The 250,000-nt window shown below is 38.3% G+C and overlaps 14 protein-coding genes, 2 long non-coding RNA genes and 3 pseudogenes across 22 annotated transcripts; 8 read left to right on the top strand and 11 right to left on the bottom strand.

Moving 5' to 3' along the window:
• The first annotated feature begins 4,187 nt into the window (after positions 1-4,187).
• On the top strand, positions 4,188-5,075 carry LOC146471590 (adenosine receptor A3-like). The gene has a single exon (XM_085120770.1). It carries the CDS (start codon positions 4,188-4,190, stop codon positions 5,073-5,075), a length of 888 nt encoding a protein of 295 aa, XP_084976896.1.
• An 8,706-nt stretch (positions 5,076-13,781) lies between these two features.
• LOC146471589 (adenosine receptor A3-like) lies at positions 13,782-14,591 on the bottom strand. The gene has a single exon (XM_085120769.1). It carries the CDS (start codon positions 14,589-14,591, stop codon positions 13,782-13,784), a length of 810 nt encoding a protein of 269 aa, XP_084976895.1.
• A 3,758-nt stretch (positions 14,592-18,349) lies between these two features.
• LOC146471588 (cyclic nucleotide-gated channel alpha-2-like) lies at positions 18,350-23,509 on the top strand. Its single transcript, XM_085120767.1, has 2 exons — positions 18,350-19,007; positions 22,353-23,509. Exons 1-2 carry the CDS (start codon positions 18,350-18,352, stop codon positions 23,507-23,509), a joined length of 1,815 nt encoding a protein of 604 aa, XP_084976893.1.
• A 9,877-nt stretch (positions 23,510-33,386) lies between these two features.
• On the bottom strand, positions 33,387-39,675 carry LOC146471587 (uncharacterized; annotated as a pseudogene).
• Positions 39,676-48,266: 8,591 nt separating this feature from the next.
• On the bottom strand, positions 48,267-50,921 carry LOC146471586 (uncharacterized). Its single transcript, XM_085120155.1, has 2 exons — positions 50,815-50,921; positions 48,267-49,654 (listed from the first exon to the last, which is right to left on the bottom strand). The coding sequence occupies exons 1-2, from the start codon at positions 50,907-50,909 to the stop codon at positions 48,874-48,876; spliced, it is 876 nt and encodes a 291-aa protein (XP_084976281.1). The 5' UTR covers positions 50,910-50,921; the 3' UTR covers positions 48,267-48,873.
• Positions 50,922-50,959: 38 nt separating this feature from the next.
• LOC146471585 (ubiquitin carboxyl-terminal hydrolase 46-like) lies at positions 50,960-60,450 on the top strand. Its single transcript, XM_085120143.1, has 11 exons — positions 50,960-51,063; positions 51,146-51,226; positions 51,308-51,521; positions 52,926-53,006; positions 54,208-54,401; positions 55,907-55,983; positions 56,609-56,692; positions 57,439-57,571; positions 58,044-58,108; positions 58,469-58,547; positions 59,062-60,450. Exons 1-11 carry the CDS (start codon positions 51,061-51,063, stop codon positions 59,161-59,163), a joined length of 1,113 nt encoding a protein of 370 aa, XP_084976269.1. The 5' UTR covers positions 50,960-51,060; the 3' UTR covers positions 59,164-60,450.
• A 1,016-nt stretch (positions 60,451-61,466) lies between these two features.
• Positions 61,467-65,538, bottom strand: LOC146471584 (signal peptidase complex subunit 3-like). The gene is made up of 5 exons (XM_085120167.1): positions 65,343-65,538; positions 65,178-65,251; positions 64,398-64,474; positions 63,783-63,901; positions 61,467-63,252 (listed from the first exon to the last, which is right to left on the bottom strand). Exons 1-5 carry the CDS (start codon positions 65,483-65,485, stop codon positions 63,111-63,113), a joined length of 555 nt encoding a protein of 184 aa, XP_084976293.1. The 5' UTR covers positions 65,486-65,538; the 3' UTR covers positions 61,467-63,110.
• Positions 65,539-76,926: 11,388 nt separating this feature from the next.
• On the bottom strand, positions 76,927-128,309 carry LOC146471580 (uncharacterized). Its single transcript, XM_085120158.1, has 8 exons — positions 128,185-128,309; positions 121,922-122,118; positions 120,286-120,349; positions 119,697-119,845; positions 80,242-80,305; positions 79,634-79,740; positions 78,632-78,701; positions 76,927-76,977 (listed from the first exon to the last, which is right to left on the bottom strand). The coding sequence occupies exons 1-8, from the start codon at positions 128,270-128,272 to the stop codon at positions 76,952-76,954; spliced, it is 765 nt and encodes a 254-aa protein (XP_084976284.1). The 5' UTR covers positions 128,273-128,309; the 3' UTR covers positions 76,927-76,951.
• LOC146471583 (beta-alanine-activating enzyme-like) lies at positions 82,800-89,247 on the top strand. 2 transcript variants are annotated; one of them, XM_085120096.1, is made up of 5 exons: positions 82,800-83,534; positions 84,347-84,539; positions 85,216-85,615; positions 86,200-87,738; positions 88,315-89,247. In XM_085120096.1, exons 1-5 carry the CDS (start codon positions 82,951-82,953, stop codon positions 89,223-89,225), a joined length of 3,627 nt encoding a protein of 1,208 aa, XP_084976222.1. In that variant the 5' UTR covers positions 82,800-82,950; the 3' UTR covers positions 89,226-89,247. The 2 variants fall into 2 exon arrangements, with proteins under 2 accessions (XP_084976222.1, XP_084976221.1); XM_085120095.1 differs by having other exon boundaries at positions 86,200-87,756.
• On the bottom strand, positions 89,452-98,119 carry LOC146471582 (uncharacterized). The gene is made up of 3 exons (XM_085120102.1): positions 97,988-98,119; positions 89,966-95,388; positions 89,452-89,475 (listed from the first exon to the last, which is right to left on the bottom strand). Exon 2 carries the CDS (start codon positions 95,348-95,350, stop codon positions 92,435-92,437), a length of 2,916 nt encoding a protein of 971 aa, XP_084976228.1. The 5' UTR covers positions 95,351-95,388; positions 97,988-98,119; the 3' UTR covers positions 89,452-89,475; positions 89,966-92,434.
• LOC146471581 (uncharacterized) lies at positions 111,044-116,096 on the bottom strand. 2 transcript variants are annotated; one of them, XR_014866681.1, is made up of 3 exons: positions 115,416-116,096; positions 113,186-113,454; positions 111,044-112,284 (listed from the first exon to the last, which is right to left on the bottom strand). It is a non-coding gene; the product is annotated as an uncharacterized LOC146471581 (long non-coding RNA). The 2 variants fall into 2 exon arrangements; XR_014866682.1 differs by having other exon boundaries at positions 113,212-113,454.
• A 337-nt stretch (positions 128,310-128,646) lies between the features above and the next one.
• On the top strand, positions 128,647-136,585 carry LOC146471579 (beta-alanine-activating enzyme-like). Its single transcript, XM_085120094.1, has 5 exons — positions 128,647-129,279; positions 130,044-130,236; positions 130,906-131,305; positions 131,889-133,442; positions 135,664-136,585. Exons 1-5 carry the CDS (start codon positions 128,684-128,686, stop codon positions 136,572-136,574), a joined length of 3,654 nt encoding a protein of 1,217 aa, XP_084976220.1. The 5' UTR covers positions 128,647-128,683; the 3' UTR covers positions 136,575-136,585.
• A 1,366-nt stretch (positions 136,586-137,951) lies between these two features.
• LOC146471578 (uncharacterized) lies at positions 137,952-145,507 on the bottom strand (annotated as a pseudogene). Its single transcript, XR_014866673.1, has 2 exons — positions 145,206-145,507; positions 137,952-141,530 (listed from the first exon to the last, which is right to left on the bottom strand). The product of XR_014866673.1 is annotated as an uncharacterized LOC146471578 (transcript).
• Positions 145,508-154,048: 8,541 nt separating this feature from the next.
• Positions 154,049-157,472, bottom strand: LOC146471577 (uncharacterized). The gene is made up of 2 exons (XM_085120156.1): positions 156,881-157,472; positions 154,049-155,184 (listed from the first exon to the last, which is right to left on the bottom strand). The coding sequence occupies exons 1-2, from the start codon at positions 157,430-157,432 to the stop codon at positions 154,894-154,896; spliced, it is 843 nt and encodes a 280-aa protein (XP_084976282.1). The 5' UTR covers positions 157,433-157,472; the 3' UTR covers positions 154,049-154,893.
• Positions 157,473-157,560: 88 nt separating this feature from the next.
• LOC146471576 (uncharacterized) lies at positions 157,561-176,901 on the top strand. 2 transcript variants are annotated; one of them, XM_085120100.1, is made up of 14 exons: positions 157,561-157,675; positions 157,917-158,007; positions 160,398-160,463; positions 162,687-162,847; positions 163,153-163,294; positions 165,521-165,650; positions 166,354-166,748; positions 167,669-167,726; positions 168,316-168,429; positions 169,134-170,218; positions 170,685-170,735; positions 171,749-171,877; positions 174,036-174,399; positions 175,075-176,901. In XM_085120100.1, the coding sequence occupies exons 1-14, from the start codon at positions 157,647-157,649 to the stop codon at positions 175,215-175,217; spliced, it is 2,958 nt and encodes a 985-aa protein (XP_084976226.1). In that variant the 5' UTR covers positions 157,561-157,646; the 3' UTR covers positions 175,218-176,901. The 2 variants fall into 2 exon arrangements, with proteins under 2 accessions (XP_084976226.1, XP_084976227.1); XM_085120101.1 differs by having other exon boundaries at positions 157,562-157,675; positions 165,521-165,641.
• Positions 176,902-181,079: 4,178 nt separating this feature from the next.
• LOC146471575 (protection of telomeres protein 1-like) lies at positions 181,080-189,836 on the bottom strand. The gene is made up of 4 exons (XM_085120112.1): positions 189,639-189,836; positions 186,062-186,806; positions 183,707-184,199; positions 181,080-182,620 (listed from the first exon to the last, which is right to left on the bottom strand). Exons 1-4 carry the CDS (start codon positions 189,799-189,801, stop codon positions 181,718-181,720), a joined length of 2,304 nt encoding a protein of 767 aa, XP_084976238.1. The 5' UTR covers positions 189,802-189,836; the 3' UTR covers positions 181,080-181,717.
• Positions 189,837-189,866: 30 nt separating this feature from the next.
• On the top strand, positions 189,867-209,327 carry LOC146471574 (CWF19-like protein 2). 3 transcript variants are annotated; one of them, XM_085120108.1, is made up of 19 exons: positions 189,867-189,987; positions 190,201-190,323; positions 190,523-190,588; positions 191,788-191,838; positions 192,482-192,565; positions 192,843-192,974; positions 197,598-197,697; positions 197,784-197,899; positions 198,714-198,757; positions 199,321-199,563; positions 200,668-201,055; positions 201,954-202,157; positions 203,082-203,222; positions 203,853-203,970; positions 204,068-204,162; positions 205,533-205,649; positions 206,490-206,528; positions 207,114-207,230; positions 207,742-209,327. In XM_085120108.1, exons 1-19 carry the CDS (start codon positions 189,898-189,900, stop codon positions 208,075-208,077), a joined length of 2,604 nt encoding a protein of 867 aa, XP_084976234.1. In that variant the 5' UTR covers positions 189,867-189,897; the 3' UTR covers positions 208,078-209,327. The 3 variants fall into 3 exon arrangements, with proteins under 3 accessions (XP_084976234.1, XP_084976233.1, XP_084976235.1); XM_085120107.1 differs by having other exon boundaries at positions 192,840-192,974; XM_085120109.1 differs by having other exon boundaries at positions 189,882-189,993; positions 190,207-190,323; positions 192,840-192,974.
• Positions 209,328-210,115: 788 nt separating this feature from the next.
• Positions 210,116-211,880, bottom strand: LOC146471573 (uncharacterized; annotated as a pseudogene).
• Positions 211,881-213,610: 1,730 nt separating this feature from the next.
• On the top strand, positions 213,611-215,311 carry LOC146471572 (uncharacterized). The gene is made up of 4 exons (XR_014866683.1): positions 213,611-213,732; positions 214,198-214,261; positions 214,579-214,640; positions 214,944-215,311. It is a non-coding gene; the product is annotated as an uncharacterized LOC146471572 (long non-coding RNA).
• Positions 215,312-250,000: the final 34,689 nt, after the last annotated feature.

The raw sequence follows: 250,000 nt of genomic DNA, 5'->3' as shown, positions 1-250,000 counted from the left end.
TTCCAGATAAACGTTCTCGTTCACGACGTTCAGTGTATATTGTGGCGTGTTTTTGACCAGCCAATAACAAAATTTGTTACTCTGTACAGCGCATTGAGACAATTTTGTAAACAATCACAAAAAATCCTGTTTTCCGCGCACTACTTTGTTGTCACGTATGCCATAAAAGAATTGGTTCGTGCTTTTAGCTGTACGTATATCCAGTTATGGATGCGCTTGGAAAGTCTGGAGAGCACTCAAGAAACTAAAGTTGCTCTCGGCTACGCTTCCAGCAACTCTTACGTGCTCTCCAAACTTCCCGCGTTCATCCATTTAACAATTATCCTGCGAAATTGCGAGCGGAATATCACCTGCAACTTAGCCGACGAGGTCGAGGGCTGAGTTGGCTAAGATCAGAATAATTGTTTTATTATTCAACACAGTGATAAACAAAGCTCAGATTTATTGCAGAAAAGCTGGAGACGACCTTTATTTTGCCATTTTTCTCCCCCACACACGAATTTTACGTTTAGGCCAGAAAGTAATTTTCGGAAAGCCAACAGCAAATCGTTAATTCGGGGAATAACATTCTGTTCTCTAAGATTTTGGCAATTTATAAATTTTCAGCTAAAGATTCCGAACAGATTAAACTGTGTTAGCTTGCACTCGACTAGACAGGCGTGAAAATGACACTCAAAACAAGAGTTTCGAGTAGATAAAATTTTAAGAAATGTGAAGGAATCCTTTCCTGAGATGAAGTCTTAGGCTCCTCTCTCCCACTTCCCCATCCACCAGGCAAGCCAAGGCTATAAAAAAAAAAACTCTGAAACAGATCGCAAACGTCGCCTAAAGCTGTGATACTTTCTGTATTAAACGACACTTATTCAGGGACAAACGAAGGAGCACAATTTGCAAACCGCCCTTCGCCAGTGTAAATCTACGCTCTGACGAAGGGCTAACGCTTGAAACGTCAGCACTCGAATCTCTCAACGGTAGCAAAATTGCCTTATCAACTCCGTTTACAAAACCAAACACTAATTTTGAGCAAACTAGCAACAATAGCTCGTTTATTCTTTTTACTTTCAAAGCAGAATCAGTCAGGTGACGTATTAACCGAGGGAAGAGGGCTGCAAAGAGTATGGTTTCGAGCCGTTTGGGTTTGAATATGCCGGTGGGCTCCTGGTTTGGATTTTAGCGATATTGAACTGAAAGTCGTTATGGATTTTACGGAAATCCTGTATGGATGTTATATAGACCAGATCTGAAAAGGGCACCGGAAAATGACATATTTTGGTCTGAAATAGGGTCAGCGATTAGGGAAACGAGCTCCTTACTAGTTAGGATGCTCTACCACTGAGCTACAGGAGACTCGTGGGAGCTAAAGCCATTAAACTAGGTTCTTGGGACAAACATCCTGCATACTGCTAGCATTTCAATAATGTTAATTATCATCATTGGTGAACTTTTGCTGTTTTTCCAAGAGTCATTAATGGTTCGAGAAGCTACGCGTCGTTCTTTCAACCGACTTCTCGGTGTTTGGAAATCGGATGCAACATTCTTCGTTTTGTTTGATATATTACTTCAATGGTGTCTGCAAAATACGTTTCGTAACATGTTCATGATGGTAACTCGAATGCTTCCTATCTTGTAGCAGTAGATTAGAGGATTGAGAGTTGAATTTAGAAACACCAGGGTCCCAGCGAAAGCTTGAAACAGATATGTAACGGTGCCTGGTTCAGGAGTAAAAGAAGCAACCCAAAACAAACAAGTGCTTGGCAAATAACAAACCAAAAATACGACATAAACGTAAACGGCTAGCATTGCAAATTTCTTCAACCTTGCAACGCTCACCATATCGCCATTCCGTGATGCTTGTTGCGCAGAGAGTTCCATGGCTTGAAGTTCGTTAAGGTGGCTTCGTGCGGCTCGATAAACCTTGAAGGTTAAAAATGTTGCAGCTATAACGCAAGTGAGGTCAATAATGGCAAACATCAGGAAAGTAACATTCCCTGGCGTCCACAAAGAAATTGACGAAAGAAATGCACTGAACAACCAAATTGAGATCACCACAGCAGCAACACGCTTGTGAGTCACAAGTTCCTTGTATGACAAGAAAAAATGAATGGCTAGGAATCTATCTACGCTGAGAGCGATGACACCGAAAAACGAAGTACAGATAAATAAAGCCAACGTGACGGCGAATACCATGAACGTGGCAACATCAAATGGATTGTTTTCAGCGCTTTGCTTCAACTCCATGATGAGACCAGCAACGAACAAAGGTTGGACAAGTAAACCAACACAAAGATCAGAAACAGCCAGACTCAGGAGCAATGTTTTTAACGTCTTTGGCAAGGACGAAGTTTTTCTTATCGCGTGGATTGTGACGCTGTTTAACATGATGGCGGTATAACACAAAAACAGGTTGAAGACACAAAGGGCGACATAAGAGGAATATAAGCTACCTTCTGTCATTGTAAAGGACTTTCTGCGAGAAGGCTCAGTTAGTAAGCACTGCCTCAGGAGTAATCCAAAACAAGAAAGTTTACAAAATAGCGACGTAAGACGAATATAAGCTGGTTTCTTTCATTATGAAGAGCTTTTAAAACAAAAACTGAATTTCTGTAAGAAGGCTGTTAGTAAGCACTGCTGAGGAATAATCTGCAAACAAGAGGGTTTTTAGATTTCTGATTCTGTTAAGAAACAGATGTCTCCTTTTTTTAAAAAAAAAAAAGTATAGTATTTGAATATTAATCAGGTATTTTTTTTTTCTCTGATTAAACTGACAAAATAAAGAAAACAGTTTATTTTATAACCTGTATAATTACCAGAGGCTTGGTGGTTAATTTGATTTTCAGTAGGGTTCAACTCGAGATTACCACATGAATTTCAGTCAGTTCAAAAACAAATTAATAGGTAAGTAAGGAAAATATGAAACAGCGCCTTTTTGCAGTTTCCATAACTTCCTCGGTTAGGGCGATTCTGATCACAATTTTTCTTAATTTTTAATGAGGTTTGTGTTATCACGAAAATCTATGCACTCGGGCTCTTATTTAAGACTCATTTCGATAAACATACTGAGCAGTATGTAAACAAAGCAAGAAATAAACATGTTAAAATTAACTGAAAAATAAATAAGAATTGCTTTATAAAAAATTAAAATATGCAGAAATGAAGGAAAATTATTTTGCAATCTTGTCTTTATTTCCTGTGTGAACTTCAGCAAATGTTATGAAAAAATCTCCTCTTCTTACAAACGCAGCAACGTAAAATAAATCTACTCAGAAGTGGGTAGAGACATACAGGAAATAAATTACACACGAAATTCCAGTATAAGTTTAAAAATTGCTTTAATAACGTTTAAATTAAAGAAGTAGAGAGATTTAAAACTCGGTCATTTAATGAGAGGCAATTATTCTGCCATCTTGTCATTTTTCGTGCGCGAGTTTTAGAAAATGTTATGAATAAAAAATCTCCTGTTCTTCTAATATTTGCTTAACTCTGTTCAGTTGCTTATCTAAATAACAAAGGCAGGCACAAAGCATCAAAATTACAGTGGTTTCCGAAATTTTCCAAGCGTTGTATGTTTATTTTACAACTGGGTCATCAAAAAGCCTCGATGAAAAGCGAACATGTTTCTTTGTTGCTTTGTTTGCAAGTAACACAGTGTGTTTCCCGAAGTGAATTTTAAAGAGGGCCCGACTGGTGTGATTATCATTAGATTGAGAAAAGATTTTCTTGATAAGACAAAAGTCATTAAGTAGTATATAAGATTGTTGTCAGAATGATCCTAACCGGAGAACTAATGGAAACTGCAAAAAGGCGAAAAAGGTTTTCCTTACTTTATTAATCCAGCTTAAGTTGTGTTTGGACTGATTAAAATACCTTGAGTTGACCTGAAAATCAAATTGACTAACAAGTCTTTGGTATAATTAAACAGGTTATAAGAGTAAACTGCTTTCTTTATTTTGTCAGTTTAATTAAAAAAAACTGATTAATATTAAAATTAGGCACTTCTTTTGAGAAAGAAGACAGCTGTTTCTAAACAAAATCAGAATTTTAAAAGAAAAGTGTGCGAAAATTCTGATTCTTTACCACCGATTGTAGAAACTACGCTGAAAACCCTCTTGTTTGCAGATTGTTCTTGAGCAGTGTTTACCGAGAGCCTTCTTGCAGAAATTCAGTTTTTGTTTTAAAAGCTCTTCACAATGAAAGAAGGCAGCTTGTATTCGTCTTACGTCGCTGTTTGCATCTTCAACCTGTTTTCGTGTTATACCGCCATCATGCTAAACAGCGTCACAATCCACGCGATAAGAAAAACTTCGTCCTTGCCAAAGACTTTAAAAACATTGCTCCTGAGTCTGGCTGTTTCTGATCTTGGTGTTGGTTTACTTGTCCAACCTTTGCTCGTTGCTCGTCTTGTTATGGAGTTGCAACAAAACAATCCATTTTATTTCAGTGCCATATTCAGTGCCCAGGCGGTCACGGCCATTCTATTTAGCTTTGCTTCGTTCTTTGGTGTCATCGCTCTCAGCGCAGATAGATTCTTAGCCATCCATTGTTTCTTGTCATACAAGGACCTTGTAACTCACAAGCGTGTTGTTGTTGTGGTGATCTCAATTTGGCTGTTCAGTGCATTTCTTTCGTTAATTACTTTGTGGAGGCCACAGAGTCTTCCTCTTGTGTTTGTCATTGTTAATCTCACTTGCGTTATAGCTGCAACATTTTTAACCGTCAAGGTTTATCGTGCTGCACGAAGCCATGTTAACGAACTTCAAGCCATGGAACTCTCTGCGCAACAATCATCACAGAATGGCGGCGATATGGTGAACGTTGCAAGGTTGAAGAAGTTTGCAATGTTAGCAGTTTACGTGTATGTCTTATTCTTGGTTTGTTATTTACCAAGCACTTGTTACTTTTGGATTTTCTCTTTTAATCCTGGACCAAGCATTCTTATAAATCTATTTGGAGGTTTCGCTGCGACCCTGGCGTTTTTCAATTCAACTCTCAATCCTCTTATCTACTGCTACAAGATAGGAAGCATTCGACTCACCATCATGAACATGCTGCGAAATGTATTTTCCAGTCGCCCTTGAATTAAGTAATATATCAACACCAAGAAGTGAATTAAAAAAAGAGGGCGCAGCCGAACTTTTTTGTTATAAACCAAAGTCGAGGTGTTCGGAATGTGATAGTTACTCACCCTATTTTCTGATAATTAAGACCGTATTTTGCCAAACTTTCTTCGTGGTAGAGATTTCCTTTGTTCTCTCTTTGTTAGACACCTCTACTTTGGTCATGTAAGAAGCTATATATACGTCACCTGAATGATCAGAAAAAAACATTGAATGAATTGAACTCGTTCTACTTCGAAGATTATCCTCCATTAATTAAAACTCCCGACCAAGTGTCGTTGAATCCTAATACGGATATGGATTTTGCTATCCATTTTTCAGATTTCTGGTTTGTTATAGGTGATTGGGTTGTGGAAGGAGAGGAGGTTGGAAATCTAAAACCGGATTTCAAATACAAAAATTCTATCTCAGGAAAGGATTTTGTGGATTAACCTATAGTTGAATTTTTTAAAGAAAAATCTGAAAATGGATTTGCAAATTAGTTGTAATAAACAGCGGTCTAAAAGTTAAAATTTTATGTGTATGCCACTATTTCACCTGGAACTGCGTTTTGATTGCCATTTCGCCGCCTATTTCCTTTACGAGTAATTTCTAAAACACACCAAACAAAACACACATAATTCTTTCAAACATGTAGTCATATGAAAACGACAAAAAGGCCTTTTTTATATGAAGTACCCAAATTCAGGGTTAGGTGCATTTCTGGACAAAGTGAAGATTTTTTTCCAAGATATGTTTAGCTTTATTTCTTTAAATACCGATTCATACATAATATACACAATGCGTGTTACTAGTGATAAAAATATGTTTCATGCCAATACATTGTCACGAAAAGTATCACCAGCAATATATCCGCCAGAAAAATGTTTGTTGAACAGATAAGATTAAGATAAGGTAAGACACTTCAACCCGAACCAGCTAGTTTACAGGTATACCACGATTAAAAATACTGAACTGATGAAACATTTTAAAATGTTTTAAAGTCGCATTGTTGCCCACTTTATAGTATGTAAATATCATTCTAACTAAAGTAAGCTAATTCGTAACTTCAACTTCGTATAAGTATGCAGGGACTTGGGTCGAAGGAAGTGACGTCATCCAATCAACACAACTCTATAATAAACATGGCTTCTCCAGTTTCAGTGACTTAGTTGAATTAAGGCCTGTGCTGCATTCCTTTCTTTAAAATTGAACAGGTGATCTAACTTTGTTACCATTTTACATATCACAAAGCCGTAACTTCAGGAGCTACTTGATAGCAATGAAATGAAAGGGTAAGAGAAGTCATATGTTGTCACATGACCTGTCAGGGTTTTTTTTTTAACTGACATTATTTACAGCAAAATGCGAACACTTTTTGTTACTTCCTGGAGGCTACCATAAGTTGTATACTGTTAAGAATATTAAACATATTTCCACGCTTGGCAACTTTGAGATAACTTAAATTAAAGGTACGAAAATGTCAAAGATTTTGACGACGGGACTGGGTACTAGTGCAAAAAAGTATTTATTTTTACTCAAGTGGACCGACTTTGGTGATTTCACCCTTTAAGCTCCGACAGTGATCAGTAGCTAATTTCTCCTTACAATATCACTACTTGATTCATAATAAGAAATGCAATGATCACCAAAGATGAATGTCTTGTTTTCAATTTAACAAATTCTCCTATCTAGTAGTTATATGACAAAAATATGAAGGGTTAAAAATGAAAGTGGCTCCAGAACCAACCTTCCTGGAGTGGCGAATTCAGGTGATTTTAGGGGTAGATATATTGAAATATTACTCGACTAGAGATTGATAATTTGTTATTTACAAATAAAACCAAACTTACTAGTTGGTCATTGGCATTAAAACAAACTCAACTGCTGTTCTTTAATTCCTTTCCATTCTCGCTATGAATAATCTGTTTGGCACAAAAATCGGTGGCGAAACTGATTTATTTGTTTATTTATTTATTTACGTTATTTATTTATTTTTTTTTTAGTGTAGGATATTTCCTAAGGGATTTTTTTATCGTGCCACTGGAAAACACTGCTGAAAATAGAGCAGAATGGTGTTAAGGAGTTCCAGTACGGACCTCAGTCAAATGATTCTTTTGTTCAGCACAAGACTAAAGTTAGCTAACCAGTTTAAGAAATACGAAGAGCCAGAGCATCTGTTTATATTTCTAGGGTCGCCTTTCACTGCCTATTGAAAACTGCAACTGAAAAGTAAACCTGTGCAAAAATAGGTTGCTTACGGAGCCACGTTAATTTATGTTATTTTACGAACTTCTTTCATTGTTTAGGTAAAACAAACGCAGTAGCAAGTTAAGCAAACATTGCTTGAGGCAACTTGCTCTTATGCAAAGTGAACATACAAATAAAATCAAACGGTTTGATGAACTAATCATAAACGTATAACAAATCGCTCGCTGATTCGCGAGGTAAAGAAATAATAAGTGTTATTAGCAAAAAAGCTTTTTAAACACAAAATTACTTCCTTATCTGCCCAGTTTTATATTTCGTAGTTTTATTAAACTTAACAGGAATTTTACACATTTTACACAAACGGGTTTGAGTTCTACAATTGTTTAAAGCCCGATTAACCTAATCCTAGAGTTTATTTACTAACCTATATGAGTTCTTCCAAAAGATTTTTGTTCCTCAGTTTTGCCTTAAACTTTTCTTTACCATTAGCTTAAAATTAGCCTTTAAAAACATTCTTAACGAGCGAGACGAAAACCTCGATTAACTTTTAATCGTGGATGTAGCGCCAGTTAGCTTTCGAACAACCGGGACCACGTCCAAAAATGGGTATGGCTTTTAGGGCACTGGAAAATGACATATTTTGATCTAAAATAGAGTTAGGACTTAGGTCTAACATACAAAAAACTCCAAAAAAAACCAATTGTCTTCACGGGGTTGCTTTTGCACTGTTCAGTTGTAAGAACCTTCCTTCCCAAAACTTATTGATAATTCATTAAGAGTAAACTAAGGAAATCACTTCCATGAATAAGTTTTGTAAATGTGATTTCAATCAGTATCATTAAATTTGATAAACTTCTGCTTTGAATTTTTTCAAGAATTGTTAATGGTTGGAGAAGCTGCGCCTCCTTTTTTCAACCCCGCTTCTTGGTTTCTGGAAATCGGATGCAACACTCTTCCTCGTGTATGGTATATTACTTCAATGGTGTCTGCCAAATACATTTCGCAGCATGTTCGTGATGGTAATTCGAATGCTTCTTATCTTCAAGCAGTAGATTAGAGGATTGAGAGTTGAGTTAACAAGCACCAGGCTCCCACTAAAACCTTGAAATACGTATATAAGGGTACTTGATTCAGGAGTTAAAGAGATAATCCAAAGCAAGCAAGTGTTTGGCAAATAACAAACCAAGAATACGACATACACGTAAACTGCTAACATTGCAAATTTCTTCAACCTTGCAACGTTAACTATTTCGCCATTCTGTGATGCCTGTTGCGCAGAGAGTTCCATGGCTTGAAGTTCGTTAACATGGCTTCGTGCGGTACGATAAACCTTGAAGGTTAAATATGTCGCAGCTATTTCACAAGTGAGGTCAATTGTGGCAAAAATCAGGAACTTAATATTCCGTGGCATCCATAGAGTAAGCGACGAAAGAAAAGCACAAAACAACCAAATTAGGATCACCAGAGAAACAACACGCTTGTGAGTCACAAGTTCCTTGTAGGACAAGAAACAATGAATGGCTAAGAATCTATCTGCGCTGAGAGCGATGACACCAAACAGAGAAGCAAAGCTAAAGAGAGTCGTCGTGACGGTGGATGCCATAAACATGGCGAAGTCAAATACATTGTTTTCAGTGTTCTGTTGTAACTCCATGACAAGACTGCCAACGAACAAAGGTTGGACAAGTAAACCAACACCAAGATCAGAAATAGCCAGACTCAGGAGCAATGTTTTTAACGTCTTTGGCAAGGACGAAGTTTTTCTTATCGCGTGGATTGTGACGCTGTTTAACATGATGGCGGTATAACACAACAACAGGTTGAAGACACAAAGGACGACATAAGTGGAATATAAGCTACCTTCTGCCATTGTAAAGGATTTTCTACGAGAGGGCTCTGTTAGTAAGCACTGCCGCAAACAAAAACGTTTTAGTCTATTTTCTAGACTCGATGGAAACGGAACGCGATTTTTTGCAAATTTTGTTCTAAACCCTGGTTCTGCCAAGAAACAGATGTCTCCTTTCTCAAAAAATTGCAGAATTTCAATATTAAGTAGGGTTACTGGGTTACTTGCAAACAAAGCAACAAAGGAACATGCTCGCTTTCACCGAGGCTTTTGATGACTCAGCTGTAAAATAAACACACAAAGCTTGGGAAATTTCGGGAGACGCCATAATTTTGTTGACTTGTATCTGCCTTTGTTATTTAGACAAGCAAGTGAACAGAGCAGAGAGTTAAGCAGATATTTGTTTTTTATAACATTTTCTAAAACTCGCACAGGAAAAAGGAGAAGATGCCAAAATAATTCTCTTTCTTTACCAATTTTCAACTTTCTCTACTTGTTTAATTTAAACCTTAATAAAGCAATTTTCAAAATTTTACAGGAAATTCATGCGTGATGTATTTCTCTATGTCTCTAACCACTTCTGAGAAGATTTACTTTAGGTTGCTGTGCTTTATTGCAGCATCTTTGAATTGACTTCATTTCCATCAAGCCTGGAGTGTTAATTTAAAGCAAATAACAAAAGCTGAGATTTTGTTTTCATAACATTTACTTAATTAAAGATCGCATAGGAAATGATGAAAAGATGGCAAAATATATTTTTTTCATTGCTAGTTTTAACTTAAATTTCTTCACTTCTATCATTTCAAATTTTTATAAAGCGCCTTTTAAAATTATAGAGGAAGTTTATTTGTAATCTGAGTAAACTTCTGAGTAAATTTATTTCCGTTGCTGAGTTTCATCGCCACGTCTTTGAAATGACTATATTTGCAACGCGCCTAGGGTGTTAATTGGCAGTATCTTATAATCTTTGTGATTTGTATAGTGAACAGAAACTCGCTTCAGAGATTCACTTTATTTCAAAATGAAGTGAGTTTCTGTTCCTGATACAAATCACATAGATTATAAGCATCGTTGTAAATTGGACACTGGTCTAACAGTCATCTACTTGTTGAAACCAATCATCTTCAACAACGTCACCTATGTCATCATACACTACTTCTTGAGAAGTTGGTGCACTGCCTTGCTTTCTTTTTAAAAACGGATAGCCTTGAAAAGTAAGCCTGTATCTTATCTTATCTGGTTTTTCGACAAACGCTCTTCACTTGTAGACAATCACGTGATTTCCTCCATCCTCCTCATGTCGATGGCAACTTCCTGAGCATCAGCTTTGAATCCCTTCTCTTCACCTGCATTCAATTTTGCTTTCAAAAATCCTTCACTTGTAAGCCTATACGGAGAAGGAGTGGGAGGTGGGGGTGGGGTGGGGGGCTTGAGACCTACAGTCCCCTAACAAACTACCAAGGAAACCATTTTATTCGTGCAAAACTTGTCTACTATTCGATTATTAAATTCTTCTCAAATAATTAACCCTAACTGTTGTCAATAACGACCAAAGCAACCCTAATATGTGCGACAAAGAACGTAGAATCATTCTTTCCTATTAAAACGTATATTGTAGGATTTCTCAATTTTCGACTAATCCAACAATCTTCTTGTGGAGTGATACTGGGTTCAGCCGCTATTATTCCTCAGCACGTGGGTATTCAGTCTTGAAGGATCAAACCCGTACCAAGGCTTCAGAAAAATTAATATCAGATAGATTGATCACAAGGCCAAAATCCTTAACTTTGAGTAAAGGATGTCGACAAAGGAAAGGACTTGCCTGGCCATGAAAATTTAGGCCTAAAAGGGGCTATGAGTCGACAGTGACATATACTTGAAAGCGTTACCACACTTTTTGATATAAGAACGTCTAACTTTGGGGCTTAGGCAAAACGTTCTTATTTGAGAAATTTGAGGCTCAAGTGTCCCTACTTTACGTACTACAGTTTTTGCCTGAATCATTACGCACTTGAGAGCAGGAACCTACCAATGAGCATCATTTGCTGTACTGCGGTATCAAGTTACCTTTGGCATGCTTGCGTGCATTTACAACATTTTCTAATTATGTTAAAGACCAATGCTATTCACCGTTTTCAAATATTAACAAAATAGGCTATTTCCGAGTTTCTGTGAACCTCACTATGAAAGCGAGGCTAAGTGCAAAACTGTTCATATGAAAATTAGTTTTCTTTGCATATGAATGAAAACTAACTTTCATAACAAAAATGTTGCACTTAGCCTCGCTTTCATAGTGAGGTTCAAAGCAACTCGGAAATGGTCTATTTCTTAATGTCTAGGTTACAAGATATGTTTCTTTTCTTTTTCTTTTCAAGGTTTGACGGTAAATGATTGAACTTGCACAAATTGCCATTTACACAAAAGAAATAACGGCAATAACTTAGAAAGCAAAAAGAACAACAACAACAAAAGAAACAAAAGCAAAAAAAAAAAAAAAGAAAAACGTGACACGTACTCTATACTGCTGCGCACAAGATATCTTACCAGCCAATTTTATCTGAATTTATACTTTTCATTTTAAAAATAGAAACCTTCTTAACTCACTGTCAGCCTGGGGTTTCTTCTTAAAATTTTGGTCAATCTCAGATAAAAATGGCTCATACAAAAAAAAAAGTGTACTACGCGTACATGCCTATCTCTGAATGTTATCGCATTATTTTTATCAAAGGGTTTTCTAGAGAGCCTCTCCCAGATGCGTAGGCTGTGGAGAGTGAAAAAAGAATCAGCTTTACGCGAAACAACCTAGAGGAAATCCTCTTGCATTGCTCCCCTCTTGTCCCATATTTTTCGTCCCGTGTTATCTTTTTTCTTCCCTCCACAGACGGAATTACGGTCGAACATTAATTTGCCGTAATTCACAGAGAATAGAGTTTGCTTTAAGAATAAGGATTTCTCAGGCTATCAAGGAAGTACGCCATCTTCACGACAAGCAACGTTCGATGTCATAGGTGATGTTGTTGACGACGGAAGATTGGTTGCAACATGTGGATGACTGGCAATGCAGCATCCAATATACTGTGATATTTATGGAGATGGATACATAGATAGGTTTATTTGATCAATTTACATTGCAGCTAAGTGGCTGAATTGCGTAAATTCACAATTGGCTGACATTATGACAAACCACGCTAAAAATTACAAATTATCAAGGTAATTTACACAATAATAGTAATGAAATCTAAGAGTATCGATAGTAACATGAAATATATAAAATATCCTACGTTGCTAAAAAAAAAAAAAAAGAAAAAAAAGAAACCCCTTATCTACAAGTGATTTATTTCTTTTCCAGGGCATTGTTAGCACGGATGCACATCGCAGAAATGAATGTGCGCCTGTTACGATCTGTGCACATGTGTGATGGATTATACATGCGCTTCCTTCTCGTGTTTTATTTGGCTTCATGCTTAGGAGGTAACAGGCTGTGTAAACTATTTAGTGGGCTAGAGAAACTATTCCATAGTACTACATACTATTACTATTATACTGCATAGTTCTTGAAGCCTATTATGCAGAGTGGACAGACCAAATCTCGCTAGGCAGTCACGGTATGGCAGGCCAGGACAGATTAGGGACATAGCTCTCTTTTGTACCCTCTCGATATCCTCAGTAAAGTATCTTGGTAATAAATTGTGGAAAACTTGCGCACTGTATTCAAGAACTGGTCATATAGTTACACAAAAAAAGTTAATAACATCCTCAGATGGTACACCGGCCCTCCTTAAAAGGACGAGGAATTATAGGGGCCTATTTACTTTAATGTTTGTGATTAGTACCTGGAAGAGAAACTCACTTCAGAAACTCACTTCATTTTGAAATGAAATGAGTTTCTCGAGCGAGCTTCAGGAAACGAAGCCTTTAACATGAAGCGTTTAACAGGAAACTATTACTGGTCGAAAAAGTCGCAGAACTGACCACAGAGTGTACCTGTCATTACACGAAAACGTTAATGAAACTCTTTCGGCGTTTTTGTTACGATCAAATTGGAAAGAAATATTTTCAATATTCGTGGACAAATTTAAAAACGATAGATATTACCTTATCAACAATGTTGATAAAACCAAACACTCATTCTGAACAAACCACCAGTGACAGATCGTTTTGACAGTTTTTCTATTTTTTTTTTGTAAGCAGAATGAGCTCAAGTTAAAGGGCCCTAGTCAGCCATACCTTTGTTTTTGTTTATATGCGAGAGTTTGGCTATTATGTTTTATTCGGAACATGTCGAAATGAACGGAATCACTGTGAAACTACTAAAGATAATGAAACATACTTTCAGGAACACAACTTACCGTTAAGCAATAATATTTCGCTTCACCATGCAATATCAATATTTTCGATGGCATCGAAAATGGCGGAGGCTGATTAGGGTCCTTTAAGCTCAAGTGGGAGCTTAGGCCATTAAACAAGGTGTACCGGCAAGCATTCTGCATACTAATAGCATTTGAATAATCTTAGTAAGCAGAAAATTTGGTGACCTGTTGCTTTTAATTTTTCCAATAATTATTAATGGTTTTAGAAGCTGCCCACTGTTTTTCAGTTTAAACCCACTCCTTCGTGTTTAATATATAAATTCAATGCTGTTGGCAAAATACATTTCGCAGCATGTTCGTAATGGTGATTCGAATGCTTCTTATCTTCAAGCAGTAGATTAGAGGATTGAGAGTTGAATTAACAAGCACCAGGGTCCCACTAAATCCGTGAAATACGGATAAAAGGGTGCTTGGTTCAGAAGTAAAAGAGGTAATCCAAAGCAAACACGTGTTTGGCAAATAACAAACCAAGAATACAACATACACGTAAACTGCTAACATTGCAAATTTCTTCAGCCTTTCAACGTTCATCATATCACCATTCTGTGATGCTTGTTGCGCAGAGAGTTCCATGGCTTGAAGTTCAGTAAGGTGGCTTCGTGCGGCACAATAAACCTTAAAGGTTAAATACGTCGCAGCTATTTCACAAGTAACGTCAATTATGGCCAAAGTCATATTCATTGGTACCCACAAAGTAATCGACGAAAGAAATGCACAGAACAACCAAATTAGGATCACCACAGCAGTCACACGCTTGTGAGTCACAAGTTCCTTGTATGACAAGAAACAATGAATGGCTAAGAATCTATCTGCGCTGAGAGCGATGACACCAAAGAGAGAAGCAGAGCTAAATAGAGTCGTCGTGACGGTGGATGCCATAAACATTGAAAAATCAACTACACTGGTTTCAGTGTTCTGTTGCAACTTCATGACAAGATTGGCAACGAACAAAGGTTGGACAAGTAAACCAACACCAATGTCAGAAACAGCCAGACTCAGGAGCAATGTTCTTACCGTCTTTGGCAACGACGAAGTTTTTCTTATGGCGTGGATTGTGACGCTGTTTAACATGATGGCGGTATAACCCAAAAATAGGTTGAAGACACAAAGGGCGACATAAAAGGAATATAAGCTACCTTCTGTCATTGTAAAGGACTTTCTGCGAGAAAGCTCAGTCAGTAAGCACTGCCTCAGGAGTAATCCGCCAAGAAGAAAGTTTTTAGTCTATTTTCTAGACTCGATGGAAACGGAACAGGATTTTTTTGCAAATTTTGTTTTAAACCCTGGTTCTGTTGAGAAACATGTCTCCTTTCTCAAAAAATTGCATAATTTGAATATTAAGCAGGTGCATTTTTTTCTAATTAAACCAGAAAAAAAAATAAAATAAAGCAAGCTGGGTATTCTTATAATCTTTATAATTATCTGAGACACAGAAAGTAATTTCCTTTTAGATGGCTCCAAGCCAAGATTGTCATACATTTATCAAACAGTCCAAAAACAACTGAACGTCGTTATGTAAACATGAAAAAGTGCCTTTCAGCAATGAGTCGGTTCTTTAGTTAGGGGCATGCTGATTTCAATATTCATACTACTTAATAATTTTCGCCTTATCGCGAAAAGCTACAGGGGCTCTCATAGTTCAATTTGCTTTTTAAAGTCATTTCTAGAAACATACTGGTTGCTAGCAAACAAAGCAAGCCATAATATATTCATTTGTAAAAAAAAATACTTCCTCACTCTTTCTCTCTCATTAAAACATAAAAAATACTACAGGTAAGTGGAATTCAGAGCTTTTTAAAGTAGTAAATAAGATTTCTCTACTAAACATAAGTTATAACCACCTTGTGAAAACAGTATCACAGAAAGTGTTTAGCGCTGGAAAGTTTTTATTTGAATGGTCACCTGTGAAAAAGGAACGCTCCTGATGTTCTTTGAAGACAATTAAATCTTTTTCTTACCGCAGGGAAGCAGTCCAACTAATGGACTGCAAGGGAGGACAATAAGTTACTTTAAACCTCATTATGGAAGCGGGGATTCGTGCAAATGTTTTCGTATGAAAATAAGTTTTGTTTGCTTACGAACGAAAAATAATTTTCATAATAAAAAGCTATAAACGAAGCCTCGCTTTCATATTGAGATTCAGAGCAATTCGAAAATGGCCTATTAAATATTTTTTTCTTTTGCACCGTTGCTTTTAATGGCGCAGCTGTAAAACAAACATGCAACGTGCGAAAAATGTCAGGAACCACTTTAATTTTGTTGATTTTTACCTGCCTTTCGTCTTTAGACAAGCAACTGAGCAGAGCAGAGAGTCAAGCAAATATCGAAAGAGATCTTCTTTCATAAAATTTGTCGAAATTCGCATGTGAGTAAACGACATGGCAAAATAATTTTCTTTTATTAGTATTTAAACATTTCTCTACCCCCTTAATTTAACCTTGAATAAAGAGACTAGACTTTCAAATGATTTTAAGGTGAATTCGTGTGCAAGTTCTTTCCTCTATGGCTCTGTCCACTTCTAAGTAGATTTATTTTACGTTATTGTGTTTCATTGTAAAGTCTTTAAAATGAGCCTGGCACCAGTGTTAATTATAATTCTGCTGGTTTCAGTAATGCATGTACATTGGCCTTGTTCACAGAATCTTCAGTGCATTTATATTGAAATGATAACAATAAGTAATGGGAGCAGCTTTCTTAGTCTTCTTAGCAGTCAGTCAGCCAGTCAATCAGTCAGTCAGTCAGTCAATCAGTCAGTCAGTCAGTCAGTCAGTCAGTCAACTTCATTAGTCAGTCAACTACATCCAGTCGGCGGTCAGTCAGCCAGTCATTACGATTACAAGGCAAAGAAAAGCAAACAAAAAGAACAATTTTACTCTGTTACAGAGAGCAAAATCTTTATCAAAGCTGATCCCAAGAAAGCTTGAACTGAAAGATCAAAAAGAAAGGGCGTCTTAGCGATGCGTGCAAGTTAGCAAATTATTACGTGCAGTGAAATTCAAAATTTTTCATTCAAGATTACTGTGTCCTCTAAATCTTACTGACATCCAGTCAGTTTGAAATCGTTCAGAAATATATTTTGATAAAGTTTCACCTTCGTTTGGTTAGCAAGAATGTGAATTCCTCGACTCTGTTGCCTTAAAGTCTTGGCAGAAATCAAAATAAAAAGTTCGCAAATGGACCCTTTTGAAGGTGGTAGCTAGGTCTCGTGTTACCGCTGTAAGACGGCTTCATTTTATTTGTTTTCATGCTCTCTTGATTCTTTTTGTGACGACAGAATTTTTTCTAGTAATGTTTGCTAAGCTATATAATAAAAGCAGTTGCAAATAAACTAATTAAATTCAATAGTTCGCCATTAAAATAATCTATTCCTTTGCATATTTATTTTTGGAGTCGAATCATCAAAAAGTTGTGAAGAGCGACCTGATTAAAAAACAAATGCTTTCATGGTTCATCAGATCAGTTTCTATCTTCTGTTTTACTTTTCTTAATTAGTCAACAAGACCACTTAGAAGTGGACACCACCATGACAGACGCATACTAAGTGTCGTAGTCTTCTCAAAATTGTGTTCTCGCTGCCTTTGTTATGAAAATTGTTGTATTTGTTTTTTTTTTATTTACCGCTTAGCCCTTGTGTTTCTGAATCCTGTACATGCCAGCAAACTCATATATCGCCCATAAAACGAGTTTACCTTGTGGTGGTAATGAATAATTAATGATCTCCAAGCATTTTGCAGGATGGGATTGATGAAAACCAAGAATTTAGCTTGAATACATGAATTGAGCTTATGTTGACGAGTTCCTTAGACTGGATTAAACAAAGGATAATCACTTTCTTGTACTTTAACGTAACAATTAAGTTACTTTGACCCACGCAAAGCTATTCTATTATCGAAGGGGTAAAAATATCATTAATAACTTTAATAAGCGAGTGAATTTACTAGTTCTGCAATTTGAGCAGTTAATAGAAGTGTTCTTTTATTGTTCCAAAGCAGGGAGGATTAAAAGCTATATTTCACCTAATTGCTTTTAGATAGCAAGCCAGCAAAGATAGGAAGGTGTACAAGAACGCGGAGTACAAGTTTTTATAAAGTACCCATTGGATTGTGTATCAATTAATCAGCTTAGACACTTTGGTTAACGATCCGATCCTTAAGTGATTCATTAGCCAGGACACTGAACTCGTCGAGATATTTTAACATTTACTCATTCCCTATGTCTTTTTAAAGCCATTATTCAACCAGTGATCATTGACTAATTGTCTTCTAAGCACTCATCGCAGCGAATTTCCAACTGTCCCCCAAACCGCACAAAAACAGTTTATTGACTTGCCAATTGACTCAATCAATTTCATTCCTGTACGTCCAAACGTGCGCAAGGAAATCAAAACAATATATTTTGGATGAGATTATTCGTCGCGGCTCCATTGTTTCCATTTAAAAGGACAGCACCATGTAATAATAGGTGCTTAACAACAGAGGAGTGTACGTTCCCGCTCGGGAATACACCAATATTATGTAAAAGACAATTGGTTCAAAGCCATAAGCACTTTTTTTCGTTGCGACGCACGTTTGCTTATAAATCTAGCAAGTTTTTCCGCCATCAGTTTCGCCGGCTTGATCCCTTGAAGTTACCATTGTGAGCAAACGTCAGCGGGGATTGTTTAAGGTGATAATGAAGAGACCAATCGTAGATTGAACAGGTTATTAAATCTGGTAACGGTAAAGCGGCTTATTCCACAAACACTGAGCAAATAATGCCAAATTTCTCACAGCAGCGCTACTACGAGGGATGAGCTCTAATTAACAAATCAGAATTCAACAAACCGAATCATGGACCAATCAGTTAGAGTTCTTGTTTCGCCTGCAAACAACGATTGTTGTATCTTCGATTCCGTTTCTATGCAGTCCAACGGGCCCGAAAACATTAGCAAAGAAGATTTCGATAAAGATGGCGAGGAAGAAGAATACGAAAAAGAGATTTTAAAAGCTTCAGGAAGGATTGAAGATGACGACGAAGGAGTCAAAGATGATGTTTTTGATGAAACTGAAAACAGAAGCAGGGAGAATGTTTCGCCCAAAATTGCAAACGGCACGACGAGGACCACCACCGCGCCTCTGGCAAACATCGCGCGCACATTGCAGTTTGCAAGATCATGGTTGAAAAGATCACGAGCCGTTAGCGCCGAAAGGACACCGCGCGTGGATTCGTTTCTCGAGAAATTAGAAATGGCGGGACCTTCTCACGTTACCCGAAATAACAATCATCAGTCTGACCCCAAATGTTCTTTAACAATCGTGGATCCTTCAAGCGCTTTCCATTACTATTGGCTCATATTGGTTTCCATGAGTGTGCTGTACAACTGGATTTTTATCATTGCCCGCACTGCATTTGCTGACTTGCAGAATCGTTCGGTAGCATTGTGGCTTGTTTTGGACTACGTCTCGGACTTGGTATATGTTTTGGACATGGTGATTCAGTTCAATACCGGTAAGTACCTAATGAGGTGAAATATTTTAATATATATAAAGACGTTTTCTGTTTTGCAGTGGTGAGGTAATGAATTTAGCAACTTAATTTGGATATCTCTTACCAGCGGGCACGTATCTGCATAGATAGACCGGTCAGTTCGTCTGGTTCGTAAACGGAATGAACCAATTTGAAGGATAAGGTTTACCCTAAGCCTTCGAATTTCATCAAAATCGTGCGTACCGCTAACTTATCAGAGTGATTATTTTTCAAGGTTTTGCAGCATCATCCCTTCAAAATTAAGCATTCGATTTATAGACTGGGTGGTCTGGCCGGCCAGTGTTGGCAAATGGAACTGAAGCACACTTAGTGGTATTGGGATTAACTGATTGATCGTTAACTACGAAGAAAGGGATTGAAAAGCTTTCCAAACTGTTGTGGACAAACGCAACAGCTATTGCAGATACGATTGACTCCAGATACCAAAACTGAACTGCAAAGGAAAACATCAAGTAAAACCGTTTAAATTAACGTCGGGAAATTAACGACTATCGTGGATTAATTTAATGCCAGTGATTAGAACAAGGAAGAACGCTTCTCTTTTGAGTCAGTTAACATATTTGAGTGGTCCCTGAGAACCATGAGCGGGTTAGATTTTACTATAATCAAACGACAAAGGATCGTCAATGCAGCCAGACACTGAAGAAACCTTAACTTAAACAGTACACCTCTATTCAGCAAATTTAAATTTTAAATTCAAGCCAGTACCCGAGATTGTGGCTATAGTCGAATACTGTAGAAAATTAAAACAATTACATTCCGGGTGTTGAAGGAAAAATCACAGTTTTGCCTTTTCAGACTACTTTTAAAGCAAAATACCTCATCTTCTAGGCATACATGTTCAAAATGAGAATCTGTAATTACCCGTGGCGTGAACAACTTTCGGATAGGTGTAAACTGGTTTGCACGTCAATATGATATTCGTTAAAATTTGTACATTCGTACTCATGTAGAATATGCAATGCCATCGTTTTCCTTTACCAGACCGACCAAAGAATTTCGGAAAACTGCATAAGTGAAAAGAAACTAACGGTTTCAACATGCGGTTCAAAACTTTCAGCATGCTGTAAGTTATTTTGCCGGTTGTTACGAAGGAATTTATTTAACTTGACAAGTAGGAAGAGAATGATCGATTAATCAGTTCTTTAAAAACTTTGAAGAAAAGGTCGAATTGTAGCTTTGTAAAAAGAAAGTATGGCTGTCAACATGCACAATAAATCGTGTCATTTTTCAAGCGACTATTTCATGTTTTAACCACCACGTGCAAAGATATCTAGATTTTGCGAAATAGGCTTTTGATCCCTTTAAACTCGAGCTGTTTCATACTGTTAAGGCTTGGTCCAATCTTAGTGAAGGGTAGAAATTGGATGGTGGACATCCTTTGAAACAATTGTTAACTGACCATCTGGCAATTTCCTAGGCTTGAAATTAATTAACATAGTATTAATTCCAAGCCGAATTGATCTTTCAGGAAGGACGGGGTTGCATATGTTTTTAGTCCAGAGAAAGGCTTATGGGCTGTAAATCTGGTGCTAATAGGATTAGTAGACAGTTTTGGCAATATCGTATTAGGCCCTTTGTTCCGCGGTGATCTTGTACACTGTGGCGATACTAATTCACAAAAGAACTCACAACAAGAGCTTTTATGAATAGGATTTTGAGGTTATTAAGGCTACATTACGGTCCATTTTCGAGGAACAATACCATAATTTTTCCTGCCAACTACACAATGGGGCATAGACCCACCGGCGCCCCTTCTGGTCAAGTCGCGAATGATGAAAAAGGGTCGAACAATTAGAGAGTGGTCATTAAATGAGCATGGCGCCAGAGATCTATAATTAAAGTTTCCGAATGGAAAGCGGGATCATGTTAAACAATTTACTCTGCAAGACTCAAAAACAACCAGTTCAATCGAGAAAATAAGCTGCATTCCAAACTGTTAATTAAAAAATAATAATAAAGCACTTTACGAAACTTTCGCTTGGCTTGGGAGTTTCATTTACCGGACACAAACTCAGAGCCACCCATAACAGAACGGCACGTTTGACTCTGTGATTGCAAATCTGAATTTGTAATTAGGCCAGGAAGTAGTGAGCGTGTTTTTCTACTGAAAGAAAGAACTTTGCGTTGTCAGTGGAGATCAAAATTTGTTCAAGCCATTGAAATCGTTCGCTCCATTCACATCCCTCCTTCGCATAATACGTTTTTTCCTTTCTAATATCTTCTGATTAAATGGGTACAGGAATAACTGAATTAGAGAGAGAGAAAAGTTTTCGTTCGTTAATCCCGGGTTTGTTACTATATAATGGATCACTGAACCGGTTCCAGAATGATCGAATTTTTCTACGTCAGGACCGCTTCACCGGTCTGCGTTTTCGCAAAAAATTTCCAAAAGTAAACTGTTAAAAAGTAAATTTAAGCAAATAACAACCCCTCGGAATTTCTACTCTACAACAATGATGTATTATTAAGAGTGAAAAAGGCATACTGGAAAACGGAAATCCGCCCGAGTGCTCCTGTCAGGAGTCGAACCTAAGACCTTCCGATTACTAGTTCGGTTGCTCTACCACTGAGCTACAGGGGACCCGTAGGAGCTATGGCCATTAAACTAGGTTCATGAGACAAACATCCTGCATACTGCTGGGATTGGAATGTCATGTGTGCTATAAGCGCAATGGAATAAATGTGATTGAATATTTTAAGCCTGGTGAATAAATGAGCATGATGTATTATTCATTAAGTGACACAGGCATACTCGGAAACAAAATACCTGTGATTGTGTATGTATGTATGTTTTTGAAGCCGTTCAAAAAACTCGCAGCACGTGTTTTGTCGGGTCTAAACACCGATAAAACACTGCTGCTCGTGTTTTTAAGATTACTTCGGATCCCTGAACTAACCACAAGCGATTGCAATGCGGCTTGCTAATACGTAACATAGCAAGGAATCTTCTCATTCTGAGTCTGTTCTGATAGCACTTAAAACGATAATTAAAAGAAACAGCTCACAAAAAGTCAGACTCCGGTTGTTGAAAGAGTGGATAACTCTATCCAGTGGATAAATTGGTATCCACCGGATAAAATGTACTCCAACCAATACATTTTATCCGCTGGATAGCGACTTATCCGCTCTTTGAACAACTTGGGTCTGATAAGTAGTGAAGAGGGCATCGTGTACGGTATTTTCCCTGTGACAACGCCGTTGTTTGGACGGATATTTTGAAACTCTTGCATGATTTTGAATCCTTTTCCTTTCAGTGTTACATCATAACACTTGATTTCTCATAAATTGTTTTCTCATTATCAGGTTATTTGGAGCATGGAATTTTGGTCAAGGATCCCACAAAGCTTCGTCGAAACTACATATCCAATTTAGCCTTCAAGATAGACTGCTTGTCCTTAATTCCTCTGGATCTGTTTTACTTTCTTTGCGGACTTGATGTAGTTGTGTTGAGGCTACCGCGTCTACTGCGCTTGCATCGCCTTCTTGAGTTGAGAAGCAAAACAGAAACGACTTCTCGTTTCCCGAATTTTCTCCGTTTGTGCTTTTTGGTAGCTATGGTTTTGCTAATTTTTCACTGGAACGCGTGTTTTTACTTCCTGCTTTCAAGGTGGATCGGCCTGGGCTCGGACGGTTGGGTGTATCCAGATTTGACAACGCCTGGCTTTGATTCCTTAGCGAAGCAATACCTGTTCAGCTTGTACTGGTCTTCACGAATGTTAACAACAGGAGAGACCGAAAACCCTCCGCAGACAAACATCGAGCTACTTTTTGTCACTGTTGATCTGACGGTAGGGTTTCTTGTTTTTGCCGCCATTGTCGGCCAGTTTGGAAGCATGATAACGCATATGCTACTTGTGCGAAGGGAATTCCTCGGACAAGCCGAGGCCGTCAGACAGTACATGGTTTTCCACGCGGTAGGAGAGGATTTGCAAAAAAGAGTAGTTTCGTGGTTTGATTACATGTGGGCAACCAAAAAGTCGTCCCTTGACCGGGATGACGTGCTCAGCAAACTGCCCAATCCGCTTAGAACTGAGATAGCGGTTCAAGTCCACTTGGCGACTTTGAAGCAGGTGCAGCTTTTTGCCGGCGTTGAACCCGGTTTATTGAAGGAAATCGTTTTGAAACTTCGTTCGAAAGTTTATTCCCCCGGGGATTACATCTGCAAGAAAGGTGAGCCGGGCAAAGAGATGTACTTGGTGAGAAGCGGTCGACTGCAAGTTGTGCAGGACGACTCTGAGACAGTGATTGCGACTCTGCATGAAGGCAGCTATTTTGGAGAGATAAGTATTCTCAATTTATCCAACACTGGAAATCGGCGGACGGCAAACGTGCGCTCAGAAGGATATTCGGAATTACTGTGTCTTTCTAAGGAAGATCTACTGGAAGCTCTTAAGGAATATCCCGAGGCAAGAAAGCTGCTTGAGATACGTGGAAGAAGGCTCCTTCGGCGATCACGATGACGAAGAAACAATCGTGGTGTTTACGGTCGAACACTACCAAAGTATACAAAAACTAGGATGTCTGAACGAAAGAGGTCTGCCACGTAACGATATCTGGCCTTTTCTGACAGTTAGCTGCTTTTGTACTCAAATAAAACATAAATCCACATCCTCCACCGCACGGAGGTTGATCCCGAAGTACGAGCGGCTGTCAAAACTGGTTTCACACATCATCCAATGCCCCTTCAAAAAAAGTAACACTTCGTGGTAGAAAAAATGAAAATGATATATTTTCCTGCTCCTTCAATGTAGACTTCATTTAATTTCTCTTGTTGGGCACAACCAATCATAGAGCGCAGACGTCAATGACGTATGAAAACTTAGTTCTGACCCGGTGTTGACCTCTGGCTGGTTGATTTAAATTTCAGACTCGAGGACCGTATGGCAGGCGTCCCAGACGGAGTTAAGACTGGAGACTTTTAAAGTTTCTCTTAAGTGGGTAAAGAGTGGTGAAGTCTTGTGCCGATTAACTGTATGAGATCCGTATTCTACTGTCAGTTTTATACGGTTATCTTTTGTTGGTGTAAAATGATTTGTAATTCAGAGATATTTTCTCCGATCAAATAAATTCTCCCAAATACCTCATTGGCCTATGTCAAAAAAAATATATTGTCGTCAGCTTTATGTCAGACAGAAATGGGTCCGAAAAATTTTAAATCTCAAGTGTAAATCTGCTCAAACGTGTAGTAGCATTATCGCAATTCTGCCTTTTCAAACCAGGGAAGAGTGGTGGGACGTTAATAAGAAAGAGATGAAATCGGACGTCATCCAATCTCCATAGGTCCCAGAGTTCGAGTTAGCCATGTTATACTATATTTCTCTCGTTCGGGAAGACCAATCACAGTGCGGACATCAATGACGTTTGACCGGGTGTTGACCACTGATTGCTTGTTTTAAATTTCAGACCAGCGGACAATAAGGCAGGAAATAACTGATAGTGAAAATAACATGGACTAAGATATATCGCGCAAGATAGGGTAATACAAACGATCACATCTTTATAGCATATCTTTGCGCAGTCGATCATATCTTTATAGCATGTTAGACTGCGCAATATAAGAAATAAACATTATTATTATTATTATTATTATTATTATTATTATTATTATTATTATTACAATTCCAGAGTTTTTATTGGCTTAGCGCCGATGGGATATCAGCCATTACATACCATATCCGACAAATAGCGGCCATTAATGAATCGTCTTCTTGTCTTTCTTGAACTCGAACTCTGTTAACGCGAACAAAATCCGATTTCCCATGGGTTCTACCCCAGGGAAAGGATCAGAAATATTTGCAAGTAATGAAGTAGCAAGAAACAAATTCACTTGGGAGTGCGTTCGGTTATCTCGATCCCAGGCTCCCTCTCCTTTGCCAAGTTGGTGATGATGTCATCCGCCCCTGCAAAATCTGCGGGGGTGCCAGATACGCGTCCCAAGATCCATTCATTCAATCAACGTTGTCAGTCCCGTACAATCTCGACTCCAATCTGTATTAGGAGTGCGTTCTTTCTACGTCGAAAGCAATAAATGCAAAATGTTCGATGGACTGACAGAGAAGTAATTAAATTCCACTGAATACACATGCGGTGTTTTTTAATTACAAACTATTTCCCTGTTTCATAACTGGCCGAAATGTAAATGCTGTAGTGAGAACTAACGTTTCATCTTTATTACTAAAGAAACAAGTTAAAATAAGTCCTATTTTTAATGATTCAAAATTGCTTTCGGCTCCTATCTGAGGGGCAACGTTTTTCTGGACGTAAACTAAAGGGTGGATAATTGGACATCATTTTTTCTTCTTTGTAAAGAAAAGTAGATTTAAATGAACACTAATTTCTTTCACGAGAAGAACCAAACCTTTTCTAAAAGTGAACAGCAGGAATCCTTTATTCAAAAAAAGAGAGATCAAATGAAACCTCTAAAGTTACCAGTAAAATAATCTGACCGACCTAATTGGATACAATTTAGATTCACTGCTCTGTTCGTGCTTAGCCATTATTTTCTATAACTCATCAAAAAGTCAATACATGATTGACGTGTCGGAATGTCTAATCTTTATTAAAAACACGACTATAATGTATGGATACGTCCTTATCTAGATCTCAGATAATACATATAGCCTTTTTTGTACTTAATACCTTCTTTTTATTTTAGCTAACATTTTCAAACTAAAGGCTCTCGTAAAACAAATTTTTTGCCCCAAAGTGACTCGTGATTGTGAAAGAATGATTCAAACAAAATATATACGTATATCTCATTAATTATTAACCGGCAGGAACCCCCACAAACTCCAACTATTTTTGTTTCCCTTGCAAGTTTCTTCTGTAACACGAAGTCTACATTGAAGGCACAGGAAAATGTGTATGGCACGAAGAATGATTTAAGTCGACAATAAATTGTTAATTACATTTTGGTGGGGCAATTGGACCAGTTTTGAGTGCCGGTCGTACTCCGAGCTCAACAGCCGTATTGAAGGTTGTTTCTTGTGTTTGAATGATTTGCCCAACTAGCACTCATTTACGGTAAATAAAAGACATTTTACCTTATTTTATTTATTTCTTTGATGGACCAAACGTGAAAAAAAATATCTCCTAAATAAAACTGGATCCACTGAATTGTATTGTTATAGAAACCAATGATGCAAGTTATACATTACTGAAAATTTATAGTATTGTCTCGTTCGTTTCACTTGATAACCCATGCTGGATGATATTGTTTGTACACAGCAGTTCACAAACTGAATTCAACATTTTGCATGCTCCGTTCTCATATGCAGTATCAATGTTGCGAATTTCTTATTTTTAAGAGATACATTCTGAGAAACAGATTAAGGAACATTTTAATGAAAAGCCCATCGGTTCCTGTGAAAAGGATATCGTTACTTCTTCTTCAACGTTTTTCTATGTAGAAACACCGCTGCTTGTGTTTAAACACATCAGCTTGCTCCAGAAATTAGAGCTTATAAATTTGAACATTAGCTCGTCAGTCAACACCCATACATTTAAGTTGTCATGTGTTAAGTGTTACTAGTAATACATTTTACGCTGCAAAGTTTGTAACATTTTAACAGTATAAAGTAGAAGCGTTCTTCATTATGGATAATACGTAATATCACAACTTGCTCAAACTAAGGATTATATACATACGTTTCTAAATAGATGATGAGAGTTGCTGATTCAACGAAATTGTCTACAATGATTTCAAATTCGGATAAATTTACAAACCAACCGAGGCATTTCTCGACATTTTGTACATAAGAAGAAAAGATTCCGTACTTTTGCAAATAGTGTCTAACACATTACTTAGCATTTTCACTTTACTCAAGAGTCATACGGTCACGTTATAGCGATAAACAAATTCATAGTCATCCTGATACGGTTATCCCCAGTAAATAAGGAAAAAGGGCAGATCGCAGAGTTTCAATAAAAGTACTGTCCAACTTCTTCTTCTCGAGGCCATGCAGGTGGAGCAATTCACAGGGACAAGTAACGGTTCGTTTCGTTGGAATATCTGTTCGGGAAGACACAACCCGCCTCAGAAATTCGGATTAAATTGTGAAGAAAAACATGACTTTTCTCTAGCGAAGGTCACCTCAAACTTTGGTAACAATGAAGAACTTATTCCTTCTTGTTTTCGGAGATGTAATTACGTCGTTAAATGTGGAAAAAAAAGGTCACCTAACATTTTCGGAAAGCTAAAGGCAGCTCGAGAAATCGGAGGAAAAGATTCTGTTCCCCAAAATTTTCAGCAATTTAAATCTGATTTTCAGCTAAAGATGCCGAACAGATCAAAGTGTATTAGTTTCCACACATTCCCCTTTGAAAAGCCGATAACTTTATGTGGGAATGCAGAAAATTACACAAATTTTTAACAATGAGGGTGTCATAGGTATTTGGGTGTCTCTGAATTCTTGACAAGTTTGGTTTTTTTTGGGGGGGGGTAATTTTTATTGATTATTAAATATTCAAGAATACAATTTTAACAATTACAAAGGAAAGAAAATCTAGTAATACTAGTTCATTAAATAAAATAAAACTACAACAGAAACAACCATAAACAACAATACGAAGCCAATTACAAGAACATTTTGTATTGGAATCCACTCATACAATACCTGTCACTGTTTAAATACCTTCCATTGAATATCGTCACGTTTAATTATTGAAATCAATATACTAAAAGAGACAGATTTGATATTTGGAAAATTTGATGCCACGGATGACTTCACTCTAATCAATGACATGTTACTAATGGGTAAATTCTATCTTTATTCCTGTAGATGTCAAAAAATATCCGAACCTAATCTGCCAGTTTTTATCCCAAGGACTAAACGTATGTACAACATTAAGCTCTATATTGCAAGGGAGAATGATAAACTTTTGCAGCATCTTAAGAAATAGGAGAAATTAATTCCAATTCTTGACTAGTTGGTTACGTTAGTCTTACAAAACGGAGGGCTGAGATAAAAAAAAAATATATGCAAACTCATTATACATTGGGTTGTTGTGCCACTGTTCAAGGGCAGGTGCTTTCCTTTTGTCCAAAACCTACATTTCGCAGAATATCCAAGACACCATGTCGAATATTTTTCATCTTCCAACAGTAAATCAGAGGATTGAGAGATAAATTAAAAAACACCAGGGTCAATGTGTACCGAGAAAACACTGTTATCGTTGTACTTTGTTCAGAGGTTATAGTAATAACCCAAGAAAAACAAGTGTGAGGCAAATAACAAAACATAAACACGAGATATACGTAAACTGCGAAGGTTCCAAATCCCCTCAACCTTGCAACATCCAACACTTCGCCATTTTGTGCTACTTGCTGTGCAGAGAGGTCCATGGCTTTAACTTGGTTTATGTGGCTTTTTACCGCCCGGTAAATCTTGAAGGTTAGGAGTGTTGCAGTTATTTCACAAGCAACGTCGATAATGGCAAAAACCACAACAAGAATTTTAACCGGCGTCCAGAAACGAATTAATGAAAGATATGCACTGAACAACCAAATTGAGATCACCACAGCTGCAACACGCTTGTGAGTTACAAGTTCCTTGTATGACAAGAAACAATGAATGGCTAAGAATCTATCTGCGCTGAGAGCGATCACACCAAAGAACGAAGTAGAACTAAAAAGAGCAGCCGTGACGCCGAATGCCATAAACGCGGCAACATAAAATGGATTGTTTATAGTATTTTGCTCTATCTCCATGACAAGACAAGCAACAAACAAAGGTTGGACAAGTAAACCAACACCAAGAGCAGAAACAGCCAGACTCAGGAGCAATGTTTTTAACGTCTTTGGCAAGGACGAGGTTTTTCTTATCGCGCGGATTGTGGCGCTGTTTAACATGATGGCGGTATAACACGAAAAAAGGTTGAAGACACAAATAGGGACGTAAGAAAAATACAAGCTGTCTTCTTTCATTGTAAAGGCCTCAGTTCGAAACTGAATTTCGTCGGTTGGTGTTCTTGATCTGAGCTAGGCGTTATCCTCAAAGAGAGCGGTGCAAGGCAAGCATTTTCGGTTTTGTTTCTGGACTAGTTGGAAAAGGTTTCTTGTAATGTTCGACACTTTCCCACAATGAGTCGGTTTGCAAAACAGATGCCTTCTCTTTTAAAAACATTTTTACTTGATTAAATACTAAGCTGACATTTACTATTCGTAACTAACCTAATAGGCCATTCTCCAAATGAGTATTAAGATATAGCCGTTGAGAAAGTAAACAATGTCATTAAAATACAGAGAAAGTGATATATTTGCATCCTGATAATACATTTTCTCTTGGGACTTTGCTTAATTTACATCTCGAACAGTCCAAAACAAACTTTGGCTCGATAATTAACAAAATGTATAAAATGTCGACTATTTTCCTGCGAAGCTTAGTTCGATAACATCTGTAGAATCGATTTCACCCTTGTTTGGAGAAACTAGGAGCTGTACTTTTCAACAAAGCCAGTATCATAACTTTCTAATTTTTAACAAAGGCCTCTAAGTCTTGTTTAATCTATATTTATGAAAGTGTAAATGGTTTGAACGCAGGAGTCATGTCATAAGTATATAAATTGACTACCAAGGTGACTGTAGTCCTGAGAAACACGGCTTGTGGTGGCAAAAACTGACGATTCGACAACGTGAGCGGAAGTCATCATCAGAGTCAACTACATTGTGGATTGTCAGTAGACGGTATAAATTACTCTGGTTATTGACATGATTGGTCAACGAAGTCGAGATCTTATTGGTCGTTTGTCAGTTAAACCGTGGGGTTATTGGCTGTGAAGACACTATTTTTAATAACATTGTCTATTGTTTGTCTGTTTCGCTCATTCAACTTCCACTTCAACTTTATTAGGTGTTTGTATAAATTTACATGTACAATTTCTTGGCACCGCAGGTAGCAAAGCTAATCTAGGCAAGCCAGGATGACAAAAAGAAAGAATGACTTTTACTGCTAAGAAAGAAGGCAGACTGAGCTATAATATCAAAGATATTAATCGTTTGTATGGTGTAGGTAGTTGTTGGCAACGGTTGAGTGGCGGTTGTTCTAAGTTAGTAAATACGCTTTCCAAACGGATTTGTTGATCGTAATCCGTACTGTAGGTAAGGAATTTGGCAGAGTCCTAGTTGATTTTGTGGTTTATTTATAAATGGTGTTCAGCAACCAAAATGTGAATGTTGATATCACCATTTCTAGTAACTCGTTTATGTTTAGTTTAAGTCGTATGTTCAAATTGATGTCAGTATCGCAAATATAAGTGGCCTGACAGTCGCAGCAATTGATCTTGTAAACTGTTCCCTGTCTACCGCCCGGTTCGGGAGTAGTTGTCCACACCAAGTTCTTAGATGTTCAAGGGCAGGTGTTTTCTTCATTTTTCTCTGAAAACTACATTTCGCAGAAAATCCGTGACAGCATGCCGAATATTTTTCATCTTCCAACAGTAAATCAGAGGATTGAGGGATGAATTAAGAAACACCAGGGTCAACGTGTACCGAGAAAACACTGTTATCGTGGTACTTTCTTCAGAGGTTATAGTAATAGCCCAAGAAAAACAAGTGTGAGGCAAATAACAAAACATAAACACGAGATATACGTAAACAGCTAAGCTTCCAAATCTCCTCAACCTTGCAACATTCACCATTTCGCCATTCTGTACCTCTTGTTGTGCAGAGAGGTCCATGGCTTGAACTTGGTTTATTTGACTTTTTACCATCCAGTAAATCTTAAATGTTAGGATTGTTGCAGTTATTTCACAAGCAATGTCGATAATGGCAAACACTACGTAAAGAATATTCACCGGGATCCAAAAACTACTTAACGAAAGAAATGCACTGAACAACCAAATTGAGATCACCACAGCAGTAACACACTTGTGGGTCACAAGTTCCTTGTAGGAGAGGAAAAAACGCACAGCTGTGAATCTGTCTGCGCTGAGAGCCATCACACCAAAAAAGGAAGCCCAAGCAAATAAACGCACAGTGGCGTAGAACGTGCTCAGTGCGGCGTCATAAAATGCGTTCTTTTCAGTGTTTTGTTCCATCTCCATGAAAAGACAAGCAACGAACAAAGGTTGGACAAGTAAACCAACACAAAGATCAGAAACAGCCAGACTCAGGAGCAATGTTTTTAACGTTTTTGGCAAGGACGAAGTTTTTCTAATGGCGTGGATTGTGATGCTGTTTAACGTGATGGCGGTATAACATGAAAACAGGTTGAAGACGCAAATAGGGACGTAAGAAGAATATAAACTTCCTTCTTTCATTGTAAAGAACTCAGTTTGAAAAACAAAACTGTGTTTCCGCCGCTTGATGTTCTCGATCTTCAAACAGGACACTGCTTCAGGCCGTTTCAGGAAAGCACTTTTAGTCTTCTTTCTTGACTATCCGGAAAAGGTTGCTTGTAATGTTCAACACTGTCTCGGGCAAGCAGACACATGAATCAAGCGTGCCACTATGACTCCGTTTGCGAAACAGATGTCTCATCTTTCAACAAAAGTTTTTACTTGATTTGAATACTAAGCTGACATAAATTTTCTTAATTAAACTGACACGCCACTCTCCAAACAAGCATTAAGGGTTAGAAAGCTAAGAATGTCGTTAAACAAGCAGACACATGAATCAAACGTACCACAATGACTCCGTTTGCGAAACAGATGTCTTATCTTTCAACAAAAAATTTTTCTTGATTTCAATACTAAGCTGACATATATTTTTCTTAATTCATTTAACCTAATACGACACTCTCCAAACTAGCATTAAGGTTAGAAAGCGAAGAATGCCATTAAAATCACTCTGAAAGAAAGTGATATACTTGCATCCTTAAAATGGGGGGCTTAATTTACATCTCAACGACAGCACAGAATCAGCTTAGGCTCGATAATTAGTAAAAAATATAAAATATCGACTTTTTTCCCGCAAAACTTATTTCTTTTTTAAATATTTGTAGAATTGATTTCACGTCTGTAGATTGTGCAAACTTTGAAACATTTTAACAGTACAGAGTAAGAGCTTTCTTTATCATCGATAATACGTATTATTATACAATGCTGATGCTATCTCAATTTTGATTGGCTAAAAGCACCCCGCTAATTCTAGATGGCGCTGTGTCATCGCGTCACATCTACAGACACTGGCGTTTATGCATGTAGGTATGACGCGTTTTTGCAGACAATGGTTTTCGTCACCTGACAAGCTAGCCGGCGGTTTGAGCAAGATTGTCATGGCGGAGTCCGCTCCAAGATTCGCGTCAGTCTCAGAAGCGGATTTAGGACGCCTTGTTGACGACAAGGACGCAAAGAACACCAAACGAGCTACCAAGACAGCTCTTAGAGTTTTACAGCAGTATTTGAAGGAGAAGAAAGTTCCCGAACCGCAAACCAAAGATGGCATCAGTAACGTTCTCAAACTATTTTATGCCGAAGCTAGAAAAGTCGATGGAACTTCTTATTCCAAAAGCACTCTCAACAGCCTGAGATTTGGACTGGGCAGACACTTCAAGGCGACTCTTGGCTTCGATATAATAAACGATCCAGCATTTGCCGAGGCAAACAAAGTTTTTGGCGCCAAGTGCGTTGAACTAAAACGACAAGGGCTCGCCAAAGTCGAACACACGCCACCGATCTGCGAAGAAGATCGTAAAAAGCTGTACGAAAGCGATGTTTTTAACCAAAACAGCCCGGAAACGCTTCAAAACAAAGTTTTTTCGAGGTTATGTTGTACTTTTGTCGCCGAGGAAGGCAAAATCTTCGTGAACTCAGAAAAGCTGATTTTTCATTCAGCACGGATGGCAAAGGTGCAAAATATGTGTGCAAAACAAAAGATGAACTCACAAAGAACCGACGAGAAAATGATGAAGGATTTGAAGGAGGCGTGATGTTCGAGAAACCAGGACCACACTGTCCTGTGGCTTCATTTGAACGGTACATACAGCACCTGAATCCCTCAAACGAATTTTTGTTTCAGCGGCCGAAGAAAAACGCCGGCATATCTGATCAAGTGTGGTACGATAACATGGTTGTCGGAGAGCGTTTGCTCGGTGAAAAAATGAAAAGGATCTCTCGAGAAGCCAAACTTTCAAAGTGTTACACCAATCACTCGATCAGGGCAATGGCGGTTACAATCCTGGACAAGTCCGGGTTTGAAGCAAGGCATATCATGGCGGTGAGCGGGCACAGAAATGAATCCAGCATTCGGAGCTATAGCAGGACTGACATTTCAACCAAGAGAAAAATGTCGGAAACCCTGACGACAGAGTGCGAGGTGAGAGGTGAGGAAGAAGCTATTAATCCGCACCAGTTATCTCCTGTTATTAGCCTTTCTCAAGAGGAATTTATTGCACAGAACTCTCATTCAGAGATAACGAAAAATTTTAATTTCTTCAACTGTAATGTCAACATTCATTAAACGCAAATCGGGAACATTTTTCATAAGACCGTACAACTTAACTTTAGAATTTTGTTCAAAAGTTTCAGTTCGATTCAGTTTTTCCTGAAACGTTTTCAGATGTTTTAAGCTTAAATCCTTTCTGTAAACCTTTTGAATTCCGCTTTACACGTTATTCACGGCTGAAACGTGTCATTGCGTGGCTTACTTTGTTGTTGTTCTGTGAAATGTCTCAACGTTTGTACATTTATAATTGTATAATAAAACAACTATTGGATTCGGTTTTCGCATGATAGCGAAATTATCAAGGCCTCGGTTTGTGTTATCCGCCTCAGCCTTCGGCTTCGGCAGATAACACAAACCTCGGCCTTGATAATTCTCGCTATCATGCTCAACCTCATCCAATAATTGCTTAATATCACAATTTGATTAAGGATTATATACATAGATTTCTAAATAGTTGACGAGCTTTGCTGATTCAACGATAATTTCTACAATAATTTTATATTCATTGGGTTGCCAACAGTAAATCAGAGGATTGAGAGATGAATTAAGAAACACCAGGGTCAATGTGTACCGAGGAAACACTGTTATCGTGGTACTTTGCTCAGAGGTTAAAGTAATAACCCAAGAAAAACAAGTGTGAGGCAAATAACAAAACATAAACACGAGATATACGTAAACTGCTAAGCCTCCAAATCTCCTCAACCTTGCAACATTCATCATTTCGCCATTTTGTGCTACTCGCTGTGCAGAGAGGTCCATGGCTTGAACTTGGTTTATTTGACGTTTTACCACCCAGTAAATCTTGAAGGTAAGGAATGTTACAGTTATTTCACAAGCAATGTCAATAATGGCAAAAACTACGTGAAGAATCCAAGTCATGGAAGATGCAGTGACTAAGCATGGACTTGGTTCTACCTAGAGAATCCAGTGCGAGAATAAAAGCTGTCTGTCGCACAAGACAAATTCTGTTTTTAATTCTTCCGAGAAGAGCAGAGCGTTTGAAATAGACCGGGCCTCTGTTCTCAGTTGGCGGCTTCGAGCAATCGGCGGCTTCGCTTTCCTTCGTGTTGATTTCGCACTGGTTTTCGGCATCTGTACCAACCTAGCCAACATTAAAAGAAATAAACCCAATATATTTTTATTGCTACATGAAAACCGTATTGTTGTTTGTAAATTAAACGATTACTATACATGTACATTCACTTACCTCAACAAATTTTGTCTTTTGTCCACACGCGGTGTAATTGAACTAACTTAACTGGAGGCAAAATAATTTATATTTCCCGCTGCCTTCCGCGAAAGTTTGTTCCTGTTACATGTTACCTGTCAAAGTCCTATTGTTAGAGAAAATTGATCCTTCTCTGATATCAATCAGTATAAACATTTAGGTGTTATAATCTCATTCCAGGTAGGATGCCGCCAAAAATGTATTTTCCATTTTATCTCCGAACGCAAATTTTGCCGATCGGCTCGTACATTTTGAACTCCAAGTCGGCAGCCTTTCAATCAATTTCGCTAAAATTTGGCCAGAGTGATGCCATCTATCTCTTCTACAAAACCGTGTCTGCGAATTTTAATACTCCTTTTGATTTTAAAGGTAGAGTTTTTTTTCCACAAGGAGTGTTGACTAATTGCCTTCCCCAACTTCATTTGCTAATAAAAGAGAAACAAACGCACTTGTCAAAAATCTGAGATACCGTTTTTCAGTGGAACGTGTTGAGAAGCGAATGCGGTGTTAATTGTTTTCTTCCGTTTATTTCCGGCGGGAGTGGAACATGATTTATAGAGACGTGTATTTTTACACAAAGCGTTCCAATTTCGAAACACATTTAAGTAAATAGTTTTCGTTAGTTAAAATCCATAATCTGGAATTATTAAGCCTTTAAAAAATATAAGGTTTATAGGGGTTTTTATAAAAACAACTAACGCTACAGCGATCCGCGCGCGGTCGGTCCTGAAAGGTGGCTGATACCTTAAGAAAAAAAGATTCGTTATTTGGCATATGTATGATAGTGCCTAACAAATGACTTAACATTTTGAATTCATTTTACTCAAGAGTCATATAGAGACATTATAGGGATAACAAATTCATAGTCATCTTGATACGGTTATCCAAAGTAAATTAGGGAAAAGGACGGTTCGTATAGAGCTTCAATAAAAGTATTGACCAAATTCTCGCTTCTCGAGGCCATGCAGGTGGAGCAATTCGCAGGGGCACGTAACGGTCCGTTTCGTTGAAATATCTGTTCGGGAAGACGCAACAAGCCTGAGAAATTTGGATTAAATTGTATAGAATAACATGCCTTTTCTCTAGCGAAAAATCGCCTCAAACTTTCGTAACAACAAAGAACTTATTCCTTTTGTTTTCGGAGTGGTAACTACGTCGTTAAATGCGGGAAAAAGGTCACCTATAGGCCCGTTTAAACGGTTTCACCATTTCCTTTAACATGCGTTCAACACAGTTCTTGAACCAAATGTCAGGGGCGTTTGAACAGGTCGTTCAGCATTGTTTAAAGCGTAAAAAAATGTTGAAAGCTTGCTGAAACTGTCTGAAATCAAATTTAAATTGGTATAAACTTTCATTCAAGATCGATCACGTTTTCTTTCGTTTGAAGAAAATGTTGAATGGCGTTGAAACCGTTTGAACACTCCGTTCATCCAACATTTGCCCAACATCCGTTCAACTTTTCAGCATTGAACGAATGTTGGGGAAATGTTGAAACCGTTTAAACGGGCCTTAACATTTTCGGAAAGCCAACAGCAGCTCGTGAAATAGGAGAAAAAGATTCTGTTCCCTAAAATTTTCAGCAATTTAAACCTGATTTTCAGCTAAAGATGCCAAACAGATCAAAGTGTATTAGTTTCCACACATTCCCCTTTAAAAAGGCCATAATGTTATGTGGGAATCCAGGAAATTACACTGATTTTAACTATGAGGTTCTCGTTGGGGGTCTCTGAATTCTTGACTAGTTAGTTACGTTAGTCTTACAAAACGGAGGGCTGACATAAAAATGTCCAAACCCTAATCTACATTGGGTTGCTATTCCACTGTTCAAGGGCAGGTGCTTTCCTTATTTTTGTCAAAAGCTACATTTCGCAGAATATCCGGCCATGACAGCATGCCGAATGTTTTTCATCTTCCAACAGTAAATCAGAGGATTGAGGGATGAATTAAGAAACACCATGGTCAATGTGTACCGAGAAAACACTGTTATCGTGGTACTTTGCTCAGAGGTTATAGTAATAACCCAAGAAAAACAAGTGTGAGGCAAGTAACAAAACATTAACACGAGATGTTCGTAAATTGCGAAGCCTCCAAATCTCCTCAACCTTACAATATTCATCATTTTGCCATTCTGTACCAAGCACTTACTGTGCAGAGAGGTCAATGGCTTGAACTTGGTTTATTTGACTTTTTACCGCCCAGTAAATCTTGAAGGTTAGGAACGTTGCAGTTATTTTACAAGCGAATGTCGATAATGTCAAACACTACGTAAAGAATATTCACCGAGATCCAGAAACTAGTAAACGAAATAAATACACTGAACAACCAAATTAACAACATAAAAGAAACAACAGGCTTGTGAGTCACAAGTTCCTTGTATGAGAGGAAAAAATAGACAGCCGTGAATCTGTCTGCGCTGAGAGCCATGACACCAAAGAAGGAAGCCCAATAAACGCACAATGGCGTAGAACGTGCTCAATGCGGCGTCATAAAATGCGTTCTTTTTAGTTTTTTGCTCCATCTCCATGACAAGACGTGCAACAAACAAAGGTTGGACAAGTAAACCAACACCAAGATCAGAAACAGCCAGACTCAGGAGCAACGTTTTTACCGTCTTTGGCAAGGATGACGTTTTTCTTATCGCGTGGATTGTGGCGCTGTTTAACATGATGGTGGTATAACACAAAAAAGGTTGAAGACACAAGTAGGGACTTGGCAGATTTCCTCTAATCATTGACATAAATAAAAAGATACTTAATTACGTACACTACCTCTAAGGAAAGGATGTATATTCTATAGTAAAACAATTCCTAAGAATATCTGCTGACCTTCACTATAACGGTCAAACTAGTTTTTACTCCAGTCTCATGAAGATGAGTGAATACTATAACTTCCCCAACTATAATTATTACACATTGAATGAAAATAACACCAAACAATATATAGATCTTATGAAAAAGAAATATATCTCTTATTGGCACCAAACCCTTCAACACTAACAAGAACTCAACTTTTATTACACAATCAAAAAAACTTATGGCCCCTCTGCTTACCTAGATCTCACAAGGAAAAACGCTTCTAGGAAAGCATTACGGAAACTAAGAATAAGCAGCCACAAACTTTTGATTGAAACAGGAAGATACGACAACATACCACGTAATGAAAGGGTGTGTAATGTTTGCAACTATAAAACCATTCGGAACATGAAATTCACTTTTTATTAGATTGCTAACTGAAAGTTATTCTTCTTTAAGAGATATGTTCTTTACTAAAATAGAACCTAGCCTTCCATTTCCACGAATATTAGCAAAAGAAACTTTACTATCGCATAAAATAAACTCAACTGACTATTATATAAAAATTAAACTTCATTTGTTTCCTGGTGCTTCGAATTGAGAGATAAACTTCTCTCCGGAATAATTACTTCTACTGTATGAATACTTTAAAATAAGCAAAGACTTCAGTTACTTTATTTGTTTATTTTATCTTATTTTATTTTATTTTATTTTTTTATTTTAAGTTCTCTTAAGAATTAGTTAACGAATCAATAATAAGTTACGCAAATAAAGCTTGTTGTTGTTGTAAGGAATTTGGCAGAGTCCTAGTCGATTTTGTGGTTTACTTGTAAATGGTGTTCAGCAACCAAAATGTGAATGTTGATATCACCATTTCTAGTCACTCGTTTATGTTCAGTTAAAGTCTTATGTTCAAATTTCTGTCAGTCTCGCCGATATAAGTGGCCTGGCAGTCGCACAAATTGATTTTGTAAACTGTTCCCTGTCTATCGCTCGGTTCGTCTTTGTCCTTAACGTAAGGCAGTAGTTGTCCACACCAAGTTCTTACATGTTCAAGTGCAGGCGTTTTCTTCATTTTTGTCTGCAAACTACATTTCGCAGAATATCCATGACAGCGTGTTGAATGTTTTTCATCTTCCAACAGCAAATCAGAGGATTGAGGGATGAATTAAGAAACACCAGTGTCAATGTGTACCGATAAAACACTGTTATCGTTGTACTTTGCTCAGAGGTTATAGTAATAACCCAAGAAAAACACGTGTGAGGCAAATAACAAAACATAAACACGAGATATACGTAAACCGCTAAACTTCCAAATCTCCTCAACCTTGCAACATTCATCATTTCGCCATTTTGTGCTACTCGCTGTGCAGAGAGGTCCATGGCTTGAACTTGGTTTCTGTGTGTTTTTACTGCCCAGTAAATCTTGAAGGTAAGAAATGTTACAGTTATTTCACAAGCAATGTCAATAATGGCAAAAACTACGTGAAGAGTATTCTCCGGGATCCAAAAACTGCTTAACGAAAGAAACGTGCTGAACAACCAAATTAGGATCACTAAAGCAACAACACGCTTGTGGGTCATAAGTTCCTTGTAGGAGAGGAAATAATAGACAGCCGTGAATCTATCTGCGCTGAGAGCCATGACACTAAAGAACGAAGCCCAAGCAAATAAATGCATAACAGGGTAGAGCGTGCTCAATGCGGCGTCGTAAAATGCGTTCTTTTCAGTGTTTTGTTCCATCTCCATGACAAGACAAGCGATGTACAAAGGTTGAACAAGGAAACCAATACAAAGAACAGAAACAGCCAGACTCAGGAGTAATGTCTTTAACGTCTTTGGCAAGGACGAAGTTTTTCTTGTCGCGTGGATTGTGATGCTGTTTAACGTGATGGCGGTATAACACGAAAACAGGTTGAAAACGCAAATAGGGACGTAAGAAGAATATAAACTTCCTTCTTTCATTGTAAGGAACTCATTTTGAAAAACAGAACTGTTTTTCCGCCGGTTAATGTTCTCGATCTTCAAACAAGACACTGCTTCAGGCCGTTTAAGGCAAGCATTTTAAGTCTTCTTTCTTGCATGACTAGCCGGAAAAGGTTTTTTGGAATGTCCAACACTGTCTCGGGCAGGCAAACACATGAATCAAACGTGCCAGACTGACTCCGTTTGCGAAGCAGATGTCTTATCTTTCAACAAAAGTTTTTACTTGATTTGAATACTAAGCTGTCATTTATTTTTCTTAATTCAGTTAACCTGATACGCCACTCTCCAAACTAGCATTAAGGTTAGAAAGGTCTGAAAGAAAGTGATATGTTCGCATCCTTATAATGGGGAGCTTAATTTACATCTCAACGACAGTCCAAAATCAGCTTAGGCTCGACAATTAGTAAAAGATATAAAAAATATCGACTATTATGCTGCGAAACTTAGTTCGTTTTTAAATATTTGTAGAATTGATTTCACGTCTGTAGATTGGGAAAGTTTGAAACATTGTAACAGTACAGAGGAGAAGCTTTCTTTATCATCGATAATACGTAATATCACAATTTGATTAAACTAAGGATTATATACAGAAATTTCTAAATACTTGAAGAGCGTTGCTCAGCTGTTTCAACGATAATTTTCGACAATAATTTTAAATTCAGGTTACTTAACAGCTAACCGAGGCATTTCTCGACATTTTGTGTAGATTTAGATTTTAGACCACACATTGTTGTTCTTTTAAATAATTTTGTTTGAAAGTTTGTTAGAGTTGATTTTCTGGAGCACTTTTCAATTCTTTTCAATTTTCAATATTCAGCTATAAAAAGGACATAAAACAATGCAAACGTTTGAGTTTTTAAAATTCACAATAAGCTAAAATAAGCTAAAATATTTAACGTAGTGGGTACTAAATTATTACATGATTTTTATATGTAATGTTTAAAACACGAGCAGCAGTGTGTTATCGGGATTTCAAACCGCCACGAGGCGCAGCCGAGTGGTTTTAGACCCGATAAAACACGTACTGCGAGTTTTTTGAACGGCTTCAAAAACATTCCTGGAAAAGCGTGTGTCAAGAGAGTTCATACCAATGATACTTTTGTGAACGTTGGAAATTAGCATACGAGAAAAACATTAAACACCGCATACTAATAAGGAGGAGGTTTCCGTAGCATGAAGAGACTAAAATCTCCTCTGCGAAGTACAATGACGGACGAAAGATTAAGCTCCCTAGCAATCCTTCATATACATAAACATAAGAACTTGGATATTGACAGGTTGGTAACGGAGCTTGCCCGTCTTAAGGGTCGACGCCTCGCCCTTTGCTGTGACCTGTCTTCATTGTTTTTGTATTTTTTTCTTTTCGGAACACTGTAGCTTACAGAAAATACTAGGGAAATGGTTAAAATAAACAACTTTCCACTGCATTTTTGCCCCATTATTTATTGAAAATGCCCCGCAGAAAAACCAGGAGATGGCATTTCCAAGACCCTAAATTTCAAAATCTTCTGCGGGAGCATGCCCCCAGACCCCCCAGTTGTAAGCGCCTTTGGCGCTTACGAAAAATTTATTCTCGTGCGTACATCTTCAAAATCCCACGCTACGCCCCTGTATATATATATTAATTAAAACAAATTAATGTGTATCAATCAGTCTTGAATTCTGACGCTGCAAGTGCCTTTTCACAACCTTTAATAATCTGTTTACTACCTGTCAGTTTCCTCCGCTAACAGTTTGTTTTTACATAAAACAGCAACAAAGGCATTTCCACCTTGTGAATCAGAAATAAGAACCAAAGTGGATTGAAATCAACCAATCTCAAGCCATAAAAGCTGTTGAAATAAACTACTTGTTTTCTAAGACGTCCGCTCATTGATAGCAATATAAATGTCCTTAGTTTATAACAATTTAGCGTTCGCGCATTGCTGAAAGCCACACAGATGTCCTTTAAAGAGCCACAGAAAAATATATCCTCCTGCATTCGGATTCTTACCGCCTGATTCCAAATTTACAAAGAGAAAGAAAAATTTGTCATTGTTTACTTCCTCCTTCAGACGTGATGATAAGGAAATTTCACGTCGTACACTGCATAAAAAAACAGCAAAGAAATGTATCAAAATGCGTGATGCAGGTGCAAAGTTATTGTTTTGCTTACTAAATCTACTGCTTGACGTTCTGGTTGTACTTAACTGGCTCCCTAATCAGTCTGTTTTTTGGGTGACGGGGGAAGGGGTGGGGGTAGTTTTGTTTAACTAACTTGCTCGGCCCCACCAGTCGTTATAGCCTTGCTACGGGCCTGAATGGGCTTATACATTATCAATGAGGTTTTGAATGGAAGTAGAAGCGAGTAAACATTACACTTGGCGAGACGAACTCAATGCAAAGCACTTAAGAAGAAGGGATTCTTTATATGTGCATATGTATGATAGTGCCAAACAAATTACTTATAACATTTTTTAATTTTACCCAAGAGTCATATCGACACACTATAGCGATAACAAATTCACAGTCCTCCTGATACGGTTATCCCAGTAAATTAGGGAAATGGGCGGCTCGAAGAGTTTCAATAAAAGTATTGTCCAACTTCTCCCTTCTCGAGGCCATGCAAGTGGAGCAATTCGCAGGGGCACGTTACGGTTTGTTTCGTTGGAATATCTTTTCGGGAAGACACAACCCGCCTCAGAAATTCGGATTAAATTGTGAAGAAAAACATTCCTTTTCTCTACAGAAAGGTCACCTCAAACTTTGGCAACAAAGAAGAACTTATTCCTTTTGTTTTCGGAAGGGTAACTACGTCGTTAAATGTGGGAAAAAAGGTCAGCTAAAGGCCCGTTTAAACGGTTTCACCGTTTGCTTCAACATGCGTGCAACACAGTTGTTGAACCAAACGTCGGGGGCGTTTGAACAGGTCGTTTAACATTGTTGAAAGCGTATAAAAATGTTAAAAGATTGTTGAAAGTGTGTTGAATCAAATTTAAATTGGTATAAACTTTCATTGAAGATCGAATCAACATTTTCTTCGTTCTTGAAAATGTTGAATGGCGTTGAAACCGTTTGAACACTCCGTTCATCCTACATTTGCCCAACATCCGTTCAACTTTTCAGCATTGAACGAATGTTGGGCAAATGTTGAAACCGTTTAAACGGGCCTTAACATTTTCGGAAAGCCAACAGCAGCTCGTGAAATCGGAGAAAAAGATTCTGTTCCCAAAAATTTTTAGCAATTTAAGGACGGCGCCTACTTTTGTTACTGCGCATACGTTCTGCGCATCTCGAGATACTCGGGTTTCCTAAGGGTGGCATCCTCGTTCCCAGAGCCTATGATCTTTTGGTCAGCGGTTGGATCGTAGGCCCTGGTAAGAGCCGTTACCGGATGTCGTGATAGCGCACGCTCAGTGTGATAAATTACCATTGCACTTGCTCAGTATTATTATTGCTCAGTACTCCTCAGTATTAGGAAGTAAAGACAAATGCGCAGAAGCGTAGCATTTTTCACCTTATAGCGCATCAGGTTTTCAACACCCAATGAAAAAAAAGATATTTTTGGATGAACCCAGAGCCACTCGTTCAACAATTTAAAAAAAAAACGTTGAGGCTCTGGGGACGAGAATGTAAGGGTGGTGCCTACTAATACAGGGATATTTTTTGCGCGGTTTAAAACTATGCGGAGAAAGCAGAACTTAGCAAGTGCTCTTGGTACCCAAAAAGTAAATTAGGGGTAACCATACATTTTCCAGAGATACATTGTTTTGTATTTTACTGTTTTTTTTAGAATAATTGTTGCTTAATTATCTCTAAAAGATGCATGGTTACCCCTAAATTTCTTTTTGGATTTCAATAGCCCTTGCTAAGATCTGCTTTCCCCGCATAGTAACAAACCACAAAAATACTTCTTTATTAGTAGGCACCGTCCTTAAATATGATTTTCAGCTAAAGATGCCAAAGTGTATTAGCTTGCAAACATTCGCCTTTGAAAAGCCCATAACGTTATGTGGGAATGTAGGAAATTACACTGATTTTAATTATGAGGTTCTCGCTGGGTGTCCGGCTCTGAATTCTTGACTAGTTAGTTACGTTAGTCTTACAAAACGGAGGGCTGAGATAAAAAATGCACAAAGTCAATCTACATAGGGTTGCTTTTCCATTGTTCAAGGGCAGGTGCTTTCCTTATTTTTGTCCAAAAGCTACATTTCGCAGAATATCCATGACAGCATGCCGAATGTTTTTCATCTTCCAACAGTAAATTAGAGGATTGAGGGATGAATTAAGCAACACCAGGGTCAATGTGTACCGAGAAAACACTGTTATCGTGGTACTTTCTTCAGAGGTTATAGTAATAACCCAAGAAAAACAAGTGTGAGGCAAATAGGAAAACATAAACACGAGATATACGTAAACTGCGAAGCTTCCAAATCTCCTCAACCTTGCAACATTCACCAATTCGCCATTCTGTATCACTTGCTGTGCAGATAAGTCCATGGCTTGAAGTTGGTTTATGTGGCTTTTTATCGCCCAGTAAATCTTGAAGGTTAGGAATGTTGCAGTTATTTCACAAGCAACACTGATAATGACAAAAACCACAACAACAATTTTCACAGGCATCCAGAAACACATTAATGAAAGAAATGCACTGAACAACCAAATTGAGATCACCACAGCAGCAACACGCTTGTGAGTCACAAGTTCCTTGTATGAGAGGAAAAAATAGACAGCTGTGAATCTGTCTGCGCTGAGAGCCATGACACCAAAGAACGAAGCCCAAGCAAATAAACGCACAGTGGCGTAGAACGTGCTCAATGCGGCGTCATAAAATGCGTTCTTTTCAGTGTTTTGTTCCATCTCCATGACAAGACAAGCGATGTACAAAGGTTGGACAAATAAACCAACACAAAGATCAGAAATAGCCAGACTCAGGAGCAATGTTTTTAGCGTCTTTGGCATGGACGAAGTTTTTCTAATGGCGTGGATTGTGACGCTGTTTAACGTGATGGCGGTATAACACGAAAAAAGGTTGAAGACGCAAATAGCGACATAAGACGAATATAAGCTGCTTTCTTTCATTGTGAAGAGCTCTGAAAACAAAAACTGGATTTCCTCTAGGGGAAATTCTCAGCAAACGCTACTCAACGGAATGTGCAAACAGTTTTTCTTCACGACGACATGGGGAAGGCTGCTATGGATGTTCCACACATTGTTCTCATGTATTCTCTCTCTGTTTAACTTGTAAACAGGTGCATTCTTTCTTAAGAGACGTTTGCGTTGCTTGAATATTAAGTAGCTGTATTTTTGTTATCCGAATTTAACTGACAGACTGTAAGAGTCTATAAATTTTAAGCTTCTCTTACCACAGCAGGTCGAGAATCTACATCTCATCCTTATCACCGCCATACACCGTAGCCCACCCTTAAAAAAAATACCTGAAGTTTTCCGTTGTAACAAAAGTCGACGTAAGACTTGTAATATTTGTATCTGTTTGTTATGTTCATTTGTCAACGCCGCCCAGGTGGAAACCACGTGAAAATCACCTTATAATTGTGCCTAGCGTTTCAAAAGCAGGTGGATACGTTGAAGTTGAATAATTTCGTTTTTATTTTGGTCGTTTAAAATTAGACCCAACAGGAAATGTACAGCAATAGTTTGATGTAATATATCAAGCATAATGAAGAGTGTTTCATCCAATTTTCAAACACCGGGAAGTGGGATGATAAAACGAGGCGCTCTTTCGGGTGTTTGATTTCGCTTCTTAAACCATTGATTATTCTTGGGGAAATTCCAGGCAAAAAATCGGCAACTGTTATGATAATTAGGATCACAATTCCAAACCTCCTGATTTCCTTGGCATTTCTTGAGATGCTTCAATCATAATCGCATCACTGTACAGATTACGAGTACCTGCAAACAGCTCATTGATGCAGTGTCGATACTGCGCGAAAAGCATTTAGACACACGCACAGATAGGAGCCCATTTTCTGTAGTTAAAAGCTCCATTCATTTAATTTATGACGGTTGCACACGTGCAGTTTTCCTTGACAAATTCAGCGTTTGACGAGTTTTAAATTATTGTGCCTGCGACAAAATATGTCAAGTGTTTTCTTGAGAAGACTTCTTGTCGAGAAGCTGGAATACAATAATTCACCAACGAAACCTGTCAAAGAGAGCCTGTCCTGAAAACAATTTGTCTTGTTGAGTAGCCAAGTCTGTCCGCTTGAAACTTGTGTGAATGAACACAAGTTTTTCCTTAGCATGGTTTTGTGGCGCGTTTTATTTTCTCGTTTTTTTCTCGACAAGCCTCCTTGTTCACGGAATGACAAAACCATTGTCCACGAAGGAAAACTTGTCGAGTAGCAAACCTAGCCCGCGAGCATATGTTTTTTCAGTTTTTATATATCCAACTTATTTGCTTTGGGCTTTATTTTATTGTCGTAAGGCTCAGGCAATGCCGGGGTATGCCGGTGGATAGGGGTTGTGGTATGGGGGGGGGGGGGGAGGGGGGTAATCCGCGCATTGTTCCTTAAGAAAGGCAAAACTTCTTAAAGAGCTAGTATTAATATCTAAGGGACCTCAAGCCTGAAATGCCTTCTTTCTCTAAGAGCAACATTGTTCGTAAACCAATGACGTTCACGTTCTCATAAGATCAGCTGCTGTTGAAAACAGTTGCTCCTTGTTGAAGACAGTTTTCCCGGTCATGTTCATTCGCCATCTTTAAATTTTAAATTTCAGTAGTTTGAGAACGAGATTTTCTTGGCACCAAAAAATTTTGCGTGGCGTTATGTGGCAGTGAAAGTTGCGCAGAAATTGTTAAATGATTATAATATTTTTCAATGGATAAAAAACTAAATGAAAATGAAACATAGAAAGAAAATAAAATATTGAATGAATATAAAATGTTGAATGAATACATAACATTGAACATGAATGGTCATATAATGTATAATTGTATATAATGGTTATTTAATAATAATATATATTGAATGACAAGCAATATTTTTTTTTTAATGTGAATGAATATAAAGTCGATGAATTTTGCGCCCCGTCGCTAACCATGGCCGGCAATTAAAGACACGTATGCAATGTGCGATAGTTGTATCATTAAGCCAGCAATAAGAGCGAAGGCGATCGGTCTCGAGAGTAATGCCTTTAATCATGTTTGGTGGTTACTAGTCGTACCATATGACACTTGAAGCCCACACAATACCACATTCACACTTAACACTATCAGTCAGTGTAAATCTACTTGTTGTGACTTTATGATCACTTTAAAGAAAACTTTGTGAAACTTGTTATTGAATTTATGCTTTTCAGAGCGCGGGCTGACCGCAGGTGGGTTACTCAGGTATTCTTGGTTTTCACATGACGTCATAAAAAACTGAAATTCATAACTAAACACAATTTTGGGTTTTTATCTTCATCGCATATAAGAAAATCTAAATTTCCATCGGCTTGCTTGTTTTCAGCAGGATAGCATTCTTTGTTTTGAAAATAGAGCAGTTTGAATTTTAGATTTTTGCGCAGTGCGTGACAGAAGGATTGCTGCTCTTAACATGTCACGTACATGAAAACATCGATTCGCCTCTTTGTTTTTTTTAGGTCTGATCAGCTAACATGTAAAAGAAGCGTTAATGTCAATGTGTGAAAGTTCAGCAGAGAGAAGAAAGGCTTTGAAATAGCCAAGGTAAACTCCAGTTGTTTTTTGCTGGTTTCCAGCCGCCATGTTGGTGCCCATCAGACGGGGCACCAACATGGCGTCCCAAACTAAACTCTGTAATTTTCCGTGGTACATTTTCTCGAATGCCTCGATTAGGAGATATCGCACAGCCCTTTGGCTTTCATACGTTGTTTATGTATCACTCTTCTACAACATATCAATTTCTTGACTTTATCTATTGAATGGTTGAGGATTTTATTTTTTCACTTGCGTGACGATGTGTGAGGTGAAAACCACCTATAAACGTGACGGGGGGGTCCGACGTATTTTTTTGGGTCTAAAATTTTCAACTCCTGTATTTTTTTGGGTTGAAGATTTAACCGTGTATTTTTTTGGGTCTGAAAAATCTGCGCGTATTTTTTTAATGTATTTTTTTTTGGTCTAAAATGTCCAGTCTTGTATTTTTTTGGGTGCACAATATAAGGTCCATGTATTTTTTTGGGGTGCATTTATTAGGCTCCGTCGGACCCCCCCCCCGTCACGTGTATACCCGAGTAACCCATCTGGGGGGCTGACAAGATTCGTTTGATTGATAGATTTCGCTTCTGATTTCCTTCTGATTGCCTTATTTAAGGACGGTGCCTACTATTGTTACTGCGCATACGTTCTGCGCATCTCGAGATACCCCTGTTTCCTACAGGTGGTGCCTACTAATACAGGAATATTTTTGTGCGGTTTAAAACTATACGGAGAAAGCAGAACGTGCCAAATGCTTTTGGTATCTCAAAAGAAAATTGGGGGTAACCATGCATTTTTCAGAGATAATTAAGCTTCAATTTAGGAAAAAATCCCATACATTGCTTTATACTTTGGCGTTTTTTGGAGATATTATTGCTTAATAATCTCTGAAAGAAGCGTGGTTACCCCCAATTTTCTTTTTGGATTCCAATACGCCTCGCTAAGATCTGCTTTTCTCGCATAGTCATAAGCCGCACAAAAATACTGCGGTATTAGTAGGCACCGTCCTTAAAAGCGCACGCGCACTTTGGCTAATTTGCAACTTTTGAAATTGATGGCGAGGTGTGTCTATCGTGCGAGCAAAACAGAGTTGGATTTTGGATTAAAGCTCGGTGGTTGCGTGGTTTTATGGAGGGTATTTTTTTTTTCGGACTTTCGGGAAATTTTAGGGCTGGGACTCTATATTCAGGAAATCGCTGAACACCTCTTACATATTATTTGTTTCATTAATTGATTGAGCTTAGCATCAAGGGAAACCTGTCACGTCTCTAACGCATGCAAGCGCTAATGACACAAGAAATTATGCGCAGAAAGGATGAGCATTGTAATGCAACGATAGTGTCTTTGTTTATGTTGCCATTATATTATTTGCCTTGCAAAATAAATAATAAAATAAATAATAATAAATCACTTTATTTAAGTGTCAAATGTATTTAGCGCAAAGCAGTTTTTGGGGACGGCGTTATCAAGATCGAATTGGAATTTAGAAATGTTGGTTTTTGAGGAGAGGGGAAAACCGAAGTACCCAGAGAAAAACCTCTCGGAGCAAGGGCAAGAACCAACAACAAACTCAACCCACATATGACGCCGAGTCCGGGAATCGAACCCGGGCGACATTGATGGGAAGCGAGTGCTCTCACCACTGCGCCATCCCAGCTCCCAAACCACGCCCATCGTAATACCTTCCCTCCCACCCTTAAAAAACCCAAACTCCACAAAACACTTTTGAACCAAAATACAATTATTACTGACAATGACAGGAGCTATCATTCTCACATATTTCCAATCTCAATTATAGCATCAAGCACGTTACCAGTCCTTCTTAACACTTTAACCGCAAGGTTTCTCTCTACATCGAGCTGCTTTACAATCAAGTCAATGTCAGCCTTTTCCAGGCCCTCTTCGCTCTCCGAAATTTCTCCAAATGCTAAAAATAAAGCTCTGTTGTAGAGCATGCCCTGAATATTGTCGCATGTTGCCATTTTGCCTTTGTGGACAAGTTTTAGCTTTGACACAGGAATGCTAACAGCATTTGAAATGACCTGTAAAATTGTTTTTCCATCCTTTGTTCTTCGCACACATAGTTCATGCTTCACTTTATTGTGTTTGATGACAATTCTAACAGTTTCCTTTGCAAACACATCTTCATCTTTTTCGCTGTCTTTTACTGAAATGGAAGATATCCCTTCCATCATTTTGCTTAGATGATCACAATCAGAAGTTTTTTCACCATCCTTTTCACCCTCTGCTTTCCCCACACAATCTTTATCAATACAGGTGGAAAGGTCTCGGAACCCATCTTGCTTGTTATTTACTTTAGTTTTGGAATCGGACTGGCATATTTTTCCCTCAGGAGTACTATCGTCCGTCGACAGTGCTGATCTCATGAGAAGTGTATTGCTGGAACATTCTGAAGAAAGATTAACATTACTCTTAAACCTTGCCTTATTACCTTTTGAACTTTCAGTTGAAGTAAAATCAAAACTGTCTTTTCTGTTATCCTGGCAAACCAGTTTAGGGTACTGCCAATGCCTTACTTGACACTCCTTGGAACTACACAAAACAAAACAGAACAAAATTCAATAGGATTTATCAATAGGATTGACAAGGTAATTAGGTCACCCTAAATTGTAAAAAGATTTGAGTGCTGACATTTCGAGCAAATAACCCTTCATCAGTGCAAAACATTTGCTTAGACGGCGAGCTTGAGAATCAGTGGGGAAGAACACAAGATATTTGAAGCGCGAGTTGTGCATGCTAGCAGCAAAGCCATGAGCAGCATGGGCACCGGAAGGCGAGCGCTTCTGATGACCATGTTAAATGCCGCTTTGCCACTCACATGCACGACTCGTCCCCTAAATATTGTGCTCACTCAGTTTTTTGTGTTCTTCCCTGCAGATTCTAGAGCAAAAGGGAGACTGCTTGCAGTCTAACGTTTGCTCTCACAAACCAGCCAAACCATAGAGGGTCTAAGGCCCCCAACAGAAGGCTGGTCCCCAGTGCAACCCTCCAAGTTAAAAGTTTCAGAGCCAGTTGGTAAGCTTTCTTTATGCAGAACCTGCCTGCAGAGCATGGCAAGTGCATGCATGAATTTTTAGAAAATGCCTCTGCAAGGGCAAGACCTCGTTGAGTTCTGCCATGCTCTGCAGACTCAGTCTGGCAGAGACCAATCCACTTGTTAGTTGTCCATTTTATTGTTGTTTTCAAGCAGTCTTTGTTTTTGCTGGGAGGTTGGGAGGTTGGTTAAAAATTTTGGGATGAGAAAAAAAGCATGGTATTCCTAAGGGTTTAGGATGGTACTTTTTGCTACTGTGCATAGGCTTTGCGTATCTCGGGATGTTCCGAGAAACTCGGATTTTTTTTAATGACGGTACCTACTAAAACAAGAATATTTTTGCGCGGTTTATGACTCCCGATCATGGTGACTATGCAGGAAAAAACAGATCTTAGCAAGGGTTGTTGGAATTCAAAAAGAAACTAACGGGTAACCATGCATTTTTCAGAAATAATTAAGCTTCAGTTTGGAACAGAAATACCATACATTGTTATACATTGTAAAGCCTCGTAGAATTACTGTTCAACTTTGCTTTAGATGAGCTTGGTTATCTCAGCAAAATGCGTGTTTGCCCTTTGGTCATATACCGCGCAAAAATATCTCTGCATCAAATCAAAAACAAAAATTACTCAAATTTTGAATTATAAGAAACAATTACCAATAAAAGACTTGTTCACAAGCAGCACAGCGCTTCATAAATCTTTGTTTATGTCCGCAGTTTGCGCAGAGAATTTCTCCCTTCAATTCCGCCATTTTGACTCGGAAAAGACTGGGGCCATGGAAGGCATGCGCAAATGTGCTTTCGAACGTTTATTTTGGTTTTCAAGTGATTACCAACATTTGGATGAGTTGGCTTTTTTTCCCGAGATTAAAATGGGTTAAGAGAATGGGATGAACAACAGATATGGTAAGGGTATCTTTTCAGGGTTTCAAACAAAACAATCTTATTAATTTGCAAGCGTTATGATCATCGGATTTTGATTTTTCAGGGTGCGAACGCTTCGCAGCTCGAGAAGGAAATCGGACCTCACGAATTTCCTCAAAATGAACATTACTTTGGTCTAGTCAACGTAAGTATGATTCATCCAGCAATCGCGTAAGCAGAAAACTTTAGAAAGAGCTAAGTTATGTTTTCATTTTCTCTTGTGCAGTTTGGGAACACCTGTTATTGCAATTCCGTACTGCAAGCGTTGTTTTTCTGTCGGCCGTTTCGCGAGAGAGTTTTGGGATACAAACCTCCTTCGAAGAGGAAGGAATCCTTGTTGACATGTTTAGCTGATCTCTTCGGTAACATCGCGTCGCAGAAGAAGAAGGTTGGCGTGTTAGCACCCAAAAAATTTGTAGCAAGGCTTAGGAAAGAAAATGGTAAGTATAACTGTCATTACAGGGCTTAAGACTACAGATCGGTTCGCACACAGGCATTTTGAATTGGAGATGGACAAATATTAGAATCTGACAAAAAATTTTGTCAGCTTATCTTTGATTATGTACATAAAGTGTGTACATGGAATCTGTTAAGTTGAAACTTTATTCGTGCTTAAGAGTGTTGTCTTATTGTTGTGCTCCAAAAACTAGATTACAAATATTCCGAAGAGCGTCGTTTTGAAATTAAATTTGATGATTTAGTCGAATGTAAGCTTAGTTTTGCTAAGTGTGCAATGCATTAAGCGGAATTTGAGAGTGAAGATCTTTGTAAGGCAAAAAAATGGAGCCTATTTGAAATTAGGCTCCCAAAGCTTTCGGGAAGGTTATTCAATCCTTTTAGCTTCCACAAAGTCTGGCAGGAAATTTGCTAAATATACTTGTTAGAAATAAGAATGTACATGTATAGCTGTCATTGTTGTGTGATGGATCATGAATATTTTGTCACCAAAACATGATTCTAAGTTTGACAGATGTTGCCCCTTCTGACCACTCAAAGACAGAATCTAAAAATCAGGGGCACCCAACGACAGTTTTCTCTCGGATCCTTTGAAACGCTATTTTAGGCTATCTGGAGTGCCTTTTAAGCTATGTGGGTTCATTTTAGGCCGCGCTATAATATTTCTATCTGTTCGGTCATTCTAGGGGAACTTGAGTCTTTTCGACATTACTAGGGCATCTTTGTCCATTTCCCGAAAACCTTAGGTCTTTGTTCCTTTCCAAAAATCTTAGCTGACCTTTTTTCGGCACCCGAGACGACATTTTTATCAATCCGAAAACACTAGGCCTTACATTTCCCATATCACAAAAGCTCAAGGTGAAAATTCCCTTAAGAAAATTGTAGGGGATTTAGGGTCTTCGGAACAGATAATTTACCGAAACGATCCGCTGGGTGCCCCTTAAAAGTACTGTGATAATTTGAGTACCAAATGTATGAAACATCCTTGTTGACTATTTTTCATAGAAACAGAATTTTCCTTAACTCAAGCTGTACTGCATAGTCAATCAGGGCCCAGTTGTTCGAAAGCCGATTAATGCTAATGCACGATTAAAAGTTAATCAAGGCTTTCATTTTGCTCGTTTAAAATGGTTTGAAAGGCTAATTTCAAGCTAACAGTTAAGAAAAGTCTAAGGCGAAGTAGCGGGGATGTTGACAATTTTTAACCAACCGTGTTCTGAGCACATACATATAGTCACTGTGAAAACTGTTTGAATGTTTATAGGTTACATTGACCTCTATCAGCTCTATACCTGTCCAATAATATTATTTGTTTTGTGCCAACTAAAAGTTGTGTAAACCTTTTAATGAAAATTTATTCTTCAGTATTTCATTCTTTTTCTCCACAGAACTTTTTGATAACTATATGCAGCAGGATGCTCATGAATTTCTAAATTATCTTCTGAATACAATAGCAGATCTCTTGCAAGGTAAAATATTGTAATCAAATAATGGCTGACAACCTGCCCTGTTGTACTTTTCGATGACTTCTTGGGCTCACCTTGAATCCTTTCCTTTCCATTTTTAACAAGTGAAAAACTGACTTGATCAACAAGTCTTTAAAATTCTGAAATACAAACCACATGCTCCCCTGAATTGTGTGCCCTAAGTGCCCATAAAATGTACAAGCAAATTAGAGACATCAAAGGCCCTGGCCTGTTCAGAGAGGGTCCTATGCCCAGGTACCAAAAAGGATGATGTTCGGACTCCTTGGTTCCTAAGGAGAAATCATTTCCTTATTCTATTTGATAGTCTTAGCCATTTAATATATTGTATCATGGGAAGGTATGGGAAAAGCACGGGAACTCACAAAATCCTGTTCATATCAGTGACTGTACCAAGGTACAATGCCTGAATACTACCAATTAAAGGTAGTAAACACAGGTAAACCCTGTGTCTGGTGCCGAGATATTTGCTTGGGCACCAAAAAAAACTCTATGTCCAGACTATAGTGTCCCAGCACAAAATACAGGTACTTAGTCTGAACTGAAATTCTACCATTAATAAACCCATGGGCTATTAACATAATAGTGGTTCTAAATAATAATTATTATATTGTTAGTTTAGCTTTTCATGCTGTTTATGTTGTCAAACCCAATTAATAAAATAATATAATTTGTTTTAAAAATGCAAAATTCTCCCCAGTATTAAGCACCAACTGCCCATTACAGCATTTCTTCCAAAAAATAAGTCCCATAAAAAGTCCTTTGAGTGGACATTATTTTAACAATAATTATTTTCCTGCGAAATTTGTCAGTGGAATGTTGCCTGATACTTAGCTGACGTGGCCATGCATGGGTCGCATCGTTTAAGATCAGGGGATATTCTGCAAGACTGAGCAGGATAATGGTTTAATTATTCAACACATTACTGAAAAAAAGGCACAGTTTTGTTGCAGAAAAGCTGGAGATGATCGATATTTTGCCATTTGTCTCCCCAACACATGAAATTACGTATATTGCTGGATATCTGTTGACTACGGTTGGCAAATATTCAGTGCACCATGACTGACAATCTTTGGGCAGTACTACAATGTATTGAATAATAAAAATTCAACCACTGTTCAACACAGTGACAAAGCTCTACTAAACTAAGACCAAGGTGTTCTCAAATTTTGTCTTAAACCTTTAGGTGAGAGAGCAAAGGAGAAAGAAAAAGACAAACACAGTAGCACTAGCAGCGTCAGTAGTAAAAGCAGTGTCTCATCTGTTGGGACAACCAATGGAGGGTCAACAAATCAAAATGGCAAGACAGAGCCTACATGGGTTCATGATATTTTTGAAGGAATTCTTACAAATGAAACACGATGTCTGTGTTGTGAAACAGTAAGTTACATTGTAATTCTTTTAATTTGGTCCAAAAACTTGGGTCCAAAAATTTGGAATTCCCTTCCATTATCCATCTCAAGCTCCACCACTTTAATTTGCTAATTTTAAAAAGCATCTTTATGACTTTCTTTCTGGTAACTTTGAAACTGACTTCAGGAAGTTTATTTTATCCTTCTGCCCCCTAGTCCTAAATTTTAATCAATGACCAAATCATGGGGGACCTCCTGGTACAAGCCTTTGGCTCTCTGAGGTCTCCTCGCCACTCACTGTTTTTTGGAACGTTCTATATGATTTATTTTATTTACTTTATGAAACTGTTCTTGTTCAACTCACACTGTAACTACGACTGTAATCTTACCTATGAGGTGGTGGTGTAAATAAACTAGAAATACGTGACTCGCAAAGCCTCACGAAGCTGGGGCTGGATGGAAAGCCCTCTTTCGTGTTGTAGCATCAAATGAGGAGATTAAAAGGTTTCTGAACATAGCAACTATTTTGATGAGCATGGTCTTTTCGTAGTTCTACAGGCTAGTTTGCGGTTAAAAAACTATTTCTGACGCGATGAAATGTGCAACGGGCATGCAGCGCTGTCGTGTTCAATGAATTTATTTCCCACGGAAAACTATTTTACTGCGGCCACAAAACGTGTAATTTCTTCAATGCAATCTTTCACAAAAAAAGATTTCTGGAAGAAAGGGAAAAGATTCTGGAGAGATAGTTCTGTATCCTGTGAATATTGATGAACATTGCAGTTCGAATTTGATCCGGCACGCAAACTTTCCCGATGTATGCAAATTTTGCTCCAGACAGCCTGACGTCATTCATACTTTGTTTTTCACCGTTGCTAGGCAACATTGCGGACACCTTCAACTAAATATATATACAAACATACATACATACATACATACATACATATATATAAATATATTTTTTGCTCAAATTCGCGCGGCTTAGCTCCACTCGGGCCGGCTCAGCCCGACAAATTTATTAACCTCGCTTCGCGAGGAATAAATAAAATAAAAATTAAATGCTCATATTTTGAGAAGCATTTGACTGTCAATTTTTAGCAAATTTTGTCCACTTTGTATTTGGAGAAAATTTTTCTTTAGTTACTAGTATGCTAGTATGGGGAAGGAAGAGGGTTAGTTTGTAAGGAAACTTGGGTGCTATGTCAGTAGGGCAGTAGAAACAAATTTTTGGTTCTGTCAACAAAGTTGTTAACTATAAAAGGAAATTTCGGCCACAGAGACTGCGGACTGGAGACTGCGGACTTTTTGAGTGTAAGCTCTTTGTCAGAGCGAATCACATAGGATTTGCAAATCATATACAGGATTTGCTCTGATGAAGGGCTAACACTCAAAATGTCAGCATTCAAATTACCGTTACCAACCCTGTTGATAAAACCATGTTATCAAACAATCTGGATTCACATAATGACTTGCTCATAAAATGTTACTGTGCGTACATTAATACCTATCACATCTAAACATAAATTATTTCAGGTCAGCAGCAAGGATGAGTCATTTCTAGATCTGTCAGTGGATGTTGAACAAAATACATCAATAACGCATTGTCTCAGGTGAGTCAGTTTTTTATTGATGTACTGCAGTGCTTGGAAGTCTAATCATTATGTATAAAGTGTCATGATTTTTTAATAGAATATAATCATGTTACAATTGAGATAATAACATCATTATTTTTAATTAGCTCTTGGCAAAGTTACAGCCAAGCTATTGGCACTTACTCTGGGTGGATGGGGGGAGGTGGGGGGGGGGGGGGGGGAGGAGGAGAATAGGGTTGATGATGGGAGGTAGGTGCAAGAAGAAAAATCTCCAGAAGCTGGCATTCTCTGTATTCCTGTACATAGCTAATGGAAGCATTAACTAAACGTATTGAGTTGTTCCAGAAATTATTTACTCCTTCCACTCCTCCAGAAATTGCAATGAAGCTTTGGAATGCCTCCCCCTCAGTGTTTCTGATGACCTTCTATCAGGGGTGGTATGGGTATTATTTTCAGGAACCTCACATTGCCACTTTCTCACTTTGTGTTACACACAGTATGTGAACCAATACCTAAACCACTGGCATTAAGATCAAAAGTCAAAGGTAGATAAAACGAATGGTTACCATAATATGAACACCCTCCCTAATCATTTTTGGTTAGTTCCGGTGATGATGTTTTTCTCTCTCTCTTTTGCCAACAGAGGTTTCTCGTCAACAGAGACGTTGTGTAGTGAACACAAGTATTTCTGTGAAACGTGCTGTAGCAAGCAAGAAGCACAGAAAAGGTTTGTTGTGTTCACCACAATCTGACAGCACGTTAGTCAGATTGAAAAAACCGCCAACTGGTTAGCTCAGTTGATAGAGTGCCGCACTAAAGTGCGGGAGGTTGTGGGTTCAAACCCCAGCTGGACCAACACTCAGGTTCTTTAAACAACTGAGGAGAAAGTGCTGCCTTTGTAATGAAATCTGCAAATGGTTAGACTTTCTAGTCTTCTCGGATAAGGACGATAAACCGTAGGTCCCACCTCGCAACACTTGTTCCTAATAATGATCTGTGGGACATTAAAGAACCCATGGCACTGTTTGAAAAGAGTAGGGCGTGGAGTTCCTGGTACAGGTCTATCTGATTAGAGCCGTCATTGGTCTGGGTGAGTGGGGTGAGATCACATATGGACTGAGGCGGCAGCCAGAGGCACCAAGGTTCTATATGCTGGCGTCCAATCTCACCCTCTGGTTCCTCCGCAATTCAGCTACTAGCTGCAAGAGAGGAAAAGTGGGTCCCCCATCCTTCTTCTTCTAAAAGAATGAAATAAGAGATTGCCAGCCTAGCATGTGACCTGAAACTTCTCATGTTACTTTGGTATTTGTTTCAGTAATAATCATGTTAAGTTTTACTTTCTTTCTTTTGTATGATTGACCTTTTATTGTTCCAGTATTTTGTTTTCAACATAAATGATTGAGAAGGGTTAGAGTTTCAGAGAAAACACACTTTTGTCTAGCATGCCATGTGTACCATTTCTTTCTTCTTCAGAATGAGAGTGAAGAAGCTTCCAAAGATACTAGCCCTTCACCTAAAGAGGTTTAAGTACATGGAGCAGTTACAAAGATATACAAAGCTGTCTTACCGTGTTGTGTTTCCTTTTGAGCTAAGGCTCTTTAACACAGTAAGTACTGACTGAAAACAGGTAATGCAATTTACAATAATTATTGAAGTTTTGCAGTTTGTTGAGGCACAGCAGTGCAGTAGTTAACACATCTGACTTTCGATTGGACAGTTGGAAGGTTTGAGGTGTTGCTGGTTCAAGGGTTGGTCTCTTCACTACTGTTCTTTCCTTAGACAAGAAACTTTGCTTCACATTGTCTCTCTTCATGTGCAGGAGTTAAGCTCTATCCATGTCGGCCACTTCAATCAAAGTGCAACTTAATACCTACCTACCTTCTGCAGTTTTACAGTGCATGTATTGGGCTGCAGCTTATAAAGCAATCTTGGTCTGAGATGTCAAAACTGAGGTCTTGGCATGTATTTGCCATTCTGTACCTTTAAATATGCTGGGAGCAGCCCTGTCATGTTCTAGCATGACTTACAACCCTCGCTTACATAATAAATTATTATTATAATATTTTTATGTTTTCTAGTCTGACGATGCAATTAATCATGAAAAACTTTATGACTTGGTTGCTGTTGTGATACACTGTGGCAGGTATGCAGTTATTGACCATTTAACTCGTCTGACAGAAACTAATTAAAACTAAAGTCAAACCTCTATTAAGCTACCACTTGGCAATTCCCCAAGGGTGGCCGCTTAATAGGGGTTCAATCATATGTACTGTAAATGTTTTCTTGTCATGGTTGTTCGACTTGTGATTTGATAAAGAAACCTGAAAAGTCATACTGGTAATTGAAGCTACTTGTACAGCTGTAGTCACAGAATCCTAGTACATAACTTTCTTGTTTCATGGCCAAGGGACTCATGTTATTCCTTTGTGTCCTGCCATGATGTGCTGATTACCATGTGCAGCTTTCATATCTCATGTGATTTGTTTGATTTTTGTTCACCCAGTGGACCTAACAGGGGGCATTATATAACAATTGTGAAAAGTCATGGACTCTGGCTTCTCTTTGATGACGACATTGTAGAGGTGAGCAACCCAATGTTGGACAGTAATAAACTTTCACCTTATTAACATTTATTTAATGCCAAGATTTGACCAGTCAGGTATCAATATTTCATGATTTTCCTGAAGTCATGAATTCAAAATTTGACAGCTTCAGACAAACTTTGGCACTCATTTGATAGATGTCCTAGTAACATACACCTTTTTCAAAAATGGTGGCTTCCCTCGGTAGCATGTGCAAAAGTCAGTAGAATTGTTACTCTAAAATGAGGTCAGGTTTGGTAATACAGAAGCAAGTAAAAATCAACTATAACATCGAACAATGTTTCAGAGTTGTCATGACGCCATTTTCAGCTAACTATCTTTTTGAACTTGAAAATGGTGTCATGATTCATGACTCCAAAATGTTCCATTTTATCGCTGATTTTTACTCGCTTTAACGAGGTCAGTAGGTCTAATTAACGTGTCATAAAGAAACATTAACTGGCCGTCATTTATGAAAAAAGTTAATACATGTATTTGACTGATTATTTTGCAGAAAATCGAGGCTCAAGCAATAGAGGAGTTTTATGGATTGACCTCAGAAATTCAGAAGTCATCAGAATCGGGTTACATTCTCTTCTATGAAGCAAGAGGATGAAATTAAATGACTTACATGAGCACAATTTTATTAGGGCAATGGAATGTATATTGTAGGCAGGGATGCTCATAATTTAGTGTAATTTATTGTGTTAGCGGAATTAAGAGAATCAAGCAAGAAGAGTTACCTCTGAGTTTTTAAGGAGGCCTGACAGGGTTTTAGCTATGCAAGTAGTTGAAGGGAAAGTATCACGCAAATCTTATAAATGTCATTTCAAAACACAAAAATGTTTGTCTGTCAACAGAAGCAAAAAAAATATTGTCATCTCAGTGCAATAAAATGTCAATCAGTGCCTCTGGTTGGAGACAGCGTAGGTCAGAATGGATTGAAACTTGAAAAATGTTAGGCTAACGCTTTTCAAGATCTTGCATTTTTGTTTACAACATGTACAACATTTACAACATTTTTGTTTATGAACAGGTCGTGAGTTGTTCCCTTCAAGAACTGAGTGACTTTTTTTCCTCTCATTGTTCTAGAATTATTCTGTTAACTGCAGGTCTTATTTCACAATTGTTAACAAAAGAGGTCAAAATCCCATGACACTTCCCCTTTAACCTATAAATGAAATAAAATGTAGCTAGATGCGGGTATCAGCTGAATGACTCGACATGCAACATTCCAGGAGTGAAAACATGGCATATATCCTGCAAACATGGAAGTAAAGGCTGCAGATAAGAATTTAAAGGTTGTTTTAGTGGTGCCGAGATGTTGCCATGATAATCGCTGACATCACAAAACTTTATAATTAAACTTTAAGACAGTACAGCTCGACAATTGAGTTGTTAAGGTACATGTATTGTATAGCTAATGCCCACAGAATCAGGAGTAATTTTTGTACTTAATTTATCATCATTTCATTAAATGCTGTAATGATGGAAAACCCTTCCAAGCCTCCTTGTTATTAATTATCACACAAGTAACCATCCGAGAATTGGCCGAGTGATTTTGCTCCATCTCCTAAGCTCAGTTTTTGTATTTCCAAGGAAGTTTGTGGTTTTCTAAAGACTGAAAAATTAGACAACAGAAAGTTTCGCAGAGAAAAGTTTCTCTTGAGAAAGTTTCTCATTGGTAATTTAGAAAGTTATTGCTTGTTTCTCAGTAAGGTCTCATGGTGGCTCTTAGTGAAATATAGTGTAGCTGGTTTACTCGAGAACGCATTCAGTTGATCTGAAAAGCTAAAATGTAAATAATAATAATCGTCTCCTTTTTAGTTGCTTAGCGAATCTGTTTTGTTAAAGACTACATTTGTTAACACTGACAATAAAGACTAGTAGTCATTGTCATGAACATGACTTCTGATTATCTGCTTGGATTTGCACATGCTTAAACTTTTAACTTCATAATACCTACCATGTGAAGATCTCCATAGATGACTGGCTGGCAAAGCACTTTTTCGTTTGTTTGTTTGTTTGTTTAGGTTTTTTTTTTCAAGAGGTCTATTTATTGGAGGGAATTTTGCTTTTTGAAATACAGTTCATGAGATTTTTTTTGGGATGCTTATAGTTTGGAGGGATGTTAGGGGGCTTATTTTTTGGCAGAGGTTATTGTCAGAATTTTATTGACAAATGACACTGGTGTGGTTTTCTTGAAAAGTCACATAAGCATTTCGGGCCTGAAAAACAATTTTACAGCCCAATGTTCATTGTCAGAAGGTCAGAAAGTTCAAATGTTAAAAGCTTTACAATATGAAGAAACACACAGGGCTCGTTTGTATAAAAAACTCAGACTCATACTCAGTCGCTATTTACATGTTTTGTGGGGTAAAAAGATTGGGCAAAATAGCTATTTTTCCTTCAACTCTTCCCATGACACCCTGCGCGCCTCAATCTATCCTCGTATCCAATCTTCACACTCCACAAAACACGTAAATAGCGACTGGGTACGAGTCTGTAAAAAACTAGCAGTAATAAATTATTATTATTATTATTATTATTATTATTTATTATTATTATTATTATTATTATTATTATTATTATTATTATTATTATTAAATAAGAAATGGCTCTGAAAAGTACTTGAACTCAGGGCCAAAAACGTGTTTTGGGAGTTTGAAAAACAGACCCCTGGTCCTAAATGCCATGTTTTTTACTTTGCAAATCATGAAACAATATTTGATAAATTGACATCACAACAAAATTTTGCTTGCCAAATTTTAGTCATGCTTTTGACAAACACTGCAAAATTTAAAAGCCATTACTAAGGGTACAATATCTAGGTTGCACTATTGACGTCCTTACACCACAGATCTATGATTATGGGTAGTGTTCTGTCTTAAGTCAACGATGAGTTAAACAGTCAAAAAGTTAATGCTAAACTTTACTTTATTTTTTAGATTTCTTGTGATTTAAGAACATCACAAACATGGTGACAAACAATGAATAATAGTTTTTTTTTATTATTATTTAATTTTTGCCAAGCTGCCATCTTGAAATCCTCTCAAATTTTGCCTCCCACACAACACCCAAGAGTTCATGATGGAATCTCAGCAATCAATCAGCATAAATAAAGGAGCCATACTATTAGACTAACTTTGAAGACTATTAGACCAAAACTGAACAGAACATTTCAAGACAACAAAGTTAAAATAGTGCAAGAGGTTAAAGAATGTAATAAGTTCTTTTGGGGGTGCAAAGGACAAGCTTTTCAACAAAAGGAGACAGACAGTCACTAGCTTGCACACAATCGTCCCCCTTTTTTTTGAACAGAAAGAAGAGACATCTGAAGAATGCCGTTGCTGTTGCTGTTTCCCCGGAATGAGAATAAAGTGCTCTAATTAGTTTCTTGACAGAAGGAATAATGATTATTAGACTAAGCTCTGATTGGTTAGCATCATGGATACTCAAGATAATTTATGCAGCAGAAATAAAGCGCAGGGGTTTCAATAAGTTTTGAAATGGCCTTCTGAGCTAACTAAAGTAGGCGGTGACCTGTTGAAATTTTTTTTTAATAATTTGAGTGAAAATACGGACAAAGTAGGCGACGGTAAGCATAGTAGGCGGCTATTTTTGCCGGTTGCCATCTTCTAATGAAACCCCTGATAGCGGGGTCATCCATGCAAGCCACAGATCAAAAAATGACAACTACACATAGCCCATGTAGTAGGTGTAATCTGGGAGGGAGAGGGGGAGGTGTAGCGAGAAGAAAGGTCTCACTTATTCTCCCTCCTCCCCCCCAATTATACCTGTTATGCAGGCTAACTACACACTGTGTCTTGTGTTTTTCCCCAATCGTGAAGGATGAAGACAAAAACCTTGTTCAAGGTTGGGAAGAATTCAAAATTTATGAAGAAATCCTTTCTTTAGAATTTGTTGTACATCCTACATAAAAGAATGTGTTAATGTAGAGCATGTGTTGGGAAAGTGTGCGAGTACTCTCGACCTCGCAATCACTTGTCTGAGAAAAATCTAGGAGTAACTATTTCACAACCTACACTACTAAATCTTTCAAGGCCCGTCTGATGGTGAAGAAGAAAGCCCAAAAAACAATTATAACACAGAAGGACAGCTGTACATATTTGATTGTCCTCCAATGCAATTCACAAACTCCACAGAAAGAGCACCGCAGGCTGGTGTAGGCAAAAATGGTACTGTCTCTGACTTGTGACAGTTCTTTTTGATCTATTTTTGATGGTCTTTTACTTCTAAATCAAATGCAAGAACCACAAGAGACAGATCCGTGAGATCTAATTAGCATGGAACTTACCAACCCTGCTTCCAACAGTTTCATGTATTTTGATTGCCAAATTGAAAAGAACAACATAAAAATAAATTGACAACTTTAGTTGACAAGGGTGTGTTTTTACAGAAAGTGTAAAATAATGTTTTGCAGTTGAACTTTATGTTAACGTTCTCAGACACTCTTGGACTCCACATGCCTAAGCTCCACTCTCTTGACAATCATTTAACACTTGCGGTTTAAAATGCAAACTGTTTTTTTTTGGTCTTAAATTAATGATCAAATCCGCCTCTGTTGACAGTGTATTCGTCAGGGAAGTCAAAATAGAACTTGTTCCTCTGGGTTATCAAAGGAAGGATGCCAGCATTGGGAATTACATTCCAGGATAAGTACAAGCTGACATTTTTGTTTCCCCTAGAATAGAGAAAAATATCATTTTAAAAACAGTATCACCTTCTTTCACATTTAAAAATCATAGGGGTGCCTTAAATTTTTCAAAAGCTTGCAAATTTGGCTTACACTCAAATTGCTCACAAAGTTGTAATGGGTGGTTTATGTAGCTAGGCGTTTTGCAGAATGTGAAGCATCATTAAGAAAAACAAGTATGGTGTGTTTCCCTTGTGCTAAATTTACAAAGAGAACCAAATTTGTAATGATTCAGTAAGCTTGTTTCTAACTTTCAAATTTGTGGAAGATTCAAATGGAAGTTACCAAACAAAACTTTCACATGGCTGTGTCTGTGTTTTAGCAACTTAAGAAACAAACTTTAGGATCATTCCAGTTTTGAGCTTGGGTGCTTGGCTGGGAATGTTCTTACACAAAGGTTTAATTCCACCAAAAGACTGGTGTTAACATTTTTCATTCAATGCTTACTATAACTAAAGCTAAACAAAATCAAGGCATTCTGATGAGCCTTCAAATAACAACTTGTTTAATATACATACTTCAGTCCCATGCCGTCGTCAAAGAAGTAGTACTTGGTATTCATGCCATGGTAGTTAAGCAGTGCACTTTTGTCTCCTCGAAGGATGATTTTGTCCCAGATAACTACTTGATTAAATTTCTGCAGGTATGAAGATTTTTAAAGAAAGAGTAATTCACAATGGGAAGATCAACCAAATTGCAATGACATGTGCATAATGCATCTTCAAATGGAAACCTGTTTTCTGTACGTAACTAGCTTCTTTCAGGAAACTTGTCAAATTCTCAAGTGCCTGATGTATGAAGCCACGAATTAAAGCCATCCATTTATTACCCCTTAGTTAAACCTCTGCTGTCAAAGAACGTATTAACGCAATAATCAACTTCAAATTTTATTCGGAATAGGAATGCTTAACCTGGCTTCACCATAAACAAGTATATGACCAAAAATGGTGATTGAAATCTTAGAAGAATTCCACTTGGTTATAGGAAGATAAGTTTAGACATGGAAGAGCATAGCACCATACAGTGACCATTTCAAAACTAAGGAGAGTTATCAGAGTTCAGACTTTTGCTATTGAAACAATAATTATTAATGTATTTAACTTTATAGCAAAGAAAAGAGAGAAGAAACTTACATTACTCTTAGTTGAATACTCAGCTGTAAGATAAAGGAAGAGCTGTTTAACATTCCAGTTGAAAATACCTTTTAAGTGTGTCATAAGTTAAGGAAATAATGAGATGTACTTATTAAAATTGCCGGTGGAATTAACAATGTTAAACTAATGAAAGTATACTTTCCAAAAGAAAACACAAGTAGTTTGAGGAGGGTGAGAGTAGGCTGGCATTTGGCAGCAATTTCTAACAAAATATTTTTCAATGACATTAAGTGGCTTTTCTGACCAATTGTTTGAACTGAAAATGTGCAGTTCCAGAAAAAAACCCGTACCCACCCAATGGAAGGTCATCGGAAATTTCTAGGGGGAGGGGGGTCTAAAAAAGTAAACATTTTAGAAGCAAAGTATGAAGCTTACCTGGAATTTCCTGAGGGGATAGGGGGTACAAAATAAAAAACTTCTGTGGGGGGAGTATGGATATTTTCATGAACTGCACAATCTCAGTTTGCTCCAAATGCCCTGCTTTTGCCCAGCCACCCCAGCACACCCCCACCCCACCCTTGCAAGCCAACATTGATAAGTGCATGAATTTAATATTTTACTGTTCCATGGTTCATAATTGAATGACAGCATTCTGGCCTGTTTGGTTGCAATTGAACAAGCTTTTCCAGAATTTTAATCTGAACTTTTTATCCAGATTGTCTGCCTGAATTAACCTTTTCACGGTCATTCTTTGGGGGTGGGTTGGGGGTTGAACAACCGCACAATGTTAAATATTCTTGAAACGGCACAAAAGGATATCTCCCTCTAGATCGAAGGTAATGAAACCCAAGTCATTTTTATCCTTGGACACACTGAAGTCTTGAACGTTTTTCCTAAGAAAAGAAGAAAATTCAAAATCACGTGTTAAAACAAAGAAATAAGCTTTCAAAAACGAATCATTACCGTCGAAAGGGCCAAACTTACACCAAAACTTTCTTTGTCTGCAGATGTAGAGGAGCTTGATGTGTATTTAAAATTGTTGATAGGAAACAAAGGAACGTCAAGGCCGCGAGTACTGTTAGAGTAAACGCAAAAATTGTGTTTAGACGAGAAAGAAAGGTGTTCATTTTGTCGTAAACTCTTCACTTCTGTAAAACTTGAAAAGTAGACTTGTAAACATTTCATTGGACAGTGGCTTTCGATTCAATGAGATGCTCAAGAGTGTATCTTTTAACGATTGTCAGCTGGTCAAGTAGCGAGGGCTCCATCATTGGTCAGAGTATGTCGGATGTCCGCGCGCTTTTTCGCTCTTTTCTAGCGCGAAGAAAAGAAAACGTCAAACGGGCAAGACTCAGTATAGCCTACGCTGTCTGCGGCGCAGGCTAGACTCGGTACGGCCGAGGAAAACGCTTCACAACGGGCGCGTGCCAATCTCGTTCCCAGAGGCCACCGCTGGCCTAAATCGTGCGCGGGCTCTGGGGACGAGATTGGGCCTACTCGCTCGCCCGCTCCTTGCACGCCTCCCAAAGGTATTCCAAGAGCCTGGAACAGGGAAGCTCTTTACCTGGTGATCGCAGAAAACACAACATATGAGGAACATGAGATGTAACGAACGTTTTAGGCTCCTTGTGTCAAAAGCAGGAAATTAAAATGTAGGTCAAAATGCCCCAAAAAGAAAAAACGCCCCGAACACAACACCACCTAATGCATTAGCCAATTCCAGCAATACATGAGCAGTACTCAACGCAAGATTAATCGGACCGTTTAAAAGGGCAATTTTATTTCCTAATACTTCGCTTAGACTAAAAAAACCCTCTTCAGGGGATGCAGAAAGGAAAGCTAAGTAAATGTGGAATTAAACGGTTACAACAAAATAATACTGATCGGAAAAGATGGCGATTGGTTGACAAACATAGAAAGCGGAAACGTGTACAGAAGCTACTATAAAAATACAAATATAAATAGATTAAGTTTCACTGCGTCTGTTCATCCCATAGGTTCGAGAGCAGGGCCCAGCAATTCAGTAGCAGTCAGGAATACTTCAGGGGGCCGCTTGACTATAAAAAACCCCTCTGCAGGTTGGAATTGAGCTGGCTGGAAACTGAATACATTAGACGGTGAACTGGCTGGAACGTTTCTAAATATCTAGTTCTAAATATCTAGTTTCTAAATATCTAGTTTAAAACACTGGTTCTAGCTGGGTAAAAAAAGTCTCGTTTGTTTTCCTGCCTGTCAGGACCCCTGTCAGGCTCGTAAAAAATCGTATTTGACTTTTCGCCGTAACAAAGTCTTTACCAATGAAATTTGAAGGCAAGTAGCGCGCCAGGAAATAACGGCGGTTCTACTGTTCAATGTGAAACTATTTTACACAAAACATGACCAGCGCTTTTCTTCCACTCGAAAAGGCCGTAAAACACACACGGGCCTCTTCAGGCATTTTTGTCCAATTAAATTACCCTCTTCCGGAAATTTGGAATATCCTCCCAATTTTCGGTTACATTCACGGAAACGATTTCGAATTCCCGAGTTTTAACTGATCCTGCTGTGCCGTAATTATTTCATGTTTTCCTTACATTTTCCTAAAATTTCTCCAGATTCGCGGAGGAATTTCCTGTGAAACAGGCCCTTGATCTTGGACAAATAAGGGTTGTAATCCCCCCTGTGCGTAAAGGTATTTATCGATGTTATATTTTCAAGGGAACATGTTTTATGTACAGAATTGGCTTAAAGGCTATGAATTGTACCAAGAGAGATTGTACACAATACCCGTCGAAAATTTGACAACGACATGACAAGGGACATGAATGAAACGCTTCTTCCCTACGATGTCTTTGGGCGACTTGCCATCCTTAATATCAAAATGGCTGAAAAAGAGAGAAAAATACAGCCGACAGCGGTACCTCTGGACACTGCCGGAGCGTTGTACCATGACGATGCACCACAAGATTTCGGCCCTCGGTTCGCTTATGGTTCCGCGCTGCTTTTCCGATACCTTATCCCCGACAAGAGAGTGAGGGAGAGAAAAGTCGTCCCCTAGACCATATAAAACAGATCCCTTTCGTTGGCACCTCACTGGTTCCGCCTTACTGACTTAGATTCAACTATGTATATTGTACTTTTGTCTTCCATGTGGTAGGTTTTGAGGTTTGAGCATGCGCACGGGCTAAAACGATAAAATGACAGAAGGATGACTCGTGGTCAAACGACCTGTAGTCTAGGAGGTATGGACTCCTTTTACCTTAGTTCATTCTTACAATTTTTAATGCCTTTTCCCGAAACAAGTGCTCCTTCGATGGATTGTTGACATTGAGGTCGTCACTCGAATAGCTCTGTGAAAGCCGTGGCTATTTTTCTGTTTTGGGGTATTAAGTCAACACTTATTACCGTGCCATGTAAGAAATTCAGTGTGCCACGCTTGTTACTACACAACTCAGATGCTTCCTTTCTCCTCTTGATGCCGGTCTGGCGGCATCAATTCTTATCCTGGACCGGTTTCTGCTTCGACTACTGGTAAGATCAATTGCCTCGTGGTGAATGCCAGAAGCGTAAAAAGTTATCACAAAGACTGCATAGAAAACTGGCAATCCGTGTGTAGCCTCCGTCGCTTCCAGGACCTGGTGTACGCCGAAAACTCTGACGTTATATGCGTCAATGAGACACGGTTGAACCAAAATATTTACAATATTTAGGGAGATCGGTATGATCGAGGTGGCGGTGGAGTTCTTATCGCAATCAAAACAGCCTCCTTTAAAGCTTTCAAAGAATTTTATCCTGAATCGGAAGCCGAGCTGCAACATCTTGAGATCATTTTTGCCAAAATTAATATGCTCACAGGTCAAAGAATTTTATTCTGTTTTTGCTATGGGCCACCCAATGAAGACCCAAGTTGGGTGGATGTATATATATATTCGATAATTTTCTGCATGAAGTTTGTGACCAGTACGTTAGACAATATGGTAATTTCGGGTGACTTTAATTTGCCAGACTCTGGGACTCAATTGACAGCGCATCGGGTGTTAACGAACTCAGCCAAAACGCTAAAAATCTTCAATGCTTACTCAAGTTTGGGCTTATAGAAGATAATGACACAGTTTCTCAATGACCATGAAATTCTTAATCTGGGTAGTTAGTTAATCAATTGTGGCCCTGAAAAAAATTGGAAGGAAAAAAAACTACGAATTTTTAAGAAAATGCTTTTTTTGTGAGAAGGACTCTGAAACGCTGACAAACGTCAACATTTAGCTAAAACTATAATTTCTATATATTTGCATTGCTCGAGATCGCGCGCATTTGACAAGGCCCTAAAGCTTTTTGCTGACTTGCAAGGACCCATCTGTTAAATTAAATCGTGTAAAGTTTGCTTATCATTTTTACATAAATTATGACCTAAATTTGGAAAGCGCTAAACTTCTCGAATTGGGTCTTTGCGATTTTGTTGAAACTCTGTTCAGCTTAAGGCACTAATTCGCACTATGTGTAACTGAGAGATTTTCGCGAAAAAAGGCCGACAACAGCAGAATTTCGACTCAGGGGGTGTTTACATGATACCGGCGCGACTTTCATTCCGGTACGAGTCCACTTCAGTTCCCTCTTGTGGCTCTATATTCGTTTACATGATACTAGCACAAAATCTTGTACCGGAGCGAGTCATACCGGTGCGAGTTCACCCCGGTAACTGTACCGGGGCAAGATTTTCATTCCGGTACGAAAACTCATCCCGATGTCATGTAAACGCGGTACGGCTATTCGCTCCGGCATGAAACCGCTCTCCTGGGAGTCTAGAACGGATAGCGCATGCGCAGTCTTCGATATCCAATCCAATATGGCGTCACCTGGGCGTCACAATCACGTCGGTCGAAATAAAGTGTCCATTCATGTAAACACGGTATGAAATCACAATGTCATACCGGTATCAAACTCGCACCGGGGCGAGTTTTCACATGTAAACACCCCCTCAGACTTCAAAGGGGCGTGGCACTATAACAACGTGACATTTACTCCGATCGCCAAAAATTTGGTGCCATATTGTAGATTGATCTATAAGTTATCCATTCTATGTGTTACACTTACGATCAAAGTAAAGGTGGGGATACCAGAGAGCTTCAAAGTAGGGTGGTACCGCCAAAAAATAACTGGGTCGAGTCACCTTTTAAGGTGATAATCTAAAAAGTTACCTTTTAATGGACAGTGGTTGGTTCTTTCATCTAAACCATTAGCTTGTGGGTGGTAGGCCGAAGTGATGTGATGCTTGATTCCAAACTTTAAAAGTAATCTCTCTGACAGCTGAAATGGTAGAAGTTTCTCACAGTCACAGCAACTTACTCTCAAAATAAAGATTTTTGTTCAAAGAGAACTATGTCTTAGTATCGTAACAGGAGAACACTGATTATCGCTGAAAATAACCACAACGTAGCTTCAATGTGTCTTCTAAAAGACCCAGATAAATTGAAAACAAGCAAAGAAAAAACAAACGAGAACACCAAATTCAAGTCCCAGAGCTAATTGCACAATTTACCAGATTTACAAACTCCCGTCCTTGGTCAGAAATTATGCGACAGGAGCCCCATGTCTGCAGAAGGTTGAGTGGAGAGCCTTTGCCACACTATCTGCACTTTTATCGGGTAACGGAACACACTCTACGTACTTTGTGAAGTAATCTGTCTGTGTCAACAGGTACTTGCTTCCGTTCTGTGAGGTTGCGAGATCAATTCCGACAAGATACCAGGGCTTCGGAACAACCTTGACGGGGTGAAGAACATCAAATTTCTTCACTTCTGGGGCACTGTGCTGGCAACTGTCACAATGTTTTATCTAGAGAAATACGTATCAACAGGCACTTAACTCAATTTTACATTCCCTCTACGTCATCATTCTCTTCGAGAACCAACATGTCGGGAAGAGTTTAGAAAAAAATTGCTGTAATCAACCCAAATTTATTAACACTATGACCGGGCGATTTTGCTGCATTTCTGCTTGAAATAAATAGTGCTAAAGCATGACTAAGTATCTTCACTCGCACAAGGACAGCAAAATAAAGTGTTGAAGGGAGTACAAATTGATGTTAGTTTTTTAGCACTTTTTTTTCAAGACAGGACGACAGAATTTGAGAAAGTCTGCAAGACTTTTTTCAGTTTAATTTGACGACACAGTCTTGTCTTTGCCTGACTCATTACAACACACAGCATCTCTCTCTTCAGTGTACCTACATCACATTTGTGAACAAACCTGGTTCCAGTTATTCAAAGAGCGGATAACTTTATCCAAGGGATAAGTCGCTATCCAGCGGAGCAAATGTACTCCAACCAACGCTTCTGACAAGTTTTCCACGCAATCCCGTACTTGAATTTGACATATGCTTCTACGGCTATTCACAAATTTTAGGATTACCGGAAAAAAAATACTGCACACATTCTAACTGCCGGATAGCAACCTATCCAGTGGATAAGATTATCCGCTCTTTGAACAACTGGGGCCTGGACTATTATTTTCAGGTTTCCCAGGTGGGAAGAAGGAGGGAGGGGGGGGGGGGGGTTCGAGGGGTTCGAGCGGTCCCCCTTTGAAGATCAATAATTTTCAGAAGAAAAACTTTTAAATAAAGTTCCTGTGATCGGAATACATCAACCAAAGAAAAATAGAGATATAAACCCGTTCTTTACTGTCTTATCCTCAGTAAAAATAAAAATTGTCAAGAATCCTTGGAGATTCAAAATTTTAACGACGTTTCATTTTTGCGGTAAAACCGCATCCGCCCGAAAAAGCCATAGAACGTACCCTTTCCACAACTCTTTTCCTCCGAATTCCAGAGGTGGAAAATTATGGTTCAGGACGGACGAATCGTTGCTGATTTATGTGCTTCGTCACTAAAAGAATTTGTTCCCGACGACTTTCCTAACCTGTACATGCTCCTGAAAATTGCTGCCACCCTTCCAGTCACCACTTGAGAATGTGAACGTTCCATAACCACAATGAGGAGGTTGAACAACTACATGAGGTGTACCGTGGGAGAGAGTAGGCTGTCCGCCCTGGCTCTAATGCATATCAAATATGATATGAAAATAATGCCTGTCAATCTTGACGAGACAGTCAATTTGTTCTTAGGCCTACACCTGAGAATGATGAAGTTTACTAGCTTGGTGTATGACTATCAGCAGATCGAATAGCTTTCAGAACTTGACAGGGCGCGGAATTTACATTGAACTTTCTTGTTTAATAAGTTGAAACAATTATGCCGTCGAAATGATGTATATAGCTTAAAAAGCTGCTGTAAAACAAAGTTGTGATTTGCCTAAAATGGGTCTCAAAATTTAGGAAATGACATTGCTGGGAACCTAGATTTTCAAAAATTTCAGGGGGAGCATGCCCGCGGACCCCCCTAGTAAGAGGTAAAACCGCAAGATTTAGGGCTCAACGAACACCAGTTCCGAACCTTAGCTACGCGCCTGTTTTCATAAATGAAAATATATCTTTTGGATTTTAAAGCTTGGTTTTCGCTGGCGACACAACCATAGGCGCAAGCACAAGAGAAGAAAACATTTTGATCCTTGTGCTTGTGCTAATACTTGCGTCGAGGCCGTTTTCATGGTGAAATAAGCATTCTTATGCTTGCGCTCGTGTTTGCGTTGCTAGTGAAAACCAGGCTTAACTTTTCCCTGGAAATTTTTGAAGTCATACCGTGATAGTATCCCTCGAAGTGTGACTAGTTGATGTCCAAATCGTATCATCGTTTATTTTTTAAAGATTGTTTTTTATGGATAATTACTTTTTTGGATGTGGCGGTTGTGTAATTACATTTCAAAAAGCAAGCTGCGAAAATAACTCGCCAACCACAAAATTCTGAATAGCTAAATTAATGAATATTAAACTAAATACATTAATTAATAAATAAATGTATTTACTGAAAGCATTAAATGAAAAAAGGAAAGAGAATCAGTCGTTTATACAGAATCTCTTAAAGGTGAACGGTGCTAAAAGCGGGACTACCAAAACAGCTTATTTTATTTTTTTATCTTATTTTTTTATTTTATTAGGCGGGATGACGTAGTCAGGCAGCGTCTTAAATTCGGGACCGCATTCCTTTCGTCGTAAATTGCCTTGTGTTTTTTTTAACTTTCCCGTATCCCGTGCCCGTCCCGAAAGAATTGTGTGATTTTTATTGGCTGCAACTTCGAATCACGTGCAAGTCAGGTTGAATTGCACCATAAATGTTCATTTCACCAGAAATTTGCATAATTTTGTTTTCGACGTCACTGATGCGTGACATGGCACTTTCCGCGGTAAAAGCGGTAAATCGAAAGAATAACTTCCAAGAAGCACTCGACATTTAACACGGTGGAAATTGGAGAGTTCCTGGCGAACGAATCATGCTTTGTTTGACATTTGTAGAACCACGATGAGACTGAGAAGAGGTCATTATAAGCTTTCGTTATCGTAAATCATAATCACTGATGGATTTCCAGTACAAATACAAGGGAAACAACATAACGCGATCATCGTGACTCAAACTATGCCATTAGCAACAACAATCTTACAACAACAACAACAACAGTCTTTATTCGTGCTCAGAAATTATACAGTGTTACATTACTACAAGAAAGAAAAATTACTAAAGAAGAGGGCACAGCCACTTAGAAATAGCAAGCTAATCGCGCTAAGTGGCTGGGCCAAGCGGAAAATTTTGCAAATACCCTACATTAAAATAGAGCTAAGGACACGATTTTAGCAAGGATAGTTTTATCAATCTTCGAAGCATACAATTGGAATAAATGAATCAGCATCACGCGTAAATGCCAGTATAGGCATCTTGTTTATTTATTTTTTCACAAATAACTCATTCTTGTTCAGGATTCTTAGGCTGCAAGCAGTCCCTTTCTTGATAGTCGAGAGATCGCGCGAAATAGCCAAGCGCGAAAAAACTGGAGCAAACGAGCGGAGGGGGGCTTGGGGAGAGGCGTGAAAAAGGGGCTCCAGTCTCGCTGCGCTGTGAGCGCACCATCTCGACTGACCAGAGAGGGACTGGTTGCAGTCTACAGGATTCTTTAATTTGAGAACTGCTGAGCAGCCCCTCCCCTAGCCTACGAACGCAGACGTATTTCCAGCTGTCACTTCTCTCCGCCGGAGAGAAGCAACAGCCGGAAATACGTCTGCGTTCGCAGGCTACCCCTCCCCCATTCCCACTCAGAGAAATAAAGGAAGTGGCGTGACAGGCAGACTGTGGGTCAAACACAAGTATTGAATTACCGATCAACTCTTCAGCGGGACCTCAACAAAAGAACTCTTGATTCTTGCATAAATCCTATTTTGCGTTCGATACCTTTAAGAAGGAGATTTTGGGGATAAAGGACGCTTTTAAATTTGAAGTTAGATTTAGGTCAAAACTGACCAAAGATTTTGAATTTAGAAATATATAAATTGATGCCGTGAAATCACTGTGGAAGGAGCGTGCATGGCAGTGAAAAGCAATTCTTACCATTTCAACCGTATCCTTGTAATAATCCGGCCAGTAGTGGGGTGCCCCAGTAGTAACGCTGCTTGACCTTCTTGAGCGTGTTGTCTCTGCCAGCATGGCAAGAAAAAATCAGCTGAGTGGCATTCTTCAAACATCCTTGACTTTTCGTCTTCCTTTATAACTAATCGCTTTAAAGTCGAGCCATCCTTTTGTTTATCCATATAAAACAGGGAATCATTTTGTTGGTCGTACTCGAATTTTTTGCAGAATTTCCGTAACGCTAACTTTTCCTGTTTAGCAAACCCGGGCGGATAGGCCTGGCTTTTCACATATTCCAAAACATTTTTATAATTATTTTGTGGAATCCATCTTTTCAGGATTTCCCGTTTCCCTGCGAAATTCTACTCGCGTCTTAGAGTGGATTCCCAAATCACTAGTATTTTGGGCATGGGGGGAGGGTACCAAAAACACGGCAGCCATATTGGAAGGGGATACCCAAAAAACTAGGGATTTGGGTACGGGGGTGCCCAAAGCTCGGGCATGCCCAAATCACTGTGACAGTGGTATTTTGAATTTTTGTAGAACCCAGTCCCACTCTGTAATGGTTACCCTCTCTAACATACCAATTTATTTTTAATTTATTTTAGTAGTTTATTTTAAAAAAATAATGCGTATTTCTTGATCATTGCTTTCATATTATTTTGTGGCATCTTAAAGGAGCCCTTTGGTTTTCCCTATCCCAACCCAGAACAATCCCACAACCACACAAATTCATTGTTAAATAGGGTACTGACCACTGTGCCGGTAAAGGGCTAGTGACAGTCCCATTTATTAGACAAGTTCAAATGAGCCATACAACAATTGCTTGCCTGCTGCCCGTCAGGAAAAACCCCCTGTCTCTAAAGGAGGAAACCTGATCCCTCCCGAATGCAGCGCCAGGCATTACTAACAACGTGAGGGAGTAGGGTTACAAACTTAATGCTTTAATACGTATTAATGTATGCATGGTAACCAGCAAAAGTAGGTCAACCATGAAAATGACAGTTTGCTGCTATTCTGAGAGCTGCAGCATTTGTCCTTTTTATGGTCGGGCAGCCAATCCCTATGCCCCCGAATTTTAAATAATTTTCTGTTGCATTGTATTGGCTCCGGAGATCGGATGGCCACTTCATATGCCCCCGAGTTAAAATAATATTCTTTTTCATTGTATTGGCTCGGGAGATTGGATGGCCACTTCATATGCCCCCGAGTTAAAATAATATTCTTTTGCATTGTTTTTGCTCGGGAGATCGGATGGCCACTTCATATGCCCCCGAGTTAAAATAATATTCTTTTGCATTGTTTTTGCTCGGGAGATCGGATGGCCACTTCATATGCCCCCGAGTTAAAATAATATTCTTTTTCATTGTATTGGCTCGGGAGATTGGATGGCCACTTCATATGCCCCCGAGTTAAAATAATATTCTTTTGCATTGTTTTTGCTCCGGAGATCAGATGGCCACTTCATATGCCCCCGAGTTAAAATAATATTCTATTGCATTGTATTGGCTCAGGAGATCAGATGGCCACTTCATATGCCCCCGAGTTAAAATAATATTCTTTTGCATTGTTTTTGCTCGGGAGATCGGATGGCCACTTCATATGCCCCCGAGTTAAAATAATATTCTTTTGCATTGTTTTTGCTCGGGAGATCGGATGGCCACTTCATATGCCCCCGAGTTAAAATAATATTCTTTTGCATTGTTTTTGCTCGGGAGATCGGATGGCCACTTCATATGCCCCCGAGTTAAAATAATATTCTTTTGCATTGTTTTTGCTCGGGAGATCGGATGGCCACTTCATATGCCCCCGAGTTAAAATAATATTCTTTTGCATTGTTTTTGCTCCGGAGATCGGATGGCCACTTCATATGCCCCCGAGTTAAAATAATATTCTTTTTCATTGTATTGGCTCGGGAGATTGGATGGCCACTTCATATGCCCCCGAGTTAAAATAATATTCTTTTGCATTGTTTTTGCTCCGGAGATCAGATGGCCACTTCATATGCCCCCGAGTTAAAATAATATTCTTTTGCATTGTTTTTGCTCGGGAGATCGGATGGCCACTTCATATGCCCCCGAGTTAAAATAATATTCTTTTGCATTGTTTTTGCTCGGGAGATCGGATGGCCACTTCATATGCCCCCGAGTTAAAATAATATTCTTTTGCATTGTTTTTGCTCCGGAGATCGGATGGCCACTTCATATGCCCCCGAGTTAAAATAATATTCTTTTTCATTGTATTGGCTCGGGAGATCGGATGGCCACTTCATATGCCCCCGAGTTAAAATAATATTCTTTTGCATTGTTTTTGCTCGGGAGATCGGATGGCCACTTCATATGCCCCCGAGTTAAAATAATATTCTTTTGCATTGTATTGGCTCGGGAGATCGGATGGCCACTTCATATGCCCCCGAGTTAAAATAATATTCTTTTGCATTGTTTTTGCTCGGGAGATCGGATGGCCACTTCATATGCCCCTGAGTTAAAATAATATTCTTTTGCATTGTTTTTGCTCGGGAGATCGGATGGCCACTTCATATGCCCCCGAGTTAAAATAATATTCTTTTGCATTGTTTTTGCTCGGGAGATCAGATGGCCACTTCATATGCCCCCGAGTTAAAATAATATTCTTTTGCATTGTTTTTGCTCCGGAGATCAGATGGCCACTTCATATGCCCCCGAGTTAAAATAATATTCTATTGCATTGTATTGGCTCAGGAAATCAGATGGCCACTTCATATGCCCCCGAGTTAAAATAATATTCTTTTGCATTGTTTTTGCTCGGGAGATCGGATGGCCACTTCATATGCCCCCGAGTTAAAATAATATTCTTTTGCATTGTTTTTGCTCGGGAGATCGGATGGCCACTTCATATGCCCCCGAGTTAAAATAATATTCTTTTTCATTGTATTGGCTCGGGAGATTGGATGGCCACTTCATATGCCCCCGAGTTAAAATAATATTCTTTTGCATTGTTTTTGCTCCGGAGATCAGATGGCCACTTCATATGCCCCCGAGTTAAAATAATATTCTATTGCATTGTATTGGCTCTGGAGATCGGATGGCCACTCCATATGCCCCCTTATCTTGTATGGTTCTTCTTCTTCTTAAATCCTCCTTCGATTGCCAGCATCTATGGAAATTAAAGCAATGAATTATTAACAGAAATAGTTACATATAGATCAAGTACAATTGTGCAATTAAAGGGCTCACAGTCACTTAGTTTTTAGTCACATTTTACAGTCAGCTTCTCACCCATAACAATCTTGTTATTAATTTTTTTCACATTAAGTTACTTTGTTCTTAAATCTCTTGTCAGATGGAGTGTCAGTATCATGGGCAGTGATGTTTTATTCCCTGGATGTGCGCATTGACCCAAAAACTTAAAGGGAGAGCTTAGGTTTGGTGAATGGTTGAGATCCCTAGATATTAATTCAAAACGTATGCAGTCCGGAGGGGTAGGCTTAACTCTGGTGTATTTTTTGATAGAGTGCAAACCAAGTCAAGTTGTCAGACCCCCAAAAGGGCATTTCATTAGGTTAAACTGGATCGAAAAGAATCTGATAGCCCAAACGATAACCCCCAAAAAGTCAGGAGCGAATTATCTTCTGCCAATTCCATCCTTTACAACTTTACAAACTTTAAGGTGTCTCACATGATATAATTATATTTCACGTTTTAATTTTGTTAGGCTGATCACCAGCTAATTTTTTTTGTCTTTATTTTGATTTCAATGAAGAGTTACAGAGATGACTACAAACATACATACAAGCTTAAAGACAATACAATACAATACTAATAGCTTTAAAAAATATATAAAAAAATGTTTGATTACAATTTACAATACGCAAAGTGCAGCTTATGTTTAATAGGCAAAATGGTCTACTGTAGGTCTTAGTTCTATGGTATTTAAAGATTGATTTGTAATTTTGATTTGTGTTTTTTTGAGTCATTAGTTTGCTTCTCAGAACAGCAAGGAAGGTATCAAAGAAATAAGCGTCTTACTCTCTCGAGGCAGAGTAAATGTAATATTTCCAGGCCAAGTTGTAACGTGATAACTATTATTAGTGAAGCCAAATTAGATAATATTTTCTTTGTTGAGCTGGATAGAATCATCATTTGTATTCCACCAATTTGTAAGTTTTGTTCAAAAGCTTTTGACAAATGGACAAGATAATTATTCCAAGTGAGTTAGTGTTTGTTTTTGTTTACAAAGATGGCATTTAATTTAACTCTAAATAAGGTTGGGTTTAGTAATGGCAGAATATGGGATCACCAGCTAAGTTGCAACTTCCATAAAATGACCTGATTAGCTTGTAGGGGTAGGTAAACTGCTCACAAATTGATTCAGTTATTCAGTTGACTCTGAGTTTACTGGGACCTATTTGCACATGTAAAACCAGACTGACAACTTCTTAGCGTGTTTGATCGGGGTCTACACCTACTATACTGTTGTACTGGCTTGATCTCCAAAAGTAGGATGTACTGGCATACAGCCAGGTGGCCACATGGATGATTTTTTGGTTACTTGTTTTGGGTCATATACAAAAAATTTCACAATAATTTTAGACATTTTAAAAATCATTTTATGTTTATAAGAACTTGTTGCAGTCTAATGAAACATAAAGCAATCATATCAATTGGAGAACATGATCAATTTAACCAGATATTTTCTCCAAAGACAAACACCTACATAAGATACAAAATGAAGGTAAACTTTAGATACATAACAATATTAATAGTTCATTAGTTTTGACCTAAAGGATGGTCTATTTTTAGTAGCTTACCAGAGTGATCATGATGGTCCTCTGGGACTAACCCATCTTGCCCACTGCCAGCGCTTGAACGGCCAGTTTGCTAATAATGTACAAAAAAACCAGCATATAATCATTGGTGGTCTTTTTAGAGATTAGTCTCATCCAGCAACTTCTAGAAAATGATTAAGTGTAGGGTAATTAAATTATCTAACGATTAAGCTAGATATTATCTATGTAACATAATTATTATAATAAAACAAATGCAACAATGGCTGGATGGTTTAATTCCCCGGCTATACACATTACGGAATTTCTTATGAGATATCTTCACCTCAGTCAACAATCTGTCAAAAAGTGCCATATAATGTATGGGTGGGGATAAGATTTTCAAAAATGTGTAAGTGACCAAATAAAATTCAAAGAATCCAGTCCTTAATGGACTTTCTTCACCTCAGGCAACAATCAGTCGATCATCAAGTTTCCTTTGGTGACCAGCAGTTTGAAAATTTGAAAAAATCTGTGGCTAATAACAGCTTGGACACAAAATAATTAATATTGTCAAGATGATAGCAGTGTCACTACATGTAAGTTTGGGGTTCACCAAAACAAGTTTGCAATGCATTGCAATGATACTATTATTTTGTTGGTTTTTTTTATATATACAGTCAACTCCCAATAACTCGAACCTTCAAGGGAAATTTAAAAAGGTTCGAGTTATCGAGGGTAAACTTATATAGAAAATGACCTGAAAGCAAAGGAAAATTGGTTCGAGTTAGCGGGAGGTTCAAGTTAGCGAGGGTTCGAGTTATTGGGATGAACAATTTTTATATAAAATTTATTGGTTCTTTACTATATTCTTTCCCAACATTATTATTCATCCTAATAATTTTATTAGCATTATGTGTCAGTCAATAGCTTGATGATTTACCAGATTTTAAGGTCCTTTAATGCATGAGGTTTAATTTGTGTATTCAATTAGTGGACCATAGGCCTACTCGATATTTATGAAATTTTGAATTCTAAAAAGTATACCTGATCCAGAGTAGCATCATCATGTTCAATTGCCCTCCGGCCAAAAGATGCTTGAGAAACAGCCACGTTGTTCAGATCAGAGTGTCCCATTGTTTCAAATGGCCAACCTTTGAAAATAGCAAAAAATATATATATAAAGAAATATAAAATGAAACACTTTAATTCACTAAAATTTAAATTTTTCTAAATTTTTTCTAAATTTTAGTGAATTATGACGCACTTAATTAAAAAAAGTCCTTCATTATCAGGAAGTTCAAAATACACCAAATGTCTGTTAATGTTTTAAAACATGGAACTATAATAATAATAAGCATTAAAAGACCAGAGTCAATATCACATTAATGTTTTCACCTACATGCACCAGATGGAAGTCTAGATTCAGTGTGACTCACTTGGCTGACACATTACAGATCTTTAAATGCTTAGATCGGGAGATGATCATGACATAATCATTGGATCCAGGCCCTTGAGGGGCTCACATTCAACATAAAAATACATGTAGTCTTGCACACCACATGCGAAAACGATAAGGCAAAAGTTTTGATAGGTGACAATATCAATAGGTCACTAGTTAAGACTTAAGGGTGATCATTTGTACTGTAGCTCACCGTCCTGATAGTCCTGAGGGTCACCTTGCCCACGGCCAACAGCACCAGAGCTTTCACTGGTTTGCTAATTAATTGCAAAAGATGGCATTAATAAGTTATACCCACCACGTTTATTTGGAGCCATGTTCACCGTCGTGTGTATGAGGGAACAGGAGGACACCACCACCCTCTCCACTAATGTTGGAAATATCACTATCAACTTTTATTTTGGGAGGTTATTAGGCTTTCAAGTAGAATATGACACTCCAGAAGTTGTGTATCTTTTAATCCAATTAAAAGTAACACTTGGTTCAGTTAATCACCATTTGTGGGCTTCTGAAGAGCATCAGATCCATATAAAATTCCCCTCAAACATCCAAATTGAGCACAGCCATTTTGAATGGCACTTAGTGGCCTGTCCATTTTTTAATGATGCTGTTCTGTCCAAAAAAACTGGTACAGTACCTCAAATGGGGATGTAAAATTTCATCGTTTGCATCCAAAAAAACAAGGGCTTAACAAAGAATTGCATGGCTTTACCAGCTACACCACAAAAAGATATTTGGGCTACTAAAAAAACCTCAAAATGTGCACAGGACTGTGTGTCACTCCTTTGATTACCGGTATGTCATGCAAATTTGAGCTGATTGATAGAACGTCTCAAAGAAGGTCTCTAAAAGAAGATATACCATACATTATTCCACATGCAGAATATTCCCTTGGATGGAAGAAAGGACTAACATATAAAGAACGCACTCCTATTGTATAGACTGGAATCGTGATTGTATGGGACAATGTTGATTGAATGGATGGATTTTGGGACACGTACTTGGCATCCCCACAAGTTTTGTAGGAGTAGATGACATCATCACCAACTTCGCAATGGAGACTCAGAGAGCCTGATGACATCAAACACACTCCCTAATCTAATTGATTGTTACTAGTATTAGCATGTAGCCCCATGGCCAATCACAGCTGCAGAAATTTGACTGGGTCTCACTACAAATCCATAACTTTTGTTTTTTCATTCCTTATTTCTAAAATTACGTACCTGTTCTGTGGCATCATCACTGATTGATGGCATCGAGGCAAACCACGACTCAGAAATAGCCACCAGGTTATGCAGTGCTGAGTCAGGTAACACAATAAGGGGACAGCTGCGATCTATCACAACTTCTCCGGGTGGAAATCCAAATTCATGTCGCCAAGGATGGTAGCAGGAGCGCAGCTGCAAAACTTTTAAAATAGACAAAAAATTGATTAGTGACATAGTTTTCCCGCGTGAATTTGTTGGCACTTTCACGTGAAGCTGCACAGACATCATCAAAGGAGACAATGACAGGCCTGTGCAGACTCCCCTTGGGTTTTCCAGTTGCGATGCATTTAAGTCTTTTTTCAAACTTTCGCTCTTAAACAAGCATATCTAAATCAGCGTTTTGTAATCTGAACCACTGTAATTATTGTAAAGCAGTTTTGTGTTGTTACAATAAACTACAAAGTTGTTGGAAAAAAAAATAAATGAGCTAACTACCTGTTTTATATAATATAATCGGAGGCTTTGTGTACATATTTTACAGCAACAACTGACTTTGTATTAAACCCCAGTTCTTCATTAATGCTTGTTTCAATTTATTGATGAGTGGAAAGTAGTAACAGATGGCAATATTTTCTTGTGAGTTTTTTGTTTTGTTGGAGTGCCGAGTTTCTAGTGGCAAAGGTGACTCCTGTTAGTGATATCTCTATAAAATTGTTTGGATAGCTACATGATTTCAGCTTGACAACTAAGTTGACAGCGCTAACTCCAATAGTCAAATGATTTAGTTGATTCTTCATGAGGCTTACCAGCAGGGACACAACAACAACGATATGCCCCATCACTGATGTGATCGTACACAAGTGGGAGAGCGGAGGACTGAAACAATAGAAGATGTTTGCATAAAAATAGAATATATTTCCCAAAGGAAAATCATTGTATTGTTTTGGTCCTCCAACATGGCCGTCGTGCACACACCCTATATTCCGACTCAAAGGTACGTAGCCGTTAAGTTATGGGGTTATGGGCTACCTCAAGGTCAGTAATAATATGATACATACAGACAAACTATTTGGCTTCATGAAACGCTCGTATGTATAGACCAAAGACCAAAGTAATAACGAATTTATACGCCGTTATAATTATCTAAACGCCGGCGTTCGAGCGTGTAAAAAAACATAATTTTCGACAGTTCTGTTGTCTACATTCACTCAAAAACATTTCAGAAAGGTTCTAAAAACTCTCACCTGTCTCCCTATATCCCCTATAGCAAGGGGAATGATTTAGAAACGAGTTTTCGTCGTACTCTATCTCACACCAAACACAAGTAACCCGACACTCCATTATCATTCTAAGTTATGTAAAAGATTTTCTATTTCCCGCTAAAATATACAATTCACGAAGCGTCCAATGATCGCGTCCAATCTCGCAAGTCTCTCGTACCCAGAGTCCTCTGGCCGAGGACTCTCGAGGACTCTGGGTACGAAATTGCGAAGCGTCAGGCTCTTTAGTCAGCGGTTGGTCTCCTGGACGCGTCCAGAGAATTTCCAGCTTCGATTCTCTTTGTCTTTTAGCAAGTTAAGCCTTAAATCAAGGTAAAACATTTGAAATGATGCCCTATGGTGGTGCAAGTATTTGGAAGGCTTAAAGTAAAGAGAAGTCAACACATGTCGTGATCTTTTAATCAGAACCATACCATGGAAAGACTCGACTCCATGTTTGAGAAATTTCCTGGTAATATCGCTGTTACGTTCAATTCCGGGACAAGCAAACAACACGTAACATATCAGGAACTTGATGTTCAAGCTTCCAAAGTGGAGGAGTTTTTACGATCCTTGTGCGAAAAGCGGGAAATTATAGCAGTTTATTCTCAACAATCTGTTGGTTTGGTGGCCTGCATCCTTGGAGTACTGAGACATCAAAGCTGTTTTGCGCCAGTAGATCAGGATTGGCCACCAGAAGCTATCTGCTTGTTCTTGTCAAGGCTCAATGTAAGTCTGGTGCTTGTAGATAAAGAATTCATGGAGCCTTTTCAGAAGTATGTGTCGCAGTGGAAAAACAGTCTGCCAAGTCATGACTGCAAGATAGAGCTTATCAGGAGTGAGGTGCTTGATGCTAATGGGTTTTTACTTGTAAGAAAACTACCAAGCATTGATCCAGAAGTGGTGAAGAACAATTCACTGGGTCTTGCCTACGTCATGCAAAGTTCGGGTACCACAGGTGATCCCAAAGCTGTTAAAGTACCACACAGCTGTATAATACCGAACATTGCTGATTTAGGGTAAGTAATCTTAGCTACACTACATGGTTATGAACCTATCATCAGCCATCCCCTGAGGGGAGACTCTGGGCAAGGAAGGTTTCTTTGAAGAGTTCCTTCTCGAAAGTGTTAATTTCCCCTCTTGGATTGGGGGAGCACAGAACAATCAAAGGGTTATGCCCCTCCTTATACGGTGCTGTTAACCAATTTCAAAATTTCAGACTATTGCGATAAAGGTTTATAAAGTAACTATGATAGTGTGTATTCATCACAGTGATGTCTCAAGAAGAGGTTGGTCTGCTTTTTATCGTATATGACAGCCTAAAACTATCTCCTAATTGTACCCTCCAAGAAAGAGATCAAATGGCTGTAATTCTAAGATTACTCCATGCTGCTGGAAAACTAGGAAATATAATTATAACCTTTTACCTGATGGACTAGTGCACCTATGGGAGCCTCAACTCTGTTTCCACCGTATCTTAGTTATCTTAAACAAGGCTGTTGCCTGAGAAAAATTTCAAGGAGCCCACAAGGCCAAATGCCTAGAAGTTAGGAGCGGAACATGTGAAGTGTTAGGTGCTGCTGCAAAAAAAGTAGGCACCCAGAGTATTTTCTAGGGCACAACAGGCTACCGGGCTCCTGTTAGGTAGCAGCCTTGTTAGAATACCTCATTTCACCTCACCTCTATTCCCTTCATCTCACCTTAGCCCCCCCCCCCCCCCTACCCCTTCCCCATCCCCTTTCCTTATCTTCCCTTACCTGCTTCTATCCTGCACTCTCTGGAAACCCTTTCGGTTTCATCTAAAAACCATGTTTATATTATTACTTAACAGGAACATATTTCAAGTGGTGCCAGATGATGTGGTCTTTCTAGCCTCACCCTACACCTTTGATCCTTTTATAGTGCAGATGTTTTTGGCATTTGCCGCAGGAGCCAGACTTGTCATGGTGCCTGATGCTGTTAAAGTGGTTCCTTCTAAGTTATGTGAGATTCTTTTTGATGAGGAAAAAGTCACTATCTTTCAGGTGGATAACATGTACACGTACTGTATAACATTTTGCAAAATAAATGTAAATCTCACATGTAGCATGACAACTCACTTTGGATAGGAGCCTAGCAGCTCCTCAGTTTTATAGTAGTGCTTGACACTTTGTTCATTCCAATGACTTCCTATCAGTGGCAGAGCTATTAAAGGGAAGGGCACCTTTTTTCAGAGAAAATAAGGTCCTGAGAGCAGTTATTTTTCAACTCTAGATTAAAATAATGTTGTCACTCTAGGCCTGGATGCCCTCTACCTGTCCTGGATCTGAAGACTTTTTTCAAAACTGGCTTAGGAGAATGGAGAAAACAATAATTAAGCAGTGCCATACCAGCATCTTATTCAATAAATTTCACTTTATTTGTCATGCTGTTCTATTTGAACCACACCTTAAAGTTTGAACCATCTTGGATTGTTGGACACTATAACAAACAACACCACAGGAATTAAAGCACTGTTCACACTTACCTTCCGTTTGAGTGATCACACCTCTGATACCATTCCACTGGAAAGTTCAGTTTAGTAGCTTTCATTTTTATGGGACACTAGAAGATTTCAGATTGAAATTCTAAAAGAGCCCTGAAAGAGAAACTGCTCAGTTAATCTACCCCCATGGTACTCAAGTTATTAATTAAAACAACGTTGCATTTTTCCTCAAACAGCCAACTCCATCTCTGATGCACTACATTGGACAGGACTTGATCCAATCAAAGGTTCTTAGTAGACATACCTCACTCAGAGTACTTGCCTTTGGAGGAGAATCCTGCCCTACTCTCTCCACCCTGAGAAAATGGAGATCTCCAGGGAACAATACAATGATTTACAATCTGTATGGTATCACTGAGGTGTCATGTTGGGCTTCATGTCATCTCATTCCTAATGAACAGTTGATAGAAGAGAGAACTGTGGCATGCGATGGTAAATCAGTGACTGATGATCTGGAGAATGTCACTGTTGATACTGTTAATACTGTACCTCTTGGTGTTCCACTGTTGGGTACTGATATTGAGATCAGAGATGAACAAGAAGTAGTTGAAGAAGGCATGGGGCAAATCTACATAGGTTAGTGTACACTAGAGTCACAGAATATCATTCATAGTCTTGGAGTTTTGTTACTGTCACGGACTATTGATTTTGGATGCTAAAAAACTGTACATAAATTTGTTCATAAATTTCATCATAAACAAATTAAAACCATCTTCCAGCTTGCAACAAGTGTTCTACTTTTTCATTCGTTCGTTCCTTCGTTCCTTCATTCCTTCTTTCCTTCCTTCCATTTGGCTAACTCAGCTTGTGGCACTGTCTTAAGATGTTGTGTGTGGTACACATCAAGCAAAACGAAAAAAAATTAAACTTTTTTTAATTCTTTGGGAGGGGAGAGGATAGAAATCTGTGAAAATAGGGTGAAGAAACTAAGAAAGAAGGGATCAAGAATTGGGGAAAAAAAATGAGCAAAAGCGGATGAGAAAAGAGAAGGGCAGAGGAGGTTATAACTGAGAGAAAAGGGTGTAAACAAGAAGTGACTGGGAGAGAAAAACAGGATATCAAGGAAATGACAAGAAGTAGAAAAACATTGAACAAAGTATTTATTTTTGTACATCTAGGAGATTTTAACATCAGCATTCTCCTGTCCTTGTTTTTTATAGGTGGATCAGATCGTGTATGCCTCTTAGGTGATGAAACCGCTCTTACCACAGGAACAATGCGTGCAACAGGAGACTGGGCATATGTAAAAGATCACTGCATTTGGTTCTGTGGGCGAAAAGATCGACAGATCAAACGCATGGGCAAGAGAATAAACTTAGACTGGATTGAGCGGGAGATTTCTGAAAAACTCTTAAATGAAACATGTTCTCTGATCATAGACAAGTCAGATTATTCAAGTTACTCCAGACTTCACTTATTCGTGGTTGAGAAGTCTTTGGTACAAAATGGCAACAGGCCGACGTCACTAAGCAGTGGCCTTATCAATTTGTTACCAGTTCATGCATTACCTGATTTTGTTCATGTTGTTTCTCATCTGCCAATGACAGCCCATGGAAAGGTTGACAGGAAGGCATTATTAAGTGGCGTCCAGGACATGCCAGACCCTGAGGATGTCAAATCTGTGAGGAAGTTTCTTAAACATGCTTGGAAGGAGAGCTTGGAAGTGATTAGAGTAAGGAAACCACAGGAATTAAAAGTCTCTAGCAAGATGGAGTTTCTCAATGAACACAAAGATCTGGGAAATTTTGATGAAGATGATGTAGGAGACAATGATATGTTCATTGCCAGTGGTGGATCTTCTCTTAGTGCCGTCAAGTTGGCGGATTCAATTGAAGCATGGATATCTACTAGACAACAAAAGAGTCCTGTGAAGCTTCCTGAATTATTAGATGTTATTCTAAGCAAATCTTTTGGTGCTCTTTGTTGCTATGTTGAAAGTAAACTTGAACAAACTCATAGTCATGATGATGATGATTTTATGAGGACACCTCTGGGGTACATAAATGCACACAGTAGTGGTGATTTGAGGACAACCACAGCGAGTAAAACTGACAGAGATGAAGACATGTATTCTGAGAATGGCCCCACAAGGCCAGCTGGTGAACCTTCACTTAAGAGAAAATCATCTTTGGGTGATGCAAGTGTTCTGATGGATGACAAGGATGCCAGGCAGAAAAGAGTCATTTTGAAAAATCCCACCTCATCGGAAGACAGTGACTTATGCAAAGATGAAGATGATTGTGCATCAGAGTTGAAAACTTGTTTCTGTTCTGTGCGCAGAGGAAACCAGTGGACAAGTTGCAAGTTTTGTATGAATTCAAAACCAAGTGCAGCTGGTTGCACAACAAGGCAAACACAATCATTCAAAACATTTAACTGCAAACAAACTTTTGCACGATCCTCTTCTGTACCCAGTGAAACGGTGGCAGTGAAGTGTCATTCCCAGTCCATCTCCTCTTCCTTAGAAACAAAAGCTCCTGGGACCAAAGTTGCTATCACATGTCAGTGGCAGACTTGCTTGTACAAATGCATTGATGCCTCCCCGCTGGTGGTGTACTCACCTGGGAGGTGTGAGGGTGAAGCTTTCATTGGTTCCCATGGTCATGTGTTCATGTGTATCAGACTTAGTGATGGTGAAGTCCTGTGGGAGAGGAGGGTGGGGGACAGAATAGAATCATCCGCAGCTCTATCACTATGTGGTAAATATGTTGTAATAGGTAAGGAACATGTATAATTTGTGTTTGGGTAAATGCTCAGATCTTGTTTTTCAAAAGGAATCAATGAAGCACTGCAGCAGGTCCTCTTTAGTTTTCGTTGCTTGACTGTTTTTGGGCTTTATCTTAATAAATGAATGGGCATAGAACACCCTTTCTTAATGATAGCCAATGTGTTTATGCCAAACTTTAAAGCCTGGTTCACACTAGTGACATTATGACATATAAGTCACACAAATACAAACAGAAATTTATGTCAATGTTTTAGGTCACAAGTTTAAACAACAATAACATAATGATGTAGCAGACACGTCTAAATGACGTAAGGAAAAAAACTGATGTTTTCTTTATGTTGTTATGTCATTATGTCACCAGTGTGCACCAGGCTTAACTTTTTGCAGCAACACAGAATTTAAGACCAAAGGTCCACTTGACTTTTTCTGTTTTTTTGTCAAGCCCTTTAGTTTTGGTTTGTTTCTTCTATTGTATTCCATATAGTAGGAGTGTACTGTGTATCATACAGCTCTTACTTACCCAAGTTGTTTCTATTTTGTTTTGTAGGTTGTTATGATGGCAAGGTGTATGTATTCAACCGCTCCACAGGAGAAACACACTGGACATTCCAAACTGGTGCAGCAGTGAAAAGCTCTCCTTGCATAGACCAACAGACAGGGGTGGCCTGGATTGGGTCACATGATCACCACTTGTATGGCCTGGACATCACGAATAAGCAATGCCTCTGTGCTATAGACTGTGGCGGTGGATCTTGCTTCAGTTCTGCATGCATAAGCGACGAGCCACATTTAGTGTTTATTACAACACTGTCTGGAGTTGTTCTTGCTGTTGACGCTACTGAGCACACAGTCCTTTGGAGTCAACAGTGTCCTAAACCAGTGTTTGCGTCACCAGTGTTAATACCAACAGGCATTGTTTGTCCATGTGTCAATGGGTTTCTTTACTGCTTTGATTTTCAAGGAAAGGAACTTTGGCAGTTTCAAACTGATGCTCCAGTTTTTTGTTCACCTTGCTACATAGGTTTAGAACATGACTCACACCTGGCTGGTTATGTTGTGTTTGGCTCTCACGATAAATCAGTGTACTGTTTATCCCTATGTGGTGAGCTGCAGTGGTGTTTTACCGCTGACGCACAAGTTTATTCAAGCCCCTTTGTAGCTGAATTGAATGTCGATCATTTGACAAGCTGTCACACAACACGTCAAGGAACCTGTTTCCACACCGCATGTCACACAACAACTTGTAAGAAGTGTGACTTGAGTGAGGCTCACATGGCAGTGTTTGTCTTCTCAACTGTTGGAACCCTTTATATTCTAGAATTATATTCTGGTGTTCTGTTGGGGTCGTATTCATTACCTGGGGAAGTGTTTTCTTCTCCTGTTGTAGTTGATAAGCAAATCCTTGTTGGATGCAGGAATGACTACCTTTACTCACTTGAAATGTCAAAAACAAAATAAAATGGTACCCTATGAGAGGAAATATCCTTAACTTTCAACCGCTGCACTCCAAAATAAGTAGTCCGAAATGTCAGCCATCTCCTTCCCCTAACTCACAGGGGGCTGGGAGAGAGAGACTCCCACACCCCCTGTGGGTTAGGGGAAGGAGACAGCTGACATTTCAGACTACAACAAGCCGGTGGAGTAAGAGCTGGGAAAAAAACGTCTACAGTGGAACCTCTCCTTACGGACACCTCTATAATATGGACACCTCTCTATAACGGACAGTTCACTCTGTCCCTGAGAGACCGAAATCCATATAAAACCTACCTCTCTAAAACTGACACCTCTTTAAGGACGGTGCCTACTATTGTTACTGCGCATACGTTCTGCGCATCTCGAGATACTCGGGTTTCCTATGGGTGGTGCGCACTAATACAAGGATATTTTTGCGCGATTTAAAACTATACGGAGAAAGCAGAAATTACCAAATGCTTTTGGTATCTCAAAAGAAAATTGGGGGTAACCATGCATTTTTCAGAGATAATTAAGCTTCAATTTAGGGAAAAATCCCATACATTGCTTCATATTTTGGCGTTTTTAAGAGATATTATTACTTGATTATCTCTGAAAAATGCGTGGTTACCCCTAATTTTCTTTTTGGGTTCCAGTAGGCCTTGGTGAGATCTGCTTTTCCCGCATAGTCATAAACCACACAAAAATTCTTCGGTATTAGTAGGCACCGTCCTTAATACGGACACTTATTCCTGTCCCCTTGGTGTTCGCAATAAAGAGGTTTGACTGTACTCTCACAGACTTATATACTAGAAAAGTAGAAAATCTCTCTCTTGTGAGCTGCTGAATGTACAAAGGACTTTCTCATGTATTGATCTAGTGACATTGTTTTCTTTGAAAAAAAATACTAGGAATTCAAAAAGAAGCACGTGAAAACTAAAATTAATAAAACCAAGCACGAATGAAACATTTTTTGTTCTATCAGGGATTGGGGTACAGTAATAGCCCATGTATAAGAACATGGGTTTCAGAACCTGTTAGGCTAAGATTTCAATTTTAAGCCCCCTCTACATAAGCTATTTAGGCTAAAATTTTAAGTTAGGTTCTTATCAGTGGGGTTGCTGTAAAAGTGTATAGGTAGAAACTGCTGAATTAAGATCATCATATATTTAAAAGTAACTTGACATAAAGATAACTTTTTTTTCTTTCAAGCTTAAGTACCATGTTGTATGTCTATTGTGTTTGCCATTCAAATAATTCCCCAAGGATATGTTTTGTTAAGGACATATGCTGTACCTGCACTGAACTGCCTATAGGCACTGCTGTATGGTACAAATAAATTATTTATACCGTATTATGTGATGATATTTATAATATATATAGTATAATCAGATAAAATTCATATGAAAATATAAGAACCTATTTTAAGAACCTTGGTAGCCTAAATTTGCTTTAAGTACCATTTATATAAGAACCTATTTAGGCTAAATTGAAAAATTCAGGTTTCTTTTATGTGGGCTATTACTGTAGTGTACATATTCCCTATCATGTGCATCTGAAATCCAGTGCTTGAGATCCCATATTCTCTTATCCCCTGTAATTTTACAACACCAGCTGAGTGCTAACGTGGGTAAAACTAAAGTTTATGTATGGGATTTGGGCGAAATTTGAACCTCTGATGGATTTTCGAAATTTAATGTTATTTTAAAACACCCCATACTTACTTCATTTGAGGGGAAAACTCCACGTTTGTGAACTGCCTTAAGAAACTCCTGCTGCCTGTACTTTGTACATTTTGTTTAGAAGGGCAGTATAGTGTAAACCTGTACTCTAAAAATTATCCGACAGTTAAAATCTTTAGACAAATGCATTTGAAAAAAGAAAAAAGTGTTCAGTATAATGCACTGTCCAACAAATGTGACAAGGTTATAGTCAAAGTTACCCAAATTCCATATATTCACAGTAATTTTATCTGTTCTTGACCCAGTTTTTTAGCATCAAAAATCACATTTAAATCCCTTTGAACAATAGCCTCTTCCAGGCGTTCAGTTAGTTGGGGTGCCTGGAAGTGGCTATTTTAACAACATTTCCCCCCAAATTACTCGGCAGCCAACTTGCACCTTACTGGTGACCCTTGATATTTCCCTTGTGCTTTTGCGTATTTTTTTTTAACAAGATGATGTATGAATGGCTTGCATAAACGCAAAAAGTTCAGCCTTCATAGCAGTTGTTTCCTTTCCAAGAAATGCGGGAGGTCCGTAAAGCTTCTTCTCTTCAGAAGCTTTCGTTCACTTCTTGCACTCACTTGAAAAGGAAACGACTTTTATGCAGGCTAAGCCACAAGCATTTCCTACATCACTTCTTATTTCACTAACTCAAATTTTTGACTAAGAACCTCTTTAATATGAAATTGCTGTTAGAGCACCAGGAGGAAAATATGAAATGATTTCTCTGAGCAAGAATTAACTGTAATCCGTGGCTTCATTCAGAGTTTGATTACTTGATTTCTTACTAAGTTCTCTTTCTAGGAAGTCCCCATCCCTTGGCCCAAGATAAATCCTTAATAAACCCGCTGGTAAGTAACACTGATTTAACTTTATTACTGAAACAAAACATTGAACCAACAAACAAGATCCTTTTTCACTTTTACAACACCAGGGATTTAGTGGCTTCCAAAAATCTCAAGTCAAACCTTCACACCTAGAAACTCTCCATACATCAATAAGTGGTCTACAACATGTTACAGTGTGACGCTAAATGAAAACACTTTAAGCCTGCATAGCTGGTGGTATTGCCTGTCTGCAAATATAAAAATTTGGTGGCGTACCTGCCATGCGTGGTGTAAGCTGCGGGAGATTTCAAATCGCCTTTAACCCAACCCATTCCCCTGGCCTCCTTACTACTTGGTCGCCCAACATTATAGCAGCTACACAGGCTGGCAGGTTTTCATGGTATTAAACAGTTCAATGTACTGAGATAACTGTTTCTGTCTTGCTAACTTGCGACAGCAAATTTTAACAAAATTTCAAGAGAACCCCCAAAACAGCTGATATGCAGTTTCACATCTTGCTTGGCTGTTTGATTTTGGGTTTCTAAACAGGAAAATCAGAGCGATAACATTGACGACAACTGAGAAAAAAAGAAAGAAACATGTGAATGGATCTGCCATATTGGGTTTAAAGTATTTGTGGCACCTAAATTGTATGCCAGTTCCTCTACTTATAGCACTTGTACTTTAGCTTATTGCAGTTGTATGCAATCTTGCGTTTACGCGTGTGTCGGATGGGCAAGGCAGCCTCGAACTCCATGGATAAGGTAAAATCATTAAGCTCCTCTGACATTTGCTGATCGCCCAATTGCAAGTGCCTCCACACAAGGCCCAACCAGACGTGAGTGTTCACAAAATCACTGTGTTCACGTCCAAGCTTTTTGCGATAAATAGAGAGGGCAAGCTCTAAGACCTCCTTAGCCTGCTGATAGTAACCCAATTTCGTGTACAAAATACCTAAGTTGTAATAAACCCTTGCCACAAAGACATGCTTCGGTCCAAGCCTTTGGAGAAAAATTGATCGGGCTTTTTCAAAATTTTCCTTGGCCAGCTGGTGGTTACCTGAAAGACTGTTTACAATGCCTAGATCATGGTAAACACGAGCAACTTCTACATGCTCAGGTCCAAACTTGCTTATGTTAATCAAAAGAGCATGATCAAGATGTTCCTTGGCCTTCTTCCTGTCACCCAGGACACTCTCTACATTACTTAAGCCAATATAAGAGGAGGCTACATCACTATGGTTCGGTCCATAGATTTTCAGTTGAATATATTGTGCACGTTCAAAATGCTGCTTTGCTTTCTGAGTGTTACCCAAGCGTCTCTGCACGTTACCTAACTCCATTTCCATATCAGCAACATCGGCATTTTCAGTTCCCAGAGATTTTTCAAAAATGCAACGGGCACATTCAAAACACTTCTTTGCTTCCCTCAAGTTACCCAAGTCAGTATTTACCCTACCCAAACAACCGTACAACTGTGCCTCAACTTCACCATCACATTTCTCACTGTTAACCAGAAGGGTTCTAGCTGCAAAGTAGTACTCCTTTGCCGAAAACAAGTCACTGTGGTGATGACAAATTTGGCCAAGCATCATAAGTTCATAGGAATAATCTGAGGCATTTGCAAGGATCCTACTGAAAAACGGATTTTTTTCTATGGTGGCAAGATCAGCAACAATTCCAATTTGCGCAACCAAAGGGTTCAAGTGTGGGATAAAATGTCTGGTTTCAGCAATTGAATCTAACTTGTTCCAAACCTCTGGTATTGTTTCAGCAATAAATTTGATGAATGATTTCACTGCCACATCAACAGCTCCTGCATGTGCATCAGTGTCCATGCAGCCTTTCACCACAAGTTTAATAACCTTGTGTACCACTTGGTGCCGATGTACATAGACAACATTTTCCTCTTTTTCAATAACTACCAGCGATGATCCCTGGATATGAATACCTATATCCTCTTTGTCATAGTCTTCACCCACAAAGTTCAGAATGTAATTGGTCAAGATGTCTAACCTCACTGGCTGTGGTGAACAGAGAGAGAAAAAAGTAAAGGCATGCCTCATTAGCTCATCAGAATTCATGACTCTTTCAACAGCTATCCTTGTCGTGGCAGTCATAGCATTGGGGTAGCTTGGGTTTGTTTTGGCAAGAGCATTTTCAATGAGACCATGCTTTCCCTTTTTCAGCTTTTCCAGGTACTCCTTCCATCCAAAGTTTGGAGAATTAATGCGCACTTTTTTCATGTATGTGGCTGCATTGGCCAATGCAAGAGGTTGATAGTCTAGCTTCTCTGCTACTTTATCTTCCATTCCTTGGTCACTGATCCCAGAAGCCATGCTTAGGAAAGAAGTGGCATCTTTGGGAGGCATCCCTTTGCTTATAGAGGTATGAGAAATGAAAGGGCTGTCTGAGGGGATACATAAGGAATCATGTGTTGTGATTAGCAACTGGCCTTTACCCCACTGCTCATTTCCATGCTCAGGAAGGAAATCGTGTGCGCCAGATAAACTAGTGACATTGTCAACCACAAGAAGCCATGATGTGTAAAAGTGAATTTTGGTGGCAATTAAGTCTCTCAGGTTAGTTAATTTTGCTTCTGTCTTCAAATCCTCGGACATCTGGGTGTTGGTAATGGTGTATTCTGGACAGCCCACTTTCCTTGCCAATGACACATATGAGTCCAAAAGAGACTCAGAATTCTCAGCATTTAAAGTCATTACAAATGACAAGGTGGTAGGATCACTTATGGCCTTGTCATAGAATTTCTTAGCTACAAGACCAGCCAGCTGAGATTTGCCACTCCCTGGATTCCCTGAGACATAATAGTAACTGACACTTCCCTCACTGGTCTTCTTCAGGTTATTCATCTCACTTTCTATTGCAGCAACCTCGCCTTCTCGACCTGAAATTTGGTGGGGTGGCTTTGGTGGCAGGACACAAAATGACTCAACTTCATGCTGCAGTTGCTCTTCAAGGATCTGACACTGTTCTTCTGTTGCTTGCAATTTAGCATCTGTCTTCTGAAGTTCTTGTTTAAGGGTGTGAACTTTTGTCAGGACATTTTTCAGCTCATTGGTCGGGAAACTTTTCTGTTTAATAAGAGTTTGGATTTCTACAGTGGGGAGACCAAGTGTTTGGAATGCAACATTGACTTTTTGAACAGCAATTTGAAACTCCTTGTCTGACAGCTGGCTGTGTGGCATATGGGCAAAGTCTTGGTTACGAAAGATTCTTAGACTATCAATACTAGAGTGAATTACTGCAGGCAGTGGAACTTTAGCTCCATTAATAGAATTTGAGAAGAGAATAGCATAAAAGAGCATGGTACAATCCCACTCAGCCCTATTGCCATTTATCATTGTAGCCCACAGTTTAGCATTTGTTTTTGAAGGAGTTTCTTTGTTTCTGAAGTCCAAGCCATTTTTTGGTGAATCGTTCCACTCCCCCAGTGTTCCCTTGTGTCGCCTGTCCCACTCTTGTTTGAAAATTGATCGCAAACCCTTGGGCAGAACATCTGTGGCAATGTAGCAAATCCTAAAATAGTTAAGCTGTTCTTCAGTATACACTGGTGAGGCCATTTCCAAAGTGGTGATACCAGTTTTCACAGTTGGAAAACCTGTTTGGAAATAATATATAAAAAAATACAATATTATTGCCTTAAATTATAGGGAGAACATTTTGGAGTATAACTTCGATTTACCAAATGGCAATTCCTTTCATACCCACACTAGATTGTGCTGTAAACCAGGGTTAATGAGCCTATCAGGGTCATCAGGGAGCTGATTTCACACCAAATTAGAAATCTGTCTCCATCATTTTACTTTAGCTGTCATTGCTTTGCAAGGTCACCATTTTGATTTTTAACCACATAGTCTATCACTTTGAATGGGACCAGACCCCTGGAAATGAAAATTGTCCACAACACCAGGACCCAGCAAAAGATCAAGAACAGGTAAAAAACTGAACTAATCGGTTGCCACAGATGTTGCTTTATCTCTGTTCTAGCCCTTTCAGCTACTTTGCAATAAGCTGACAAATGTTTCACAACAGTCACTGTCTCAGTGAAAACATAAAAGACGTGGCATGAACCCGTGTACATGTATCAAAAAGTGAAGGCTGGGGTGCCTCCCACACCTTTTCAATAGGGTTGTCTTGGTAACTTTAAAAAAAAATTAAATAATTTCAGCCATGCACACCAAAAGACGTTTTGGTGCCTTTTACAGTCCAGTTCAAAATTTTCTAATGTCAGCCCCTATTGTGCTTGGAGGTTTTGTCATTCCATACACGTTCTTATTGATTATACTGCATGCGACTTTAATGGTCCCTACATACAGTCCAAGGGCCAGATTTAATACCTAGGCCCTCATAAGTTAACAGGTCTTCAAAGTAATGTTTCTTAGCAATAAGATATTGTTATTCCAACAACAGCCTGCTACAGCCTGTTATTGATATATGTCCTAAGTATTTAATCCTTAGGACACATAATAACTTAAGAAGGCTTAATGAATCCAGCCCGCAGCTTACTTTGCTGTTCCACTACCATTCTACCACCACTAGACTATTCTACTCTCCTCTCTTCAACTCAACACTAGTCTTCTCTACTCTACCCAACTTGATTCGCTGTGCTTCATCTATGGTAGAACCCCACTAACTTGTACTCCCAAGAGAAAAAAAAATAGTTAAAGTTTGCATGGTTGTTGTTGAACTTCAAATATCATTGAGGTTCTATCATTCTTTCACAATCACGAAGCACTTTGATGCAACAAGTTTGGCTTAGCTCTGGTTTGTGTTTAAGGCCTTTTCTTTCTTCTAGACATTTCCTAAGGGCAAAATTCTTCCTAATGAGAATTTTTGACACTCGAATGTAAACAAAAACTGCTAAAAAGATGTTAAAGAAGTTTACAGGCAAGCCTGTTTGCCATGTAAAGGTCAGTGGGGAGTTCATGTCTTTTGGAGCTTATGGCACTTTGGTGCTTAACTTGACTAAATAGAGCACTGCACCAGGATGGCAGAGATCGTGGGTTCGAATACTGTTCAAGCCAGAATTTGTTTTTCAGGCTTTCTTTCATCTTCTCAAGATGACTTAATTAGTTGAAAACGTTTGGTTCTTAATTTTTTTAACTTGTTAGCCCTGTAAAATAGTATTTTAAATCTCAAGCGAATATTATGGACAGTAGAGTTCAAGTTATTGGGGTTCTACTGCAGTTAGGAACAGTAATTGGCTTTAGAAAAATCCACCAATTATTTTCACTGAGAGAGGACATATATTAGTGCCCAAGGGAAGGGAAGTGGGAGAAATAGGCAAGAAATTTTAAATCTGACTATTAATGAAAACTCCTTTTTCCACCCGAAAATTTTACTCTTTTCTACATTGAATTCTGGGTCAATTACGGTTCTTGCCTTTCTGTTATTCAATAAGGCTAATAATAAAGACTTGTTAGATTTAATTGGTCACCAGATTTTGCAGTTTGGCAACTGAAAAAAACTGTTTAGTCGCCACTTGGTGCCCGCTTCGAAATGTTAATTTCAGACCACACTGAAGGGAAGGGGGGGGGGGGGGGGGGGACAGCAGGTTTCAAATCACTATTGCATTAGCAGGAAGCTAAGGTTGTACCCTCATATCCCTGTCACCACCTGGCACCCATGGGAAACCCAAGTATTTCGGGATGCGCACAATGTATGCGCATTAACAAAACTAGGCATCGACAGTTGACGACCTCGTGCTGTAAACGTCGAACGTAATTCATAAAATTTTTTCATGTTATTAGGATGAATTGAGTTTGTCACAACGATAGCGCGATGTTAGAACTGGGTATAAATTAAAGTGTCCCTAATTTCCCATTCAAATTACTTAACTAATTAATATTGCTTTCATTGCCTGTTAAAAAATCAAGGCGCAGGCGGCTGCCACTCTGCAAGAAAGCCGGCAATTTCCTCACGTTGAAATTGAACAGTTGCCTGGAACTCATGACTTGAGTATCTCGAGTGTTGCAGCTTTTCGAAAAATAAATTTAATAACAGCAGTCTGAACTACTGATTAGGTGCTGCAGCCAGTTTGCACCCACTTTTTACACCGTCAAAAAGGTTTTCGCAAAATACGGAGTAGTTAAGTAATTTGGGCGCGAAAATCGAAAACACGAGTGCTTTGACGAGTACATAAGTGATTCATGGAATACATGAAGACTTCCTACCAAATCTATTAAAAGAGTACTCACCGTTCAATTTCTCAACCTGACAGGTAATATTTGTTCGTTCACCTCAAGAGAGCGGTAAATGTGAACGCGACTACTGTAGCTTTCAAGTGAAAGAACCTTCAGCAATCTAGTCGATCGATATCGTTTGTATCACTGACCTCCTTCCCAATCCTTCTCAATGTGATAGGCACGCAATGCGTGTGCACCCAAGAAGAAGCTCTAGTTCCGGTTTTCGCCCTTTCTTCGATTCACTTGCGTGACGCGCCGCTTCTAGCAATACCCTTTCCTTTTTGTCATTTTCTTTGTTTTTTTTCCCTATATTTTTCGTATCGGTCACCCACCACAGACCTCCAGGTGTCGCTTGGTCAAAATGTGGCGATCTGGCGGGTTCGAGTCCCCGTCAGAGTAGAGGAAATTCTTTTGTTTTCTTTTTTTCAACCGAATACCAGGTAAAATAATGGCAGCCCAAGCTCACTATCCGCCGATAATATGCACGCGATATCGATGTATAGACTTCCTATTTGTATTTTGGTGAGAAAAGGGTCGTGTTGCAATGCAGATATTCAACAGATTGAAAGTCTGGTCCGAGTTAGCACCGCCACGATTTCGCACGAAATGGAAGGAGGAAATAGGATGGAGAAACGTCTAAGCGTACCCTGGGTGGCAAAGGTTATTTCTGTATTATTATTTATTTATTTGTTTATTTCTTTTATTTTGCAAGAGAGAGAGAAAGAGAACCGTGGCATTTTCTCATTAATTTTTAGCGGAGCTCTCGCGCGCGCCGCAGGTGCGCGCAGCGGAGCCCCATAGCTAAGAGAATTTGGTAACCCGTGAATGCGAGAAATTTTGGTTTGATTATGACGTCACTTTTGTCCGTCCGTACACCGTACGTCCGTCCGTCCGTACGCAATCCCACAATGCTAATGCGCCCGTGTTTGTTTGGCGGGAAGTTGCATGGCGAGATAGTTTGGCAAGATGCGTTTACAACAGAAATATTAAAGAACAAAAAACACAAAGACAATTTATACGTATTTGTTGGATATGTTGACAAACGTGGAAAGAAGAGAAAGAGAGAGAAAAAGAAAACAAAAAAGCGGAGACGATCAAGCGGAGTTGAACGTGGAAGGGAGCGACGGATAGCAAGTTAGAGCAGGCCGACCGGAAAAGAAAAGTAAGCTTAAGTTTAAAGAAGCCTCACATTTGCCTATATCACCCGTTCGTGATCAGTTATGGTAACTTTTAGAACTCTAAAATAGCTTTACATAGGCACTCTAATCGCCTCTAATATCCTTAGGAAAAGGAAAATCTCTAAATGACACGCTTGTCAGAGAAAAAATATAAAGAGGATGAAGAGGATACAGATCAAAAATGTTTCCATTGTTAGAAGTCGTCCTGGCCTGTCACCCCTTGCCTTCTCCTACAGTAATATTAAACGGCTCTATCTAAGGTAAGAAGGTCTAATGGTATCTGGAAACAAGGCACAATTAGTTGAGCGAATACTTAAACATGCAGATGGTTCTGTAGCAAGAACATTTGATGAGGACATCGAAGATGATGATGAAAACATGCCCTCCAGTTCTCATGATGATACCTCAAGTGATATCTGAGGAGGAGTCAACCGAGTATGAGGGTGGTTCATCAGGCGACGATTATGTGGAGCGCAGCTTCCAAGTTTTATTTTAATATTGATGATGCAGACATACCAGAAGTAAAGTAAAGGTAAAGAGGGATGTAGGGAGGATCGGAGGTTGGGGAGGGAGGGGGAGGGGTTGAAAGTAATCTCCCCTCTAGACGAATTTGATGCTACAATACGAGTAAAGAGAGCTTTCCACCCAGCCCCAGCTTCGCGAGGTTTTGCGAGTCACGTATTTCTAGTTATGGTAGCAGAGTTCTCAACTGGATGCTAGAATTAGTTAAAAAGCTGCACGGGGCGCACAGCGTAGCCTGTGAGCCTAGGTGCTTCGTATCCATGACTCGAGCACAAAGGTCCCCTTTTCTCAAAAGGAAAAAGCGTACTGTAGGCCTAGAAATGTCTCTAGGTAAGTGACCAGCCATTGAGTCAGCAAGCTGGTCACGCAGGAAGGTGGGTGAAGTAAGGGAAAGCCAGCGCCAGGTAGCTAAAGGTTGCAAGAAATCGAAGCAGGAGTTATTGAGCTAGTAAAGGGAAGTCAACTCAGCTTCCTCTCGAGAGTCCATCTAAAGGAACTGATAATGCCATTCAGTTATAGGTGCCAAACCCTTGACCAGCTCTGTTTTGTTGCAAATGAACGTGTCAACTTATTTTCAGTTTCGTTTTATCGTTATAATGGTTCTCCTCAGCGTCATTACGAAATATTGCTATCAAAATTAAAAGCTGTCGTGCACATTCTGACTACCAGTCATTTTGCTAATGCGGCTCAGTATTTAGAAAACTTTCGAGAAATTTAGTTTTTTTAACATAACTTTTGGCCAAATCTTGAAATTGAAGTGTCACGAAATTTGTCTGTTCCATTTTTGAGGAATAAAGTAAGCGGGAAAATTAGTAACCATAAGGTAAGTGATAGATGCATTTTTTCAGTCAGTGATATGAGCATAATCGGAAAAAGAAAATCCTAGTTTTATTATTCGACAGGCTTAAAATAAAACTTCACATTTCTTTCAATAAGGTGAGTGTACCATGCCACTGGCAAGGGCGGATCGGGAAAATACAGAAAGAGGGGCCGAAGAAATTGTGGCGAGAGCGCAAGACCCACCCAATAAAAAAATTCACATTCGTAGAGATTCTGCTTTACAGCAATTATGGGAGCATATGGGACCAAAAGGTAAAGCTTTGGAAGACAGACTTTAAGAGGATTTGTTAAAAAGATTGAGTGCATAATACCACTCGAAAGACCAAAACTTTTTTTATAATCAAAATATAATACTTACACTACTTAACAATATGTGTAATGCTTACGCTACTTACAATATAATACTTGAAACTTGTTAATTAATAAATTGTGGCACATACAAAATGTATTTAACAGAAATATCACACAACCTAAAAGACGCTACACCTACTTACATTATGTAAAGGTTACATGGCAGCGAAATAGAATAATAACAATAGAACTGATAAAAAAAGTAAATAAATGCGAAAAATAAAGACAGAGACAAAATAAAGACATGGCCACCGCTATGAAGCACTTAAACTGGTGATGTACTTGTTCCATTTGAGTTTAAAACTGGATTCATGTTTGGTGAATTTGTTGATCTTAAATTCTATTTGATAAATATAACAAACTTTGGAGATAAATAGGCCAAATAACCTCATGCTCAACTACGGGTGACTAAGTTTGCTTCTGCAATCGTAAATATTTTGCCTGGCAATGATTTATAGATGGTTAAGTAAGATAAACCACCTCAGATAGTTTTTCAAGTTTAATGTGCCTGTTATTGCACTTTGAAAAATACAAGAAAAAGGGGGCCCTCGCCCCCCTTCCCCTAAATCCGCCCCTGACTGGGATTAATGAAAAGTAGTCTGTTCCAAGCTAACCGCAGCTGGACTCTAGTGGCGAATGGCTAAAATCACAAAGTGAACACGAACATTAAACTATAGAATCTTCTCTTCCTTTTGGCCTAGTTGATATGTAAGTGTTTCTTGTAATCATTATACGTTTCAGGGATTAAGCAAAATTCATTCAGTATTGATTTTACTTTTGTCGTGCCCCATTTGCTATCTGATTTTAGCCTTTCGCCAGCGCCCCCACCCCTCCCCCGAGTGGTTTCTCCTCGGAATTTTGGCGTGGAAATTTCCTGGTACCCTTCTTCCGACCTAGTCTCTACCTAGACGACGCGGGAGGGGGAGGTTCTCCAATTTTCAGACAGGCAATTTTTTTCACAAAATAGAAAATCCCTTTTTGCATGTACAATGAACAAAAGCTACTTTTCTTACCGTAACTTGTAGCTCATTTTAGTCTTCTTTTATTGGTTTTGATTATATTTTTTGTTCAATTTCGGCGCTTTCCTGAAGTTTTAGGGAAATCCAGAAATACAAGATGGCGGATCCAAGATGGCCTCCATTTGGCAATTATGACATAATTACCACGTCATATGACATCATCACTCTGCGTTGCGGACCTTGAACGAAACATCTCTTCACGTGCTATCTATCCTCCAAGTCTCACTGTCATAGGTTTTATACTTGCGAAGCTATGGAGGGTGGCCACCCCCATTCCCTGCCGCAGAAGACAAGACAAGGGTCTAGATAAGGTTAAAATTCATACCCATTTTTAGACCCCATCTCTACTCGTTACTATAAAACCCATACCCATTTTTAGACCAAAATCCTTGAAATTAAAACCCATTGTCATACCAAGACGGCCCAAAACCATACCCTTTGGCACCGCATATACCTATTTAACTTACAAAGGGGAGTAGCCCCCCCCCCCCCCCCTCCCCCCGCTCACTATCTAAGAGCCTGGAACGGGCTTGAGAGGCAGCCAACTCGTCGCCAGTGCTTTTCCCTTGAAGACAGGCAGCTGTATTTACAAGTTACTTTAAAAGGAAACTTCCGCTCTTGAACTGAACTGGTCTCAAATTGTCGCAATATTGTCGAATTTTCTTTGAAAAAACATGGAAGCAATGGCGCCTACCATTTAAAATCACCCGGTTTAACATGTTCGGCATAAATATGAAATGATTTAGTTTGTCTTAACAGAAGACGGATAACGTGCAGCACTAGATGTTTGCAGTACTCATTATACATATTGTTGTACTTTGTACGCATTATTGCAACTTTTTTGATAATTTTTTTTTAATGATTTACGATTACTAACTTAGCGATAAGTAGATTTTAAATATGCTATGTTATTGTTTCATTGGTCACCGGTTGATGTCAGTTGATTTTATCAGTTTAAATAAAGACATTCATTATTTTACTGTTTTAGGGGGTCATTTTAGCATCAACTGGAAATCTCTAAAGATGATGTAAAGTGCATCACTTTGACTGGGAGCCCAAAATTTCAGAATTTCAGAATATTTAATGCTTTATTTGTCTAACAAAAAAAGAGAAAGAAATTGCAAAACAATTACACAACAAATTACACAGCAGAATCATTAAAAATTTAATTACACAGCAAAAGTTAAAGTTAATTATAATTTACAAAAGTTAATTACGTAGCAATTGTACAGAATTTGTGTCAGTACAGACTATAGCTAATAACTACACCTACGCAGAAAAGGAAAAAAGAAATTAAATGAACGCCAATACTTGTTAGGAGAAGTACTTTGAAGTAATACTAGTACATTACATGTAATATGCGACTTTGTTTGTAAATTCTGACAAAAGAAGTCTATTTGTTATTTAATTTACTACAATACAAGACAACGGGCGCGTTCGGGACCCCTCTTTTTCCTTCCCTCGCTCGCCCGCTCCTTGCACGCCTCCCAAGGTAAGAGGGGGCCAAGGTATTCCAAGAGCCTGGAACAGGGAAGCTCTTTACCTGGTGATCGCAGAAAACACAACATATGAGGAACATGAGGTGTAACGAACGTTTTAGGCTCCTTGTGTCAAAAGCAGTAAATTAATATGTAGGTCAAAATGCCCCCAAGACAAAACGCCCCGAACACAGCACCCCCTACTAATACATTTAATAGTTAATTACAGCAATACATGAGCAGTACTCAACGCAAGACTAATCGGACCGTTTACAGTGTAAAAGGGTAGTTTTATTGCCTAATACTTCGCTTAGACCAAACAAACCCTCCTCGGGGGATGCAGAAAGGAAAGCTAAGTAAAAATGGAATTAAGCGGTTAGAGCAAAATAATACTGATGAAAAGATGATGATTGGACTGGTTGACAAACATAGAAAGCGGAAACGAGTACAGGAGCTACAATAAAAATATAAATATAAATAGATTAAGTTTCATCGCGCCTGTTAATCCCATGGGTTTAAGGGGGCCGCTTGACTAAAACCCGCCCTACAGGTTGGAATAGAGCTGGCTGGAAACTGAATACATTAAACGGTTAACTGGCTGGTACGTTTCTAAATATCTAGGTTCTAAATATCTAGTTCTAAATATCTAGTTTCTAAATATCTAGTTTAAAGCACTGGTTCTAGCTGGGTAAAAAAAGCATCGTTTGTTTTCCTGCCTGTTAGGACCCCTGTCAAGCTCGTAAAATATCGTATTTGACTTTTCACCATAACAACGTCTTTACTAATGAAATTGAAGGTAAGCGCGGCAGGAAATAACGGTGGTTCTACTGTTCTATGAGAGACTGTTTTACACAGAACGTTAACATGACCGGCGCTTTTCTTCCACTCGAAAAGGCCGTAAAATACACATGGGCCTCTCCAGGTATAATTACCCTTTTCCGAAAATTTGGAATATCCTACTAATTTTTCGATGACGTTTACGGAAAAGATTTCGAATTCCACGAGTTTTAACTGCTGTGCCGTAATTATTTCATGTTTTCCTGACATTTTCCTAAAATTTCTCCAGATTCGCGGAGGAATTTCCTGTGAAACAGGCCTTTGCTCTTGTACAAATAACGGTTGAAATCCTCCCTGTGCGTTAATGTATTTATCAGTGTTATATTTTCAAGGGAACATGTTTAATGTGCAGAATTGGCTTTAAGGCTACGAATTGTACACAATATATACCCGTCGACAATTTGTCAAGGACATGACAAGGGGCATGAATGAAACGCTGCTTCCCTACGATGTCTTCGGGCGACTTGCCATCCTTAATATCAAAATGGCTGAAAAAGAGAGAAAAATACAGCCAACAGCGGCACCTCTGGACACTTTGACGGAACGTTGTACCATGACGATGCACCACGAGATTTCGGCCCGCAGTTCGCTTATGCCAGCTGAAGATGGTTCCGCGCTGTTTTTCCGGTACCTTGTCCCCGACAAGACAGTGAGAGAGAGAAAAGTCTGCCCCTAAACCATATAAGACAGATCCCTTTCGTTGGCACCTCACTGGTTCCGCCTTACTGACTTAAACTGAGGTTCCGCCATGTATACTAATATATGATAATGTAGTCATTTTGTCTTCCATGTGGTATGTTTTGAGGTTTGAACATGTGCACGGGCTACGACGATAAAATGACAGAAGGATGACTCGTGGTCAAACGACCTGTAGTTTTGGAGGTACCGCTAGTCTAAGACTCCTTTTACCTTTTTTCATTCTTACAATTTTTAATGCCTTTTCCCGAAACAATTGCTCCTTCGATGGGTTGTTCACATTGTTTAGGGAATCAGGTCGTCACTCGAAGAGCTCTGTGAAAGCCTTGGCTATTTTTCTGTTTTTGGGTATTAAGTCAACACTTATTACCGTGCCATGTAATAAATTCAGTGTGCCACGTTTGTTACTACAACAACTCAGATGCTTCCTTTCCCGGCCTCTTGATGCCGGTCTGGCGACATCAAGTCTAATCCTGGACCGGTTTCAGTCTGCTTCGACTACTGGTAAGATCAATTGCCTCGTGATGAATGCCAGAGGCGTAAAAAAGTGTCACAAAGACAGCATAAAAAACGTAACTGGCAATCCGTGTGTAACCTCCATCGCTTCCAGGACCTGGTGTACGCCGAAAACTCTGACGTTATATGACGGTTGAACCAAAATATCAGCAACTCTGAAATATTGCATTCTGGCTTTACATTATTTAGGGAGATCGGTCTGACCGAGGAGGCGGCGGAGTTCTTATCGCAATCAAAACAGCCTCCCTCAAAGCTGTCAAAGAATTTAAACCTGAATCGGAAGCCGAGCTGCAACAGCTTGAGATCATTTTTGTCAAAATTACTACACTCACTGGTCAAAGAATTTTATTCTATTTTTGCTATCGGCCACCCAATGAAGACCCAAGTTGGATGGATGTATATTCGATAATTTTCTGCATGAAGATTGTGACCAGCACGTTCGACAATAGGGTAATTTCGGGTGACTTTATTGAAACCCTTCACGACCACCTCTTGTTTTGAGGTTTGAGCATGCGCACGGGCTAAAACGATAAAATGACAGAAGGATGACTCCTGGTCAAACGACCTGTAGTTTTGGAGGTACCGCTAGTCTTGGAATCCTTTTACCTTATTTTATTCTTACAATTTTTAATGCCTTTTCCCGAAACAATTGCTCCTTCGATGAATTGTTGACATTGGTAAGGGAATCAGGTCGTCACTCGAAGAGCTCTGTGAAAGCCTTGGCTATTTTTCTGTTTTTGGGTATTAAGTCAACACTTATTACCGTGCCATGTAATAAATTCAGTGTGCCACGTTTGTTACTACAACAACTCAGATGCTTCCTTTCCCGGCCTCTTGATGCCGGTCTGGCGACATCAAGTCTAATCCTGGACCGGTTTCAGTCTGCTTCGACTACTGGTAAGATCAATTGCCTCGTGATGAATGCCAGAGACGTAAAAAAGTGTCACAAAGACAGCATAAAAAACGTAACTGGCGATCCGTGTGTAACCTCCATCGCTTCCAGGACCTGGTGTACGCCGAAAACTCTGACGTTATATGACGGTTGAACCAAAATATCAGCAACTCTGAAATATTGCATTCTGGCTTTACATTATTTAGGGAGATCGGTCTGACCGAGGAGGCGGCGGAGTTCTTATCGCAATCAAAACAGCCTCCCTCTAAGTTGTTAAAGAATTTAAACCTGAATCGGAAGCCGAGCTGCAACAGCTTGAGATCATTTTTGTCAAAATTACTACACTCTCTGGTCAAAGAATTTTATTCTATTTTTGCTATCGGCCACCCAATGAAGACCCAGGTTGGATGGATGTATATTCGATAATTTTCTTCATGAAGTTTGTGACCACTACGTTCGACAATAGGGTAATTTCGGGTGACTTTATTGAAACCCTTCACGACCACCTCTTGACATGGACAACTCAATAAAAAAGCCACTCGTGGAAACAACATACTTGACCTTGTAATCACGAGCGTGCCGAACCGTGCCAATGTAACAGATATATTGTCTCCAAAAGATACGGGGGTTTCTACAGACCATAGCGTCATTATTTTCCAATTTAACGCTTTTATTAAAGCCCCACCAAAAACCCTGAGATTTGTCTACGATTATGCAAAAGGCGACTTTGAGGGTCTGCGTACGGTTCTGTCAGCTCTCTTCGATCATAGCCAATCACGATATCAATACTGACTGGCATCAATGGAAAGACACGTTTCTTGTAGGGGTCTCTGACTCAGATTTACAGACCAAGAGGTTTAAGGGACGGAATCCCATACCTTGGATGTCCGGTGCCACACTTAATTTGATCAAGAAAAAGGAATCTTTAAGACAAAAGCTGAACAATCTTCCTCGTGACTTGCGCAAAACAGTTAAGCGCATGCTGTTGAACAGCAGTGATGAGTTTCTTGACGGTTAAATCGCATACAATTCTTGATCGAACCTCGACGCCAAAATCAGCCAGTGCGAATCTGTTGACCCAGGTAATCGTACGCCGTTAAGATCTTCAGCTGAAAATCCTCGGGAAATAGCCAATCGACTGTTTAACTCCTACGTTGCATCACTTTTCACCCATGAAACCCCCTTCCCCCCCCCCCCCCCCCTTTCATCTGGAAGAGCTGCCAATGCACCATTTTCTCCTGATATGTCGGAATTAACGCTCACGGTTAAATAATAATTAATGATAATAATAATAATAATAATAATAATAATAATAATAATAATAATTATAATAATACTTTAATCAATCTGGTAAGCGAAGCTCGAAGCGCTTGATGTCACGAAAGCCACAGGATCTAATAAAATCCCAGCGAAACTTCTTAAGGAAACAGCCTCTGTAATTACACCATCTCTTGTAAGCTTCAAGTCAAAATGTTATTAAGCACTGTTTCCTTCCCGCGTTCAGAACTGAAATAAAAGCTAACGTTGTTCCTGTTTTTAAAAAGGGTGAGGCCGAGTACACAGAGAATTACAGGCCCATCTCCTTATTGGTACTGGTATCCAAAGTCTTGGAGGGATGTATATTTAACACTTCAAAGATAGGCTGTACGAGGTGGTAAGAGATTATCAACATGGATTCATTAGAGGGAAATCATGCACCTCCAACCTTTTGGAAGTTTTGGACCACGTAGGCTCCCTACTAGACGACGGAAAACAGGTGGACATGATTTATATTGATATGTCTAAGGCCTTTGATATGGTGAACCATGGCTGCCTTCTACAAAAGTTCCACGAGTTCGGATTTGGAGGCAGCCTCTTGCAGTGGTTTAGCTCTTACCTAGCGGTTCGCTACCAACGTGTAACAGTGCTGGGTGAAACCTCTGATCCTCTGCCTGTCAGCTCCTGAATACCTCAGGGCTCCATTTTAGGCCCGATGTTATTTCTCATCTATGTAAATAACTTGCCCGATTCGGTCCTGACGAGCCGTGTTGCCATGTTTACTGATGACACAAAAATATATAAACATATTAACTCTCAGGAAGATGTTGCGTACCTACAAGCTGACTTGCTTGCTGGCTAGTTGGCAGACATCACACTTACACCTGGCTGGGATTTTCATTTCTTAAAAGTTTTGCTCGCTGGCAGTACGCACGTGAAGAGCGGGTATTTTTTCCGAGGATAGTTACATAGTAACCAAGATTGACGTAGGGACACTCAACTAGTGCGGTAGATCTGTGTAGTGCCGACATACGATTAATTTTCTCTAAAAGGGTCGTTGGGTACTTCTGTCTAGCGAGAAGAAAAGAAACGGGCAAGACTCAGTATAGTATACGCTGTCTGCGGCGCAGGCCAGACTCGCCTGAGGAAAACGTGTCACAGCGGGCGCCTTCCCCCTCTTTTCGTTCCCTTACTCGCCCGCCCTTTTCACCGACGTCTCCCTAGGTATTCCAAGAGCCTGGAACGGGGTAGCTCTTTACCTGGTGATCGCAGAAAACGCAACATATGAGGAATCCCTAAGACAAAACGTCCTGAACATAACCCCTAAATACAAGGCTGATCGGGCAGCTAAAAGGGGCGTTTTTATTGCCCATATTTCGGTTAGACAAAACAAACATTCTTCAAGGGCTCCAGAAAGCTAATTAAAAATGGAAATAAGCGGTTATGATTGCTTGACAAACATAGAAAGCAGAAACGTGTACAGAAGCCAAAATAAAAATAGAAATATAAATAGATTAAGTTTTATCGCATCTGTTCATCCCACAGGTTCAAGAGCAGTGCCTATCAATTCAGTATCAGTGCTTAGCAATCAGCCAGCAGTGCCCACCCCCCCCCCCCCCCCCTCCGGGCATTGGTGGAGCATTTTTATTCATTATCAGTCCCGGGGTCCACGCATTAGTCTACCGCCGGGAATTCGACGGTCTCGTGATTTTCACCTCACAGCACTGCCCGCAGCACTGTCACTCCCTTGCAATGATAACTTCGACGGTAAAGACTAAGACGAAGAACTGAGTCTGCAAAAAGAAGCCTACACTTTAGGGGATTTGTTCTATGGAACAGAAGAGATAAGGCAGCAGCCCAATCTAAACCATTTTTAAATTTCATTCAATGGGAAAGATTTTTTGTGACCCGTTTACTCAGTGAAAATTAACTTTCAAAGTTTTATTGTGTTCATCCTTTAAGTTAAGTTCTTAGGTAACTTAATGTATTTTAGGCTAAATTTACACAACTTCTAGGAAGACCATTTAACATGATACGATTTCGTGTATAAAGATTGATTGATTTGTTGTGTACTATAGGTAATGTCCACAGATATATCGGTGGATACATCGACCGACTATCGACCGATATATCGACATGTCCACTGATATATCGGTCGACAGTCTGTTGACAGACGGCACCAACTATCGATCGAGACTCGGTCGATATGTCGAGTGACATGCGGGCGATATGTGGCTTGTCGAGTGTCGGTTAAGTGTCCGTGGTCTCTCGACACTACACGTAATCCCAGGATGAAATGAGATGGCAGATCCACAGGACAAACGTTCACATTATACTGAGAAATAATTAAGACTTAGTTGACTTTGGTCACAATTAGCTTTGATTTATAGATGGAGGTAAGCACAGAAACAGAGAAATGAACTCATTTTTTTAGCTGTACCGTGGGACATTTGAACAGCTCGTTTGTCCAAGCCGTGGGGCATTTGCCGGTGTATTTTCAAAACTCCCTATAGCTAGTACCTGGGGATCCACCCGGGGGAGGGATGGGCATTCCTGGAAATGACTGACGCTAAAATAAGATATGATCTGATACAAAAATGATAAGAGCAATGCACCCCTTCCTAAAGAAAGACACGAAAAAGAAAAAAAAATGAAACACGCTCGGGATTCAAGCTAACTGCAATCAGTTTAGTCATTTGCTACCGCTTTATGACTTAGAACAGGGGCACCCAACGGCAGTTTTCTCTCAGATCCTTTGAAACGCTATTTCAGGCTATCTGGAGTGCCTTTAAAGCTCTATAGGTTCATTTTAGGCCGCGCTATAATATTTTTATCTGTTCGGTCGTTCTAGGGGAACTTGAGTCTTTTCGAAATTACTAGATCATCGTTTGTCACTTTCCCGAAAACCTTGGGTCTTATGTCCTTTCCGAAAATCTTAGCTGACGTTTTTTCGGTACCCGAAACGATATTTTTATCAATCCGAAAACACCAGGCCTTAAATTTCCCATATCATGAAAGTACGAGGTAAAAATTCCCTTTAGAAAATTGTAGGGGATTAAGGGCCTTCCGAACAGATACTTTACCGAAACGATCCGTTGGGTGCCCCTGTTAGAACGATCGGCCTACTTCGGATCGGTGTCACGGCTTACAGTAGGGTTGTTACCCGTGACGGCTACCGTAAATGTTATACGATTTTAAACTTTTTTTTAATTAAGCAGGAGCCCGATAAATAAACTGACTAATTTCACTTGTAATCTTGCTCTTTTCATGCCTCTCTGGAACGTATTTGGCTATGGAGTTAACTGGTAGCCTCGCTGAATTTTTAGAGGGAGACGGGGCGTATATTAGACACAGGGCGGTTATTAGGGAGAGGCGTTTTAAAACTGATGTTGAGATTTCAAGGTGGCCGGCGTTTATTAGAGTGTGCGTTAATAAGGTCATTTACGGTAAATGATAATGATATACACTACTCTGAAATTGAGTCAGTGGTACAAACTTTATTTGTCGAAACAGTAGGGCTACAGGTATAGAGTCAAGAGTCGTTTTCAATTATTATTTTTTTTTTAGAGCGGTCTAAAATGCTCAGTATTGAGCAACAGACCTACCCGGTAAATGAGAGTCAAGAAAACATTCTTAATCGTAAGAATGTAAAGGAAAATGTCCTGCTCGATGTTAAGTTAACGGAACGAGTTAATGTACTGAAATGCGTCACCATCCTCACTGACTGTATTCGAACTTACTTCATAACGTCCCGGTTTGAAAGTATTCTAGCAAATACATTTCCTTTTCCTTCGGAAACGGAGCCTTATTTAAACTTCTAAGTGTACTTGTTAATAGAATAGCAGTTGTAAGTTTAATTTATCGAAAGCTCCTGAAAGCTTGGTTGGGTATGCAAGATTGCGGTATTTTGAATTTTTGTAGAAACCAGTCCCACTCTGTAATGGTTACCCTCTCTAACATACCAATTGTAATTCTAAATTATTTTAGTAGTTTATTTGAAAAGTAATGCGTATTTGTTGATCATTGCTTTCATATTATTTGGTGGCTCCTAAAGGAGCCGTTTGTTTTGTGTGGTTTGTTTCTTCTATTCCCTCGGTCCATCGAGGTACAGACACGCTTTCAGGAGACGTTTGGCTGACCGTTGGTTTGCTTCAAACTAGTCCCACAAGTCGAACAGCTTTGCTTGTAATTCACGGTACTTGCAGCGCTGAATTCTCTTTAACTTTCTCTCAGATACAAGGCGGATCTGTAAGGCGGTAAATCGGGCTTCTCTGTGCAGGAGCTATACAAGTAGGTACAACGGTAGCTGTCCACGTCCAGAGGCTCGGCAGTTGAGGCCATGGTGCTAAGCCTCGACGTCGTTGTTGGTACGGACGGCTTTTTTGGAGACGGTCTAATCTGAGGGTCCCAAGGTGGTGCCATGGAGCCTGACCATTTCAAAGTGGAACGATCTGACTAATTGTTGAACGATCTGACTTTACTGTGTAACGATCTGACTTGGAATGATCTGACCATGGAACGATCTGACCGGATACCTATAGACCATGCCAGAGGCAAAAAACCGGCCCGGAAACATGTTCTCCAAACCAAGTGCATGGTCTGAAACTTCCCTGGAGTTTAGGAAGTGCTCTTATAATGCTTACAAAGAATACATTTAATAGTGTAACCCCAGCCTCAGTTTCAGGTGACTCTTTCTCATCAGCTGTAGTGCATTTGACCTTATCTGTTGACAAAATAAAGAGAAAGAAAGATCAATGACCAGAAACTTACAAATCCACCCATTTATCCAGGCTGGACGCTGCTCGCCACCGACTTAACCCTGACACACTTATTCACACAATAATGGTCACAGACTTGAATTGGGGGCTACTGAACATCAAATCCTGCATTGGTTAAGAGGACAATTCGAACCTGGAGCTTCCGGTTGACAATTTCAACCTTCTATTCCACTCGAACATGTTGTGATCTCAATAAACGGTGAACGGAAAGGTCGTATGTGATGCGTGACACTTGAAATTGTATATCTGGTTGGATTGATATTAAAATAAATATCAAAAAGTGTCAGTAATCACTCAGGTTAAAAAAACAAAACAAAACATATATTGTATGCCAGTAACTAGTGGATCCAGCAGAAAGTGAAGAAATGAAACCTAGGACCTCCGCATTACAAGTCCACCCAGCCTGATTTCCTTATTCAGATTCATCCAAGATGCCCTCATTCAATCAAAAATGGTCAAGCAGTTTTATTTGGCCCTACCAAATATCAAATCTAGCGTGTTCGGAGAACAACTTGGACCCGGGGCTTCCAGACGACAAGTCCAACCATCCATTCCACTGGCAATCTTTCCTCGGCTATGGGTGGGGAGAAGCCTGACAATTTGCAATAAGAAGTGGAGGAATGAAACCCAGAACTTCCCATACTAAATCCATCCACTTTAATAATCGAGCACGTTGCTTTTCACCACTCTGTGTTTTTTCCCTGCAATTCTTATTCCACTCGACCAGTTTGCTTGGCTTTGTACGCCATGCAACAAGTGTGTTGTTCCTCCCCTCTGGGTTAATTGTTCTCCGATCGTGTGCAAAGGAAAGTGGAAAATGTTCCTAATTCATGGGCTTCCACTTACATACAATCGATGACATTTTTACATACACACACAAAATCAAGCTCCAACTCGAAGTCCATATCTGTCGGAAGGTTCGTCCGCCAAGTCCTAAGGTTATGTCGTTTTCTATGGCTCTTACTGGTTTAAACACATCGGAAGCAGCTTTCTCCTTCACGTGAAGGGACTTGATTTGCGCTGCAATCAGTAAACGCTCCAACTGGCACGTTCGGTGTTTGTTCAACTGGGGACCAATCAGGAAGTGTCCGGTACTTTTCTGGGTAACTGTGGCTCTACAAAGCAATGATGACATTGTCAATTAGATTTAAATCATACACTGCCAGGCTCAGTAGTGAACACTGACATTCTCTCATTGGTCGCCAAATTTGCAGTTAAGGACGGTGCCTACTAATACCGAAGTATTTTTGTGTGGTTCATGTCTATGCGGGAGAAGCAGATTTTAGCAAGGGCTATTGGTATCCAAAAAGAAAATTGAAGGTATCTACGCATTTCTCAGAGATAATTAAGCAACAATAATTCAAAAAAACAATAAAATACAAAGCGATGTATGGCGTTTTTTTTCTCCATATTGAAGTTTGATTATTAATGAAATATGCATGGTTACCCCCAGTTTTCTTTTTGGATACAAAAGCACTTGTTAAGTTCTGCTTTCTCCGCATAATTTTAAACGGCGCAATAATAACCCTGTATTAGAAGGCACCAATCAAAGGAAACCCAAGTATCTCGAGATGCGCAGAACGTATGCGCAGTGACAACAGTAGGCACCGTCCTTAGGGTCAGTTGAACCAGGGTCTCTTGATATATTATGTATACTCCACTTTTAAGACTTATTCTGAAAGTGAAAATCTAACATTATTCTTTCACTAAGTTAAATAGCTCCCAAGTCTTTGAGTGCTTTAAAATGCATACTACAAAAGTGTGTTGTAATGTTGCCAAGACAAGTTATCAAGATTGACTGTTTGAGATGTAAGGGCCGCTGGTATAAATGGACCTTATAAATTGATGTTAAGTAGAAAATAATTAATTGTATGGTAGATGTGTTTGATTTCAGCCAGTGACACAGGCATACTTGGAAAAAGAAAATGGCAGTTCTTCTAACAGGAGTCGTACCTATGACCTTCCGATTACTAGATCGGTTGCTCTACCACTGAGCAATTGGAAACTCATTGGAGTTAAGGCCATTAAACTAGGTTCATGTGTCATTGTGGCGAATGTGACTGGGTTGGAGATTCGTATTGTTATGGAAACAAAGCACAAACAAAAAAGTATCTAGCCAAAAGTAAAACAATTTATTGAGCTAATGCCAATTAAAAGAAAATAAAAGAGGAAAAATGAGGCTAAATAAACTATTTAGGCAGTCTTTCCCCTTGGTGTACGTGACCTGTGGGAGGACCCTGGCCCATGGGGTGATTGTAGGGGCCGATCAGCATTTCTTGCATTTGCATTTGCCTTGCTTTTCTTATCGTTGTGGATCACTTAGTGCAAATCTTTTCGGATTCTGGCTCGCTCCCTCTTGGTGTAAGGTTGTAGGTAAGTATACTTTGGTCAGGTAAATATGATTTTCCACTGAATTCCTTTCAGTGAGACAGTGCTGGTTGGCTGGCTGCTGCATGGGTGGTTCCCTCTCGCAGGGTAGTCAGGAATACCTCCGTGCTCTGCCTGAACTGCGTCAGACCCCCTGCCAACAACTTAGGCACCACCCATCCCATGAATCTCCTGCAGCTCAGTGGCAGAGCGTCCAAACTAGTAATCGGAAGGTCTTAGGTTTGACTCCTGATAGAAGCACTTGGATTTCCTTTTTCCGAGTATACCTGTGTCATTCACTGAATAACACATCATTCTCATTTATTCACCAGGCTTAAAATATTTCATCACATTTATTTCATTGCACATATACCACACATTGACATTTCAATCCTGGCAGAATGCAGGATGTTTGTTAACCTGGTTTCATAGCCTTAGCTCCCACAAGTCTCTGGTAGATCAGTGGTACAGCGTCCGAACTAGTAATCAGCAGGCCTGATAGGAGCTCTCGGATTTCCTTTTTCCGCATATATGCAAGTGTGTCATTTACTAAATAATACATCATTCTCAAAATAGCTTGAATTCCACAGAATAATTTTTCTGAACTTGGTCACATTGATATGGCCAATATGACATTGCAAGTTTGAAAAACATTATCTTGAAACCGCATCTTAAAGCAATTAAGACTTTAACACTTAAAATCTCTTACCAAATTTCGATGGTAGCTAGACCTGTGACGCATGTCCATAGCTCATAGCTTTCCTTGCTGTTCACACCAAAAGTTTATCTTCCTTCTAGTTTCTGACAAACAATTCAAATAAAAGATGAGTAAAATATAATGATAATGATGATGATGATGATGATGATGAAAATAATAACAAACAACAAAAACAACAACAACAATAAAAATGAGAAGGAGAAGATAACGACAACGATGAAGATGAAGAAGAGGAAGTAGGATGCAGGTTTCACTACTAAATACTTACCTTTGAGAGTTCATTAACAACAACATTTTTTGTTTTGATTTTGTTTTTGTTTTTTTATTAATCATTTAACTTTTAATCAGGGATTAGCATTAATCGGCTTCAAAGCAACTGGACCCTGCAGGCTTCTTCTGATATTGAGTTACACGTGATGTGTAGACAGCATATCCTTCTTGCGCGCTTGATGGGTAAATAGGCATGTCTACCAGCTGCCTCCTGAAGGACTTGCTGTTGATGTATGTGTGATCTGCCAGCTACTGGGGGCTTGGATAAAGACAACAAATTTACAGTACTGCTATCACAACAAGTATGAATACTATTACTTCCCGTTTATCTCCCATCCTTGCCAAGGTGCGCACAAGGTTCTTCTTTTCCAAGCCAGGTGATACTGCATAGTGATCATAAAACCTCTACTTGTAAATCTCATGGCTAGATCCCCCTTCGTTGGCCAGCATCTAAGGAAATGAAAGTAATTGACAGAAATAGTTACATCAAGTACACTTGTGCAGACACAGGGCTGTCACTCAGTTTTTCGACCAGTCACAAGTTGCAGTGAACTTCTCACTCGTACCACTGTCTTGTTATTATTTTTTCCACATTCAGATACTTTGTTTTTATTTTGAGGGTTAGTATCATGGGCAGTGATGTTTTATTTTCTGGATGTGGACATCACACAAAAAAATTAAAAGGAGAGCTGAATTGGTGAATGGGTCACATCTGATCCCTAAACCTTAATTCAAGTATACAGTTCCAAGGGGTAGGCTTAACTCAGGTCTATTTTTTGATATCAAGTCGTCAGACCCCCAAAAGGGCATCACATTAGGTTAGGACTGGACCAAAAAAATCTGATGGCCCAAAAGATAGCCCCCAAAAAGTCAGGAGATAATTACCTTCTGCTAGTGTGATGAAGTCTTTATTTCCTTTTAACTGTACTGATAAACCTATTCTAAACTTATTTCATTGGTGATGTAATTATCTCTTTGTGGTCATTTCAAGCTTTTAATATCAATAGTTAATATTAATGTCAGTTTATCACAGTTATTTCATTTTTTACAATCTTAAGCTTTCTTATTACAAATACTTCAAACTGGATGACATACAAGCTTATAATTTATAAAAACATGGGAACTGGTCATAACAAGTTTGTTCAAAGAGGACCCACCCTGTCTGGGATGAGCAGAGGTTATTGAACATATCACCTTTTTTACGAACATTACTGACAAAATTTTATTGAAGAAATATTCAGCTAGCAAGAATCAGCATTGCTAGATAAACAAGAAAAGTAAGGTTTAAATCTCATTGTCATTTTTTACTGCTGGATAGACTGACTATGCAATAAAGATGCCATCTTTTGGTGTTGAGAAATGGGGCGGCAGGCAGAGACCACCATCTATTTTGTCGTTAATTGGTGGGTCCTGTTCAAGTATAGTAGTTTTGACCACTTCCCTAAAACAAATACTTTATTCCATAATAAATGTCTATGGCTTTCATTTCAATTCGTTCCTTAAATTAACTTCCTGACATTTTAAACTATAAATTATTTATTTATTACCATACATTACTTTTTTCTCATTCTTTTTCTCCTTTTACTGCCAACAACCTTTAAGTGCAAATATTTAATTTTGTTACTCAGCTAGATAATTAGCTCTTTAGTTATCCTGGGTAACTTTTACTAGTACCTGTTATCTTTTTCATTAAGTTTGTAAATATTAATTTTTCGTTTAAAAAAAGTAATATTTAGTTGTTGTTATTGTCCCTGATTAGCACTTCTTCAGTGCTAGAATTTGTACTCTTAAATAAAGGTTCATTCATTCAAACAGTAAACATTGTACATAAAGTACTTTTCAAGTACAATTCAAGATGAGCACGTCAGTGATATTGTTTGACATTTAGCCAACCTGAGTGGCCACCAAATTCAGATCAAGGGAGCGGGACAGTGTGCAAAGAAAGTAGTGTCTGACAGCCCGTGGCTAGTGGATTTTGCTGTCGGGCTAGCGAATTTTGTTCTTAACTTGCCTGACAGGCAAGTGAAGTTTTTGAAGAATTCATATGACAGAAGAACTGTGTAATCAATCCTGTACATCAAAATGTTTTTGGGGCTGGTTGAAATGACTTTTGGGCTTGTACGTGCTAGCTACAGGTTGCCCGAATGGCAAGCTGTAAAACTGACTTTCTTTGCACCCTGGGTTGGGAGCACACCACACCATCCCCCTCTCCATTTTTTGTTTAAATATCATTGTCAGTTTTTGTTTCTGTAAGGCTTTCAGCTCTTCAATTTTTTTATTTAGATTTAGATGACCTGTGATGTTGCCATGGCAACAAGGTTTTGGTAGACATGTTAAACTAAACATGCAGAACGTTCACATGAAATGCTGAATTATGTTTTGTCAGTGTTTTAGCTATTTTACTTTTCTGGCCTATTTTAGTAGCTCAACCTTTATATCATGTTCCTCCATTTCTAGATTAATTTTAAGTCAGCGGATTAAGACCTGTCTTACAAAGTAAACCAATGAGAGTCATCATGTACCTGTTTTATCAATAATTTGCAACAAAGGCTGGATTGTTAAATCTCAGGCTATACACAATATGAAATTTCCTATAAAATATCTTCACCTCAGTTCGCGATTTGTCACTAAATTTATTTTGCAAATTTGCTAAAGCTCTGGAAATCCGGGAACAACTGCAGAGGTGCCATATAATGTATGGGTGGGGGATCCAAATTTCAAAAATGGGACCAAATAAAATTCAAAGAAGCCTCTCCTGTCGATTATCTTCACTTCAGGCAACAATCAGTCAATCATCAAGTTTCCTTAGGCGACCAGCAGTTTGCAAATTTGAAAAAGCCTGGGAAATTCTGCAAAAAAGCTAAAAGGTACCAACTCAGATGAATGGGTGGGGGAAGTAGACTTTGAACAAACAATATTCAAGAAGCCATATTCCGGAGAGATATCTGCCCAACTTTGACTATGTACACAGTGACTCCCATGGTCAATAACAGCAAAAATGTGACTTAGTATCCTAATATTAAGCAAATTATGTCAATTATTTCATGCATTTTAAGTACTGTTTCAAAAACGAACAGCACCATATTTTATCATGTTTAAAAATTAGAGCACAAAGCAGAAGAATTTTTAGACTTGGTATTTGGTAACACCCTGCTGTGAGTCTTTTAGCAGCTTCAATAACTGCCACGGAGATATGTACATGTATATAATTTCCTTTCCATGGTTATGAAATATGTCAATCAATTATTGATTGATGTATTTCTGTTTTAAAATGTGATTGATTGAAAAATGCAAAACAAAAGCAGCCAAATTAAAAAAAGATGGTGAACTATGATTGTTATGCAAATTATTTCCAATCTTGTGAGACTAGGACACCATGCAGTCAACTGGTTTGGAAAATTGTGTTCCAAGATGCCACCAGCCAAAAGACGTTTTCGGCCTGTTAAAACTGTGGAAGAAGAGAGAAAGATGCTCGAGGACAGTATCCCCAAATTCACCCAAAGTGCCACTACATGTACCTTTAACATTTTTAAGGATTGAGTGGCAAATTGGGAGAGGGTCAACAAAGGCACAAGTTTGGAAAGCTGCTCACTTACAATAACTATTGACATATTAAAGAAAAAGTGCAGAGTTTGGACACAAATATTGTCAAGACAACAGAAGAATCCCTCAATTGTGTCTAAACAAGTTTGCGAATCATGGCATTTTGTTTGTTTGTTTCGTTTTTTGGCTGTCTTTGAATTGTTAATTTAAGGATGAATGTTTAATGTCAAATCTCATTGTTCATTTAAGTATTCTATATCAAAAATATTCGTCCTAATTAGCATTTTCATTGTGTCAGTCACTCAAGCCATTCCCCTGAGACTGAATTCAAAGCCCACCCCACACTTTCCAATTTGATGAATTTTACCAGGTATAAAGGTCTTAATGCATGTGATTAAGTTCATGTTCTCAATTGGACAATTTAAGCCTCGTCAATATTCTTGAATTCTAAAAGTATACCTCTTCCAAATTAATCAGAGTAGCATCATCATTTTCACATGCTCTCCGGCCAAAAGATGGTTCCAAAACAGCCACGTGGTTAATTGAATGTGCAGAGTCTCCCAATCTTGCAAAAGGCCAGCTATGGTGGGAAGTGGCCAGGAGCCGACCTGTGAAAATAGTAAAAAAAATTAGAATAAAACAAACACTATAAAATGGAGTGTGTAGTAGTCAATCATTATCAGGAAGTTCAGATAGCAAATAAAATGCCCACCACATTGCACACAAATGTCTGTTAAAAAGCATTACAAAGACAAGAGTCAATATCACATTAAACATTTTCACCTACATTTACTAGATGGAAGTCGATCTGTCTACATTGTAATTTGCTCAGCTCATAAGTTGCAGATCTTAATTAAATTAAGTGCTCAAAGATGACAAAATCATTGGGTTAATTGGCCCTTAACTGAAGGGCTTATGTTCAACATTGAAAGTCTTGCGCACCACATGCGTGAACAATAAGGCAAAAGTTTTGATAGGTGGCAAATTTGTACGTGTAGGTCATTAGTCAATTAAGAACTAAGAATGATTTATTTGTACTGTAGCTCACCGTCCTGATGGTCCTGTGAGTCATCTTGCCCACGGCCAACAGCACCAGAGCTTTCACTGCTTTGCTAATAATTAGCAAAAGATGGCATTAATAAGTTATACCCACCACGTTCATTTGGAGCCATGTTCACCCTCACGTGTATGAGGGAACAGAAGGGCACCATTCCCCCTCTCCACTATCATTGGAAATATCACTGTCAACTTTTAATTTTTGGCAGGCTTTTAGGCTTCCAGGAAGAAGGTGACACTCCAGAATAAGTCATGTGTCTTTTAATCCAATTAAAAGTAAACACTTGGTTCAGTAAATCACCATTTTTGAGCTTCTAAAGTGTATCAAATCCATATAAAATTCCTCTCAAAAAAACAAATTGGGCAAAGCCATTTTGAATGGCAGTTAGTAGCCTGGCCACTTCTTCATGACACTGCGCTGTTCTGTCCAACAAGACTGCAGGTACAGAACATGTATCTCAAATGGTGATGTGACATTTCATCATTTGCGTCTAAAAAGCAAAGGCTTAAAAGAATTTACATGACTTTACCAGCTACACCACGAAAAGATATTTGGGCTACCAAAGAAACTTCAAAATGTGTATGTGACTGTGTGCAGTGAAAATTTCAGTGAAGACTCCTTTGATTACCAGTATGTGATACAAATTTGAGCTGATTGATGGAATGTCTCAAAGAAGGTCTCTAAAAAAAGATACAGAATATATTATTCCACATGCAGAATATTCTCTCGGATGGAACTAGCTCACAAAAACAGAGTCAAGGTGCTCAGGCTACACCATTAGTGTTGACCAAAATGGTGGTGATCAATTTGAATTTTGAGCTAAGTCTGAGACAATCAAACAGACACACTTTTGGAAGCCCAAACAATGGCGAGGTCAGCTCAACGTGTTTAATTTTTATTCTATTAAAATGTCTCTTATATCAAGCTAAATAACCATGCAACCATATTTCTTCACAACAGAAAAGCATGAGAATCATGCACTGTAAAAATAATGAAAAGCAATTTGGATTACCAATTCAAATTCATATGAAAATCCTCTACTCTATGGTTAACTTATATCTCTACAACGTTTCCCAAACCATTTAAGCCCTAACAGTGATGAGCATCAAATTTCTGCTTGTAATAGCAATGCTTATATAACCCTTGAGGTCATGAGAATTAAGGATATGATCACCTAAGGTGAATTTTCTTGATATTTTAATATTAAATCTCTGTCTCCCCAGTATTTTTTATAAGAAACGAGGACAAGATAGGAGAATTAAATTTTGTCCATTGATATTGGGGGTCAAAGGGTAAAGAGCTGGGTTGTTATTTCCTTCTCTGCACACCTTAATTGAGTTCAACATAGAAAGAGCGCTCTCCTAATAGATTGGAGTCAAGATTGCATGGGAAAATGTTGATCAAATAAATGGACCTTGGGGTGCATACCTGGCATCCCTCACAGGTTTTGTAGGGGTAGATGACATCATCACCAACTTGGCAATGGAGAGAGCTAGGGCCCAGTGACATCAAACTGACTCCCCAAATCTTTGTAGTCCCATGGTCAATCACAGCAGAAATTTGACTGGGTCTAACACTACAAAACCATTACTTTTTTTTTTAATTCCTTATTTCTAAAATTAAGTACCTGTTCTAAATTGATAAGAGTAGCATCATCATTGCTTGATGGCATCGAGGCAGATGAAGACTCTGAAACAGCCACCAGGTTAGGCAATGTTGAGTCAGGTAACACAACAAGTGGCCAGCTGCGATCAATGACAACTTCTCCCGGTGGAAATCCAAATTCATGTGGCCAAGGATGGTAGCGGGAGGGCAGCACCAAAACTTTTAAAATAGACAACAAATTAATCAATAAGATAAGAGGGAAACACTTTGAAATTGAGGGCACGATAGTACATCATTATCAGCAACTTCAAATAGTAAGTAAAATCTAGTTTTATCAACAGTTTTAGTGTTACTGTCAGAGAAAACCAGGCAGGAGCAAAAGATTGGGGTCCGCCTTTGACCTCCACTTTTTACCACATAAAAACCAGGGCTTTCAGCAGTATTTGAGAGTACCGGATCCATCCTGAAAAGCACCGGATGGAGAGGTTCATGTCGTGTGTTTGGTACTTGGCTTGCCAAGGAGGTAGGGGCATATGCTCCCTCGGAAAATGTTGAGATTGCACACTCTGAAACCAGAGAGGCAGTTTTCCAGCCCTGGATTGTACATGTTATACAATTGTACGTCTCGTCAATTCTTGAAATAATTTATGATAAGAAATCCTTTGTCTTGGCCATGTTTTTGGGAGATAGTGAAATGTTTTTCAATTGCCCTTTAGTGGATAGCGAATATTGTAAATCTGGTGTCCTGGGACTGGGACATCAAGTTCCTCATCAGAACCAAAGCCCAAATCATCATATAGCAAGTAACCTGACTTTTAGTCCTGATATATAGATAAATTGTTTATTAAAAAACCAACTTGCAGCTATAAGCTGAATTACTTGTGTTACATACAGCATGTTTAAAATTTCAAACTATAAGAATCTTAACTACACTAGTAACAATTTCCTATTTACAAATTCAAAGTGCATTATGAAAGTGTCTCTAAACCTCTTTGTTTTCACATTCAGGATTGAAAACAATTACGCCTAGTCCTAAAATCCTGAAGTATTTATCCCGTTATCTCAACATATTTTTAATGACATAAGTTTTCCACGTGCATATTTTGTTGGTGGTTTTGTGTGAAGCTGCAAGACATCATCAAAGGAGACAACGACAGGCCTATAATTGTTATAAAACCCATATTTTGATTTAATATACCCAGTTACTTTCCATATATGGGCCATATATGGCTCTCATTTTCCCCATATTATTACCATATCATTGGTTTGGTAAGGGTATGCAGACTCCCTTTGTGGTTTCTGGTTGTGATGCATTTTAACCTTTTTTCAAATTTTCGATCTAACAAAATGATCTAGCCCGGAGATTTTTATTTACATGTAGATACATATTTTTCAGCAACGGCTGATTTTGTATTAAAATCCAGTTCTTCATTAATGCTTGTTTAAATGCATTGATGGTTAAAAAGTAATGACAAATGGCAATATTTTCTTGAGAGTTTTTTGTTTTGTTGGAGTGCCGAGTTTCTACAGGCAAAGGTGACTCCTGTCAGTGATATCTCTATAAAATTGATTGGATAGCCACATGATCTCAGCCTGACAACTTATGTTGACAGCGCTAACTCCAATTGTCAGATGGCCAGCTTCTCATGCTAATTTAAGCTGGGAATTTTAAACTTGCAAGCCAGCGAAACGAAAGCTTCTTCAACAGTGCGGGAAATCCCTATATTTAAGGATAGTTGTGATGTCATGGAACCATTGTTCTCGAGGAAAATGGCGGACGCATCGCAAAATGAATGGAGTTCCTTGTTCCCAGACTCTTTATGCCCTAATCAAGGACTTTCCATGAATAATACACGACGTATTTAGCTTTGCTGGGTTCGGTTGCCATATTGGAATTCCCTTGTGGCGATTTGAAAGGACTTTGCGACTTTTTTTGTCCGTTGAACATAGAGATGTAGGCCCGTTTTTGTCCCACTTTTCAAGGTTGGTGAGCAATTTTCGTGCTATTTTTGTATTAAAAGATTTTTTATGAAGTTCTAGATAATTTTCCTCGATTGTTATATCGATAAACTTCTATCATGTTGAATGTGGGGATGGTAGACAACCTAGATTTTTGGTAGACAAATTTTGAAGTTCGAGGTCCCAAACACCGGTCTGCACCCCGTAATTCCATGTAGATCCTGTAGATCGCAGTGTTATAATTTTTCGCAGTAATACATGCTTACGGGTTTCTGCCTTTTTCTTTTTTGGTCCTATCAGGCTATGGAAATCCATATCCAAAATATCACTTCACTGTGTCGAATTTGCAGCAGCAACATCGTGGATCAAACACGAAAAGTGGACGCTGGAGACTTTGCAACTGAAGTCCAACAAATTTGGGGCGCATCTGTGCTGTTGGATTCCCAAAATGTCCATCCACAGTTTATCTGTGTGAAATGTCGACTGATCTGTGGGAACAAGAATTATCTTGATGGGAGTTTAAAGACAAGAACAGTCCGGCAGACTTGGCTCCCTCATGATGTTAATTGCACAGTTTGTGGTGTGCAAACTGTTAAGAGGGGAAGGCCATCAAACCAAAGAGGCTGAAATTAAGTGAAACAGTCCTACTGAGCATATGGACGTCAAGGTTAGAAGGAGAGAAGAAAAATATGACCAATGACGTCTTTGGGTAGTTAGGGAAACAGGAAAGCTTTTCTCTTTATTCTTCTCCTTGTAACCTGGGAGCTCCTGGGGCATATTGAACTCTAAATGGTGAATCAGTGAGCAAGTACCATTACAACTTCACGCCGATTTAAGTGTGTCATTGAGAAATGGGCGACTCCGCTGGATTTTGTTGCCTGAAGGCTCTCTTTATTCCTTTGGGCATTCACTTCGGCAGCTGCGAAGAATGATGCAAATTAGTTCGTTTTTACGCGGTTGAGAAAAGTGAGAACTTTGCAGGAACACCCTGAAGCGAATTCAAAAGACAGGAGCAATAGACTAATTAAGCAGCCTTGAGCCGCGAAGTTGCGAGAGTATTCCTTTGTTCTTGATATTTTTAGGACCTCTGCGGAATCACTGCAGACATCTGATGGTTTTGAGTTCTTCGCAAAATATTTTAAGCTGTTATTTATATCAATGAACGAAGCGTCTTTTCAGAACTTTAAAAAGAGATCTCAAATGTGATGTTTTGATCACTGTAAGCCGATTTTCGATATTTTTTGTCAAGCGGTGCTTAGAACAGCAAAGTTATTATGCTTAATTAAATTTGTGCATGGCATGATCATCTTCCCGACGTGTGTACTGTGTGTAAATCAAATACCATTTTTTCACGAAAGAGCTAAAACATTGATTTGTATTCTCTAAAGAAAGCGTGAAAAGGAGGAGCTGTGAAGAGTTGTAATTGTAATTCACTGTAAGCAAACTGGCATTTGATGTTGGGCGCTTTGTTTATTGCGAGTGAAGACGCGGTCGATAATAATTAAGTTTGTTTTTCTAAAATACTTGCTCCCAGCAAAGAGATTCTAAAATATCAAACCGAAAAAGGAATAAAAAAAGAAAACAGGGAAACTCAGCATGGAAGTCGCATGCTGATTATACTTAATAACACATTGACAAACAATAACATTAGCTCTTTCGCAGATGTACCACGCGCTCTTTTTGACCTTATTTACATTTTATATACAGTGATTCTCTAAGTAATTTTTAGCTGCAAACAAATCAGCAAATCCATGTACCGTTTAGCGAAAGGAATTTGTTTATTGATTGTTCATTAGTTTGCAGGACGGGAAGTTGTTGGAACTCGATCCTGAAGCGGCGTGTTGCGAGTCAACGTGATCATGGTTTCATTTCTCTAGCTTCCCCAGGGAAAGATAAAATATTTCACCTACTGTTCAAAGAGTTTGCGATCTTCGGAAACATGCCTTATTGTCGGAAATTGTTCCACAAAAGAGAGAACAATAGCTTGAATATATGAATACTTAACGACCCCAAAATTTGGGGTACACGCTTAAATTGGCATGAAGTTGTAATGACTATCCACTTTAGTTCGAATGGTACTTGATTCATGCTACAGAAATCATAGTCCTAGCATGTTTTGATTGGTCCTTGAACTTGGAGTTTTTTTCAAAGTACCAAATCATTTCTTGCAGTAAATGTAATGCATATATCAGTTATGAAAAACAATTAAGGCAGATTTCAACTTCAAGACCATTAAATAATGTGGTCTACAGTAGTCTATGTCACTATACAGCGGGACACTGATGATTAATTTGTATTTTAATCTTGCAGGTACAACAGTAAGCTAAGACTCAAGAACGCAAGAAACGAATAGTGCAATTAAAGTGTAAATTGTGATGTAAAGTTCATACAAAATGGAATAAATTTGTACTCCTTTGTATTCTTGTGATGAGGAATGATTACATTATCCATATAAGTTAATGGGTGGTATCCATTACTGCACTGTGTGATTCCAGGAGGTATCCTTACTCACCCTGCATAAGGTCATTACAAATTCTGCGCCAAAACTCTCAAAAGGAAAGTATGAATCTAAACAGGAGCCCATTTAGATGAACTTTTGTCTTTCGTAGAAACCCTATGAGTCAAACTTTGCCTGTATCTTTCAATTTTTAGAATGCTACGGGATTCCTGTACACTCTTGAACACATCAGTGAAAACAATATAGTTTGGTGGAGAATCAATAGTTTCTAAATTAGTCATGACTACTCGGAGGTCTCTGGCCATATTTGCAGTTCATATTAGGTAAATTGATTTTGTGAGTTGTAAAACAAAAAATGGCAATACTGTTCAGCATGATCTGTCAAATATTTTAATGAAGATTTATATATTATTCTATCTGAGAGAGAAAATAAATACTGGATGTTAGTTGATCTTGCCAATCATAAAGGATTTATTTCAATTCCTGATTCTGTACAGATAGACTAATTATAAAAGTCCGTAACTGTACAATTATTACTTATAGTAATAATAAAATGTTATTACAAATTTTAAGTTGTCCACATTTTTTTAATATGAGCTTTTTTTTAATTAACAAAAACCAATGTAAAATCTGCTATATATAAGCTTACTTGTATATAAGTGTCATCAACACATCGACAGAACTACTGAAAATATGCACCGTGACTCGACAGTGTAATTGCTTACCGCTTCCAAACTCCTGTTTCAAAATACAATCGGAACGATTTCACTAAATCATGTTGCCTGAATTCACGTTGCTTGTCTTTGAAAGATTTTGCTCTCTGTGAGAGATGTAATGTTCAGCGCTCGTAACGAGCCTAGAATCGAAAAACCCGAGTCCTCGATCGCGACGAAATATGCGTAAAGTACGCGTAAACGTATTCCCTGGATGATTTCGTTATTGTCTAACACTGTAACACATCCAACATTCTTTTCACTTTAAGTTTGGTTTCCTAAAATAATAGCTTTTTTCCTCGAAAGAAGACAATACTTTAGCGCTCGAAGCTCGCAAAATATGTTCCCTTCGCCCGCCATTTTGAAAATGCTGGTTTGTTTTCGCTTTGTTTTGACAAGTGATACACATATTCTAACAAGGATTCTCATTGGCTGAAATGTGACCGCCTATATGGATATGCGATATGGCGTTGTGTTGGCGTTGGCAGATCTGGCAACGGCTATACATTGTATGCTAATATTAGCATACACATGCAGCGCAGTCATTATTAAATGTGAATTCAAAAGTTATAAAATAGACGCTGAAAGATAATTCGAAACCGACGTTTCGGCAATGCTGCCTTCTTCAGGGTACAAAACTATACTGTGATTTTGTCTTGGCGCGACATGGGGCCGGCGGGAGTGCTGCTGGCGGGGCTTTTGAGCTGAGCTCTCCTTTGGAAAATTAGGCTACGAACGAGCGACGGCTGCGAACTGTGCGAAATGGACTACCCTTTAACTGCATTTCCCCGGCCCCTCAGTTCTCTCAAGTGCCCTCTCGTCGACTATTAAAACGTACCAGAATAACACGAATGTATATAAAATTAATAGTGAAAGCGCCCCTGAAAAAAGTTGAGAGGGTGAAGAGTACCACGAGGAATTTCAGATGTCAAACAAAACCAAAAAATAGCCACAAAGTCTAGTAGAACCATGGTGTGTAAGGCAACAAAAGGTCAAAAACGAAGACAAAATGTTAAATACGCGCTACACGTACGTCTTGCCGCCGAGTCTCATCTTCATCGCGATCGATATCGAACGTGGTAAAGAAACATTTTCGACAGTTCTGTCGTCTACATTCGCTCTAAAACATTTGAAAAAAATTCTAAAAACTCTTACCTGTCTCCCTATATCTCCTATAGCAAGAGGAATGATTTAGAAACGAGGTTTCATCGTACACTATCCCACAACGAAGACGGGCCGCCATTATGCTATATTTTCATTCAGCAAAATTTTTCCCTTTTCCCGCCAAAATGTATTTACGCATTATGCTAATGTGAAGGTTCTAGAAGGTTCTCGAAGTTTCTGAGCACCGTCGTTCCCAAGGTCTCTCTTCTTCCCTACGCAGGGGCGGGAAGAATAGAGATCCTGGGAACGAGGTTGAGCGTCTGAGCTCTTTAGTCAGCGGTTAGTCATCAAAATAGGTCGTTGTTAGTTAGATGTATGCTGTGGGGATGGGGATAAGACGCTGGAGAATCGAGCTTCGATATTCTCTCTGTCTTTTTGCAAGTTAATTAAGCCTCAAATCAAGGAAAAGCATTTGAAATCATGCCCTTTGGTGGCGCAAGTATTTGGAAGGCAAGTCAACACATGTCGTGATCTTTTAATTAACCATACCATGGAAAGACTCGACTCCATATTTGAGAAGTCTGCTCGCTCATTTCCTGGTAATATTGCTGTTACGTTCAACTCCGGGACAAGCAAACAACACTTAACATATCAGGAACTTGATGTTCAAGCTTCCAAAGTGGAGGAGTTTTTACGATCCTTGTGCGAAAAGCGGGAAATTATAGCAGTTTATTCCCAACAATCTGTTGGTTTGGTGGCCTGCATCCTTGGAATACTGAGACATCAAAGCTGTTTTGCGCCAATAGATCAGAATTGGCCGTCAGAAGCTATCTGTTCATTCTTGTCAAGACTCAGTGTAAGTCTGGTGCTTGTAGATAAAGAATTCTTAGAGCCTTTTCAGAAGTGTGTGTCGCAGTGGAAAAACAGTCTACCAAGTCAAGACTGCAAGATAGAGCTTATCAGGAGTGAGGTGCTTGATGCTAATGGGTTTTTACTTGTAAGAAAACTACCAAGCACTGATCCAGAAGTGGTGAGGAACAATTCACTGGGTCTTGCCTACGTCATGCAAAGTTCGGGTACCACAGGTGATCCTAAAGCTGTTAAAGTACCACACAGCTGTATAATACCAAACATAGCTGATTTCGGGTAAGTAATGTTAGCTACAGTACACAGGTTATGCAGTTATCATCAGCCATCCTGCAAGGAGAGACCCCAGGCAAGGAACGTTATTTTGAAGAGTTCCTTCTCAAAAGCGCTAATTTCCCCTCTTGAAAGGGGGCACAGAACAACCAAAGGGTTATGACCCTCCTTTTAAGGTGCTCTTGGCCAAAATCAAAATTTCAAACTACTGTGATGAAGTGATGTCTCAAGAAGAGGTTAGTCTGCTAGCGCTATTTATCATATACGACAGCCTAAAAACTATCTCCTAATTCTACCCTCCAAGAAAGAGATGAAATGGCTGTAAATGCTAAATATTACCCCCATGCTGCTGTAAACTGGGAATAACCTTTTGCCTGATGGACAAGTGCACCTATGGGAGTCTCAACTCTGTTTCCACCTTATCTTAGTTATCGTAAACAAGGCTGTTGCCTAAGAAAAATGTTAAGGAGCCCATAAGGCCAAAAACCTAGAAGTTAGGAGCCTAACATGTGAAGTGTTAGGTGCTGCTGCAAAAATAGTAGGCACCCAGAGTTTTTTCTTGGCCAGCACCTCAGGCTACTGGGCTCCTGTTAGGCAGCAGCCTTGTTAAAATACCTCATCTCACCTCACCTCTTTTCCTTTCATTTCACATTACCCCCCCCCCCCCCATCCCCTTTCCTTGTCTTCCCTTACCTGCTTCTGTCCTGCACTCTCCGTAGACCCTTTCACTGTCATCTAAAATCCATGTTTAAATAATTATTACTTAACAGGAACATATTTCAAGTGGTGCCAGATGATGTGGTCTTTCTAGCCTCACCCTACACCTTTGATCCTTTTATAGTGCAGATGTTTGTGGCATTTGCCGCAGGAGCCAGACTTGTCATGGTGCCTGATGCTGTTAAAGTGGTTCCTTCTAAGTTATGTGAGATTCTTTTCGATGAAGAAAAAGTCACTATCTTTCAGGTGGGTAACATGTATGTGCTGTATAACGTAAACGTAAACTCTCACATGTAGCGTGATAACTCACTTTGGATAGGAGTCTAGCAGCTCCTCAGTTTTATAATAGTGCTTGACACTTTCTTCATCCCAAAGACTTCCTATCAGTGGCAGAGCTAAGGGAATGGTACCTTTTCTCAGAGAAAATAAGGTCCTGAGAGCAATTATTTTTCAACTCTAGATTAAATGTTGTCACTCTAGACCTGGACGCCCTCTACCTGTCCTGAATCTGATTGCAAATAATACAAATTGAAGACTTTTTTCAAAACTGGCGTAGGAGAATAGTGCAGTACCATACCAGTATCTTATTTAATAAATTTCATTTTATTGGTCATGCTGTTCTACTTGAACCACACTCGAAAGTTTGAACCATCTTGGATTGTTAGACACCATAATAATAATATTATTAAACAACACCACGGGAATGAAAGTACTGTTCATACTTACCTTGAGTGATCACACTTCTGATGCCATTCCACTGTAAAGTTCAGTTTAGCAGCTTTCATTTTTATGGGACACTAGAAGATTTCAGATTGAAATTCTAAAAGAGCCCTGAAAGAGAAACTGCTCAGTTAATCTACCCCCCATGACACTGAAATTATTAATTAAAACAACGTTGCATTTTTCCTCAAACAGCCAACTCCATCTCTGATGCACTACATTGGACAGGACTTGATCCAATCAAAGGTTCTTAGTAGACATACCTCACTCAGAGTGCTTGCCTTTGGAGGAGAATCCTGCCCTACTCTCTCCACCCTGAGAAAATGGAGACCTCCAGGGAACAATACAATGATTTACAATCTGTATGGTATCACTGAGGTGTCATGTTGGGCTTCCTGTCATCTCATTCCTAATGAACAGTTGATAGAAGAGAGAACTGTGGCATGCGATGGTAACTCAATGACTGATGATCTGGAGAATGTCCCTGTTGATACTGTTAATACAGTACCTCTTGGTGTTCCATTGTTGGGTACTGATATTGAGATCAGAGATGAACAAGAAGTAGTTGAAGAAGGCATGGGGCAAATCTACATAGGTTAGTGTACACTAGAGTCACAATATCATTCATAGTCTTGGAGTTTTGTTACTGTCACGGACTATTGATTTTGGATGCTAAAAAACTGTACATAAATTTGTTCATAAATTTCATCATAAACAAATTAAAACCATCTTCCAGCTTGCAACAAGTGTTCTACTTTTTCATTCGTTCGTTCCTTCGTTCCTTCCTTCCTTCTTTCCTTCCTTCCTTGTGACTAACTCAGCTTGTGGCACTGTCTTAAGATGTTGTGTGTGGTACACATCAAGCAAAACGAAAAAAAAAAAAAACTTTTTTTAATTCTTTGGGAGGGGAGAGGATAGAAATCTGTGGAAATAGGGTGAAGAAACTAAGAAAGAAGGGATCAAGAATTGGGGAAAAAAGATGAGCAAAAGCCGATGAGAAAAGAGAAGGGCAGAGGAGGTTATAACTGAGAGAAAAGGGTGTAAACAAGAAGTGACTGGGAGAGAAAAACAGGATATCAAGGAAATGACAAGAAGTAGAAAAACATTGAACAAAGTATTTATTTTTGTACATCTAGGAGATTTTAACATCAGCATTCTCCTGTCCTTGTTTTTTATAGCTGGATCAGATCGTGTATGCCTCCTCGGTGATGAAACTGTTCTTACCGCAGGAACAATGCGTGCAACAGGAGACTGGGCATATGTAAAAGATCACTGCATTTGGTTCTGTGGGCGAAAAGATCGACAGATCAAACGCATGGGCAAGAGAATAAACTTAGACTGGATTGAAAGGGAGATTTCTGAAAAACTCTTAAATGAAACATGTTCTCTGATCATAGACAAGTCAGATTATTCAAGTTACTTCAGACTTCACTTATTCGTGGTTGAGAAGTCTTTGGTACAAAATGGCAACAGGCCAACGTCACTAAGAAGTGGCCTTATCAATTTGTTACCAGTTCATGCACAGCCTGATTTTGTTCATGTTGTTTCTCATCTGCCAATGACAGCCCATGGAAAGGTTGACAGGAAGGCATTATTAAGTGGCATCCAGGACATGCCAGACCCTGAGGATGTCAAATCTGTGAGGGAGTTTCTTAAACATGCTTGGAAGGAGAGCTTGGAAGTGATTGGAGTAAGGAAACCACAGGAATTAAAAGTCTCAAGCAAGATGGAGTTTCTCAATGAACACAAAGATCTGGGAAATTTTGATAAAAATTATGTAGTAGACGATGATATGTTCATTCCCAGTGGTGGATCTTCTCTTAGTGCCGTCAAGTTGGCGGATTCAATTGAAGCATGGATATCTAGACAACAAAAGAGTCCTGAGAAGCTTCCTGAATTATTAGATGTTATTCTAAGCAAATCTTTTGGTGCTCTTTGTTGCTATGTTGAAAGTAAACTTGACCAAACACACAGTCACGATGATGGTGATTTTATGGGGACACCTCTGGGGTACATAAATGCACACAGAAGTGGTGATTTGAGGACAACCACAGCTGGTAAAACTGACAGAGATGAAGACATGTATTCTGAGAATGGCTCTACAAGGCCAGCTGGTAAACCTTCACTAAAGAGAAAATCATCTTTGGATGATGCAAATGTTCTTATGGATGACAAGGATGCCAGGAGGAAAAGAGTAATTTTGAAAAATCCCACCTCAGTGGAAGGCAGTGACTTATGCAAAGATGAAGATGATTGTGCATCAGAGTTGAAAACTTGTTTTTGTTCTGTGCGCAGGGGAAACCAGTGGACAAGTTGCAAGTTTTGTATGAATTCAAAACCAAGTGCAGCTGATTGCACAACAAGGCAAACACAATCATTCAAAACATTTAATTGCAAACAAACTTTTGCACAATCCTCTTCTGTACCCAGTGAAATGGCTGCAGTGAAGTGTCATTCCCAGTCCATCTCCTCTTCTAAAGAAACAAAAGCTCCTGGGACCAAAGTTGCTATCACATGTCAGTGGCAGACTTGCTTGTACAAATGCATTGATGCCTCCCCCCTGGTGGTGTACTCACCTGGGAGGTGTGAGGGTGAAGCTTTCATTAGTTCCCATGGTCATGTGTTCATGTGCATCAGACTTAGTGATGGTGAAGTTCTGTGGGAGAGGAGGGTGGGGGACAGAATAGAATCATCTGCAGCTCTATCACTATGTGGTAAATATGTTGTAGTAGGTAAGGAACATGTATAATTTGTGTTTGGGTAAATGCTCAGATCTTGTTTTTCAAAAGGAATAAATGAAGCACTGCAGCAGGTCCTCTTTAGTTTTCGTTGTTTGACTGTTTTGGGCTTTATCTTAATAAATGAATGGGCATTAGACTGTTCACAGTCCCCCTATTTTTCCGTGGGATTCTCGAGACCGGTATTCTTCGATGGAGCTGCCACCATCTTGGTTTGTAAAAGCGAGCGCGATCTGGGGAGAGTGTCTAAACTACCGGGGGGAACGGGAGTGGGTGTTAGTATAGAGTGGGGGATGGGAAGCGAAAAAATAGAGGGACTGTAACAGCTTCTCACCGTCTCGCGTTCCAAAGGCCCGTTGCACCAGCAACGGCAACACCTCATTGGTCAATTAGACAATAGAAGTTCTGAAGCGTTGACAGCATGACTGACGTATCTTTCACCGCGAGTTCTAAAATATAAAAGTGGATACGGCTGGCGTGTAATGTGAAGATCGTGGGGAATGTTTTGATTTTTATCGTTTGTCTCGTCGGCTTGGAGGTCTGATAGTTGAAAATCAGCGGACGTTTGGGAGGCGGCAGACTGCAGTTTTCCGTCTCTTTGGACTGCTTTGAAGTAGAGGGCGAACTGTTTTTAACAATTCTCTGGGGCGAAACAACACACACAAAGCGCTTGAAACGTTGCTGATCGTGGCATTCCTCGCAAGCGCTTTTGCAACGACGTGAAGATTTCCCATCTTATGGATCCACTTCAACTCCAAGATGGATGTGCTTTAAAAAGAACGGCTAGAGGAATGCTGGCAACTCCAGCTCTTTCCGGGATCTTAAACAAATTTTCTGCGGAAATGTACTTGTTTTTCTTCCCGAAATCGCCGACTGCTATTTTAAAATAAATGTTACAGATGCGGCATGTATCTGAAGGTTTCGCTGTTAGCTTCACTGCATGTGTTCCGCTTGTATTGAAATTCACTTTGCAAATAGCTGACGTACTGTACTGTATTTTCAAGCCTACACTCGAAAGACTTTCGCAACTTCATTTTATTTCGCAACTGTACTTTCTTTCGAAATGGTACAGAAACGGTACTGTAACAAGGACTATCGTATTTCCTTCAATTTGACATGTTTATCTCTGGGGAGTATATTTTTTGTTTCATTCAATTAGTCGAGGCGACAAAGTCTCGGCACGCCCCTCGAACACGAGACAGTGAGAAGCTGTTACAGTCTCCCTATTTTTCCCGCCGCCTCCCAACTCCGCTCCCCTCCCCTCGGTAGTTTAGACACTCTCCCCAGATCGCGCTCGCTTTTACAAACCAAGATGGCGGCAGCTCCATCGAAGCATACCGGTCTCGAGAATCCCACGGAAAAATAGGGGGACTGTGAACAGTCTAAATAGGCATAGAACACCCTTTCTTAATGATAGCCAATGTGTATATGCCAAACTACAGTGGCAGACTTGCTTGTACAAATGCATTGATGCCTCCCCCCTGGTGGTGTACTCACCTGGGAGGTGTGAGGGTGAAGCTTTCATTGGTTCCCATGGTCATGTGTTCATGTGCATCAGACTTAGTGATGGTGAAGTCCTGTGAGAGAGGAGGGTGGGGGACAGAATAGAATCATCCGCAGCTCTATCACTATGTGGTAAATATATTGTAGTAGGTAGGGAACATGTATAATTTGTGGTTGGGTAAATGCTCAGATCTTGTTTTTCAAAAGGAATCAATGAAGCACTGCAGCAGGTCCTCTTTAGTTTTCATTGTTTGACTGTTTTGGGCTTTATCTTAATAAATGAATGGGCATAGAACACCCTTTCTTAATGATAGCCAATGTGTATATGCCAAACTATAAAGCCAGGTTCACACTAGTGACATAATGACATATAAGTCACACAAATACAAACAGAAATTTATGTCAATGTTTTATGTCACAAGTTTGAACAACATAACATAATGATGTAGCAGACACATATAAATGACATAAAGAAAAAAACTGATGTTTTCTTTATGTTGTTATGTCATTATGTCACCAGTGTGCACCAGGCTTAACTTTTTGCAGCAACACAGAATAAGACCAAAGGTCCACTTGACTTTTTTTGTTTTTTTGTTTTTTTGCCAAGCCCTTTAGTTTTGGTTTGTTTCTTCTATTGTATTCCATATAGTAGGAGTGTACTGTGTATCATGCAGCTCTTACTTACCCAAGTTGTTTCTATTTTGTTTTGTAGGTTGTTATGATGGCAAGGTGTATGTATTCAACCGCTCCACAGGAGAAACACACTGGACATTCCAAACTGGTGCAGCAGTGAAAAGCTCTCCTTGCATAGACCAACAGACAGGGATGGCCTGGATTGGGTCACATGATCACCACTTGTATGGCCTTGACATCACAAACCAGCAATGCCTCTGTGCTCTAGACTGTGGCAGTGGATCTTGCTTCAGTTCTCCATGCATAAGCGACAAGCCACATTTAGTGTTTATTGCAACACTGTCTGGAGTTGTTCTTGCCGTTGATGCCACTGTGCCCACGGTCCTTTGGAGTCAACAGTGTCCTAAACCAGTTTTTGCATCACTAGTGTTAATACCAACAGGCATTGTTTGTCCATGTGTCAATGGGTTTCTTTACTGCTTTGATTTCCAAGGAAAGGAACTTTGGCAGTTTCAAACTAATGCTCCAGTTTTCTGTTCACCTAGTTTTATAGGTTTAGAACATGATTCACGCCTGGCTGGTTATGTTGTATTTGGCTCTCACGATAAATCGGTGTACTGTTTATCCCTATGTGGTGAGCTGCAGTGGTGTTTTACCACTGACGCACAAGTTTATTCAAGCCCTTTTGTAGCTGAATTGAATGTTGATCATTTAACAAGCTGTCACACAACACGTCAAGGAATCTGTTTCCACACTGCATGTCACACAACAAGTTGTAAGAAATGTGACTTGAGTGAGGCTCACATGGCAGTGTTTGTCTTCTCAACTGTTGGAACCCTTTATATTCTAGAACTATGTTCTGGTGTTCTTTTGGGATCATATTCATTACCTGGGGAAGTGTTTTCTTCTCCTGTTGTAGTTGATAAGCAAATCCTTGTTGGATGCAGGAATGACTACCTTTACTCACTTGAAATGTCAAAAACAAAATAAAATGGTACCCTTTGAGAGGAAATATCCTTAACTTTCAACCACTGCACTCCAAAATAAGTAGTCTGAAATGTCAGCCATCTCCTTCCCCTAACTCACAGGGGGCTGGGAGAGAGAGACTCCCACACCCCCTGTGGGTTAGGGGAAGGAGACAGCTGACATTTCAGACTACAACAAGCCGGTGGAGTAAGAGCTGGGAAAAAAACATCTACAGTGGAACCTCTCCTTACGGACACCTCTATAATATGGACACCTCTCTATAACGGACAGTTCACTCTGTCCCTGAGAGACCGAAATCCATATAAAACCTACCTCTCTAAAACTGACACCTCTTTAATACGGACACTTATTCCTGTCCCCTTGGTGTTCACAATAAAGAGGTTTGACTGTACTCTCACAGACTATACTAGAAAAGTAGAAAATCTCTCTCTTGTGAGCTGCTGAATGTACAAAGGACTTTCTCTTGTATTGATCTAGTGACATTGTTTTCTTTGAAAAAAAAAATACTAGGAATCCAAAAAGAAGCACATGAAAACTAAAATTAATAAAACCAAGCACGAATGAAACATTGTTTTTTCTATCAGGGATTGGGGTACAGTAATAGCCCGTGTATAAGAAGCTGGGTTTTCAGAACCTGTTAGGCTAAGATTTTCATTTTAGGCCCCCTCTACATAAGAACCTATTAAGGCTAAAATTTTAAGTTAGGTTCTTATCAGTGGGGTTTCTGTAAAAGTGTATAGGTAGAAACTGCTGAATTAAGATCATCATATATTTAAAAGTAACTTGACATAAAGATACCTTTTTTTTTTTCAAGCTTAAGTACCATGTTGTATTTCTATTGTGTTTGCCATTCAAATAATTCCCCAAGTATATGTTTTGTTAAGGACATATGCTGTACCTACACTGAACTGCCGATAGGCACTGCTGTATGGTACAAATAAATTATTTATACCGTATTATGTGATGATATTTATAATATATATATATTGCATAAACGCAAAAAGTTCAGCCTTCATAGCAGTTGTTTCCTTTCCAAGAAATGTGGGAGGTTCGTAAAGCTTCTTCTCTTCAGAAGCTTTCGTTCACTTCTTGCACTCAATTGAAAAGGAAACGACTTTTATGCAGGCTAAGCCACAAGCATTTCCTACATCACTTCTTATTTCACTAACTCAAATTTTTGACTAAGAACCTCTTTAATATGAAATTGCTGTTAGAGCACCAGGAGGAAAATATGAAATGATTTCTCTGAGCAAGAATTAACTGTAATCCGTGGCTTCATTCAGAGTTTGATTACTTGATTTCGTACTGAGTTCTCTTTCTAGGAAGTCCCCATCCCTTGGCCCAAGATAAATCCTTAACAAACCCGCTGGTAAGTAACACTGATTTAACTTTATTACTGAAACAAAACATTGAACCAACAAACAAGATCCTTTTTCACTTTTACAACACCATGGATTTGGTGGCTTCCAAAAATCTAAAGTCAAACCTTTACGCCTAGAAACTCTCCATACATCAATAAGTGATCTACAACATGTTACAGTGTGACGCTAAATGAAAACACTTTAAGCCTGCATAGCTGGTGGTATTGCCTGTCTGCAAATATAAAAATTTGGTGGCGTACCTGCCGTGCGTGGTGTAAGCTGCGGAGATTTCAAATCGCCTTTAACCCAACCCATTCCCCTGGCCTCCTCACTACTTGGTCGCCCAACATTCTGCCAGCTACACAGGCTGGCAGGTTTTCATAGTATTAAACAGTTCAATGTACTGAGATAACTGTTTCTGTCTTGCTAACTTGCGACAGCAAATTTTAACAAAATTTCAAGAGAACCCCCAAAACAGCCGATATGGAGTTTCACATCTTGCTTGGCTGTTTGATTTTGGGTTTTTAAACAGGAAAATCAGAGCGATAACATTGGCGACAACTGAGAAAAAAAGAAAGAAACATGTGAATGGATCTGCCATATTGGGTTTAAAGTATTTGTGGCACCTAAATTGAATGCCAGTTCCTCTACTTATAGCACTTGTACTTTAGCTTATTGCAGTTGTATGCAATCTTGCGTTTACGCGTGTGTCGGATGGGCAAGGCAGCCTTGAACTCCATGGATAAGGTAAAATCGTTAAGTTCCTTTAACATTTGCTGATCGCCCAATTGGGCGAGGTCCAACCAGAAGTGAGTGTTCACAAAATCACTGTGTTCACGTCCAAGCTTTTTGCGATAAATAGAGAGGGCAAGCTCTAAGACCTCCTTAGCCTGCTGATAGTAACCCAATTTCGTGTACAAAACACCTAAGTTGTAAGAAACCCTTGCCACAAAGACATGCTTCGGTCCAAGCCTTTGGAGAAAAATTGATTGGGCTTTTTCAAAATTTTCCTTGGCCAGCTGATGGTTACCCAAAAGAGTGTGTACAATGCCTAGATCATGGTAAACACGAGCAACTTCTACGTGCTCAGGTCCAAAATTGTTTATGTTAATCGAAAGGGCATGATCGAGATGTTCCTTGGCCTTCTCCCTGTCACCCAGCTCACTCTCTACATTACTTAAGCCAATATAAGCGGAGGCTACATCACTATGGTTTGGTCCATAGATTTTCAGTCGAATAGATAGCGCACGTTCAAAATGCTACTTTGCTTTCTGATTGTTACCCAAGCGTCTCTGCACATTACCTAACTCAATTTCCATATTAGCAACATGGGCATTTTCAGTTCCCAGAGTTTTTAGGAAAATGCCACGGGCACATTCAAAACACTTCTTTGCTTCCCTCAAGTTACCCAAGTCAGTATTTACCCTACCCAAACAACCGTACAACTGTGCCTCAACTTCACCATCACATTTCTCACTGTTAACCAGAAGGGTCCTAGCTGCAAAGTAGTACTCCTTTGCCGAAAACAAGTCACTGTGGTGATGACAAATTTGGCCAAGCATCATAAGTTCATAGGAATAATCTGAGGCATTTGCAAGGATCCTACTGAAAAACGGATTTTTTTCTATGGTGGCAAGATCAGCAACAATTCCAATTTGCGCAACCAAAGGCTTCAAGTGTGGGATAAAATGTCTGGTTTCAGCAATTGAATCTAACTCGTTCCAAACCTCTGGTATTGTTTCATCAATAAATTTGATGAATGATTTCACTGCCGCATCAACAGCTCTTGCATGTGCATCAGTGTCCATACAGCCTTTCACCACAAGTTTAATAACCTCGTGTACCACTTGGTGCCGACGTACATAGACAACATTGTCCTCTTTTTCAATAACTACCAGCGATGATCCCTGGATGTGAATACCTATATCCTCTTTGTCATAGTCTTCACCCACAAAGTTCAGGATGTAATTGGTCAAGATGTCTAACCTCACTGGCTGTGGTGAACAGAGAGAGAAAAAAGTAAAGGCATGCCTCATTAGCTCATCAGAATTCATGACTCTTTCAACAGCTATCCTTGTCGTGGCAGTCACAGTGTTGGGGTAGCTTGGGTTTGTTTTAGCAAGAGCATTTTCAATGATACCATGCTTTCCTTTTTTTAGCTTTTCCAGGTACTCCTTCCATCCAAAGTTTGGAGAATTAATGCGCACTTTTTGCATGTATGTGGCTGCATTGGCCAATGCAAGGGGTTGATAGTCTAGCTTCTCTGCTACTTTATCTTCCATTCCTTGGTCACTGATCCCAGAAGCCATGCTTAAGAAAGAAGTGGCATCTTTGGGAGACATCCCTTTGCTTATAGAAGTATGAGAAACAAAAGGGCTGTCTGAGGGGATACATAAGGAATCATGTGTTGTGATTAGCAACTGGCCTTTTCCCCACTGCTCATTTCCATGCTCAGGAAGGAAATCGTGTGTGCCAGATAAACTAGTGACATTGTCAACCACAAGAAGCCATGATGCATAAAAGTGAATTTTGGTGGCAATCAAGTCTCTCAGGTTGGTTAATTTTGCTTCTGTCTTCAAATCCTTGGACATCTGGGTGTTGGTAATGGTGTATTCTGGACAGCCCACTTTCCTTGCCAATGATACATATGAGTCCAAAAGAGACTCAGAATTCTCTGCATTTAAAGTCATTACAAACGACAAGGTGGTAGGATCACTTATGGCCTGGTCATAGAATTTCTTAGCTACAAGACCAGCCAACTGAGATTTGCCGCTCCCCGGATTCCCTGAGACATAATAGTAACTGACACTTCCCTCACTGGTCTTCTTCAGGTTATTCATCTCACTTTCTATTGCAGCAACCTCACCTTCTCGACCTGCAATTTGGTGGGGTGGCTTTGGTGGCAGGACACAAAATGACTCAACTTCATGCTGCAGTTGCTCTTCAAGGACCTGACACTGTTCTTCTGTTGCTTGCAATTTAGCATCTGTCTTCTGAAGTTCTTGGTTAAGGGCTTGAACTTTTGTCAGGACATTTTTCAGTTCATTGGTCGGGAAACTTTTCTGTTTAATAAGAGTTTGGATTTCTACAGTGGAGAGACCAAGTGTTTGGAATGCAACATTGACTTTTTGAACAGCAATTTTAAACTCCTTGTCTGACAGCTGGCCTTGTGGCATATGAGCAAAGTCTTTGTTACGAAAGTTTCTAAGATCATCAATACTAGAGTGAATTGCTGCAGGTAGAGCTTTAGCTCCCTTAATAGAATCTGAGAAGAGAATAGCATAAAAGAGCATGGTACAATCCCACTCAGCCCTATTGCCATTTATCATTGTAGCCAACAGGTCAGCATTTTTTTTTTTGCTTTGGTGGAGATTCTTTGTTTTTGAAGTCCAATCCATTTTTTGGTGAATCGCTCCACTCCCCCAGTGTTGCCTTGTGTCGCCTGTCCCACTCTTGTTTGAAGATTGATCGCAAACCCTTGGGCAGAACATCTGTGGCAATGTAGCAAATCCTAAAATAGTTTAGCTGTTCTTCAGTATACACTGGTGAGGCCATTTCCAAAGTGCCGTGGTGATACCAGTTTTAACAGTTGGAAAACCTGTTTGGAAATAATATATAAAAAATTACAATTTTATTGCCTTAAAGTATAGGGAGAACATTTTGGAGTATAACTTTGATTTACCAAATGGCAATTCCTTTCATACCTACACTAGATTGTACTGTAAACCCTGAAATTGCAACTGTATCTTTAAGGTTGCAGGTTAATGACCCTATCAGGGTCATCAGGGAGCTGATTTCACACCAAATTAGAATCTGGCTGTCATTGCTTTTCAAGGTCACCATTTTGATTTTTACCACACAGTCTATCACTTTGAATGGGACCAGATCTGGAAATGAAAATTGTCCACAAGACCAGGACCCAGCAAAAGATCAAAAACAGGTAAAAAACTGAACTTAATGGGTTGCCACAGATGTTGTATCTCTGTCCCAGACCTTTCAGCTACTTTGCAATAAGCTGACAAATGTTTCAAAACAGTCACTGTCTCAGTGAAAACATAAAAGAGGTGGCATGGACCCGTGTACATGTATCAAGAAGTGAAGGCTGGGGTGCTTCCCACACCTTTTCAATAGGGTTGTCTTGGTAACTTTAAAAAGAAATTAAATAATTTCAGCCATGCACACCAAAAGAAGTTTTGGTGCCTTTTACAGTCCAGTTCAAAATTTTTTCAATGTCAGCCCCTATTGTGCTTGGAGGTTTTGTCATTCCATACATGTTCTTATTGATTATACTGCATGTGACTTTAATGGTCCCTACATACAGTCCAAGGGCCAGATTTAATACCTTGGCCCTCATAAGTTAACAGGTCTTCAAAGTAATGTTTCTTAACAATAAGATATTATTATTCCAACAACAGCCTGCTACAGCCTGTTATTGATATGTGTCCTAAGTATTTAATACTTAGGACACATATTAACTTAAGAAGGTTTAATGAATCCAGCCCACAGGTTACTTTGCTGTTCCACTACCATTCTACCACCACTAGACTATTCTACTCTCCTCTCTTCAACTCAACACTAGTCTTCTCTACTCTACCCAACTTGATTCGCTGTGCTTCATCTATGGTAGAACCCCACAAACTTGTACTCCCAAGAGAAAAAAAAATAGTTCAAGTTTGCGTGGTTGTTGTTGAACTTCAAATATCATTGAAGTTCTATCATTCTTTCACAATCACGAAGTACTTTGATGCAACAAGTTTGGCTTAGCTCTGGTTTGTGTTTAAGGCCTTTTCTTTCTTCTAGACATTTCCTAAGGGCAAAATTCTTCCTAATGAGAATTTTTGACACTCGAATGTAAACAAAAAACGCTAAAAAGATGTAAAAGAAGCTTACAGGCAAGCCTGTTTGCCATGTAAAGGCCAGAGGGGAGTTCATGCCTTTTGGAGGTTATGGCACTTTGGTGGTTGACTTTACTAAATAGAGCACTGCACCAGCATCGCAGAGGTCGTGGGTTTGAATCCTGTTCAAGCCTGAATTTTTTTCAGGCTTTCTTTCATCTTCTGAAGATGACTTAATAAGTTAAAAACCTTTGGTTGTTAATTTTTTAACTTGTTAGCCCTGTAAAATAGTATTTTAAATTTCAAGCGAATATTATGGACAGTAGAGTTCAAGTTTTGGGGGTTCTACTGCAGTTTGGAACAGTAAAGGCTATCCACCAATGATTTTCACTGAGAGAGGACACACATTAGTGCCCAAGGGAAGGGAAGTGGGAGAAATAGGCAAGAAATTTTAAATCTGACTAGTAAAGTAACATTTTGTGAGAAGAAGGGAAGGAAATTAGTTTTAGTTAGCCTCTGCAGTTAACCGAATTGAGACAGGGAGCGTTGCGTGACTCCGGCCCGAGCGGCTGTGAAGGAGACTACTGTAGTTAAGGAACAGTTTAAAGACTTTAGAAAAATCTACCAATAATTTTCATATGCTAGCACAAGGCTTTGTGCTAGCATATAGAAAGGAAGCAGTCTGTTACACCCAGTTTCAATCTAAGATAGTAAGCCGTTCATCAAGGACGGTGCCTGCTAATACAGAGGTATTTTTGTGCAGTTTATGACTATGCGAAGTAGAACTTAGCAAGTGTTATAATTGGAATTCAAAGAGAAAATTGGGGGTAGCCACTCAATTTTAAGAGATAATTAAGCAACAATAAATCTAAAAAGCGCTAAAATACAAAGCAATGTATGGCATTTTTTCCCAAATTGAAGATTAGGTAATTATCTCTGAAAAATGCATGGTTACCCCCTATTTTCTTTATGGATACCAAGAACACTTGCTAGGTTCATAGCGGCTGTGAAGGAGACTACTGTAGTTAAGGAACAGTTTAAAGACTTTAGAAAAATCTACCAATAATTTTCATATGCTAGCACAAGGCTTTGTGCTAGCATATAGAAAGGAAGCAGTCTGTTACACCCAGTTTCAATCTAAGATAGTAAGCCGTTCATCAAGGACGGTGCCTGCTAATACAGAGGTATTTTTGTGCAGTTTATGACTATGCGAAGTAGAACTTAGCAAGTGTTATAATTGGAATTCAAAGAGAAAATTGGGGGTAGCCACTCAATTTTAAGAGATAATTAAGCAACAATAAATCTAAAAAGCGCTAAAATACAAAGCAATGTATGGCATTTTTTCCCAAATTGAAGATTAGGTAATTATCTCTGAAAAATGCATGGTTACCCCCTATTTTCTTTATGGATACCAAGAACACTTGCTAGGTTCATAGTTTCAAACTAGGTGAAAATATCCTTATATTTGTAGGCACCACCTAATTACAAAACCCAAGTGTCTTGAGATGTCCAGAACATATGGAAAGTAGGCACTGTCCTTAATGAAAACTCCTTTTTCCACACAAAAATTTTACTCTTTTCTTCATTGAATTCTAGGTCAATTACGGTTCTTACCTTTCTGTTATTCAATAGGGCTAATAATAAAGACTTGTTAGGTTTTTGGTCACCAAATTTTGCAGTTTGACAACTGAAAAAAATTGTTTAGTCGCCACTTGTGCCCGCTTCGAAATGTTAATTTCATACCCTATTGAAGGGGAAGGGGGGGAGGGGGGTGTGGCGGGAATGACTATTGCATTAGCAGGAAGCTAAGGTTGTACCCCTCATATCCCTGTCACTACCTGGCACCCATGGGAAACCCAAGTATTACGGGATGCGCACAATGTATGCGCAGTAACAAAACAAGGCATCTAGCAGTTGTAGACCTCGTGCTGTAAACGTCGAACGCAATTCATAAATTTTTTTCATGTTATTAGGTATAGGATGAATTGAGTTTGTCACAACGATAGCGCGATGTTAGAACTGGGTATAAATTAAAGTGTCCCTAATTTCCCATTCAAATTTCTTGACTAATTAATATTGCTTTCATTGCCTGTTAAAAAATCAAGGCGCAGGCGGCTGCCACTCTGCAAGAAAGCCGGCAATTTCCTCACATTGAAATTGAACAGTTGCCTGAAACTCATGACTTGAGTATCTCGAGTATTGCAGCTTTTCGTAAAATAAATTGAACAACAGCAGTCTGAATTACTGATTAGGTGCTGCAGTCAGTTTGCACCCACATTTTACACCGTCAAAAAGGTTTTCGCAAAATTTAAAAGAACATCGGAGCAGTTAACCTTAATTTGGGCGCGAAAATCGAAAACAGGAGTGTTTCGAGTACACGAGTAATTCGTTGAATACATGAAGCCAATCTTACCCCAGTGTATTAAAAGAGTACTCACCGTTCAATTTCTCGACTTGACAGGTAATATTTGTTCGTTCACCTCAAGAGAGCGGTAAATGTGAACGCGACTACTGTAGCTTTCAAGTGAAAGAACCTTCAGCAATCTAGTCGATCGATATCGTTTGTATCACTGACCTCCTTCCCAATCCTTCTCAATGTGATAGGCACGCAATGCGTGCACCCAAGAACAAGCTCTATAGCTCGAGCTCCGGTTTTTGCCCTTTCTTTGATTCACTTGCGTGACGCGCCGCTTCTAGCAACACCCTTTCCTTTTTGTCATTTTCTTTTTCTTTTTTTCTATATTTTTCGTATCGGTCACCCACCACAGACCTCCAAGTGTCGCTTGGTCAAAATGTGGCGATCTGGTGGGTTCGAGTCCCCGTCAGAGTAGAGAAAATTTTTTTGTTTTCTTTTTTTCAACCGAATACCACTTTATTACCAGGTAAAATAATGACAGCCCAAGCTCACTATCCGATAATATGCACGCGATATCGATGTATAGACTTCCTATTTGTATTTTGGTGAGAAAAGGGTCGTGTTGCAATGCATGAGCAGATATTCAACAGATTGAAAGTCTGGTCCGAGTTAGCACCGCCACGATTTCGCACGAAATGGAAGGAGAAAATAGGATGGAGAAACGTCTGAGCGTACCCTGGGTGGCAAAGGTTATTACTGTATTATTATTTATTTATTTATTTTTTATTTTTTATTTATTTTTATTTATTTATTTATTTATTTATTTATTTATTTACTTATCTATTTATTTATTTTATTTTGCAAGAGGGAGAGAAAGAGAACCATGGCATTTTCTCATTAATTTTTATTTTTTAGACAACGTGCTTCTGGAGCGAGGGTAGACTGAGTGGTGTTCCGAGCGCGTTTGGAAGTCTCGGTTCGAGTCCACCTTAGGGCCAGGATCCACGTTTTCGGTGCTTTGTGCCTTTCGGTTGATTTAAAAGAGATCTTAAAAGAAAACAGAGAAAAAAGTCTTTTTTGGTTTTCAACAACTCTTGCTAGGATTTGCTTTTTTCGCTACCCAAAAACTTCGCAAAAATACCCCTTTTCGGAGGCACCCTCCTCAAAATGACAATAAAAATTCTTGACATTTTCTAGTCAATTTTTAGCGATCATTTTCCTTTTCTGATTTTTTTTATTATATTTGATGTGGTAGTGATTTCGTAAGAAACTAGGACCCTATTTTTTGTCCAGCGTTAACGAAGCATAAAAGCTAGGATCGAAGTCAGGCTGATTCTCAATTTGATATTTCCAACAAGGAGACACTTCTGAACTCACGTACTCAAGGAAAAAACGGAATCATAAATTCAAAGAGACGCGACAAATTGGATAAGAAGGCTTATTTTTTTTTTACACTTAGGGTCTTTTGGGCAAAACGCCATTATATTTAGCCGCGAAGCTAGGTCTCTTTTAGGGTTGCACGCGAAGAGGTATAAAAATTTATATTTGTCTGTGTTTTACCACGGTCTCTTTTAGGGGTCAAAAAAGCTTGGGCCACGCCCAGATTGGTCTCCTTTAGGGGTTTAATTCAAAATTTCCGACGAGCATCCCTGTCCCCTTCATATGTCCCCCTCCCTCCGGGGGCAGGCTAGGGAATACGTATTTGCACCCTTTAACACACAAGGAGCGAAAAGAAAATCAATGCCAGCTTAATTTCCCTTGATGAAATATATAACAGTTACAGCTTATACACTTACCTTACAGCATTACCTTCATAAAACTCCAAGTTAAAAATAAGCGAAGAAAGTCCAGCTCAGGAAGTGAATTGTGGTCACGTGGCTGTCTCTACCTTATTGTTATTTATTTCGCGGAACTCAATTTTCGCGATTTCCAAAATATGGCGAAATTCTTGTTAAGAACCGCGAAAAAAAGTTATCGAGAAAATTAACGACGTGAGATTTAATACCTTGTCATGAAATCCTTTAATCAACTTTAACGCCAGGAGTAATAATTATTACGACGATGTGTCCTTGGTCTTTGTCCTATATTTAGGTTTCGCCGTTCGCACTCTCTCGGTCGTAAAAACTGCATCTTCCAGTTCCCAAAACAAACTGTGGAAAACACAAACTAACAAGCATCAAAAGATTTTTTAAACAATCTTAATCCAGAATTCAGGGAACTGAATCGATTTTATTGTTAAAAAGAGAGTGCAGCTTTTATCGTAGTATGTTGTTAATATCCAATTATCACCGTTTTAAATTATAATTTTATGTAAAGTAATGTAGCTATTTTATCCTTTTATCTTATACAATGTAATAGTAACGTATGTAAATTGTATTTATTTTATTCTTGTCTATGTATTTATTTTATGCAGGGCCGTTCTGAAAACCACTTTAGTGAGAACTCACCCTGTTTAAAGATTACTATTATTATTATTATTATTATTATTATTATTATTATTATTATTATTATTATTATTATTATTATTATTATCATTATTATTAATATTATTATTATTATTTTTTTTTATTTTTTTTTATTATTATTATTATTATTATTATTATTATTATTATTATTATTATCATTATTATTATTATTATTATTATTATTATTATTATGGTAGTAGAGTTCTCAACTGGATGCTAAAATTAGCTAAAAAGCTGCACAGGGCACACAGCGTAGCCTGTGAGCCTAGGTGCTTCGTATCCATGACTCGAGCACAAAGGTCCCCTTTTCTCAAAAGGAAACGCAAGAATGAAGAAGGTGGGTGAAGTGAGGGAAAGCCGGCGCCAGGTAGCTAAAGGTTGCAAGAATCGAAGCAGGAGTTACTGAGCTAGTAAAGGGAAGTCAACTTAGCTTCCTCTTAAGGATCTATCTAAAGGAACTGTAATCTCGTACCCAGATCTCAGTCGGTTCGGGAATGTCGAAGACCGTGGGAGATCTGGGTACGAGATTAAAGGAACTGATAATGCCATTCAGTTATAAGTGCCAAACCCTTGACCAGCTCTGTTTTGTTGCAAATAAACATGTCAACCTCTTTTCAGTTTCGTTTTGTCGTCAGAACGGGAACGTCAGTTGACAACGGCGCGCGCATCAAGTCGAAATAGACTCGCATCCAGACTATTCCGCGCGCTCTCGCGTCCTCTAATGACGTTCCCGTTCTGCTGCTAAATCAGCCTAATGGTTATCTTCAGCGTCATTACGAAAAGTGGTCCCTGCACTATTCAAGAGTTAAGGCGGGGGTAAACCTGAAAGCCGTTTTTATGCCGATTAAAATCGGTTTCATGGAAATATCTCGTTCACGTTTCAAGGTCTTTCAAGCAATCCAAAATCTCTCTGCTTAAAACGGAAATCAATGTTGTTGGGTGTTTTGCGAATTTTTAGGTGAATTTTGGGTATATTTGGGAGGAGGTAGTTTTTCTAGAAGGATTGGTAAAATTAAGAGAAATAAGAAATATTGAAGATTTAGTGAGGTTTTAAAATTAGAATTTGTAGTTAATAATTAATAGACGGATACCCAGTTAGTCCACTAGAAACCTGGGGTGCTCTTGCGTGGGTATCAACTGTCTGTTGGTGTTTTAAAAATCATTTTCTTTCTTTTATCTCTTCTTCAAACCTCTAAAAATTCCATTCAAATTCACGTTTACCCCCACCTTAAAATAAAACATCACATTTCTTTCAATAAGATGAGTGTTTCTGGCCACTAGCAAGTATGGCGTTTCGTTGCGGACAAAAATCCCCCAACAAAAAGAAGTGACTTACTTGGAGATATAAACAGTGAGATTAAAAAAATGAGGTCGATGAATTGAAAAAAAAAAATAATAATGATCCACAATTTAAGAAAAAATTTAGTTCGAAGTCTAAAAATTGAGTCGAGTTTCTAAAAGGTATGTCTGACGCAAAAAGTCAGTCAACCGGAAAAATCAACACCGAAAAAAAAAACTAGTCGAGAGGAAGCGGAAACTGATTTGGGCCTCAACCGGATGTAAGGAGCATATCCTTATATCGTATTACAGGAAGTGATGTGCTATGCATACGGGAATGTGAGAATTCTTCGCGCGGGAATTACTCAAGGCAGCAAACACGGCAAACATGGCAACGAAAGGGCGGATCAGGAAAATACAGAAAGAGGGAGCTGAAGGAATTGTGGCGCGAGCGCAAGCCCCGCCCAATAAAAAATTCTCATTCGTGGGGATTCTGCTTTACAGCAATTCTTGGAGCATTTGGGATCAAAAGTTAAGGCTCGGTCGATAGACGTTAAGAGAATTTGTTAAAACGATTGAGTGCATAATATCACTCGAAAGACAAAAACGTTTTTTTTTTTTCATCACAATCTAATACTTACACTACTTAACATTATATATAATGAGTACATAAATTATGATCATCCGGGTGAGTGTAGTCCTGAGAAGGACTGTTTGTGGTGACTTTGACTGACGTTTCGACAACCTGAGCGGAAGTCATCTTCAGAGTCAAGTGAATTGCGGAACGTCAGTAGGTGGTATATACGTCTCTGGTTGTTAACCTGATTGGTCAACGAAGTCCAGATGTTATTGGTCGTTTGTCAGTAAGCCGTGATGTTATTGGCTGTGAAGACTGTAAAAAGTGATTGGTGCGTTTCGATCCGTCTTTTGTTAGTCAAAAAGTCCATGGGTCTATTGTTAGTAAAATGTCTATTGTTTGTCTGTTTCGTTGTTGTTGTCAATAAGTCGTTTGTATGGTGCAGGTAGTTGTAGGCAACGGTTGAGTGGCGCTTGTTCTAAGCTAGTAAACCAGCTTTCCAGAGTGAGTCGTTGATAGTAATTTGTACTGTAGGTAATGCACTTGACAGAGTCCCAGTGGCAATTATGACGTAATTACCACGTCATATGCGTGTTCACTCTGCGTTACGGACCTTGAAGGTAACATCTCTAGACGTACTATCCATCCTCAAAGTCTCATTGTCATAGGTTTTATACTTGCGATGTTAATTATGGAGGGGGGCCGCTCCCATCCCCGCCGCAGAAGACAAAAAATCCCGGTCTAGATAAGGTTAAAATTCATATCCATTTTTGGACCCAATCTCTACTCATTTTTAGACCAAAATCGTTGAATCTAAGACCCATTTTCATATACCAAGACGGCTCAAAACCATACCCTTTGGCACCGCCTATACCTATATAGCTTAAAAAGGCTAGTAACCACGCCTGGAACGGGCTTGGCAGGCAGCCAACTCGTCCTCAGGGCTTTTGCCTTGAAGACAGGCAGCTGTATTTACAAGTTACTTTAAAAGGAAACTTCCGCTCTTGAACTGAACTGGTCTCAAATTGTCGCAATATTGTCGAATTTTCTTTGAAAAAACATGGAAGCAATGGCGCGTTCCATTTACTCAAATCACCCTGTTCAACATGTTCGCCATAAATATGAAATGATTTAATTTGTCTTAGCAGAAGACGGATAACGTGCAGTACTAGATGTTTGCAGTACTCATTATACACATTGTTGTACTTCATACGCATTATTGCAACTTTTTGGATAATGTTTTTCTATGATTTACGATTACTAACGTAGCGATAAGTAGATTTTTAATATGCAATGTTATTGTTTCATTGGTCACCGGTTGATATCAGCTGTTCGATTTTATCAGTTTAAATAAAGACATTATTATTTTACTCTTTTAGGGGGTCGCGCGTTTTAGCGCTGATCGACTGGAAATCCCTTAAGATGATGTAAAGTGCATCACTTTGACTGGAAGCCCAAAATTTCAGAATTTCAGAATATTTAACGCTTTATTCAGTTAACTAACAAAAAAAGAGAAAGAAATTGCAAAACAATTACATAACAAATTACACAGCAGAATCATTAAAAAATTAATTACACAGCAAAAGTTAAAGTTAATTATAATTTACAAAAGTTAATTACATAGCAATTGTACAGAATTTGTGTCAGTATAGATTATAGCTAATAACTACACCTACACAGAAAAGGAAAAAAGAAATTACTGATGAACGCCAATACTTGTTAGGAGAACAACTTTGAAGTAATACTAGTACATTATATGTCATGTTCGACTTTGTTTGTAAATTCCGACAAAAGAAGTCTATTGTTATTTAATTTACTACAATACAAGTAATATTTCATGAAAAGGAGGGTACAGTTTAATTTTCTCGCAAGCTTTTGGTCAATTGAATCTTTAAAAGTTGCGAAGAGCATTTCGTTTGTATTCAGATTGAAATAAGTACCATTTCTTGTGTTAAACCAGTCAAAAACTTGGTCAACGAAGACTCTTGTTCTCGTGCAACTTATTATGAAAGTACGTGTATCATATGATTTGTGGAATCAGATTCACCGCAATATATACAGACATCATCCGCATTAATCCAACCCAAATCTTGAATAGTTCTCTCTTTGTAAGGACAATCATATGAAGTAATTTATTATTAAAATTCTTTTAATTTCGTGTCGTTGCACACTCACTACTCTAAAAACGTCTATTCATTGTTCGCTGTCAATCTACAGATCTTTACTCCTTCTTTCCAGGTCACTGTGAGGTAGCTGATGTTTTTTTACAACGAAATAAAAATAATAGATATCCTTCGGCTTCAACTTCTCCTGGCCAATTTGTGTATTTTGGTCGAGAGAAAAAGATGCCCAAATTTCGCCGTAGCCTTGTATTTGCCTCGGCTTGTTGGATTACAATTTGTTTGCGCTTAAAATTTGATAGAACAGGAGAAAATTGGTTCTAAATGGTTATACAAATTCCTTAAAGATAGATATTGACCATTTTCCTTCAGAGAGGTCCTGATGCCTTTGTTGAACCACTCTCGAATGAAAATAGGCTTACCGTCTACTTAAATTTTCCTGTTATTAAAAAGAATGGCATCACCTCCTTCCTCATAATTGTATAGACTGTATAGAGACTTAAGTTCGTCAAAAGCAACTGAAATATCTTCATAGAAGTCTGGAATGTGTCCAAGGTATTTCACATCACAGTAACATCAGTTACGTCTGAGCAGAAAGCCTGAAGACCTCCTTGCTTACCAAAAACAAATGGCCAGGAACTGCTTTCCAATTGCAACGACCACTTTCCTAATCCGTGCTAGTCAGTTACCGTTTTTAAAATTATTTCAATATCGATCATCCTTTGACCTCCTTTGAAGTAATTCTGATAAGCAGAGGTCCTTTTTATTTATCTCTCTTGTTATTCCAAAGGAAACGGAATAATTTATCTTTAACTAAAGCAAGCACTTCACTAGCCAGGAACAGTCAAGCTGGAGGCCTCATAAAAGTTCGATTGATTATTCCCTTTTCGACATAAGAGGGACAAATCTCCAGAATTTTGTTGCATCATTTACGCAGCCCATTCTCGCTAGCCACATGGCCTTCGTTTTACTTGAGTTTTAGTCCAGGAAACTCTCCAAAGTTCTAACCGTATCTAAAGCTTTCTCCACAGAAAAACAGACTTGTGTCATTTGCGAATTGACTAATACCGCATCCACACTAAGGCTTAAACACGTTTAAAAGCTGTTTAGTTAAACACAGTTTAAAATTGTTTCCTTCATAAAAGCTGCTTTCGTATTTTTGTTGACTACACTGGATTTAGCACAAATGAAAGCATTAAGTTAAAGTTTATTTGAATCCTATGTCAAAGCCAATGGTTCAGCTTTCTGTTGGCAATTTTCATTTTGTTAAACCTTGTTTAAATAAACATGTTTTGTTGGTGTGAATAGGGCTCTAGTTTGAATTCCAAACCAAATAAGCGGTTCCATTGATTGATGGGTCTGGTCTAATTTTACTTGACAATATTTTCGCCGTCAAGATAAGTAGGTAGGGTGATAGTGGACACCACTTTCTAACTCCCCTGGATAGTTTGAACCAGTTTGTAGAGGAACCGTTATCCAGAGCAGCACTTTCAATATCAGTGTAAAAAAAACTCTGACCCAATGTCTAATACTCTCACCAAATTAAAAGTTGTAAAGTGCAATGAATACGGGACCGTTCCAGCAAGTCGAAAACCTTCCCAAAGTCAATTGAAACCAATATGCCAGGAATATTTTCTCTGTGTTCCAAAATATCACTTAATAGTCTTATAACCTTAAACGCTGCCATTTTGGATTTTATGACACGTAGATAATGTCGCAAAAAAAAAAAAATGTAACATAAGAAAGAACTGATTCCTGACAATAGTGGCAAACGTAAAAACATCAAAAAAGCCAAAACGGCAACCTCGTTCCCAGGTCCTCTCTCTTCCTCCCTCGAGAATGGAGGAAGAGAGAGGACCCTGGGAATGCCGGAGGCTGCCAAAACGGTGGTGCACAGGAAATTGAACATTCCCTATTCACACTATGAACCCTATCTAGATTTGGCTTTTTTTGTCTTCTGGGGCCACGAGGGGGTGGGGGGCAGATTCCGCCCCCTTCCATAACTTCGCAAGTGTAAAAGCTATGTCAGTGAAACTTGTAGGGTAGATAGTACATCCAGAATGTATGATTCCTTGAAGGTCCGCAACACGATTTTATGACGTCATAATTAGGCCAAGATTGCCAAATGGCGGCCATCTTACCAACCTCGTTCCCAGGGTCTCTCCTCTTCACGTCCCAGGGAGCGAGAGAGGACGTGAAGGGGAGAGACCCTGGGAACGAGGTTGCCATCTTACATTTCTGGATTTTCTCCAAACTTCAGGAAAGTGCCGAAATTCAACGAAAAGTAATCAAAACCAATAAAGCAATACTAGTATGGGCTAAAAACATAAAGGTTACTGTAAGAAAAGTACTTTTTCTTCATTTTAAAAACGGATTTTCTATTTTCTAAACTGAAACTGCCTGTCAAAATTGGTTGTCAAACTTGTTCACTAAGGTAGGGTATTTGTGTGCGGGTGTGGGTGTACAAGACACAACAATGACTGAATATTGTTTCGATGCACCAATCTATCTTTTGCTTTATTTTATTTTAAGTTTTTTTTAAACTTTAACACATGTGAATGTGTTGTGGTCACGTGTAATACATGTTATATAATAAATCTAAGAAAGAGTTTTCTCTTCTCCCTTTCTCATCATCCCTCTAAAACAGCAAATATTTCAGTTCACTATGACATTTTCACAGCCACGTGTTCTAATAGCTGTGGTTGCTGTATAAATTTTGCCTCAATTCAAGCAATTGCTGCAGAAGCTTCAAAACAAATGCTTTAAGTCAATTCTCACCTTGCGGACACCTCGCTATTACGGACAGCAGCTAAATTCCAAGCAAAAATAAATTACAGATGTTTGACTGAAATAAATTCCCGCTATTATGGACAAACTCGCGGTCCAAAGGGTGTCCACAATAAAGATAGTTGACTGAATTTAAGTACTTAGAGAGGAATGCTCTGGGATCAAATGGTTTCCATATTCTAAATTCCCTAAACAAAATTGAGCTGTGAAGAGATATTTTCTTTCTCTTCAAACACAATTTAGCTGCAAGGTGTGACCGTGAGGAAAGATATTTAAAAAATGTGTTGGGGTTTGGTTAAGAGTGTGACTGTACTTCTTAGAAATATAAATGGAAATACGTATTGTATTGAAGACCACACATTATTTTTTGTCACTGGTATACTATATAACAAATTTATGTACAGAATGGCAGTAAGAAAACCTTGTATATGTTCACTCATTCAACTTTCCTTTAAATATTACCCATTAGAAAATGTAAGTTCATAAATCCACAAATTATATCAAACATTAATACTTGTAATTTATTGTTACAAGCCTACAAAATTACCACCCAGATTCCCAAACAGGTTTAGAACTTGTTCTCCTCTGCGCCGATCTCCGTGAACCACTTGATATGCGAGAACTTGCCACACTAACTGAATCACCAATCATCAGACTTGACTCACTAGATGAACGTGAAAAGTGCGCAGCACTTGATGTAGTACTCTTGGCACTACTTGGCCGGCTTCTTGATGCTGTTTTTGAGTACTGTTTTTGTTTAATGTGTTCTTTAAGCAATGAATCCCTGGACAAGCTCCTTGTGGGCTTGATTGCTTCAAGTCTTTGAAGGAGTTTCTAAGAAAAGTACGACAAAAAAAGTGATGAGATTTTGTGGCAGTAAATAGAATACAATGGACACCAAGCAGCTGGCACAGCAAGCATACAACACTAGACTGTCAGGTTATAAAGCAAGAGGACATCCACAAATGATCTGGATCAAGGGCGTCAAAGACAGCCTGAGGGCACACAACATCCCCCTCATAACAGCTTTCAGACTTGCTGTTGATCGAAAGCTTCACCTCCCCACAACACCCCCCATGATACAAGCCGATGGATAAAGTAAAGTAATTAAATAGAATACAAATGGGGAGAGTGCATGGTTGAAGGGAAATAGTGAAATTAATTTCCTTGACGTCTTCAGTGTTCAATGTTATTTAGGTACCTATCTGAAAACATACAACTGTAAATTAACACCCTGTGAACAGAGGATGATAAAATCTCTCCAGACCCTTTCTTCTCCCACTAAAAGAAAGGCTCTGTTAGCAGGATAATAAATTGAAAACTATACTCTAAAATAAACACAAGATAGAGAAATCATAGTTATTGCCAATTCCAACAATCACTTTGGGCATTCATGTGCAAACTAAGATAGAAGAACCAAACCACATCTTAACCTTAATTTTAAACAATCATGACCCAAATTAGCCATTTAACCCTAGATTGGAAATAATTTTACTGAACACAGAACTTTACACTCCAATAATGAGGAAGCATCTTGTTAATGCAAAAATTTCTTCTTTATTGCATCTTTTCATGTAGGTCTCCTCTCTATTGACCATTGGCCTTTATCAAGTTCAGGGCTGTCATTAAGAGGCGGGGGCCAGTGATTTCCCCCGGTTACTAAGAACGTGGCCCCCGGCTATTTTCATAGGAAAATACAAGAAAAGTAGAACCAAAAGAAATTCCTAGCTGTTTGATTCCCCTCCTACTTGTTGTATTTATCCAGCAACTTGAGATCTTAGTGACAGCCCTGAATTCAAGTCTATGTGCCCTTGCGCATGAAGACTTTCCATAGGGCAACATAAAGAAACAAATGCATACTAGTCACTTAGCCCGTTCAAATATTGTACCTCTCAACCATGTGACATAGCAAATATCACACTGCTGCTTGGTGGTGACGTGGTACCAAAATTCCCAATTTTGACAGATTTCAATTTATAATAGGCATGGCAATCAAAGTATGGAAAAGTGTGCTGTGTACAGGAAAGGCATCGCCTCCCTTGCATGGTCTCAAAAAATAACTAATTTAATATTAACACAAAATTTGTTCCAGTATTCAGTAATTTGTTAGTCTGATCCCTGCAATCACTAGTAAATCAAATGAAAACAACATTATTCTGCAGGCTCAGTTCATCAGTATCAAAAGACCCTCAAGAGACAGTCTTCACAAACCAAAATAATCAAATCCGGTTGTGGACAGCACTGGAGCAATGTCTTAGGCGGTGACGATTCCGATAAATAATTTATTATGAAGCAACGCCGTTTCAAATAAGCTCAAGTTATAATATGACATGAAATACGAGGTTTTATTTACCTTAAAAAATCTACAAAAAATAATGTTGTTGAGTCAAGACAATTTCTAAACTTATGAGAGGGATAAATTGACGTTTAGTATTCAAGTTTAGTAAGGGGGTATATTTTACTTAAGCATAAAACGAATTTCCCCTTCTTATCAATGCATATAGAAAGCTTAAAGCTCATTAAAACTTACCTGGTTTTCCATATCAACTTTCCTTTGAAATCTGTATCTATTTACTTCGGACGAAGTTTGAACCCTTAACGGTTCTGAAACAGGTTTTCTGGGTTGGGCTGACTTTGGCCTTCCTCTAGTTCGTGTGATTTCCCTCAAAAGTCTCTGGTTCTCTCGATCAATGGCGTCAACCTTTGTGTTACTAAAAGACATGTTTTTGCGTTCAAGAGGCGCTGGCCGCCTCGATTCATTCAGATTTACAGCACTTCTAGGCCTTGATGATCTAGAAGCAGAGGAAACTGCAGAATGTCTTGATGCTGTATCATCAAAATCTTGCTCTCTTTTAACACTTGCCGATTCATTCTTTGAGGTAGACATCGCTCGGGTTTCCGAACCTTCAATATCCCTGTCGTTAAGTTTCTCGTTAATATCGAGAACAGCTTGGAGAAGCAGATTCAAATCTATCTGATCGGAATTTGGATGTAAAAAATGCTCCTTTTTCAGCCGATCAAGGGGTCTATCCTGCGATGAACTACCGGTAGAATTGCGACGTTGTGCCTTCGCGGCCGCCATGTTTCTTTTCGAATACGTTTTTCTGTAAAGCGTTACGTCACGTTACTATGGAAACTGGTAACATTGATAAGCTAAACAGCGGTGCAAGCAGCGGGCTCAACATGTTTTCATCCCCAGACCTCTCTCACAAAAAGCTACTGAGCCTGCAGTTGCAATTTTTGGATACAGCGGTGTCTCATCGAAGAGGCTTCTAGTGGAAGAATTTCTTCGTGGCATGGAGGCAAAGTTGAAAGAAAATGGATGGTGGGTTTCCTTCCTAATTGCCATAACATTTTAATTTGCGGGTTTTTCGTTCTTTGTGTTCAAAAGTCAGCTTGGCGCTGCGTTGTTTCGCCTTGCGCCCTTGATTTCTTGCGCTCATTTCGGCGATAAATTTTGGAAGTTGCGGTTTTTTTCGCGTCATTTACATCGATCTGAAAGGTGTGCGATCTGTTTGGAAAACTGTTGTGGCTTCCACCGATAAAACGATCGTTTCCACTTGCAGGTTTCTCTCCTCTGAAGGGATTGCAGAGTGTGAAAGGGCCTGCAACAAAGAGAAGCCATCTTTGCAGGAGATGTCAAAGGCAGCCTTAAACGTGAGTAAGCTTAAGCGTATTACGAAATTAAGAGCTTCTTCCAGCTCGATAAATATTTCTGCCCGCATCGTAAACATATTCTTTCACACTGTCAATTACTGTACTGTACAATTCAGTTGTAAAACGTCGCTGGATGGATTTTACTTGTCGATGAAGCTGTTTGCCACCGTTCATTAAATATGAACATTTTAAAGTTTAATGTTTCTATGAATCACCTTACGACGGGATATCCGATTGTCAATTATTTTGGCTCCCTTATTAATTGATTTCCTGATGGCGTTTACGTCCACTTCGTGCCTATCTTATATTGTAACCGCATGATACTTTAAAGATTAATTTAAGAGGGATAAAAGCACAAACGTTACATAATACCAAGCTTACTGTCATGATTATTTTATCCAAGTGCCACAGACCCCAGGTTTGCCTGCCTGTAGCTGCCATTTTTCCTAGGGAATAAGTTTATAAACATACTTGGAATATTTTTCTGCCGTTCCAGTACAGTGAAGCTCATCAGAACCACCCTTCTAATCCTTTCTTTTGGCTATAACATTTTATGGGTTTGTGAGTCTTGTGAAGAACCTACTCTGAGGCTTTTTTTTGGACAAATTAATTATTTCGTTTTCTCATTCAGGCATTTAACAACTCCTGGAGCATTGAAACATATCACTGAAAAGAAATAGAAAAGTAGACTAACAGTTTTGGTCTTTTCATTTTCTAGGTTTCATTTCATTTTATTCGGCTTTGCTACTAATACACTTCTCCTTTAGGAATTACATGTAACATCTAACCCCCATAGTCCCAATAGCAGGGTGTTCATTAGGCATCGGAGATCAAAGAATTTTCCGCCTACTACACAGAATTCTCTGGATGAATTTTGCTTGTTTTCTTAACTTTGCTTAACCTCAGTTGAATAGATTTTACTTTATATTTTTTTTGGTCTCCCCAATTAGTGGGGCACTTATGCTCGGCTATTAAGATTTGAGACTCAGATAAAGTTATTATTATTGTTTCCCGTGAGAGCTTTGCTCTTTCATAATAATATTATTCTCCTGTTACTTTACATTACATTTTGAAGAGTAGGTAAACACCTCTAAAATAACAGTGTTTGTATGGAAATCTGATGTCAAATAATTTTCATAAAACATCGCTTCTGAAAAATTCAAGAATTGGAAACTTTTGGCATTAGGAAAAGGATTTTAAGAAAAAAATTGGAGGGATGTAGCTGTGCCAGAAATCACCCAGTCGTGTTTTGAACTTTCCATACATTTGTCTGTATAGCGAACCAGCTGTGACTGCTACTAAAAATAGTTCATATGAAAAGATACAGGGAAATGTATGGAAAGTTCAAAACATGACTGGACGCTTTCTGGCACAGCTACATCCCTCCAATTTTTTTGTTAAAATCCTTTTCCTAGTGCCAAAAGTTTCCAATTCATGAATTTTTCAGAAGCGATGTTTAATGAAAATTATTTGACATCGGATTCCCACACAAACACTGTTATTTCAAGTCTGTTTGCCTACTCATTAAAATGGCGTCAAAAACTGTAATAAGGCCTGTTAACCCTTATTGTCCCAATATCAATGTGTAGTTCCAGAAAAAATCCATACCCATCCCATGGAAGGTCATCTAAATTCCTAGGGGGAGGGGGGTCTTAAAAGTCAAAATTTTAGAAGCAATGTATGAAGCTATACTGGAATTTCCTGGGGGGACGGGAGGTGCAAAACAAAAAAACCTTCCGTGGGGGGAGTATGGATTTTTTTGGAGTTGCACAATATGCATATTCTCCTCAGTGTCCTTCATATATTTCTCATAGTACATGTTGGGAGAATTTGATAAAATATCAAGACATTTTATCTATAATGACCATTTCATTCTCATAACCTGTATGTTTCATCAAGTAGTGGTATTGTTGGGAGAAATTAGATGCTCATCATTACTGGGGGCTTAAATGGTTACGACGTAAAGGGATCTTACCCATAATTGTAGGTTTTTATTGCACACGAAGCGCAAAACAACAGATAAAATGTTGGAGCAATGTTTCCTGAGGGAATTGAAGGCCGCATGTCAGGAATATGAAATACAGGAGAGTGGTATAAAATAATGTGATACTCCTTCAATGAGCTTTTTCATGCTAAAGAAGCCATACTTAATTCCGGCATCAGCTCGAGACTCAGATTTGTCTTAAACCTATCTTGGAATGTCCAATAGAATTTGGTTTGGTCCCATGTATTTTTCACTTATGTCATCCTTCAAAAATCCTGCACCCGCTAAATAAAAATAGGTTGTGATTTGGAAGGATGGAAAACCAAATAATAATAATATCATCATCTTCTTCAAAGGATATTCACTTGTTTCAAATATTGGTGCATTGTTTTCATTCACTCGTTAGCTTGACTTGAAACAGTATGGTATCAAACATCTCCCTGATGACATCAATAAAGGCAAAGTGGAAGCGGTATGTGCTTTAATTTGTTTATATCAGAATTTTAATACCTCAAGACATTAGAAGTGAGAGTTAGTTTTGTCCAGAACTACCATTGGCTTAAGGATGATGCCTACTTTTGTTACTGCGCATACGTTCTGCACATCTCGAGATACTTGGGTTTTCCATGGGTGGTGCCTGCTAATACAGGGATATTTTTGGGTGGTCTAAAACTATTCGGAGAAAGCAGAACTTTACAAGTTCTCCTGGTATCCGAAAAGAAAGTTGGGGGTAGCCATGCATTTTTCAGAGATGATAAAGCTTTAATTTGGAAAAAACACCATACATTGCTTTGCATTTTACTGCTTTTTTGAATTATCATTGCTTAAATAATTATCTCTGAAAAATGTGTGGTTACCCCAATTTTCTTTTTGTATTCCAATAGCCCTTGCTAAAATCTACTTTTCCCGCATAGTCATAAACCGTGCAAAAATACTTCTGTATTAGCAGCCACCATCCTTAAAAGGGTATAGAACGAAAAGGATATTTTGAAAGTGGATCTACACTTGCAAACTTTGGACTAGTAGCTAGGAATTTTTGCATGTAAGTTATTAACTGTCTTTTCCAAGTAGTCTTACTTGTATGTAGATTTGGACACCAAAACACACACTTAAAAATATTAATGAAACAGATTCCGTCATTTGTACAATCAAATGTCCTTTATTTGGGCACCAGTTTAAAAGTGACAGCAATAGATCACATGAAGACAAGCTTTGGTGGTGGGGGGGAGGGGGGTGGGGAAGGAAACACCCTCAAAAACTTGGGCCTAGGGTTTCTGATTGGTGTGCTTTCTCTCTTTCTATACAGTCATGTTAATGCATCAAACATAGGTTTTGGTTACCAAATGAATTAGGTTTACATATTAATGTAAACATTCTATCTAGTGAGTTCATCTTATTCCTTAAAGGGACACAGTCACCTTTGTGACCGCGCTGACCTGGACACTAGTTTTGTCAGTTTGAAAAACGTGCACCTCAACCCGAAATCAAAAGTATGCGTCGAATGCATCTAGAAATCCGCTTCAATCTTCCCAGTGTTTTATTGGATTTTCAATCTTTTACTGGAAACCTGTTTCTGAGTATGCTTTTGCTCATCCTATGGTATTATTTTATCATATTTGGTTAAAAACAGTATGGATCGCGTCTTTGACGGAACATGAAAAGAAGAGGTGGGAAACGTGAAGGCGCCGTGCGGAAGAAATCGCCTGCATTGACCAATATAATGAGAGAAATCAATCAAAAACATTGGAGAACAAATCTCCAGTATATATATTTGGAAAGTCGCATTTTCTCAACCTGGCGAAAGGTTCGTGCGGAGGGAATCTTCGTGAACGATTCGAACTCCGCGTCATAGCTGCTTGGTTTGGAGCTCAGACAAAGACAAGCTTCGGAACACAGTCGATTATCTCCTCGACAAGGAAAACCTCTATTAGAACCTTGTTTTCTACGGGTCGAGCAAGCGTTCTTGTAATGACATGGGTTTGGTTCCTAAATTTAGATAATAGAGAAGTTGTAGAAACGAAATTATAAACGCAAAATATATGATTGAAAGCAGAAATAAAGCTTACCGGTAGTTTCGCTACAAAGTCGTTTCGCTACACTGCAGTTCAGGCGATTCGCTACCATACGTTTTAAAATTGACATATTCTCTAATATTTGAACTCAATTTGCTTATTATGCAAACACTGTGAAACCTAGAAACAGCTAAGATAATTTTTCACACGACCGGATACCGAAATAAACAATTAAATGATTCTTCTACTTCAGAGGTATTCGTTGACGTTTGGCTTTCCCTGGACAAGTCCATCAGTAAATTTTCCATGGTATCAAGAAAATGAGTGTTCTAATATGACATTAAGTCTGTAATCACTATAACAATTTTGACTGGCAAATACTTCGACTCGACAAGGTTTTTTTTCTCAGCGCAAGACTTGCGGATGAAGTGTGATATGCAACTTAGCTAAGAAATGGTATCTAATGCGCATGTGCACCAGGTGACCGTGTCCCTTTAAGAAAGAAAAACAAAAGCTTTCTTCTTACCAGCTGCATTAAGGTGACATGAAATAGTCTCAAAAAGTTCATTGTGTTTGTGAAAAAGAGGTCTTGCAAATGATGAAAACAAACTTTAATTGCAAGCTTAAAAAAAATTGATCCTTAGCAAACTTTTGATGCCGTGCTTAACTTGATTCTCTAATAGGTCAGTGGCCCCATGGTTCTTCAGATACAGAAGTTACGTAATGTTTCTGCCCCTAAAGCTAACGAAGAATCAAACCATGCACCAAGACTGCTTAAGATCCAGCTAACAGATGGACACTCAACGTGCCATGGACTAGAAATTTCATCCATTCCTGACCTCAGGTAAAATTTTGGCTGTGCTTGCAGAAACTGCAGAAACTGAATAGATCTAAATTTCCAGCTTGCTAGCTGCTGTTAACAAGGCACAACTTAACTGCTTTAGAAGTCATACTATCTTAAACCTCGTTCTTATTTGCTGCCGCCAAACCTGTGACAAAGACTCCAAGACCCAGGGCCACTCAGACCAATTAACTGCTAACAAAAGGCAGGAAAAGGCATAAAAATTCTATTTGCAGGGAAATATTTTATATTTTGAACCATTCCAGAGTTAGGGTGGATAATGCTTGATTTGTTTTATTGTTCAACAGCTTATCAATACCCCCTGGCACCAAGGTTTGCTTAACAGGCACCATTACTGTTCAAGAGAACTTCCTGGCGCTGGACTCTAACAATACCAAGGTTTTAGGTGGAGAAGTTGAGAAGCTCAAGGAGAAGTGGGAATTGAATAAGGTAATCATCAAATTGTCCTGTTAACTTCCAGAAGCGGAGAAATTTGGGCTTGGAAACAGCTGAAGAAATAACAAAGTTATCTAGCTACTGGAATTCTGAATGGTTATGAAGAGATTACATGTAAATACAGTAGGTCCAATTATTTAATTATTCCACAAAATTGATTTGCATATGAATCCATAGCAATTATTCCTGACCACAGAAATATTGAGGATTGTGAGCCCGTAGACCCACAATCCAGCGAAAAGAAATCTTGGGACAACATCCTTCTTGTCCAAATAGGTCTGTGTGGAAAGAATTTGTGAGAAAAAAAAAGAAATCAGTCAAAAAAGAGATACATGCCTCCTTTGCATAAAACCCTACAATTGAAGGGCTGGGAGCATAACCGACTTATGTCGAATTTCTAACCCCGTTTTTCGATGTAGCTTGGATTTGTCCAAACTTTTGCATGTGAACTGCAATTCGATTGAAAACCATTGTCCAGTATTTTTTCACGCCGCTTTGTGTTTCGTATTAATGCCATTGAGAAATTTTACCATCTTGTAAAGATATATCGGTAACATTATAGACACTGGATGACCAAAAGGACAATGCACTGAGTATTAAATACTTGTATTCAATATACACTCGTTGTCTTTGAAACACGGCACACGAAAGCAGTCTTTTTCGCGGGAGCAACGAAAAGAATGCTGTCACGCTTTTATTTGATTCTGTTACAAACTACTACGTACGTGACAGGAATGTCAGAAATGTAAACAGTTACATTCTCCAAGAGAAAATGTGTCCATTTTCTGGCGTAAAATCCAGCTTTGTCCCGTTTGTCGACATAATTATCACTCTTGATAACGCAAAATACTAGCATTCTAACACGATTAACAGGAAGACATGTAGCCATTTCAACGATTAACAACGATTAACAACGATTAACGGCAGTTCTAATAAAAGGTACTGACTATCTATTCTTTTCACGAGCAGTCGGTGTTAACTGTTGAAAATCTATGTTAATCGTACTTTTATTGAATCATTGCCTTGAAATTGTCAAGTTAATCGTTACATACCGAATTTCAAGCCTGGCAAACCACAACTAAGGCTTGCAAAACACCTTGCACATGGCGGGATTTGTCTCTGATGCTCCCGCGGGATTTGATAATCGAATTGAAAAATTCGCCACGGCACAGTCATCACTACCAAGGAGGGATTCTTTGGACAACATTTCCACCAGTTCCTGTGAACTACATTCGTCAATTTCATAACTTTTCAAAAGATCCATAGATGTCGTGCGTTTACAAACTTCACCAAACAAAAGCGAAACCAACTAGCCAGTACGATACGCAAGTTGTTTATCCCGACTGCCTTGATCTATTTTGGGCTTGTTACAACCGGCAAAAGTAAACCATGATATCATCTCAAACGTTACTTATAGAAACAACAACTGGTGCGACTAAACACGGCTCGTGGACAGTGGAAACTTTTAGGCTACCGATAATTCGGAAAACGAGTCTGACGTGGACAAAACCTGTCAAAAAATTTGCCTTCCAAACGCGTTCACTTGTAGACTAGCAAACTACCAAATCCCCCTCCCCCTCCCCCTCCCCCTGACTCAATGTTGTCTTTTGGGTCACGAACAGTTTCCTGGCAAGCATCACTTCCCATATCAACATTGCATAAGGGGGAAGGGGGGGGAGAGAGAAGTAACTGTGGTAGAATTATGAAGGGAGAAACAGTAAGTGTGTAGTTTTTTGCCTGTCTGTGTTCGGTTGTCATTGCATAGGGGGGAGGGGGTGGGAGGGAGAAGTAAGCAAGTGGTTTTTGTTCTGTTCGTGTTTGGTTTTCTCAAGGAGTTTTGTCCACCATTGTAAAACCGCGAAATGTTTTGAAAACCAGGGAGAGCCAAAATTCGGACAAATCCAAGCGAAATCGAAAGGCGGGCTAAAATTCGACATAAGTCGGTTATGCTCTCAGACCTTCAATTATTTCATTCCAGGAAGCCTCAGAATTGGCATTCTAAATTTATCATGCTCTTTTTATTTCTGTTGTTCTTTAGGTTGCACCTTATATTGTTAGTGAAAAGTAGTTCATGCAATCAAGGCAGCCTAAGGACCTGCAATGTATATGTATTGAGCTATGAACATTTTTATCCGGCTTAAACTCTTGAAAATAAAAGTCCAAGTCTTCTTGCCAGTGTACATGTAAAAAGTTTGGATGGGTTTTATTTTCTGATTGTAGACTTTAGCCAAGCATTCCCGCATGGTCTTGAGCGGTGAAGGACCTCCTCCATTTGTGCCTTTTGGTCAAGGAATACAGCCCAGTAGTGAAAGTAAAGGAAGATCAACGGAGAATCCAAAAGGTAGTACATGTATGTATCATACAAAATCTCTGAAAACCACTGAGGAGAAACCTCATGTAGATATTTGGACGTAAAGAGTGAAAAAAAACTTACTTAGTTGATGCCGTCTCATGAAATCTTTCCAAATGCCATAGTTTAGAGAATATTAGCAATGTCCATACTAGGACCTTTTAAAATTCTTTAAAAGTTCTTGAAAGTGGCTGATAACTGGCATGTACTAGGCTGTTATTATTATTATTATTATTATTATTATTATTATTATTAGTATTATTAGTATTAGTATTATCATTATATGTGCACACCTGTCCAGTGTGTTCCATAAAGTTGTAAACTACATGTACAGTAAGGTTTTCATACAGTAACAAAATCAATAAAAATTTGAATTGCTGTTGAGGAACAATTTGGGCTTGGTAAGTTATCTGGACTTTGAAGGGAGAAAAGGTCCCTGTTCCCTTCATCTCCCAGGAGCAAATTTGTGATGTGACACTCTCTGAAAAATGCATGGTTACCCCTAATTTTCGTTTTGGACACCAAGAGCACTTGCTAAGTTCTGCTTTCTCCGCATAGTTTTAAACTGGGCAAATATATCCCTGTATTAGTAGGGCCCAGCCATAGGAAACCTGAGTATCTCTCAAGATGCACAGAACGTATGGGTAGCAACAAAAGTGGGCACCGTCCTTAAAGGATTAAGAAATCAACTTTTCTTTTGCAGTTAATGGTGTTGTGCAAAACAGTGCTGATAAAACAAGAAGTGCTCAAAGCAGAGATGTAAATGTTCCACCAAAAACCAGATCAAATGATAATAGCAGAAACAACAGACCTGTCACTCAAGATCAAAAAGACGGCCCTGCCAAAAAATTTACAAATCACCAAAGGGACGAAAGAGCAGAAAGCAAGAGGATGAATTCTGACAAAACAAACAGCAAATATGGGGCGGAAGGGAGAACAAGTTTGACTAATGAGCGCGAAAAAGACACTAGACCTGTTTATTCTGAGTCAGGGAATCATGACAGACCAAGACAGGGATTTAACCAGGCCGACGATGATAGACACAACAGCAGAACAGAGCGTAGTGAGAGAACAGAAAAGCCTTTATTAAGAGCACAGGTGAATGAGCTAATTGGAGGAGTTTTAAGTGCCACTTACAGGGTTTTTATTGGAAACTGGGACCCGGGTACCGACACCCAGCTACTTTGAGCAGGGTATCCAGCCTCTTGAACTTTTTCTTGTCCATTTAGCTGTTGGATTTATCTCAAGACGTTTTATTTTTGTTATTCAGCAGTGGAATAAACAAACTGTCAGGGAGCACTGAACCATTCTTTTCTACTATAATTTGGTAAATGATGAGTTGTGACAAAAGGAGAATTTCTTTCGTAGAATACAGGAAAATGCATTCCCAGGAATTTCCCAGTGGAGCATGCCCCAAGACCCCCCTAGTCAGGGTACCTGCCTACTCAACATCATGTGCCCTTCTACTTCAAAACTTAATGAAAACCCGCAGTCAAAATTGTGTTTTTGAAATACAATCACACATGTCAGTCATTTGTGTTTCATATAGCAACCCTTGGTAGTCTCTTGTTCTGGTTTCAGATAAATAGAATGAATGGAGATCATACAAACAGTATAAATTGCAAACAAACACATAAAACGCTGTCTAACGGATTGCTTTTAGCCAAGCATTCCTAATAGAATGTTAACTGAAGGTAAATTTATGGGTGCCAAATCGTCTTTGAATACTTCATGTTTCACAGAAGAGTCTTTATTTCCTTTTTCAAGGCTGAAAATGACTTGGTCCCACATCCTGTTGGAAATGCTACTAAATGTAATGTAATATTGCAGATCTTTTATAAATGTGAATCAAATGGGCCCAAAATTTTGGTCTAACCCTAACCTAAATCTTGTCCTATTCCTAGTGCTAAACATAATGCTGATGTTTTGTGATTCCATATCGTGATGTTTGGAGAAAGGTGGTTATTGTACATGGTGGTTGGCACACTAGTGAATGATCATTTATGTTCACCCTTCAGGAACCTAGCAGAGGAGGTGGGAGGCTGAGAGGTCGAGGTGGAAGACGAGAACAAGCAGGTATAAACAAAAAACAATAAACCAGTTAGCTGCCAATCATAAAAACCATAAGACCTTTTGTTTTTGGAAATTATAGGTAATGTTTTTCTAACTTTTGATTATGTGTCTAGATGGAATCCCAAATCAAATTACGGAAAGTACATTCCTGTGATGTTGTCTCTTATGTTGTACAAGCTTGTTTCTAACTGAAACTATAATAATAATTATTATTATTATAAGACTGCGGATAAGATCCACCATTCAAGTAAAAGCTATTGATTATTTTTCTTTCCTGTGGTATGTTTTCTTAAAATATGCTTTACCGGTTGGTTCTAACAAACGCCTGTGGATGATATCCTGACCATTCAAATGAAAGCTGTCAAGAATTTATTTTCTTGTTGCTATTCAAGGTGTTTCTAACTTTAAAGTCTACGAGTACTGTAGGTCCATTTTAGGAGGGGTTAAATGAGAAAGATGAAAAAATGATGTTTCTTTGAGTTAAAGTGAAACTAATCATCAGTAAAAAGAGTAAGACAGTGTTTTTCAATATTATATCAAATTTTAATCGCTAGCTCTTGAAGAGTGATGTAGTTTTGTTTCCTTTGGACAGGGAGAGGAAGACCCGAGAGCGAAGGCCCTGATGATGTGGATGATTACAGAAGTAGACAACCCTCTGAGCCAGCTCTGTGGGACTTTCTGTCAAATAAATTTCCGACAGTTAAAGGTTTGTTTTTGCTATTGATATTTTTACGGGCTAGTGTAGGCATTCAATGACAATAATTGTGAGATGTCAGGTTACTTTCCTGATTGTACAGTGGCAAAAATTTAGAATCATGTAAAACTAAACTAGTCAGAAACGTTTTGTCAATCTGCAAATTCCACCACTACACTCATACATCAATAACTCAGCCCTCCCTCCCCCTATCAGTATTGGTCTGCCGCTGAAGAAAAAGACTCAGTAATCATCCAACCTTCAAAGGTTTACTTCTCTCTAGTCCTGTTGTTTCTTTAAGGAGGGTGTGTCCTAATACAGAGGTTTTTTGTGTGCAGTTTATGAATATGCAGGAAAAGCAGATCTTAGCAATAGCAAGGGAACGTTGGGTGGGAGGGGGAGAGGTAAACATGCAGTTTTTAGATATTCCAGTAATTAAGAAACAATAATTCCAAAAAGTGTTAAAAACATAACAATGTATGGCATCTTTTTCCAAATTGAAGCATAATTATCTCTGAAAAATGTGTGATTATCCTCAATTTTCTTTCTGGATTTCAATAGCCCTGGATAAGATCTTCTTTTCCCACAGTCATAAGCAACAGAAAGTCATCTTTGTATTTGTGTTCATTATTCCTAAGAAATTATTGGTTCTCAGACCATCCTGAGATGCGCAGATGCGTAGATGTTTTCTACTCCATTTTAATTTGCATTTTTAGATACAAAAACCCATAGGCCCCTGAAGTCTTTAGAGAACCAAAAGACTGATGAGGCACAGCAGGAAAGGCCTCCGCCCAGACCACCTCCGAGACCAGACAGTGATGTTAAACCCAAGCAGCATAAGCAAGATTCAAGAGTGGAGAAAACAGAAAATAGCTCTCCTTCAAGAGAACAGCAAGGCGATGGACAGGGTGAGTATGCTACTCCAAGAGAATTCGAAAAACCAAAACATGAAACATCGCCACAACAAAGAGAAGGAAGACAACAGTCCAAGCCTCAGAGGGAGCAGTATAACAAGCAGCAACAAAACCCCGGTCAGCCCAAAGGGAAAGGTTCCAGAAGGCATGATCATGATTCTAGACCATATAATCAAAGCTTGCCTCCAAGGTTACAGAAGAAGCAACAACAGCAGCAACAACAACGGCAACAACAACAACAACAACAGCACCAGCACCAGCACCATCATCAGCATTATCAACACCATAATCAACAGCAAGAGGCAGAGGCTGGCAATGACGATCAGGTAGAAGCTGGTTATTCTAGTGCATCTAGCCCACCATCTGTAGCACAGGAAGACAATGCCATTCTAAGGTTTAGTACAGCACCAGCCACCCGCCAAACTGAATATGTAGAAGAACCACACGGCCAATTGCAAATTCCACAACCAGTGCAGTTTCAAGAGCTGCAGCGTGGGTCTTATACAGCTCAGCAATATGCTGGTCAGGGGAAGTGGCATAGAAATTACCGCCAAGGCTCTGAGCACTTCAGTCCACAGAGTTTCACTCCTCCAAATGTTCATCAACAGCAACAGCAGCATCTTGAGTTTGTTAGCATGGCTATGGAATCCCAACGTTCACAGGCACAGTTTGTTGTCAGTCAAAATCAGCCTGTCTTGGAGCAAGGGGGCAGAGAGCAGACAGAGATAGGCATGCCACAGGAATACCAATATGCACAGCAGCCCCAACCTCCTGTTCAGGCATACCCAGTGTACCAACTCCGTCCTGCTCAGTTGCCACAGCAGCAAATGGCACCGCAGCAGACCATCGCACAACAGCCAGTAGCCACTCAAATGACAACTGCACAGGTACATGAACTTGAAATTTGTTCACTTTTACAACAGGACAACCATGACCATTAGTTACAATATGTATAACAAGGCTGGGAAGCATGACAGTGTTCCCGATAAGTTTCAAAGTCTGGTGTCAGTGAAATTTTTGAGGGTCGATAGCTCTGGTTCTCGCCAAATCTTCTAAGTTTACCATTCACTTTGCTGAACCAGGAAGCCAGAAGCCAACTTTCCCACGGTTTTGACCTGAGACCCCTCTTTTCACTGGAATATTGCACAAGGGGACAATTCCACAGGACTAGTCCATTGAAGAGACAAGGATGGTTGAGGCTTTCTTTTAAACTCATGAGGCACACAGCAAACCTTCCCTAGCAGCACTGGTTCAAACAAACATTCTTTTTGATGTTAACAACTGTGTCTTTGTTGTCTATTTCCTTGATAAAATAGTTTACAACTAGAATTAATGTAATGATACTATTTTTAGGTTGGTTGGAAGAAGGGGGACCACTGTTTGGCACCTTGGAGAGATGGCCAGGTGATAACTTAATATTGATGAGTACAAAATAATAAATGTTGTTAATATCTCTCAAATTAATTTTTAAAACTATATGTGATAGAAAGGCCCACATGAAATTGCTAGCCAAAAGCTTTCATTTCAAGTTGTTACATACTTTATGAAAAGAGACATGTCTGATGGTAAGAAATATTAAGGCGTTAGCAATGCATTTTATCTTCTGTGTAGACAACTATGAGCTTTTAATTATTACTTTGATAAGTAATTTTAATATTTAATTCAGTGCTCATTTTCTTGTCTGTTTTTTTGCTTTGAATGTTCAGTATTAATGTTTTAAAGCCCCAATAGTGATCCACTTTTAAACTCTCATGAGAAAAACACTTCGTAATCATTCAGATTATTAATAATTAAAGAAATTTTATGTTCTCTCATCAAAGTTTGATAATAAGTTATTGGTGTTGGTGGGTGGTGTTTAATTCCTCAAGCTACTTCAGTGGCTGAAATATATTTTTTCCATCAACATACAGCTGTTTCAACAAAGGTTGTCCAAAAAGAGTGTAAAAGCGTACACAACAATGCCAAAGGTAGTCTGGCAAATACCCAATAAATGTCAATAAAAGCTCAGAAATATCCATAATGCCTCAACCGTATAGAGAAGAGTCGAGGGCGGGCAATATAGATTCTGAGCTTTTATTGACATTTATTGGGTATTAGTCAGACTACCTTTCGGCATTGTCGTGTACGCTTTTACGCTTTTTTTGGACAACCTTTGTCGAAACAGCTGTATAACTCTTTAATCCAGCATTCTAGTCACGAGAATTAAGGAAATTATCTCCTCCCCCCCCTCTAACCAAAATCAACCAACCAATCAATAAATCAATCAATCAATCATTTCTCCAGCTGGTGCAAAATAGAGATGTTTGGGTTCCAGTTATGGTGATGTGTAAACTGACTTTGGGGCTTAAAATGTAAGCAATTTTCTCTTAACTAGTAGCATAAGATTGCCTGTTGATCAATATGTTCTTACTTTGCAGTTCTACAGTGCTAAGATGGAGGATCTAATGCCTGATGGCGTCAACTGTGTTGTGTCTTTCTTGGATTTCCACAACAGCTGTGATGTTGTTGCTCTCACCTCTTTAAGACCTTTTCCGATAATTACCTGGGTAAGTATGTGACTTTATGTGTTTGATACAAGCTTCAGTCTCTCCAGGCAACCAAAGAGCTTGGGGATTCTAGTGTATGAGACTGAATACATGTATGTCAACTAAAGATCAGTGAACAGATTCAGATTTTTTTTTTTCAGATTTTTTTATTTATGCATTATTTCAAAAGTTCACTACAAAAGGAAATTACAAGGCATCACAAAAGTAACATAAAGGAAACATTTAAAAATTACATAAATGTCAAAAGTAAAATGTGAGCAGTGACAAGAGGAGCTTAGGCTTTCGAGTTGGTCACTGCCACGTGCAGCTAACTGGCATATAACGTGCAACTAATTAGTAGAACAGAACAAAAGACAAGAATAATAAGAGTGCATAGAATCATAGTACAATTTTTACATGAGAAAACCAAACAATAGAAATGATAATTAATAGCGAAATTTAATAAAGATCAAATAATTATTCTTTGTGAAGCAGTTCTAGTCTAAACACTTAAAGATGCTTCGCCTTTTATTTATGTGAACAAGCCAGTCTTCCTAGTATGTTGATGTTTCTAGTTCTGGTCTCCTTCAGTTGTATGCCTTGTGATCTGGAATTGTGTTTTCCAACTTTCCATAACAATTTGCTGGGAAAAACCCAGCTAAACAAAGATGTAACCTCATTCCTTCCAATCCAGGCAAAAGTAGTTATTTAGTGATCGTTTAATAGTACAAGTGACAACAGTGAGTCTGTATCATTTGGTAACTTTTTCACATTTAAGTCCCTAACTGTAGCAATTTTGATGATTTTTCTACCTTTTGCAATCGCTGTAACTTTTCAACAGATTGTATGTAAAGTTACTTCAGTCTTTAATTTTACATACAATCACCATATCTGTTCTTATTAAATTCTCAGCCTCGGATATTGCATTTCTAGCGTTCTGATTGGTTCACTAAATCTCGGTTATCAGCTCATATACCGTAGTTTGACCTTATATGGAAAACGAAAGCCCCAGGTGTCACTAAGCTAATTTTTTTTTTCGGCGGGAAGCAAAAGTTTCTTCGGAAAAATGTAGGAAAAAAAGGAAAAGAAAGAAATACCAAACAATGCCATCTCAATATAACAACAATAAAAGCCACAAAGTTCGGTATGACACTATATATTTAATGGTACGTATCTCTGAAGTTTCCTTTAAAATCTTCAAAATTGCAAGATTTGACGATTTTTTAGATCACATAACAACAATAACAACCGGTTACCTTCAAAAATTTCAGGATAGCTTGCATCTCCTGGCGGTAAGAGGTTAAAGCCAATCGAAGAAATTTCTCAGGAAGAGCTTCATGCCTGCCTTTATGTTTTTACAAATTTACGAGGACTTCAGATGGTTTATCTATGAAATCTGTACGAGCGGCGGCCATAATGTTCGTTTCCATCGCTCGACACCACTCAGCAAAACATTTGCACTAATGTGCACAGCTGTTACGCTTCTCAAATAAGCTTGAAGTTTAATAACTTGCACTGAATGCTTGTCTCAGTGAGGTTGTACATGTACCTCGTACACTTGTACGTGCCTGAAGTGTTTTAAATCGTCCGCGAGGAATTCAGTTCAGCATGATAAAAGCCGTCCTTGCCCTGATCTCTTCCTTCGCTCGGCACCACACAGCAGAGCATTTGCTCAAATGTGCACAACTATTACGCTTCTTGATGAGCTGGAACTTCAAAAGCACTTGAATGCTAGTCTCAGAAAGGTTGTAATTCGTACATTTAAACGTTTCTTGGATTTTAGATGTCCGACTGTGTCTGATTTTCTTCGCTTTCGATTTTTCATTCAACTCCGTATGCAAAGCGCTGCGCGTGTCATGTGATCATTAGGTTTCGCCCCCTTTGGTCAGAGGTTGCCTCAACATCCGGTCGTTTAAATTTGAAAGAAATTTTTTCTTAAAATATAAAAATTTGGTAAATTTCAACAGCAATGTCCAAACGCGGAGAATTTAATAAAACAATTATTCCATTCGCGCTTGTTGGATATGAGATTAGTTATAGCCAACTCAGCGCTTCGCGCCTCGTTGGCTATTTACCATCTCATATCCAACGCGCGCTCATGGAATAGTTGTTAATTATTGTTGCCATTAAGGTATTTGGCATAATGCAATCTTAGCAAGATTATTATTTTTTTATTCAGGGAGAAAGTGGTAATGCTCAGCCTCCACCCACGGGAGCTGTTGCGACGGTGCCTTACTACGCACAGCCGGCACCCGTCAACATAGTGTCCAGACCCCAGATGGTTATCCCAGTAACTGGCCAGCCCCCTTTCCATGCTGGAACCAGGCCTACTATTGTTCACTCTACGGCAATTCCAACTCAAATTCCCTGGCAGCCAGCTACAGTCCAGTATCAGGAAGTACGTCCAGCAGCCTTCCAGCCTGTAATGCATTATGGGGCTGTACCACAAACCTCCTCTGGGGGCCCTGGTCAGGCAGCTTATGCAGTGGCTACTGGAGCTGGTGTGCATTATGTAAGGGGTGTCAAGGACATTCAAGGACAAGGTGGGGTAGCTTAATTTTACCCCATAATGGCACATTTTCTAGTTATGTTGAGAGACCTAGCTTTTAGTGGAAGCAAAGCTAGATTAATAATTTAATTTATTTTCCTTTTTATTATCAAAATGATCAAATACAAAAGTACAAGGTGAAGTAGCAAGCACAAGAAAAGAATTGTATAATAATATTGAAGTTCGAATTAAAATTCCAAGCTTTTGTCGATCAATGGCATGATCCTGATCCAAGCCAAGATTGGTGAAAGCTTGGATTTTTAACCTTTAATTTAACATTAGTTAAAGGCCTCATTTGAACTTCAATAATGTTATTTTCAAAATGCTACTGAATGACGTGCAAAGATAAAAGAATTTTTATTTATATATCAGATCATTAGTAGGCAAATTTATATCAAAACAATAATTATTATAAGAGTAACCGTGCTATCAGAGTCACTTCCATCTTTCCTAAAGAAGTTGACTTATCTAGGAAAGATTGAAGCGACTCTGCCAGCAGGTTAAATAAGAGTCAGTAGTTCATTAAAAATAGATTTGCACTTAAAGTGGATTGTGTTAAATTTGTATGAGTTACGCCATATTTTGACTCGTCCTGCAGACTTCTGGGTCTGTGGCCCACAGCAGGATACCAAAGCCAAGCAAAAGACGCTCAGTCTTTTTTTTTTTTTAGATGTTTACAGTGGTATTCCTGAAGGTGGAAGAGGAAGATCCAGCCCAAATTCAAGTGGTTATTCCAAACCTCGAAGATCAAACAAACCAACACAAAATTATTATGTACCACCAAGACAACAGAAATACAAAGACAAAGGCTAGCAATAATATATTAATCATATCTTAAAATTAATATTATTAATAGTTATGTGGTTCTCCTGTATAATGGAATCTTCCTAATGTAACCCCCTTAATGAAATTATTAACCCCCTTCTCTAGCCTTAAAAATAACATTGATGCTACCAGAACCTTGAAACTATGGAAAGTATATATTGGCCAGTATATGACTGTATATACCATTATTGAACACTGGGTCATTGGATATTGCAATGTCAGGTTTTGGTTGGTTTAGTGGCCATGGTATATGAGCCATTATGCTATGTCTCACAAACATGGTAAGTGTATGCCTCAGTGAGAAAAGCATTACAGTAATTATTATTCCACATGTGCATAAAATGATTATAGCTTGGGACAACCTACCTATCACCTCTATGATAGGTGAGTTAGGTAGGCTATCTATCATCTCATATCCAATGCATGCTCATGGAATAATTCTTTAATATACACCCCTGTATAAGACAAAACATTCTTCCCAACACCCGCAACCTTAGCTGTTGGGTTTATATTAAGCAAGAATTCCAACCTTGAAAGTGAATGTGTATCCCTCATTCTATACTTTTTGATTACGACCTCTTTCAGTCATGGCAAGATAACTAACCAAAGACATTATAAATCCAAGTGGCGATGTTGCAGTGTGCAGCATAATAGGCTAGTGATAATTATACTTCTATAATAAATTATGCCATTTGTAAACCCCTTCCAAGGCCTTGAATGTATAACTGGAAACTCGTTTTATACATGTCACAATTTTTTTTTGTGGGTGGGAGTTTGATTTGCATTTAACACCCCCATGATATTTCTTCCCAAACCCTAAAATTATGTTTTGTTGAGTTACAGTTTAATGGTTCACCATGACATTGTTATGTCCCTGTGGGATTCTTACAACCAAGTTGTGTACAGCACTGTATGAAGAACGCTAGTATCTTTTATTCTATGTATCTTCGGTTCCCCAGCCCTCTTCTCCTCTTCCCCTTGAGAACATAACTAAGAAAAGATCTTAAAATGTTTTTGGGCACGGAAATCGTATTTTATGGGCACAATGTTTAACAACAGACATTTGACTCAGCTGAATGTTAAAATGCTGATATTTTTGTGAACACATTGGTCTAGCTAGTTTTGCATTATTAACTGCTACTATTTGAGAAAGAGTTAATTTGAAAAAAATACTTCTTAAGTCCGAAATCAAATCTAAATCAGGAATTTTAAGCATGAATTGTAGGATTTTATAGCACACGTTAAGTCTGTAAGGGGGTTCGTTTTGATCACACTGTGGTATTGGAGTTTAGGTAAGAGTATGTGTATTTAATCTTCCGCATAGGAATTTGTGTCTATAATTAGGGAATTTTCATAATGAAAGTGAATTTGATAGGTAGAGCTTTTGTAGTTTACTAAAAATAATGTCGTAGTAGCTGATGTAGAAAATTAAATGTTTTCTGTAGTTGAAAGCCAAGTCGGAGATGGCTCTGCATCAAGATATTAGATAACTAAATTGGCTAACTGGTTTGCAGTATATATGACAAAGCAATGTTTTTTTTTTTTTATTTTGTTGACGTTGCAATTATCTTCAAATTTATTGTCTGAATATATATCTTTGTTCTCTAAAAAGCTAATACGAGAAACGAATCATGAGATGTTGAAATTAAAACAAAATGTAAATTATTATGAATGATAACTACGATTGGACCCGTTTGATTATTGAAGAGCAAGAGGGCGTAAGTGATGGTTTTGACAACAAAATGTTATTTTTTAAAAACTGCCCGTTTTACAAGCACTTTTAAATGTTTTTATCGTTGTCCACTTAACATGTTGACCCAAAGGCTTGGCCTTCGTAGCAGGCATAATTGGGAAGGGGGTCGAGGGTGTAAGGAAAGTTTACTTTCTTTCATTTTCCTCCCACTTTTCTCGTTCCCCCATTCCCACCCCTCCCCGATTACCCCTGCTACACAGGCTCCTATGACTGTTGCTACCACTGATAAAATTCGTAATAGCCATTTGGCTAAAAATCTAGATCACGGAAGCGCCTTTACACACAACGCACATAATGCATTACCTTTTGACTGTTATTTTATTTATTTATGTTTTTCAATTTTTGAGTCAAATAATATCTTTACCCCTCTCGCGAAACACTCTTGAAGGAAGAAAAGAATTGGTATATAAATGCATTACCATTACCATTACCATTAACAGTTGAAAACTCTTTCAGCCCCAAGATTTATCAAATTCACAATTTCTTCTCATGACTTCAGTGCTAAATGAGCCACAAAATTAAAACTTGATAAAACGAAAGCCAGTAAAAAGACTCTTCATTGATGCTGGATCAACATCTCTGAAAAGGTTACTATAAGAAATGTATTTAGAGAGCGGAAAGAAGATTGCGTCGTTTAATCCTGGGGCTGAAAAGCAACACTAGTAATATAATCCTGAGTTACTCATTTATTGATGCTCATTTTTCGTTGTATAGTAAACTGCACCTAATGTAATGAACTCTGTTAGCTTGTGGGTTGTCTCTATAATCTGTGAACTCAAAGTGTGATCACTCCCTAACTAGATTCTGGTATCTCCTACATTTTAACTGGTTAAGAAAGTGCCACAAGTTTTTTTCTCACCAGTCACAGATCGTAGCAAAGCAAATCCAAAAGAAATGGGAATTGCTTTAATCCTCGTTTGAAATTAATATTATCGTACCAAGCAAAATGTACTTTGCATCCTAGTTTTCTTAAGAATGTGGGCACAGGGTCTAACAGAAGTGGCCGGTTCCATTCTGGTTTTCTGGAGATTTGTTACCTCTAAGTTCGTTACATTGGGTTATTCAGTATTTGGCTTTTTGAAAGCACAACGTTTAATGAAAGGACAGGGGGAAAAGCAGCTTTTTTTTTATAAAGACTTCTTTTTCCCAGTTGTTTCATTCATTTAAAATGCTGCTGGTTCATTATTAATAGAAAGTGAAATATTAATGCAGTATGATTATAGCAAATTTACTAGAATTGTAATCTTTCCTGTAAGTTGCTGATTGACATATTTTAAATGATTTACTTTTTTTAAAGTTAATATCACTATTATTTTTCGAGGCTGTTTAGTCTTTCGGTTACAGTTGCACAATTACCATTCTAGGGTATTTGTATTTATATTTATTGGCTGTCAGAAAAAAACCCATTTATTTCTTCAAGCAAAAAAATGTGATTGAAATATCACAACGAAAATAGTCACTAGCTAAGGAATAGGCCTTATTACGGTTTACGACGCCATTTTGACGAGTAGGCAAACACGTCTTCAAATAACAGTGTTTGTATGGAAATCCGATGTCAAATAATTTTCATAAAACATCGCTTCTGAAAAATTCATGAATTGGAAACTTTAGGCACTATGCAAAGGATTTTACAGAAAAAAACTGAGGATTGTAGCTGTGCTAGAAAGCATTTAGTTGCGTTTTGACATTTCCATACATTTGTCTGCATAGCGAACCAGCCGTGAACTGCTACTAAAGATAGTTCGCGGGAAAAAATACAGGGAAAAGTATGGAAAGTTCAAAACACGACTGGACGCTTTCTGGCACAGCCACATCCCTACAATTTTTTTTTCTTAAAATCCTTTTCTTAGTGCCAAAAGTTTCCAACTCATGAATTTTTCAGAAGCGATGTTTTATGAAAATTATTTGACATCGGATTTCCATCCAAACAACTTCAGGACGTGTTTGCCTACTCGTCAAAATGGCGTCGAAAACCGTGATAAGGCTTATGAAAGTACAAAATGTCATATTATTTAGGAAGTGTCATGCAGTAGTAAAAATTTGTTATGGTCTAATACAAGCCTGTGAAGTTGACTAAGTTTCTCATTTTTGATTTATATTTGCTGTAATTTGTACGGTAAGATATAAAAGTCCAATGGATAGAAAAACCAAATGGCTCGTCTGTGTTGGCATAGCATCGACCTTTTCACCGGCCTCGTACCATGCCTATTTCCTGGGCCGGTCTCTGTCTTGCGTGTCGTGCCGAAACCAACTGACCATATAGGCGTGGGATAAAACCGCAAAGGGACTTGGCAGTGACGCACACAGGTGCTTCTTTTCCTACGCGCCATCTAAGCCTTCCCTTGCTGCCTTGCGCTTTCTACGAAGCCTTCCCGTTGTCCTCCACTCCCCTAGCTGCAGAAAATTCTGGAAGAGCCCCGTTATGAGGAAGGCTATTCACGGCAAAATGCGGCGCAATTTTTTTTAACAAATGAGGCTAACTGGGCACGATCCACAGTGCCTTAATTTAAATTTTCGGCCTAACGTTTACAGAATTAGGGCCAAATTAAAGTTATCAAATGAAAGCTTTTGGCTTGGTTAACGTTATGACGTCATAGTTTCTGAAAAGCCGCCATCTTGAATTTCTTAATTTCTCTTAAACCTCGGACAACATCAAAATTGACAAGAGCAGTAAAGAAACGCTAAGTTGTAAAAGTTCCCAAGAAAATAGTTTTCATCAAAGTAACAAAACATCAATATACAGTCAAACATCCCATAAGTGACTACCCAGAATGTCAAGCCTAGGTGTTTGCTTACGAGAGGTCAGACCCCTTGGGGTCTAAATTTTAAACTCACTAGCATAAGGTAACTCTAGAGATTTAGTAGCCACAAAAACGTTTTCAACTTTCCAAAATTATATTGCTAAAGAATTTCGGTATCCAAGTTGGTGGCTTGCCTGTAATAAATTACTTGATACGGAGAATGCGACAAGTCTATTTCTGGACACCAGGTGCCTCAGATTCTGAAATTAATGTCTCCTGTATTATCCAAGAATGTACATGTGATGTGGTTACAAAGGCAAATTTTTCAACTTCTTACAAGGGATAGATATGAGGTGGTCGCTTACGGGAGGTTAAAAACAAAAGAAAATTGCAAACTGTCATCTGTTAAAGTGGTCGCGGTCGCTTACGAGAGGTTCCAACTGTAGTGATTTGACTGTGAAAAGTTTGGTATTTTGGAAAAGTGGTCGCTCAAGAGAGGAGTGGTCGCAAGGGGAGGTTCGACTGTGTTGAAAAACACGCTAGACAAAATACGGTCAGTTGCCGTGGAAACATCAAATGACGTAAACAGTGACATGTTATAGCCGATAGTCTCTGGGTAAATTTCAGGGAGAATTTGCGAAATTTTGTGCCCTTTACTTAGCTATCACAGACCTTGTCTGTGACCACTTGCCCTTTCTGTCGCTTCCCACTCCCAGAATGAGTAGGGTCAATGAAAATGGTAACTTATTTCCAATTCTCGTTTCGAGCCTACTGATCCATATTGACTCGCGCTCAATTAACTTGTCCGGCGAAGTTTTAAATTGAAATTAGAGAGGGCCTTTTCATTACTCTATCCCCGGTACTTCGGTCACGTAATAGACCCTTCTCCAAAATGGCGGCAAGAGATTTGAATGAATTAAAATTGAACTGAATGAAAAACTGATACCAGCACTGGAAAGAGCACCTTTACTTTAGTAACCTTGCAAAGTTTCAGCGTATCAGGTGCAATATCAGCTTGGGAAATGTAAAATGAAATTTGACAAATTTACAGACGTTTGTATGACTGGGGGTATACGTGATAGCCCCAGTCATACAAACGTCTGTAAATATTTCATTTTTCAACTTACATTTTCTAAGCTGATATAACACGTGATATGCTGAAACTTTGGCAGGGTTACTAAAGTGAAAGTGCTCTTTCTAGTGCTGGTATACGTTTTTAATTTTAACTTATTTGAATTTTCGGCCGCCATTTTGGAGAAGGGTCTATTGTTGGCTACACTTCTTGCCAAGTGACCCAAACATCTAGGGATTAAAAACGTTGCATTACAAACGGAAAATACGATAAAATTATTCATTTAGAATTCTAGTTACGAGGTCTTTTTTGCCCCAATATTCTCTACCATGATTTGCTTACGCACCCGAGATTCAAGTATCGACAACAAATGTGGTAAATTAACCATTGCTTTAATTTCTTGAGGAAAAAAAGGCGGATTACAAAGTCCTGGCCATGGTTTCTTGGCACTAAATTTCAACTATAAATAATCGAAGGGTTTTCTGAAAAAGGGGCGTATATCGCTTTTGGCAGTTTCGTAGGAAATCGAAACAGCAATTTTAAAAAAAGAGAAAAACAACCAAAATAAGCGCTCCAAACTTACTTGGGTTTAGTACTGTTTAGTTTATGTACGGAGTATTTTGTGCGCTAACCTATGGGACGTTTTAATTTTTTGTACCAAGGCTGTTTTATTAGGAATTTGTCCTCTACTTAAAGGTAAAGAGGCAAATACGGATCGACATTGAACGCACAAAATCCGCAGTGCACGCTTGAACTGGGCAATTTTGGAGCATTTTTACGTCTTTTCGGCCAAAAAAGCGATCTACGCTCCCTTTGAGAAGAACCAGTCAAATGTGCAATAAAAAAATGGAAGTACAGTATGATATACCCTCCACTGCCTCAATTTCTAGAACGGAAGGTTCAAGCAAAGTTTGTCAGAGATTCAAGTATCGGCAACAAATGTGGAATCAAAAACTCTATAGAGTACCTTCCGATTGTCCCCATTTCCTTGTGGGAAATAGGACAAAATGCTAAGTTCAAGCCATGGTCTCTTGTCGCACTTGGTATCCTTGTTAACAAATTCAATGGAATTGTCAGGATTGTGGGTCATGGATAACATCCATTCACCCACAGTCTCGTGAAGACGAGTCCGTTGTAAGAACTCTTGAGGCGATGGGAGATCTGGAAAGAAAGTGGCGACATCCCGGTCAAAAACCATGACATGAAGAAGGGCTGATTCATCCTCAATAACAAAGGAAAATAAATAGACAAGCGATGTTTCCAGGTTGCACCGAGGACACACTACAGATGACGCAAATGAGTTTACACCTTCAGAAGGGTTTGTATTAGAATGCTCTGCAAACAAGTATCTGCAAGACTGACAGGATCTGCGTACAAAGCTCCTCACATCCGATGGCAGATACATGAGTGCTTTCACCCTACAACGGAATTTGTTAGGCACTGTTTTACATGCTTTGATTTCCTTGAGAGAGGTAAAAGGAATACATGGGTGCTCAGTTATCGTGCATGAAGTCTGAAGAGCACGGCTCTCCACGTCTGCAGCCGTTGAGGTTTGATGCATGTCCTTGTTAACATCATTTTTCTTTTCGTGTGTTCCTTCACAAACCGCTGAACGAGGAGCGGGTCTTTCATTGTTTTCTAGTTTTGTATTCTCTGAGACATCAGACTGTTCTTGTTGTATCTCCAAAGCTTCTGCTTCCGCCATGAACTTCATCATTGCACTTGAAGTTACCACCGGGTCGCTAGCAGTCAGAATTTCAACACCACGTCCACATATCGTACCTTTGTGAACTTCCAGGCTAACTAGGGGGCGAGACGGTGCTGACTACAAGTACAAAACAAAACAAAAAATACATTTTTTATAAGAACGTCTATTTTGGGGCTGAGGCTGAACGTTCTTATTTTTTAGCAATTTGAGCCTGAAAACGTTTTTAAGATGTTCTTAAGTTACCAGTTATAGTATTTCAATAAATCTATGCGGACATGACCAAGACACCAATTATTTGGGTCAATTGGACGATATAAACTGAAGTTTTACATGTATTATTTTATACGTATTTTTACTGCTCATTTTAAAAACATTATTTTGGTCAAAATAAAAATGTTCTTAATTCACTCTCAGCCTGGGTAAAGTTCTTACTGTGTTCTTACATTTATGTTAATCTCAGCCTCAACGTTCTTATAAAAAAAAGAGCGTATGGGTAAGAAACGACCCACTAGGTTGAAGGGGTAGCACCCCGACTATAAGAGATCAAAATGAAATGCTAGTGCATCACAATGCAGCAAGAATAAACTAAAAGGGACTGGGAGAGTATTGTTACTCATGAATGTTGTGCCGCTAGCACTAAGGGCAAAAATGATGGATCAGATAATTAACTCTGCAGTGTAGCTAAAGTGAAGCCATGAATTTCCTACTGTCACAGGGTTCTGGTTAGAAGGCGGGACCCGGGTACCAGTACCAGGATACACAAGAGTCAGTACCTGCCTACTTTCAAACTGAACATAAAGAAATTCAGTTCAAGTGTAATTTTCTGCCCAGGTACTCTCCTATACTCTCCCCTACTTCAAAACTTTATGAAACCCCTGACTGAGCGTTAGCACTTTAACATACACTGCAGAGTTAATTCTGTGATCCATCATTTGTATAGTTACTCACTTTGGATAGGATGCTATCCCATAACAGGGTACATTACAGCAGTACAATACCTGTAACCAGTTACTAGACTGTTCGCAGTCCCCTACTTTTCTGTGGGATTTTCGAGACTCGTACGCAAAATTTGTAGATGTGGGAGACACCAAGGAATCAGTGGACATGGGATGGGAGGGGGGGAGGGGGTGGATGGAATGTAAGGTGGTAAATGATGTGTGTAGCTCTGGTCTTCCCTCCACCTGCCCCTTCCCCACATAATACCTTTGACTCTCCTGCAGTCGCACTGCTGTCGCTCTGTATCTCCTTGAGATGGACATTCCTGATACACACAAAATCCCCAGGGTGGACGCGTCTGACGTTGCCCTCGATGTGGTCGTCATAAAGAAACACATCCACGCATCGCTTCACTGCTCTGCGTGACAGCTCATCTGATGTGAGCTGCCTCTGTTCACTGATTGGCTCAACCAGGATTGACTGACAGGCAGGAAGTGTCCCATCCCATAGTGTTAGTACAACACCTCCATTTTCTGTGCAACGCTTGGAGACAACTTGGCAAAGAAGGTTTATAAAATTCTGATTGGTATTCATGTCCTGCAGGTAAGTAAATGCAAACGTCTTGTTCAGTGTTTCCTTCTGTGTAGCCCATAGTTTCAATTCATTAAGCATGTCTTTGTCGATATCTGTCAAAATGTATGACTTTGAAGAAGAAGCTCTTACTTGAGGTGTGTCCAAGCTATTGATGTCAAACACAATCCTAAAAGAAAGATAATACTTACATGTAAAATTCAGCGCAGATTCACCGAATTTTTTGCCTGTGGCTTTGAATTCCTTCAGGAAACATTGCTTAAATTGTTTTATCCGCTGCTTTGTACTTCGTTTGTAAATTATAAAAACCTATGAATATGGGCAAAATTTCCATTTTGTCACAAAATGAAGCGCAAAGCAACAGATAAAACATTAGAGCAATGTTTACAGAAGAAATTCAAGGCCACATGCAAAAACTAAAATAACAAAAAACGATCTTTATGCTCTCAGCCCTTCAAATATAAGGTGGCATAATGAGTCTGTGCACATCATGTGTACCAAGACATGTACTGACGCATAAGGACACCCACATATAAGGGACTGGTTAAAAAGTATAGGGTGGGGTGGGCCAGGGCAGAGAGGGGGAGGGTTATCAGTTTTTGAGCCCTTGGCAAGGGGTGGGTTGTGTAATTTTCAGCTACCCATGGGGTGGGTCATCCTACTTTTTTAAGAAGAAATAGGCACATTTATCTGCCAACCTACAGGGGAAATTTCACCAGAAAAAGAAAGCAACATTCAAGCTTTCTCTGAGAAGTATGCAGTAGATCAAGACCTTGTATTGAAATACATCCATCATCTTGCATATGATGAAACAAAAGAGAGAAAGAGAGAGGGAGAGTAACTTGACCTGTGAGGCTGTGGAGTGGGGAAAACTCAGGACTCTAAGAAAGGATTTGTTGAGAAAGCAAATTTTCTGTCCTTAATCTGGTATATCGAACATCACGATCCAACAACTGAAAAGAAATTAACCAAAAAAAGAAAGAAAAACAAACTTGACATAGTGTCAGTTAAAATCAGTTGTCAGCAGCCACAGACAGTGTTATCACTGTATCCACTGGCAAAGACACAAGTAGCTCTAAACCGAGTGTCAGCAGCTCAGAAGCAAGCGAAGACTGTGTTCTGCAGGAAGTTGGGAGTGATACCTCCGATGATGACAATATCCCTCTCACAAAACTGGCTTCCAACAGTTGATAGTGATGTATTGTTAAGCGTACTTCGCTACAGTTAATTCCTCACAAAGTGAGGCCGGAGGCCAGAGGTTTATGATTTCCTTGGATTGCATTGCAACCAAAAAATCCATGTTTAATATTTATTTATTTAGCTTTGTCCAATATGGACAGGGATACCGCAACAGCTAAAGCCAATTACTGCGGACCCGGGATATACGGAATATACGCACAAAGACCAGACCACAACACCGGGAACTACGTCCCCTACTCTTTGCGAACAGTGAGTGGGTTCTTTAACTTCCCACAGAGTTATTTACAAACAAGGCTTGTGAGACGGGGCCTACGGTTTATCGTCCTTATCCGAGAAGACTAGAAAGTCTAACCATTTGCAGATGTCAGAGCAAAGGCAGCACTTTCTCCTCAGTTATTTAAAGACCCTGAGTGGTGGTCCGGCCGGCATCAAGGGGTGGGTCAGTCAGTTTTGTACCAAATGGAGAGGGTGGGCCTTGTGTTTATTATCCACTACATTTCCAAATGCTCCGGCCCACCCCACCCTATACTTCTTGACCAGTCCCTAAGGACTGTATAATGACCAGCATACTTTTGATCCCTTATACTAGCATTTGTGGAATCCTGGTACCTACAAATTATTATTGCATAAGATCTGTATAGGGTCTTGCAACCTCAGTCTATCCATCCCCAATTTAAGATACTTGTTTATAATTCCAGAAGACAAGAAAGGGTTTTATGTTTTTAATTGGACCATTTATGTGAGTTTCCTTTCATTTTAAATATGACTTATACATTAAACACTTTAAATACTGTATGAGGTAAAAATAGGCGACACATCCCTACAACTTACCAAGATGAGTCTGTCATAAACTTTCCTTGAAGATCACCACGAAACTCCCTAACTCCAAGTCGATGAATGCGAACAACATCCCCTACAGATTTAATCAATGGCAAGCTCTCCTTTGACTTGGAAAACAAAACACATTTGAAACTTTGATCCAAGGAATCAAAAGAAGGATCAACCAAGCTCATGGTGCAGACAAAATCAGAACCTTTTGTTTTAAACGGGCTCTTGAAGAACTTGACCACTCCGTACACATTCACAACAGTGTTGACCGTCAAGTCTGCAAGCTTCGTGTATGTTTCAGCTTTAGGTTGTAAGACCAGCCTGCTTCTTTTGTTTGGTGGTTCACTGTCCTTGTTGCCTTTGTCATGCACTTTTTTCTCAGCAGCTTTAGTACCAGATTTCACAAGTTTCTCAGAAGCTAAAGATGCAATACCTGAAGTTTTACTCTCTGGATCTTGAATAACCCACATTTTTAAATCTTTGCCTTCATTTGCAATTATGTTAAACTCATGCCCTTCTCTTGACGATTTCTCAACCTGGGCTCCTGTAATCACTAGTAAGTCTTTTTCCTTCAAAATTTTACACTTCTCAACCAAACTACCCTTCAAGAAAACTGAGATGACATCTCTTGCATCTCCTGACTGAATACATGGGTCTGTTTGACTATATGCACCAAAATCTTTAATGCACAGTTTCATAGTCCAGCCTCTGGATGTCTGCACACTTGGGTACACTTTAGTTACCACTCCTGGAAACAAAAAGAGTAGTAAAAATTGATGTTTTCTTCAGCGCAGTTTTGTCTCCTTTTAATTCGTTTATCGCTTCTTTCTAATATTAATTTTACAGATAGTTTATGAACTGGTACTGCAACAAGTTAATTTTCTTTTCTTTTGGTTTAAGATACCCTAAACAATGTAATTAGTAAATTTTCTTTTCTTTAATGTAATCGACGTAAGATGTGTAACCTGTAAAATATTGTATTGTAACTAGTTTTTGTGTGTTGCATTATAATGGAAAACAAAGTAATTATTGTAAGTAATCTGTACATGTAGTATTGTTAAATATTGTGTCATGTAAAGCAAATAACAATTGTTAAAAAAAATTGATGTTTTTTAGCATGTTACAAGTAAAGGACTGAAAATTAGAATTTATTTTTGTTTCTTAGTGCACAAGCAGGCAGAATTCTGTAAATCATGCCATCTGATTGGTTCCAACAGTGGGCAGAATTTTTTGATCTTGCCCGCGAACCCCGACGGATTTGTTGCGTCAGCTTGTTGCCAAACCTGGGTCTTGTCTATTTTGGGAAAAAAATTATTCGCTGGTCAAAGTTGGGAAAAACTGTGCCCTCTGCTTGAGTCTGTTTTGTCTCTCTCTCAAAGCCTTGGACACAGTTCTTCCCAATACAGACCTCCGACCGGTGAATAACTATATCTTTGTCCCCGGCTGGGATGAGCCTCTGACCTTCAGTACCCCAGTTCAGTGTTCTAACCACTGAGCTACAGAGTCACTTGTGGTGACCATGGTCATTTGCTAGATATTTGTGGTATATTACAAGTGAGAGGCACAGTCATCGATGATCAAGTTTCTTGATGATAATGTCCTTCATCCTAATTGCACCACTTTTAAAGTGTATATGACAGATTTTTTTTTATTTGCTTGATCGAATCTTCTTGTTGTTCTCGTATGAAAATCGAAAAAATAAATTCGCTATCGATTTTTCTTCCCCTCGTTTGAGGCGGTCAAAGACATGAAATTTTACTTCCGGGTGTGTACAAAACCGCGCAAAGTGGGAGACTAGGGATAGTGGACCTGTGACGTCAATACAAGAACGCCGCTTTCGCGGATTCTCTGTTTCACTTTTTTTACGTCTTTCGTGTTGCTGCAGCCGTAAACAACGCACCACAGACCCATCTTTCTTCCTTTGCATAAAGAAAAACACTGAAACAGAGAATCCGCGAAAGCAGCGTTCTTGTATTGACGTCACAGGTCCACTATCCCTAGTCTCCTGCCTTGCGCGGTTTTGTACACAACTGGAAGTGAAATTTCGTGTCTTTGACCGCCTCAAACGAGGGGAAGAAAAATCGATAGCGAATTTATTTTTTCGATTTTCATACGAGAACAACAAGAAGATTCGATCAAGCAAACAAAAAAAAATCTGTCATATACACTTTAACTACTACAACGCCACACCTTTACAAAGTGTGAAAAAATATTTTTGGTATTCAATCCGGTCAGTATAAAATGCAGACTGCAGACTGCAGATTGCAGACTGCAGACTGGGTATAAATTGCAGGCAAGGTATAAAATGCAGACTGCAGACTGGGAATAAAATGCAGACTGATATCAAAACCGTCTCTTTGTCAAATACAGGTCGGATACATTTTCAATTTTCAACTTATCCTAGTGTCACGCAATCACATTTCCGAGATCATCTCCCATGAAATTGACCTTATTTTTGACCCATTTCTCAACAGTTTGTTTTCTTTATCTTGATTTGGTAGCTTTCATTTCCTGAGGCCCTTTCTTCACAAAGAAGACTCGAGCTTAATCGCTTTGCATTAGTTCGTAAACAATTACGCCCATGACGGTTTTCATAATTGACTTGATTTCCGAGGGGGCAAGCAATTTGACATCGCCAGATTTTAACTAGTTTCTTTGAATATTAACAAGGTTTGTCAAAGACAAATTGTATACCTTCAGTATTCTAGCAATACATGAACACATATTTTATTCAAAAAGCATTATGTTACTGCCACCCTGACTGCCACTTACCGATGTCGCAAATGTCATGCTGACGCAAAGCGGTGAAAAGGTCAACCACGTGCGAAGTAAAGGTCATGTGTCCACGTTATTGCTTACGTCATGTTTTGGGGTTGTTTATTTCAAGGCTGACGCTTTTTGAAAACAATATAATAATGTCAATTTTATGGGAAATGATCTCGAAAGACGATTGTATATGACACTAGCGTAAGTTAAGTTAAAAAATTCAAAATGTATCCTGTATTTGATGAAGAGGCAATTTTGGTCTCAGTCTGCATTTTATACCCTGTCTGCAGTCTGCAGTCTGCATTTTATACCTAGTCTGCATTTTATACCCAGTCTGCAATCTGCAATCTGCAAATTATCTGCAGTCTGGATTTTATACTGACTGGTATTCAATCACAATCACAGTTATTCCTTGCTTATGAACACCTCACTACAAAAGCAAATGCCTCTCCTCCAACGATTAAAATAAGAGATCTAGACCTTCCTATCAGTAAATTAAAACACTGAACATTTTTACAGTTAAATTTTAATCTCCCTTAATTAAGTTAAACATATGCATGACTTATTTGACAGTTGGACCCAAATGATCGCCGATCATGAATGTGCACAGGTAGGCAAGCTTCGATTCATTCTGATTGATTGTTTAGATGGTCTGCCTTGTATGGGGTCTCCGACTCTTTTGTAGGCTATCCTTATGGCTCTATTTAATTCACTGTATGAACTTATTTTTTGCCATTGAATTGTAATAAAGATAAAAATAAAGATTCTGTTGCAACATGCAAAGCCCTGTAAACCCTTACTTTATACGGCTTACCTTTCACAATACATGCTGAAAAATCAGTTTCTTGTTGGATATCTTTCACACCGATGCGATGGCACTTGCTTTCTATCACCCTTAAAGACGAATCGTTTTCCACAAATTGCACAATTTCGTTTTGTTTTCTGGCGGAAAAATTCGAAGTCCCCGCCATTTTCATTACAATTTTGGACGGACTAGCCAGGATTCCTTGCGATCGTTTGGCTGAGCCACGGTACATTAAGGGAAGTTGTCAGCGTACATCCAAAAATCCAAGATGGCGGATTTGATCAACTTTGTTTCCAAAAGAGAAATCGATGCTAAGAAAGAACAGAAAAGAAAAGCGAGGGAAGAAATCCTCAAAAAGGCAAGAGTTTTCTATCTTTTATGGGATAATGTAGGCTATATGATAATCGCATGTGGAATTTTGATCTCAGAGCACCTTTGGTTGCACGACAGTTGACAGACCACGACATTTGCAAAACCGGGAAAATTTTATACTAATAAAAAATGTATCGGGTTCTTCAAGGCATTTAATAGACTGAATTGGTTCTATTGGATGGCTTTGTTTACTTTTCAGGCGAAGGAGGATTATGAACGAGAGCAGAGAAGAAAAGAACGAAGGAAAGAAACAGGGGAAAGTACGTGGATGCTGCCCTCTCTGAGCAAAAGATTAACAGAGGAGGCTGACAGCGAGGAAAAGGTAAACTGAAGTCCTACCATTGCTTTAAATTGTGGTCGATCGTTAATAATAGTATTTATCTTACTGAATACATAAACTAATATGGAGAGAGGAAAACGTCTGGTAAGTTGTTTTGTTGGATGTCTATGAAATGTAAGATCAAAGAAAGCTGTACCCTTGGAAAAACGTTTTTAGTGGCTATGACATCTTCTTATTTAAGGATAAGTCCAAGAGGAAGAAACACAAGAAAGAAAAGAAACAGAAGAAGAGCAAAAAAGAGAAGAAGGTACCTATTGAAACAGTTTACCCACTGATGGGTCATTGTAAAGGATAGGAGATATTGTAAGGGGTAGGGGTAAAGGATAGGGGTTATTAAAGGATGGGTTATTGTAAAGGATAGGCAAATAAAGCTAGGGTGGCATAGGGATATGGGGGTATACACCTTGCTGTCCAACCCTGACCCTATTTAAGACCAATGATATGTAATTTTCTGATACCCATTTTCAAACCTGGCCTTAAAACTCTATCCCTGTTCTCATATCTGGCCTCTGAAATTTATACCCATTTGCAGAACTCCATATGAATCCAATATGGATCTTGTCATGAGCCCATATAATTTTACATGAAATGTAAACCTGTGGGTCATGCCAATTTAAGAAAGCACTCTACATAACCTACCCTGAGTCCTGATGTGATTTGTTCCGGAATGAGGGAGATTCCTTCCCTCCCCCTCCCTTCCCCACCCCACACCATTCCCCACAAATTGTGGTTTACAGTGGAACCTCAATTTAACAAACCTCTAATTAACGAAGTCCTTGATATAACGAACAATATTCTTTGTCCCGGCCAAAGTTACAGTAAAATGTATGGAATAGAACCTCGATATAACGAACCTCGATTTAACGAATTCTTCGATATAACGAACATAATCCGGAAGCCCAAACGTAAAATCTACCTCGATATAACAAATTACAATGTCAACACGCGACAGAAGATAAACGCTGAACAGATCAACGCTCTGAAAGTGTCGTTTTTTTGTAAACAAAAGCTGCGTGTCTACTCAAAAGTGAAAATAATTGCTACTGAAAGCTACCATGCTTTAGTTAATGAATTGCATCTCAAAACGCGGCACTTCTGGGTGACGAAAATTGGATTGAATTGCGTGACAGAAGTCACCTGTGTTGAAAATCAATCATTAACTATGACCTCGATATAACGAACATTTTGGTCGTTTCCCCTCAAGATCGTTATATCGAGGTTTTCGATATAACAAACCCTCCATTTAACGAACAAATTTGGCCGGTCCCCAGCGACTTCGTTGAATCGAGGTTCCACTGTAATAGCCAAATTTATAGCTGAACAACAGAAGTGTCCACTTATTTGCATGCTGTTGAATAACAATTATTTATTGTGCCTATTGTTATATGCCTGTCAATAAACTTTTAAGGAAAAGGCTAATATACAAGATGGTTTATTAATTTGTAGCACAAAAAGCAAAGGAAGGATGCTGCAGAAGTATCACACTCATCCGAATCTGTAAGTGTCCATGAATCATACTAAATTTTCCTGTTGAAGTCATACCACTTTGTGTGAGTCCTCTTGTTACTGACCACTTCTGGTAGGTATTCACTTGCCATGACATTTTGAATAATGAAAGAACAGGAAGGAGGAGTTGCTGGGGATGCTGCAGCTACCTCCCCCTTCCCGCTACCTTCACGACACACACACACACACACTTATTGATATCCATCTGTTCGCGGTTGGGAGTGGGAGGAGAAATCAACAGTGGTCTGACGGCAGCTTCCTGAGATGCCTTTAGAAACTGATGTCCAGTATATACAGTAACCAAATGAGACTGAGGGCAATAATTATGTCATCGTCATCAACATCATTACTATTATAAGTGTTATTACTATCATCCTTACATCATCATCATCATCATCATTATCGTAATTGTCGTCAGGATCATTCTCCTGCTAGCAGACTCTTCCTTTGCATTGTAGCATGAGCAAAAATTAAAGGAAACTCTACTCCAATTCTAGTGTGCTCTGAATTGTTTTATCATAAAAATGGACATCACCCTGTCCAAAATTCCTTCCATCAGTAACTTCTTGGAAATTAATAATGAGATATAACCTGCAATAAGCAATAAGAAGAATTTGTGTCCATTTCTCTGCAGGAATCAGAGGATGAATGGGTTGAAAAGGGGACAGACTCTCCAAAACCTAGTGCAACAAACTCATCAATACCAGGACATTCTCAGGTGAATATGTTGTGGTTTAAATTTTTTTTTAGTTTAATTTTCAAACCAGTTTGATTTTTATTTTGCATAATGTCTTGGATTATGGTAACGAATACTGCTCAAAGGAAAACAAAAACTTTTGATCTTGGTTGTTGTTTTTCAACTAAAACTCTGTTTTAAGTGCAAAAATGCAACATATACTGTACCTACAAGAAAGCTCTGAAACAGCCTTTTAAAAATTAATGTTCTCTTTCCTTAAATATATTTTTCTCTCTCTTCTAATACTTGTTGACAGCAGCGTGATAGCTGGATGCTGTGTCCACCTGTGTCTAGCTCAAACTCTCAGGAGCCAATGGAAGTAGATGAGGAAGAACAGGTGGAGATCAAAGAGGAAGATGATAGCTTAAAAGCGCTCTCCTGTATAGATCGGGTAAGAGTTTTTCGTTGCACTATTTTTAGTTACTGCTTGAGTGTTTTATTTTGTTTTCCTCCTTGCTCAGTGGACCTTTCTCCAGGTCCCCTAGTTTTCCTCCCTCCACTAAAATCCACATTATTTTCTAAATTCAAATATGGTCTGAGATCAGCTTGAGGGCGTGACAGAGGTTGAGCATAGGTTTGTTTATTTAATATTTAGTAAGTTCCTGTCTGGTAGTCAGGCAGTCAAGCAGTCAATCAATTATTCATTCAATCAGTCAGTCATTTGGTGAGTTGGTTTTGTAAGTAGGACAGTCAGTCATTCAGTCAGTCAGTCAGTCAGTCAGTTTAAACCATCATTCAGTCGTGCTTTTAGTCAATCCATCAATCATTCAGTCAGGCAGTCATTCATTAAGCAAGTTAGTTGGTCATAAATTTGCATTTGTTCGTTCGTTCATCTGTCCATCCGTCCATCCTTTGTTCGTCCCTCCCTTCCTTCCTTCCTTCCTTCCTTCCTTCCTTCCTTCCTTCCTTCCTTCCTTCCTTCCTTCCTTCCTTCCTTCCTTCCTTCCTTCCTTCCTTCCTTCCTTCCTATCTTCCTTCCTTCCTTCCTTCCTATCTTCCTTCCTTCCTTCCTTCCTTCCTTCCTTCCTTCCTTTTATTCATTCCTTTTGTCAGCTGGTCCAATTTTTAACCAGGATTATCCACTGCAGTTTAATTCATTTAGTAATACTCTGAATCCAATGTCAGAACAATTAAGAACAATTCTCCAGGAAAGTGAAGCAAAGTTGGAAATGAAAAATTATAACCCCCCTTCAATTTTTGTGTGGAGGTAGGTTACCTTAGGGGATAAACAAAAACAACCATATTTGGATCGGCAGATGTATCGTTGCTATGGTAACCGCACTAGATGACGTCGGCGTTTGGACCATGTCTTGAGCAAAAGTTCCACTCCCAAAAAGTAAAAGTAAACGAGTCTGGTTCTCGAGTGCATGTGAACCAATTCAAATGAAATTCACACAGATGGTAGAGCCACTCTCCCAGTTTATAAAATTTGCCGTTAATATAATTTGGGTTTTATAAACAAGAAGAAAATGCTCGTCTTCCTATGTTCCCTGTTAGCCATTTAGACAAGCAGGAAAAAAAAGCACAACCATATTCCTATTTTCTCCGAAAGTACTCTTTCTACATAAACTAAATTAGCAGCAGAGATTACACGGATATTGACGTTTCTAAATATCATAAAATCAATTTGGGGAAAACTATATTCTGGCCATGGGTGTTGAAGACATCTGGGACAAATTGCAAAAAATTGCAAAATTGGTAATTTTGAGGGCTCTAGTATTTGCTTCAAACAGGCTTTAGAGAGAGAAAATCAGCTTCAAAAGTATCTTTTATCATCTTGTCTGCTACCTACATTTAGTTAATAAGGTTTTGGCCAACGAATTTGATGAAATATAAATTGATGCAAAACCTACCTTGAAGGTTTTGGGAATTTCTTCAGGATGCTTTCATCGCGTGGTTCTCTCCAGTGTCTCTCCTTCGCACGCTCCGTTTTTTTGACCAAATCTAGTGCAGACTCTAGTCTAACAGTTACTCCCATCGAACATCCAGTTTGCCGTGTTTCAGACCAGAGATGATGATACAAGTAGCCCGCATACACTTGACAAAGAATAGTTCAGAAGGACAAAACATGGTCGTAACACTTGCGATTTCTGTCGTCGAGCACCTAAATTCATCAATGTTATCCAACCAGGAAGTAAAGTAAATGTGTCGAGATCAATGTACAAAGCAAATGCATGCCATTGAACAATCCAAAGTAACGTCTTTGGCTAAAATCGAGTCAGATATTGCGATAGTCGACAAACCAAGAATGGTGAATAAACTGAACTAGGCCGGAAGTCCAATAACCACGACTGCTGACCGGATGTAACACAATGTAATGGGATGTAACATCGGATGTAAGTATAATGATATCCTGTTGTAAATCCCCTGTGATGGGGACAAATATCAAGCGAGCTTGCTTCATCGTGATTAACATCAAAAAACCTTAGCAAAAATGTATGCGTTTAGGCATATCCAGTACCTTGATGCAAACAGACTTAGAAACACCGCAACAACAATGTACCATACTCGAAGAAAACCATAGTTTCTTTAAACAAATGCTGAGAATATGCATCATAACATAAATCTAAAAACAAAAACAAAGTCACTAAAGCTGAAATGAAGCTTGGGTGAAAATTGAACGCATGATCATAATAGCCGCACCCCCCCCCCCAAAAAAAAAAAATGATTGCTTTATAGACTGTGAAAATGCAATTACAGTCGACTCGAGATAACTCGAACCTTCAAGGGAAATTGAAAAAGGTTCGAGTTATCGGGACTTTGAGTTATCGAGGGTAAAATTATATAGAAAATGACCTGAAAGGAAAGGAAAATTTTTTCGAGTTTTCGGGAGTCGACTGTACAAATTCCGCATCCCCCCCCCACCCCCCCCCTCCGAAAAAAAGGATTGCTTTATAGGCTGTGAAAATGCAATTACAAATTCAGAAATGATTAACTATTCGTGACAAGAGAATGAAAAATTCGCACGTGGAATGTTACATTTATTTACCTGCACGGCAAAGAATAAGATCCATTTCGTCGCTGATTTCATCACGGTTTATACCAAGTCCGTAGGCTTGCACTTGCCTGGAAATATCCCTTTAACATTCACTGAGTTTTATATTGTTTCCACGGCACTCACAAGCGTCCCTTTTGGGATTTGAAAAAGAACAACTTTCCATTGTCCCGACCAGGATATTTCATTCGCACGACGATATGCAAATTTCTTTAATTCCCTTTACAGTGTTTTTGATCGACGGCACAAAGTTACTTCCGGTCACCCCTCCTCCCACCAAGAAAAACAACAACAAACAAATTAATAACCAAACAGGAAAGAATGCCAAAATTAGGGCAGGTATTAGGTAATGAATGTGAAAATGTATCGGCCTAAAGAAGACTTATTTATTTCTGGAGGAGAGGTGGGTCAAAAATTCCAACCTCGTAACTTCTAATGTGTGCGCTAATGTCAGTGACGTATCTTACATGCAGGCCATCCTTAACATTAAATAAGTAATGAATTAAAAAAAAAAACCACGAAGCATGGGCGGCTTATGTGCACAAATATTAGGTTGCGTACTGAACGATCAGTGAAGCGCTTTTATTTTGTCCTCTTTATTTACCACTGTAAAACAGTCATAAAATCGGATCAAAAGTCGTCCTTTTATCCCTCTATCAATGATATATTGTACCAAAAATATCTAAAGAAAAGACAATGCCATCGCAACAATGTAGCTCTTTATCTGAAGCTATAAAAACAAACAAACAAAAAGCGCGTATGTCGCATTATAAAGTACATCCGGTCAGCAGTTTTGCTCCTCGCATTTCCGGTCTACATAGTCGTTCGGTCGTAAACAACGATTTCTTCGCTTCTCAACCATGCACCACGGAATATAAGGCTCAATTTAACCAAAGACTTTATTCAGAATCGTTGCAGACATGCATTTGCTTAGCTGTGATCTTGATGTATCTATTTAACTTCCTGAATGGATTGTATTGATGAATTATTTTGATACTTGACACACGACTGTGTTTGACCTGTTCGACGGTTCTTTATTCGGGTTAATGCATTATTATCTTTGAGCTAAAAGTAGATGTTCGGTGAGGCTAGCCAGTTAGATTTGTCCTTTCCGCTAGAGTCTGTGCAAGATTTGGTCAAGAAAATGGAGCGAGCAAACTGAGGAGAGACCCATGCTATACGACAAAAGCATCCTGAAGAAATTCTCAAAAGTTGCAAGGTAGGCTTTGTTTCATCAAATTCGTTGGCCAAAACCTAATCAATCAAATGTAGATAACAGATACGATGATAGAGAATACCTCTGAAGCTGATATTCTCTATTTAAAGCCTGTTTGAGCCAAATACTGGAGCCCTCAAAATTTCCAATTTTGCAATTTTTTGCAACTTACCTCGGATGTCTTCAACACCCATGGCAAGAATATAATTTTCCCCAAATAGATTTTATGATATTTAGAAACTTCAATATCTATGTAAGCTCTGCTGCTAATTTGGTTTTTTGGGAAAGAGTACTTTCGGAGAAATTACGAATATGGTTATGCTTGTTTTTCCTGCTTGTCAAAATGGCTGACAGGCAACGTAGTAAGACGAACATTGTCTTCTTGATTATAAAACCCAAAATACTTTCACGGCCAATTTTATAAACTGGGAGAGTGCGTCTACCATCTGTGTGAATTTCATTTGAATTGGTTCACATGCACTCGAGAACCAGACTCGTTTATTTTTACTACTTGAGAGTGAATTTTTTGGTCAAAACATAGACCTCAGGCCGACGTGACCAAGTGCGGTTACCATGGCAACGACACACCTGTCGATCAAAATATGGCTGTTTTTGTTCATCCCTCCAGGTAACCTACCTCCACACAAGAAATGAAGGGGGGTTAAAAATTTTCATTTCCAACTTTGCTTCACTTTCCTGGAGAATTGCTCTTAATACCTATTATATGGCTGGCTGATAGCTTATGACTTTTAAGAGTCTACTTTAGTATTTTACATTTCATCTGTTTGTCTTCAACTTGTCAGCCTGGACAGCATCCAAAAGAGTTAAACCCTTTCTGGAGAGATGGGGGAACAGGGCTACCATCAGAGAGGGAAGAAACACAGGACACCACTTATTCAGAAGGTATTACAGTTTATTTCATCATTGTGTCACAGAAATCTCAACTCCAGTCTTGTGGAAACTTCACTGACTTTGTTTCTTTCTTGTAGCAAGTTCCCGAAGTTCATTTAGTAGTGCTTGGTTGAAGAAAGCTTATCAGAGAGCCAGGGAGCAAGCACAAGAAGAAGGAAAAAGTTTGGATGATGTTGTTGCTCAGAGATACGGTGTAAGTTACAACAGCTGGATATTTCTTGGAATATTTTTTGAAGTAGCTTTTAGTTGTAAGTGGTAAACTTGCACTTGAGCCAATGGCTAGCAGAGCTTACAGCCATCCCTGGTGAAAATCTCTGAAGAAAAACCTTCCAGGACCTTTGAAAATCTGCATAGAGATAGTTGTAAGAGATAATTGTAAGTGGTAAACTTGCACTTGAGCCAATGGCTAGCAGAGCTTACAGCCATCCCTGGTGAAAATCTTTGAAGCAAAAAACCTTCCAGGATCTTTGAAGATCTGCATAGAGATCTTTTGAAGCTCTTGGGAGGATCTTCACTTCTAATGCTCAAAGTTGTTCAAGAATTTTGCATAATCTTCCAAGTATTCTTGAGGTCTCTGGAATGATCCTGCAGGATCCCGCACAGATCTTGAAGAATTTTGCTATCATATCATCCTCTTGGATCTGATCCTACAAGATCCTGCTTAAAATCATTTAATAATCCCATAAATTCATGGGATCCCACAAATGTTACAAGGATCCTATAGTCCTGGCTATTATCATTTAGGAACCTTACAGTATTCCAAAGGACCCTGTGATGAGTTAAATTATGGAAAGTCCAACTTAATTTTTGCTTTGAGTTGTGACTGTCGAAAGTGACTACATTGGGTTTGGTTTTATGAGACTCAAATGAAAACTATAGCATACATGCAATTGGTTTTCTAGCATGAGAAAAACTATACAAAGGGGCTTATTTCTACTGTTTCAGTTTGACATAAAGTTAAACTGAATATGGTTTCTGTTCTCTGAATTTTTTTGTCTTTGTTTTAGTCTATTGAGAAACTGGAATCGATGATAAAGGAAGCGGAAGAAAGGTAGTTATTTTATTTCCATTCTGATTACATTTTCATGTTTTCTTAAATCTTTACCACTGTATTTTCAATTCGTTTAAATTTCATTCAAAAGGACTTAAAGTTACATCTTGGCTGAGAAATGCCATAGTCAACTGCAGTGAGAGTTGTCACACTCACCATAATTTTTCGTTCTGTGGTGAAAACTTTTAAATGTGTTGGAGGTGGTGTTGACTAACAGTAATTCAAAAAGGCTTCAAAATATCAAACAAAGTATTGAATATTTTTCCAAATTGAAGCTTAATTATCTCTGAAAGATGCACGGTTACCCCAAATTTTCGTTTTGGATTTCAACTACCCTTGCTAAGGTCTTCTTTTCCCTCAGAGTCATAAACTGTGAAAAAGTACCGTTGAATTAGTAGGCACCGTCCTTAAGAAATCAGAGTTTCTCGCATTGTCCCGAGATGCGCAGAACGTTTGTACAGTAGCAAAAGGGTACACCATCCTTAAAATGAAAGCTCTGATCTGTTCTTACTTTTACAGCTGTTCGTAGTCTTCGAGGTGATTTAAATTTGTGTTTGTTTCAGGGAAGAAAAGCAGAGAGGTGATGATAGAAGACGAGGAAAAGAGGAGAGAAGGGAGAGAAGCCCAGACAGATATGCCCGGCGCAGAAGAGATTATCGCGACAGGCATGATGAAAGCACATACAGGTCTTCCAGAGATACTGAGAAGGAAAAGTGGAGAAAAAGGCCAGAAAGGGATGACCAAGCAACCGACCGATCAAAACCTGATACTTCAAAGTTTTTACGCCCACCTGACAGCGATAATGGGTAAATATTTGTTTGCTGTTTCTTGTTCTAGATACAGTCAATTTGTAGCTTGAAATTTAACAGATCATGTGATACTGCTTTTGAGTCATTGAGCCACACTGCTCAAAGCGTTACAGTTTTCAACAAGACGTCTGGGCGGTTTTTGATTGAGTAATGTAAGACCGCAAACAAAGTAATTAATCTGGCCAATCACAAAAGACGACAATAGAGCGACGAGCCAATCAGAATTCGACGCAAATACGCGTAACCGGCGAAGAGCGCGGGAAAATGCGTGCGAGAAACTCAGGAATGGTTTGGGTTTTGCTTCTCATTGACTGAGCAAGTGGGCGAGTTTTGCTAAACAGTCAGAAACTGTCACAGAGCAATGTAAACAAAGCTAAATTGACAGCGAATTACTTTCGACACTAAATCGAAAACTGCTTCATACCGTCGCTGTGGGCTTATTCTTGGGAGCGTGCTATTAGAGGAAATTTTGTTTCTTAAAAGGTAAGATTTTCCATTTGGAGGGTACAGATAATCTGCGTAGCCTGTCCTCTCTCCTCCCCTCCTCCGTTTTTCATTCTCTTACTATGCAGGCTAAGCACAGTTTAAACGTTTCGAAGATTGTAGGCAACAAGAGTATAGTTATCAGGATTCTAAGAGTTACAACGTTCACGTGACTCTGAACACATTTTTTACGTCAATGGTGTATCCCGTAGTTACTCAGTTTCAATATTTACTCGTCTTGACACCCATTAAACTCTTCAGAGGTAACGTTTCAAAGAAATTGCACCGTATACAGAGAGCTTATCCACAATATGTAGTAAACCAAACTCTATCGGACATGCGATGGGGAAGACAGGCAACAAGCCCGGCTTGAAGAGAGAAAGACAAGGCAAGACGCGATCTTGCCCTTTGTCACAGTAGATCAACTGTCGTCGGGTTCCCAACCTTAAAAAGTCCTTTTGGGTATCTAGAATGTAAAAGAGAATCAATCTCCACTGAGCCAAACTTACTGAGATCCATACTCTGTATCATACAGGCGAGGAAAGTCCTCTATACTCTTTAGCATATAGCTGCTTCACGCTACAGAATTGGGCTAAGCTGACTTAATTTACCTTTAAGGTCGTCATTGGTCGGTAAGTTCAGGCGCCCGACGTCATCAACGTCAACTTCGACATCGTCAACGTGGGACTTTGATTCCAAAAGAGAGCCCAGGAACAGAGGAAGCCTATCCAATGACAGACCTTTGTCCAGGCCCTCTGGCGGATGGAGAAAGAAGCCAGAGACTGGGCCTGAGAAAAGTTCTGCGTCAGAAGATGTAGAGAGTAAAAGGAGAGAAGAGGTGGTGAAGGAGAAGAAGGAAGTTTCTGAGTCAGAAAGTAGCTCGAGTTCTGAGGCAGAAGAGGAAGAGAAACAGGAAAGAGTTAATATTCCTGCGAAGAAAATCACTGAGGCTGACCTAAATGAAATTGGAGCTAAGATTGTTAAGGCGGAGATTATGGGAAACGAGGTGTGTATTGTAGAAAAAGTCAATGTTTTATAATTACCTCATGAGAGAAGTTGGCAAATTTGGCAAATGCTCTTAACTTGCGACTTGGAAAGAACTACCCTTCAGAAGCTTCCATTTGAACTCATTCTATTTACTATCAGGGTAATTTAAAAATTTGATGCCGGCCAGGTAATGAAAACCATTGACACTGGCCTTTTAACTAAGTACCTGTTAGGTGCTTTTTGCCAGCAGTGTTAATGGTTTTTCGTGGTCTATGGTCTGTAGTCATAGTTTAGCGTCTCACCCACAGAGTCAAAAGCTAGAACCACCGTGTACAGCATAATAAGCAGTACCACAGGAAAGTACTGCTCAGTAGCTTTCATTTGAATGGTCACACTTTAGGATTTCCTTCACAGACTCAAAAGTTAGAACCACCGTGTACGACATAACAAACAGCATCACCGGAAAGCATTAATTTGGAACGTTTATTTCAAAAGATTTTGCCGAGTCCACAGACTCAAAAGATAGAACCATCTTGTACAGCATAGTGAAACAACGCCACAGGAAAGTACCGCTCTTTAGCTTTGATCTGAACGATCCAACTTTAGAGCTACACCCACAAACTTGAATTATATAGCATATTTGACAAAGTAAACAGCAGCAGAGTAAACTATTGCTTGTTCAAAATGTGAGACTGAACTACGTTATCGGAATGAAGAACATCATCTAAAAAAACTTTTAATTTTTGGTCAAACTTTAGGATGTCGTGCACACTAAGAGATTACGTGAAACCACCCCACTTAGCTTGAAAACACCCTCTACAAAAGAAATAGCTTTAGCTTTTCACACAGATACTGTCAAGTTCTGCGGTCCATTTGTACTTTGGGTGACATTTGCTTTGACTTTTATTTGAATGTAGGAGTTAGCAGCCAAGTTGAAGTCCCAGCTGGACGAACTGAGAAAAACCAAGGAACTTCAAGAATCCCAAACCAAAGAGAGTGGAGCAAATAAACCCACAGAGGAAACAGTTATACTGACAAGAACAGACGCGGCCGGGAATGTGAGGCCACTGGAAATGACAACAGAACGCGAGCATAGACGAGGAAGGAAGAAACGACAAAAAGTGAGCCAGGGTGGAATGACATATTGCACGAGAGTTTAACGTTAATTAGCTTGCCTCGTAAAAATTGGCGCGCAGTCGAATAATTTCGTCTCCAAATTTCTTTTTCTGAAGTTCAGGGAAATGTGGGGACGACGTTATCAGTAATAAGGAATAAGGAAAATTTTATACACGCTAGTCTCTTTAGCCTGCGAACGCAGACGTATTTCCGGCTGTCGAGATTCTCTCCACCGAGAGAGAATCTCGACAGCCAGAAATACGTCTGCGCTCCCAGGCTGTAGTCTCTTTCGTCTTCTAAGAAAACTAGACTGTTCGCTGACTACATTGCCGTTCAATTACTGGTTCGAAGTGAACATGCCTTTTTTTTTTTAGAATTAATGAAAGCGAAAAGTTACATTCGCAGTTGTGAAAAGCTTATGTGAAATCGCAACTAATAATGCTCAGAAATATTACTGAGGTTACCAGGCTCCAACAGGATTTGCCAGTTGATGGAGTTAGATGTTGGGAAAATGTGTTCATATGTGAAAGGAGGACATAAATACACTTGCTGGAGCATAATATCAAGAAAGAACTTTATGTAGTTATATACCGGGACGCTCTTTAAGATCAGCGTCGCGTAACGTACTCGTTTTATCACATGATAATCAAACATCAAGAATTTTGGAGAGAAGGTACTGCAAATAGCAGCACCATTGGTCCATCAGTCTCACTTAAAAATTTTAAACGCTCCGTTGAGGCTTATCTTTTTAGGAATACTTTAATTTAAGTTAAGACACTTTTAACATGTGATAATGTATTTTCAAGGCTTTGAGCTTTCGAAACATGTAAGTTGCTCCAAATACCTCCCACACATGTCCCCGAGAACTCCTTTCGCCGATACCAACAGCTGTTAATTTTAACTGACCGAGAGACTTTGATCCATTGTAGGCGGAGACGCATAACAAGGAAGGTAAAAGAGAGAGGTACTTTGCGGACGATGACAGGTATGATCTGAAGGAAATGGTGAGGCGAGAAAAGATGCAAACAGCAGAGGACCACAATGCTATGATGGCGAGACTTTCTTCCAAGGTAACTAAGAACAGCAGGTTGCATGAATTTATTAAAAGAAACGTCTGCTAAATAGAACAAAAACAAGAATGTTTTGATATCGGCGCCGGTTCCATGTTTCCCGCCCTTGACACTGGTTCCATGTCTCCCTCGCTTGACACCGGTTCCTTGCTTCCCGCGCTTAACACCGCTTCGGCGCCGGTTCGATGTTTACCGCGCTTGACACCGGTTGCATGTTTCCCGCGCTTGACACCGGTTGCATGTTTCCCGCGCTTGACATCGGCTCCATGTTTCCCGCGCTTGACACCGGTTCATTGTTTCCCGCGCTTGATACCAGCTCCATATTTCCCGCGCTTGACACCAGCCCCACGTTTCCCGCGCTTGACACCAGTCACATGTTTCCCGCGCTTGACACCGGCTACATGTTTCCCGCGCTTGACACCAGCTCCATGTTTCCCGCGCTTGAAAATCATTACATTTTTTTTTGCCGCGCTTCGCAACGGTAAGATTTCATATTTTGGCCTTGCTTTTCACTAGTTCTTAGGAATTTTTAACAAATTGACCCTATTACTTGGTTGTTCCGCCCAACAGCTCTTATAAAGCTTTTTCTTTTTGTCAGAATTTTGATTTTGGTTTCTGTCTTGATCTCAGGCGGCCACTTCGGCAAACTCAGATGACTTCACTTTGGATGATCACTTTGTGTCCTCGGCTGCTAACAAAATCTCTCCGGCTCAGCTCGAGGAACGTGAAAGACAGAGAGCAATTAAAGGTATTTTGGTCATTTTCGTCCACGGAACCATATAGCCATGATTTTCTCTTTCGAAGCAGATGTGTATGGTAACTTTTTGGTCTTTTGTTCAATGCAGAGCACAGAATGTTGGCTGCTCAGCTGTCGAAATGTCGCTTCTGCTTCGAGAATCCGGACATTGCAAAGCATCTGATTATTGCTATTGGTCTCAAGGTAAAATGATTTTTTTAAAAAAACAAATAAATTCGGGAGTAAAAGAGTAAAATAATAAGTGGTTTAATTGGCACACAGACCGAAGGACGGACGAACAAACGAAGTTGCAAACAAAGAAGGAAGGAAAGAGCAGTTAGTTGAACGGCATGACCGGACGAACAAACGAAAAAAGAAAAGATGGACGAGGACTGAACGCTCATTTGTAGGAGATTACAGGAAGATCTAGGCATCAACTCACCCAGAAAATTTCGGCTAAAAGTTGGGCAAGTCAAATTGAAAGAGAAAAGGCTGGTTCACACGTGCGACGCAAACGCAAGCAGAATGAGATACGCACGCGCATTTCAGTATCCCAAGATGGCGGCAATCTTGTTCCCAGAGTCCGCGTTACCCTAGACCAGCAGTTGGGAAACTTGGGCTCTGAAAACGCGATTAAGGATGGTCGCCATCTTGGTTTGAACTTAAACCGCGGAGGCACGGAACGAGTATTTTTCATCTTGCGTTTGCGTTTACCTAGCGTTTGCCTTGCCCCGGTTCACTCGTGCGAAACGCAAGCGCAAGGAAAAGAAAATTTTTCCGTTTTTTTGTGTTGGCGCTTGCGTTTGCGTTGTGGCAGTTCACACTTGTGTTTTCTCCTGCTTGCACTTGCATTTGAGTTAGCGTTTACATTGCTTGTCTGAACCAGCCTTAAAGCCTGGTTTTCACGAGCGACGCAAGCATAAGTGCAAACACGCGTATAAAAGCTTTATGTCAAGTGAAAACAAACGCGACGCACGCACAAGAAAAGGAAACATTTTGATCCTTGTGCTTATGGTTGCGTCGAGGCCGTTTTCACGGTGAAATAAGCACTTGCGATTGTGTTTGCGACTGTGACTGCGTCGCTAGTGAAAACCAGGCTTAAGTCTCTCTGGCAGGCCCTGGTGACGGTACAGTGATGATCTAAAAAGGAGGCTAGAGGACCATCTGGAGGCCACAAAGCTCTTCCCTCCTTGATTCATGCTCTCTAAAGAGCCTCCAAGCGGTCCTAAGGTCTTTTCTCGATCTCAAGTGAGATGTAGAACGGACCAGACCACAAGGTTTTAGACTACAAGCGTTCATTGTAATTCATTACTTTGCTATAATGATTTTAGGTGTATACAGGGCCCCTCAGGATAACAGCCTCGTAGCTGATTGGGCCACCCTGTCTTAAATAAAGTTCACTTACTTACTTACTAGAACACAAACTACCACGCGTGGAGACACGTGACACGCAAATAACTAGAGTTTGCGCGCGGCTGTCGATTGCGGCGTGTTTGTGTTCCCTTCTCCCTCGACGAAGTGATTCTATAGCCGTAAGTTCTGCGAAACGAACTGCTGAATTCGAATTTGTGTAGGTTTATCTGGCGGTTCCACTTCACGAGTCTTTGACGGAGGGCCATTGTCTGATCATACCAATGCAACACTGTTCAGCTTCTACCCTACTGGATGAGGATGTGTGGAGTGAAATACAGGTTTGTATCAACTAATGATGGTTAAATGTATGTTTTGATTAAAGAGCGGTTTCCAATTGAGTGTCGTAAAACCAAAACCGAAGTAATTACCTTTGCCAATCGCAACAGATGTAAACAACACAACGAGCCAATCAGAATTCGAAGTAAATACATGTAACTGGCGCCAAGCGCGGGAAAACGCGTGCGGCCACAACACGACTGGTTTTGGTTTGGATTCCCATTGGTTGAAAAAGTGGCGCGAGTTTTGTTAACCAATTACAGAGCGTAGTAATGCAAAACCAAAGCAAACGCGAAATTACTTTCGACACTCAACTAAAAACCGCTCTAATTGGTGTTGGGGATTACTCTCTAAATTAACGAATACAGTAAACACCCACATTTAAGAACCTACTTTGTTCAAGGTCAGCCTGCGTGAATAAGTCTTCATATATTTATTGTAAGGTTCTTATATAACACATGTCTCAAATGACGAATTTCAGTTAGGAGGTTCTTAATCCACATGTTTTTTTTATGCGGATGTTTACTGTATTTCAAAGTATTTTGCAAAACTATAGCGTGCTGCCAACTGGCGAGTCACCCTTGGGACAGTCTTTTATTATCAATCTTTATTATCACATTTAACATATACATTTCCTTCTTATTATAATTATAAACGATATTTGGGACATTTTGAAATAGACGACCGCCCCGATTTACAAAACACTATTGAGCTGAAACTTCAAGTAAGCCATTACATATAACCCGCCAAAAAAGTCTCCTCGAAGTAGTTAATTCTTTTTGGCAGTGAGTTTAAGGAATGTTACATATGAGCCCTCTGACGCTGTTCACTTGTTTACGCAGATTTACAAAAAAGGCCTCACGAAGATGTTTGAAGAAATGGCAAGTGTCAACATATCAGGGCCCGGTTGTTCAAAGAGCGGATAACGTTATCCAGCGGATTTCCAATTAATACATTTTATCCGCTTTAATTAGCGACTTATCCACTGGATAAAGTAATCCACTTTTTGACCTACCAGGGCATGTTCCTTTCATTGACTCCTCTTTTGTTTTGTTGCGTTTTGTTTTATTTTTCTTTGTTTTTTTGGCATTATAGTTCTGAGAGTTTTATTGCTTTACCAGGGCCCAGTTGTTCAAAGCCCGATTAAGCTAATCCTGGGTAAACGTGAACTTTGATTCGAGTATATTTACTAATCCGTAAGGATTCGTCCGAAAGATTTTCTTCCCTTAGTTTTTGCCTTAGACTTTTCTTTACCATTAGCTTAAAATGAGCCTTTAAAATCATTTTTAATGAGCGAGATGAAAACCTCGGTTAACTTTTAATCGGAGATTAGCGTTAATCGGCTTTCGAACAACCCTGCCCAGGACGATAACTCTTAGCTGATAATTTGCTTTTTTCTCCTAACCCTCAGTCTTAAAAATATGCTGACTTTGTAAGGAGAAGTTACACCTTGGTATTTTTAACAGGAGCAGGACGTGGTGTTCCTGGAAACATGCAAGCAGTTGAAGAAACAACATCACATGATAATAGAGTGTGTACCGCTGCCCAGAGAGATCGGGGACTTGTCTCCCATTTACTTCAAGGTAACAAAGTGATTCTTCGGTAACGCTATAGGGAAATTGGAGAACATTTTTCTTTGTGCAATGGAATAAATGTGATGGTATATTTTAATCCTGGTAGATAATCGAGAATGATGTATTATCATTCTCATTTATTTACCAGGCTTACATATACTATCATATTTATTCCATTGCGAATATGCCACACACCGACATTCAAACCCTAGAAGTAAGCAGGATGTTTGTTCCAGGAACCTACAATTAGTTTAATGGCCTTAGCTCCCACGAGTCTCCTGTAGCTCAGTGGTAGAGCATCCGAACTAGTAATCGGAAGGTCTTAGGTTCGACTCCTGATAGGAGCACTCCGATTTCCTTTTGCCGAGCTAGCTTGCTTGTGTCATTCACTACTGAACAATACATCATTCTCATTTTTCTTTGTCTATTCTGTTCTTTCTTTATTTCTTGCTGTTTTTTTCCTTCTGCACACTTTGGAGGTTAAATGTTAATTAGACTCACTTCTATTTATGAACCACAGAAAGCCATTTTGGAATCAGAGACTGAATGGGCACAAAATAAAAAGCTGATAGACACGAGAAAGAAAGGACTCAGGGCGAGTATACCCAAGGGTTTACCCTACTTTAGCGTGGAGTTCGGACTGGATGGGGGATTTGCGCATGTCATTGAGGAAGAAGAACTGTTCCCACATTACTTTGGCAAAGAAATCTTGGGAGGAATGCTGGACCTCGAGCCGCGAAGATGGAGAAAACCGCGGAGAGAGAATTTTGAGGAACATAAGAAGAAAGTGTTACAATTTGGAGAGTGGTGGGAGCCCTTCGATTGGACGAAAAAGATTGAAAGAACAAAAAGTTAGGCTTGAGAATGGTGTAAACTAAAGTGTTGAAAGATGTTCGGTCTTCAGACGAAAACCTCATGGTCTTCATGTCTTACACACCACACAAACGATTGTGTGCAAGACGTCTAGCCCTTAAAACCTATGAAAGTATTGCTTGCAGCTCACGCATAACGAGACATTGTGTCTAACAGGACAACTATATAACCGCATATGTAACATGCGATTCGTTAAAGAAACACTGCTGCATTTCTCAGAAAAACAAATGGTATTTATTGCCGTATTACTCTTCCGCACCTTCTCTCCTGTCATTCGTAAGGAAAGCGCGCGCATTTGTATGATAGACTGCGATAGAAAACCCCCTTAAAACGCAACCTGTTTCACAGTCCAGTTACGCGCGTCAACAACTCTGCTCAAGTATTGCTGCCTCCTGGAGGAAATGTTTGCACCCGAGTAAGACGCTTCTCAAACTTATTTATCAGGCCAAACCTTCACTTAAACCTTACAAATGACAAAGGTCACAAAATTGTTTGGTAACAATTTATCGGCCCTACTTTTGGTTGTTAAATGATCGGGCTTAATTCTCCTAATATTGGCCGTTAGTAATTTGTAAGTCTTAAAAGTTACTACAGTTGTTCAGTTAATAATTTATCAGGCTAAAATCTAGTGAGATTGGTCTTTACGAATTTATCTAATTAGCATTATTTAATTTTCATTTCCCATGCTCTATGTTGACCTACACTTATTAATGCTTGGGACCACTTCCATCCAGGCTCAAACGAAAGTCTTCGGCTGGTAAATACAACTTTTTATTTAGTCAATTCTAAAAGGTGGACTTTTAAATTGTGGTAAATATTTGATAGTACAAGAATCCGTAAAATCAAAAATAGCATTTCTGAGGATAATAGGCGACAATCATATGTTCTCAAAAGTTTCAGGGGTAAAAATGACATAAAACCGACAGCTACATTTTATACTTACTTACTTGCATACTTTAGTGCTGCCCTGCAAATTTTGTTCAAGATAGAATTCCGTTGGACGTGAAATAGCGACGTTTGTTAGATAAAAACCTCCAATCGACATAAAACGTTGAAAACACAAACTTGTTTTCTTTCTCGAATTCATTTCATTCACGAACTCAGGTAAGTGCCGAGACGCGAATCCATGGACTAATTCGTTTGAAGTTTTAAAAGGAGAACCTTTTGAAACGGCCGTCGATAAAACCTTGAACATGGAACATTCCGGAACATCCCGGAACACGAAAAAAATAAATAATAACAAATTAGAATGCAAAAAAAAAATGAAGTAAAAAAAAATAAAGGATAAAATGGAAGAAAAAGTGTGTGTATATTTATATAAAATGAAATTACATTGTATCCGAAAGAAATTGATATAAGAAGAGGTACGGAGTGGGTGGGGCGGTAGGATAAATGGGGTGTTGTAACTGACCACACTGAATGAAGGCGCAAGTACTTTCCCGCCATTTACAGCACGTGTTTATCGTCCGCTGCGCCAGAAATGAATCACTTCCAGCTCGGCTGACCAAAAAATCAATTTCCTGATGTTTGGAGTGGAACTAAAAGCCATTCGCGCAGTTGTTTTACCAAAACCCTCCCCGGGCTCCCCGCGTCCTCGCCTAGGGCCTGACGTTCCGTACTTGTACTTCTTTGTTGCTCGCTCGGGACTTAAGTTCGGGAGCTTGGACCTGCTTTTCGAACGAAAGCCACGAAAACTTCTCTGGCCTTTCATGCTATTTTCAATGGATTTTATCTTAAAAACAAAGCAGGCCTAACCGGAAACTTTGTTCATATGAAAAATAGTTATAAGCGTAGAGAACAGCTTTGTAAACTTCACGGCCCAGTTGTTCAAGGGGTGGATAACGCTATCCACCAGATAAATAACTATCCAGTAGATAGCATAGTTTGTTTTGTTAACACTTATCCACTGGATAAATGAAAACTACTGAGCAGCACTTCCTTTTTTACTTGGTTCAAACTTTTGAGACTAGCTGTTGTTTAAGTGATAATGGCGGAAGTCAAGCGGAAGATCTCTTCCTCCTTTACTGTAGTTTCATTCTTATCTCACCTTTACAGCAAGTCTTTTGTGCCTCACTTTGGCAACAGGAAGACGACTGAGCATCACATGCTTGGGGAAAGTTTTGTGTACATCCACAACCATTCGAGTCTTCCATACATCGTTTAGCGGTGTCTTTATCTTTGCAATACTTGGAAACCGTCAGTTCATCGCCAGCCGCCTTCCATGCATAAGGCCATCCTAATAAACTGTTTCGTTTCCCATCGCCAGACCGACCCACTTTTTTCCCAAAAATTATAATAAAATAAATCCAGATTCACTAGTCAAAGCAGCAAATACTTTAATTTACAAGCACATGATCTTGTTTTATTAAAAAACAATTGGTATGATGTGATGTCCTTGTCTTAAATTAACATCGATACTCGGCCTTCTCTGGAACCCAGACCCCTTCAAGTCTTAATTTTTTTTTGTCCGACCGACCGACCGACCCACCATCACAAGCAAGAGACAGGGCGATTGGGAAACGAGACATTTTATTGGGATGGCATAATTGAAGCGTCACCAGCTTTGCAAACGTAATGAACTAAGAGAATCCTGGGCCGCCAAGATTAAAAGAGACGTCCATCATCACATTCTGCACAGGACAGCAAAAGCTGTCAAAGGTTGAAATAACTTTCTTGGCGTCTTCTATGGTTGTCTACAAACTTATGTCCAAGAGCTTTAGGATTTGCTCTTCTGTGAGGCAAGGAACACAGGCCAGAACAATCACAACGGACAGTCGCCTTGGTGACAGGGCCGTTCATAAACTTCTCATAGTCAGCCCCGATCGATTAAAAAACCTCTGAAGCGTCTGAGTTCTCCATGTTGTACCCAACACCTATGGTCCTTATCCCTCTCGTGTCGAGATAAACACAGGGTTTTTGGCCTTCGTATTTTATGATTTAGGGTTTTAGATCGCATTGTTCAGCTCGAGAGCCGTCTAGAAAAGCAACAAGCAGAAAAGAAAAAGAGATGTGAGAGTAATCTGTTTCAACTCCATATTTCAGGGTTCGAATCGTACTGACTCACAAAAGCCGAAAGTTCGTTTTGATGTATTAAGGTACATCCCCTGAATATGAGCAGTAGCCTGCTCTGATTGGCTCCTTACCAGAGAGATATCAGATAATAAAAACAACTCTATGCAAATCCCCTTCAAGGTATAAGATATTGTAAAACAACACTGGAGTGGATTTGTAAAACATGGATTGGATTTAAAAAACGCGAATATTTGGTTTTATCGGCGACAAAATTGATAACGTTATTTAGCCACCGTGGCCAAATAACGTTACCAACCCAAACGTTCATTTCTTTTCCCCACCAACGCAGCACCACAGTTTCTTTAGAAACTAACGGGACTGGATTCGTAAAACATGGAATGGCGTGAAAACAAGCAAACAGCAAAAACAATTGTTCGATAACATATCTGTCATATTAATTGTACTATTTCTCTCTTATTTCTTCCTTTATCTCATGATTTGTTCCAAGTTTATCATGAAACTGGAAGGGGGGGGGGGGGTGCTTCACAAAAACTCTCCATTTCTCATTAATACAAAATTATTTTATTTCACTCCAGTTTAAATCATCAATAAACCCAAACTCAGGTTTAAAGCTGTGTACATGCTTACAGCCTATGTTCAGCTGCCTTGCGCGACAACAAACAATAAACGCAAACAGGAACAAAAGCGAATGTTACTACAGACTAATCTCATGTTTATCTAGCGGAGTGCTTGTTAACAGTCGTAATAGGCCATTTTACAGTTGTGTGCTTAGTGACCTGGCGTTGAATTGGAAGTGGGAGTGAGTGTAACCTTGTTTTGATACAAATCTTACTGCTTTTCACATGTAGATCATACTGTTCTTATGCCAACTAGTTTGCTTTTACATATGAAAAACAGTGAGGTTTGTATCAAAACAAGGTCGCCCCCAGCCTCGCTTCCAATCCAAGGCCAGGTCACTAAACACACAACTGTAAAATGGACTATTGGTAACGATTGTGTTTCTGGCAGGATATAATTTCATAAATCCCAACTTTATTTTTAGTTTTTAGTTTTTTTTACTTTCGGTACGTACTACACTTGGGCAGTCACCGTGTACTTATGTATGAATTAGAGTTAATGATAACGTTTTCACTATGTAATTAGGCATGATTTACTAACAGAAATAATAAAAAAATGAGTTCTTTTGAATGTATAAAATTATATCAGCTCTGTTTAACAACTTCGTGTTGAGACCTAACATATTCCGTTTTACACCCTTTTGTGTTCCCTTTCTTTACCTAAAATGTTTCCAAATCCGTGTATAGCGCAAAAATTGATCGAAATGTAAGCTGAGCTCTTTTAAAGATTTAAAATCCTTTCACTGTTCTTACACAACACTTTATTAAAACAGAGAGTGCTAGTTACAAGTTAGTTATATACCTCTAAAGCTAGTCGAGGAGGGTAGGTATGACTATACTAAACTAAATGCAAATAAATTTGGTGTTTACAAATTGACAGCAGCAACTAAAATAAAAGTTAAATAAGTAGTAAACAAATAAGTGAATATACAAAACAAAAAAGATTCGCAAGCTGATAGAAATTACAAATTTACAAGCTTTTCATTATTTCAAGAATTGAAGGAAATGTAAGATAAGCATTTTCTTTTTTTAGAATGTTGATTAGTATTTCACGTATTTGTTCTCACCCTCTTCTCCCTCTTCTTACTACAAAGCAATTATTGAAGCAATTGAAATCCAAAAAGGCGACCCGCAGAAAATTTAACAGCAAAAATAGGCGATAATGAAATGAAATCTAATTTATACATCACTAAAATTCTACCTTCGCTTTTTAATCTAAGCGTTAAAATTAGGGTGAGAGTTTTCCTTAAAACCAACGTGAAACAAAAAAGTCAGAAGGAAGAGAAAAATTCAGTAAGCGAAAGTTAAGCCTACGAGCGATTGAAGGACAACAGAAATTGAATGATGATAATTCATTCGCCTCCCATCGCCGTTATCCGCGACTTGAGTCTGCTTTAAGGATTCTGTCTTCGCTGGTTCTCCGGGTTTTTCTAAATTACAACTTGGTGAAAAGATTTGAGGTTTGTTAAATGTGACTGAACAACTACTATTGTTAACAAATAGTTTCTTTAGTATTTTTTTTCATGAGAAATCTCTACCCCGCCGATTTTTTACCGTTATCCGTTGTTTCACTGCGTTCCCGAAACGTTTTCCCAGTTATTATACTTTAATATTTTTGCCCAGCCATCGCTCAAGCATTTGAGCTTAAGATTTTCATCCGAAGGGAAAAGAACTGAACGATTCGAAATTGAGGCTAAACATTTGAATTGTAGATTGTTACTAAATTATTCGTCTTTTTCTCACATCTATCATCACCACGAGGAGCTACAACGGTTAAATCTAACTCCGTCCTTATAGTTTCCTGGGCAAAATAATTCAAATCACGGTTGTACTGTTAATGTTGCGGTTTACTTCGTAGAGTATCATCGCCCATACCGCCATGACAGACTTCTGTTTATACCAGTTTAGCTTGAAGCTGTCTTGAACTGATGGTCGGAAACCGACGGCGTGCCAGGGCATTCAACATGGACGAATTCAAGATTCGAAAGGTATTTACCCGATATCACTCGTTTCCTATTTCGCTCGCGTAGCACGTTGTTATAAAGTAATTTTTTTTATCGTACAGTAGGTAGATAGTTTTGTTCCTAAGAAGTGGTGGTTAAGACAATGACGCAGTTTTAAAACTTTTGCATGCATATTTGGTTTAATAAATTGCTGAACAAATTGATGGTTGAATTCGGATACCGGTGAGTTGTTTCAGTAAAACTTTTTGGTGGGTGAAGGAGGTAGTTAAGCCTACAAGAACTCTTGTAAGCTGCTATACATGTCATCTTGAAAATTTCAGCGACGAGATATCAGCCAATTTGTGCCTCTTTCAGTTCAGTCCAAATTTCAAAATACAAACCGACATCTTTAATTTAACGTCCTCACATGCACGATATGTGGCTTGCTTATTACTGTTTTACTCCTTACTTTAAAGAATGAGTTTTTTTTTTGTTATTCTTTTTATTTAGATGCAGGAGTTTTTGTGATTGGTACGGACACATTTCCAAAGAGACAGAATTCCTCTGATCTCCGGTGAGTAGATTCCTTTGTTACGAGCATAACCATTCCTATTTTCAGAAAAATTTTGTGTGTTCGTAAGAAAGCTAACAGACATTCGTAAATTACGATATTACCTTTTAATAATAGTTTAATTTACAAAATAGATAGCAGAACCCTAGAAATAGATAAACAGAACTCTGCTCCACCCCTTCCCTTCCCACACCTCCCCACCTCCCGCTATAATATCATCGAATTAATTATAAAATAACAAGAGGAAAAGTGATTTTCCAGGGGGAAGAGGTGGGTGAGTAAACATTGTTTTCACGCTACTACTGTTTCCTTCCATGCAGATACCACGCACAGAATAACTCAATTTGGAAACTCAACGTCAGGATAAAGCTCTATTAAAAAGGTGAGATATTATAATTCGCTTCTCGTTTGCAGAGTGATCAGAATCAAATTTCTCCTTAGATATTTTTATATAATCAACTGTTGGACGTTTTAGCCAGAGTTTATAGATGTAATTTAATTCCTGTGCACATTGTCACGGCCTCTCTGCCACATAACAAAAACTTGACCAGTGCCACTTATAACGCAAGAAAAATTCTTCACATTGCCTGTGATAATATCAAATTGCAAGGTCATTATTTGTTTTAGAAAATCTGCATCACCTGGATTTATTTTATTGATAGAGTTTTTCCGTCTTGGATTTTAGTTGCAAGTTTTATTTACAAGTCAAGAGAGAACAACAATGTCAGTAAAAACAGTGGACTGGACTGCAGACTGTGGACGGTGGACTGCACAATCAGCTGGCCCCAAGGTTTATTTCTTGAAAAATTTAGCTGACATACTTAATATTGATGATTCAATTGTTCAAAACCTGGATTAAAAGCTAATCCAGACTATGGCTTTGGTTTCACTTGCCAAAAATGGTTAGAAAAAGTATTTTAAAATAAAAAAAATTTAGCGTTGTATGTGCAATTCCCAATTTATTTATGAAATACAGGAAAATTCTGAATTTAAAATTGGAACTTATTCTGGATTAGCGTTATCGGGCTTTGAACACTTGAGCCATAGTCTCCATAGTTTCATTTATAAGAAGGTATGACTGAATGCTTGTGCTCAATTCTCGGATATCGGGCAAAATTCAACTCATTTCTCAGTCTCAAGTTTACCTCTTCACTCTGGGAGACAACAAAGAGAAGTACTACTCCACAAATTTCATTTGAATGGTTGAACTAAAAGTTTCATTCACAGTTGGAAATCAATCATTCAAAGTTGGAATCATCAAAATCACTTTCCACCAATTCAGGTAAACTCCTGCCAAGTTTGTAACTAATTTGTACAGCATAACAAACAAGCTGTACCAAAGGAAAATACTGCTCAGTAGCTTTCATTTGAATAGTCGCACTTTAAAATTTCATCCACAGACTCAAAAGTTAGAGCCACCTTGTACAGCATAATAAACAACACCACAGGAAAGTACTGCTTAGTAGCTTTCATTTGAATTGTCACGCTTTAGGATTTCTTCCACAAACTCAAAAGTTAGAACCACATCGTGCAACAGAATAAACAGCACCACAGGAAAGTACTGGTCAGAAGCTTTCATTTATATATCCGAACTTTAGGGTTTCATCCACAGACTTAAAACTTAGAACCACCTTTACAGTATAATACGCATTGCCACGAAAAAGTACTGCTTAGAAACTTTCACTTTAGGATTTGATCCGCAGGCTGAAAAGTTAGAACCACCTTCTATGGCATAATAAACAGCACCACAGGAAAGTACTGTTCAGCAGCTTTCATTTGAATGGTCACACTTTAGGATTTCATCCACAGACTCAAAAGTTGGAAACACCTTGTACAGCATAATAAACAGCACCACGGGAGAGTACTGTTCGGTAGCTTTCGTTTTTTAGCATTCGGTCACATGTAATTCAAGTGTTCATCCTCAGACTCAAAGGTGCAACCATTAATTTCATAGTTAGAGGTTTCTCCCGAAGGGTGAGAAGATCTGGCTGTTGCGGGATTGAAAGCTTTTAATAGGAAAAATTCACTCAAGTTTTCATATTAGTAAGTACAGGAAGTAATATATCAAACACGAGAAGGTGTGTTTCATCAGATACCCAAACTCTGAGAAGTAGGTTGAAAAAACGAGGCGCAGCCGAGTTTTTTTAAACGACTTCGAGATGTTTGGATATCTGATGAAACACACTTTCGAGTGTTTGATATGGCTTCTCAAATGATCAATAATTCTTGGAGAAATTCAAGGCTAAAGTCCAAACCACGGTCACGGTAGTGATTTTCTTTGTTTTCTCTTGATGAGAAAGAAAATTTCTCAGCTATTAGTGAAAGAACAAGTTCTTTCTCAGCTAATAGTTGATACATGGAGCCCAGTCAGACCTTTTTATAAGAATTTATTTCACGATAGATGTAATGCTATTCACGGTCACCCTGATGCCTTTTATTTTTGCGATGGCGGTTTAATTTTTGCTCATTTTGCGATGAGTAAGAAATTTGTGATAACCAGAACTGTCAATGGCAAAGCAAAAGACGAAAAACTGATGTCAAATGTCGAAATCAAGAACAAGACTAGACCGAAACATTGACAAGTGACAGATGACTAACTATATAAGAACAAAAGCAAACTGGTTTAACAGAGTGGGGGAGAAACAACAGATAAACCTTGGAACATGAGAAATAGGACGGAAAAAAGAAAGCAGAGAAAATGATAGTAAAATAACAGAGAAACGATACTAACAGACCAGAGAACAAAACCATAAGAAAAAGAAAACTATAGAAAAACGATATAAAGGCAAATACGTAAAGATGATCATAGAGATATGAGATAAATGCAAAAAAGAAAAGTGAACTGATCTACAAAGAAACTTGACAAGAAAGGGGGAAACTATTGAATTCCAGATTAAAAGTGGCCCCAGGAAGCTATAGAGAAAACTAAAAAGAACGCATTTAACCAGAACAAATATAGAACAACGAAAGAAGGTGTGTGACAAATATAGAACAACGAAAGAAGGTGTGTGACAAAGAAGTGCAGAGGAGGATACTAAACAAACAGGCCTTTAAAAGATTGACAGAAAAAGCTTTTCCTCCAGACCTTTCAGTTTTGGGAAAGAGAGGGTTAGCATTGAAGTGAAATGTTAATTTTGTGATAAGAGAGTGTGAAAACTTCTGATTTTGGTAGATGGATGGACCATTTTGTTACTGGTTGTAGCAAAACTACTCAGGGAAATGCAACAGATATTCTTCGTTACATAAACATCGAAGACATGCAGGAAAAATGACAGTGAAACAGACAAAGCACGACAGAATCTAACAAGAAAAGCAAATTTACGGACTGAGAAAAGATACAAACATGACGACAGACCGCCAGAGAAAAACATGATTTGACAGTTATAGAGCTTGAAATGCCAAAGTATAGCAGTTTGATAGCAAAAAAATAAAAGGTTTCGATTCGAACTCATTACATTCAGTACTAGTATACATTCAGACAGTTCCATTTTGGACTAATTATTCGTTCTTCATGTTCTTGATTTTACTGCGCGTAACTCGACTCAAATTGCTACCACTGCGAGAAAAAGGCATCAGGGTTATTTAATGATGTCGGATTGAAGTCTTTATAAGGATATGAGACAGGACCGGTAGTGGTGTAAGTATTTTATTCTACATTACCACTGTAAAACGGTTTACTTCCGGAGTTGATTTTTGATAACTTTTCGTTAGGAGGCTGGGGGGGGGGGGGGGGGGAATTATTGGAAGGAGGGTGGTGAATCGAGAAAATACAGTTTTAATGTAAAAGCTATATCATTCACCTCTCGGTCTTGTTACCTGGCTTAAAGTGCCCATAACCCCAAAAAATTTTTTCGCTTAAATAAATCTTTGCACCTGTTCGAAACGCATTGAGCCTTTTTGCGCCTTTTTTCAACCAAATCTTGACTTTTTATAGGCTGTAAAAGTTACCAAATCTAGCTATCATCTGTCCCATGACCGAGCTGGTAAGGGGCATGGGTCTATTCCTTACATGACGTCACAAACTGCTTTGCATGCATTTTCACAAAGACTTTTAACAGTTTGTGACGTCAAGTAAGGAATAAACCCATGCCCCTTACTAGCTCGGTCATGGGACAGATGATGGCTAGATTTCGTAACTTTAACAGCCTACAAAAAGTCAAGATTTGGTTGAAAAAAGGCGCAAAAAGGCACAATGCGTTTCGAACAGGTGCAAAGATTTATTTAAGCGAAAAAATGTTTTGGGGTTATGAGCACTTTAAAGATTTGATCCGACATCACGAATTAAAATGGGGAACTTAAGCAACGACAGCAATGGCAACGCCACAAACCAATATGTTTAATGGGCAAGAACAATCAATATGTATTGCGTTCGTACATTTTTTTACCGTACTTCGTCTGCAAAACTTAACAACGTGAAATGAACAAATTCAAGATTCTGTGTACAACATTAGCACACAGAAGTGAATTTTTCATTCTTTTCAATTCTTTATTTGCTGTTCCTACCAATTCAGTTTTTGAAAAGATTGGAATACAGTTTATATTTTCGTTGACATTTTGGTTGCCGCTCCGTTGTCCTCATGGTTGCTTAAGATCTCTAGTAATTCTATAAATCTGGAGCTCGGTTTATCGAAGCTGATCCGCATTTATCCAGGATTGAATTGAAACAAACTAGCAAGTCTTTGTTTCTTTCCAATGTTTCAACACGACTCACTGTTAATTCTTTGGTGACAAAGTACCATTACCAAATGTTCACAACACTAAATCTTTCATAGATTTTGACAGACTGAATTTTAGCTTGACTTTTAATTCCTGGATAAGCTTAATCGTGCTTCGTTGACTGAGGTCTAAAGGTGGCTGGCACCGGTTTGTAGCACTTTCCAGCACCTACACTTTAATGGATCAATACTACCTCTCTTTATCAGTTGAACCTGAATTTGCTACTTATAGTTCCATGATGAAAATGGGGATCAGCTTAAGGACGGTGCCTACTATGGTTACTGCGTATACGTTCTGCGCATCTCGAGATACTCGGGTTTCCTATGGGTGGTGCCTACTAATAAAGGAATATTTTTTGCGCGGTTTAAAACTATGCGGAGAAAGCATAACTTACCAAGTGATTTTGGTATCCAAAAAGAAAATTGGGGTTAACCATGCATTTTTCAGAGATAATAAGGCTTCAATTTGGAAAAAAGCGCCATACATTGCTTTGTATTTTGCTGCTTTTTGGAATAATTGTTGCTTAATTATCTCTAAAAAATGCTTGGTTACCCCCAATTTTTTTTTTGGATTTCAATAGCCGCTACTAAGATCTGCTTTTCCCGCATAGTGATAAACTGCGCAAAAATACTTCGCTATTAGTAGGCACCGCCCTTAAGTGAAAGTTAGGGGTACTTTTTACAGGCTATACTGTTAGACAAGTTTCATAACCACGACCATAACTGGTAATCATTGATTCGGCATTTGTTTTGATACCATTACCACTGCGTCGTCTGATAAAGAGTGCTAGTATTAATCCGTTAAGTATTGATGCTTAAAATAGCTAGAAACCGGTGTCGGCCTCCTTAAATATTTTTACCTTAGCTCCAGAAAAGCGCGTTTTTAAGAGCTTCAATTTTTGAAAAATTAAGTGCTTTAAGGAGTAAAAGTTGCAAAATAGCGCATTGTAAATAATTGTTCAGATTTAAAAGAAAAAATTCAACCTTCTCAAAACTTTTGGCTGGAAATGTAATCTTTAAAATGTATATTCTCAGTCTTTGCTTTCATAATTCACGAGTCAAAAATATTCCAAGTCTTTTTGAAGAATTTGGCGGGAAAAGGTTTCGCTTTCATAATTCACGAGTGAAAAGTATCTCAAGTCTTTTGTCGGGAAAAGTTTTCGCTTTCATAATTCACGATTCAAAAATATTTTAAGTCTTTTGGCTGGAAAAAATTTTTCGCTTTCATATGGGTTGAAGTAAAAACGCGCTTTTAAAGGGGGCTTTGGTAATTAGTCATTTTGTAGGCTATTTCTTTTGCACATTTTTGCCTTTCCTAAGAAAAAAAGCGCTGTGCTTTTGATGGGGGTGTTCTAGCATCGAGTCAAAAAAAAAACTAAGTCTTTTGGCGGGAAAAATCCGTGCAGGTTTTACACGGATTTAGCCCTTCAAAAGCTAAGTTATATTTTGATTTTGTGCCAGACCCCGTGTTAAAATCACAGGACTTTTTTTCTTCTCGGCAACCTCTCCTAGGCAAAAAAAGGTTAAAGAGATAGCCTACAAAATGACTAGTTACCAGGCCCCTTTTAAAAGCGCGAAGTTTTTTTTCATTTATTTATTATTTTAATTAATAGATGACAAATAAAGTTGAACAATAAAATATAAAATGTTTTTAAATTCTTTATTTGCTTATTGATATTAATTACAAGTTATTGTAACTAATTGCTACTTAAAATCATTTAATATACAAAATAGTAAAGATGATGAAAGTAAATAAACTACTTTGGTTGACGAAACATTGTGTGAAGGAATTACTGAAGTCAAAAACGAAGCATTATAAAATTTCAACAAAGGTTTTTTTTGCTTTGAAATGTTAGCAGAACAAGCGTAAGTCGGTTATTCTTAACTAAACGCTGAGTTTTGGCTCACAAAAAATATTCGAATTTTCTTAGAGTCTTATTGCAGTTTAGACAAGTTAGCAATTTTTCAGCCGCTTCGGAACTGATTAAAAACATGTCGCGAAATACAGTATTTGTAAAGAAACGTTCACAAAAATTTTCTGAATTTGCCAATTGCCTGTTCTGTTTACTTCCAAAATAAACACTGCATTTCGCGAAATGTTTCAGCCAGTTTTCAAAACGACAGAAAGATCACTAACTTGCCTGACTAGTAAAAGATTTTGCGAGCAACCAAAACCTTAGCGAAATTGAAAAGGACGAGTGCACGATACAAGACTCGATTCTCTACTGTTTATATGTCTGGATTTGTACCAAAAGCAAAGGTAAAATTGTTTTCAAAAGCATACGTGTAAAATCAGAGTTTGAAATTTTGGTCACACAAACAGCAATTGTTTAAGCTAAAATCCACCAAAATCAGGCTGGCCCTGGTTGTTGAAAGAGCGGATAACTTTATCCAGTGGATTCTTCGCTAACCAGTAGATAAAACATATTGGTTGGAATACAGTTTATCAGCTGGTTAGGATTTATCCAGTGGATAAAGATACCCGCTCTTTGTACAACCGAGGCCTATGCCATGAACTTTTTGTATCGTGCACTCATAACAGAACTGTGCTGAATGTTTCGTTCAAGTAACTGACACTTAAAACAAGAAAGTTCCACTATAAAAGGCAAATAACATTCTAGAATTCAAAGACTTGTTCAGTCCCAATTGTCATAAAATCTAATGTTTCTAATCAGCAAAACTATGTTTAAGATTGTTTTTGGTGGACACGTTATGAAATCACATATTTTGTTTGAATGTTTGTTGGAATTTGTTATCGACCCTTGCTGTTGCTTTAAATTCTAGAATTCAAAGACTTGTTTAGTTCCAATTGTCAAGAAATCTAATGTTTCTAATCAACAAAATTATGTCTAAGATTATTGTTTTTGGCAAACGTTTGCTAAAAATCTTATATTTTCGTTTATGTTATTGTAATTTGTTATCGACCTTTGCTGTTTTTTAAAACTTAAATTAATTCAAACAACTCTTATAATGGAACTTTCTGTACAAGAGTTCGATAAAACAGACATTTTCTACCTTAAAATAAACCCAAAAAGTTCAGCGATGTCCAGTCTTTCTCTTGTCCTGCTTGCTTGTGTATACTTTCCAGCTTGCGTAGGTGATTTGTTTTTCATCTTGTGTTTCCGTCCAACTCGAGAAATGACAGCTAAAAGAGAAGGAACTTGACATTAATTTCACAAACAGCATTTGTAATTAACACTTATATATATTAGATTACTCGTACTCGCTTTCTGAAATCGTAAAATTTTGATCGCGAAATTACTCGCATTTCTGTATTTTGTTGTGCCAAAAATGTTTGAGAAAAGGACGGTTTAAATTTCTTTGGTATTACACGGAGTTTAACCTGATCACTCAAAGATTCTCCAGTTTAATTTTAAACCATTCATGTAGCTTGAAACTATATTCTTCAATGATGAAACCGTAAAATTTCGCTGAGCGTTTGTCGTAAAATTCCTCTATGATGAATTTTTGACGCGAGTGTTGTTTTTCCACTTGTAAACTTGTTTGTCTTATTTACGTAATTTGCACGCGAGCACGACCTATGTTGTCATTGGTTACGAATCAAAGGCGACACAAACTAATAAAACATGAGCCTCACAACCTATTTCTAGACAATCTTGACCGTTCTTTATTAAGCAATTCCAAGGTGGCTTTGTGGTATAAAGCTTACGCCTTGAATAGATGAACGAGTGCCTTATCTCTGCCGTCGTTAAATTTAAGTAGCTTCGGAGGGGCTTGGTTCAAGCCCCGATACACCAGCAATCTTCTTTTCTTTTCTTTTCTTTTTTCTTTTAGCAAATTTCTGAGCCAAAATTCAAGTTTTATACATACAATTTTTTTATCAATGACGAAAATGAGGAAAATTAAAAATTTGGTTCGCAATATTTTTCTAGATTGATCTTTATCTACAATATTTTGTTTGCTGTTTTTTTTTTTTGCATCAGTTTTCACACTGCCTTTTAATTGTTTTCAAAAGTAGGATCGGTAATATTAAACACTCTGCGAGGGTTTCATTGTACGCTGATCAATTTTTGGCTTCTCCTTGTTTTGTTTCGTCGATATTTATTTTAGTATCTGCGTTTGAGAAACAAGTCAAAATCTATTTTTCAATCATCTGTGACAAAAATAACATGGTCAACAAATATAGTCAAAATCAACTTGTGAAAAATGAATCTAGATTTGCATTGTAACGATCTGAAAATAATAAGAACAAACATGATCACCAATGAATATCATTTCTCAAACTCATTAATAATTCATGAAGTCAAAAGCCAATAAATGACCTCCATTTCGGTCAGGTGGATGAATCTTGATACCTCAATGAAACACCAGATGAAACACCACCAGGTTTTCATCTGAGATGAAACATGTTTTTCATCTGAGATCAAACATTTGCATTTTAATGAGATTAATTTCTTATTGTTTCATTTGAGAAGACATGTCAAAAACTCGGGCTTCGTGCTTTATCACGGGTTCCAAATACCTCGAAACAGATGAAAGCACTCGGCCTGCGGCCTCGTGCTTTCATCTGTTTCTCAGTATTTGGAACCCGTGATAAAGCACTCGCCCTCGTTTTTGACATATTACTTGAAGCATTGCGATTCACTTCTATAAGAGTTGTAATCACAAAACAGACTTCCTTTAAATTGAGCTGAGCGTCACGTAATTTCGTTGGTAAATTGGTAAATTGTTTTGTTTGGAAATCAAACAAAAGTTTGCAGTGTAGAAAGCCTTAAGGAGGCTCGCAGCAGTTTTTCTGGACTTAGGGTGGAAGTTTTGAAATTTCAATCTCGCATACAAGATAAACTTCGATTTCCTTCATTCCACATCATCATTGCAACATATGATCAAAGTTAATTTTCTCAGCAGTTTCCTAGCAACAGCTATTTCCATAGCAACGGAAGCGCATAGCCTCTCACTTTAAACATTGTTGATTATCTCGAAATCTAGTCAGATACTTTATGACGAAACTTTAGGCAATTAAACCACTCAATCTAGACAACTTGTAGGGCGACATTACGAAAAAATCTGTAACAGTGTTTTCGAGTAGATAATGAATCAATTCTTACGGGGTGTTTGTTTATTCCCGCATTTTTTACCAATATCTCTGGCAAAATAAAACTTGACAGTTTGTCTTTTCTATTAAAAGGTCTTTTCTCATAGCAAAACACTCTAAATTTATATTGAGCTTCATAGTTGTCTCCGATTTTAAGATATTTATGTTTGAAAACAGTTAAAATGAAGCGCAGATGAATAAAAAAACCTCCTACTTTGCATAAATCGAGATATCTTTAAAATAATCCCACAGATTTTTCTGTTAAATTACATGAGGGTGAAAGTAAGAATTCTTTTGGACATTCGCGCAAGTTTTAGGCTTAAGAACCGAACCGGTGTAATATATCTTGGTCAAGTTTCAGTCGTTATTCGATTTGTCCGAACAAGAGTTTTATTTTGTTTGTCCCGGTCTATTTCATTGCTGTTCACGTGCTGTGAATATTTGCGATTACGGGAAGTCGTGCAAAAGGTAAAATTTACATAAATACATGCTCCTGCTTCTCAAGTATTCCATTGTAAATTCTAGTTTCTCGGAAAACGTCTCTTAAGGTTTTTTTACTGTAGTATTGCCCGTGAACACAATCTGAAGTATTGTGATTTCGTTTCTTTGGTAAATTGTTTTGCTTGGAAATCAAATAAAAGTCTTGTGTCTTTGAACAAGAAACAAAATGAAAGGCTTTATTTCTTCCAAATCATCGTTTTCATCGAATCGAGCTCCAAGGCTACTACCAAGATTATTAATTGCTACAAGCCTACTGCAGGCACCCTGCGAGCAGAGCCTCCTTTTGTCTATTTCTAAATTGAGCAACACGTACAAGTCTATCAATCAATGGTTGCATTTTGAATCAATCACTTTGTAGAAAATTTTCATGGTTTTATCCCTTAAGATCCATTTATCAATTTCTAGGTATTTCATCGCAGATACTTTTGATGTGGAGATCGATAATAGGTTATAAGGTCGCCAAACTTTTTTAGACAGTCTTTCTAGATTATTGACGAGAAATATTTGTGTTCTAGCCTTTGAAATCCTTCTCTCAATTGTAAAGGGGTCACTTTCTCTGTGAACCTGTTTAGATGTGGAGATATCAATCTATGCCATACGTTTTGTGAAACTGGTTTCTTGAGTAGTTAGATATTTACCGCTTTTGGAACACTTTTGAAAATTTCACTGAATTCATACCTGATTCAACAATGACTCCTGCAACGGAGACGTCAAAAACCTAAAAACCTAAAAACGTAAATCCTCGGTTTTTGAAAACTCCTGCAACGGAGACGCTAAATTTTTATCCTCGGTTTCTCAAAAACCTAAAAACCTAAAAACGTAAATCCTCGGTTTTTCAAAACTCCTGCAACGGAGACGCTAAATTTAGGTTTTTCATAAATGACACCAAACTCACAAACAATCATCGATTAAATCCAACCAACTCATCAATCGCTGATTTGAATGATGAAGAAAAAAACCGGTCATAACCGGTTTCGAAAAATTATGTAATCTAATTTATATGAACAACCAATTTGATCACAATGATAAAACATATTTTATTCATCCAACATTTGAAAATTACGGAGCCTCAGTTGATGGCTATTATATAATTTCTCCGGGACGTAACAATACATGCCCCGCTCATCGATTCGTCTATGAGGCCGTAAATCAGACACATATTTCTCCTGGATTGCAAATAAATCACATTGATTCCAATCGCCAGAACAATTCAATTGTAAATTTGCAATTGGTTACAGCCTCTGAAAATATGAAACACATGCACAAAGCCAGAAAAGAATTTTTGAACAGTTCATACTCTGAAGAAGAATTGCAAACAGTCAATAGATTAATGGAATTTCCACCAATGGAAGACAATGATTGTGAGTTTACACGCACAGAAAATAAAATAATCAATAAGATGTATTACAGAATGTGTAACGATTTGGATGACACTGATTTTCCACTTTACAGGGATTAATGATGTTGAATACAAAGGGTTGTTTGACTATGTTTGATGTATTTTTTGGGTCTAATACATTTACTGTAATTTTTTTACCTTAATGGCTTAAAGCGATAATTATATAATACATTATTGTATGAGAGAAATGAAAAATCAAAAATCTGAAAACGCTAAAATGGATTCTCATGCTGGTGAGAATCTAGCTAAGACAATTCCAGCCACAAACACTGTTATTTATGATGGAAAAACATATTATTGTCATCCAATTTACCATAATTATGCTGCCTCAAAAGATGGATACATCATTAATCGCAAAAGATTAAAAGCGAGGAAAGGTCAAATGATGGCTTCTGGTTATTTTAATTTAAATATGAATAACAAAAAATGCTACACATCTCACAGATTTGCTTATGAAGCTGTAAACCAACAAATAATTCCAGATGGTTATCAAATACATCACATCAATAATGATAAACAAGACAATTCAATTGAAAATTTGGCGCTTGTGACTAGACAACAAAACATGATATACAAGGGAAATGAATACAAAGGAATGAAATACAAATCAACACAAAATGTTGAAATAAAATGTGATGTATTTAATTATCACCCTATTTATACTAACTTCGGAGCCAATAAATATGGTCAAATATTTAATAAAAAAACCAAGAGATGTTCAATTGGAAATTTACTTCCATCTGGATATAGACAGATTCGGTTATCACAAATTGGATTACCACAAAAAACAATTAATGTTCATCGATTTGTTTATGAAATATTCAATGGTCCAATTCCTGTTGGAATGCAAATTAATCATATTGACTCCAATAAACAAAATAATTGCATCAACAACCTTGAATTAGTTACTCCGTCAGAAAATTTGAAACACGCTCATGAAGCCAAGAAATACAAAACAAAGATTGAAATTGAAACTGAAAAACCAATTAAATCAATTAAAATGGACATTGTATTGGAGGAATCAGATGATGAGTTTACAGAAGATGAGAAACAAAAAATTGATAAAAAATACAATGCAATAATCAATAAAATCAAAAATGGTAACTTTCCATTTAAAAAACAACTTCAAGAACATTTACCAAACATTGAATTTTGGTAAATATTGTGTAAACATTTCCTGAGTATGCTCAAATGAGTGTATTCAGGGCATGTCCCACAATAAAGTAACACGAAAATGGATCCGTCCAGGTGGTCCACAAACTGCTAATCCTGGAATGACTGGTCAATTGGGTGGCCAGACATTAAGCAAAACCCCAAACGCACCTTTTGAAAACAATATGACATATATATATAATATGGATAAAAATAATCTATCCAAATTAACGAAAAATCAATTAATTGAATTATTAATCGCTAAACAAAAACCGGTTCCAATGCCGAGAACCAAAAAAGTGAAACCAATACCCTATCCACGAAAATCTGTCAAACAAATGGTAAAAGAGTACGAGAATACAATCATCAAGCCGCCAATGCAATTTAGAGATGGACCTCAACCTATGCCGAGAAACAACATAATTCCACCTCCGATTCAATTTGCTGATAAACCCAAAGCAGCACCAAGAATGAAGAAAATGGCTCCAGTTCCAACACAAAGAACCCAAATCACAGAAGTTGCAAGAGCATTCAAGGGATATAACAAATCTTATGATGTTGGAATTAAAAATGAAACAGATCCTTTGATTCAAATGAGTTCAACCAGATTAGCGATTGCTCATTTTATGAAACAATTATTAACTCAAATGAAAGGAATTAAATTTATTGAAACTTTGACAATTTATTTTGAACAACAAAAAGGAAACCAAACTGTCTCCAGAATTGGATATTTTAATAGTAAACCAAAAACAATAACTAATGCCAATGATTTTCAAGAATCTTTGGATGTTAATGTTGAACAAATTATGAATGATATTCACAAATGGATTAGTGAAGGTTCAGCTTGGATAATTAAATCAATCAATGGACATTACATTAATATTATCAAATATGAGCCTCTTACTGGAAGTTCTTACATTAAACTTCCAACTGAACTACAACATAACAAAAGTGGATTGATTAATCTCAAGAATAAAGATAATGAATGCTTTCGATGGTGTCACGTCCGTCATTTAAATCCACGAAATGACAATCCACAAAGAATCAAAAAAACAGATAAAGCATTCATGCCACAATTGGATTACCAAGGAATTGAATTCCCTGTTTCAGTCAAACATTATAACAAAGTTGAAACACAAAACAATATTAACATCAACGTATTCGGTTATGAAAACAAACAAACTTATCCAATTTATGTTTCAAAAGAAAAGTTTGAGAATGTGATGAATCTATTGCTAATCTCAGAAGATGAAAACAAACATTACTGTCTTATCAAAGATTTTAACCGATTCATGTTTAGTAAAAATAAAACCCAACATAAGAAACATTTCTGTATGCATTGTTTGCAATGTTTTTCATCAGAACGAGTTTTGAACAAACACAAGGAAGTGTGCATGGAAATCAATGGTGAACAATCAATCAAAATGCCCGAAGTTGGTTCCAAAATAGAATTCAAAAATTTTAATAAACAAATGCAAGCGCCATTCGTGATATACGCAGATTTTGAAGCAATCACTGAACCAATTCATGGTTGTAATCAATCTAACCAACAATCTTTTACTGAAGCTTATCAAAAACACACTGATTGTGGTTATGGATACAAAGTTGTTTGCTGCTATGATGACAAATATTCCAAACCAATAAAATATTATCGTGGAGAAAAAGCTGTTTACAAATTTATGCAAGCAATGCTTGATGAAGTCAAATATTGCAGACAAACTATTAAATACAAATTCAATAAACCATTAGTTATGTCTCCAGAAGATGAATCCAATTTTCGGAAAGCAACATCTTGCCACATTTGTTGCAAACAATTCACAAAAAATGATAGACGTGTCAGAGACCATTGCCATATTACTGGAAAATTCCGTGGCTCAGCCCATAATCAATGTAACAGGGATTTTACAATAACTAACAAAATCCCTGTAATATTTCATAATTTGAAAGGATATGATAGTCATTTTATAATGCAAGAAATTGGTAAAATTATTGAGACCAATACTTATGTGGATAGAAAAGGTGAAACCAGACAACACAAAATCAATGTGATTCCAAATAACATGGAGAAATACATGGCCTTCATGTTGGGTTATAATTTAGTATTTATCGACAGTCTTCAGTTTATGAATCAATCATTGGCAAATCTTGTAAAGAATCTACCAGAAGATGCCTTCAAATATACCAGTGAAGTTTTCAAAGGTCGTAAATTACAATTAATGAAACAAAAAGGAGTTTATCCGTATGATTATATGAGTAATTTTGATAAATTCAATGATACTCAATTACCAACCAAAGATGAATTTTACAGTCAAATGAATAATACACATATTACTGATGAAGAATACAGTCATGCACAAAATGTTTGGAATACATTTCAATTGAAAACCATGGGCGAATACCATGATTTATATCTCAAATCTGATGTATTATTGCTGGCTGATGTTTTTGAAAATTTCAGGAAAACATGTTTGGAATACTATAGATTGGATCCTTGTCATTATTTCACATCTCCAGGATTGAGTTGGGATGCAATGTTGAAAATGACTGAAGTCAAACTTGAATTAATCACGGATATTGATATGTATCAATTTGTTGAAAAGGGCATGCGTGGAGGAATCAGTTACATAGCCAATAGATACGGCAAAGCTAACAACAAATACATGCAAAATTGGAATCCAAATGAACCCAGTAAACATATCATGTATTTGGATGCAAACAATCTATATGGATGGGCTATGTCACAACATCTTCCAACTGGGAATTTCAAATGGTTGAATAAACAGCAAATAAAAAACATTAATTGGAAAACGATTCCCAAAGATAATAAGACTGGATATTTATTGGAAGTTGATTTGGAATATCCTCATGAATTACATGACCTGCATAATGATTATCCATGTGGCGCTGAACAAATCAAAGTGGCACCAAATATGCTGTCAGAATATTGCCAAAGAATTGCAGAAAAATTTGGAATAACAAGTGGACAAGTCAAAAAACTGATTCCAACATTGGCAAACAAATCAAAATATGTATTACATTATCGTAATCTGCAATTGTATCGTGAATTGGGTTTGAAATTGACTAAAATATACCGTGTATTATCCTTTAATCAAAGTCCTTGGTTGAAGACATACATTGATTTCAATACACGACAAAGAACTAATGCAAAGAATGCTTTTGAGAAAGATTTTTTCAAACTGATGAACAATAGTGTCTTTGGTAAAACAATGGAGAATATCAGAAAACGAGAAGACATCAAATTGGTTACCAATGAGAAACAATTATTGAAAATGACTTCCAAACCAACATTCATCAATAGCAAAATCTTTAATGAAAACTTGGTTGCAGTCCACAAAATCAAGGAATCATTGACTCTCAATCGACCAGCATACGTTGGTATGTGTATCCTTGATTTGAGTAAGACTCTCATGTATGACTTCCATTACAATTTCGTTAAAAACAAATATGGTTCAAAAGCTAAGTTACTGTTTACGGATACAGACAGTTTGACATATGAAATTGAAGCCGAAGATGTGTATCAAGATTTTTGGAATAAAAAAGAAATGTTTGATAACTCGGATTATCCATCAAATCATCAATTTTATGACTCCACAAATAAAAAAGTTATTGGAAAATTCAAAGATGAAGCCGCTGGTGTACCCATTACTGAATTCGTTGGATTGAGATCCAAAATGTATTCATATATCAAAGAAAACAACAATGGTGGAAAAACAGCCAAAGGAATCAAAAAGAATGTGATCAAAAATGATATTCAACATTCTGATTACAAAGATGTGTTGTTTAATGAGAAACAATTATTTCACCAAATGAAAACAATCAGAAGTAACCATCATGAACTTGGTAGTTACACCATCAACAAGACATCGTTGTCATGTTTTGATGATAAACGATATTTGTATCCTGATGGAATACACTCATTGGCCTATGGTCATTATGCTATCCAATGATAGTATCAACTTGTGATCAAAACATTGCAACAAAAACTTGTGACAAAACTTGGTTTTTATTTGTTTTTTGATAAATATTTGATTTGAACACTTTGACTCATCTTTTGTGATGAGATATTTAATTTTAATGTTTTTGGAGAAAATTTGGTTTCAATATCTTTACAATTATTTGGTTTGTTTTTTGTCAAATATTTGATTTCGAGACTTTGTATCATCTTTTGTGGTTTCAATATTTTTGAAAACATTTTTGTGTAATTATATTATATACTATATTTATACAAAAATGAAATCCATTTTGAAAAAACCAAAAGATGTTTCCAAGCAGGTGGAATCATCTCTGTGCCAATTCCTGCATTGCAAAAATGAATGTGAATTTTGTGGATATCATGATGAATCCAAAGTTGAAACACAACAATCAATGCCTGAATGTTGTGAATCACAAAATTTGAGAAACATGGAATGTCAATTAACGTGTGTTGCTTGTGGACAGGTTGTTGGTGAAGAATACAAAACAGAATACATCAATTTTCATGCCAATTTGTTCAAAATATACAAGAAAACAGTGTATAATAGAAAATACCATTTGTCGCATACATTAGATAAAATTATTTTGAAAAACAAAATTGAAATCAGTTGTTCAACCAATTTCAAAATTCATAAAATATTCGTTGAAATAAACAAAATACTGCCACAAATCAATGGTAAAAGAAAGAGAATAATCAGTTTGAAATATCTTTTGCATAGAATATTGCAATTAATGAAAATTGATTCTTCCCAAATTGAGTTGTCAAAATCCAAAAAAACAATGAAATTATACAATGTTTATTGGGATAAAATTATGAATATTATTGGACCTGAAATAATACGTATAATCAATCAAACATAAGTGAATATCTGATATTTTTTATCATATTTGTCACCCCATTTATCGACAATCGGCGAATTATCCAAAATGAAATCATCATTTTGAGTAAGCTTGTTTGTCAAATCATCTCTATCAAAATGTCCATTTCTCATTATTTCTTTTATTTCATTTAATAAATGTCCGTAAGTTTGAAAAGCATATTAGCATTGATAAAGTTTGATTTCAACTTTTTTATGCTTCATATAAGCTTGAATTATGACAGACACCGATGATATTGCCAATAATGAAGCTCCACTGGTTGCAACCGATGATGCAATACCACCAGTTGCAAATACAATGGATGAAATATTACCAGCAAACTCCCATTTTTTGAATCTTTTGTATGCACTTTTGTACATCCACATCTTTTTGTGATATGTCATGTAATAAGCTTTCAATTCATCAATTTCTTCTGTTGATAATCGATTTGAAATATGATTGAAATCAATTATTAATTTCTTCTTTTGCATATATTATATGGTTATCTTATTTTTGATGCAATAATAGAGACCAGTTATTTGACCCAAAAACATGCATTTTTTCATCCAAGGATATGTTTTTTTCTCATTAATGGTGTACATGTATCCTTTGTCATGATGATATCTGTTGTAAAATTGGCCATAAGCATCATGTAGTATTCCATGAGACCTGATATATGGTTGCCAACCAAATAATCGATGGAGAATAGCTGTTAACCATCCATCTCCAGGCCCAATTAATCCGATTCCATCATGAATTAACTCTTTGTAAACTTCATCAGGTAAACCTGTGTTGTAATGTTTTTCATACAAATATGTGAATATTACGATACTTTTTATCATGCATTCCTGTCTGGGTAATATTGGAAGACTCAATTTACGGTGAAAATCTATCATCGATGTTCGAATGTGTTCTTGCAATTCTGACAATTCTTTCATTATACAATTTGATTACAATATTTTTATTCATTATTGTCAGGTAATTGTATCCTAATATATTCAACAAAATACTTCATTGTCCAATCAGATGGATGATTGTTGAAGTAGCAATAATAGTTTTCAAATGACACATCAAAGAAGAATTCCAATTGATCAAATGATGATGACACCAAATCGGATTTAGAATGATGATATCTGTCATTTCTCCTGATATATGTGTTTGTCACAATAATCTCTTGCAATGTATTGATTCCTTTAATGTCATCTTTACTCAATAATTTTATCCATTTGTAATTTGTTTTTGGTATTGTACCACTTTTTCTTCCTATTCTCATTGCAACTTGATTGTTGAGAAACGTTACAGCTTCCTGAGCTTGTTGAGCTTTAAACTGAGCCAGAGCTTGTTGTATTTGTGTTTCAATATATGGTTTGATGATGTCTTCAGTGTTGTTAATTAATTGTTGGAGTGAAATTGCATGATTTGAATTAACTCCATCTTTGATAACTAAATGTCTGTTTTCTGTATCCAAATGACCATCATCATTCACATGGATAGATTCTCTGTGTTTGTATCCATCTTCTAAGTTGTCATAAGTTACTGTGTATTCTATTTTATCTCCATTTTCATCAAGAATATGGTTTCCATTTTCATCTTCAACGTATGGCATTATATTAATAGTGTTGATAAATAAATTTCAAAAGTTCCTGTGACTTCTTGGTTTATAATTGGAGAAGTAAACCCTGGACGTCTTTTAAAAATCCCCATTTGAATTATCATGGGTTTGATTGTTGTATTTGTAGTTATAAAATTTCTCCCAATTTTCATATTAAATTGTATTAAATGGGAAAATAAAGTTTTACTGTTAGCAATGGCGACAAAAGAAACTTGGTATTGATTTTTTGTATTAATTACAATATTTTTTATTTTAACCGGGCCTAATGTTCCAAAATTGAAACCATGTACATTTTCAAAAACTCCATTTTTTATGTTGCCGTTAACAACACTTGAAGTTTCAATATTTGACAACCAACTTTTATTGACAGCATGATATCTTTCAAAATAATCAGAGTATAATACTTTCAATTCAAAAGTTCCATTAACAGCAGTTCCTGCTCCTATGCTATCCATGATTGACATAGAATCAATACTGACAAATTTTGTTGATTTAGGCAAATCAAATGTATTGCTTCCACTTATTATGTTCCCGATTCTGTGGTATGTGTCAGTGTTGGTTGTTTCACCTTGTTTTTTCCCATTTATCAAAATTTGTGCATTTGCAACTTGTTGATTGCTTTGGAAAACAATGGAGTATAGATTGAAAAAGTTATTTCCATCAGCAGCGATTTGAAAATTATTTGTTGGATTTGTTCTTTGGAAAACACCACTGGCAATAGTTCCAGTGTATTTCGTTTTGAATAAGTTGGTAAAATAACCCAAATTCATTGCTTCAGAATCAAATATCGGATTTAATAAACCAGAAATAATCTTATTATTCATATCCATATTGACTTTCATCTCCATATCTCCATTTTTATATTCAAACATGACATTGTCCAAGCCATCATACACTCCTGGATAAACGCTATCTGACCAATCTTTGACACCGTAAACAACCAGATGACATTGTACTGGAGTCGCTGTAGCTGTTCCATGCATCGTCAAATAGATGTAATTTGGAGTTTGTTTGCTGTTGTTATTGAATTGAACCAATAGCTTGCTATAAGCAGTGAAATCACGCTGTACAGCTTTGTGGATGTATGCTTCAGAAGCAGTACATGATAATTGAATATTAGTCATTTCTGGTGGGTAGAATTCAAACACAATTGTGTATGTTCCAATAGCAAGAGTATAAATATTGAAACCTATCCTTGATCTGTAATCATTACTTCCACTGTCTTTAATCAATGTGATATCATAAGCTTTTTTATTCTGATGCGGGGATTGATTGAAAGCAGCTATTCCATACACTGTGATATTATATTCTGAACTGCTTTCATCGGTATCTGTAAGATATTTGAATTCATTTGTTTTATGGCTGCTGACAAGATGACTTTGCTCCAATTTGTCATCAAAATATTTTTTGGTAGTAGCATCATTATCATCAGTTGGTTGAGCCATATCTTTTATTTATTTATTATTCATATCAAGGTTTCCAGTCATTGCAACACTTCCATCTTTTTTCAAATATACACTCAAATCACTTCCAACAGATGGTATTTTAGCTATTTCTGTATCAACATATGCTTTAGTGGAAGCATCATTGGGATCGGAAGGATTTCCAAGAACGATTATTTTATGACCTCTCATATCTAATTCACCACCAAGAGCATTGGGTGTTAACCTGTTGAGAAAGTTATGATCAACGTAGTGTTTATTAACAGCATCGTTATCATCAGTTGGTTGAGCCATATCTTTGATTTTATGATTGTCCATATCGAGGTCACTATTGGAGACTTTTTGTAAATATTTAGTATCACAGAAACCTAAATTAACGACATCATATGTATTTTGTATATTGGCTCCAAGATTAGTAATTTGTTGATTACCCATATCCAGATTTCCAGTCATTTCAACAGTGCCATCTTTTTTCAAATATGTAGATAAATCAGGTGATGGTATTTTTTTAATCTCATCATCGACATATTTTTTATTCGCCGCTTGATCGTTATTATCAGGTTTTAAAACACTAATATCAAAAAATGTTTTCCGTCCAGTAATATGTTGTTCTGTTGATGTAACCATTATTTCACTTTTAGCTCGTCCTCCATGGCCATCAAAGTTTTTCAAATCTGGTATATTAAGATGAATGTTTTCATAAGACTGATGCTCAGTCAATAATCGAACATCATTGGAGCTGCCAGCACCGTCTGGCGTGTCTTGTAGATAGATACTATTGGTATGAACACTTCCACTGTTGCTGTAAATTACTGCTTTATTAGCTCGCACATCACCAGGAGCATTATCCAACAATTGTATTTGGCTCTTTGTGACAACATCATTGGGATCAGCCCCTTGTTTAACATTAACAAGTTTTTTGTTTTGTATATCATAATTTCCATTTGGGGTTAATTTAAACCCTATTCCTTGAGGCCCAGCAGCTCCTTGAAGAGGAACCGTTGTGAAAGAAGACGATGAACTATGTTCGTTGAATATTCCCATTTATATCATTTGGTTATATTGTTCCATAAAAATTCCTGTTAATTCTCTTCATGGGCTTATCAACATATAGAAATGAAAATGGCTCTTTGGTTGCGTTAATGTATTTATCCTTTTCGACACCCAACTCACGGGATATCAGACCTCTTTCATTGCTGCTAGGAAAGTCATAGACACAGAAATGAGAGCAATTGAGTCGAATATCTTTTGGTGTTTTGTAGAACGATTGGCTCAGATAAATAACAGAGCAGTTCTTGTGTCTGCCACGAATGAAATAATCAATCAATGGTTTCTGGTTTTTTTCACAAATAAAGTCATCAAATATGACTATCTTCTGGGCATCTTCATCCTTCAATTCCTCCACTGGAATTATATCATCATTGCTACAAACAAGGACATTATACCCGACACTATTTGATATATCAGTCAATGTTTGTAGCATATCCTTGTATTTTTGTTGCTCCAAATTTTTGGCATATAAATGTATTCTATCATAATACAAAAGTGGTTTCATCAGCATATGGTACAATAAATTTGTCTTTCCAGATCCTGAATTACCACATATTAACATCCGAAACGTGTCACTTGGCATGTAACCATACAATCTTTTGAAATTAGTGTTTTTATCATGTCTGTCATAGTTTGGGATTTCCATGTATATCAATACATTATATAAGTTAAAAAAAGTTAATATAAGTTAATAATATAATGGATCTACAAAGATTAAAACAATTATCTGAAGCCAAGATTAAGGCTGGAACAATAACCAAACAAGTTAGAGATACATTGAAGGAGTACAAGCATGATAAACAAGATTTACAACAAGGTTTATCAGAAACTTTCAAACCAATTATTGAAGCTCAAGAGGAAACAAAACAAACAATTGATGAAAAACAAGACAAACTGATTGAACAATTGCAGAAAAACCAAAAAGCGTTGACTTCAGGTTTGGAAGACATTGCTATGTTAACTTATCAACCAGAAACAAAACCACCAGAAGCAAAGCTACCAATTGGCTATAAACCATTAATGATGTCACCTGATGTTGAATCAAATTTGGATGCTGGTTTTGATATTGATGAAATCCAAAAATTGATGCAATACGATCTTGCACCTCCGAGTTCTGTTCTCCAAGCTTCTATGCAAGGAGATATTGACATCAAGGATTACGATGCTAATATTGGCAAAATATTGAAAAAACTTGGAACAAAGAGGGGTCCTTTATCCAAGGGCCAAGGAAAGACCAAGAATAAAGACAAAATTGATAAAATAGATGAAGATATAAAATTATTGCAAAAATACAAAGGGCGCATTAAAATAATCCCAGAAGGAATGAAAACCATCAAAAAAGGTTCTGGTTATACGCAACCAAAGAGAAATGCATACAAAATATCATCTTCTGGGAAATATGGTGGACTGATGATTGATATTCCAAAATTAATGGGACAACTCAGACTTGTGGCAACAAAAGATAAACGCAAAGTTATGGACAAAAAGGTTGATTTCGATACAATCGATTTATTGACCAAGAGATTTAATTCAAAGAAGAAATACAGCGATATTGCCAAAATGGTATTCGATGAATTGAACCAACTCAGTGAGATTCCAATCCATAAATCCAGCAAAAAATTCAAGAAATTGGGCTCTGGTGTTGTTTATTTCAATGATGCTAATGATTTGATTGACAGAATGGAATTGCTCGGTGGATCCATTTTGGCTGGTAATAATGGAGTCAAAGAGGAATTTTCACAAATAGCCCATAAATTGAATCAACTTGGCTTGATAAACAACAAACAACTCATTGATTTATTGCAACAATATATAATTCGCTAGGTCGCGTAATCAGTTACATAATTAATTATATAACTGAAGTATATATGCAAGAAAGAGCGATACATATTTCATCTGTTAACCGTCAAAAAATAGGTCGAAGTCGGCCTGAAGACTTTATTATCAAATTTGATCCACCATTGAAGCTTGACACAACAATGAGACATGAGCTAGCTGTTGATCGAGTTTCAATGACATATTCATGGCATAATGTCAATGCAGGATACAACAATAATACAATAAAATACAGCCCAGATAATGGTACAAATTGGAAGACAATCACATTTGTTGATGGAATGTATTCATATGATGATCTTGATGATTATATCACTCAATCAATAATTCAAAATGGAGATAAACCATCTTCCAGCAAGGGCATCAATCTATATTTTGTGCTTTCATCATATAGAGTTGTCATTGAGCTGGACAACCAATGGAAGCTTGATATTAGAAACTCTAATTTTGGAGCACTTATTGGATTTGAACCAAAGTTAATTAGCCAAACTGAACACGGGACAAAATTGCCAAATATTACCAATGATATTGACGTTTTGGACATTAATTGTGATATAATAACTGATAGCCTCAGTGATGGACGATTCACAAATACACTGATAATGATACCCACTGACAATTTAACAAGGAGTTATCCATTTACTTTTGAGCCAAAAAGAGCATTATACAGCCCAGTTTCCAAATCAATTATTTCAGAAATGGGGATAACAGTGACTGACGCTTTGGGTCGGCCAATTGACTTGAATGGCATTGACTGGTTCATGAGCTTGATTCTCAGGTCTAGTTTAATATAATATATCAATATATGGTACGACAAAGTGAATTTAAGCCACGTTTTGACCCAGAATTGGGTCGTTATGCGATGAAACATATCCATGGTGAAGGAATTATGGATGTTTTCAGATCAGTTGGATCAAAACTTTTCGGAAAAACAGCAAAAGAATTAGCTAAGAAAGGAGCCAAAACTGCAGCTGAAAAAGCAGTCACCAAAACTGGTGAGTTTGCTGGTAATAAAGCAGGTGATAAAATAATTCAATTATTGAGCAAAAAACAACCTTCCAAAACAAAATCAGTGACAATGAGCCAACCAAAAATGGAGCAGCCACTGACTGATTTTCAAATAGCTGAGAGAGTTAATAGGATGATATCCGGTGGAAAACTCAAAAGAAGGAGGAAATGAAAATAATGTAACATATCTGTATAAATGAAATCATTCAGAAATCCAAAATACATTGAGAGATACGAAGATGTCTTCTTCCAATTGGAGACACCATTGAATACTGGTAATCCAGGAAATAATAGGTCACAAAAGAAAGATGGTTATCGTTTTGTTGTTGACAACACAGGAGAAGTGACCCCATTTGATTGGTATAATGCAAGAATATCAGTTGGTTTTAAAGTCCAAACAATGCAGAATGCAAATCTTGCAGCTGAAGACCATAATGGTATTGTTAATGGTTCACACAGTCTTATACATGATTTCGATGTAAGATTGAATGGTAAAATGGTATATGATTGTAATGATGCAAATCATTGTGTAAATATCAAGAATCTATTGGAATATAGTCCAGGATATGCTCAATCGACAGCAACAAATGAGTTTTTCTATCTGGATACAAACCGACACGCTGAAGAACGATCGGCTGAAGATAACTACAATAAAGGATTTGCTGTAAGAAAAGCACTTTTGGGTCTATCAGTGGTTGTCAATACAGAAATACCATTGAATCGATACTCATTCTTTGAAGCATTGATGGATGAGTTATTGCCATCAACAAGATTGGAATTAAATTTGCAGATTGAATCTGATACTATTCTAATATGGCAAGCTGGGACTGATTGTCGTGTAATTATTACCAGAATGGAGCTTATTGTACCAAGAATCACTTTCAATTCAGAGGGGCAATCACTGTATATGAGTCAGTTTTTGAAGCCACATAAATGGGTTTATTTGCGAGAAAATATTGAGAGAAGTAATTCTTCAACACAAAGAAGTGGTCATTTTCAGATAACAAGTGGGATTTCAAAACCAAGGCATGTATTTGTTTTCATTATCAATGATGCAAATCTTGCTGCACAAACAGTAAATCCATTTTTGTACAATACATTTAGTGTATCAACAGATCCCAGAACATTGCTAAATTGTCATTTATCTGTGGCTAATGGCAATGAATATCCTGATGTACATTACACTCCAGAGGCTGATTTGACTCGAGTTTACAGAGATGTCCTCAAATATGTGCATGCAAATAATGAATACAGTCAGGGGACTTTATTGAATGTCAACAATTTCAAAACACTATTTCCATTCTTGTATTTCGATTTGACAAAACAAAAAATGGATATCAAAGATGGTACCACAAAGCTGACATTTCATTATGAATTATCTGGCACAACTGCAACTGCATATTCAGTTTATGCATTGACATTATACGAGCAAGACGCGGAGCTCATTCAAAAAGATGGCAAACTATTGTTTCGATAAATGGAATAAATTTTTAATGTAACGTTAGTTATATAAAAGATATGACAACTTATCATTCACATGGAGTAAACCTATCAATTGGGCAAAAAGATAAACTAGCAAAAGCATTAAAAAACAATTCAGCAATAACAATAAGATTATCAAATTCTGAATTAACTGGACCGGATCGGCTGATGTTAACCAAAACACAAATAAATAGGTTGAAAAAGGCAATGCAAAACAAAACTGGAGCAGATATTAAAATAAGCAAAACACAGATACGAAAAGCTGTACAACAAGGAGGCAGTCTTTGGTCATCATTATTCAAAATTGGCACAAAATTACTACCAATGGCAACGAAAGCAGTTGGACCATTAGCTACTGGAGCACTTTCTGGGCTTGCAAATGTCGGAGTCAATAAAATATTTGGTAGAGGACAAGCTGGTGGTTTCCTCATTCCTCAAAATAAAATTGATCAATTAATAAAATACAAAGATTGGCTCACTGAAGCACAAAAGAAGCAAATTGTCAATGCAATACATACTGGTGGACAGATTGTAATTAAACCAACTAAGACACAATCAGGAGGTTTTTTGGGGACATTATTGGCTTCAATTGGCATTCCAATGGTTTTGAATGCATTAATGGGTAAAGGGTTGCAGGTGGATAGAAGTAGATCCAGAAGATCGGTCCCAGTTTTTGTTCCAAACACAACCAAAAAAGATGGTGGTTTGGTCCTACCACTTAATTATAGGCCGCCTCCATTTTTCGGTACATGGGATCAGTATGGTAAAGGGAAAAAAAAAACCAAAAAAGGAAAAGGTCTGTTGTTAGGCAAAAACAGTCCATTCAAGGGGATTCCATTAATCGGAGACATTCTGTGAAATTCATAAATAAACCACTCAGTAACTTTGAACTCATTGATTGGGTCAAAAAACTCAAAATAAAACACTTTAGAGGCATTTACAGCAGAGATAATCTACCACAAAAGATGAAAAAAGATGAAGTTGGTATCATTAACCTGGATTCACAGATTGGACCAGGTACACATTGGGTTGCGTATCGAAACGGAGACAAATATGTAGAATATTTTGATAGTTTTGGGTTAATTATGCCAAAAGAAATTATGCAATTCATGTCAACAAGTGGCAAACGATTAATGTATTCAGGTGATGAAATCCAGGAAAGAGATTCAGTATTATGTGGCTATTGGTGTTTGTATTATTTATTTGAGAGACAAAAGGGTACAAGTATATTGAAAACAATCCACAATGCACATTTTGACATGAACAATCAAAGTGTCAATCATAATTTTATAATCCAATATTTTAAAAAATTATCTAATTAATTTGTATAATGGTTGATATAAGATATTGTGAAGAGTGTGATGAGTACACAGAATTTTCAGGAAAATTATGTTTATGGTGTACATTGGTAACAGATTCTGACTCAGAATCTGATGATAATTAATCTAATATAGTGATATAAAATGATCAAATCATATTGTGTTAAACAAAAGAAAGAAACTGAATGTGTTCAGCCTTCAGGTTACAAGCAAGCCAAAAATGGTCGGCTTATGTTCTTCTGTACCTGTGCTGAATGTGGTATAACTAAAACCAAATTTGTTAAAAAACAGGGAAACTAAATAGCCCCTCTGAAGGGGGGGGCATAATGGATACTTTAGCATCAACTGGTGCTGATATGTTAATTCAACAGGCATTACCATGGATGGGAAAAAAAGCAGTTGAAATGGGTCGATATTATGGGTCTGAAGCACTTAGAAACCCTAAATTGCAAAAAAAAGCTATTGATTATGCTATCTCTAAAGCAACACCTTTTGTTCAAAAGACTGGATCAGAGATGTTTGATAAATTATCAACCAAAGTAAGACCAAAAAGAAGGTACAAAACTGACCGAAAAGAACTTGATGGTGGTAATTTAGATACAATTTTAGAACAATTTGGCACACCAGGTAAGGTTGCATCGAAGTCGATGGATGTTGTTGGAACATTAATTCCATCAACAAAGGAAGTCTTTGACAGATACAAATCTGGAGACATTGCCAAAAGTGCATTTAGCACAGATACTGGCATATTGTCGAGTCAATTTTGGTCTGGCAAGGCTGGAAAAAAGACATTAGAAAAATACAAAAATTATCCATGTGAAAGCATGGTAAAAATTGGAAGCAAATTTCACAACACACCGAAATGCTCAAGTTATGATGCAATTGGTTGGCACCCACCAAATTGGGATGAATATGAAAAGGGAATCAAAGGACGACCCAAAAGCGGTGGCTCAATTGATATACACAAAATGATTGGTAAGCTCCCAAAACCCAAAGCTGGGTGGGTATTACCTGGTCATAAATACACTGGTCCATACAATGATTTGGAAAATCAAGTCAAATATAACCCCAAAACAGGGCAAATATTGGAAATATACGATAAACCAACAGGCAAAACAGATGCAATAGCCATGCAACATGATGTTGATTATTCAGTCTGCAAAGATGACAAAAAATGTAAATTGAAAGCTGACAAAAAGATGGTAAAGTCATTGGATGCTGTTCCATATTCCGAACGACAATGGGGACATTGGTTGGCAAGAAATGCAATAAATACAAAACAGAAACTGGGTCTTGGGGTTCCAAAAAACGTCAAAAGCCGTCGGGTAAAGAGGAAAACTGGCAAGAAAAATTAGCTAATGAGCTGCATAAACCCATACGGCGTAACTTTACTCGGCGGCGTGTTATTGTAAATAATATTGATGAAATATGGGCTGCTGACCTTGTTGAAATGCAACAATTCAGTAAATGGAATAAAGGTAATAGGTATCTTCTCACGACTATAGATGTTTTTAGTAAATACGGCTGGATTGTTCCATTAAAAGATAAAAAAGGTGAGACTATAACTAAAGCATTTCAAAGCATATTCAAAGAGGGTCGAAAACCAAAGTATCTGTGGACTGATAAAGGCTCAGAGTTCTACAACAAACATTTCAAAGACTTGCTCAGTAAACATAACATTACACTTTATTCGACTGAAAATGAAGAGAAGTCATCAGTTGTTGAGCGCTGGAATCGAACGATTAAAAATAAAATGTGGAAACGATTCACTGCTCAAGGCAATACAATGTATCTGGATATTTTGCCTAAAATATTGAAGCAGTATAATAACACTAAACACAGTTCAATAAAAATGACACCGACAGAAGCATCTAAGAAAAAGAATGTAGGAACTGTTTACTTCAATCTATTTGGCAATTTGAAGCAATTATCATCTTTGCCAAAATTTAAAGTTGGTGAAAAGGTTAGAATATCAAAGTATAAAAGAAAGTTGTTTGATCGAGGTTATACAGAAAACTGGTCAGAAGAGGTCTTCATTATCGATAAAATACAATACACGAATCCGATCACATATAAACTGAAAGATCTCAATAATGAAGAAATTAAAGGAAGTTTTTATGAACCAGAATTATTGAAAGCTAATCAGGAGATATTCAGAATCGATAAAGTTATCAGGAGAGATTACAAGAAGAAACAAGCTTTGGTAAAGTGGAAAGGATACAGTGATGAATTCAATTCTTGGATCCCAATCAAGGATTTGGTCGATGTGTAATCATTCTATCATACAGTTACGGTTTCACGAGTATTCGAAAGCGAGTCGATTCAATAAAAAAATCTATTGTTGTGTGCAAGATAAATGATATTCTTACCTCAAAAAGCGTCTACAAACATCAGAACGATGAAAGTGGAGAAATAAATGTCCAAAAAATCCCAAAACATGAACGAAAAACATCTTCACAAAATGGCTACAAAATGGCCGACACGTGTATCAACAAACTAGTGTCCAGTCCGCTTTGGGTTGTGTGCATGAAAGCGCATGCGTGTTAATCCAAATCAAGCAATATTACGCAATATACAGAAAAATAGCACCACAAGTGTAAAAATTTCAGAACTGAGTGTAATATATAGGTAATCGGGCCATTGTTATATTAGTTCACAAACTCTGGTGAAGCTTTAGGGTGGTGTCAGCTGGCCCCTGACTGAAACCTGTTTAACGGCTTGTGCAGATGGTGAATTACTGAGTAGTGTGGGATGTCTTCCAGTAGACGGTACCTCCAGGGTGAGCCCGCTCAGGCCCTACTGGTTTACAGCGGGGTGCTCAGAGTTCGTCCCAGGACTCAACCTCGGTCCCAGAGGTAAACTGGGAAAGGGACAGCCGCCTTGTCAGCGGCGGGAAAAAGACCTGGCTGGGGCCAGGCAAGTAAACAGCCAACCGAGCACCCCACGTTCAGGGTTTTGTCCATTTTCGTGACAAGTCACACAACGTCACGCGTGACAGTAACGGCATCCAGTCACACAACAACCATAATGATTATTTTTTTATCCAAATTGGTGTTCAAAAATATTGTATTCATCATTCAAATCAGCGATTGATGAGTTGGTTGGATTTAATCGATGATTGTTTGTGAGTTTGGTGTCATTTATGAAAAACCTAAATTTAGCGTCTCCGTTGCAGGAGTTTTGAAAAACCGAGGATTTACGTTTTTAGGTTTTTAGGTTTTTGAGAAACCGAGGATAAAAATTTAGCGTCTCCGTTGCAGGAGTTTTCAAAAACCGAGGATTTACGTTTTTAGGTTTTTAGGTTTTTGACGTCTCCGTTGCAGGAGTCATTGTTGAATCAGGTATGAATTCAGTGAAATTTTCAAAAGTGTTCCAAAAGCGGTAAATATCTAACTACTTTCTTGTTTAAGACCAGGGCCGTACCTAGGATCTTTTGTCTTTGGGGGCAAACTCCGCACACTCCTCAGGGAGGTGTCTCCCGCATACAGACAGGGTTTCTAGTTGGCAGTTTTTGTTTTCACCCCTACGCATAAAGTTGCCTTTAAGACCTTTAAAGAAAACAAGACACACTGAATTCACATTGAAGGGAGATTTTTTTCAGTCAATTAGTCGATTTTCTTGTGATTTCGGACCAATATAGCTACAAGAACTTAAACACTATGGTAGAAAAAAATTCAGTTTTCCTGGCGGGGGCAGCTGCCCCCGTTGCTCCCCCCCCCCCCCCCCCCCCCCGCTATGTACGGCCCTGAAGACGCCCGCAGCAGTTTTTCTGACCTGACCTATGATCAAAGACTATCTTTTTTATTGGTTTCCAAGCAACGCTGATGCGTAGCCCTCCACACCTTAATTGATGTCGAATATCTCGAAATCTAGAAAGACACTCTACAACGAAACTCAAGGGATCTGAACTACTAGAACAGTCAACTACTACAAGAGTCAATTCTTAAGGACTGATTTTGGTTATTACGGCATTTTTTGTCAATATCTCAATAAAGCATGCAACTTTCTCTTTTCTTTACAAAGATTTTTTTTCATAGTAAAACAATAGAAACATAGATCGTCCTTCTTAGCTGGCTACGATTTTAAGATATTTACGTTTGAAAACTGCTAAGATAAAGCACAGATCAGTCAAACAGCCCGTCATTTGCATTACTCGAAATATTTCAAAAGTCAATGTTCTTACAACTTTTTCTTAACAATGGTAAGCCGTTAGAGCAATAATCGTTTATTAATTTCTAGAAAGTTTTAGGCTTGAGAGAAATTTCTGGCCTGGTGTTGAGGATATGAAGGCCGAAACTAAGTTTTAGTCGCTATAGCGTAGTATGAAGGAAATCGAAGCTTGCCTTCTATAGATGCGAAATTTTTATTTAAAAAAGATTCACTCTCAGATCAGAAAAACTGTCGCCATCCTCCTTAAATTAGGTAATAATAATAATAATAATAATAATAATAATGATAATGATAATGATAATGACAATAATAATAATAATAATAATAATAATAATGATAATGATAATGATAATAATAATAATAATGATAATGATAATGATAATGACAATAATAATAATAATAATAATAATAATAATAATAATAATAATTTACCAATTTATATAGTGCGTATTTACATGTGCTGATCAATAGCGCTTTACAATCATATGTTTAAAAGAAAACGAAAATACATTACCGTGAGAATAAAATAAACTAAGTTACAAACTATAAAAAGACTTCTTAAAAAGGTGGGTTTTAAGTCGAAGTTTTAGGTCCTTGTATGATTTCTATATTCTGAGTCACAGATTACAGTTACATTCTTAGGGTCAAAACCTCAATTTGTCGAATGATTTTCTATCAATTCTCGTACAACTGACCTACCCACTATTCGAAAGCTTAACAAACAATATATGCTTGATTTTTTGGCGCTAAATATCTGTGGAAAAATATACGTGACCTGTCAGGCGTTGCTTAAAGACAATAATTTGGGATTTGTAAATTCAAACGTTTTCAACTTCACTGTGAAATTTTTGAACAACGATATTGGTTTGTTACAATGTTTTGTCCAAATACAAAATTAAGCTATCGACACCTGCCAAAGACAAGACTGAAACAAACTTTGCTCCATTTGCGGCCAAAGCAAGGTTAACGATATAATCAAGTTGGCACAGACAGCAGATTTTGGATTCGACGCCTTTATTACGGTCATTACTTTGCTTAAAGTATAAAATACAAGAAAAAATAAGCAGACGGAAACACAGTGGCGCGAAATTCTTCAGTAAATACCTTTAAATATGAAATAACTTGAATAACAGTCTTGGATAAGGACTTGAAATGATTGAGCTTAATTTAAAAACTTTAAGAAAAATAATGTCTGGCATGATTCGCTTCATTTGAATATAAAACTACCTATCCCCCGATATCCGTTGTTTGCCATATGATGAAAACTAGTCGAGTGTACCAAGCTGTTTTTAGTTAACATAATCAAGCCCAATTCGATCAGTCAGCCATTATTTTATGAAGACATTGGTCATCCGATATACCATTCTAAAGTTCTTACCTTTAAAGCATGTCCGTTCTCCTTTCCAGATTTCAGCTTCTCTTAGGTTCCGTCCTTCTGTTTCCCGTTTTCAATATTTACTCAATGACTTTCCTGCAAAAAAAATAACAAACTTAATGATTTGCAGCAAATGCTATATTATTGGAGAAGATAAACGGGCCAAAATATCAATCTTAACCAAGGATTAAAAGCTGAATTTGGAATTACAATCACCCGCAAATGCGGCGTAATATCACCCGAACCAGAAACAAAACCTGCAGGAAACTTTTGCTTTTGCCTCAAAATTTTGCGTGGTGATCTATCTTCTTCTTTTGTGTGCACGCAACATTCAGGTAGGTCACCGACTTAGTTTCTGCTAAAATGACTAAAATTTACAGGTCATTAATGTGGAGCTGAAAAGTTGCCATGGTAATCGCTATAAGGTCAGAACTATAATAACAATAATAATAATCTATAACAATAATCTTTATTTGTGCTTTTTTTTTTAATGTACATAGTTGATTCTTACAATCTTGTAGTGGTAATACATAGAATTAAATTAATTATTAGTTAAAATAATGCGCAAGCAAGGAAGCTAAATGAACCATTTGGTTATCTTTTTAGCTCCCTGGCTAATTTAGGTTCTAGATAGCAGGCAAAAAAGGCAAAAAAGAAAGAAAAAAATGAAAACGCAAAAGGAAGGAAGAACTTATTAAGAGCAACTCTCCAGGAAAGTGAAGCAAAGTTGGAAATGAAAAATTTTAACCCCTCTTCAATTTTTGTGTGTAGGTAGGTTACCTTGGGGGATAGACAAAAACAACCATATTTGGATCGGCAGATGTATCGTTGCCATGGTAACCGCACTATATGACGTCGGCCTTGGGACCATGTTTTGAGCAAAAGTTCCACTCTTAAAAAGTAAAAGTAAACGAGTCTGGTTCTCGGATGCATGTGAACCAATTCAAATGAAACTCATACAGATGGGAGAACCACTCTCCCAGTTTATAAAATTCGCCGTTACAATAATTTGGGTTTTATTAACAACAAGAAAATGCTCGTCCTACTATGTTCCCTGTCAGCCATTTAGACAAGCAGGAAAAACAAGCACAACGATATTCGTTATTTCTCCGAAAGTACTCTTTCCACATAAACCAAATTAGCAGCAGAGATGACATAGATATTGACGTTTCTAAATATCATAAAATCAATTTGGGGAAAACTATACTCTGGCCATGGGTGTTGAAGCCACCTGGGACAAATTGCAAAAAATTGCAAAATTGGTAATTTTGAGAGCTCTAGTATTTAGCTTAAACAGGCTTTAGAGAGAGAAAATCAGCTTCAAAAGTATCTTTTATCATCTTGTCTGCTACCTACATTTAGTAAATAAGGTTTTGGTCAACAAATTTGATGAAATATAAATTGATACAAAACCTACCTTGAGGGTTTTGGGAATTTCTTCAGGATGCTTTCCTCGCGTGGTTCTCTCCAGTATCTCTCCTTCGCACGTTCCGTCTTTTTGACCAAATCCAGCGCAGACTAACAGTTACTCCCATTGAATATCTATTTTGCTGTGTTTCAGACCAGGGATGATGATACAAGTAGCCCGCACACACTTGGCAAAGAATAGTTGACAAAGTCCAAAACATGGTCGTAATGGTTGCGATTTCTGCCATCGAGCTCCTAAATTCATCAATATTATTCAGCCAGGAAGTAAAGTAAATGTCTCGAGATCGATGTACAAAGCAAATGCATGCCTTTGAACAATCCAAAGCAACGTCATTGGCTAAAATCGAGTCAGATATTGCGATAGTCGACAAGCCAAGAATGGTAAATAAACTGAACGCACAGGCCGGAAGTCTGAGAAGCACGACTGCTGACCGGATGTAACACAATGTAATGGGATGTAACACCGGAGGTATGTGTAATGATATCCTCTTGTAATGGGGTTGTTTCTCAATGGCAATGGTGAAGAAAGCCAAAAAAAAAAAACAAAAAAAAACAGAATAACCGAATGAAAACAAAAACAAAGGAAATGAAGCTGAACCGAAGCTTGGGCGGAAAATTGAACGGATGATCATAATAGCCACCCCCCCCCCCCCCCAAAAAAGATTGCTCTTTAGACTGTGAAAATGCAATTACAAATTGAGTTATGATAAACTATTCGTGACAAGGGAATGAGAAATTCGCGCGTGAAATCTTATAATTATTTACCTGCACGGCAAAGAATAAGATCCATTTCGTCGCTGATTTCATCACGGTTTATACTAAGTCCGTAGGCTTGTACAGGCTTGCACGTGCCTGGAAATATCCCTTTGACATTGACTGAGTTTCATATTGTTTCCACTGCACTCACAAACCGAAACGTCCCTTTTGAGATTTGAAAGAGACCAACTTTCTATTGTACCGACCAGGATATTTTCCTTCGCACGACGATATGCAAATTTCCCTTACAGTGTTTTTGATCGACGGCACAAATTTACGTCCGGTCACCCCTCCCCCACCGAAAAACACAACAGCAAAAAAATAAATAAATAAATAAACAGAAAGAATGCCAAAATTTGGGCAGGTATTAGGTCCTGAATGTGAAAATTTATCGGCTTGAAGAGGACTTATTTATTTCTGGAGGAGAGGTGGGTCAAAAATTCCAACTTCGTAACTTCTAATGTGTACGCTAATGCCCCAGATCAGCGACGTATCTTACATGCAGGCCATCCTTAACATGCAATAAGCAATGAATTAAAACAAACAAACAAACAAACACGGAAACCCAGGAAACATGGGCGGCTAATGTG

This window comes from Pavona decussata, unplaced genomic scaffold, assembly GCF_977016875.1.
Source record: "Pavona decussata unplaced genomic scaffold, jaPavDecu1.1 SCAFFOLD_102, whole genome shotgun sequence".
Lineage (NCBI taxonomy): Eukaryota > Metazoa > Cnidaria > Anthozoa > Scleractinia > Agariciidae > Pavona > Pavona decussata.
This window is presented reverse-complemented; position numbering and strand designations above follow the sequence as displayed.

Bases quoted from the DNA above. Each gene is read 5' to 3' on its own strand.
- LOC146471588 (XM_085120767.1), top strand. From the start codon at position 18,350: ATGGACCAATCAGTTAGAGTTCTTGTTTCGCCTGCAAACAACGATTGT. The intron at 19,008-22,352 runs GTAAGTACCTAA...TCTCATTATCAG, and splicing joins GGTGATTCAGTTCAATACCG to GTTATTTGGAGCATGGAATT.
- LOC146471586 (XM_085120155.1), bottom strand. From the start codon at position 50,909: ATGGCGGAATTGAAGGGAGAAATTCTCTGCGCAAACTGCGGACATAAA. The intron at 49,655-50,814 runs GTAATTGTTTCT...TGTTTTGTGTAG, and splicing joins TGTGAACAAGTCTTTTATTG to TTCCAAGGAGTGTCAAGTAA.
- LOC146471584 (XM_085120167.1), bottom strand. From the start codon at position 65,485: ATGAACACCTTTCTTTCTCGTCTAAACACAATTTTTGCGTTTACTCTA. The intron at 64,475-65,177 runs ATATCCTTTTGT...AACTTATGACAC, and splicing joins TACCTTCGATCTAGAGGGAG to ACTTAAAAGGTATTTTCAAC. The intron at 63,902-64,397 runs GTAAGTTTCTTC...TCATACCTGCAG, and splicing joins AGTATTCAACTAAGAGTAAT to AAATTTAATCAAGTAGTTAT.
- LOC146471582 (XM_085120102.1), bottom strand. From the start codon at position 95,350: ATGGCCTCACCAGTGTATACTGAAGAACAGCTTAACTATTTTAGGATT.
- LOC146471577 (XM_085120156.1), bottom strand. From the start codon at position 157,432: ATGGCGGCCGCGAAGGCACAACGTCGCAATTCTACCGGTAGTTCATCG. The intron at 155,185-156,880 runs GTAAGTTTTAAT...TACTTTTCTTAG, and splicing joins AAGTTGATATGGAAAACCAG to AAACTCCTTCAAAGACTTGA.
- LOC146471574 (XM_085120107.1), top strand. From the start codon at position 189,898: ATGGCGGATTTGATCAACTTTGTTTCCAAAAGAGAAATCGATGCTAAG. The intron at 190,324-190,522 runs GTAAACTGAAGT...TTCTTATTTAAG, and splicing joins AGGCTGACAGCGAGGAAAAG to GATAAGTCCAAGAGGAAGAA. The intron at 197,698-197,783 runs GTATTACAGTTT...TCTTTCTTGTAG, and splicing joins GGACACCACTTATTCAGAAG to CAAGTTCCCGAAGTTCATTT.
- LOC146471579 (XM_085120094.1), top strand. From the start codon at position 128,684: ATGGAAAGACTCGACTCCATATTTGAGAAGTCTGCTCGCTCATTTCCT. The intron at 129,280-130,043 runs GTAAGTAATGTT...ATTACTTAACAG, and splicing joins CCAAACATAGCTGATTTCGG to GAACATATTTCAAGTGGTGC. The intron at 130,237-130,905 runs GTGGGTAACATG...TTCCTCAAACAG, and splicing joins AAAAAGTCACTATCTTTCAG to CCAACTCCATCTCTGATGCA.
- LOC146471576 (XM_085120100.1), top strand. From the start codon at position 157,647: ATGGAGGCAAAGTTGAAAGAAAATGGATG. The intron at 170,736-171,748 runs GTGATAACTTAA...CTTACTTTGCAG, and splicing joins CACCTTGGAGAGATGGCCAG to TTCTACAGTGCTAAGATGGA. The intron at 171,878-174,035 runs GTAAGTATGTGA...TTTTTTATTCAG, and splicing joins CTTTTCCGATAATTACCTGG to GGAGAAAGTGGTAATGCTCA.
- LOC146471585 (XM_085120143.1), top strand. The intron at 53,007-54,207 runs GTAAAATATTGT...TTAAACCTTTAG, and splicing joins AATAGCAGATCTCTTGCAAG to GTGAGAGAGCAAAGGAGAAA. The intron at 58,548-59,061 runs GTGAGCAACCCA...ATTATTTTGCAG, and splicing joins TTGATGACGACATTGTAGAG to AAAATCGAGGCTCAAGCAAT.
- LOC146471589 (XM_085120769.1), bottom strand. From the start codon at position 14,591: ATGTTAAACAGCGTCACAATCCACGCCATAAGAAAAACTTCGTCGTTG.
- LOC146471580 (XM_085120158.1), bottom strand. From the start codon at position 128,272: ATGGCGGCCCGTCTTCGTTGTGGGATAGTGTACGATGAAACCTCGTTT. The intron at 80,306-119,696 runs GTATACTTTTAG...GCAATTAATTAG, and splicing joins CTCTGATTAATTTGGAAGAG to CAAACCAGTGAAAGCTCTGG. The intron at 78,702-79,633 runs GTATACTTTTTA...GTACATTATTAG, and splicing joins ATGATGCTACTCTGGATCAG to CAAACTGGCCGTTCAAGCGC.
- LOC146471590 (XM_085120770.1), top strand. From the start codon at position 4,188: ATGAAAGAAGGCAGCTTGTATTCGTCTTACGTCGCTGTTTGCATCTTC.
- LOC146471575 (XM_085120112.1), bottom strand. From the start codon at position 189,801: ATGAAAATGGCGGGGACTTCGAATTTTTCCGCCAGAAAACAAAACGAA. The intron at 184,200-186,061 runs GTAAGTTGTAGG...TCTTTCTTTTAG, and splicing joins TTTATGACAGACTCATCTTG to GATTGTGTTTGACATCAATA. The intron at 182,621-183,706 runs GTATTATGTGGG...TTGTACTTGTAG, and splicing joins CGACTGCAGGAGAGTCAAAG to TCAGCACCGTCTCGCCCCCT.
- LOC146471583 (XM_085120095.1), top strand. From the start codon at position 82,951: ATGGAAAGACTCGACTCCATGTTTGAGAAATTTCCTGGTAATATCGCT. The intron at 85,616-86,199 runs GTTAGTGTACAC...TGTTTTTTATAG, and splicing joins CATGGGGCAAATCTACATAG to GTGGATCAGATCGTGTATGC. The intron at 87,757-88,314 runs GTAAGGAACATG...TTTGTTTTGTAG, and splicing joins TGGTAAATATGTTGTAATAG to GTTGTTATGATGGCAAGGTG.